At 48.1% G+C, this 282873-nt stretch overlaps 9 protein-coding genes and 1 long non-coding RNA gene across 22 annotated transcripts in view; 6 read left to right on the top strand and 4 right to left on the bottom strand.

Moving 5' to 3' along the window:
- The window catches only part of CAMTA1 (calmodulin binding transcription activator 1), a 682851-nt gene extending 667647 nt beyond the window's left edge, over nt 1-15204 (bottom strand). For 2 of the 3 annotated variants that reach the window (XM_081923408.1, XM_081923406.1), the window contains exon 1: nt 14911-15195. In XM_081923408.1, coding sequence (XP_081779534.1) covers nt 14911-14935 — 25 coding nt within the window. In that variant the 5' untranslated portion in view covers nt 14936-15195. Of the gene's footprint in view, nt 1-14910 lie in introns of all 3 variants that reach the window. The other variant, XM_081923407.1, reaches the window with a different exon arrangement.
- A 40109-nt stretch (nt 15205-55313) lies between these two features.
- On the top strand, nt 55314-110530 carry DNAJC11 (DnaJ heat shock protein family (Hsp40) member C11). Its single transcript, XM_081923658.1, has 16 exons — nt 55314-55446; nt 68279-68408; nt 72471-72544; nt 77151-77252; nt 95336-95464; nt 97054-97176; nt 97655-97728; nt 100703-100892; nt 101439-101524; nt 101864-101980; nt 103371-103526; nt 104250-104319; nt 105905-105962; nt 106679-106821; nt 107515-107644; nt 108706-110530. The coding sequence occupies exons 1-16, from the start codon at nt 55372-55374 to the stop codon at nt 108729-108731; spliced, it is 1683 nt and encodes a 560-aa protein (XP_081779784.1). The 5' UTR covers nt 55314-55371; the 3' UTR covers nt 108732-110530.
- A 1798-nt stretch (nt 110531-112328) lies between these two features.
- Nucleotides 112329-117593, bottom strand: PHF13 (PHD finger protein 13). Its single transcript, XM_081921800.1, has 4 exons — nt 117416-117593; nt 116455-116556; nt 115170-115680; nt 112329-114201 (listed from the first exon to the last, which is right to left on the bottom strand). Exons 1-4 carry the CDS (start codon nt 117452-117454, stop codon nt 113975-113977), a joined length of 879 nt encoding a protein of 292 aa, XP_081777926.1. The 5' UTR covers nt 117455-117593; the 3' UTR covers nt 112329-113974.
- A 3570-nt stretch (nt 117594-121163) lies between these two features.
- KLHL21 (kelch like family member 21) lies at nt 121164-130598 on the top strand. Its single transcript, XM_081921799.1, has 4 exons — nt 121164-122276; nt 124489-124894; nt 127471-127543; nt 128227-130598. The coding sequence occupies exons 1-4, from the start codon at nt 121247-121249 to the stop codon at nt 128518-128520; spliced, it is 1803 nt and encodes a 600-aa protein (XP_081777925.1). The 5' UTR covers nt 121164-121246; the 3' UTR covers nt 128521-130598.
- LOC309375882 lies at nt 129062-131822 on the bottom strand. The gene is made up of 2 exons (XR_014171035.1): nt 131126-131822; nt 129062-130982 (listed from the first exon to the last, which is right to left on the bottom strand). It is a non-coding gene; the product is annotated as an uncharacterized lncRNA (long non-coding RNA).
- Nucleotides 131823-135348: 3526 nt separating this feature from the next.
- On the top strand, nt 135349-147119 carry ZBTB48 (zinc finger and BTB domain containing 48). Of its 2 annotated transcripts, none has more exons than XM_081923605.1 (11): nt 135349-135483; nt 136991-137686; nt 140811-141095; nt 141701-141808; nt 142508-142600; nt 143606-143692; nt 144322-144476; nt 144570-144706; nt 145231-145395; nt 145921-146009; nt 146767-147119. In XM_081923605.1, exons 2-11 carry the CDS (start codon nt 136997-136999, stop codon nt 147058-147060), a joined length of 2103 nt encoding a protein of 700 aa, XP_081779731.1. In that variant the 5' UTR covers nt 135349-135483; nt 136991-136996; the 3' UTR covers nt 147061-147119. The 2 variants fall into 2 exon arrangements, with proteins under 2 accessions (XP_081779731.1, XP_081779732.1); XM_081923606.1 differs by having other exon boundaries at nt 135351-135483; nt 136994-137686.
- A 965-nt stretch (nt 147120-148084) lies between these two features.
- Nucleotides 148085-157780, bottom strand: TAS1R1 (taste 1 receptor member 1). Its single transcript, XM_081923547.1, has 6 exons — nt 157275-157780; nt 155024-155348; nt 153200-153955; nt 151931-152143; nt 151224-151344; nt 148085-149761 (listed from the first exon to the last, which is right to left on the bottom strand). The coding sequence occupies exons 1-6, from the start codon at nt 157577-157579 to the stop codon at nt 148827-148829; spliced, it is 2655 nt and encodes an 884-aa protein (XP_081779673.1). The 5' UTR covers nt 157580-157780; the 3' UTR covers nt 148085-148826.
- Nucleotides 157781-159584: 1804 nt separating this feature from the next.
- On the top strand, nt 159585-170047 carry NOL9 (nucleolar protein 9). Of its 2 annotated transcripts, none has more exons than XM_081923617.1 (12): nt 159585-160233; nt 161383-161605; nt 162599-162726; nt 163616-163748; nt 164095-164191; nt 164745-164842; nt 165698-165859; nt 166962-167253; nt 167823-167934; nt 168437-168614; nt 169295-169428; nt 169742-170047. In XM_081923617.1, exons 1-12 carry the CDS (start codon nt 159949-159951, stop codon nt 169856-169858), a joined length of 1959 nt encoding a protein of 652 aa, XP_081779743.1. In that variant the 5' UTR covers nt 159585-159948; the 3' UTR covers nt 169859-170047. The 2 variants fall into 2 exon arrangements, with proteins under 2 accessions (XP_081779743.1, XP_081779742.1); XM_081923616.1 differs by having other exon boundaries at nt 159589-160233; nt 163610-163748.
- Nucleotides 170048-173726: 3679 nt separating this feature from the next.
- PLEKHG5 (pleckstrin homology and RhoGEF domain containing G5) lies at nt 173727-271388 on the top strand (the record flags this gene model as incomplete). 8 transcript variants are annotated; one of them, XM_081923488.1, is made up of 22 exons in its annotated part: nt 173729-174269; nt 199646-199728; nt 232908-233037; nt 233927-234029; nt 234690-234750; nt 234994-235085; nt 235707-235843; nt 236003-236166; nt 252343-252528; nt 254163-254339; nt 255539-255634; nt 256859-256909; nt 259206-259355; nt 259931-260041; nt 260843-260992; nt 261506-261643; nt 261780-261899; nt 262936-263068; nt 265225-265340; nt 267121-267314; nt 268072-268965; nt 270366-271388. In XM_081923488.1, the coding sequence occupies exons 1-22, from the start codon at nt 174203-174205 to the stop codon at nt 270373-270375; spliced, it is 3363 nt and encodes a 1120-aa protein (XP_081779614.1). In that variant the 5' UTR covers nt 173729-174202. The 8 variants fall into 8 exon arrangements, with proteins under 8 accessions (XP_081779615.1, XP_081779614.1, XP_081779613.1 ...); XM_081923486.1 differs by lacking the exon at nt 173729-174269 and adding an exon at nt 184952-185311; XM_081923489.1 differs by lacking the exon at nt 270366-271388 and having other exon boundaries at nt 173727-174269; nt 268072-268969.
- A 2235-nt stretch (nt 271389-273623) lies between these two features.
- TNFRSF25 (TNF receptor superfamily member 25) overlaps nt 273624-282873 on the top strand; it is a 19585-nt gene continuing 10335 nt past the window's right edge. For both annotated transcript variants that reach the window (XM_081923776.1, XM_081923777.1), the window contains exon 1: nt 273624-274136. In XM_081923776.1, the coding sequence (XP_081779902.1) occupies nt 274104-274136 (33 nt within the window). In that variant the 5' untranslated portion in view covers nt 273624-274103. The remainder of the gene's footprint in view (nt 274137-282873) is intronic.

Below are 282873 nucleotides of genomic sequence, written 5' to 3' on the forward strand. Positions count from 1 at the left end.
TTAGAATACCACATCCGGGCCTAAAATAAGGTGTAGGTAACAAGTGGCTATTCATATAGGCTGCATTTAATTTGCTGAAAAGAGGGGGGCAAACAGACATAGAAATAACATCTTATCCCATTGCAAAGTAGATTATCTTCCACTGACATTTCCAAATGTTTTTCTACTTTCAGTCTTACACAAGGAATAATGTGCATGGTCTAAAATACAGTCCTCAAGAAAGACTTGTATTATAAGCATCTGTCAGCTTCACCAGACAAAAAAGTACTATAAAATGTTTAAGCTCAGGCAGGAAGCAGAGCCAGGTCAAGACAGACAGGGAAGCTTTACTCAGGGATCAGTGTGGTATAGCGGTAGTCAGTCTAGAACTGGGGAGACCCAAGTTGAAATCCCCTTTAAGCCATGAAGCTCACTGGGTAACTCAGACCAGTCACCAACTCTAAGCCTAACCTACCTCAGAGGGTTGTTAGGAGGATAAAATAGGGGTGGGGAGGGAGAGGGAAGGACTATGCATGCTGCCTTGATGAACTAAGTCTACAGTGAACACCAAAATTACAGAAATGAAGCCTCTCGATTTTATCATTCTCCTTATTTAAAGCAAAGATCTGGCATTCAGATCTAAACTGTCTTTTCATTCTTTCAAATTCACACTAAGTTGCTGCTTGCATGACAGAACATCAAGCAAAGCTGCTCCTCTTTGAAGCATCTACGTAACATAAAAAGGGAGAGAAAAGGAAGTACTGTTGGGTTACACATGTTCTGATGCCAGAGTAAAGAAACTGTTAAGACATGGAGATCATGCGTCATTTTATTCTTATTCGGCAACTGGAGTCACTGCTTAGCACAAACCAAAATATGGAGCCTTTGGTCTGGATATACAGTGGTACCTCTGGATGCAAACGGGATCCGTGTCCCTACAAGAACTATCAACTTTTTTATCGCTTCAGGAAGAGGCAGGGAACCTCCAGCTTGCAGAATTAATTAGACCAGCCAGGCTTCCTCATCTGACCCACAAGGCCACATTGAAAAAGCCATGTGCATCAGCTGTGGGCAGCTGAAGTTGCACTAGGCCAAAAGGGGGATTGCAGGCACTGCTGATCAGCTGATTGTCGGAGCTTCAAAGCTTATCACAGGGCTTTCAGCAAGAACCAATGGTCAGCTGGTGAATCCTGAGTCTTCTCTTGAGTCCTGCACAGCCAACAACCCTCATGAAGGACCAAACCGGTGAAGGCCTCTTATCCATTTCTTGAACCCATACAAACTTCACATTCACTGGAAGGGTAAAATAGAGCTAAGAACCAAACTGTCACACTTTATACACTGAACTATTCATTTCATGTGCACAGTGGACAAATGCAAAAATTGGGGCAAAGGAGGCAAGAACATGGAGCAGCAAATGGCGGACCACAACTGAATTCAATATTAGGAACAAGAGCTCCACGTCATTAAAAAAAAAAAAAAATCAATACAGCTCAAGCAGAAAAAAATTCCCTGTGACAAAATAACAAAGTGGCGACATATTCAGGTAAGGCATCATTCTAAAGTGTCTTGGGTGTAGTACACTAAGCCAAAACTTAGGAATTATTAACTGGACTCAAAAATTGGAAAATTGGACTGGACAGCAGTCCAAGTTCTGCAAAGCAATCATCTAAACTCCATGGTATAAAAATCTTAAAAGTCTTAAAAGTAACTGAGGGAAGGGAGAGAAGGCCAACCAATAAAAGTCCATAAAGGATTCTGAATTAATTACACTCTATAAAGTCTTGGTGGTTTTATAGCCTCATTCACATTCCTTGCACTTCATCCTCCCAAAGGAGGCAACATAGACAATAAAAATTTGAAACATACAACAGCAAACAAATCATGCCTCCCTCCCTTCCTCTATATAAACATACACATACCCCTCTCTTTTTTTTTTAACCAGTTCTTACATATTTGGTGATCCAATAGATTTGGAACTGTAGGCCTTTAACTATCAAAGCTTTGGTGCAAATAACTTTTTACTGTTTGCAATGTACACCCCCCACCAAAGGGTCCCATAAAACAGACCTTCCATTCAGGTTCAAAATACTTCATTTAACATACTGTATTTATATTCCACCTCTCCATCCTACAAAGAACCAAGGACACAAGAACAAATCCCCAAGAGCATGATACTGGCCACTGTGACTGCAGATATTTACACGTTTATAATATCATCATCATTTATTAATTTATATACCACTTATATGCCAAAATGGCTTCTAACTGGTTTACAAATATAAAACAAATGCGCAGAACATGCAGTCTTGTTCTACCTACAGCCTATTCCAACTATACAAAAGCAACACGCTTGCACTGCTTGGCTGTTCTTCCCAACACTGACAAACAGCTGTGTCAGGTCAAGTCTTTTCCTGCCCTTGTAATTTCAACACACTAAAGATTAGGTCACAAAAAGGTAATCTTTATGTTTTAGAACAGTAGTTCTCAAACTTTTTCTCCACTTAAAAATTGCTGATTGTATTGGAGGACAACTTAAATGATTTTTCTGCCTATTGCAGCAATTGTAATGCACTATGCTGGATTATTTCCAAGAGTATTTTACGGCTTCTTTTATTTCTTATGTTGTATTTTACTGTATACCTTCTGAAGATTACATATTGTAATACAATAATATACACAATAAGAATTAAAAGCAGCAATAAAAATACAATTAAAGTTCAATACAATTATTTAATACAGGCATACTGTGAACCACCAGAATGAGGCTTGCAGAAAACCTCTGTTTTAGAACTAAACAATCTGCCACACGAGATCAGGCGGTGGGCAGGAAGCCACTGCATGGGCAGGTATACTCCCAACAACTTCAACAGCCAGGATATGAATGCAAACAGTGAAAAGTATTTAATGATATTACTACTCTTTGGCAGAATCACTAGATTATGCCTCTAAGCAATTTTAGAGTTCAGGGAAGTATTTTTGAGAGAGGAAATAAAGATGTCATTGGAGACATACTGCAGTATGATTATCCAATTCAAGACATTTCTCCTGAAGCTTGGAAAAGTAATATTTTGGACTGAACATCTTGTCATTTATTTACCCTGCACACAGTTCTTCTGGATCACAAACAAGCTGATTACTCCCATCAAGTTCTCACTACATAATAATGTGATGACAGAACTCCTCAATGCAATTACTCTCATGCAGCTAACTGCTACTACCTATTCAAACTATGCTACTTCTCTGTTCACTTTCGTCTCGCAGCTGACTTAGGTGGATATGTACGAGGCGTGGGGGGGGCGCGAAGAGAGAGAGCACAGCAGCACCGAGGCCATGCTTCACAAAACACTACAAGCCACAAATATCTGAATAGGCTACCTCCTTAACTATATAGACCATTTCGAGAGTGTGGGCCCTCTTGGGTAGTCGTACCACCCACAAATGAACATCCCTGTGGCATCCCCTAAGTTGTAGAATTCCCTCCCCACAGAGGTGCATCTTCAGTAAAGGTAAAGGAACCCCTGACCATTAGGTCCAGTCATGGCTGACTCTGGGATTGAGGCGCTCATCTCGCTTTATTGGCTGAGGGAGCTGGCGTACAGCTTCCGGGTCATGTGGCCAGCATGACTAAGCCGCTTCTGTCAAACCAGAGCAGTGCACGGAAATACCGTTTACCTTCCCGCCGGAGCGGTACCTATTTATCTACTTGCACTTTGACGTGCTTTTGAACTGCTAGGTTGGCAGGAGCAGGGACCGAGCAAGGAGCTCACCCCGTCATGGGGATTCAAACCACCAACCTTCTGATCGGCAAGTCCTAGGCTCTGTGGTTTAACCCACAGCGCCACCCGCGTCCCTATTGCACCTTCAGTATATAGATTTTATTGTATGCTGAAAATTCACCTCTTTACCCCGGCCTTCAACATATATATCTCACCAAATTCTTTTGATTTTAAGCTATTTTAACTGCTTCTAATGTTCCATGGACGCAGGTGGCGCTGTGGGTTAAAGCCTCAGCGCCTAGGACTTGCCGATCGAAAGGTCGGCGGTTCGAATCCCTGCGGCGGGGTGCGCTCCCGTTGTTCGGTCCCAGCGCCTGCCAACCTAGCAGTTCGAAAGCACCTCTGGGTGCAAGTAGATAAATAGGGACCGCTTACCAGCGGGAAGGTAAACGGCGTTTCCGTGTGCGGCTCTGGCTCGCCAGAGCAGCGATGTCACGCTGGCCACGTGACCCGGAAGTGTCTCCGGACAGCGCTGGCCCCCGGCCTCTTAAGTGAGATGGGCGCACAACCCCAGAGTCTGTCAAGACTGGCCCGTACGGGCAGGGGTACCTTTACCTTTACCTAATGTTCCACTGCCATACAACCCTGTAACCTCAGGGTGAAGGGTGTGTAAGAAATCCAGATGATGATGATGATGATGATGATGATGATGTACATTCTCAAGCTGCTATCTCTTAAGTCCCATTCAGTTTATGCATGAGAAAGCAGAGTGAAGACGAAATGTATAAAATGAACTACATAGGTTTGAAGCCAGGCTCAAATCGCCAAGTAAGATCAAATACATCTAAGAATATTATTTAACAAGAAGGTTTAGTGGAAAGGGGGGAGGGAGGGAGAAATTCTGAAAGCGGCAGTAGTAGTGCTAAAAATAGCCATCTGGGTGACAGACTGCAAGCTCAACATGTGCTTGAAAACTGAACAAAGCAGCAATACACGCCAGGGCACTTTCCAGCTCCACGCAGCCTAGCTGGCCTTTTTTGTACAAGCCCTGGAGCGGCTGCATTTGTACCGTTTAGGTTTGCTTCCAGGCAGTCGTTTTTCAAAGCCTGCAAAATTGTTTTCTCGCCTTTTACAGGGCACTTGTCTTTTCCATAATTATTGTAAAAGCTAAAGTCGTAAGAGAGAAGAATCTACAAGTATAGGAACAAAATTGCAACAAGAAAAAGTAGTTACCTTACTGAAATAAAAAAAAAACCTCTGTACAGTTGTACCTTGGATCCCAAACGCCTTGCAAGTCGAACATTTTGGCTCCCGAACGCCACAAACCCACAAGTGAGTGTTCTGGTTTGCAAACATTCTTTGGAACCCGAACGTCCAACGGGGGTTCCGTGGCTTCCTATTGGCTGCAGGAGCTTCCTGCAGCCAATCAGAAGCCACACTTTGGTTTCCAAACGTTTTGGAAGTTGAACGACTACATTCAACTTTTAAGGTGCGACTGTATAAAAAATATATATTCCAACATTACAACTTTCACACTGTAAGGTAGTAGATGCCCTACCAAGAAACTCTGCCAATGCTTCCCCAAGCTGGTGCCCATAGATGTTTTGGACTACAACTCCCTTGCCTCAGGCAGCATGTTTAGGAAAGACTTCTTCATAACCAAGATATAAACAGCAGCTGTAGTCAATTTCAAGAAAAGAGCAGGAAGAAGGTAACTACACATAGCATGAAAAGAAGATGTGAGGGGGAGAGGCCCAGGGACAACACCCTCATTCCCCAATGGCTTTCCCTCCAGCAAACCAACCTCCTGCTTCCAGGAAGTCACCAAACAACACACACGATCAACTACAGTCATACCGTCATACCTCGGGTTGAAGTAGCTTCGGGTTAAGCATTTTGGGGTTGTGCTCTGCGGCGACCCAAAAGTAATCGAGTCCATTACTTCTGGGTTTCGCCGCTCGTGCAGGCACTCAAAATGATGTCACGCACATGCACAGAAGCAGCAAATCGCGACCTGCGGACGCGGGTTGCATTTGCTTCAGGATGCGAACTGTACCACTGTACAATATTATGTATCTTCAGCAACTGCTATTCAGAAGCCCATTGTTTCCAATCCTGGAGACTCCATTCAATCCTGGAGACTCCATTCAACAGTGAAGCAGAGCAGGAAAATGTCCGTTTCTATTTCCACACAATTTTTTCCCAGTTCTAGAAATGCATAGTTTCTTAATGATTAATCTAATGAGTAGATAGAATGCCACTGCATTTGGGCAATTTCAACATTTTAATTACTTTCTCAGATGACTTTACCTGGAAAATATTCAATACGTGGGTCTTTGGGCAGATTGAAACTAGCTTATTAATAGGTTTAAATGCCTTGGTATTTTCTTCTTAAATGATACAAGGGAAGTTCATGATGCTGAATAGTCATGTCTTTACAAGAATGGCAATAAAAATAATTTCCAGGGAAAGCTTTGGATTTGTTTAAACACTGAAACCACATTAAGGCTGCAAACCTATACATACTTAGCTTGGACTAAGTCCCAAGAATTCAGTGAGACTTCTGTCCAAGAACACTTGTCTAGGATTGCACCGTAATTGTGCTTCAAATGTTTTTCCTCATCAAATATTTCACTCCAAATATATTTAGCTATAGGAAACTTTAGATTATTATAGAACAGATAAAATTTAGATTGCACATCTATATTTAGTAAACAAAACTTTAAAAAGCATCAAATGAAGATGGAAAACTAGGTGCCAATTAATTCAGGGTATTTGACGCATTTTTGGTAGATTATATGATTCAAAATTTCACTCTGAAGAACCATTAAGACCATCTTTCATCTCCCAGAATTTCTCCAACCCCATGCCTTTTGCTACAATATCAGTCCATGGCCATCACCACATCTTCTGGCTCACACAACTGAATTTCATACCATTATTATGCCTTCCTGTTTGTGTGAACTGCTTTTCCTGTGACTGTTTTGAATCTCCTGCCATTGAGTCATTAGATAACCCAAAGCTCTAGTATTACAAGTTAGGACAAAAATATATCTGCACTTTCTCTACATCTTACATAGTTTTAAAAACCATTATTCCCCTTTTAGTCATTTTTCTTCTAAACTAAAAAGCCCCCGATATTTTGCCCATAGTAAAGGTGCTTGAAACCTTTTGATTGCATTGGTTGCCTTTTGAAAAAAGGGGAAAGAGCAGTTATCATTTTTGAGATGAAGCAACCAGAACAGTAACCCATATTTCAAATGCAGTTGCACTAGGCCAAATAATACCGGTCTCAGGAGAGAATAGCCTTGCAGACCTGTACGCTCTTATTTTCATTCCCATTTGATTCCTGATAATCACTAGCAAAGAACTTGTCTTTTCCACACAAACACACACACCCATACACTTGCAGTTATTTCAAAATGATATATTGGAATAAATCAATGGGTCACAGAAATTCTCCAGTTCTTTTCCCTACAGTGACCTTTTGGAACCAAGAAGCTTCCTTGCATCTTTGTCGGGGCCTGGAGCCAAAAGACAAAACCTGACTGGACTATCAACTACAGTATTTCCCAGTTTCCTAGCATCAAAATGCAAAGCGAAAGTATATTTAGAAATGTTACAAAACATTCCATTACAAAACATTCCATTAAAAAAAACCTGGGGGAAAGTTGCCAGTCCAAGTTTCCTTCCCTATTTACTAAACCTTTAATTTTGTAACATTTCTAAATATACTCAAAAATTGATCTGTGTCCACTTCTAGATGAAGCCATCAGTTTAAAATTAGAGGTTACTTAATATTTCTACAAGTGAAGCCATCAGTTTAAAATTAGAGGTTACGTAATATTTCTACAAGTAACGGGGCACAATTTCATTTTTAAAGTGAACCCTATTCCAGAACAGCCATTTGTTGCTTAAACGCTGAAAGCCCTGCTCCCATTCCAGTCATGTATGAAAACCTCAGGGGCAGCTAAGGCTTCCAGCTGAACTAATAGCAAATTCCACAGCAGAGATCTTTCTGTTGATGATTTGCTGCCCCCAGCCTATGGTTGGTCAATAAAACCAGAACAGTTCTTCAACAGCAGCCGCCGCCGTCATGCAGTACATTTTACAAGCAAGAGAATCAAAGTAGATGGCCACAGGAAATGCCCTTCAAAGTCCAAACTCCAACATGAGCAAGACCTTTGGACAGAGAGGTTTTTTACACAAAAAACAACAACATGCTTTTCTTTAAAACCAGATCATAACATGTCTATGTTCTGCAAGAGACATCAACAGATGCCGTTCCAATCCCCAGCCCTCTGAAGATTAAGTTTTATAACTGCCAGTTCTAAACTATAGGCACAGGCTACATTTTCCCTTAGCTTTAACACTCCACAAAGGTCTTCATTTTTCAAATTAAATGCTCGATTTTACCAAGAAGCAGCTCAGCAAGAAGCTATTTCAAATCTATACAATAGAGAATCCACTTAGCACAGCTATCTGCGTTCACCTGTTAACTAATCTGTTCATGGTCCCCCCCCCCCAAACCCCATTCTATGCCTTGCTATAAATATTCACTTGAATACTTAACACTTCAAAATCCACACACACTTTTTTGACTCCAGAAATATGGCTGGCAGTTTGAGAAATGAGTTTTAAATGCTGAATTATCTGCCCTGGTGGAGACGACTATTTCTCCATGCTTGTGTTCTGGTAACATTATCACCCCCAGGAAGTACATCATCACCCCAAGTGAGCCACCAGGCCATACAGTACAGCACTCTGGACTGAAATACTAAGGGGTGAAAACAATTTAACAACCATAATTTCAAACCATTCTCACAACAGGGGCAAGACTCTTGTACTACAAAAACATCCCTAAAACCCTCCACTGAGAATGACACCCTTCCCTTGTCATTTATTCCCCCCTGTTGTGGGTGGCAGAGAACAGTTAAGAGGCAGCCACCCTTCAATACAAATGGATAAACATGACTTCCTTCTTAGCACCAGCGCTTTCCACTTCATCCATGGTGCCTTAGGGAGTGCATCAATGGCTTACAAAATACAGTCAGATTCTCAGACCTGAGAATGGTCAGCCCACTTGATTTCACACGCAGTTAAGTCCAGAGATTATTAAACATTAAGTTTTATAAGTTAACCGGAACAGCATCTCCAATTATAAACCACTAGTGAAATACTTGTCTTTGTACAATCATTAAAGGAGAGAAATGGCTCCCTTTATACTTTTGACAGAGGTTAAGTATCATGTGATTAAGCAAAGCAAAAAAGAATTTTTGCCATTCCCCCCCCCCTCCAAGAAAGAGAGAAAGGCCACCCACAGGCCAGCTAAAATTACAATAAATATTTACTAAGTGGAAAACAAGTTAATGTCAGGATGTCTAGAACAATCTGAGCTACTGTAAAGGACAGTGTAACCCATTTTAAAATTATGTAATAATTTTAAAGTAATGGAGGTAAAGTAATGGAGGTAAAATGTTCTTTTTGGGTGGGGATCAAGCAGTTTGGAATATGGCAATCTCAGAGAGCTCACAGGAGTTTGATGATGAGCAAGAGTTTTCTGAATGTTAATTTAAATGCCAGCATTCACATCTACTATCGACAAGGACCAAGAATGTAGTTGAGGAAGGGCAATACATGAAGAGACATTTCTAAACACCAATGCGTGAATATCACATGACAACACTACTATCACATGGCATGGCAAGACTACATGACACCTTCCTGCTTAAACAGGGTGCAAGTCAAGGCTTACAACAGACCTTCTGCAGCAGAGAAACAAGTGACCTTGCAGGTTAATCGTCTCAACACACTAACAGCTGTTGCAGTCCCCAAAGAACTAGACTTCCTGAACATTGTACAAGAATGAAGCTTTAAGCGCTATTCAAGCAACTTTATGGCTTATAACTACTAGCCCACATGAAATTCATTCACCTCAAGTAATGCCTGTACCAAAACAGGACATCAACAACCTTTTACGTGAGGAAAATGCTTATTCGCATCTTAGAAGGCAAAGCCAGCATCTTCCTCTCCATTTACTCACCCACGCAAGCTCGATTATCCCGAAACTTCCACGGTGCACAGCAAATGGACATGCAGAAGCCATGAATTTGGGAGCTCAAGTCAGTAATTTTGTGAATGGGGGGAAAGATGTGAGTCATTGTATAACTACAGTACATGTTTACCTGAATATGTGAAGTTGCAAATGAGGTATTTTAAAGCATAAGAGTTATAAAACTGGTGGAAGATTTTGAATGGCATCCTTTGACCTACTATGTTAAAAAAAAGACTCTTCACCTTCTCTATTATTAAGGCAAACACATATTAACATCACATTCTATGCTGTTTCAGCATCATCTCCATAAGGAAAGAGAACATGTGCCATTTCACTCCCTCAGACCTTCAAAGTCCATTCCAGCATGTAGGGCCCCAAGTACCCAGCCACAACAGTTTGACTGGGTACAAGTCCTCTGCGACATTTGATACCACTACCGACTGAAAACCCATTGACTACATCTAGAGATTTCAAGTTGCTTTCCAGCCCTGCTAGCACTGTACAAATAAAGGCGATGTTGCGTGTTTCTGACAAAGTAATGCAAATGAATGAAAACCTTGAACAAAAAGAAAACAATTCACATATGGTTTATTTTTTTGCTGTTTGGAATCTGCTTTTTAATCTCAAGAGTAAACATCCCCTACTTGTCATATCCGTATGGTTAAGGTTTGGGCACAGCTTCCCACCTCACCTCATGCCACCTTAGTACTTTTGAAGTTCTAAATGCAATATGCAAAACAACAACTTTGATTGCAACTGATGCCTTCGCAAGTGTACGCAGGTACGGCTACAGAAGCACAGAAAAGAACATTTAACCATCCAGCATTACACAGCCTATATAAAGACAGGACATGTTTAACCCTTGAAAACCTTTACTTGCAAAAAAAAAATTAAATATCTCACAGAGTTAGCATTCATATATACCAGCCCAATGTGTATATTTAAAATGTTCTTAAAGGGATCAGCCAATACACTACAAATTTCTTTGACAGTACATCACTACCCCCTTGTGGCTATGCAATAAAAGCCTCGTGTTCCGATTTTCAAAACCGTACAGTATTCTCTTCATGCAACTTCTCCAAAAAGTTACAGGCTTTACCTCTTCCGGTCACAAGTCATATTTTTTTACCTATTAAGCTTTAATTAATTCCAAGACCAAGGTGACATCTCAATAAGACTTTTGTACATCACACAAAACACTTGTGCAGAATTCATCAACAAAATCAATTTGATTTTAATATAAAATTTATTGCTTTAAAATGCTGTAAACAACAAACAATTTGATCCCTCATTTTATCCCTGGCTAGAGTCCTTGATTACTACTGCCACCATTTCAATTACTACACCACTCCCATTGTGCAGTAATGTTTAAAGCATGGACATGCACCATACCAACTTTAGTTTAGTTTAGCTAAAAGTTTTAGCTCTCGATCAAAAAAGAAGTTGAATGCTAATTTGTAATACATAAAATGAGCCACCTGAGATTGATTCGTAGCAACTCAGATACCATATCCCAATCACAGGTGGTGGTTTTTTTTCCATTCTCATTTTTAGACTACTTTGAATATTAGGCCTTTGACACCAGTATCTCACCTGCACCAACATGCCCCAAAGCAAACTCTACACCCACTGACTCAAAACATGGGAAACTCCTCTGCTTACTGGATATTCCAAATATTCTGTGGGACCAAAATAATTCTAACCTTCACCAAGAAAATGGCATGCACATGGATTATTGCCTAAATATTTTAACAGACAGGCACACAAGGACATATGCAAGGAAGATATGCATTGAGCAATTCCTTCTGATGGAGATATGTAGACACAAGTTATGCACATTTACATATTTGAAGCATTAGAACAGATTGATTGATTGATTTGCACAAGAAAAAAGTACACACATCACACATGTGAACAGCCCTGGGATCTTCAGCTGAAGCCCAGTATACAAATGTAATAAACAACAACAGGATGGAATGAAAGAAGGAAGGCAAAATACTGTACTACTGGAAAAGAATGTTTGATAACATCACACATTGGGTATGTTTACTGAGTGTGCATATTATTATGAATGGCAATTCCCACATCTCAAACTGCCTTACACTGAGCCACAGCCCACTGGTCCATCTAGCTCAATATGATCTACACCATTTCCAACTGACAAGGGCTCTCCAAGGTCTCCAGCAGACAGAGGTTTTCCCCAAACCTTCTTACTTAAGATTATTTAACCAGAGATGCCTGCTGCAAAGCATGTGCTTTACTAATGAGCTAGTACTACTCCACAGTAGATGGTTACCAATCCCCATTTTGAAAAGTCACACCTAGAATGCCTAGCCCCTTTCCCTAAGAAACACTGGTACAGTTGGGTGCATGTGCCCCAGCTTTCACTTTGCATGGGCCACTGTGGTTGTCTGTCCTATAATGAACACACACTGGCAGGATCAGCCCTTCCCATAATGCAAGGCAAAAAAAAAAGCTGTAGCTCAGTATAGAGCACCTGCTTTGCATGTGAAAGGTCCCATGTTTAATCCCTAGCATCTCCAGGCATGGAGAGCCACTGCCAGTCAGTGTAGACAACAGTGAGCTCAATGGATCAAGTGTCTGATTCAACAGAAGGCAGCTTCCAATGTTCCTAAATGGATAGCACCAACACACCTGCCTACAGGTGAGGGAGGCATATTAAGATTGTTATGGCTCAGCATCAATTAAGCCATATTGCACCTGTGACTGAAGTATATACAGGAGAAACAAAATGGTGCCAAGAGGTGAAGGTGAATTGAAAGCAGTCAATCAACCCCATTAAATACATGTCCCCTCTCAGATGCCTTACAGTGTGATGCAGAAGAGGTAGTAAACCAAGGGTTGAATAGCCAGCCCATGCCCCACTAGGCCCACAACACAGAGAGGAAGCAACAAGGGGAAGCATCATAAGGAAACAAGCAGATGTGGGTCAATTACAAACCTAAGCATAAAGTTGGGTAAATGCCATCAAATTTATTTACTTCTCTATACGGAGAGGGGGAAACGAATGTCCAGCCACACAGGTGTGCCTGTGCTACCCAGAGATGGCCCGTGGAGCATACATAAGGGTGAAAATGCTATCATGCACACATTTAAATCACACATATTCATTATTCTATACAAATGGCTGCCTCTCTACTTGTGCATGCCAAATACCTATGTGCATGACACTGCTGTAGCCTCCACTTGCACCTCCAAGCAGCAATACCATACCTTCTCCTTGAACAGCAGCAGAGGATAGACTATTTGGAGCAATATGGTAATGCCTCAGCTGCCATGAGATGCAAGGCCCTGTCCTCCACTCAATTTATTCAGTTTCCCACCCACCCCTACCAACAGAAAGGATGACCTGGCCTCCAGCTTACCTTTTAAGGCATGCCCTTGGCTGCCCAGAACATTGCCTCTTTCTCTGGTCCACAACATTGATGTATTTTTCACGCACATATTAATCATGCATGTACCACAGCACTTTTCTCTGCCCATGCTAGCTACCAAGGATCAACAGGGTTATATTTTTTAATGTTCCAAGGCCTTGCCCTTGTCAGTGACAACAGCAAACCGGATCCCCACATAAAAAGGCTGGATGTAGATATTTCCCCTGCCCCTTACTCCACCACATCTTACCACAGCCCAGCAAAAGAGCTGGCAAAATTATGCCTTTCTTTCCCTACATCTGGAGAAGTCAAACATCCCTTCCCTCCAACTGCACAAATAGCAACACCTGCTGTGACCTCACTATGGCTCAAACCTTACCCTGCCTTCAGTAAGGAGGCCTGTCCCACCAACACGTACAGCAGAGTGCCTGTGTCCTTGTATGCAATCTTCCAAAATGACAAGTAAATGCCCACTTTCACCTGCATTTGCCATTGGCAGATTACTGTGTGGGTCAGCAATATCCCAACACGAAAAGGCACCAATCCTATGTCCTGTTTAAATATACGAAAGGAAGTGAGGGCAATCGCAACCTTCCAGTGCCAGAGACTGGAGAGAAAAGTGCCAGTGCTCTTTCCCCAATATGCAAAGAGTGACTTTCACAGACCTTTCCACTGACAAGGAGAACAGGTGGCTCTGTCGCTCCTTTGCCTGGCAAACCCTGGCAGGTGAACCATGTGTTCAAAGGCAGGGCTTGTCCGCTTGCAATCCTCCCACAGAGAAAGATGCTGCTCATGCCTTTGGTGTTCACAGGGGTGTATGAGCATGTCACGGCTGCCAGACAGCCACTCTCTTAGCACACAGGACCTTAACCCACCCAGCCCTCCTCACTTGGACGTCATCACAGTGCACTGACAGAACTGGCCAGCCAGCCCAAATCGCGGGACATGCCAACTCCAACACGCTCCACGGAGCAGGCAGACGTCACCTCTAGGGGTTTCTTTTCTTTCTTTTAGGTATTCGGCACCTAAACGCAAATATTTTTTATTTCTGCCTAAAAGTGCTGCTTCCTACCCCACCCCCCAGCCTAACAAACAAGAGGCACAGACGTGTGTATGTGTGTGTTGTGTTCCCACGCCGAACTCTTCTCTTTTTGCGCCCCTCCAGCATTCTCCTTGCAGCTCAAGGCGGACACCCACTCCATCACCCCAGGGACAAACCCCCCGTTCGCCTAGGGAAGACCCACCGATTCTCTCTCTTCCCACCCCACCCCCCGCCTCACTTGTCGTGCAAGGCAATGGGAGGCGGAATCCTATTCCGGAGGGTCGCCAGGAGCGGAGGCGGGGGAGGGGTTTGCGCGCGCGCGCGCGCCCCCTCTCTCCTCGCCCCCCCTCTCCCATTGGCCGGCCATTCCCCGCCCCCAGGCTGCCCCCTCCGCCGATCCCTCCCCTCAACAGCGGCAGCAGCTACTCGAAACTTTCGGGCCGGGAGACCGACCCGAGACGCCGAGCCGAGACACCGCCTCGTTGGGCTGGTTTGGGAGAATTTCGGAGGAAGCGCGCGCGAGGCGGCGGGGCGGGAGAGGAATTCGAGGGAGGGGGCTGCCCCCCTGCGCGCGCGCGCGTTCCCGCCTGCGCGCCCCCGCCGCGTGTCCCCTCAGCCCTGCCGGCCACCCTCCCGCCGTCCCCTCCGTCACTCAGTGAAACCAGCCGGGTCTGTCCTGCCGGCGCTTCGGTTCCCTCCCTCCCATCCCTCACAGCTCACCTTCCGGCTTGTTTTCGGCGGCCATTTCCCCTCCGCGCGCCACATCCTCCTCCGCCGCCTCCTCCTCGCGACCGGGATCCAGGCAGGCGCGCGCGCCGCTGCCGTTGCCGCCACCGCCTGCTGCCCCCGCCCCTTCCTCCTGCCGACCTATTTCCGGTTCCGCTCCCTCTCTCTCAGGCCCCCCCACCTCTTTCCCCTGCCGTCGCCGCTGTTGTTACCCCCCTGCCGTCCACCTCCAGCCCCTGCCGCCGTTGTTGCCTGCCTGCCTACGTCCCCTCGCCGCCGCCGCCGCCTCCGACACCGGGCCAGCCAACCGACCCCCCCAGCCGCTGCCTCACAGGCAGTGCGGCGCTCCCATTGGGCCTTTCGCGGACTGATGCCTGTCTCCGCCAACCCTCGCTGAGCAGAGGCGAGCCGGAAGGGAGGATGGGCCTGACTGGCACCGTCGCCGGCCTATGGGCGACTAAGTCGGCGAGTGGGCGGGAGAAGAGGAGGGAGGCGCATCAGAGGCGCTAGTGCGGCCATGATGAAAGGAGCGGGGAGAGGCAGAGGGACTCTCTAGAGTGGGGAGAGTAGCCAATCAGACTCTAGAAAGGTGCGGAGAGGGTTGATGGCAGGTGGTTCAGCCAATAGCCGTGCCAAATGAGGGCGTTAGGATGGATGCGGCGGGGAAAAACCGTGACGCAAATGCGAGGCAGCGAATAGGGCGAGGAAGCGCGACGCCGGAGGGAGGGAGGGAGCCGCGTCCCAAAGGGAGCAGAGAGGGAGAATGAAGGCTGGGGCTGGAATCCGATGCGCGCTCCTATTGGTCAGCTGGCATTGACAGGCAGCCACGCCCCTGCTCGCCTTGTTAACCCTAAACAAAGGCTCTGATTGGCGGAGGCGCAAAAGGGGCACTGTGACCAATGGATGGGGTGCGGAGCGAATCCGCAGTTCTGATTGACCAAGGGGTCCTCTCAGTGGTTTACTTCAATGGTTGAAAGTGTCTAGATCTCTGTCCGACTGGAGGATCTCCCTTGGTCCCTGCCATCATTGGCTGTTCTGCTTGGTTGTGGATGGGCTTGTGTCTGCATGGGTCCTTATTTGCAAAAAGTAAATAAAAAGATCGTTATTAATCCATTACTTAATTACTTAATTAATTAATTAATTATGCTTTGTGTAAATTGCATTATCTGTTTATTACTGTGCCTGTTTTTCTTATTACTGCGCTGATTAATTTCATTGTTGCAATTATAATTTTTTATTGATGCAATTATATTTTTTTATTGTTATAGCAACTATTCCATTTAAAAATGATAATGTTAGGACGGCTGTTAGTATTATCACCATTATAATTGTTGCAAAGATTAATTTAATTTAAAAGCATACATTTAGGACAGAAAGTGGTAGTGGTAATACTGGACAACCATTATTAATTTCAGGAGCCCTCCAACCCGCTGCCAAGCACCTCCTGGTCCTGCTAGCTTTATACTGTACAGGAAACTTTCAAACTAAAGTTTTGGATTTTTTTAACCCAAGTACCTTTTTAGTGGCTCAGAATATATTTTAATAGATAAATCTGCCCTATTTATTAAAGTTGCAGCCCTAATATGTTCATATTTTATGCCACAGGAATGGATGCATAGTTGCAACAGATGTTTTTCAGTTTTCTGTACTTCAAAAGCTGGGAAATCATATTCATTGTAACATCCATCTTGCATAGATAACTCCATAGCTGTAACTCTGCAATATGTGAATAAGTCCTTCTTTTTGTCTTTCCTCATTCAGCTTCATTGCATGAGCCCATGGGGTTCTATGGAAGAGTGAAAGAAACTTATCTCTATCCCAGGGTTCCCTGCCATTTTCTCCTCTGGTGCTTGTGAAAGGTCTCAGTGAATATCCCCTCCAAAATCCAGTGCACCAGAGACTTTTTTGTTTTTCCCGCTCAGTTTGACCTGGCTCAGTCTCTCCTACATTGAACATGCCCACATTTCATTGCATGCCAGGTGAAATCCCAAGGTACGCCTCCACAGGTGCGTGAGAGGCTGTGACCGGCCCAAGGTCACCCAGGGAACCTCATGGCCAAATGGGGATATAGATATAGATATAGATATAGATATAGATGAGCCCTGCTGTATCCCCCTCGCTCAACATAAACTCTTGTTGCTTCTTGGTTTCCTCTTCTCTCATAGGCTGATTTCCCCCCCCCCTCATAATAGTCTTAGCTGCATGGCCAAAGAGGGAGGGAGAGGAAAAACCTCATGTGTAAGAAAGGAAATATTATCGTTAGGAGTTTGGAGGGGTCAGTATTGATGATACAATGGGTTCCTTCCAAACCTGCAGTCTTGAAGCTGCCAACACGTAGAATGTAAAAGAGGAAGCCTGCCAAACCAATTCCTTTGTCAAGGTAATTTAGGGTTTGGCTGGCAAGTTAAGTATGGCAATTGAATATAGCCAAAGAGCTTGCTCAGCTTCTATAGAGATAAATGGGTGTGTCTTTTTCACCTCACCAGGTGGGATGCCACCTTATCCTAGAATGGAAAAAAAGAAAAACCCAAGGGGCAGTGCTTGGGAATATGTGAGAGAGAGCTGGGCTGATTCTGGAAGCAGGAGACACAGCCTTATCTTGCTCCGTGCTGGATCCAAAGCTGGGTTTGGGGCTTCTCTGGAAACCTAAAAGAAAAGCAAGTTCTGCTGTGGCATTAATGCTGTGAGCCCCTCCATCCTCTGCACAGGTTGTGCAAATAAATCCATACATTCTAAAAACACCACAGACTCCACTGACCTTCATTCCAAGGAAACCAAGCCCTGGGAAAAACCACTTGGAACCCCTGGAATCTCTCATTCCCCAGAAATTGGGGTGGCACCTAACATTATAAAGCCCCAGTTTACTCTCCTCACCAGGAAAGTGACAGTGAAAGTAGGGAACCTGGAGCGATACCATCTCCCTGCTTAAGAACCCTGTGTAATACCATAGCTTGTACCTTTACACACAAACATAAATTTGCCTAATAACATCCCCATATACTTTATTTCATAAATTTAGGAATAGCTTGGCTAGGCACCAGCAGAATACTCTTCATTGCAAAGCTGATGTGATTTTAACAACTTGCTTTCATAACATATTCATATATTTAGAACCAGCCGTCAGACTCCGGATACTTGAGAGTACCTCATTATTAATCTCTTCCTTTAGCTGCCCATCGAAGATTTATTCCTGCTTTGTTTCTGGCGATCTCCTAGCCAGTTTCTAATCCATAACAGATCTTTACCTCTCACCCCATGACTACCTAGTTTTCTTAATAGCCTCTTGTGAGGAACTTTATCAAAGACTTTTGAAAAGTCTAATAAATTTTATCTGCCAGCAGCCCTTTATCCGCTGTGTTGTTGGCTCCCTCAAAGAATCTTATTAGGCTGGAGAGGCAAAGCTTTTCCCTTTGCAGAAGCCCTGCTGCTTTGCCCCTATCATACCATGCCATCTTTAATTATTTTTTGCAGCTAATTTACCTGGTTCTAAAGTCAGGCTTACTGGTCTGCCATTCCCAAGATTACCCTCAGGCCTTTTTCAAACAGATCGGCAAAACCCTGGCTACACTCCAGGATGAGAACTGATTTTAATGATAGATTAACTTTCTACTTTTTTCCCCTTCAAGCCGCGCAGCTGTTTAATTCTTAAAATCTTGCTGAATTCTTGAATGCATACAATCTAGCGCAGGTGATTAATTGCAGTTTACTGTATTAATTTGTTCTACAGCCTCCTCTTTGACATCTTAGTTTCTAATAGGGCTAAAAAAAATTAAAAGAATGGGGAAGCTGGTCATGTCTCTTGTGAGGAAGCAAATTTTAATCTCTTTGCCATTCCTGCTTTGTCTGAATCTCTTTGCTGGGGAAGTTGAGATGGCTGGGGAATCTATTTAATCATGAACCTTCTGTTTCAAAGCTTTCAAAGTTCATGGTTTTCAATGTCTCTTGTATTAAGGGGCATCTTTAACTGGGGTTCCCTGAGAGATCACTAATGATAGGCCAGCTGACATAAGTTCAGCTGTTCTGCCATGATATCTTTATGCCTCCAGTGCAGGACATGGAAGTTCCTGCTGAGTTCCTTACCCTCCAAGTGTCCCGATTTTCCAGGGACACCCTAATTTTACAGAAGCTGTAAAGTTTTTTATTTGATCCCAGAAGGACCCGCTTTTCCTTAGGATGTCCCTGTTTCCACTGGAGAAATGTCGGAGGGTATGTTGGCACATCCCTATTTTCATCGGAGAAATGTTGGAAGGTATGGAGTTCTGTGACCCCTGAGCCAAGGAGATAAATAACTATACAACCCTTAGAAGACACCTGAAGGCAGCCCTGTACAGTTTTATTATGTGTTGGAAACCACCCAGAGTATTATTATTATTATCATCATCAACGTCCTTATTTTCTTTGGAGAAATGTTGGAGGGTATGGAGTTCTTCTGGGGAACATTCTGTTCAGAGAGAGTTGTGATGAAGTCAACACCTCACCTGAAGAGGTTGCGTGTGCCTAGATGAACAACAGTTCCCAGAATCCCGAGCATGTACATGTGCCACATCTTGCCATGGTCCTTCTCCTCTGCCTAAGGCTGAGCCATCCAGTTGGGGGCCTGTGGGACTTCAAAAGAATGTAAGAAGAGACCTGTTGGATCAAAGACCCATTTGGTCCCACCCTCCTTTTCTCATGTGGCCAACCAGATGCTTCTTCTGGGAAGAACACAAGCAGGAGCTGAGCCCAAGAGCCCTCTCCCCTCCTGCAGTTTCCAGCAACTGGCATTCAGGACCATTACAGCCACTGACCATGGAGACGCAGCATAGATATCATGTCTAGCAGCCATCAACAGCCCTCTCCTCCATGAATTTGTCCAATCCTCTTTAAAAGCCATACAAGTTGGTGGCCATCACTGCCACCTGTGGGAGCGTGCTGTGTTGGAGGATTGGGTATGCGCCATCATCTACCCCTCCTCTTTTGGGTATTCTGTTAAAGGAATCCGGTGGTCGTGGATCCTGTCCAATGCCTGCTGGTGGATTGGGTATGCGCCATCATCTACCCCTCCTCTTTTGGGTATTCCGTTAAAGGAATCCGGTGGTCGTGGATCCTGTCCAATGCCCTGCTGGTGGCTAGGGCCATGGCACAACCTCTGGTGATGTCATGGGGGAGCTTCCAGTTGTATTTGCATCAACAGGCTCCTCCCATTGGTTGTTAACCCTGATATGACTCCCGGCTGTCCAGGGGGGAGTCTTGTATTGCTGTTTCATCCAGTGCCAAAGCCAATACTACTCACATGCTGTAACCAATAAAAGCTGTGGCCTAATTTTGCCCATTAACCTAAAATAATGTGTCTGTGTGTCTTATTATAATCCTATGCGGGTGGAGGGTCCTTGACTCAAAACCATGCTTTCACTATGTGCTGTGTGAAGAATGGCTTTCTTTTATCTATCCTATTTTAAATAATAATAATAAAAACTAAACATACCAGCGTTCCCTAGTAAGGAGCCACGTTTTACAGAGCTTGTTCCAGAGTAGAAAACAGTCAGTGCATTTTTTTTTTTTTAGGGCAGCGATTAAAACTGCCTTCGTTTCAAGAGCTGAAGAATCAGCGCCAATCCAGCATTCCCATCGCAGATGTCAAGGAATCCGTGCTTCGATGAGTCCCCCCGGTAACGAAGCAAATTGCTCTGGAGATGCAGAGTGCCTTGGCACTGCTGGGCCATCTCCCACTTCTCCTGCTTCTCCTTGCCTGGCTGCTTTTTGCTCCCCAGCGCCGTCAAAGGCACTTGCTGCCTCCTCAAGCGGCGCCTTTGGAACTGGACCACATCAAATTCCTTCACAATGCAAATGAAGATGGAAACGCTTGTTTCCTTTGATGTGTGTGACTAAACGCTCAAAAGGGATCGCTTCCCTTCCGCGCCTCTGGAGAACGAGCTTCCCTTTCTCAACGACCTGTTGGTTTTCATGGCTTTTTTTATTATTATTTGTGCTGATAACTGGAGCAAATTTGGGGAGGGGTGCAGAGGGAGGGAAGACAGACAGTCGGAGATGGAAATCGTCCAGCTTGTTTGTCAGGAGATCAAACGAGAATTCGCTTCCCCTGTTTGAAGTGACAGTCAGAGACGGCGGTGGACTCAGTCTGGAAAATCTGCTCACAAAGCAATTGGGAGCTCAGTGAGTTGAACTCAGGAGGAGGTGGTGGTAGGAAAAATGAGACCATATAAATTTCCTTTGCAAAAATAAATACCTTGCCAGTAGAGAACTAACATTAAAAACCTGCCCTTTGCCTTCTATATTCGCTTTCTTTTTGCAGGGAGTCGCCCACAGTTTGTTTTTATTTATTTTATCGTTTTTATAGTGGTACCTCTGGTTAAGTACTTAATTCGTTCCGGAGGTCCATTCTTAACCTGAAACTGTTCTTAACCTGAAGCACCACTTTAGCTAATGGGGCCTCCTGCCGCCGGAGCACGATTTCTGTTCTCATCCTGAAGCAAAGTTCTTAACCTGAAGCACTATTTCTGGGTTAGCGGTGTCTGTAACCTGAAGCGTATGTAACCCGAGGTACCACTCTATATCCCACCTTTTTCTCCAAGGGGCTCAACATGGCATATATGGTTCTCCTCCCCCCCTCCTCGTTTAATCATCACAATAACCCTGTGGGGTAGGTCAAGCTGAGAGAGACAGCGACTGGCCCAAGGACACCCAGTGTACTTCATGGCCGCTTGAGGACTTGAACCCTGGCCGTTCCCAGGTCCTAGCTCAGCTCATTGGCCCTTTTGCTGCTGAGCTCTGGTGAAAGAGGGTCTAGAGTGGGGGGGTGACCAATTGGGGGGCAGGCATCAGATTTCCTAACTCTGCAGACTCTCTAAATGGACTGCATTGGGGGATCTGCCCCACCATGTGCTGAGGCCAGTCCTGAGTTTCTTCAAGGGCAGGAGAGAAGGTCTTGTTTCATTCTGGTTCCATGCATGGACTGGTTTGGACCAGGATCTAGAATTTGCCTGCATGTATGCAATGGCTCCACTTTGTCATGAGCTTATGTAGGCAACCGGTTAAATACCTGCCTGCTTCCTGGTGCCCAAAAAGGAAGGATTCTGCTGTTTCATCAAATGAACAATGAAGAGAGAGAGAGGGTGTTTGTGTTAGTTTCCTTGTTCAGTTTCTTTTCTTGGAAAGGTTAAAATGTTTAAAGATACCCCCCCCCCCGGCCGCCCCCTGTTCCTCATTGTCATTCCGTGGCAGCTGTAGGATAAGCTTGGTTAATTGGGTTAATGTGATGATATGGCAGAAATGAGAAGGGAAGAGTGGGTGCTTCTCAGAGACTTGCTATGGAGGTTTAGTAAACGGAACATCCACGAGGAAAACAAAACAAAAAGGATTCCATTTAGAAGGTGCAATGACAAAGTTGGGAGTCTCCACTCACACTTTCTGGCTTATCCACCTGTTGCGGTTTGCACAACAAATCCCTCTCCCAAGGCAGGCATGTCAGACTTGTGGGGAGATGTGGGTGCCATCTCAAAGGAGCTGCAGCAGGGGGGTGGGGGACAGTTCAGATGTTACTTTTTAAAAAAGTGCATTTCCCTCTCACTGCTCAAAAGCAAGATTTTTAGTGCCAAGGTCAAACGCTTTCAGCTGCTCCGCACATTCCATTCTTAGTCCAATGTAAATGCAGGCTTGCTGCTCATTTTCAGCCCAGCCCAGGGAACTTGCTTCCCTTTGAGGTGATAGTTTTGTGAGAAGGATGCCTGTCGAGCCGTGTTGGTGGGTGGCGGGGAGGCAGGAGATATGGCCATTCAGGCAACAACAGATAAGCAGCGGTTTGCATTGGGCTTAAAAACAAGTGCTGATATGTCCATATGAAAGGCCACCCTGGAATTGCCTATCACTCAAAGCGGAGTGGAAAGCAGCAGGTGCTTTTATATATCACAGGGTGCTGGGAATGAGCCTTTGTCGCCTCTCAAGGTCCCCGAGTCTGCACTGTGTTCTTAATCTTTCATAGGAGACATCTCCAGACCCTCCAAGCGTCCCTATTTTCCAGGGACAGTCCAGGATTTACAGAAGCCTCCTGGTTTCTGATTTGATCCTGGAACGTCTCGCTATTCCTTAAGATGTCCCTGTTTCTATCAGAGAAATGTTGGAAGATATAGAGTTATGCGACCCCCCCGAGCCGAGGACATAAGTACCAATGCAACCTGTAGATGACATCTGAGGGCATCCCTGTATAGGGAAGGTTTTTAAAGGTTTAATGTTTTATTATGTTTTTAGATATGTTGGAAGCCACCCAGAGTGGCTGGGTCAACCCAATCAGATGGGCGGGGTCTGGCAATAATAATAGAATAGGATGCCCCTATTTTCATCAGAGAAATGTTGAAGGGTATGCATCTCTATCTTCAAAAAAAGGGGGGGGCAGAAAGGAATGGCAAATAGAGAGAGACCCCTTGGTATCAGCCCAAGGCCCACACTCCTTTGCAACTGCTTCTCTGCCTCCCAGTAATGAATTAAAGGTTTTGAATGGGGGAGTCTGCACCACTGTGGTATCAGCCCAGGCACAAACAGGAGAAGCCTGCTTATTTGCTCTCTGCCTGCTCTTCAGCGCCACAGCCGAAAGTGGCCAGAGGGGAGTACTGCAGGCTGCCCATAGGATTCTGCTTTGCACTACAGATCTGCTGATTCCTCCAGGCTCATGGCTCAGGTGTGGGCCGAGCTCCTCCCCTCTCCACCTGCTGGGCTGCCCACCTGCTTCTCCTCTTGTGTTTCCTCCAGGGCCAGGCACTCATCCTCCCGGCACCCACGTCTCCCAGAGCTGGGGCAGCCAGGTGTGTGGCCTTGGGACCGGGAAGAGATGCTCTCATATATCCAGAGACCCAAAGTTCATATGTAACAAACAGTTAAGGACAGCAGGAGAACATTTCCCTGTTGTCAACAATAAAGCCGGCTGCTGATCTGAGGTTGCTGAGACAAGCGCATCAATTATTTACTGAATAAAGATGGTTAAATATTAAATATCGCAGCCTGGGACAGAGCAAGGGTAGAAAACCTTGTTGGAGCGGCAGATGTGGGGATTGTTTACAAAGACATGGAGGGGCAGGTGGATTGGTCAACTATTAGCTGCAGAGAGGAAGAGGCAATACCTTGGCAAGAATCTCCTCTGTGATCTTTCTTTGTATGTGGCATGTACTTTCTGACACAGCTGACATTTCAGTAAACACAGCACCTTCGATTTCTTCTCCTCACTCTCTTTGCTCCTTGCCAGCATGTAACCTTCCCCACCAGCCTTCCAACCAATAGTTCTCAACCATTCCCTGGAGGCTAGACTTTCGCAACCTGGTGCCCTCTAGGCCATTTGACCGTGGTTTTGGCCAGGGGCCAGTGGGAGTTTTAGCCCAAAACATCTGGAGGGCACCTGGTTGGAGAAGGCTGATGAAGGCTGTGGGTCATCCAAGGAAAATCTGTGTTATTTCCTAGGCAGCTGGCTAAAAAATCCCAGAAACAGGAAGCAACTGAGAACAGGTCAAGAATATCCCACTCATCCTGGTAAAGGTAAATGACCCCTGGACGGTTAAGTCCAGTCAAAGGTGACTATGGGGTTGCAGCGCTCATCTCGCTTTCAGGCTGAGGGAGCTGGAATTTGTCCACAGACAGCTTTCCAGGTCACTTGGTCAGCATGACTAAACCACTTCTGGTATAACGGAAACACCATGACGGAAGCCAGAACACACGGAAACACCATTTACCTTCCCGCTGCAACGGTACCTACTTATCTACTTGCACTGGCGTGCTTTTGAACTGCTGGGTTGGCAGGAGCTGGAACAGAGCAATGGGAGCTCACTCCGTCACGGGGATTTGAACCACCGACCTTCCGATCGGCAAGCCCAAGAGGCTCAGTAGTTCAGAACACAGCGCCACCCGCCCGCCCAACCTGGACTCCCTCCTAACACTGTGTTCTCTTCAGAGTTCTGGAGCTCCTGTATCATAGAATCATAGAATTGGTAAAGATCCACAGTTAGGTCCAGTCGAATTCTACTATGGGGTGCAGGGCTCATCTCCACCAAGGGAGCCAGAACATGTCCGCAGAAATCTTTCCAGGTCATGCGGTCAGTATGACTAAGCCGCTTCTGGCGCACAGAGCACCATGACAACTGCCAATGAAAATACCATTTACCTTCCCGCCGCAGTGGTACATATTTATCTACTAGCGCTGGTATGCTTTCAAACTGCTAAATTGGCAGGAGCTGGGACAAAGCAATGGGAGCCTCACCCCATCGTGCGGATTCGAACTGCCGACCTTACAATGGGCAAGCCCAAGAAGCTTGGTGGTTTAGACCACAGTGCCACCCGCATTCCTCGGTATAGAATTGTAGAGTTGGAAGGGACCCCAAGGGCCATCCAGTCCGAGCCCCTGCAATGCAAAACTAAAGCAGAGAAGATCTGCAAGCTCCCTGATTGAGTTTTTATTGGGGAATTTTGCATCAAGGTTATAGGAGCTCAGTTTCTGGTTTCCTCCCTTACAGGGGTGTGTTGTCACTATGAAAAGCTGGTTGAAAACACGTATTTTTATTCCATTGGGTGTTTTGTTTGATGGACATAAGAACACAAGAAAAGCCCTGCTGGTCAGGCCAATGGCTTATGTAGTCCAGCATCCTGTTCTCACAGAGGCCAACCTGATGCCCCCATGGGAAGCCCACAAGCAGGACCAAAGTTCAAGAGCAATACTTGCTCTCCCCTCCTGTGGTTTCCAGCAATTCGCATTCAGAAGCATGGCGCCATCAACTGTGGAGGCAGAGCATAGCTGCCATGGCCATTGACAGCCCTCTCCGCCATGAATTTGTCTCATCCTCTTTTAAAGTCATCTAGGTTGGTGGCCATCACTGCTTCCTGTTGGAGTGAGTTCCATAATTGATTATTTGACTGTGAGCCCCTTCAAGGGCTTTAACCAAGCAGCAGAGTAAAAATCGAAGAAATGGATGGAGTGTTGCTGTTCCTTTGCAAGCTGACCAGCCCCGACAGGCCACCCTGCTGGGATAAGTTGAACCAAGAATTGGAATGTTCTTGTGCAGCTGAAGGGGCTGGGGGAAACAGTTGGAATTTTGCAGAAGGAGGATGGAAGAATGAGGAAACCCCGAGAAAAGAACAGTGGCAAGAGAAACTGATGAACTATGCAGAACTGGCGAAACTGACATGCAGACTACAAGACAAGGACAACTGTGACTTTAAAGAACGACACAAGATTTACCCACCAAGGAAGAATGGCAGATGAAGGTGATGCACTATATGGAATTGGCGGAAATGACTGGCAGAATCTGAGACCAGGGAGAAGAACTGGTAGAAGAAGACTGGAAGAAATTTAAAGACTATTTACAGAAACATTGCAAAATTAAGGAATGTTAGAAGGATGCTGGAATGAAGTTATATGGTTTTAGCAGCAATGTTATGGAATTAAGTGAAATTGGATTAAGAACAGGTGAGAAAGTAAAGATACAATATATTAAGATAAATTATTAAGATAAAAGCAAAAATGGAAAGGATTTGCTGAAACAACTAACTGAATTAGAATACAAAAAAGGGAGGTGTGAGGAGGTCAGGGAAACAAGTAAATGAAAGATAAGATATGGAAAGATTGATTTGTTTTTAATTGTTTCTATTTTTCTTTGTATTTTGTATTTTCTGTTTTCTTTTTATTTTTGTAATTCTTTGAAACCTTAATAAATATTATTTTTTAAAAAATTAAAGAAGAATGGGAACCTTTTACAAATTACTTTAAAAGACAACAAAATGAACTGGACTCCTTGGCAGGTTTTGAATAAATATACACAAATTTATTGAGGGCTAAGACAGATAATATAAGGATGTATACAATTTTATAATATGTAGAAGTTAACACTGGTTCAGAAATCAGAGAGAAGAGCTGAGGAAAGTCATAGGGGGGAGGGAGGGTTTGTTGGGGAGGTGGAAGGGAAAATAAAAATGGGGGGGAATAATGAAGATGATTTGTTTTGATAATTTGTTATGTTGAAATGGATAATTTTTTTTTAAAGAATTCTGCAGAAGGAGGGGAGCTCCTTTTAAGAACAACAGGACTTCACCCTAGTGACTGATTGAGGGTTACAGCCTTGGCAAAGGAAGTTTCTCAGTTACCAAACTAGCACCAGAGTTGAGTCTCCATCAAGAGCGGAAGCTGTGCAGACTTCCTAGTCAAGAGAAGCAAAAAAACCCTTCTGCCTTCTGAAATTCTAGCCCAGGTGCCAATGTTGATGTGAGAGTCAGCTACCAGCCCAGCCAGCTTCTGTATGGAAGGGGGGAAAGTGTCCTGAGTCGGCCCTCTGGGAAAGCAGCCAGCCTCAAGTTGAGACGCCAGGCATCTCTTCAACTAGGTGTGCATGATCTCAGTGTAATGCCTGGAGAATTGGGAGGGGAGGGGTCCCTCCAAGAACCCCAAAGTTCAGCCACCCACCACTACCACCAACCAGTACACAACTGGCACCTAATTAGTTTCCTTTTTATTGTACGCAGATTATTTGTACACAATTGTTGTTGTATTATTATTAATAATGACAATTATTATTACTTGTACACAACTTTTTTAATTTTCCTGAGCACAAATCTGCAACGTAGACAGCATATGCAGAAAGAATGCATTCCTTTTACTGTGCGGCTGTTTGAATCTGTCTATCTATCATCTATCATCTATCTATCTATCTATCTATCTATCATCTATCTATCTATCTATCTATCTATCTATCTATCATCTATCTATCTAGTCTTTGGCACTGCAAAAAAAGAATAACTCATAAGAACCAAACCAGGTGCCATAGCAGAAAGATGGTCTATAAATGCAGCAAATAAGCAAACGGAGAAAATCTGAAATGAAACCAAAGAGTGGGGGGTGAGGAAATGTTTAAAAGGAGCCCCACATTTTGAACAGATATGTGAGCAGGTTCCTTTCCAAAGTCCCTCCGTCGTTCCATGCAGAGGGTCACAGTCCAAGTACTTGGTGCAATTCATCTGCTTAAATAGCAGAAACGAGAGTGATAGGCAGGCAGGAGGGGCGATTTCTTCCCCAGGTTGCTAAAAGACCTTGAAAATACAGACTGTTTAGTGGAGGGGCCTTGTTTATGCATCAGCCGTGCCAAGAGACCGAGGCTCTGCGATGGTGAGCTCTGCGGCTCTCGGCGCTCTCCTGCCTCCTCTTATTTAAGATATATGTCAGCCCATTAGGAGAGGCTGCAAGATGCGATGGGCTCTGATGACAGGTAATACTCCGACACCCATTTTTACAGCTTCCGCTTGCCCACATTACATGGGGGACCATTACTCAACTGCCCCGGAGCCTGGCAGGAAGAAACAGTAATGCAGAAAAAAGAAGCTGGGCCAAGCCGAGGAGACCAGCAGGCAGCTGGCGGAGCAGGGCACGGAATCATGTTATGGAACTGGAAGAGACATCTGGAGATCATCACAACCAACCCCTGCTCAAAGTAGAGCCCGCAATGCAGAATACAATAAATGCATCAAGGAAGCGGATATAAAAAGCTTTCCCATCCCCTCTTTTGCTGCACTACAACTCATGTGCATCCAATGGTCTTGCATTTTGGGAGATTCAGGACAGATCATAGATGGGTAGAGTTGGAAGGGACCCCCAAGGCTCATCTAGTCCAACCCCCTGCAATGCAGGAATCTCAGCTAAAGCATCCGTGACAGATGGACATCCAACCTCTTCTTAGAAACCTCCAAGGAAAGGAAGTCCACAACCTCCCGAGAGAGACTGATCCACTGTTGAACAGCTCTTACTGTCAGAAAGTTTTTCCGGAATCTCCTTTCTTGTAACTTGAAGCCATTGATTCGAGTCCTACCCTCCAGACAGGTGAAAACAACCTTGTACCCTCTTCCATGTGATAGCCCTTAAGATATTTGAAGATGCCTATCATATCTCCTCTCAGTCTCCTCTTTTCCAGGCTAAACATACCCATCTCATAAGGCTCAGTGTCCAGACCTTTGATCATCTTGGCTGCCCTCCTCTGCGCACGATCCAGCTTTTCAACATCCTTCTTAAATTGTGGTGCCCAGAATCCGACACAGTATTCCAGGCGTGGTCTGAGCAAGGCAGAATAGAGTGGCAAACAAAAGTCCTTCATGAAGCGCATAAACTATGGAATTTAACTCTGCAGTGAGTTGATGACCACCAACTTGGATGGCTTTAAAATAGAATTGGACAGATTCACAGAGGAGGAGAAGGCTATCAACAGCTACTAGTCATGATGCCTGTGGGATGCTTCCAGAGTCAGAGGCAATAAATACAGTGGTACCTCGGGTTAAGAACTTAATTCATTCTGGAGGTCCGTTCTTATCCTGAAACTGTTCTTAACCTGAGGTACCACTTTAGCTAATGGGGCCTCCCACTGCCGCCGCACGATTTCTGTTCCCATCCTGAAGCAAAGTTCTTAACCTAAGGTACTATTTCTGGGTTAGTGGAGTCTGTAACCTGAAGGATCTGTAACCCGAGGTACTACTGTCCTTCTGAATACCTGTTGCTGGAAATCACTGAGGGGAAGAGTACTGTTGTGCTCGGATGCTGTTTACAGGCTTCCCACAGTCATCTGGTTGGCCACTGTGAGAACAGGATGCTAGACTAGAAGAGCCATCATCCTGATCCTGCGGACTCTTCTTATGTTCTTAGGCTTTGACTCAATACTCCTAGCGAGGGAGAGCAGCTGGTAGATTGTCCCACTGCTGGTTAGTTCTTGCCTTATTACTGATAAGATTCTGTTGCTTAGCTGAAATCTGCTTCCCTGCAGTTCTCAAACATCCATTCTAGTCCTCCTGCCCTCTGGAGCAAAGAGAATATCATCTCCATCTCCCGTGTAACAGATATTTGAAGGCTGCTATCATGTCTCCCCTTAATTGTCTCTTCTCCAAACGCTTTCAACCATTTCTCGTATTCTAATTTGGTTCCTAGACCCCAGTCCATCCTTGTCACCCTTCCCTGGATGCAGTCCAATTTGTCAATGTCCTTCTTCAAACGTGGCACGCAGAACTGGACACAGGACTCTAAGGGCACTCTGCTGACTGGCACAGAAGAGAGCAGTCACTTCTTGTGTTCTCTGTTCCTGCTCAAGCAGCCTAAGAGCCTACTCACAGGTACTGCTGAACCCCATCCATCATGCCTTTGTTTGTTTGTTTTATATATTTTAAGGGACACGGGTGGCACTGTGGGTTAAACCACAGAGCCTAGGGCTCGCCAATCAGAAGGTTGGTGGTTTGAATCCCCACGACGGGGTGAGCTCCTGTTGCTCGGTCCCTGCTCCTGCCAACCTAGCTGTTCAAAAGCACGTCAAAGTGCAAGTAGATAAATAGGTACCGCTCCTGCGGGAAGGTAAACGGTGTTTCCGTGCGCTGCTCTGGTTCACCAGAAGCGGCTTAGTCATGCTGGCCTCATGACCCAGAAGCTGTACGCAGGATCCCTCGGCCAATAAAGCGGGATGAGCGCCGCAACCCCAGAGTCAGCCACTGCTGGACCTAATGGTCAGGGGTCCCTTTACCTTTATATATATTTTTAAAACTTTACATTTATTTGGGGCTTTTTTCAACCGGAGCTCACCAGAGTTCAGCTCCGAGGACCTCTCAGGTGGGTGCCATTGCCATTGTAAGAGAGCGAGGGAGAAGTTCGTGGTGAGCTCCAGCACCTCTTTTTCTAGAAAAAAATATTGCACTGCATTTATCTCTGCTGAATTTCATCTTGTAGGTTTCGGCCCAGCTCTCCAGCCTGTCAAGATAATCTTGAATCCTGAGTCTGTCTAGTGTGGCGTTCATCAGCCCCAGTTTCACATCACCTGCAAATTGGATAAGCACCCCACATTTATAAAATGTTGAACAGCGCAGGGCTTATGATGGATCCCTATGGCCCTCCCTTCAAGACCTCCATCAAGGCTGATGCAGAGCCATTCATGATCATTTGCTGGAAACAGCTCTTCAGCCCACTGCGGATCCACCAAGCAGTTGCTCCGTTCAGCCCGCGTTTTGTCTTCTTGTCAACGGCATAATAGGGCAGCTCGCAAAATGCTTTGCTGAAATCAAGATGCACGATGTCTGCAGCGTTCCCATGATCCATCAGACGAGCAAGTCTGTCAAAAAAAAACAAGAACCGCAGGACACGAATTGTCTGGCATAACCTACTTTTGATATGTCCAGGCTGGCTACTCCTAGTAAGCATTCTTCTCTAAAGGCCCACAGACCGACCACTTAATAATCTGCTCCATAATTTTGCCCAGTATCAATGTCAAGTTGCCTGGTTTAAAGTTTCCCAGATCTACCTCCCCTGCCTCCTTTTGAAGACAAGGGCAGCATTTGCCCACCTCTGGTCTTTCAGCATCTCACCCTTTCCTGCAGACAGCAGCTCTGAAGCAACGTCTGAAAGCCAGAGACCTATCCTGGCCTGCAAGTCTCTAATATAAATTGTTCTATTTTTCCCAGGAAAAACACAATTTCCCTGATGCAAGAGACTAAGGCCAGGTAGGTTAAGGTAAAGGGACCCCTGACGATTAGGTCTAGTCGTGACTGACTCTGGGGTTGCGGCGCTCATCTCGCTTTATAGGCCGAGGGAGCTGGCGTACAGCATGACGGCCAGCATGACTAAGCCATGGCCACCATGACTAAGCTACTTCTGGCGAACCAGAGCAGCGCATGGAAACGCCGTTTACCTTCCCGCAGGAGCGGTACCTATTTAACTACTTGCACTTTGATGTGCTTTCGAACAGCTAGGTTGGCAGGAGCTGGGACTGAGCAACAGGAGCTCACCCCGTCACGGGGATTCGAACTGCCAACCTTCTGATCGGCAAGTCCTAGGCTCTGTGGTTTAACCCACAGCGCCACCTGCATCCCTGGCCTGGAAGTCTCTAATATCAATGGTTCTATTTTTCCCAGGAAAAACACTTCCCTGATGCAAGAGACTAAGGGCAGGTAGGAGCTGAGTATTTCTGCCTTTCTTCTCCTCTTGCACATCATCCACCCTCCCTGCCTAGTTCGCAGTAGTTTATGGGGGCTGATAATTTTATGGAGTTACCTCATTTGTAGATACAATCATATCTCTTGTTACATTCGGTTCCGGTTATGTCTTTTCAGGTTGCGTCCTGCGGAGACCCGGAAGTACCGGAAAGGGTTACATCTGGGTTTCGCCGCTCACGCGTGCGCAGACACACAAAATGACGTGTATGCGCAGAAGTGGCGAATCACAACCCGCGCATGCACAGACGCGGGTTGCGTTCCTTTCAGTTTGCCAACGGGGCTCCGAAACAGATCCCATTCCCAGCCAGAGGTACCACTGTAGTGTTATGTATTCAGACTGGCTGCAGTTCTCCCTCTGGACCACCAGTATGCAAATGAAGGATTGAGAGTTGCTTTCACCGATTGGGTAGTTAGTTGGAATTCGTTACTGTTACAAGTTGTTGAGCATTATATATAAGGCAGCCAGCTTCACTGTTGTTCAGAGAGACTTCCCACTATACAACAGACAGGGCTCTTTTTTCAGCCAGAACTTGCTGGAACTCAGTTCTGGCACCTCTCAGGTGGGCACCATTTACACACGAAGGGAACAAGGGAGGTGTTTGTGGTGTGTTCTGGCACCTCTTTTTCCAGAAAAATAGCACTGCTTGTAGATATTGCAAATGTTAAAACATTGTACGTGCAAAAAATTGGCAAGGGGAGTCCCGACAAAAGAGGAATGGCTACAGAAATGAATGGACTATGCAGAAATGGCGAAGCTTAGTGGAAGAATAAGAAATCAAGACAACAAACGTTTTATTAAGGAATGGGAATCATGTATTGAATATTTACAAACAATTTGTAAACAAATTAAGACATTAGCAGGATTATTGTAAAAACCTGCAGTTTCTAAAACATATATGAAATAGATGAGGAAAAGAATAAATAGAATTAATTGGGATAGCAGAAGAAGAAGAGAAAGAGGGTAAATTCATGGAACTGCTGAAAGAGGGGATGTCAAGGTTTGATATGTGAGAAAGGTTTAAATCCTTAATTATTGTTGGAATGTTTATTTGTTATAAACAAAAATGATAAATAAACTTATTTTTAAAAATAAGGAAAGAATTGGCAAGGGGATAGCTGATGGTTAAGGATAAATAAGTTTTTTTAAAAAACTACAGTGGTACCTCGGGTTAAGAACTTAATTCGTTCTGGAGGTGTGTTCTTAACCTGAAACTGTTCTTAACCTGAAGCACCACTTTAGCTAATGGGGCCTCCTGCTGCTGCCGCTGCGCTGCCACTGCACGATTTCTGTTCTCATCCTGAAGCAAAGTTCTTAACCCGAGGTAATATTTTCGGTTAGCGGAGTCTGTAACCTGAAGCCTATGTAACCTGAAGCGTATGTAACCCGAGGTACCACTGCATTGTGATATAAGGTGAACTATAAGGAATGGGAACATCTAGGAAGGAGACAGATTTACCCCAGGCAGACTGGGTTGTTGGAGAGGCAAGAAATAGTTTCACACACCCTTGGTGTGGGGAAGAGCGGAGGAGAGATGCCCTCCATCGTTCCTCCTTGATCTTTCCCTTCAGCCGCCCAGAGGTATCACTGACATTTCCAGGTTCCTCTCCATAGCTGTCAAGTGTCCCTTATCTGAAGGGACAGTCCCTTATTCCAGCACCATGCCCCGCTGCTGTCCCTTATTGATAGATGTCCCTTAAATTTCAAAGGAAGCAGCTCCTCTCCCTCCCTCCCTGCCGGCCAGGGAGGAGGGAGGCTCCAACTGTGTTGCTTGGTCTGTGTTGCTCACCCAATAAGAAGTCTAAGAACGACTGGGGGGTGGAGTTTGCATGCCTGTCCCATTAAACTTTAATTAGTTTAATGTAAATGCCCAGTGCGCTTCCATCGTCACAAGTCCCACTACAGCAGAGCATTTCGCGCAGCAGTTTAAGAAGGGCAGGAGAGGCAGTATCTTTTCAAAGAGGAGTCTTGGAGCATGCGGTTTATAACTCAAAGATAAGGTTTATTTACAAAACAAAAAAACCCCAGCGAAGAACCACACATATCAGCAAACACGCCCCAAAAGGGGAGAAGGGGAGAACAAACACACGGGAGACTATTTATACAAACTCATGTTCCTGGAAGCCTAATGACCTCCAGCTGCTCAGTAATTAGAGCGTTTCTGCTACCTTTTAACCCTTTGATAGCAACAATGCCTTGTGTGTGGCTAGTTAATGCAAGCTGAGGAGTTTTTTGAATGCTAGATGCCATTTTGTTGCACATGCTGCTGCAAACTTTGCAGTGCAAAGCGAGAGGGGAGCCATCTTAAGTTGAGGCTGCATAGGCCTTGTGGTGCATGTGATTCAGATTCTATTCAGTTGAACCTCTGGTTACAAAGTTGGTTGGAGTGTGTTCTTGAAGCTACCAGCATGAGTTTGACCAGACTGCAGGAGGACTGGAGTGCCTGGAACAGGTGAGGCTGCAGGTCCCTTATTTTGGCTGCTGGTCCCTTATTTTCAAGGCCGCTGGTCCCTTATTTTCAAATCTGTAAGTTGACAGCTATGTTCCTCTCTGCGTCTCTCTTCAGGGTCCATCCCGCCCCCCCCCCCCCACCTGCCTCTCAGGTTCTTCCCTCTGGAAAAATATTTCCATTGCAGCATGGCCCCCTCTCAGAGTTCAACGTTCCAATTTAGGAAGAAATATATCCCGATCAAATATTGATGGGGAAAAAGCAAACGGGATCCTTTAGAAAATAGCCTTCTCCGAAAGGTAGGCAGGGGGAGCTTTTTTTGGATCCCTTCTCCAGTGAGGGAAAAGTAACAAAAACCAAAGCTACTTTGATTCTTTTTCTCTTCTTCTACAATTACTTGGCAAACCAAAAAACTGTGCCAGGTCTCCGTCTCCCGCCATGGGCCCCCCCCCCCCCGTACAGAAGGAAAATATGCTGTTGATTGATGAATTGTAATAACCACCCATTGCCTCCCAGAATTAAGGAGTTAATTTCTCCCTCCTCCCTTTGCTAAGACAATTAAAGAGTTGAAACCAGAGTTTTGAAACCTACAGCCCTGAAGATGTTGTTGGACTACCATTGCTGACCGTGCTGCTGGATGTTGATGGGAGCTGGAGCAAAACATATGTGCGGCCACAGGCTCCCCTGTTTTTTGTAGCATCTTTATACATGATTATTTGAAAGGCGATACGTAACTAACCACTAAATAGCGGAGGCAAAAGGGCTGTCCAAAATGTTGCCATAATAATTAGGTCAGCCTTGGCCAAACTGGCACCCTCCTAATGTTTGTAACTACAACTCCCATCACTGCCAGGACAGCAACCAGAAACGAATACAGTGGTACCTTGGGTTAAGAACTTAATTCGTTCTGGAGGTCCGTTCTTAACCTGAAACTGTTCTTAACCTGAAGCACCACTTTAGCTAATGGGGCCTCCTGCTGCCGCTGCACCACCGCTGCACGATTTTTGTTCTCATCCTGAAGCAAAGTTCTTAACCCGAGGTAATATTTCTGGGTTAGCAGAGTCTGTAACCTGAAGCGTATGTAACCTGAAGCGTATGTAACCCGAGGTACCACTGTATTAAAAAGCAATAAAATTAAACAGCAGAAGACAACAAGAAGCAAATAACTACTCAGGTGTACCAGGAATTAACCAACAAGAACAGCAAAGCAACAAAATATGAAATCAGAGATTCATCATTATTTATGTATTTATTTATTTGATTTCTATACCACCGTATACCCGAAGGTCTCAGGGCGGTTCACATAAAATATCAAATACATAAAATCAAAACAAAACCAACAACCCAATATAACCCCCCCCAAAGAGCCACCATTTTTTAAAAGGGTATAGGACAGGCATAAGCATCTCGGCCCTCCAGATGTTTTGGGACTACAATTCCCATCATCCTTGACCACTCGTCCTTTTAGCTAGGGATCATGGGATTTGTAGTCCCAAAACATCTGGAGGGCCAAGGTTGCCTATGCCTGGTAAAGGCCTGGTTGAAAAGGAACATTTTTGTCTGGCGCCTGAAGGTGTGAAGGCACCCGGTGAACTTCCCCGGGGAGAGCATTCTACAGACAGGGAGCCACTGCAGAAAAGGCCCGTTTTCATTTTGCCACTCTCCTGACCTCCTGCGGAGGAGGCACACGAAAAGGGTCCTCAAAAGATGATTTCAGTGTCTGGGTAAGTTCATATGGGAAGAAGCGGTCCTTGAGGTATTGTGGTCCTAAGCCGTTTAAGGATTTATAGGTCAAAACCAGCACTTTGAATTGGGCCTGGAAACTAATCGGTAGCCAGTGCAGTTGTACCAAAATTGGTATAATATGCTCAAACTGTCTTGCTCCGGTGAGCAACCTGGCTGCTGAATTCTGCACCAGCTGAAATTTCCGAATCGTCTTCAAAGGCAGCCCTATGTATAACACATTGCAGATCCATGAGTTTGATAACTTTGGTGCCACCACTAAGAAGACCTTGTTCCCCCAGGTACGCCCTCCACTGTCACCCCAATGACATAGGGAGGCAGAACCCTCCCTGCCAGCCTTTGTTACAGGGGGCATATACCACTGCCATTGCCACTTCACAGTGAGGATGGATGGTGCTGGACCACCCAATAGCCAGACTAAGTGTTTAGGGCACCAGCAAAGCAGGGACCTTTCCCCAAAACACACATACAAAAGAGGGAGTTGGGTTCTGTTTTTTGAAAGAATTCGACATCTGATTCTTTTTCTTCTTCTTCTTTTTTAATCAACCAACTTATCCAGAATTTTGCAATCAGGAATCCTAGAACCTTAATTTCAGCAAGCATGTAAGGTTTTTTTAAAACAAACAAACAAACAAACAAACCACCCCAAATTCTATTCCCTGTTCAGGGAAGTTTTTAATATGTGACATTTTAGTGTATCTTTTATCTTTGTTGGAAGCCGCCCAGAGTGGCTGGGGAAACCCAACCAGATGGGTGGGGTACAAATAATAAATTATTATTATTATTATTAATGGTTTTGAATCTCATACGGGGCAAGCGCCCCACAACCTTTTCTGCCCTTGGGAGTCTAAAGGTCTTAATCTGGCCCTGAGAGCAGGCGAAAAGTTTGGGACTTTGCTCTCGGGGCAGGGCAGAGCTGGGCAACACCTTGTAGGATGCAGGGCTCCTCCATCCTGACCCAGGAGGCTCTTAGGTTATTTCCAGACACCCTACCCCATACCCGCAAAAAGGAGCAGGCCAGGGTCTGCCTGGGACCAGATTGCAACTTGATTCTCTAAGCGGCGCATGTTTGAGAGCCGCGTCTGGAGCGACGGCGCTTGTGCAGCATTAAACGCCTCGTTCGCTCCAAAGATGTGCATAACTCTCTTCCTCAGAGCCATGCGGATAATAGACTTGACTTTTTCCACCATACACCCACTAAAATGCATAAAGGGAAAGGTTACGCTGGCGAGCAGAAAGCAGAGAGTTTAATTAATCCCAGAGTGTGCTCTTCGTCAGGAAAGCGCAAGGCAACCGCAACCCTCTGTTTACGGAACTCGAATCGCAGGGCCATTATCCCGACACCGGAGGAAGGGTTTCCCCCCTCCCTCCGCCATCCCCAAAGCTCATGTCTCCGCTCCCATTAAAAGCAAGATCTACACCGGCAACCATGATTAACAAATGCTGAAGAGGCTGCGGGTCCCCTGGCAGGAATAATTGGTGCTGTGGCATTTGCGGGGAAGTGCCTGACTTTTCCACACTGTGGGCTGCTGTCTTTCGTGCTCTCAGGCCCTTGGCTCACAGCCTCCTGCCCCAGGCGCTCTGGGATGGCATGGGAAGGGGAGGTCCCTGGTGCACTGGGGAGATGTCCCCATCTCCCACCTTGGAGTCAGGGCCTCTCGGGGGAAGAAGGGCACGTCAGCTGGAGGTTCGGACACAAGCTGGGCATGAAGAAGAGAATTTGGATTTTATATCCTGCTTTATCACTACCCAAAGGAGTCTCAAAGCGGCTAACAATCTCCTTTCCCTTCCTCCCCCACAACAAACACTCTGTGAGGTGAGTGAGGCTGAGAGACTTCAGAGAAGTGTGACTAGCCCAAGGTCACCCAGCAGCTGCAGGTGGAGGAGTGGGGAAGCGAACCCCGTTCACCAGATTATGAGTCTAATACTCTTAACCACTACACCACACTGGCTCTCAATGAAGCAAGGCAGGGCACAGGGAAGGCCTCTTATGAGGGCGGGATCTCTAATGAAGATGAGGCTCAGACGGCCTCCCCCCCCTCCCAGGGGGATAACCTTCAGGACCTTTGGGGGGGATTCTTCCGCCCCCAGCCTGCCCCCCAGCCCCATCTCCATGCCAGGGACCGTGCTAAGGGGGCTGCACTGAAGAGGAATGGTGGGAGCCTCTGTCTGCTCCTGATCAGGATCCTGAATCTTCACAGAAGCAAGAGGACAGTATAGATTTGGAACAGTGGTTTGCAGAGGGACATAGTTCAGAAGGCAGAAGCTGGGAAGTACTGGATGGGGAACAGCTAGGCGGAGGAGAACTGAGAGAGAGAGAGAGAGAGAGAGAGAGAGAGAGATAACAGGCTCACTGTCACTGGAAAGTGTTCATCCATTCAGCTCAAGGTCAAGAAGAGCAGATAAGGTGGCAGCACAGAAAGCACAGTGGTTGCGGGATCAGGTTAGAAGACGTGGGTGACTAGGGAGGAAGTGGGTGAAAACTTTAATTGGGAGCACCTTCATTCCTAGGAAATGGATTATTTGTTCTCTCACTGTGATCACTAAAGTTTCTAACTGGTAAGAGACTCCTTTCTATTTGTTCTGCTTATATACTGCCAAAGTGGGGGAGGAAGCTGAGTCCCTGAAGCCTGACACTCCAACAGGATGCTGATTTCCTCAGATGTCAAAGACTGCCAAGTACAGCAAAGACTTTTCAGCCAGCCGGTCAGCTCCTTCAAGGACTGGACCTCACCGATACACTCTAGATCTGATCCTCCTCATGAATTCTCAGGTGTTTCTTACTTCCTACAATGGGGATAGCCAGCTGAGCACCCATGGGTGCCACAGCACCTGCAAAGGCCTTCCCAGGCCCCATGGTGCCCATGAGCACCAGGTTGGTGATCCTCAATAGTTTAACTCCCCCCTCCCCCCCAAAAAAGGCAGAAGGTTGCAGAGCAGCTGATAGAACTCTAGGAGCATGGCTTCCTCACATTCTGGTTGCTTTGGAATCATTTTTTGTGGGCGGAGAACCGGGTTGCCACCTGCTCCTAGAAAAACGGGAGCACCCTCTTTTTGGACAAAAGTGTCCCTTGTCCCGTTCGGACTACAAACAGGATGCCTTTCCTCCCTGTATTCGAACTCATCCAGCACAAAATGGGGGTTGTGTCGCTGTTGGTGTGGCTGACAAGGAGCCTGGCCCGGCACGAGCAGCAATAGAGAGGAGGGGAAGGAGAGACCTCCTCTTTCTCCTTTGCTCCCTCTGTTAAGTTGTGGGTGAAGATATCAGACGACACAGCGATTCTTCAAACAGCTCTTGTTTATTCACAAGCCTGAACTGAACTGAACTGAAGGGTTCAGCCAGCCTGCTTATATAGAGCTCCACTACAACGCAACTGTAACCACTTTCTGTAACTATCCAATCACTGAAAGTCACTTTCAATCCCTTATTTGTATATGTGGACCTGAGTGAAAACTATCTATAGTATCCCCCTGCTGGCCCAGGGGGAGTACTTCAGTACATAACACCCTCCTTCCTCCCCTCTTGCTGGGGAACACCCCTCCAAAAAGGGGGAAGATTTGGTGCCAAGAGTGTGTGTGTGCCCCCCAATCCTCACCCTGACCTGTCCTTTATTTTGCCCGACCCAGTGTAGCAACCCTAGAAGAGAAGCAGCACAAACGGCTTTCCTGCTCTCCTTTTTGTTTCTTGCCCGCTGGCCATGTGCAGCTGATGGTGGGCACTTGTTTCTGTGGTGGAGAAAGATGCACTTGGGCAAAGAGAGAGATGTTTGTGTGTATCTCCGTTCAGTTCAGACCTGCAACTCTTCTCTTGCCTTCGTCCCTCAGCAGTGGCGTGCGGTAAAACCTTTTCATAGGGGAACAGTTAGGGCCAGAGGTGCCAGCTTGTGAGGGCGATTGGAGGGGCTGATGTCATGTGCAGGCCTCACAACATCCCAGCATCACACTTGTGAACATCGGGCCTCCCTCTCTGAGCTGGGCAGAAACTTCCTGGGCTTTGGGAAGGAGGCACCAGGTTATAATATTTTTGTTTACTGGGAGCATTTAGGGGACTAGCTTAGCCTAGTCCCCCTAGTCCACTGACCGCAGGCCACTGCTTCCAGATCCTGCACTTCCTGTTGGACCTGTACCATTATCAGCCTGAACAAAGAGCTTTCCCTTACTCTCAACTAAGAGATGCTTTCATTGTGTTTCAAGACAGGAGCACGGCAAAGCCACACATTTTCTATTTGCGCGCAAAAGTGCAAACCCAGTGTCAAGCACTCTGAAACGGGAACTAGATGGACCACTGGCCTCATCCTGCACCCTATTCTTATGTTCTTATGCTCAACGAAGGCCAGGCATTTCTGCTTTTTATTGGGGTGGGGGAACCTCCAAAAGCACTTGCAAGTCACGAATTCTCTCCTGCCCACTCTGCTAAGAATGCCAGGTGCTAAATTTTTGTGAAGTCATGATTTGGTCATATCTGCTGGTCTTAGAAGTCCGCGGAGATGATGTCTCTTCCCACATAAAAGATACTATTGATTTCCTGTTACGGTTATGCGGAGCAAAGACAATCTTCCATCACTGGCTTTATGGGGAAAAAATGGTTATTGAATCCTTTCCCATAAAATATAATCTCTTTTTCTCTTCCAAAATTTGCTAAGCCTCTCAGGAATCTCCCACAATAAATCGGTCTGAACAAATGGACCTTCCTACCTCATGCTCATGGATTTATTTTCTTCTTTTGCATTCCCCCACCCCAATGTTATTTTTAATTGTGTGTCATCTATACTGAGCAATGGAATCTTTTCTCACATTTAAGCCTGGCTTTCAGAGTTATTCTTAGAGCTCCTGCCTCGGTTAAAAATAAAGCAGTGATTTTCACATATTAGGACCTTTCTTTTCTTTTCTTTTTTAAAAAAGACATGTGTGTGACTCCTGATGTCATTTAATGGCACAGTGTCACAAGGCCTGATGGGTCCCAGAATGATCTCATAGGATTTTCATCACGATTTTCTAGCTGCTGGTAAAATACAGGCAAATATAGGGAAATCTGCTCAGTTGAGGGTTATCAGAAAGCACTGCTGAACTCTCAAGTGAGGAGCTACAGTAGGAGTGGAGACTCTCAGGCACTGGGGGCAAATTAGGCCCTCCAGACCTCTGTATCAGGACCTCAGGACTCTGCCCAAGCCACACACCCTCTTCCTAGGCCACACCTCACACCAGTCCTCCTCCAACCTGCCCTCAAGTGCCTGGCTGGAACATGTCTTTGCACTTGTTTGCCTGGGTGTTGTGGGCTGCTTGGGGACAGAGGAATGGTAGGAGGAACCAGCTGGGGTAGCCCCGAGGCTAGAAGGCTCAGAGCTCGGGGACTGGTGATGGGACGACGATGAGTGGTCAGAGAGAGAAGAGGGAGAAGACTGTGATGAAGAGGTGCCGGAAGAAGTGAGTTGAAGAGGTAACAGGGTTTAGTAAGCGAGGAGAGTCTGTGGGAGAGAGAAGTCCAGAATCAGAGGCAGAAGCGGAGGCAGAGACGAGGTAGGCTGGTGAAGAAGCACTGGTGTCTCCCCCTGCTGCTGCAACAAGCTCCCCTCCCTGTGGTCCCCCAGGACCAGCAGAGGCATGAAGTGGGAAGAGCAAGAAAAAGGAACGCTGGCACAGTCTCAGATTGCTTGGGAAAGACCTGGCAGAGAAAGAGACTTAAGCAGCTGTGGGAAGGCTGGGACCTTCAATCTCTCTCATAGGGGGAAGACCTACCGGAGAAGAGTTGCAGTGCTCATGAGGCCTGGAGCTCCTGTGCAGATCCTGTTTCTTCACCTAGTCTGTGTGATTTATTTCTAGCTCACTCATGACACTAAGGACTGGAATGCAGCCCACTGTACAAAAGTCAGAGTTCCAGCCCCTCCCAGTTTGGCCTCTGGCCTTGCCCATTGCTTTGCCATTTACCTCCGGCCCTAACGCGCGCACACATTCCTGGCATGTGGCCCCCGGAAGGTTCCCCCTGAGGAAATGTGCCTCTCCTGGACGATGCAATAGCCAAAGCAGGGTCAGGAGAATGAGGTGGAATGGGAGGGAGGCAAAGCGTTTGCATTTGAAAATCCCCTTTCTGAAGATCTGCGGGTTGTTGGTTTTTTTCCCTGCCGAAAGAAAATGAGGAGGCCTTCGGACTCCAGCAATAAAGCAGCAGCCTCGTTTCCTATGCAGTGAGCAAGGTTATAAAATCAGCAGCAGCATGCAGGGAAAACATTAAGAAGGAAGAGCAAAAATGTTTTTCCTTTGGAGCCCTGGAGTATTCCAGCCCAAGTCCCTCTGCTCCAGAAGAGGAAAGGGGCATCTTTCTGTATGGACTTAATACAGGAGGGGCCGTAACGGCTGTGTGCAACCCCCTTGCTTAAAAGGAAAGAAAGAAAGAAAGAAAGAAAGAAAGAAAGAAAGAAAGAAAGAAAGAAAGAAAGAAAGGAGTAAAAAATATCTGCACCCACAAAAGCTGGACTCCGAAATCAGTGTGTGCATTTGCTGTGCATGTTTTTAAGTAAATCACCAAAATACACCCTCAGTACAATATTCCCTATGCTATGAGATTGGCCAGAGGAGCTCTATTAGTTGCCCACTCAGTGTTACAGATGCCTGACCGGTGTCAACTGGCCTCAGCTGCTCTGATTAAATTAGGACATCTTGTTTTGGGGTGCCACAGCCCCAAAAGATGCTCAGGGTGCGATTTCATGAGCAATTGTGGCACCCAAGAAAGTGAGGTTTGGGACTGCGATCTCATGCTGGTCACAAAGCTCATACGGGAGTGTGTCCTGGAAGATGCATGCCCTGGTTTTCCATGGCAACATGCTGGAGGGTATGCTGGAAGCCGGGCATTGATGGTCACTGGTCCCATGCCACGGGAAACTCTTCCGGCAGAGATCCTGTGGTCATCCTCCCTCATAGACTGTCAGGCATCTTTTGAAGACTTGTCCATGCAGACAGACCTCTCCTGTTCTTTCAAGCCTTTCGACTGGCCAGTTGTTGTTGACTGGTCAGAACTTTGTTCTGTTTTTAATGGTTTCTATGTTTTATAAAAGCATATCAATAGGTCTAAAATATAAGTCTGCTCCTTTGCACAACAGCCCACACTATGTCAAGTGCTCAAAGCAATTAGCTGGATGATGTCAAAGTTTCGCAAAAAAATTAAAAGCCTGACCTTTTCGCCATCCTTTTCTCTCACTGCCACCAGTCAGTCGCCAAAGGCATCTGGGAACTGTGTCACCATTTCATTGCTCCCAGAGGAAGCTCACGGATGAGATTCCCTGCATTTCAGGGAGGTTTGGCTAGATGCCCCTTAGAGATCCCTTCCAACTCTACAATTCTGTGATTCTATGAGATGGTCTCTCAGTCTTCCCCTTTGCAACCCTATGGTGGTCTTCATTTCTGTTGAACAAATAAATAAATAAGCAAACCCAGGCTGGGAGTAGGGATGGAAGGACCTTTCCATTTTGGCTTTCTGTGTTTCTCGTTGCTTTACCATCTAAAATTCGCTTCTCCACACTTCTGCACCAGTTTGCAATTTTGTCTTTTAAAAAATCCTTCTGAAAATTCAGTAGCGTTTCACTGCAGATTCCTCCTTGTAAAGATATTTTTTGCAGGCCATTTTGACTAATGTACAAATTTTTGGATGCAGTATCTCCTAACAGAATCCATGTATTGTTTGTTGATTTTGTATATTGTGTGATGTAGTAGCCTGCTACTGCGCTTTTGGGTTATTAATGATGTTAATGAAGTTTGGGGGGGTTATAAAAAAGGGGTGAAATTAAAAAAATTAAAGAGGGGGAAGCCCAGCCAGATGGGTGGGGTATAAATAAGTTGTTGTTGTTGTTGTTATAAAAAGCAAAAAAAATTACCCCATTGCTGATGTAGGCTTCAGCTGCAAGCTTGTTGGACTTCTGTACACAGACCTGGAGGGGCATCCTCTCGACCTTTGCTCAGGGCACCCAAAGATCTTCAGCCAGCTACCATGTTGCTACCTGGGCTGATGTTTACAACCATATCGCTTCATCCCATGTTGTCCCCTGTTTCAGGAAATAGCATCCCAGATAAATAACCAGCTAACTCTCACAGGCTGCTATCCCCCTTTTGGTTCCTGGAGGTAGAAGGATTAGATTTCAAGGAGATAAGTAACTATACAACCTTTAGAAGACACCTACATAGGGAATCTTTTTAATGTTTAATGCTTTATTACGTTATTATATATGTTGGAAGCCACCCAGAGAGGCTGGGGCAACCCAGTCAGATGGGGGGGGGGGTTACAAATAATAAAATTATTATTATATCCTTATTATAGCACCTGATTCTCTGTTAGATTGCAACCTGAGACAGTGGTGTAGCGTGGGTTGTCAGCACCCGGGGCAAGGCAAGTAATTTGCACCCCCTAACCCGTGGATTTGCACCCCCTAACCCCCAGATGTTGCGCCCGGTGCGGCCAGCCCCCCCTGCACCCCCCATGCTACTCCACTGACCTGAGAGTTAGAGCGGGCTGGCTTGCAAGCTTTTATGTTCAAGACTCCACTTCTCTCTCTCTCTCTCTCTCTCTCTCTCTCTCTCCCTCCTTCCCTCCCTCTTTCTCTTTAACATTTTGCATAAACACTTTATAACCACCCAAGGGACTCGTTTCTTATTGGCAGTTTCATTCACAGAAATTATCTTTATAACGAAGGCAAGATTGTCCATTTGGGGACGGCAGGAAGTATGAGGCAGGAGGCACCATCCTGTTTACAGTCAGCCGTGACAGGGAAAGTCAAGGAATCCCAAAGGTATTCTGCATAGGAACGAACGGGAAACCCTACTTGCATGGATCACCAGGGCCAGGTGTGGAGAACCATTTCCAGCTCGCATGGTCTCCGGGGCCACCTCCTGAGGGCCATGTGGCAGTGATGGGTGGGGCCAGAAGCAAAAGTGGGCGGAGCAATGGATGGTAGGGTTTACTACACAGAGGGAATGACTGTCCTGTCCCTCTGTCCATCTTCCATTCAGGCAAGCAAGAGGCCAATGTCAGCCACACTGGAAGGCTCCTTGGGCATCAGAATGTAAGAAGAGCCTGCTGGATCAGGCCAAAGGGACCCCGTCTAGCCCAGAATCCTGTTCCCACAGTGGCCAATCAGATGCCCCAATGGGAAGACCGCAAGCAAGGCCAGAGTGCAAGAGCAATACACTCTTCTTGTGGTTTCCAGCAAGTGGTATGCAAAAGCATTGCTGCCTCCGACTGTGGTAAATCATGCATTTCTTGCCCATGGCTGCAAATATTCCAAGAACCAGTCTTTGCAAGCATCACAATCTCTCTGTCTCCTAGAGCAACCAAGCAGTTGTGTGTTTGTGGGTCTGCTTTGCCATCACTTAATTGCAACATGTGTGTGTGTGTGTGTGTGTGTGTGTTGAGGGGTGTCTGGAGGGCGAGGGGATGTGCTGTGATTTTTTTTGCTACCTCTTGCCAGGGGACGACGCAGCCCCCAGCCCCCTCCGCCCCACCACAAAAGGGATGGTTCGTCCTTTCACACTGCAGGCTTCTTGGGAAATCTAGGACACATTGCCATGGCAATTCCAGACCTCTGAACTCTCATCCCTGTCTCTTTCTTCAGTTATCTCGCAAAGGGTCAAGTATCACACTGCGGCGGTGGGTGGAAAAGAAGAGTCTGGGCAAGGCGGAGCAGCTGGCACAGAGACGGGGGCGGGTGAGAAACATCTGGAAGGCATCTGGGCAGCCCTCCAGATGTTGCCGGGCAGAAGTAGAGGAAAGCTGGGTTAGAATGAGGAGTGGGTCTGCAAGCCGTGTTGCAAACGTCTACTCTGCAAGTAAAGAGGCATTAGCATCATAGATGCCCAGAACTTAGGGAACCCTAAGGGTCATCTGGTCCAACCCCCTGAAATGCAGCTTCTCCCCACCACCCCACCACAAACAGCCACCCCCCTGAGTTTCTGCCCAAGTCAAGATTTCTACAGCCCCTTCAAGAAAGCTGCTGCCCCATTGCTCCCTTGTTTCAGAGGGGTGCAGCGAGGAGGATCCAGTCCTTCTGTGTCCCTTAACCCACCATGTGATCAAGATCTGAGCACCATTTAAAGGGCTGCACATCTGCTGCTGAATGTACGAAGCCTCCTCCTGTTGAGTTTGGCCCACCTACCCCAGAGCCTTCCTCAGCCGGATGGCTTCCAGGCTCTGCTGAACTTCATGTCCCTTCACTATCCCTGAATACTAGAGCCCAGAGCACTGGGAGAGCACTAAGGGAGAAGCTGCTGTGACTGACTGCCAGCAGCTCTTCAAGGATTCAGAGGGAGAGCCAGTGTGGTGTAGTGGTTAAGAGTGGTATTCACGTAATCTGGGGAACCAGGTTCATTTCCCCGCTCCTCCACATGCAGCTGCTGGGTGACCTTGGGCTAGTCACACTTCTTTGAAGTCTCTCAGCCCCACTCACCTCACAGAGTGTTTGTTGTGGGGGAGGAAGGGAAAGGAGAATGTTAGCTGCTTTGAGACTCCTTTGGGTAGTGATAAAGCGGGATATCAAATCCAAATGCCTCTTCTTCTCTTCTTCTTTCCTGGTCTAGCTATGTGAGATCTCTCAAGGGGCAATAGATGGAATCTGAGGCTCTCTACATGCAAAGCAGGTACTCATCAATTGATCTATGGCTGCTCTTGGATCAGGGCTGCTGAGACACCACCATCATCATCTCCATGACAGAAAAAAAAGAATATAATAACTAGCTTCCTATAGAATGGTTTGAGATGGGAGTGCAGAGCTTCTCCACCAGCTGTGCTGAAATCCAGCAATATTTGGGGCTTCCTCTCCTTGAAACCTTCCGAAGTACAAGAAGTGACTAAACACTACTGCCAGAGCTTGTCTTTTTCCTTCTGCCTCCCAGTCCCTTTTCCTTTTGTGCCACGCCTTTCAGATTTTAAGCCTGAAGGCAGGGACTGTCTTAAGCTAACATTTCTAAGTACTTCTGGGAACCTGGAGGGGGAGGGGCGAAAGGCAAGGAAAAAATGTTTTCGGTAAATGCAAACCAGGAGGCAGAACCAACACACACACACACACACACACACACACACACACACAGAAGCCGGGAAGGCAGAAATCCCAACAGGAAGCTCTTGACAGCTTTTCCTGTCCAGGAGGGCCCAATGGTCAGCTTGAGTGGGCGGAGCCAGTCCTGTGGACACGTTGGCGGTCAGAGAGATGCTCCAAACTGTGGTTCAGGAAATGCAGCTGCTCCCAGAGCTGGTTGAAAGCTACCAGTCCTATCCTGATTGGACCCTGCTGAGCCTGCATTGGGCAGCAAAGCATGCCCATCTATTTGCATAAAACAAAGCGGCTATTAGGCCCGCATTGCTAATGTTGATAGCTAGTTATTTAGAGGCATCAAGCAGCAGCGGCAGAAGATTCAGGGGCAGCTAAAAGAAAGCCCTTCTTCACGCAGCACACAGTTAAACTGCGGAACTCCCTCCCTCAAGAGGCAGGGATGGCCACCAATTTGGATTGCTTTAAAAGAGGATGGGACAAATTCGTGGAGGAGGAGGCTACCAATGGCTGCCAGCCAGGAGGGCTATGTTGTGCCGCCACAGTCAGAAGGGGTAATGCTTCTGAATAATAATAATAAAATTATTTATACCCCGCCCTCCCCGGCCAGAGCCAGGCTCAGGGCAGCTAACACCAGTAAAATTACAGTAAAAACATTATAGGGAAAGGAAAAAACCCAATTTAAAATACAGGTTAAAATGCAATTTAAAATGCAGCCTCATTTTAAAAGTAGCCCATAGATCAAAACCATAAGGGGAGGGAAACATAAGGGTCAGACTGAGTCCAAACCAAAGGCCAGATGGAACAGCTCCGTCTTGCAGGCCCTGTGGAAAGATGTCAAGTCCCGCAGGGCCCTGGTCTCATGACAGAGCGTTCCACCAAGTTGGGGCCAGTACTGAAAAGGCCCTGGCCCTAGTTAAGACCAATCTAACCACCTTGCGACCTGGGACCTCCAAAATGTTGTCATTTGTGAACCTTAAGGTCCTCCGCGGGGCATACCAGGAGAGGCGGTCCTGTAGGTACCAGATGTTGGACAGGAGAGGGCTTTTTTTATATATAAGATTTTTATTAAAGTTTCAAAAATTATATAAAAACAAAACAATAATACAAACAGACAAAAAAGAAAAACAAGTATAATTTCAATCCCTTATTTTCTTATAACTTACTTCCCCAACTTCCTCATACCTCCCCTCTCTGTATTCCAGTTTCTATTTTATGAATTCAGCAAATCCTTTCCCTTAATTTTCATTTAATTTTTGGCCTTTCTTTTCTTTTTACTTATCCATTACAGCTGGAAACCACATGGACAGGAGAGGGCTCTTGTGCTTGAACCCTGCTTGCAGATTTCCTAGCGAGACATCTGGTTGGTTGCTGTGCTTAACTAAATGGGCCGCTGGCCTGATCCTGCAGTTTCTGCTTCTGTTCTTGTGTTCTGTTCTTGTCAGCCTGGTTGTGTGTTTCCCACTGAATCATGAAGAAACCCAAGAGCCAGCCTTTGATGAACGGCTGCTGAGCACCTTGGGTGCCCTTTGCTCAAATATATTTCTGGAGAGTTTGCTTCTTCTTTTTTTCCTCCCTCCACATCCTAAACCGGGACCCCTGCTTCACCCCTCCACATTTAATATCCTACAAGCTGCATGGTTATCCAGGACACCCCTGAGGTGGCTGAACTGGAAATATCCCTGTTCAGCAGTTTCCAGCTTGCAGGGAGCAGGGTGGGGCGGGGAGCTCCTCTGTGCATCCCAACCATCCTCGACTCCCTCCTAACTCAGCTTTCTTTCCAAGTGTGCGGAGGCAAAGCAGTGGAGAAAACGACAAAAATAGCCTTAAATCCCCATCCCGGCTCAATGACAAGAGAATAATAAAAAGATTATAGGTAATTTCTCCTTATGAATTATAGAGGGCGGCTTAGATTCGGCAGTGGCACTCTGCAATGTTCCTCTCCCGGCTAGCGCAGCCCTCGTTCAAATGGAGACGGGTGGTGACCTTTGTTTGGGGCCAACATCTATCCCCTGGGAAAGCACGGGGGGGGGGGGAGGTCCCACGCAAAACGGAAAAGCACCCACAGCTTCTCCTGCCCTAGATGAGCATGCAGCCCAGATCTATTGCAGAGGAGGGGGTGGGGGAACAGCTGGGATAAATTGACTTCTGTTTTGAAGATAAGCGCCGGCAATAATGGATTTCAGACTTCACTGCTGCAGTATAAATTGTTTTGCCACTTCACTTTGGGTGGGGAGGAAAGTGCGCAGGCACCACGGAAAGTCGGGCAAGGCGAGGGCCCTCCCCCGCTGAAATATGCGGCTGGCCGTCCCCACGAAGGTGCATGACAAAATTGTATATGGCTAGCCCTTTCCTCCCTCATTTAATGATACGGTTGGCTTTTTCTCTTTCTGCAGGAGATAAAGGAAGCGAAGAAACATGTCTCGGGCCTGAGCTGTGCTCAGGAAGGGATGACGTTCCCGGATCGCAGAAAGTTTCGCAATCCCCTTACCCAAACCTGCCTGTAAGGGGGAAATCAGAACCACAGAGTTGGATCGTACCCCAAGGGTCATCTAGTCCAGCCCCCTGCAATGCAGGAATCTTAACTAAAGCATCCATGACAGATGGCCATCCAAGCTCTGCTTGAAAACCTCCAAGGAAGGAGATTCCACAACCTCCCGAGGGAGACTGTTCCACCGTCAAACAGCTTTTACTGTCAGAAAGTTCTTCCTGGTGTTTCCTCAGAATTTCCTTTCTTGTAATTTGAATCCATTGGTTGGGGTCCTCCCCTCTGGAGCAGGAGAAACCAAGCTTGGCCCATCTTCCTTGTCACAGCCCTGTAGATATTTCATAGAATCATAGAATCATAGAGTTGGAAGAGACCACAAGGGCCATCGAGTCCAACCCCCTGCCAAGCAGGAAACACCATCAGGGCACTCCTGACATATGGCTGTCAAGCCTCTGCTTAAAGACCTCCAAAGAAGGAGACCCCACCACAGTCCTTGGCAGCAAATTCCACTGTCGAACAGCTCTTACTGTCAGGAAGTTCTTCCTAATGTTTAGGTGGAATCTTCTTTCTTGTAGTTTGGAACCATTGCTCCGTGCCCGCTTCTCTCCCTCCTCTATGTGACATCCTTTTATATATTTGAACATGGCTATCATATCACTCCTTAACCTCCTCTTCTCCAGGCTAAACATGCCCAGCTCCCTTAGCCATTCCTCATAAGGCATCGTTTCCAGGCCTTTGACCATTTTGGTTGCCCTCCTCTGGACACGTTCCAGTTTGTCAGTGTCCTTCTTGAACTGTGGTGCCCAGAACTGGACACAGTATTCCAGGTGTGGTCTGACCAAGCAAAAGATCGATTTCTTACGAATGCGGGACTTACGGTGCCTTTAAAACAAAACAAAACAAAAACCTGTTTTGTTATAAATGGAAAGATAGGGATCTTGGGAAGGAAATATCTCAGAGACGGAATTGGGATCCAGTGTCACGAAACCACAAGGGTAATCCTCAGGGGTGGGGAGAAGGGATAACTCCAAGTACAGTGGTACTTCAGGTTACATACGCTTCAGGTTACATACACTTCTGGTTACAGACTCTGCTAACCCAGAAATAGTACCTCGGGTTAAGAACTTTGCTTCAGGATGAGAACAGAAATTGTGCTCCGGCAGTACGGCAGCAGCGGGAGGCCCCATTAGCTAAAGTGGTGCTTCAGGTTAAGAACAGTTTCAGGTTAAGAACAGACCTCCGGAACGAATTAAGTACTTAACCCGAGGTACCACAGTACCTGTTGGGAGGGGTGGAACACTTTGCAGGCCTCATTATGAGATGCCCTATGCCTCAAAAAGAGCAGAAGCAAGGATGCACTGGAGACACAGGTAGGGGCCCAGGCTGCAGGTGGAAGAGAAGGAAGAGACTTTTTCTTCTGGAATCCCTTTATGAGGATTTGCGCATGGAAAACAGATGTGGAAGGGGGCAGGAACGGTGCCGATCTCCTTTCAAAAACGCCAGGTTTTGGAATGTGCAATCTTATCTCCGCCTACTTGGGCGTACGTCCCCCTGAAACTTACTACTATGCTTCTGTAAGGTCAGGCTGTCGGCCAGCCCTGCCAAAACCCCACCCCCCTCTTCAGAACTCTGCAATTTCCCCGAACGTTTAAATTATAGAACAGACAGATTTTTAAGTAATCTTCCCGAGGAAGGGCACCCAATCTAATTAATTAGATCTCGCAATGCAATATATACCAGAGGCAGAAATTTACATGAAAATTACCTTTCCAAATATAGGACTGTAGGTACGTCGACGTACGCCAAGCAATTAAGGAAGGGAGACAAAACGGGTGCTGCCTCAGCATGCACAACTAACGAGAAAGGTGCTTGTAAAAGGCACAGTGGTAATGAGGAGGACCTTTCACCATTGGCAGAGAAAGGGGGGGGGAGGGACATGAGAAATGGTAGGGTCAAGCCTGAAGGGGAGCGGAGGATGTTATGAGCTACATAACTGTGGTGGCTGTAAGCAGTTGTTTACACAGCCACGTTCCTTTCAATGCTTGTTCGCTCAGGGTTTCTGTTGCCAGGAGGTAACAACTCCTCTCTACTCAGCCTTTGTTCTGTGAACTGCCCTGAGACCTCCAGGTATAGGGCGGTATATAAAATCAATAAATAATAATACTTATTATTATATAAAAGGGCAGTGAAGGGTTTGTGAGTACACATGATACCTTCAAAATACATTCCCTCCCCGTTCAAAGAATTCTGGGCTCTGTAGTTTACCTCTAACAGCTTGCTGGATCAGACCAATATTTTTTGCAAAATCTCAAAAATAAATGACATTTTTGAGCTACTTTTAAGTAAATTTGCCAAAATCTAGACTTCCAATATCGGTTGCCATATGTCCAGGTTTTCCCAGACGTTTCACAGAGATTTCTGCCCAGACACTGCTTCTGACTGCAGTATTCCGACTGCAACCTCCCCTTCTAGCGAACTGATACTCAGAAGCATTGCTGCCTCCAACCCAGGCTGGAAGCAAAGCACAGCCATCTCGGCCACGGACTGCTTTCTCTTTGTCTAATCCTCTTTCAAAGCCATCACTGCCTCCTGTGGCAGTGAGTTCCATAGTTTAACTATGCACTGTGTGAAGAAGTACTTTATTGCTTCAGTTTTGAATCTTCCAATGTTCAGCTTCGTTGGATGTCCACGTCGAGTTCTGGTGTTATGAGAGAAAGAGGAAAAAACAATAATTCTCCAGTCATTTTCTCCAAGCCCTGAATAATTTCTTCTCTCATGCCTTCTTTTACTCACCTTTTCTCTAAGCTGAAAAGTCCCAATTGATGCAAGCTTTCCATGCAGGTGAGTCTCTCTATCCCATAATTCTTTGAGGGGGGAAATGTGCTTCAAAGGTGCAGTGTGTACACAGGTATAGAGGCAGCAATGGGGAAACTGTGGCCCTCCAGATGTTGCTGGACTCCAGCTCCCATCAGCCCCAGCCAATGTGGCAATGGTCAGAGATGATGGGAGTTCCAGACCAGCAACAATCAGAGGACTGCTATGCTATGTTCTGTTCCCTTGCTCTAGGAATCTAGGCACATGTAACATGCTATCAATTTGCACTGGCTTCCTAGCAGCTCCATCTCTCCTGGGAATTCTGGGAACTGTAGACATTTGAAACTGATTGGCAGGAAATTCAGGAAATACGGGGGTGAGGAAGGGCCTATTTCCACAACGCGTGCTTAATGTATGGAGGTCTCTTCCGCCAGGTGATGGCGGCGGGCAGGAGTTTAGCTGGCATTAAAAGATTAGGCTGTTGCCAAATTGGTGCTCTCTTGCAAGTGAGATTCAAGCATGAGGCAATAAATGTAATGGTTAGCACTTTGGACTCTGATAAATCCAAGTTTTGCAATTAGAGCAGATTTGCTGCTCTTGCCCAACAAACCTGCTTCCAAAATAATAATAATAATAATAATAATAATAATAATAATAATAATAATAATACCGCGAGGACAAAAAAACCACCCTTGGGCTTTTTGCAGTAAGGAAAGTAATGGGGAAATGAAGTGAAAAATACGGGATAGCAATTGCTTGAAGCAAAGTTAAGTACGTAAGACAAGCCTGCTGGATCCGGCCAATGGCCCATTGAGTCCAGCATCCTGTTCCCACCATGGCCCCTCCTGTGGTTTTCAGCAACTGATATTCAGAAACATTGCTGCCTCCAACCTTCGAAGCAAAGCACAGCCATCCTGGCTAGTAGCTGCTGATAGCCTCTCCTCCATGAATTTGTCTAATCCTCTTTTAAAGCCATCACAATGGCCTCTTCTGGGAAGTCAGCAAGCAGGGCATGTGCACAACACAGCACTCTCCCAGCCAGCGGTATTCAGAGGATGCCTCTGACCTATGGAGGAAGAAGATAGCAATTGTTGCTAAGAGCCTGGTAGTTCTTTTATTCCTTTTCAGCTTCTCTGCAGTCCCCTTTTCCTACTTTAGCACACCTTTGAATCCCTTGTCATCCAAAGCTCCAACTGCCTCCCGAGCTACTTTCCTGCTAGTAATGTATTTAAATAATTTTGGGTGGCATGGAGCTAAGGAGTTCATTATCAGAAGCCCTGCACAAGGACTTCTGCTTGTGTAACAGGGTTTCTCCCTCCCTCACCTCCTCCCTGCAACGCAAACCCTTGTTGTATAACCTTTGCGCAAACCAATCAGAATAAAAGTTGCCTCAAGTGTCCAGCAGTGGGGATGGCAAGCCGAAAGACTTCTCTGAGCCAGAACACGTTACAATGCCCATCATTGAGGGACAGAAGCCAGACTTGTTTGCGGGCATCGCGGACTGCACCCACTCCTGGTAACAGGATAGATGCTTGGTAGATGGGCTCCCTTTAGTCTGATCCTGGTCCATCACATATCTTCTTCCGATGGGATCTTCAAAAGATCTATATCACGGATCTCAACAAACTTCAGGGCTCTTTACAGCAAGCCATAACAGTGAAATTGATATAAACCTGGTCAGTTTGCAGTGTAGATATACCCTAAAACACTTTAACCACCTTTTGAAATGTATACGATATTCAGCGTTTAAAAGGATGGCAAAGAGACGGATTTATGCCGATGCCGCCAACCCCCCCCCCTTTCTAGACAGTTGAAGTGGCGATTGTAGATGGTGTAAATTATTAGGGATGTGTATAGAACAGGCAGGGGTAGTTTCAAGGGATTTATCAATACGGAACAAAGTGTGTGGGTTTCTTGAGTATGTTACAACATTGTGCACACCAGAATATCTTCTCCCCAACACAGGGCTGCATCCTACCACCAAAGTGGAAAAGATCCTGATTATAATTATTATTGTAAAGGTAAAGGGACCCCTGACCCTTAGGTCCAGTCGTAGCCGACTCTGGGGTTGCGGCGCTCATCTTGCTTTACTGGCCGAGGGAACTGGCGTACAGCTTCCAGGTCATGTGGCCAGTATGACTAAGCCGCTTCTGGCGAATCAGAGCAGCGCACGGAAATGCCATTTACCTTCCCGCCGGAGCAGTACCTATTTATCTACTTGCACTTTGACGTGCTTTCGAACTGCTAGGTTGGCAGGAGCAGGGACCGAACAAAGGGAGGTCACCTCGTCACGGGGATTCGAACCGCTGACCTTCTGATCGGCAAGTCCTAGGCTCTGTGGTTTAACCCACAGCGCCACCCACATCCCCTATAATTATTATTAGTATATTTTAAATCTTTTAAATCATAAATATTATTATTCACATTAATTAACTGCTACAGAAAAGATCCCCGGTTACTGACTGGGCTGCATCACTGATGCTTCATTTTCCAAAACCCATTAATGTATTTTGCTAGAATGTTTTTTCCAAACTGCTCAATACTGTACTTAACACCCTCCCTGCAGTTTGAGTCTGAGGGAGGCGGGGCTACAAATATCCCCGCCCACCAGAGGGCGGTGCGTCGAAGCTAGAGAGAGCAGTAGGGGCGATGCGCATGCGCGCCGAGATCCACGAGGTGGCCTCTTCAAAAGCTCTCTCAGGAGCCGCTCATCCCCCCGCCCTCCGCGTTTCCCGCTTCTGCGCATGCGGTCCTCCTCATCCGACCTTGTGCCCTCTCGCCGCTGGCTTGCGTTTCCCCCTTTCCATTCCCTGCCACCTTTTTCTAAAGACGTGCCTGCAGGGGGCGCTGTAGCCAGAGGTCTCCTTTAGCTTTCCTATTTCCTAGAGCGGCCAGGACGGCGGGCGGCTGGCTGCCGCCACCACGCCGGCGCATGCGCGAGTGCGGGTGAGAGGTCGGCAAGATGGCGGCGGCCTCGTCAGTGGATGAGGCGCCGGACAACGAGGACTATTACTCGCTGCTGAACGTGCGGCGGGAGGTGAGGCGCCGGCGATGGGGGCGGTGGTGGCGGTGGCGGAGGCGGCCGGCCTTCACAAGCCACTCAGGGGGGAAGGAGAGGCCTGGGTAGGAGAGGCGGAGCGGGCGAGTCACTGAGGGGGGAAGCGGGGGAGGGGCGGGTCACAGAATGGGCACCTGCGAAGGACGCAGGAGAGGTCCAGCAGCAGGAGCGCCAGGCCCGGGCGGCGTAGGGCCGGCCAAGTAGCCCATCGTCCTGTTCCCACAGTGGTCAACCAGATGCCCCAGTGGGAAACCTGCCAGCAGGACCTGAATGCAACAGAACAACTGTCCCCTCTACTGTGGCTTCCAGCAACTGGTATTCAGAAGCATTGCAGCTCCACAAAGGCAGAGCATAGCCATCGTGGCTAGTAGCCAGTGACAGCCCTCTCCTCCATGCATTTGTCGGATTCCTCTATGAAAGCCATCCAAGTTGGCCCTTCTGCGGGAGGCAGCTCCATAGTAAAACTGTGCACTGTGTAAAGAAGTCATTTGTTGTATCTGTCGCACAACGTCTTCCCACATTCAGCTTCATTGGAAGTCCTCATGTTCTAGTGTCATGAGAGAGGAGGAAAAAGTTTTATCTACTTTCTCCAAATTTTTTATGTCTCCTCTTACTTGCCTTTTCTCTAAGCTGAAGAGTCCCAGACACGGCAAGCTTTCCTCGTAGGAGAGACATGAATGCAATTTCTACCTTTGTTTGCTATTAAAATTTATTTTTAAAAACAACAAGGAGAGGTTGTAAATATGAGTTAAGAATTTAAACAGTGTATGTTATATTAACATTGTTATTCAAAGCAGTTTCAGCAGCATTCTCGGCACCTGTGATTCCCATAAAGTGGTGTTAAGAAGTATTACTACTGCCGACCATGGAAGCTGAGTATAGTCATTGTGCCTAGTAGCCATTGATAGCCTTAGCCTTCATCAGTTTCTCAGCCATGAAGTCACTACATGACCCAAGACAAGCCATGCTTGTCCACAGTTAACTCACTGCAACATGGAGATAATCACACCAGCCTATATTACAAAGCTGTTGTGTGCATTTATAGGGGGAAATGTATGTCAAGGACTCTGAATGCTCCAAAATCACACAGTGGCCCATGTAGTCTAGCATCCTGTTCTCACCAATGCTAACCAGATGAATGTGAGAAGCCCATAAGCAGGACCCAAGCACAATAAAACACTTTCTGCCTGTGGTTTCCAGCAGTTGGTACTCAGAAGCATTAGTGCCTCTAACAATGGAGGTCAGACATAACCATCAGGGTTAGTAACTCATACCATACCATGCCTTTAGCAAGGTCACCAGCAAGACCTAAGTACAACGAGAGCACTCTCCTTTGTAATTCCCAGCATGCTACGTTCAACCATAGAGGCAGAGTAGAACCATCCTATCTGGTGGCCAATTTCCACCCTTTGGTTCTAGTCCTGGCCTCTAAAGGTAACAGTAAGCAAGTCTGCTGCATCTGCTGTATGACAGATATGGGAAGCACTGTCATGTCTCATCTTCTGTTCTCTAGTCTTTAAACAGTTCTTCATAGGATTTGTTTCCCTGATATCCCTCCACCTGACAGTCACCTCCTCCACTCTGTTAAAGTCCTTCTTAAAATGGATCAGGTCAATGGCGCACTGAGTCCAGCATCCTGTTCTCACAGTGGCCAGCTAGATTCCCCAATGGGAAGCCATCAAGCAAGACTCAAGCACAAGAGCATTCTCACCTCCTGTGGCTTTCAGCCTTCCAACTAAGAAGGGAGAGCATAGACATCATGGCTAGTAGCCATTGATAGTCTTCTCCTAAATGAATTTGTCCAATCCATCTTTTAAAGCCATCCAGATTGGTGGCCATCATTTTCTCCTCTGAATGTCAATTGCACAGTTTAACTATGTGCTGCATGAAAAGGTACTTTACTTTATCTTTTCCGAATCTTCCAGCATTCAGCTTCATTGGATATTCATGAGTTCTAGCGTTATGAGAGAGGAATAGTTTATTTTTCTCTCTGTTCTTTTACACCTCTATCATGTTCCTTCTTAACTCACATTTTGCGGTGGAGTTACTGCAGCTCCTTCTTCTTTACGGTTACCCTATTTGCCATTTTCATTGTGTTCCCCGCTATGACCTCAGATCTGTTAATTATCACATGTGCTTGCTGGTGTTAAGATTTGTATTTATTTAAATAGAAATGATCCAATAGCAAGGGATTTCCCATTTCTAACTCACCCAATAGAGAATATGAAGGTGAGGTGGAGATCAGCCAGGCAGGAAATTACAAGGCAAACAGCCCGAGATAACAAGAAAAATAAGAGCAATGGGGTAACGGGAACTGCTACCACCGCAGGCATCCCAGGTAACACTAGGAGTCTGCTTCCCACTGGGGAATGGAACTGCATTTGGGCAATTCAGAAATACTTTTCAAGTTGAAATGTGTGAACATGTCTAGGATTTCTTGCTAATTTTAAGCATTCCCCACCTTAGCACAAACATTCATTATATCACCGGAGAGGCTTCAACATCTTTAGTTTTTCATCAACAGCACTGAGGGATGGTTCATATTCTGGGGATTTAAATTAAGGGCTTATTGTATCTGAGCCATAAACAGCTGAAAAGCTTCATAGAGGTTTGTAAAACTAGTAAAAATCTTACAGAGGATTTCTTTCAAAGAGAAGGAAATATCCCTGTCCATCCCCTCCCTCTTCTCCCTACACAGTGGGGAGGCAACTTCATGTCATTTGCATTTTCACCACAATAAAGTTGATAATGGCAGCGATCTTGACTTTGATAAATATTCCCCAAAGGCCTCTGCAGTCTTTTGGAAAGAAGAAAGAAGTGATGAAAAGCCCAAGCTTGCAGCTCCCTTTCATCATTGCCCCTTTGTTTTTGAGAACTGCATAAATGAGAACCTCACATCTCAGAACCCAGTCTATTGTGTCAGCTTGCTTCTTCGGGAAAGCTATAAGGGTCAGCTTCTACAGAGCTCTGGAAAGTTTACATTGCCATGAATGTACTACCTTGGAAAGAAGATAGAATGTAGAAATGCATGGGCCAGACAGAAATGGCCTGAGGTTGGGTTCGCTGGATGCAATAAAACCATGGTCTTTCAGCCATCCAGATATTATCACAGGCAGTGTTCCAGAAAACCATAGGAGAAGGTAATAAACATTTTATGAACTGAGCAGCTCAAGCAAACTGTCTAAACAGCCACTTTCAGTGAATTTCCTTTGACCATCTGCTGCACGCTCAAGCCCCAACACAGCCTCTACAGCAACCATTTCCTAGACTGGCTCTTGTTCAAAGGGATGATTTTGTTTCCTTCATATTTTATGGTAGCTCCTCACAATTTTGAAGAGTATCAGAAGTACAGTGCTGGTGTGACCTTGGGCTGCTAGGTCGTACGACCATACGTGTTCAGTGCCACCACCTCTATTCAGTCTCACTAGGAAAACTGGAGGAATACGGTACTTCAGCACCCACACCCTGAGGTTTATAGCATACCTTGCCTTTGGGTTTGGCATGAGCCTAGCTATATTGTCCCAGAATATATCTTTGATTTCTGTTTTGTGCATAACTTACATTATTTTATTTTTAGTACTCTGTGTGCTTCCATATTCTCTGCCATGAGACTGCTACCAGAGTAAAAGGTTTGCAGGATTTACTTAGAATGGTGACAAGAGAGTGATGGATGTTGGCATCTCCCTCCTAAGCTATCAGCATTTCCTTGTGGACGGGGCCTTTAACGCTGTAGAGGGACAGCGCTGGTACGGCAATGTACCATGCCAGTGTGGTGTCCTTTAGTAGCTGCTTGTATCCATCCCTCAGTATCATTTATGAGATTTTGCCAGGTGAGGAAATGGCCAAGAAACAAAGGGTGATTATGCTGAGCACATGGAAGTTGGAGTGGGGAAAGGGGTGGGTTGGAGAATCCAGTGCCACGGACCAGAGTGACTCCCTGGTGCTATAGAAGCAAAAATGAAATGAAAACAATCACAGAGTTGAGTGCGTAAGACGGCTGTTAGGCTGCTTTCCATTATTAATTTTTTGTAAGATTGCTCTCTTCTCTCTCAGGCTATTTTGATAGTGTAGCCATCTAATATGGGTTGATTCCAAAATTGTACCCAGGTTGCAAGAAAATTAGCAGCCATAGCACTTTAAAGACTGACACAATGTGATGCTGTGGTTCATAGGTCAGATCCAACGTAATCATGTCGTTGATAAAGATGCACTAGAAGCTTGTTTTAAAGGAAAACTTAATGTTGTTGTCAAATCTGACTTAATGGTTTTGTTCTTGTGCCATTGTTATTCCATGGTGCCTATTAGTCACCAATTCTTTTCTTGGGTATATATTGATAGGTTTCAGTGGCAGTAGGAAAAACTCCCTCCTCCCTGCCTAAACTTTGGCAATTGGTTTTTTTATGCTTAACTTGCATTGAGACTAAAACAGTGCTTGGCAAGGGTGCTGCCTATTATATACAATACTTAAACTGTTTTCTACTTTGCTTTCACAACAGCAGTCATTGTTGGGGCTGTCATGCAAGTTAAGTGAGGCCATAAGACTCTGTCCTAGGCGTTGTTCTGTTGAACATTTTTTATAAACTTGGCTGAAGGAGCAGAGAATGCTTATCATATTTGCAAGTAACACAAAACCAGGAGGAACAGATAACACTGCAGAAGACAAAATCAAGATTCAAAATGATCTTGGCAGGCTGGAACACTTGTGCAGAAACCAGCAAGATGAAACTCAACAGAGATAGATGTCAAGTCCTGCAACTAGGTGCAAAGTATCAAAGGCAAAGGTACAGAATAGGGGGACCTGGCTTTGCAGTGGTATACGTGAAAAGCATCTTGATGTCTTTAGTTGATCACAAGCTGAACATGAATCAGCAGTGAAGCATGGCTGCTGAAATAGCTAATGCATCCTTAAGCTGTGATAACAGAAGCAGAGTGTCCAGATCATGAGAAATAATGGTTCAGCTCTGTTCTGCACTTGACAAAGTAGAGGATGTCAGAGGGAGGGTGAACTGGATGCTGACGGGTTTGGATGAAAGAGCTTTGGGAAGAGAAGATAAAGGGCAAGGAGAGGTGATAGTTGTCTTCACGATGTTCTCCGCTGCTTCAGGCGACAGGGCTAGCGCTTCCTTGAACTTTACCTGTGTCTGCTCATTAACTGGTGAATAGCTTGGTATACAAACAAAAAGTGATTTTTATGAACGAATCTTTCTGATTCACTTTAGAAGGACTGTACCCTAAAAGGCCAGTTTAAAAACCTTTTTATAAATACCAAAAAAATGCCAGTTCCCAGAATGCTATCTGTATTCATGATGATTTATAGGCAAAACATTTTGTCAATGTTATGTTTCATATAGTTGTTAATTTTGTTTCCATTTAGACCACAAGAAACACAAACCACATTTATTAAATGGAAAAGGCAGTGGTGGTGGTAGTGAAGCGGGGAGGACTCATTTCCATGATTCCCAGGTGATTTGCCAACAGAGATGAAAACGTGAAATATATGTGAACTGAGAAATGGGACTTGTCATTGTCCTTTCAAAATGTAAGAGTGTTATGACAGATCATTTAATTGGGTAGCTCATAAATCAAGGCCGAACCAAGGTACAACTTCTAGGCGATTCCAGCTCAGAAGGATGACTTTGGGGAAGGGATTTAAGAAGGTAATTGCTTCTCTTTCCCTGAAAGCCTTAAAAAGAAAACAGTCCACATTCCAAGTGATCGTTTTGTTAATTTGTAGCATTTTTGCAAACCAGTTATTCGACATCAGCCTCTCAAGTCACTTCTGGGGTCTTGGTAGGCCTCAGTTTAGGAGCCATCATGCTCTTTTGTAGTCTAAGGAATGTGGTGGGCGCGGGTGTTGCTTTCATCAGTGGGAGAAATTATTGTGTGTCACTGGTCAGCTACTGCCCATCCAGCATTCGAAACTCCCATTGTTCTAGGCGCACATTTTGCGACAGAATTTCATTAGCGTGAGCAGTTCCTGAGCTCTGGGTGCAATATTGCGCCTAAGATTTCAGATTAAAACGTCAGAGTGGAAGGAAAGGAGGCCCTTTTTTTCTCTCCCCACTTCCAGCTACTTTCTGAAGACTGGAGAAGAGACCCTCTTAAGACTATTAGGGGGTGGGTTAGATAGACCATGTGAAAAATGAGCATAATATTTTAGCTGCAGTTCATTCATTTTCTGCTTTGTATTCTTGTTATAAAAAAGTGCACCTAGACATTCCATTGTTAAGCCCATAACCTAGAATTAAGGTACCATTTAGCTCCTAGCTTTCATATCTCAGTTTCTAACACTTTGCCCACCTTAAGCTGGGCAGCCTCCGGTCAATAAGGTGCTGACCCACCACTGTCTGCCTGCGTCAGTGGATGCTCAGAGCTCAGAGTATCACTCAATGAGAGCCAGTGTGGTGTAGTGGTTAAGAGCGATAGACTCGTAATCTGGTGAACTGGGTTCGCATCTCTGCTCCTCCACATGCAGCTGCTAGGTGACCTTGGGCTAGTCACACTTCTTTGAAGTCTCTCAGCCCCACTCACCTCACAGAGTGTTTGTTGTGGGGGAGGAAGGGAAAGGAGAATGTTAGCCGCTTTGAGACTCCTTTGGGTAGTGATAAAGCGGGATATCAAATCCAAACTCTTCTTCTTCAATGAGCGGATCAAACCACACAAAGAAAAGAAACAACCCCCCTTGTGCCTAGCAAGCTGGAACGTCATGGTCATGTGTCCTGGCTTGCCCACCAATCTGCTGCAAGTCAATGACTCATGGAAGATGACCATCATTGACTGTGAGCTGAAAACACTCAACATTGACATTGCCACTTTACAGGAGACCAGACTCATGTTTAATGGCAGAGAAGAAACACACCTTCTGGCAAGGAGGCCTCAGAAGAACCACAAATTCAAGCTATAAGCATTGCTGTGAGAAACTCACTTTTGTCTATGATAGAATTGCTGACTGAGGGCTTCCTCTCTGTCTCTCAACTACCCTGGTCCAGTTAACTTCGCGAGCATTTACGCTTCCACTATATACTCCAGTATACATATCAAGGACCAGTTCTATGAGGCACTAGACCAAGCTGCCAGGCGGGTCCCAGCCTGAGAACACCTATTTCTGCTGGGAGATTTTAAAGCCAGAATTGGAAACGAAGGTCACACATGGGACAACTGCATTGGCCACTTTGGTATTGGCAGCATGAATGTGAACTGAGAAAGGCTGCTTGAGCTGTGCTCGTACCATAGCCTCTGCTTCACGAACACATTCTTCTCTACCAAGGCAAAACAGTGAGCGTCCTGGAGACCTCCAAGGTCAGGCCACTGGCACCAGCTGAACTTGATTGTCACCAGGCAATTGGCACTAAGCTTTGTTGGTGTCACATGGAGCTACCAAAGTGTCAACAGTAACACGGATTCACTCCCTGGTGGCAAGAAGATTCTTATTTAGCCAAAGAGGATCTATACTGCATTGCCAGAACAGTCATACCCAGACTTTGTGAGTGAGTGCTTCTCTGATTTTGTTGAACAAGCACTACTGAACTACTCTAGAGATAGCATTGACGTAAGGTGGAACCACATCAAAGAGGCAACCTACAAAACAGCTATGTCCTCTTGGCAAAAGAGAGCAGCAGATCCCTGACTGGTTGAAGGCTGGCATTAAGGACATGGAGCCTGTTATTGCTGCAAAGCACGAGGCTCTTGTGAACTATAAGCATGCGCCCTGCAAGAAGATGCTTGCTGCACTGAGAAAGGCAAGGAGCAGTGCCCAGTGATTTGCCAGATAGTTTGCCAATGACTGTTGGCTGAAGCTGTGCCAGAGCATTCAACTTGCTGCTGACAGCGGCAATACTCACAAAATGTACAAAGGCATGAAGAAAACCTTTGGACCAACAATCAGAAAAAAAACTGTACCATTGAAAACCTTCTTGGGAGAGATCATCACAGACCGCAGCAAGCAGATGAAGTGATGGGCAGAGCACTATCAAGAACTGGGAAAACATGGTCTCTGACATCGTAATAGACAGTATCCAATCTCTGCCTGTCTTGGAAGAGCTGGGTGCCCCTCCTTCAATGAGCTGAAGAATGCCATCAACTCTCTGGCATGTGGGAAAGTCCCAGGACAGGACGGAATCCCAACAGAACTGCTGAAAGCCATCTTCTCTCATGATACACCTCTACGGTCTTCTCTTGCAATGTTAGGAATTAGGATCCATGCCACAAAACATGCATGACTCCACATTGTGACCTTCTGCAAGAACAAAAGTGACTACCATGACTGCAACAACTACTGTGGAATCTCCCTGCTGAGTACTGTGAAGACAGCCTTCTTCACAGTACTCAGCAGTACCATGTAGTACTCAACAGATTACAGCCACTTGCTGACAAGGTCTATCTTGAGTCACAATCAAAACAAAAAAAAATTCCTTCCAGTAGCACCTTAAAGACCAACTAAGTTAGTTCTTGGTATGAGCTTTCGTGTGCATGCACACTTCTTCAGATGATGCACACGATGCATGCACACGAAAGCTCATACCAAGAACTAACTTAGTTGGTCTTTAAGGTGCTACTGGAAGGAATTTTTTTTTGTTTTGACTATGGCAGACCAACACGGCTACCTATCTGTAACTTGAGTCACAATGTACCTTTAGATCTCAGAGGTCGAGTCAACTTGATTCTGCAGGAGAAATGCTGAGAGCAAAGGAGTACCAGGTGTAGGGCAGCCCCTCCAGCAATGTGGTGAAGCACCAAGATGGATTATTGCCAGCTTCCTAGAGGTTAGGTACCAGCTATATATGAGTTTTAGGGGTAATTCTGTATTGCTCACTGAAATAGAGTTAAAGGGTTTTTTTGTTCCCCTCCAGAATTGAGCAAACCATATGCTAGCAAAATGACCTTCAGAGGTGCTTGTGATGTATGACTCCCTCTACAATGGAGTACCTGTGATTTGATTCCCCTCCTGTCCTGTAACAGTGTCTCTAAGTAGTATAGCACTTTATTTCCCCTCTTATGATTGCATGATGTGAATGTGCTTGAGATGCCATTGTCGTTGAAGCTGTGTTTGCTCCAGTGCTCTGTTTTGACTATGTCTCAGAATGCAACCATTTTCTCCATAGATCCCAGTGGGAGCCACTTAGGTGACCCAGACTCAACATAGCCTTGCTTCCTCCTCCCTCAAATCTTGCCCTAGTGGAACTGAAAAACTGGCTGATACATATACTTCTAAAAAGTCTTCCTCAACCTGAAGCCAACCAGATGCTTTGGACTACAACTCCCATCATCCCTAGGTAGCAAGGCCATGCTGATTGGAGTTGTTTTCCAAAAGGTGTCAGGTTGGGAAGGCTGGTTTTGAGATGAATTTTCAGCTATCTTGCAGTAAGTCTACAACTTACATAAAGGTTACATTCCCAGGATCACGGCTGAAGCAAAAATCACATATAGTCAAAACGTTAATAGGTTCAGTGGTGGGTGGGATTGCCATAGTCTTTTTTCTTGCCTCGTTTTCACTGCTTTTACTATTTTTTTGCCAAGTCTGTAGAGCTGAATGTGCACAAGTTAAATGCATGTAAGTTGCAGGGTTATTGTAGTTGCAGCAAGCCGTGCCCAGGTGTCCTTTTCCTGTCCCCTTAAGGGCTTGAGGGACTCTCAGCAGAGCTCTCTGGAGGCTTTCAAAAGCCAGTTCTGCTAGATAACTAAATTTACTTTGGGGCTGAAATTGAGAAATTCTCCATTGCCTTTGTAGGCCTTTGTTTCCATATTTTGTACCCAGCTTCTTATAGGGCAAATTCAGCTCTTCAGAGCACTGGCTAATCTGAGAATAATAGGTCACTAAACTTTATGGGCCTGGGGAAGAGGAAGAGAAGGACGTCTAAAACCTGTCTCTGGCAATTTGCTAGTATATGGCCATTTAATCTGTAATAGATTTACATGCTGCGAAGATGTAACTGGATGATTGAGATGTGAAATGAATGAGTTTAATCCCCCGAATAGCATGATGGCGTGCCTCTTAATTTTGCCCCAAGTTTAAGTAATAAGAATGTAACTTAAAATATCATTATTAGTGACTTATGTATCTCATTAGAATTTGAAATGTTGTCAGTATTTTCTGCGGTGGCTGGAGAGAGGTTATCACTCTTGAAATATTGAACCAATGACCTTAGTGATTCACTTATGATGAAAGGCCCAATCTAACATTTTATTGAACATGATATTTGTGAAAAATGGAACTGCTCATTTCTATTACTTAATCAATAGCACATTAAGCCATTTATCACTAATTTGATTAAAGAAGGTCATTGCCGAGCTCGAAATTCCACTCCCTTCTCATCTACTTTAATTCTAATAACCAAGAGAGTGGAAAGAGACAGCAGTTGCTCAGGAAGGATGACTCCTTCACTGGGCAATGTGTTCTCAGGAGCCAGGCAGGTCTGTCCAATTCCTTTGTCATTGAACCAAGACGTATGAATAAGAAACAGAAGAAATCTCTCAATTCCTGTTTGTCACCAGAAATGGCTCAAATCCCACTTTATGTATTAAAAACTGCAGTTTTTTGCTGATACGCTGTGTTTGTTCATGAGCGAGAGGATTAGCCTTATATGTGAAGCACCCTGACCTTCTGTTTCCGAGCTAAACAGCTCTGCATTGATCAAAAGGAGCAGGCAGAAGGCCTTTGGAAGTATATTGTTAGAATGCATTTGTGTGTTGAAAAAAGATCTGCCCCCATCTTTGAAAGTTAATCATTCAACCTTGTAAGCCTCTCTTTTGCTCCTGTACCTCCACGTGGGTAATCATGGTGAATTTCAAGGAATTTGGCTTGGTCTTTTGTAACAAATAGGCATTCTTTATAGTTCCAGAGTTTGCACCCTTGCCTTTACCTTGAAGGCTAGCAAATGTGCTTCGGCTGAGTTCCTCCCATCCCCATAGTGCCTTAGATGTTAGTGTTGTGGCAACTCCAGTTGAAGTGTCCAATGCAGTGCCTTCACCAAGGAATCAGTGTCACTTTACTTGGCCTAATAATGTATGCAGCGTTCTTGCAATGACCGGCTTCCTGCTCTCTTGTTCCCTTCCCATCCAGGCTAATAAAAGCCTGTCAGGAAGGGTTGACCAGATGGGCCCAGGGTATGGTGAAGGCTTATTGACATGAGGGTGTGGTGCCGCTCCCCTTAAGCAGGCGGTGGGTGGTACACCCGCTTCTGAAGAAACCCACCATGGATCCTGTGGTTTATAACAATGACTACCCATAATAAATACCCCTTTCTTGGGTAAGGTGGTGGCCAAGCAGTGAGTTCCTGGAGGAATTACCGTATTTTTCCGTGTATAAGATGCCCCCATGTATAAGACGACCCCCCCTTTTATCCCAAAATTAAGAAATTAAGTTGTTTAGCTCTTTTGGGGAGTGGGGGAGGTCACTTCCACCAATCACTCACCCGCCTGCCCACCACTGCTGGTTGCTTGCCACAGCCACTGCTGATCACACACCTCACCACAGCCACCAATTGCCCGCTTGCTGCCACCAACAGCCCACTTGCCGTAGCCGCCAATCACCTGCCCACCTCGCCACAGCCTCCAATCGCCTGCCCAGTTGCCACAGCCAATCACCAACAGGCCTTGCCGCAGTCACCAGTTAGCCGCCCAATCGCCGCTGCCAGTCTCCTGCTTGCTGCTGCCATTAATTGCACATCCTCTCTCTGCATTCACTATCCGTGTATAAGACGACACCCAATTTTTGCCTAATTTATTTATAGTAAAAAGCATTTTCTTATGCATGGAAAAAAACAGCACCTGAATCCACTTCATTCTGCATTCAGGTGCTGTTTTGGAATTGAATCAGCCTTGGTCACCTGGATGGATAACCTGTATAGAGAGTGGGACAGGGGGAATGCATTTCTGTTTCTGCTTCTTTGTCTCTCTCCATGGGTTTTGATACTAGACCAAGGCATCCTGCTGGACTGGCTCTGTGGGATGAGTATCAGGGGACACTGTTTTACACTGGTTCCACTCCTACCTAGAGGGTCTTTTCCAGAGAGTAGCACTGAGAGACTATGTTTCAGCTCCACAGTCTTCATGCTGTGATGCACTACAAGGTACAATCTTGTCCCCAATGCTGTTTTACATTTATATGAAGCCTCTTGGGTGCAGCCATTAGGAGTTTTGGAGCTGACTCTTAGATGCCACAGGCAAAAGACTGTTCACAAGCATGTCTCAAGCAGGGCCCTTACCCCTCCAGTGTCCCCTTCTGTGGCACAAGGGCCGTAAAGGTTATGAGGCCCCTGAACCAGCACAACTTCTGAATCTTCATTGCCACCTGGAACAAAATCTTTGTTAATTATAGCCTGCTTTTTAGAACAAGGTGCATGCAAAATGGCTTGCAAAGATATAAAACCAGTTTTAAATTATAAACTAGAATAAAACAAAAGAACAGCATTATAGTAGAACAGTTATTTTAGATTTTATGTTTCCCGGGGCAGAGCCCTGTTGTCTTGTGCTTTGTAAAGCCCCATACATGCTGATGGCACTTTTATCCAGAGTACTGGCTGGCTGAGCTTCCAGGAGGCTGTTGTAAGGAATACTGAGATAATTGTAAGTGCTTTGAATGCTCGAACTGTGCTACATAAATTATGATTATTAATGCCCCAGACTGGTGGTTTCTTGCACCATGCCAAGAGAAGCGGTCCTAGCAAATCACAGCTTCATTATGCTTCCCGATCTGCAGAACAGAACGCGCCGGAGTGCGTCTGATGGGTTCCCGTTTCTGGGCAGATTTTTGAGATGATAGCGGCTTAACTGCATTGATTGTGCTATAATTGGATTTCTTTTCTTCTCACAGGCCTCTCAGGAAGAGCTGAAAGCCGCCTACCGTAGGCTGTGTATGCTGTACCATCCTGACAAGCACAGGGACCCAGAGCTCAAGAGGCAGGCCGAGCAGCTCTTCAACCTTCTCCATCAGGCTTATGAAGGTCAGTGGATGCCAGAGATTCACAGCCATCCTCGGCTCAGCAGCTGCCAATGGATTTTCTAGCTTGGAATCCAGACAGCGAGTCTTTTTGCTGTTAAAGGCAGTAGCTGGTTTTTGCCGTTTTCATATGAGAGAATCAATACCTGGACTATCAGTTTTTGACAAATGAGTTGTTGGAAGGGCTGTAGCTCAGTGGTAGAGCATATACTACATGTGGTGGGTCTCAGGTTCGGTTCCTGGCATCTCCAGGTCGGGCTGGGAGAGAAACCTGCCTGAAACCCCAGAGAGCTGCTGCCAGTCAGTGTAGCCCATACTGAGCTAGATGAAGCATTGGCCTGATTCAGTATGTTTCTATGAGTGAACATATATGTGGTTTTGGGGGGTCCCAAGGATATACACTAACAAGCCATTAAGGATTCTGACCACAGAGTCTCATTCTATGAGTATGACATGGAAGGGTTTTGAAGTGACCACCTCTTAATGCCGGCAAGCCAATCCTCTTTTCTAGTAGCGAACTAGACTAGAAAGCCAGGAGTAAGACTGATGAATCATGCTCCTCTAGGCAACTTCCAGTCTAACCTCTCTGTGCAGCAGCCAACACCAGTTTTTCGCTTTCAGCTTGGTAGGGCCATGCAGTGCTTGAACAAAGATGCTGCTAACTTGCACAGTCAGTTGCCTTCCTCATACCACTCACCAATTCAGCAGCTCTGAGGCTTCCATATGTAGGATCAGCGATCCTCTGCAGCACATGAGCCAGCATTTTGTCATTATGGGAGAGAATCTCAACACACATGGTTGGTAGGAGGCAGGCAGTGGAGGACTTTTTGCTCTGTGGGCCAGGGAGCAGCATTTCCCAGGAGATCTTCAGCTGAATCTCAAGAGCGTAGAGTAAGCAGGTTGAGGAAACACCAACTTTCCCCAGAGGTCTTTCATCCTTGTTCCCTTGCTGTATGGGCAACTCACCATTTGCACAGGGGTTTTATTCCGGGTCTTTGCGCACGTTGGTAGAGCGTGCGTAAGCCTGCCCCCTTCAAAGGCCAGAAAAAGCATGTACATTGGCGGTCACATGCCAATTGAACACACACAAAATGGTTGCTGTCTGTACTAATCCCTCTCTTGCTTGACAGATTCCTAGGGACACCACCCTTCAAATCATGTGGTTTTCTCTTGACCATCCCAGAACTGTGTGTTTATGCACCAAAAGTATGTCTCCCTGGTCCAAGGGAGGCTTCATGTACCAAGCCCCCTTCTGAGGTCCTGGGACAGTTTTTATAAAGCCGAAAGCACTGTTTAAAGATTATAACGCTGAACGAGTATAGTCCAAAGACAGGTATATTTATATATTCTTCGGCACCCCACTTTCCTTCCAGCAGCTTGGTGCAGAGAACATACTGTATTTTTCACTCTATAAGACGCACTTTTCCCCCTCCAAAAATTAAGGGGAAATGTGTGTGCGTCTTATGGAGCGAATGCAGGCTCCATGGCTTCAGCGAAAGCAATGCGAAGCCTCCAAAGCGCAGCGGGAGGTCCCGCTATGCTCCGGAGGCTTCGCATGGCTTCGCTTTGCTGGAGAAGCGCTGCGCAGCTTTCCCTCTCTGCGCAGTGCTCCTTCAGCGAAGCGGGAGGAGAAATGGAAAGGGCTCCGTTTCTCCTGCCACTTCGCTGAAGGGGCACTGCACAGAGAGGGAGATAAAATTTTTTTTCTTGCTCTCCCCCTCTAAAACTAGGTGCGTCCTATGGTCGGGTGCGTCCTATAGAGCGAAAAATATGGTAAATGTGCTATAGGGCTATTGCAAGGTTAAAGTCCAGTGTTTTTGTCAGCTGTACCACACTGGTTTTCTTGTTACACCCTTCCATGTCTCGGCACCAATTGGAGGTCAGTTCAGTAGGTGCTGATGGCAGCCTTGCAAGTGCAAGCAGACTCTATTCCACAAAAGCTGGTGCCTCAGTGGATCTCTTGAAGTCTTTGAGGTGCTGCAGAATTCAAGTTTGTGCTGACTGTAACAGGACTAGTACATCTGCTCTTCTGGGGTTTGCTGCAAGCCATGGGCAGGGAGGCTCTGGTCCATAAATCGAACATGGTCCATGAGGTTGTTCTGGCTGAATGACCGCTACCTGCCCTAAACTTGGCAACCTGTGTGATTTCTGACAGGTGGACCAGAAAGGGGATTGCAGGCACTGCCTGTTAGCAGCACCCACTATCACACACAGTACTTCTCAGGCTATGCCTATCTGCTCGTGGTCAGGTCTTGCAGAGTGCAATGGTTTGATTTCAAACCACATGAGCTAAAATGGGCCACCTGATGTCATGCCAGTGGTTGCCAGTTGGGTGGCCGCACGCTCCTGCTGAAGTGTGGTCTGCAAGGGGATAGGGGAAATAATGCTCTGGTCCCCTGTTCAGATCCAATTCCACACCCTTGTTGTAAGCAGTCAGCCGAGCATGCTCAGCAAGGACCTCGGAACCCTTTGCAAGTTGAGAGCTTTCTGTTAGGCAGCAGAACTGAGGTTGGGGGAGGCCTCCAAGGTTACCCAGGTTTCCACTCGGCGTTAGAACATAGTCTGCCCGCCCCACTGACTCCCAGTTGTGTGCAACTGCAGCCGCATCCTTCTTTCCTTACCTAGAGCTGCCTTGTGAGTACCAGATTCCTTGGTGAGCTTTTTTGGTGGCAGATGCAGGGATGATGTGTAATTGCAGAATAGGGGCATTGGGGTTTTTTTCTTTAGTTTTTGTTTCTTATTTTGCTCTGCACAAAAAATAGACAGAAGTTCATGATGTGGAAAGGAAATGTAAAAAAAATCCAACTGTGTCAGCACTGAAATAGTCATCTGAAGCAGTCGTAACTGTAAGTGCTTCTCATCAGGCTGGTTTTGCTTCCCATGAAGGATTACAGGGGAGATGAGAATTTCTTCCACCAGCGAAAGTATGGGCTATAATTCACTCGAGATGCTGTTTGCTATGCTTGGCATGCAATTCTCCTATAATTAGACTTAACTAAGTATAGAAGAAGATGTTCCTCCTCGAAATAAAGACTTTCCCCAATCTGCTGTAAAAGCTTATCTCTTATCTCAGTTTGCCGGGGGTGGGGGTTGTTGCCAAAAAAATTAGATGTTAATAGCCATCAGGAAACTCTGGAGTGTGTTGGGTGATAAATCTGCATAGTCAAGATAATGCAATCTCTCCAGATTCTCAGCTCTGCAGTCACAGGCAGATGGGCTGTGTGTGTTTCCGCTCCGTCTTTCATCGAAACTGTTGCCCTTTTGATTATATTCTGTTATCTGGGTTTGGTTGAATGAATCTTGCATGCGTCTGAATTATTGATAGTTTGTTTGCAGCATTTTTTGAAATTTGGGGAGAAGTAACTGAAACTTAAGTGAATTAGGAGCTTGCAGGATTCTACCCCCACCCCAGTAGAAAAACTGCAGCACCAGCAGTCCTCGTCGCCCAGCGGTTTGGCCCAAAGGGAAGCTAAAGTGAAATGGTGAATAAATGATTTCTTATTAAATCCCAGAGATTAGCTAAAGAAATTTGGTTCTGGTGTTTTCTGAATGGTCAGCATTCCTTTCCTCCCATTAGGCTTGGACGTGGGCGGAATCGTTTACAGCGTTCTTAATTAGGCCTTGTGATGCATGGGAACACGCTTGAAGAGCGGGAGGGAAATCCAGCAGAGACCTTGAAATGGGTGATGTCTGTGTAGGGGGAAATCCTCAACCCTTTGCATTCCAAGAGTTGTGCTTTGAATAATCTGTTCTAGAAACGCGCTTGGCATTCTCCTGCGAAGAGGTCCTGCCTCCCAGCTTGTTTTCTAGGTGCATGCATTTAAAAATGTAAATCTAGGTATGCAAAGAGGTGTGTCACATAGGCATATTTGGCAGTGAGCTTGAGGTGGCCACGTTGTCTTTGTGGAATGTGTGTTTGGTGACTTGGTTTTAGGTTTCCTGAAAATGTATTTGGAAGGTGCTGGAGAGTATGTATATGTGTGCATGTGTGTGTGTGCGTGTACTTCTGTCTGAACTCTGCTTTAACTGCAGCATGCTCTGAACATGTTTTGGTTTTGATTTTCAGTGCTCAGTGACCCACAGACGAGAGCCATCTATGACATATATGGAAAGAGAGGCCTCGAAATGGAAGGATGGGAGGTAAGACCATTGCAGCCAGATAGGACCTGCAAGTTGTTCAGTCTCGGAATCCTCTCAGCCACTTTCATTGGTGTTGTCTGGGCTATACGTGACAAACTGCAGGTGCATGCAAAGACTCCTGTGCCCATGTTACTCTGGACAAGCTCAGGCTTTCACCTCTGACAGTTGATGCCCTTCTCTATCCAGTGGAAAATCCTTTCCTGCTCTCCAGCTTGGACATCAAGGTGATCCAACATTAACTGAGAAGTTACTTTTGAGTTTCTTCAGTGTGGCAGTGCTGTGGTGTTTAAACAACAGAAGAAATCAAAACCTGCCACTGCTTAATTGGTCACTCTTTCCCTCTGCCCAATGTGTTGAAGCAATGTTTGTTTTACCCTTGGTTTGGGGGTACAGTCACTCTGAGCCTGGAAATGCGGTGCTGTGGATAGAGAGGCTCCCAACACCCTGAAGAGGAGCTTGGCCACAGAGCGCATCAATCCTACCCCACCCTCATTTATCCTAGGAAATTGGCCATTGGTTAGGAGTGCAAAGAGGCAACTTTACACACCTACGTGCAAATGCATCCTAAACAGCCTATATTCCCTCAGCTGTGTGATGGAAAATGGATACAAAACCAAGCATTTTAAGAAACCGGAAGCGTGGTTAAAGGCAGAGTTGGCTGCTTGGTTTCTCATTCATCAGGGTCGTAGCCTAAGATCTAATGGTGATAAGAACATCTGTTGACTTCACTGCCTTCATTGTTAGGTACACAAAGTGCCCCCCTCCATATTTACTCAGAGATGTTATACTGTACAGGAATAGTGCCCCATAGATAAAAACAAGCTTCATCGCATGACTCATACTCTGATGCCAAACCTAACCAGCGGAGCTTGTTTTATGGAGCCACCATCAAGGCTGGTTCTGTGTTCCTGCAGCTGCAGGATGAATTGTTTAATATAGATCCTGCCCTACTTCAGTAATAGCTTTCACTCTGTGGAGTCAGTTGGTGTTACTTTTTAAAACATCTACCCATATTCTCCATGGGGAAGGGATGGAGCTCAGGGGTAGAGAATCTGCCTTGCATGCAGAAGGGCCCAGGTTCAATCCCTGGCTTCTGCAGATAGGCTTGGGAGAGACTGCTGCCTGAAACTTTGGAAAACCGCTGCCAATTGGTGTAGACAATACTGAGCTAGGTGGACCAGTTATCTGATTCAGTATAAGGCAGCTTCCTGTACTCCTGTGCTCAGAGCCCTCAAGCTTTCTTGCCTTTTGCTTCTTTCCTGTCAATGTTGGTATAGTTGCTGGTGAAAGGGAAGTGGTGAGGAAGGGGTCTGCGTGGAGCAGCACCAGGGCTGTGTGTGAGGGGCCTGGGGTGGTAATCTCTATTATGGCTTATTTGTTATGCAGTGCAAATTCTTAGCCACTCACTTTTGATCCCTCTGCCTTCAAGAGCATTTGGGCTGGTACCTATCATTATTATGGACCCAAGTTCCTGAAATTGCTAAGTGTCATGCAGAATTTGAAAGTTAACTATTTAAAATAAGCAGCTTTGGGAGAAGAAATGGAGGGAGCATCAATCAGGGATAGAGAAAAGGGCACAGAGGGAGTCCAGTTGAGAGTGCTGTTTTAGTCTGGACAAGAAGTTTGGGCCCTATATAGCAAAGGCCCCAGAGAGGAACCAACAGAGAGAGAAGGTTGCTCTAGACGAGCATTGGATGTGGAGACACTGGAAAGTACATACAGTACAAGGAGCTTAAAGTGGAGGCGTGAAGAGAGGGGAATATAGTTGCTGGAACAAAACTTGGGTGGCAATGCCATCTAAACAATGAGAGGAAATGTCATGAGAACCTAAGAAGAGCCTTGCTGCTGAATAAGGCCAAGGGCCCATCTAGTCCTTATCCTCCACAGATTTGTCTAACCCCCTTTTAAGAGCATCCATGTTTGCGGCTAGCACTGCATCTTGTGAGAGCAAATTCTGGATCTTATTATTTCCCTATAATTCTATTTATCCTTCCATTTTATTTGAAGCATTTGCAATCTACCCTTCACCTCAAGGTCCCAGAATAGAGAATACGTATGTATGGGGGGGAAATTGCAACAATAATACACCAGAAAGAATGCTACACTGATAATATGATTTATCATAAAATGACAGAACAGTAGCAGCAGCAAAAATAGTCACACTCAGAATACTGGAAGTGTTTCTTAAATATTGCGTGTAACAGTTTCAAAGCTTTGTTAAGTTGTCTTTACATTTCCTCACCCTTTAAAAACTTGCAATTATAATCTGGCATTTTTCCCTCGCTAGTTTTCAGTAGCAAACTAACCGCCCCCGCTCCCAGTCTGCTGCCATTTAGATTGTAAGCTAGTGGACAGACTTGAATCTATGCCTAGTTGCTGAGGCAGTAAACAATGGTGGTGAAAGACAAAGGATGTGGCCCCCAATTTGTGTGCAGATAACCCGGGTTGTGTCTGTTCGGCTTACAGCAAACCTCCCTCCCAGGCTTGCTTAGCTCACATGGTGTCTGAGAGGTGAAAAAGCCACTTTTGGAGAACGGACCCAGATACAACATGTAACAAATAAGAACAAATCGAAAGCCTGTTTTTAAAAAGTATCCAGTAAAACCACTGCATTGAACACGGAAGACGGATCAAGCTCTTGCTGGCCTCATTGGGATGCCAAGGGGCAGGTGTTCTTGACCTTGCAGTTAGCCCTGTCAGATGTGTTTGGAATGCGCAACTTGCTCTATAATCTGATGCCTAGAAATTGAGTGAATGGAGACCCTTGGAGCCATTTTTTTGCTTCCTCCTGCCACAAGGAATGTCAGAGATAAAGTAATTTAAAGTCATTAATTCAGGTTTGCAGAGGTTAAGCGGTTCGGATTCTCCACAACAAATCTCACCCCTTCTGGCCTTGCCAGACTCAGCTGATTTAATCCCCTCGTTTCCATCAAATAGTTTTAGAACCTGGTATTGGGGGTTAGGGAGAATGGATGTGATTTCTTCCCCAAACTCAGGCCTCTTAAAGTTTCTGCTACAACCTGTGTGCAGAGTTGGTGGCCTCTGCAGCCAAGGAAATGTTTCTGTTCCGGGGGAAATTACATTTCCATGGCACTCAGAATGCAGCTAGCTCCTTCCTTAGGAAAGGCAAATCTCCACCTGTCAAATAAAGCTGTTGTGGCCTTGGTTGCTGTCTTAAGAAACGGCTAGCTTAGGCAGTCTTATAGGTACATGTTTGGAGAGTTAACCTTGTGTAGTGACTAAAGGTTGTATCCAACCAAATTCTACTCAGAGTAGGGCATTGAAATTAAGGGACCTAAGCTTAGTTGTATGCAATGGGCCTCCTCTGTGTAGGGCTAGCCTTGGATACAAACCAATTTAACCTTTGCCATGAACTCACTTGGTCCCTTTAGACCAGTGTTTCCCAACCTTGGGCCTCCAGCTGTTTTTGAACTACAATTCCCATCATCCCTGACCACTGGTCTTGCTTGCTAGGGATGATGGGAGTTGTAGTCCAAAAACAGCTGGAGGCCTAAGGTTGGGAAACACTGCTTTAGACAAGCCCCACCAGCAGCAGCCGCAGGCATGCCACATCTGCAATATTGGGGAAGATAGTATTGATGTCACTTGTGGGGTTGTACAGATTCCTGAGAAAATGTAGATGAAGCACTTTAAACATCGGAAACTGCCTTAGACAGTATGTATATGTAGCTCAGTATTGTCTACACCAACTGGCAGCAGCTCTCCTTGAAATGCCAGGGGTTAAACCTGTGACATTCTGCATGCAAAGCAGATGCTCTGCCACTGAGTTATGATACTTTCCTCTTTAAAATACTCTAAAAAGTGAGGATTGTTACCACAAGTGCAAAACCCCCGGTGCCTGTGAAATTGGCCTTGTGCTGCTGGCCTTAGATTCACTTATATTTATACCCTACCTTCCTTCCATGCTAGAACATAGGGAGGTGCATTTGGGGACATGTGGTGGTTTCCCATACAGGAACTGACTGGATCCAGACCTGTTGAGCTTCAGCAAAGCAACCTCATGTTTGAATGCACTCGTGTGCTGCCATTATTGTAATTTGTGCCTGCTTTGCCATTTATGGCCTGAAAGACAAAAAAAAAGTTGCTGGTGTAAGATGCATTCTCAGGAAACTGAAGAACCTCAACTTACTGCTTGCAATTCATTTATCTGGGTGCCAGCATATCCTGCACTGAGCAGTTGTCTCTCTTTGGAATGGTGCTCCATGTTTTGTTATATTATGCTGGTACACTGTCAGTTCAATGGACGTCATGTTTTGTGTGGGCTCCCTACTAGGGTTGCCAGGGTTTCATATTGCATGCATTTGTTTTTACGAAGCCGGGCGCCAGGAGTGTAACTGGTAACTCTAAATAAAACAATAAAAGCTCTGTGCTTTTGTCTAGGAGGGAACGACACAGAAAGAGAGAGAATGTTGCAGCGTGAAGAAAGGAAACAGAAAGCCCTTCCGAGCTTGCCTGTCTATAGAGAATTAAAAGCCCTCGAGCGTTTCCAGTTGCATCTCTGATTAAACGCCCCACAGTTGTTTGTTTGTTTGCTGGCTGTCCTGCTGCCAAATAACCTCTAAATGCTTGATTCCTTCTCCCGCAGGTGGTGGAAAGGAGGAGGACGCCTGCTGAGATCAGGGAGGAATTTGAGCGTTTGCAGAGAGAGAGGGAAGAGAGGAGGCTTCAGCAGCGGACTAACCCCAAGGTAAAAGGCTAGAGTGCCCTCTTGGCCTGGAGGAAGTATTCCTGAGATAGCAGGTGCTGGGAGCTTGTGTGTGTGTGTGTGTGTCTAGGTTGATGTTGTGGTCATAGTTATGGTACTTCCTTAATGCATGAAAGGTGAGATGAGGCTTCCAGAAGGGCACACACTTGGTCCTGGAGAAGCTCAACCATCATGATGTGAATGTTGCCTCCTGACTCTGCAATGTGGTCTTCATATTCCTCCCCAAGTAGCACCACATGCCTGCTCTCTAGTAAGTGTCCAGAAGCAAAGGAAAACAACAGAAGGGAGCGTTGGACGCACCAAGGTTAAAATGTGAGTAAGCCAATGCATTTTTGGTTGGGAATAAGGATGAAGCAGTTAGGCCAAAAAGAAAAAAGGTTAAGTTACAGACAATGTAGGTTTTGAGACTGTGAGATGGGGATCACACCATGCAGTTAGGTGTCGAGGGGTGGAGTTTCAGGTGTAGGAGCCAGAACTGTATGAAGAAGGGCAGAGCTGGAAGAATAGAGGCAACAGGCAGGAATGGTTGGGCATTAAGGGTGGAGGACAGAATGATGCACTTGCATTGAGAGCTTTTGAGTGAAACCTCATGGTTCTTGGATCAGCATTCTTCACTGCCTGCTGCTCTGCAGCAATGTTGCAGCCCAGGATGCCCCCCAAGTTGAGCTGGGAGGTGTCAAAGCAGGAGAAGTACCCGGCAGTGCCAAGTCACAGGAACCTTCCAGCAGCAACTCAAAATTTCAAAACAAGTGCAGAAAGTTTGGAATCTCTCCAGAGGCACAGCGAGGGCCCGTTTTCGAAATAACTTAATCATGCTCTCAGGCAAACGGCCGTCATCGATGAAGCTGCTCCCAGCTCAAGAACCAATAAACCCAGGCCCTTTCGTGTTTCAGGCTTGTGTATTTTAAAGCTGTCAAAACGTCAGCCAGAAGCAGCAATGCAGGGAGTCCCTTTCCCAGGTGTGCCATGGATTTGTGTAGGTGTAGTGTTGGTTTGTAAAACTCCTACTTACAGCCATCTGCCAATCTTCTCGCTCTTCCCTCTGACCCGGGCCAAATGCAGCCCCTAGTCACATGCTGCAGAGCTGCAGCTGCATCCCTTGGGCCAGTGCGCCCAGTCTCTTGGCATACTGGCTTAACTGGGTCTTGGATGGCACTTAGCTTGGTGACGGAGGACCTGCTTTCTATGCCAGAGGCCCCAAATTCATTCCCTAGCATCTTCAGCAGAACACACCAGAGCTCTGGAAGGCTGCTGCTAATTAGAATAGACAGTAGTGGAGTGTGTGTGGTACAGAGCTGGGGCTTGCATCCCCATCACCCCAGTCCTTATTGTGGTATGTAGGGTCATGGTTGGAACTATTGAGACAGCGGGGGGCATGCAGTTTTTGGTTCAGGACTTCAAAGTCCAGTGGCATGAGCTGGATTGTGGTATGCAGCAGGCATGAAGAAATTCCTATGTTGGCCAAGGAAGAGCAGAGAGTCAGGCTTCCAGGCCCACAATGGTTCACTGAGCCGGATCTAGTCTCTGTCCCTGATATGTCCTTGTTTCAAGGCCCAGATTCCTTGATCTAGCCTCCCAGCTCTGTGCTCGCAATTAGTTGCAGCATCTAGGTGCACTAATGTGTCTTGAAGCACTCCAGCATTAAGACTCAAATCGGTCCCAAACATCTCTAACCTTCTAAAGCCCCTGGGCTGAGCTTTACCTTGAGCCTCCTTGGATCAGGATGGCTACAGATCCGTAACTGCCTGGCTTTTTAAACGATTGTCACATGTTTTGGACAGTGGCCTGGTGCAAAGATGCCTGAGCTTTCTCAGGCGGGTGAAGTCAGTCTGGGCTGATGAACACAGCGGCATTTCCTCTCTTCAAAGTCTTCTCTCAAACTATGGAATGTATTTTTATATTCATATTTGGTCGTATCTTCAAGTCTGAGCATTGTACAGCATCCTAAAAGATAACAGTTGTATAAAATGCCAAATATATTGCAGATATAAACACGCAGCTGAAATAACACAACACCAATGCGGATTCCCTGCGGCTAAAAGCTTGCCCAAATAAAAAGTGTCTTTCAGATGTGGCTTTCCTTTCCTTTTCATTATCTGCCCCCCTCTTCCCCCCTGAACAGCTGGTGCTTTATATCCATCATTGTCGTAAGCGTTCTGCTCTTTTATTTTTATTTTTTTTAACTCCAGTTGTGGTGTGGTGAATTGGTTATGAACTTCGTGCATCGTTTTTGTGTACACTAAAATGATGTGTCGGGTTGTTTTCCCTATTAGGTACTTAAAAGCACTTCCAAACCTGCTCCATTGTTGCTGTCCAATAGAAGTTTCTATGCCTTATCTTAGCACCCAGAACTTGCAGAGCAAAGAGGCTGTCTGGTTCTAGGGCGGCCTAAAGGCCATTTTCTTTTGGGCCTAAGGAATCCGACGTCAAGACTGACAGTAGGGTGTTCAGATCTACCCTGGGTGTGGCTGATGGAGGTGGGACCTTTGCAGAGGAATTCTTGCCCTACTGTTTTTGGCAACTTTTCTTCATCCTTGGCTGAGCTGGATATGCTTGTCCTTTTATCTCCGGCCCCACCCCTCTCAAGTGGTATAAATCACATGCAGGGAGCATTTTTTTCTGGCCAATATGAATGAGCACACCTTCTCTTCTGTAAATAGAGGAAGACAGCACTCCTTGGTTGGAAGCTGGCATCCTTGGAAAGGTACTCTGTCCTCAGGGAGCGACCATAGTTCAGTGGAAGGACACATGCTTTGGATGCAGAAGGGCTTGGGTTAGATGGCTCTGGGTAGCAAGTCTGGTAAAGACTCCCACTGCCTGTGCCCTGTAGCAAAGCAACCAGTCAGAGGAGGAGAAAAAGCTAATGCTGGGACCATCATATTTGGGTAAACTGCAAGGCAACTGCTAGTATTGGGACCTGTTCATGGTTTCACTTTTCCTGGATGATCCCTGCCCCAAAGAACCTGAAGTGCATTTTTGCCAGTGTCACACATGTGCCCTTTCCCCCCTGGCATTCTGAACCATGGAGCAGGCAGCTGCTGGCAGTGACTCTGTGATTTTAGACACTGCAACATACCCTTGTTTTTTCTTTTCCTCCTTGTGCTCTCTCTCCCTTGGGTGTTGAAGATGGGTTAAACATCGAACAAGTAAAAAGTAACCTGTGTGCTGTTGACCCCAAATTTTGGATTCTGTGACCCACATAAATCACTCCACTTAATTTTGCATATTGGTTTCTGGTAGTGTATCCAAAAACAATGAAGTCTCGGCTGGAATCCCTGGGGACCACCTTTGGCCTCTACCCCACTGGCTTTTGAGGTTTTAGCAGGCAGTTCCCCCTTGTTTCCCAAGCTGTCATTGCAATTTCCTTTTCTTACGATACAAGCTGAGATTCCCAGGTAGCTGAAAACTCCTTACTTTCCCACATTTATCATATTCTTAAACTCTTATGTAGAATTGTAGAAGGGTGAAAGGCCCGAGGGCATCTAATTCACCAGGTGGTGTGCTCTGCAAGTGTCTGGTTTTAACTCTGCAACTAAATAGGAGGCACCTTTGATGGGCTGCACTAGTGCATGAGTCCCAAACCATATTTTAGGGTCCAGGGTTTGTAGAGAGCAAGGGGCCTTACTTGTCTCAGGTTCCAAGCAGGTTCCTCTCTACTGGAGTAAATGACCACTGGAAGAGAGAGGCTGGTGCCCTTTCAGCAAAAAGAGTACCTCTAAGTCAGGCATCCCCAAACTCAGCCCTCCAGATGTTTTGGGACTACAACTCCCATCATCACTAGCTAACAGGACCAGTGGTCAGGGATGATGGGAATTGTAGCCCCAAAACATCTGAAGGGCCGAGTTTGGGGGTGCCTGTTCTAAGTGAAGAAGGAACAAAGCTGCAGGTTGAGAATTAACTGCACCTGAAGCTCTGCTCTCATGCAGAACTCAAGGAGCTGTCCAGGGTACCTTTTGACTTGCGTCTGCTGAGGTCAGCATCAGACTGCAAGCAAACATTTAACCAAAGCAACAGTTCAATTCAGCCAAACCATGGTGCTTTGGGGGCAAGCCCAATGAGCATGCTCTTCCCCTCCCCTCCTCCTCATGAGCGTTCAGCTTCTGCTGCTTTCTGGTACGATCAGACTCTAGCTGCACATTCCAGCTTCACCAGGGAGCAAGATTTGTGCTTGTCTCCTGAGCAAGGTGGCCCAGCCAGCTTCAAACCACAGTTTGCATTCTGGTTTGGAGGACAGTTTCAAAAAATTGTTTCAGATGTAGCAAGAAACTGTGGTTTGATCAAACCAGGACGTAGTTAGTAGAAGTAGATGAAGTCTCTGTGAACCGGAGGCTTGTCCTCTTAACACTATAGTTTAGCTGATGTGGGCAAAGCTGATATTGGCCGTCATCAGCCTGGTGCCTTCTAGATGGTTTTAGACTGGGAATCCCATCAGTTGCCACCAACATGATTGTGCTTCCATCAGCCCCAATGGCCTGCCTCATGGCCTCCAAACCTTCCTCAAGGCCCAGGTTTAAATATTTTTTTCCCTTCCTGTGTCCACAGCATAGCAATGGTAATGAGAGGCTACTCGTTCTAAGAACACAAAGGTTTATCTATCGACATCTCTCTTTCTTCCAAACAACTCTTTGTTCCCTGCTCGCTCCCCGGGGATGCAAACCGTTTTACAGTATATAATTTAATTCTTTTCTTTTATGGCAGCCTTTCTCTCTTCTGCTCCAACAGTGTTATCGCTGGAAAATTAAATTAAAACTGTTAAGGGAGCAATCCACCAGGCTCTGCCGAGGCACGAGAACAATTGAAAGGAACGCAGCCGCGGAACTGCCAAGCTGGGTGCATTCCTCCCTTTTTCTTGCATACAGGCTCTTTTGTGAAGTTGGGGTCAGGGGTCAGGAACCAGCCATGTGCAGGTCACATGTGTGGCTTAATACTGTGGTTTTATTCTTGATGTGGGTGCTGCTGATATTTCACTGTTATCTTAACTGTATTATGTGATTTACAATATTATTTATTTATTTTTATTTTGTAAACTACTTTGAGGCCACTTCTGACAAAAAGCGGCATATAAGCATGTTAAACAGTAATCCTCATAATATATGGGTGTGATGTGTGTGTGTTTTTGCCTTTAGTACTATGCCTGGTTATAAATGCTCCAAAATGGCATAGTACCTTACCAACTATTTAATGGAGACTCACCACTTCTTGTTGTTGTTGTTGTTGGTGGTGGTGGTTGTTGTTTTGAGGGGGAAGTGGTCCCAGTGCACTCTGCCAAATACACCTCCTCTTGGGATATGGGAGTTGGCTGCCTGAGGCCGTGGAGATAAGTGGAAGCTGAAAGACAAGAGTTTGTGTGAGGGAGAGAGGGCAGGATGAAGCAGACAGGCAGGTGCAGAGAAGTCCCGGCTTCCTTGCCTCAACCAAACATTCTACTCGCTTTCCATGTTTCTGAATTACATATTAAAATGGACATGAGAGGTTGGGGTGGGTGTCTCTTGGAAGCGACTCCTTGTGTATCATCCTGCTTTGCCGAGGTCAGTTGCCTCTCCTTCACACCTACTTTGAACCCATTTCATGGAGATTTGCGGGTGGGGTGGGGTGGATAGTAGGGCATGCAACCCAAGCTTGAGGTTTGATGTTGCAAAGCTCTCATGGCCCTGGTGTTCTGTGCACAAAGGCAGAGATGTTATCCTGTCCCTGCATCTCCTTGGTATAAGCCCTGTATGTCTGGAATGGCAACAAAGAGTTTAGTGCATTGCCAAAAGGGACCCATCTTGGCCTGTTTTGTTTTTCTTTTCAGCCCTGTGCACTCTTACCTGCTCCTACTGTCTCTTCCATAGAATCACAGAATTGTAAAGTTGAAAGGATCCCACAACGATCATCTCGTTCACCCCATGCAGCAGTTTACACATATATAGGGTCATGGCACATGAAAGCCTAGATGTTTTGTAATTTCCATTCTCCCTGGGACTGGGTCATGGGACTTTGTGGGGAGAGGACAGTCCAGGGAAGGGGGTAGGTGAGCAAGTGAGGGGCGGCACTTGTCACCCTGGACTCCTTCCCCTTGACTTCAGGAGCCTGACATTTCCAGTGAGGAGGCGGCTGCGTTTTGCCGCGGCTGTTGAGCGATAAAGAGGAGAGCCGCATTGTGAGCCGAAGCCTCTGCATCCGGTGATAAAAATCAGCCATCTGGGTGTTTACAGCAATTGCTTATTGGCATTCTATGGAAATGTCTCTCCAGGCAGCGTCCTGTGGAATTAGGTAGCACAGCTGTGATCGTTTCATACAAGAACGCGAGTTATTTTAAAATTTCCGACGGTTTATTAGTTCTATAAAATGGGCTTCAAATAAGTAAGCATTTCTAACCAGAAATAGGGAGCAATAAGCAGATGCGGGCAGCTTGGCAGGCTGCAAGTTGTCTGGTCGTGTGTTTTTTTCTTTCTTTTTCTGCTGGCTTTTTCTTTCTCTGTTTCAAGACACTGCACTGGAGGGTTGAAGGATGTCAGTGACCTGCTGTGAGTAGAATGGTAATTCCAGCATACGAGAGGAAGGTTACTTCTGCCTCCCTTTGCAGGAGCAGGAGCATCACAGCCGACATCTGAGAAGGTGGGGGGCTTGCAGGCTGTCCAGTGGTTTGTGCCTGTTCTCCATTTGGCTTGATGACCGTAGGTGGGGGTTTCCCACAGCAGTTTTTGTGGGCTGCAGGTAGCAGCCGTGTGCAGAAGTGGCACAGCTTTGCTAAGGGATGAGCTGAGGTGGTGCCTTTGGAGGGTCAGGCTATGGGGGAGGAAACTAGTCGTTTTTGCAATTATTACTACTATTATTATTACGCAGGTGGCGCTGTGGGTTAAAGCCTCAGCGCCTAGGACTTGCCGATCGAAAAGTCGGCGGTTCGAATCCCTGCGGCGGGGTGCGCTCCCGCTGCTCGGTCCCAGCGCCTGCCAACCTAGCAGTTCGAAAGCACCTCCGGGTGCAAGTAGATAAATAGGGACCGCTTACCAGCGGGAAGGTAAACGGCGTTTCCGTGTGCAGCTCTGGCTCGCCAGAGCAGCGATGTCACGCTGGCCACGTGACCCGGAAGTGTCTCCGGACAGCGCTGGCCCCTGGCCTCTTAAGTGAGATGGGCGCACAACCCCAGAGTCTGTCAAGACTGGCCCGTACGGGCAGGGGTACCTTCACCTTCACCTTCACTTTTACCAGGCATAGGGCAGCTCCATCTCAGCTGGTGAAATACCTTGAGGCCACAGGATCTTGCACCCCTCCCCACCCCAGTACATGGAAATAGGAGTGTTCCAGATGTAAACCTGGAGTCCTCCTGGTGCTGTTTGGACTACAATTCCCATCAACCCCAGCAAGTGGTAAGGGATTATAGTAGCTGGACTCCAGCAACATCTGGAGAACACCAAAGACTGCTCTAGTGGGAATCATAGAATTATAGGGTTGGAAGGGACCCAAAGGGCCGTCTAGTCCAACCTCCTGCAATTCAGGAATGGGTTGGAGCCAAAGGTGGGTCAGAGCCAAAGCTGCAGGTCTCTTGTCCCTTATCCCAGTTCAAAATATGGTCCTTGTGAAACACTGGTTGCTGGCAGCTCTTTTTATTAGAAAATGGCCTGAAGATCTTTGATGATGCAGCAGAAGCAGCGTGGAAGCCCAGCCATTCTGAGTCTCATCAGCATCTAAATGGGGAGGCACCTGGGAACCTCCTGAGGCGTTCTCAGGTGGGAGGGGGAGCACAGCATAAATGAAGCGCATGAGCAAAAGAAAAGCAAAACACTGTAATTGTTAAATATCTGGGATGGGTTGCAGATCGCCTGCCATGCCCTGATGATCAAGGGATCGTGTGGCCACTTGTTTGAGTTTGTAGTTCATTTGGCCTTCTTCAGTACAGATGCTTCCATGCCTGGCATTTAAAATGAGAAGAGGAGAGCAACAGCAGAGTACATGAATTCAGTTTCACGCTCTCTGGCCCCATTTGCATCAGTAGCTCAAATGGTTTCTTCTTGAAATGCCACAAAGTGGCTGAGGGTGTCATCTGAGCATTGGACTGTGTCCTCCTCCTTTTCCCTAGAGCGGCCGTTGCCAAAAATCCCATGAGGTTCTGAAAGCCTCTAACACTTGCACACAGCTCATTGTGGTTGCACAGCTGTGAGCATCTCCACTCGGCAAAAAGGCGGCTATTGCAACCTTGTTTATTTCCACTCCATGCTTCTGTGAGCAGAGTTATGCTCAGTGGTATGCCGTCGGCAGCCCGTGTTATATTCTGGATGCAAGCGCAGCCTCTCTCTCCTCCTCGTGTGCCAGGACCCGTCTTGTGTAACACCACACATTCTCAGTTTCAGGCTGGTGCAAATGAAAGGGGAGTTGTGACGAGCAGAGCTATATTTCCCGAAAGAGAGAATTCTAAAATAAGATTGCAGGGTGCACTCAGAAAGGTTGGCCTGGGGATTCTGAAAGCACGTCTTCGACTGTCACCTCGAAGCGGCAGAAGATTGCACAGTGACCTTGTTCTATATCGGTGTGAAAAATATGCCTTGACCTGCCTTTCTCATATCACCTTTGCCATGAATGGTGGATTTAGTTTAGCAGGAAGATGTTCTTCTCCTGAATTAAGTTTCCCAGAGGCGCCTCTCTGGTGTTGCTTGCTGGCTGCGCTCCATCAGGCTCTGTCCTGCAGAAATTAATTGTGTGTGCCTTTGCATGCTTTTCAGCCTCTCTCTGGGTTGCAGCCGTGGGTTCTGTTCTGCTAGTTGAGGCAGGCTCCTTTTGTCGCTGGATGACTCACAACTGGATGTGTGAACCGACTCTTGAAAAGCAGTGCTTTTGAAATGGTAGGAGGCAATGCAAGGCAGCCCATTCTCTCAGGCAAGCCATCAGTCCGTGTCTCTCTCCCCCCCCCCCCAATAATTTGGCAGTCATCAAATGATCAACATGCATGTATGAAATTGCCTTTAGCCATGGTAGAAATTCTCTTGTGTATTTTGGGCAATAAAGAGGGGGGTGATCCTTGGGAACCAGTTGTGATCCAAGCGCCATGGCTCAGGAGCAGAGCACAAGGTTTTGCATACAGAAGGTCCCAAATTCAATCCCTGGCTTCTCCAGGAAGGGCTGGGAGGGACTCCTGCCTGAACCCCTGGAGAACAGCTACCAGTCAGTATAGATCAGGGGTGGCCAGAAGATGGATGAGGATCTACTGGTGGGTATCTGGGTGCTGTGAAGTAAATCAGCAAGGATTTCTGATTCTCGGTTGTTCAGCAATACCAACAAAACTGACTTCAGGAAACTCTAACAAAAGAAAATATAAAAGGGGGGCAGTTTCCAGGAGAGGAAAACCTGTGAGCTCTGTTCAGTTTTGGAGCCCAAAATAAATTCTTGGGCTCTGAAAGATGTTTATCTTTTGTACCAGGTGAAACACACTAGATCTCTCAAGCCTGATGTCTACAATAGACAATGCTGATTTATAGAAACATAGAGTTGGAAGGAACTCTGAGGATTATCTAGCCCAGGGGTCAACAACCCGCGGCTCCGGAGCCGCATGTGGCTCTTTTACACCTTTGCTGCGGCTCTGGGGCGGATACTAACGAGGGGAGGAGGCGCATTGTGCGCCCCGACACTCCCCACTGTGGCGGGCGCTGTACTGGCTGTGATGTCGCATGGGGGCGGTGTGTGCGTTAGTCACGCACCGTCCCGATGTCACCTTCCCACCCGCCCGCTACATTGTAAGGGGCATGTACGCTGGTCACTGCATTGAAAGGGGGCATGTACACTGGTCACTGTTTTGAAGGGGAGTGAAGAACACACACACACACAAAGGTAACTTGTTAATTTAACGTTTATTTCTATGAGGAGGAGTAATTCTGAGGGGTCAAACAAAGAAATAATAAAAAAGTGACAAAAAAGTTATTTTTATAATGACGAGTTTTGCAGCTCCCAGTTTTTTTTCCTTCGGAAACGGGTCCAAGTGGCTCTTTTTGTCTTAAAGGTTGCAGACCCCTGATCTAGCCCAACCCCTGTAATGCAGGAATATGCAGTCGTCCCATACAGGGATCGAACCTGAAACCTTGGCGTTTTCAGCAGCATGCTCTAACCAACTGAGCTATCCAGGTGGGCCAGTGGTCTGACTCAGTGTAAGGCAACATCCTATGTTCCTATGCATTGTATTGCCCCAAGACCGGTTGACTGGTCATTCTGAAGGGTGACAGAATGTGACAGCATCCTATGTTCCAAACTGGTTCCTCCATGTATAATTAGATATTGGGCTGGGACGCAGGTTAAGCCCCCGCTGGAATTAGTGGTACAAGTTAGTCATTAGGATATAAGTGCAGCTACCATAGCCAGCTCCCTCTGCTTCCTGGATTTAGCTTATTTCAGGAGTCCCCCAAGCTCCCCCCTGCTCTTGCCTCCCACAAACCTCCTCTTGAACATCGCCAAGCATCTTGGCAGTCCACTTAATGTCTTTTCTGCGTGCTGCATTGATTGCAATGTGCTGTGCTAGATGCTGTACAGTATTTAAGTGTATTTTTATTTCTCCTTTTGTTTATTACATGTTGCATTTTATTGTATTCCATAGAATTCACATGGTAGCACAATAAAATGCATTGTAAGAAATAAAAGAAGCAATGAAAATACAGTTAAAATCAATATGGATATTTAATGTGATGAATGTGGCACCACCTGTCTTCACCCCACACATCCACAGACATGCCACAGGCCACCTGAATGGACCCCATGGTGATTCACAAACCACAAACCCTTGCCTATTCTGACAATATTTCACTTAAGAAGATACCTAATTTTGCTTTTAATTTAGACCATATGGCTAAACCTGGTGTGGAGTTGCTGTAGCCTAAGCTTAGGGTCCTCCAATTTCATCACTCTGCTCATAATTACCCTGCTCTTGGCCCTTGAGGAATAATGTGTTTAATTTAGGGCTGCTTTCTTTCTGCTTTGATTTTTCCTCCACCAACCCAGCCACTGCTGCCGCTGCCGCCTCTCTCCAGCATGTCTCTGCTGTACGTCTGTGACCTTGGAGCAAGGACTGTCCCCCTCTCTGCCTGTGTTTCAGCCCTAGCTGTCTGGTTCTTTCTTGACTTTCCTCCACGATTAGCCTGGTCTGTGGCCTTCCACTTTATCCCTAACCAGGGCTTGTCTGGGTTGCTTGACTGTCGTCTTGTATTCTACAGAGGGAGAGAAAACACATAGAAACCAGTTGTTTCATGTTTGAAATCTGTGTTCTTTGTAAAAAGGTTTGTTTTTTAAAGAAATTGTCATTAGAACAAAACTTCTGAAAACTATAGCAAGCAGTCTTATTTGAAAATATTTACTGTTCGGTTTTTCGATGGGTGGGACGCTGATCACAGTAAAGACCTTACCTTTGGGTTATGATCTCAAAGCCTGTGTCTCTTGAAAATGCCTTTGATGGCCATGGGGTGTGCTTTCTGGCTTTCTTGAGGCTGGGGAAGTGTAGAGCCCATGGCCGCCAGCACACCTGAAGAGAGATAATTCACCAAGCCAAATGGCAAGATGCCCACCTTTCTCCCGACTACCCCAGACCTGCTGCGCTGGACAACTTTATGCTTTGGAAGCCAGCATTTCTAATGTGCTAAAGGCAGTCTCTTTGCTGTAGTGCATGTATTCCAATCGAACGGTTGTTTAGCTTGAGGGATGTCCAGGGCATGAGAAGCCCATTTACTGCATACATTACATTGCTTGAAAGTATCTGGGCGTCTTCCCCCTTCAGCACAGAAAGGACGCCTCACCATTTGCCACCCTGGAATGATCTCCTTCCTTTGGCATAATAAATTGCTTTACTCACTTACGAAGTTTGTAGTTCTTGTGCTGGCATTTTTCAGTCTACAGCAACCTGTTTAGGGAGGCTTTTAATGTTTGATGTAGTACAGTATTTTAATATATATTTTTGGAAGCCGCCCAGAGTGGCTGGGTATAAATAATAAATTATTATTATTATTATTATTATTATTACCTGTAAAACGAGACGCTGGTTCCAAGTCTTTCTGGAGTCCTTTAGATTCTGAACCAGAGGGATTCTGAATCCTGTGTGCATGCACTCATGGTGCAAGAGATAGGTTAAAGGAAATGCATCTCACTCTGGTGACCTGGGGTTTGTTTTTTTATATATAGCTCTAGGTAACTATACCTGCACTTGTCTTGCTTCAGGTTGGCACTTCAGTGTTCCATAGAGAGTTAATGTATTCTGCAGGAGCTATGCCAGGCTAGTTATCTTTCATGGTTTGTTTTCCCATTGCTGGTCCATAATTCCTCACCACTACCCCCTGTCTCATCCCCCCACATTTCTTCCCCAACCCCCAGTTTGGGATTTAAGTTTGCTCTATTTGGAGTGGCTAGCAAGAGCCAGGCCCCCACCCCCTGGTATCTCATACAGTGACAGGAGGTGTGTTCTCATCTTCCGGGTGCTATATTTAACCACCTACCATCTGCTATTCTGACCCCCACCCACCAATTCCTTCCATTTAAGCCAGATTCCCTTGCCAGTGCAGCATGGGCTCTGACAAGTGACCTCACCAGCTGCACCTCCCTTAGACGGGCTTGCCCGGCCGGTAGCTGGCAAAAGGCATCCTTATGGAGAAAGGCAAGCAAATAAAGGAGGGCTTAAAAAACAGCCTGCCACCTACTTGTCCCAGAGGAGCTGGTAGAATGAGATCAGCGGGACTTTTTATGCTTTCGTTCAGATTTGTTGTTGAAGGTTGTTCAATCCTGGAGGACTTGTGCTGTTTCTCTGAGGAGCAACAAGCAGCCATCTATTTCACCCACAAATGCTGGGCAAAAAGCAGCCACCCTCCTTGCTGGTCTTTGAACCTAGTCAAACAGTGTGAGGTCAAGCTTGGGTTAAAGCAAATAATAATCTATGTTAACTCTGCAAAGTCAAAGCCATGTTGGACAATTTTTTGGCCAATGAGAGATTAATGAGATATCTAATATACCCATACAGATTATCTGGGTGTGCAGGGAAACAGTAGTGTTTATTATTATTATTATTATTATTATTATTATTATTATTATTATTATTATTATTATTGTTATTAGCCTCCAAATCAAAGAAACACAACTGGAGAGAAATACTGAAGTAAAAACATGCTTCAGCTTTCAGAAACCCCTGTAAAATTGGGTGGTTTGAACCCTGGCTTCTGTGGATTGAAATTAGCACTTCCTCGCTACTGACTCCACTGCTGGAGGTATTGCAGAATATCTATGAACATTCCTGCTGCTGAGACACTTAAACTGTGCCAGCACCCTAGGCCATGGGAAGGCTTGATAATAGCCATTTCCCAGGAAGCCTGCAGTGAGTGAGAATTGGTTCCAGAAGACCAAGCATGGAGATTTTTTAATCATTTGGGGAGGGAGCTGGTTCTTTTTTTCATTTCAGACCAACTTGTGGACGTATCTGTGGGTCTTTTCTCTCATCTGGGTTGGAAAAAGAGCTGTGGGAATGGGTGGGTGAAGCAGGTCTTCCTTTGAGAAAAAAAGCCCAACTCTTCTGGTTGGTTTGTTTTTAAGAAAGAAAGAAAAAGAAAAGGGATTTAATGTAATTGTGTGTTTGTGAGCGAGAGAGAGAGAGATGCCTTTCCTGCATAAACAGGGCTTGCAGCTGATCTTATTTATTATGCTTATATCTTAGTTTTCCTCCAAGGACAGTACCTGCTTTTTATCTTCACAATAGTCCTTTGTGGTAGGTTAGGCTGAGAGATGGCCCAAGGTCGCCCAGAGAGCTTCATGTCCGAGTGGGGATTTTGAACCTTGGTCTCCACACTAGTCACTATACCACACTGACCTGTGATGATGATGATGATGATTACATTTATATCCCGTCTTTCCTCCAAGGAAGTTCAAGGTGGCATACCCAATTTTCCCTCTCCTCATTTCATCCTCAAAACAGCCCCGTGAGGTAGGTTAGGCTGAGAGAGTTAGCCCAGGGTCAATGAGCAAGCTTCGTGGCAGAATGGGGATTTGAACCCCAGTCTCCCAAGTCCTAGTCCAGCACTCTAGCCACTACACCACACTGGTTTTCTTTTTAAAAAATAACCTGTGTCTCTTATTCGGAATAGTTCGCACCACGGGCACCAGGTGTGAATGGAAGGTCCAGCCTAGCTGGATAAGGACAAGGTGAGAGAGAAATTTCTGCTGAAGGTCACAAAGAAATGTAGTTTGGGGTTTGTTTGGTTTTTTTTTTGCAAGTTGTAAGGTTGACTCAACCTTGCGGAGGTGTCTATAGCCCACTAAGACTCATTAAAATCAGAGAGAAGGGGGAGCATGTAGATTGCAAATTTTAAAGCAATTCGCTTCCATCCATGCAAATGAGTGTGGAGTGAAGTTACTTATTTATTTGAAGCATTTTTCGCCTTGCTCTCCAGCCCCCGTTCCTGCAAGAAAAGGGCTTCCAGAGGAGCTTGAAAGTATCAACAAGATGGTCTCAGTCCTGAGACTTTTCAAAGTGATGAATTTGCTCAACCACAGAAGAGATTTCTGAGCTCTCCTTTTATCCCTTTCCTCCCTTTGTGGCAAGAAATAAAGCGTTTATAGTGAATTACTTTCTGAAGGCTCAGGTTTACACACACACAAACACACCCCACTCCATAAGGGAGATTTCTTGAGCAAGCGGGCTGGGGGTGGGGGGAAGCCAATCAGGATCTAAGCTCCACCAGCCGTCTGAGTATATAGCGGCCTGAATAGCGGACAGGACTGACTTAGGCAGCGAAAAACATGTCTCGTTTGGCAAGCGCCAGGGCTTAATTTATGGCATCTCACTTTGTGTTCTCCCTCTGCAGGGACTGCAGCTTTCAGCCTTCATTCCCAATCAGCAGCCAAGAGCGTTTCTGCTTGCTCATTACTGGAGTTTTTTTGGGGGTGTGCTTCCTGGTTTGGTTCTCCCTCCCCCATTTAAATATCACCAGAGCGTCTTCAGCTGAAGGGGAAAGTGGCTCACATACCCCTCGCAAAGTCACTCTGGGTAGAATTGGCCAGTCTTGCTGGGGGCTGGTGCCAAGGAGAGCTGAATTCTGTTCAATTCAATTATTTTTGCATAAGCATCTCTTATCTCATATCATTTATTCTGGCTTGCCAGTTTGGGGGGGGGGGGCGGCAGAGAGCAGTCCACACAAGGCAGAAAAGCACCATTGCCTCCAGCCATTTGACCATCCCAATCTATTCCTTCTGGTGTTTCTTTACAGTTTTGTTTAACTTGGATACTAGCTTAGTTTAAAAAAGAACAGCAAGTGAAACCCAGGCTGAGACTCTTAGGGAGCTGGAAGCGGCTGTGAGATTATGTGCTCCCTTAGGATTATGATGTGCACTCAAGAGATGGCTGGCATCTTTCTCCTCCGCAGAGGAGCACAGTGGGAAAGCCTCTAGACCTGGTAAAACAGAGTGATCCCTCTTATCCCTGGATCATCTGCTCTCCAACAAACATCTGCTTAACTCCCATCAATTGTCTTTGGCACCCAAGAGCAGGTTTCAGGCTCAGTGGCCTCCTAGCTCCCCTTTTCCTCTTCAGTTGCTTCTCAGAGGCATGGATTTGGGAGCGCCACACTGCAAGTGCTCTGGCACACTCCCAGGGAGCAATGTAGCAAATAAAATGTTGGCACATCTTAGGTTTTTTCCCAGCACTAAAAGGCCCCCTGTTGGAGGCGGACATTCCTAAGCAGTGGGGAAAAGTTGTTATTTATTCAATTGATAAACCGCCTTTTATCAAAAGATCCCAGGGTGGTGAACAACATTTAAGAACACATTTTACGGAGCACAATAATGAAAACATAATAAATAGCATAATAATAGACAGCATAATAATAAAATAACTGTAGTAGCAGCCCCCCCCCTTTAACAGGCCATAGAATATTTAATGGCCAAAGGCCTGGATAGAGAAGAATGTTTTTGCCTGGCACCTGAAGACATTTAATGATGGTGCCAAGTGAGCCTCTGTGGAGAACATTCCACAGATGGGGAGCCACCACAGAAAAGGCCAGCTCTCTTGTGCAGCCTTCTGAACCTTTCTGGGAGGGAGGACATAGAGAAGGGCCTTGGGCACCAAGCGCAGGGTCTGGGTCGGTTTGTATGGGAGAGGCAGACCTTAAGGTATTGAGGTTCTGAGCCAGATGTCCCGGATGTCTTTGGTCAGGTCTGGACTTGAAACTGCAAAAAATGCTTTGATAGGGTCCTACTACCCTTTCTGTGCAGTGGCTGGTTGGGGTGGAGGCGCCATTAACACAGGCTCCCCTTCTGTCCCAGAACAATTTGGTACCACCAGTAAAACTCGGTTGCCTCATTGCTCACCCCTAGCCTTGTCTTCCTTCTCCCCCTCTTTCAGTTTTGCACTGTGTCTCTTAGATTGTAAGCCTGGCTTCCTCAACCTCGGCCCTCCAGATGTTTTGAGACTATAATTCCCATCATCCCTGACCACTGGTCCTGCTAGCTAGGGATCATGGGAGTTGTAGGCCAAAAACATCTGGAGGGCCGAGGTTGAGGAAGCCTGTTGTAGGCCTGCTAGTGGAGACTGTTCTGTCTTCGTTTTTTCCACAGCCCTTACTAAGAGCTTTAAAAATACATCACTTCATAAAATGATTTCCAGGGCTGAAAAGCCAAATGGACTCCCAAGCTCACGCGAACAGACCCACCTGTCATAAAGATCAGCCCTTCCTGTTCCAAGTGGTTCTGTTTGCCTCTTGTTGCCGTCTTCCATTTTGTAGTGCAGTATTTCTGCAGGTGGTGGTTGGCATGGTGGGGGAGAAAAGCCTTAAGGCGGATTTTGTTTTATTTTTGGTCTCTCGAGGGTCAGATGCAAATCAGTCTTCCCTTGCGCACATTCTGACAGTGGTGCCATGTGCAGGGTTTAATTTTATCCAGGCCTTGCCTACATCCTGAGGTCCTAATTGAGTCTTTGATTGCCCGCCAGCATTAGGGGTGCAGCTGCACAAATCAGCCATCTCTGAGCTTTTCTGGATTCCCCCTAGATATCCGAGTGAGCAGGTCTTTCTGAGATGTTTAAAAATGGGATGGAGGGACAGGGTTTTCTCTTAATCTGCACAGGCCACTCTCTGAAATAGATGGTGGTACAGGAGCATGCAGCTCATCCATTCGTAATAGTGAACGTCACTTGCACTTTCCTATCCCTTATAGAGCCATCAGTTCTAGAGCAACATAGCAAGGAGGCAAGACTTTCCTAATTGGAGTTTACAGGCTGGATTTGGCAGAGAAGATAGCGGTGGGCACGTGGTTAGACTACGGAACTCACTGCCATAGGTGTTAGCAACAGCCACTAGCTGGGATGCCTTGGAAAGAGGGTTGGACGAATACATAAGGCTATTAGTGGCAACTGGCTGTGACGGCTATACTGTACCTCCACAGCTGGAAGCTTCTGAATGCCAGTTTCTGGAAGCCACAGGAGGAGACAGGGTTTCTCATAGGGGCATCTGATTGGCCATTGTGACAACAGGATGCTGGACTTGGATGGGCCACCACCCTGATCCAGCAGGCTTCCCTTACTTGGGGTGAACAAATACAGGGATGACCATTTGAAGGTGCTTAAAACAGGCCCATGTCTTTCAGCGTTAAGGTCTCTGATAACGAACTAAGGTTTTCCCCAACAAGGGATAGGGATGAATGTAAGGAACTGCAGCTGCAAGTGAGCATTGGGAGGTTAAGCCAAAATAGGAGCAATGGATTTGTAATCTGGTGAGCCGGGTTCGCTTCCCCGCTCCTCCACATGCAGCTGCTGGGTGACCTTGGGCCAGTCACGCTTCTCTGAAGTCTCTCAGCCTCACTCACCCCACAGAGGGTTTGTTGTGGGGGAGGAAGGGAAAGGAGATTGTGAGCCGCTTTGAGACTCCTTCAGGCAGTGATAAAGCGGGATATCAAATCCAAACTCCTCTTCTTCCTCTTCTAGGGGAGTGGGTTTTCAGAAGGGCTTGCAAAGGCAATGGCAGAGCAAAGGCTTTTCTTGCTGTTCCAGGCAGAAGAAGACTGGGCGCCGAAGAGAGCAAGGCACTGAAACAGCTGAGCACAATGCCATTTAACACCAAGGGCTTGTTTCTTTGTTTCTCCAGGGGACAATTAGCGTTGGAATAGACGCCACTGACCTCTTTGATCGGTACGATGAGGAGTACGAAGAAGTGCCAGGGAGCAGCTTTCCCCATGTTGAAATTAACAAAATGCACATATCGCAGTCCATTGAGGTAAAGTACGTGTGTGTGTGTGTGTGTGTGTGTGTGTGAGAGAGAGAGAGAGAGAGAGAGAGAGAGATTAAAAAGGGTTTCTCTGTTAATGAGGCACCTCAGCACAGAGCAATGGGAAATGAAATCTGGCTCAGGGATGCAATTATCTGTTTCGAAATGGCACTGGAGGAAGTGGGGAAGGGAAGGTTCACTTGCGACTGAGCCCATGTGCTGTCAGAGTCTCTCATGCGCTCAAGTGCTGTGCTTGGGCACCCCATTTGTATGCCACACACCTCCCACCTCTGGAAGCAGAGAGTCTTCACAGGCTCTGCGTGTGTTGCTCAAAAGCTGTTTCCCAGGCAGAGGGTGTTAGTAGTAGTAGAAAAAAAGGTATGGTAAAGGACCCCTGGATGGTTAAGTCCAGTCAAAGGTGACTATGGGGTGTGGCGCTCATCTCACATTTCAGGCTGAGGGAGCCAGTGTTTGTCCACAGACAGCTTTTGTGGCCAGCATGACGTAACTGCTTCGGGCGCAACAGAACACCGTGACGGAAACCAGAGAGCGCACGGAAACGCTGTTTACCTTCCCGCCGCAGCAGTACCTATTTATCTACTTGCACTGGTATTGCTTTTGAACAGCTAGGTTGACAGAAGCTGGGACAGAGCAACGAGAGCTCACCCCATCGCACGGATTTGAACCGCCAACCTTCTGAACAGGAAGCCCAAGAGGCTCAGTGGTTTAGACCACAGCGCCACCTGCGTCCCGCTGTTAGTAGTAGTGGGGAAGCCCAAAGACTCTTCTCTGCTTCTTCTGCACACTTGGTCAGCATCCCCTGCTCACTGTTAGTTGAACTTCAATATGATGAGGGACACGCCAAGGACAGCAAGCGGCGGAGGGGCATTCATAAAACTAGTCAACAGCGCAGTTTCTGAGAGGGGTCAAATGCCAGGAGGCTGAGTGTAAAAAGAGCATATGGTGGACTTATTCAGTAGTTTGGTTGAGTCATCACACCTCGAGTCTTGGCTAAGTGTATATCTGCAGCAGATGATTGCCCTCAAATTCACTGGTTAATCTGATTCCATGTCTTGGGCATGTATGTCCACCCCTCCTACATGCAGAGAGCATCCATGCACCACACATTCTACCCATGTAGATGAGGCCACACAGTGTTGGGGCATAGAGTTTAGTTCTCATTGTGGCCAACCAAATGCCTGCAGGGAACCTGCAAGCAGGAACCGAGCACAAGAACACTCTCCTGTCCTGTGGTTTCTAACAACTGGTATTCAGAAGCATTGCTGCCTCTTAAGTGTGGAGGTGGAGCACAGCTGTCATGGCTTGCCATCAATAGCTTTCTCCTCCATGAACTTGTCTCCTGTGTGCAGAGAGCATCAGTGCACACAGAGTTACGTTACACTCTCCCTGTATCCACTCAGGTGAGGCCCCCTGGTGTTGAGGCAGGATCTTAAGTATTCATTTATATGGGAGAATGTAAAGGGGTGCCATCCAGTTGGGTCTGCTTTTGGTGACACCTGCCACTGAGAGTTAGGCCTGCTGTAGATTTGTGCAGGACTGCTATGAGCTGCAACAAGACAGCTGTCTTTCTCTTGCAGGCTCCACTGACGGCCACAGACACTGCGATATTGTCGGGAAACCTCTCAACGCAGAACGGGAATGGAGGTGGCTCTGTGAACTTGGCTCTGAGGCGTGTGACGTCTGCCAAAGGCTGGGGAGAGGTAAGAGGACTCGTTTCTCTCAGTTTCCACCCTGTTTCTTGCTGTGTTTTGAGCCTTCCAGACTGCTGCTGCTGCACCTCTTTCTCTGCCTTCCTTGTTGGTGGGAGGTCACTGATTTTCCTATTTTAGGGCACCCAGAGCCCTCTTTTGTTCACTCTCTCGAAGCTGGGCAATGTCGCTGTGCTGGACTAGGCTACCATGTGGACTTGCACAGTTAATTTCCTGCTGTGAGCACTGCTGTGTTCCAGGGGAGGAAGCACCACCTGCCTCCTCTCCCTGGCCATGCACTCCAGTGCCTGTCCAGGCAATCTGAGTAGCTGCCATAGAGGAATAGTTAAAGGCAGCTTGTACAGGTGAAGGGCTGTGGGCAGCTCATGAGAGTGAGATCTCTGACCAGCACCAGAGCTTAACTGAGTCACACTGATCTCACCTCTGTAGCTGTTGCTTCCTAACTCTTGTCCGTCTTCTTTTTGTGCAGATAGAGTTCGGAGCTGGAGACCTCCAGGGGCCTTTGTTTGGCCTGAAGGTGTTTCGGAATCTTACACAAAGATGGTAAGACTTAGAAAGGGGTGGAGGACAACCTCCCACTCCTAGAAGGAACAGGACCGATTTGTGATGTTATTATCTTTATCTTATTTATATCCCACCCATCTGGTTGGGTTTCCCCAACCACTTTGGACAGCTTACAGCATATATAAAAATACAACCGAACATCAAACCTTAAAAAACAGAATATGCAACCAATTATTCATCACTATCTCTATGTGTCTCTTCCATCTACAGGCAACCAGCCAACATACACAGTGGCACTGATATTAACCACCCACAGTGCCATTCAGAGTCTGAAACCAGTAGGAAGCCAGTTTTCGATCATATGGTTACCTTTTCTTTCAGGGCCCTGGTGTCTCTCAGAAAATACATGGCAGGCTGAAATGTAAATAATGTCACCATGCCAAACCTAGGGACTCAGAGATGTAGAATCGTTTGCTGTATTAAGTTCTTTCTTGTGAAAGAGGCCCATGGTGGATCCAAGGTCCATCTAGCATCTCCATATGAAAGTGCTTTTCAGCCGATGCCACAAAGTATAGTCTTGAAACGGGAGCAGGTGCCTGCAAAGTGTCCCTGGTCTTCCAGTGAGACAGGCAGCTGCCTCTCATAGGCCCTACAGTTTGGAAAAGGCAGGAAAGAGGATCAAGTGTCTCTCCCTCTTCTTTCATTCTCTCTTTATCAAAACGACAAGTCAATATTAGTAGGGAAACCTCCCCCCCCCCGGCTGTATGAACTCTCCCCAAGCACAAATTGAACTTGGGAGAGACAGCAGGGGTCACCATGTTGCCGCTTGTGTTGCTTGAGCCCCAGCCCCATTTCCCCTGCCAGGAACCCCCGGGAGTTAGCGCCAACTACCAAAGAGAGGGATCCCTGAATTTCTCGCCCATGTTTATTCCGCTGTATTTCTGTTCCGGCTGGATTTTCCTTGACCCTCCATTTGTCATTTTGTTTGTTAGAGGTGAGAGATGGGAAAATGCAAAAAGAAGGGAGTCTAGTATGGGAAAGAGAAAAGCTTACACAGGAAATTTAAAATATTCAAAGTGGCTTGCAGGTTAGGACTAAACTTGGATCAATGGCTCTGCTCTGCCTTCACGGTTGGAGATAATAAATGCTTCTGAATTCCAGTTGCTGGAAACGGCAGGAGGGGAGAGTGCGCTTGCCCTTGAATCCTGCTTGTCCATCGTCAAGAGCCTCTTCTTTACTGGGGTGCAATATCCCTCTGTGGCCAGAAGATGGCCTTTGCTTCTGCCTTAGCTCAGATCTTTCCAAAAGGAAATATTGGAAAAGTTGCCGCTTTTGACAGCTTCCAGTTCAGTTCCTAGTGGGCAGCAAGGGCAGGCCCAACTATCGCGCTGATCCAAAGATGCCCAGTGCTGTCATCATTGATGGGCAGCAGCTGTCTGGGGTCTTTGGCCTGGAGCTGCCAGTGTTATAAGAAAATACCTCTTAATTCCCTTATGGGGTATCTAGAGCCCATAGAGAGTCCCTCAGGAGATCTCTATCGGTCAGAGAGAAAGCAGAGGCCAACCAGAGTATATTGAAAGGAAAGGCAGTTAGTAAGCCTGATCTTTATTAAAGGAAATAAACTGTTACAACAGGGTCACCACTCACCACATGCAGGACGGAGGAGAACCCTAAACAATGGTGTACACGCCCCTGTAAAGACTTTTTTCAAAGCCTCTTGAAAGCCCAAGACCACCCTCCTAAACATTATACATACATCACAGAAGGAGGCAGTCTCCAGCAGAAATCTGAGAGTGTTGCTTAACTCCTGTCTGCCAGGATACCTGATAATGCCTTACTTGATTGCATTTTCTGAGTAGCCTGACCATTCCTTTGAGATGGTAAATACTTTAGTTCCTTTATCTCTTACCAATATTGAATCCTGAATTTCTTACAAATATAGTTTGCTCAGCCTAGCAGATACTTGCCAGACTGTATTTGCAGGGAGGTGTTAGCCCCTACAATCCAAAGACAATTGGAAAGCTTTTCCCATTTCCTTCCTTCTTGCAGAGAAATATTTGAGGTCAATCTGGGAGAGTCAAAATGGCTTCAGGATTGCTCTTCTGTACTATTTCAGACACATGGTTTACATACTTAAGTATGCGTGTTGGCCTTGTACATTTATGAACATTTATTCTATATCTGAGACCTTAGAATTCTTATAACACCAGGGACTGGCCTGCAACACCTGTGCTCTGCCACAGACCAGTGGCCAGCTAATAAATGACTCCACGCATTTCCTAGATCTACAGGTGTCAGCAGAAATGACGGTACATGCCTGGGCTAGCAGAAGTAAGGGTAATGCAATAGTGAACTGCAACACGGGGGCCAGTAACTGCTGCTCGTTCCTGTTTCATTCCTGGCATGTGTTGTGTGGGCATGCAGCAGTTGGAATGGATAGGGCCCTGTTGCCCTGTGGGTTGACTCTGGCAGAGCCGACCCATACCCTTCAGCTGGTCAATGTGTCCTTGGCATAGCATGCAGCTGACTCCATTCTTCAGGCCCAGCACATTTCCTAGAGAGCAGAGGCAGAGAGTGTGCTGTTGGCTTACGTTTTGCCCCTGAGGAGAACAGGGCAGCTTGGTTTGGTGTGCGGGGATCTATGTACACATCAATGCATGACGGAGCTTTGAGCAGCTTCCAGAATCCCAAGCTGATAATCCACCTCTTCTCCTTTTCCAACTCCCAAGAGATGTTGCTGGAGGAGGAGGAGGTGTGCATGTCCATCTGTAAGTCGGACGCTCTAACTGAAGCTGGGATAACCTGTCTGCTGCACACCTCAAGCTCTCCTGGCCTTAAAAAGGGAATGGATGTGGCTATAGCTAGGGAGCAGTGTGTAGCTGGGGAGAGAGGCTCCTCTTAAGCAGCAGTTGCCTAAAGGAGAGCAGCAGTTTCCCAGGAGAGGGGAAAACCTTTCAGTTTCACTGAGAAGATTTTCCTTCTAAGCCTCTTCCTACCATCCCCCTGTTCGCAGCTTCGTCACGACAAACTGTGCACTGCAGTTCTCCTCCCGAGGGATCCGCCCGGGCCTAACGACCGTCCTGGCAAGGAACCTGGACAAGAACACCATGGGCTACTTGCAGTGGCGCTGGGGCATTCAGTCAGCAATGAATACAAGCATCGTCCGGGACACCAAAACCAGCCACTTCACGATGGCGTTTCAGGTAGGGTGGCCCTCCTTCCTTTGGCTTCAGCTGTTCTTTGCAATGGCTGTCTGCTCTTTGAGGGTGGAGGAGACCTGTGCTGGCAACTCAGGGAGTCTTTTGAGTTGAAGTGGAGCGACTTGAATTGATAAGTCGCCTCTTTGGATCTAGTGGCTGGCCTGTGACTGGGGGTTAAGAGGAGGATGAGGCTTCATCCACTCCCGAGGAATCTGTGTGGGCCACCCAACTGTTTATACCTGAGCCATGCTCCACAGCATGGTCTCTGAACATGGCCATGTATAGCTATTGTGAACAACCCTACCCTACTGCATGAAATGGACCGGTCTGCCTATAAAGTTACCTAAACCACGACTGCGTCTCTTGACAGTGAGTTGCATGAATGAATTAGGCATAGTATGGAGAAGTGGCTCCCTTTTGTCCGTCTGGGATCTACCACCAGTAGGCAAGGGAAAGGAAGTGTGTTGGCATATGTGTGTGAATGCGAGGGAGACAGAAGCAAAGCAAGGAAGAGGGTTGACTGACCTTCCTGTTTCTCTCATGCCACAGCTGGGCATCCCTCACTCCTTCATGATGGTCAGTTACCAGCACAAGTTTCAGGACGAGGATCAGACGCGAGTGAAAGGATCTCTCAAGTAAGTCCCAGCCCAGAGGGTTGCCCCTGGCAGGTATAACTAGCAGGCAGGAGGCAGCTTTTGGCATAGGGGTTTGTGCAAGGGAGTCAGCCTCTTGCAATGGTTGCTTTAAGGATGCGTGGGCAAGAGGCTGGCATCCTTCTGCAGCTGCAGTGCTCACCATCTGGAAACCAAATGTAGCAGGCATGCCAGGTGCTGCCTCAGTGCCTCTTCCTTTCTGGAGGGGAAGGGAGACCTATCAGGCAAGGGGGTGAGCTGGCAAGGTATGCAGAAGATGAGATCCGGTGATCCCGAGAGGCAGAGCCTGTCCCTCTGCTTACCCAAATGCTTTTGTTTCAGAGCTGGTTTCTTTGGGACCATCGTGGAATATGGGGCGGAGCGGAAAATCTCCCGGCACAGCGTCCTTGGAGCCACCGTCAGTGTGGGTGTACCCCAGGGAGTCTCTTTGAAAATCAAGTGAGTTGGCAGCCTGAGTTCTGCGGCTGCTTTTCACAGACTGGTGCACTCTGGCTGCCCTGGACAGCAGCAGTCATCAGCACCAGGTTGGCGAAGGTTGCTCTAGGGAGCAGCTCCTCCTGCCTCTGGTCTTGCGTTTTGCTGCTGGTACTTGCCAAGGGACTTCATAGAAAGCCACTGGACTGAGCCGCATGTAAGGGTTGGCATGCCTGGGCCCCCTTGCCAAGTCCCACTTCTCAGCACGATGCCCACTGTGAGCTCCTCAAGCCCCTGGGCCTCACCCCTCCAAGGGACTAGTAGTTCAGAATGAACACACTACATTTGTGTGTTGACCTGCACCCAGGCCGTAGAGCCAGAGGAGGGCTCTAGGAGTTCAAGATTTGCAGAAGTGCCAGGGAAGATCAGTTCTAATGCCTTATTAAAGAGGAGAAATAGACCTACAGTGAGAAGCAGCCTGTCAGTTCCCCCCTTTGCTGTGGGATGGACGCTACAGCAAGTAGCCTCCACAGCAAGGAGGTGGCTTGTCCGATGATGGACTGTCTACACCCAGCCTAAAGCACATACATTGTTTTATACACTAAGGCAGTTTACGTCAGCCAACTGACCAGGAGTGCAGGTGGTAGGCACCCAGAACATTACAGGGTTCCTCTTCTGGGCTCTGAGCCCAACATCCCAGTTCCCACAGATAGGGGTACCATGAAAGCTAGGCCAGATAGGATATCAAAGCAGGCATTTGTAAACATACATGAGCTATAGCTACTTCCAGTGAATTGTAGGGTTATGTTGAGTACTCACATGGTGTCAGCACAGCTTCTGGAGCAAGTTCATCTTCGGGACAACACAGTATGTCTAACAGCCAGACACCTGTTAAAGCTGTGTCTGCTGGAGACACTGATCACAACGTGTGCCGCTATCATTCTGGTTGGCATGTTTCAGTTTTGCCAGCAGAGGGCTCCAGAACACAGCAGAACGGCCTGGGAAAAGCGGGAAGATCAGTGATCGGACTTCAGAGCCTGTCTCTCGCTCTCTTCCCGCCCCCCTGATAAAAGAGCTCAGCAGCCTTGAGTAATGAAACATGGAGGAGGGATTGCCTTAAATTTGTGTGCCTGGGCAGACGTGTGTCATCTAGGTGGGCCCCAGCAGGTTTGGGGCCCTCCTCTTCCTGCTCTAGAGTTCTGGCTGTGGGCCTCCTGCTGCTCAAGGCACCCCTTGCCACACCAGGGTCACCAAAGTCCCATTGCCACCTGGCAGCAAATGATTGAGCAGGACACGGAACCAGAGAGTCAGGCACACTCTCTCTTTCCCTCCCCTGGCCCCTTGTGTATTGGCTCCTGCAGGTTCTCTGGGCCTGCCTTGCCAGCTAACTGCTCTTCTTTCCCCTACATCTCAGGCTGAACCGAGCCAGCCAGACCTACTTCTTCCCCATCCACTTGACGGACCAGCTGCTGCCCAGCGCGGTCTTCTACGCCACGGCGGGGCCCCTCGTCATCTACTTCGCCATGCACAGGCTCATCATCAGGCCCTACCTGAGGGCGCAGAAGGAGAAGTGAGTGCCCCGAAAGCATTCCCAACATTCACTGGGGGAGGATAGAGGTGGGACTGACCTGCAGGGCACAGCACAGCAAAGGCAGCTGGTGATGGAGGAGAGGGCTGCCAAGTATGTACATCAGAGGCAGTACATCTCTGGAAACAAGCTGCCGGAGGTGGGGCAGCAAGCGAGGTTTGTAGCATTCCAGGCCTGCTTGTGGTCCTTCTGGAGGTTTCTGGCCGGCCACTGTGGGGGAAGCAGGGGTGGTGGTTTGGCAGAGGGTGGGGGGAACACCCTCCTGCTCTTTTCCACAGAGCTCTCCTGTAAGGGTGGGGGGATTTTTGGAGCGAGAAGAAGGAGCCAGACTCTGGGCTGCAAAGCGGGTATTTCTGTGACTTGCCTAGAAAACTTTCCAAAGGACACCTTCCTTCTCTCGCCAATTAACATGAGATGCAACCCATCATCATTGGGAAGCCCTCCTGCTTTGGGGGCCCTTGATACTTGCAAGAGCAGCAGAGAAGTAAGCAGTGTTCCTGTCTAGCTCCTGCTCATTTTACTGGGCTTGACTTGCATGAGTCAGGTTGTTCTGTCTCTCTGCCATCCTTAATGCACTAGCTGGCCCAGCCTTCGTGCTGCATGGCTGCTTCTCTCAGGGAATTGGTTGGGGGAAAGTGGGAAGGGAGGCAGGTGCCCAGACTACAATGAAACCGTCTTCTTTCCTCTCCCCTGTCTGAACGTTAGAGAATTGGAGAAGCAGCGGGAGAGCACGGCTAGCGACACTTTCCAGAAGAAACAGGAAGCAGAAGCCGCAGTGAGTCTCAAGTCTTGCTTCCTTCCCTGTTCCTGGATAATTTAGGGGTCTCTGTGCACTTCCTCCTTGGAATAATTGATCTGGGCTTCATCTCAAGGGCTTTTCTTCCCTTCAAAAATCACTCTGACAACTGAAAATACAGTGTGGGTGGGTGTTTGAGGAGGTCTGGTGAGTTGCTGCTTCCTAACTCACCCTTGTGAGTTTTGCGGAGCCCTCTCACAATTTTTCACTGTCGCTCTTGGCTGTCTTCATTTTTGAAAGCGTTGGGTTTATTTTGTTTTTAATCAGGTTTTTATGTAACTGAGTCTGTTTTAATTGCCTCATCGCCTGCCTTTACTGTAGAGAGAGAGAGTATGTGTGTGTTTTCAAAAATAGAACACGAGCAAGAGTGTGACTGTAGCCAGTTTTGGGGACCAGGGCCATGTCTCTCATAGATCATATGCTTTACATGTCCCAGGTTTAGTACCTGACATCTTTTTATTTGTCATTTGCCTCCTTCACCTGGTATGTGCGCTTCCAAGTGATGTCTTATGAGATGCACAGTAGTGAGCTAGATGTTTCCACCTTGGTCTCATTCAATGTCTAAGGTTCTCACTTATTTCAGGTATTTTGACCCTGCCTCTTGATGACAAGCATCTACAAGGCCACTAGTAAATCTAGCTCTTGCTAATGCATTTCTTGTTACAACAAATCTCCATTATCGAGGCTGAAAAAAAAAAAAAGAGAGAGAGAGAGAGAGAGAGAGAGAGAGAGAGAGAGAGAGAGACTTTGCCTGGTCACCTCTGGGCAGTGCCAGCATCCAGACAGGAGTGCAGGGAGAATCGATCCAAGTGCCTCTGGGCAGGCTGCAGAGTGCGCATCCCTCCTGGCTGAGTTACAATGACAGGCTCCAATCGCATGTGGTAAGGAGGCCTTCCAGATCAGAGGCAGGCGAGAGAACCTGGCACCGCTTTTTGGAGAACACCTCATCCTGCAACCCTGGAGAAATTGCGAGTGTGATGCAATTCCACACACAAGTGCAGAAATTCACCTCTCTCTGTGAAACATGTTTCTAGTGCTTGCAAAGTTATGCTTGGGAGCATGTAGGCAGCAAAATCTCTGCAGCTGCTGAGCAAGCCTTGCTCTTGCTTACATCCTATTCCTCCTTGTGCTCCTTGTAGCATAGTGTGTTGAAGGAGAACACACCCTCAAGCCTTGGCCCTTCCCTCCGGTCTTGTTTTTATGAGGTTCCCAGAGAGGAGTTGGGTCTTGCGCTTGATTGTCCTACTGCTGCAGCTCCCACTTTGCCTCTATGTCTCTGAGCAACACAGTCTTGGGGCTCCCCTATCAGGTGTTCTCACACATAAAACCAACCCCAGAATGTCCAAAGGTCCGCCATCCCTGTTACTTTCCAAGAGTTGGAGGGCAGCCTCCTGTGATGGAAGATGCAGAGCTTAGACCATTCTTGGCTCACATGTTGGTTTTACATAAGTGCAGTCCCTATAAAGGCCGCCTCCTGCTCCTTTTTCCCTTTAAGAATATTTGCAAACACAATAAATAAGCCGCCTTCTTTTGATGCCGAATCCTGGTCTGTCCCCTTGCTTAGGTGCGGCTGATGCAGGAATCTGTCCGTAGAATTATTGAGACCGAAGAAGCCAGGATGGGTAAGGAGTACTGATTTCACTTTTCTTCCACCCAAGTCTGCCCTGCAGCCATTTGAGGTGGTTGCACACTTCTGTTTGGGTTCGTAAATGCTACTGTGTTGCTTACTGCTCTTATGGGGCTTTAGTCATCGAGTTAGAACAGGAAACACTAAGTGGGAAGAGGTTGTGCCCCAGAACATTTGCTTTAATGATTCTGGAATACCCCATTGGTTCTAGTTTATCTGCAAGGGCATATCCATCCCATATGGGTGGCGGGTGAGCCATGGTGGAGCGCCTGCTTTGCATGCAGAAGGTCTCAGGTTCATACTTTGACATCTCTGGGGTAGGGGCAGAAAAAAGACCAACATCTGAATCCCTGAAGAGCTTATTCCCATTGGCATGGATGAAGCTGAGCTACAGCTTGCTCCTATTATTGTACTGTGCGAGCTCAGGGTTTGGTACTAGTTGCAGAAATCAGCAACCCAAGAACCTCAGTAGTTCTTTAAAAAATAAATCAAGGTCCTAGCCTCTAAAGTGGAAGAATATATGGCATCTCAAAAGGGGAGCCTCTATCCCAGTGGAGGGATTTGTGTGCTTATCTGTTTTGATTTTATGTAGTGAGAGGCCTGGGCAGACCTCTCTTTTTCTCTCTCCCTCTACTTGCCTGGGCGGGGGGCGCTCCCCTGTTTCCTGAAAGTGTCCTCTGCATCAACAGTTTCTTCTCGTTAACAATGCAGGCCTGATAGTGGTGAATGCCTGGTACGGGAAATTCGTCAACGACCAGAGCAGGAGGAACGAGAAGGTGAAGGTCATAGACGTGACTGTGCCCTTGCAGTGCCTGGTGAAAGACTCCAAGCTCATCCTTACAGAAGCATCCAAGGTAAGGAGGAGGCCAGTGTGCAGGGAGGTGGGGAAGCAGATTAGCCCACACAACTCACCTGTTCCATTCCTGAGGGCACGTTGGGGTGGTTGTCAGCCCAAACCGTGCGATCACGAGGTGAGATTTGTAAACCTTTGGTTGGACTTCCAGTAGGGTACAGAAGCCAAGCTTCACAATGGTTCTGTGGTGTGTGTGTGCGCGCACACAAGTGCACTAGCCCTTACACACTGTGGATACTTCTGCACAACCATCACCATCTCTTCCTTTTTTTGTAATCACATTTTTATTGGAATTTTTAACATAAAGGGGTTAAAAACAGCACCAAACACAGCAAATACCAAGTAGAGGAAGAACTGCCAACTAAGCTGCATCAAAAGACTCAACTGAACTCAAGGAATTAGATGATTAGGTGATTAGATGGCGGTAAAATTGATCTATTGTTAAGGTTTCTAGAAGAGATAAACTGGCACCAGACTGCTGCAAAGTTGCCTTCATGTGTTTCTCCCCTGGCCCTCTTGCATTCCTGAGTCAATTTATCATTCAAAGCTAGTGGCCATATCCAAGCGTTAAACTTTTCCATCCAAAGTTTTCCAATGGCAGGAGGTTTCAAGATGGGCCCCAACCAGTCACTTAAAGATCAGATCTGTATAACCGCCCTTCTCCTTGACTCAGCGTGACTGTTCCCCTTTGCAGGCCGGTCTGCCTGGGTTCTACGACCCTTGTGTCGGGGAAGATAAGAGCCTGAAAGTCCTCTACCAGTTCCGAGGAGTCCTGCATCAAGTGATGTCTGGCGACAACGAGGCCCTTCGGATACCAAAGCAGTGTAAGTAGCAAAGCCCTGGTCTGCTGCTTCCGCTTCCAGCCCTTCTACAGACCTGGTAAAAGTATCCATTGCCCTTCCACTGAGGAGCTGCCACATGGGCAGGGGATGGGAAGATTGCATTTGCAAGGACTCATGGGGTCAGGGGGATGACGATGACACACACCTCTCCAAATTTCACTCCCGCCTCCTTGTTGCATGGAGCCAAGGCATGAATCTCAAGACTTTCCTCCAGCAATTTAAGCATGACTACGAGTATGCACACAGAATCCCTTAAACCTGACTTCATTTTCAAATGACCCACCTCTTGTACCTTGGTCTTTGACACTGGAGATATTCCTGGGACTGGTTTAACTCTTTTTTTAAAAAATGAAATTGTTGTAACTCACCGTGGGGCCTGCTGGTGGAGGACAAGTAATAGCTTGAGTAGCAAATTAAAGTTAATAATAATTTAAAGTTGATAAAATCAACAAAGTAGAGAGGAAGCTTCTAGTCCCCAAGGCGGCAGAAATATTGCACATCTATAGGATGAGGCCTATCCTGAGTGCCCAGAGATGACTAGCCAGCTCCAGTGTGACTCCTGCTGGTTTGGGGAGCAGCTTCTGGCTCCTAAAGGAATGGCAGTCCTGTCCTGCGCCTCTGGAGGCTTCTTCATGCCCCTATGTACATGGCTGCAGCAGGGCAGGGTAAACCCAGATTTTCAGAATCCCCAACTTTGCAGCTATTATAGCTTAGAGCCATGGCCCACAAAATTGATTTCCGTGTCAGGATTTTGGATTGGGGGCCTCCCTGCCAGTTTCCCCCGTGGATGGTAGCATGCTGCGTAGGGCTGGAGGCAGGCTGCTTCATGCTCTCCTTTGCCATTTTGCAGGAGGTACTTTACAGGGGTGGGAGGAGCACAATGTGGGTCTCCTGGGGGTGAACCCACTGTTGCCCACTGCTTATTTTAAAAAGTGTCTTTACACCTCTCTCAGTGGTGGCTCTTTAGCAAGTTTGCCTTGACCTCAGCCTCTATAAAACAGTCTCCCCTCTCCTCCCCCCCCTTTTTTTTGCTACCCCCACAGCTCACCGGATTGATGCGGACAGCTAATCTGGTGGGGAAGAGGGCAGGTGCTGAGTTCTGTGCCCAGGAGCCAGCGGATATGGCACCATCTTTCCTCCCTGGATTTGATGACGTCTTCAGACGAGTGGGGATGCAACTTATTTCCTGATTGGCGTGGAAGAAGGTGGTTTGACACCCAACGTAACATTGTGGGACAAAATGAGAGGAATCTGCTCTAACGAGACAGTGGCACCCAGACCCTGCATTTGGGGCTGTTGCTTGACTGGCACAGCTGACGATGGCCAGCATTTCCAGCCTGCCCCTGTCAACGCAAGGGGGCGGGCTGCAGACTAGTAACCCCCCTTTCCCCTGCAGCAACCAGTGTCCTCTTCAGCAGGGGGAGCCTTGGGGCAGGTGGGCAATGGGGGGCGGGGCGGGTGAGGTGTCGATTTTATTCTTGCAGGAAGTGGAGGGGGTGCGGGCTACGTCAGGTGAAGGAGCGAGCCTCCTCCGCACAGACCCTTGCGGCTGCTTGGCAATGCAAAGAACACGGTGCTCATATCCACGTTCCGAAATCAAAATGCACTTTGGGAAATTTGTAAGCCTTTCTTTTAACACGTTTGAATCTTCCTGTCTATCATCATCTCTCTCTCTCTAGCAGTTGATATAATATGATACACTAAGAGGAACTGTTTCCCTGTCAGCTTGTCTTTGTTCCAAGCACAGCAAGAAGCTGGCCCGGAAAAGGAGTAAAAGTCGCCATAAGCGTTTTGATGTACACAAGGCGTCGTGCGGATGGAGGCAGGGTGGGGAGATAGGAGTGGGAGGCCCAAGTGAGTGCCAAATCAGAGGCAATAGCATTCTCGATGGAAGATTGCTCCCACCGCAGACCAGGGGTGTTCTTGTGCTGCAAGAAAGCAACGGAGAGGTTGCAGGAGTCCCATTTTTGGCCCTCTGTCCCTGGTGGCAGTGTAGAGCTCCTTTTACAAACACGAAGAGAGGAGGCTGGAGTTGCCTCTCTGTTAGTCCTTGGAACACCTTCCTTGATGACATTTATGTAGGATCCCTGGGGGTGTTGAATGCCAAAACAAGCCTTTCGTCGTAACTGCTGGTTCCTGAAACACACACAGACAGTGTGGTGCATCCCCTGCGCCACTTTATTTGTTTGTATAACTGGATTCGCCCCACTCATTTGGATCCAGATCATATACCCCCACCATCTGTCCCCACCTCAGCTCTTACCCTAAGTAAAATGATAACTTATTCCATGAAGCCTGTTACATCCCTCCTGCCCCCTTTTCCTCTTGAAATTAGGTGTTGCTGCTCCTCAGTTGTTTTATTGGACAATTATTTTTCTCTCGCATCTTCCATTGAACCAAGTTCTGGTCTGGTAATATCTATCTCCTTGGTTAACCCATGGTACCCTCAAGTAAAGCTCCTTATTCATGTTGACACCCCTACCCAACTGCCCCATTTCTTTTTCCACATGCCAGTTATCCCAACTTCCTTCAGAGCTGATGGAATGAGAAATACACTGTATGGTCATAGTATTTATTCCTGGATCGCAGTGAGTTCTGGTTTCAGAAATCTGTGACCTGGCCTCTTCAAGAACCAGAATTGGGCTAGAATTAACACTGGTAGTTAACACTGACAATAACCACTTGAACCTTCTGCTTTTTGAACCCAGCTCAGCCTGAGCACCCCTCCGCTTCAATCCTTCCCCGCTTTCCAAAGCCCCTGCCTCGTGTGACTGGAAATTTTGCAAAGTGCATGAGCCGCTGATGAGGACAGAGCCTCTGGTTTCTCCTGTAACAAATAAGGACAATAAAAGAGACCCGTTTTCTCCAGACTGTTGGCTACTTAAAGCAGGGGCACAGAAGCCTCCCAACGGGCAAGGAGGCAAAAGGTACAGCCAGCCATGCTTACTCTGATCCTTCAGAGAGGCTAAATGTAGTGCCTTCTGGTGACATAATCGGTCATTCTTTCTTGCAACAGGCTTTGTACAAGGGATCAGTCTTCCCTAACCTGTTACTTTCCAGCTGCTGTCAGGTTCTCAGCTCCCATCAGCCAGCATGGCCAGGGGTAAGGGATGATGGGAGTTGGAGTCCAACAGCTGCTAGAGGGCACCATCAGGGTGATGGAGCCATGGTTGGTGTCTGGAAATGTGTGCATTTTCTATTTCCTCTGCTTCTTCCACTCCCATAGACTAGAGGGGAAGTGGCTGTAAGAGCCACCCAGGTGCTTGATGCTCTTCTCATTCGTGTTCCAGGTGCTCATAGCTCTTAGCTGGCATACCAGTGCTCTCCCCCTCTTTTATTCAGCTGAATTTGGTGACAAGCTTAACTTAATAGCTATTGGCATTCATGGTCATGCCCATAAATTGAGCCTGTTACCTAAGGGAATCCTTTAGTCATGTGCCCCCATCCCATCAACCTCAAGAAAGGTGGCAGCTGTGGGGGATGTTGCCCTTTGGCTTGGGGATGACCCCTCTCTTACCTAACTGCGGTGGGTCTCTGCCCGCCCCCACCTCCTTACTCCCAAGCCCCTTTTTGGAGGTTTCTGAGCCTGTAAGGTGAGTTATTACCTCAAGAGTGGCTTCGCTACAAATAATGCTTTTAAGAAACTCAAGATTGGAGACTTCCGGCATTCTGCAGATGCAAAGCAGTTTCACTTCGCCCATATTCTCTTACCTTCTCAACAACCCTCTCTGGTGGGATGATATTATCATTCTTTATATGGGTGAGAGGGAGTGTGTGTGTGTGTGTGTGTTAGGGAAATACCAAAACAATAGGGACTCTTCTCAGGCCACTAGAAGTTCGGAGGCTGAAGTGTGATCTGAGTGGAGACTACTGTCCTCTTCCCCCAACAGCTCTGCCTGTAATTACATTAAAATCAAGCAGAAATATTAACAATGTTTGGAATGAAGTGTTTGAGGTGGGGCTGTTTCCTATTGGTTGTTCCGGGCACTGACCAAACATCCCTCCCTAAAGATTTAAACCTACAAAGCCGCATCCTTTCATTGGACAGTTGGTGCACTTTGATCAGCCATGGCTGTGACTTTGGCTGACTAGTCCTTTTGTAACTGGAGATGAAGCCCCAAAGTTGGGGCCTTAAGCACTAAAATGAGACCCTGGTTGCAGGTGTTCGTGATCCCCAGACATTCCTGATCACCTGCATTCAAAGCTCTCTGCTGGTTTGAGCATTGTAGTGGAAAACTGGGTGGGCTAAATGAATAGAAATTCAATGGTGTTGACACAGAATTGCTCCTCCAGACTCAGAAATAAGAAGCAACCGTGTGCCCAGTCAGAACCTTGGTCCAGCTTGCTCAGGATTGTCTGCACCCAGCTCTACCTGAGATGCCAGGGATTGAACTGAGGACTTTCTACATGCAAAGCAAGCACTCTACCACTGAACTACCACCTGTCCCAAGTAAAGGGAAGTGCATTTTTCACATTTATTACACAAGTCATGCCCAAAGGATGCTATCTATGTTCAAGCTGCCACCACCACCCCATCACCTCCCAGCTCCTTCTCCCAGTGCTTTGCAGTGATTTTGCCTCCACTCTTACTGAGCAGCGAAACGGGTCACCCGTGCACCATTTAAAGATTTTACTTCTTTTCTAGAAAGACAGACAAGGAGCCTCATCCGATAATACAAATAATTTTAATTAAAAAAAATAAAGCTCTCAAACTGAGATTGCACAAAGATGAACTCACAGACATGCAAGATGTTTATTCTTCTGCTGAAAAATCCAATTAACTGGGCTTGCCAGACACCACCTGATTGCAGAATGGTTGAAACTGGGTCTTAGAGCTCAATGCCAAAATACAAGTGAAAGCTTGCTCCACAGGAAACTTCTTCCTTGGTTGTTTCCTCCACCGCAAGATGTCCTACACTGATTTGTCTCACTCTGCAGGCATTTTTTTAAAAAACAAAAACACAAGATGGTAGCTGAAGCTGCCAAGTGATCACAGCATCAGCCTGGGGCATTCTGTAGAAGAACTGTCTTTGGCAAATGGGGGAGCCTGAGGGAAAGCAGACCCTGCTGTGTAGAGGAATCAAGTTCTTCATACTTGCTTCTAATAAATGGACAAAGTCATGGCAGAAGAATGCAGTATGGGAACCCTACCAAACCAACTGGGTAAATGACTTAAGGGGTTTCAATCCCCCATCTATTACCACTTGTAACACAAGTCCACCATATGAGAGTCCACATTAGGTGCCCAAAGGAATACTTGTCCATGCTGAGACTCGGGTAAGACTTGGTGCGCTGCTCACGCCGTTGAGCCTGCTGCTCTTCCTTCCCCACAAAAACTACATTTCCTTGCTGTCGACAGCTCAGAGCGATGCAAAGGGAGAATCCACTTGAGGATTCACATCTGTGCAATAAGCCAATTTGGTCCCTGCAAAGGAGGCATCAGCTCTCTGGTGGCAGGAATCCACTGGGCTTGTTAAACCTGAGATCTCTGCGCCCATTTCCCAGCTTGCAAGACTCTTCTGTGCTGAATGCATAGAAGCATCCCCAGGTGCCAAGACTTACCACCCCCATCAGCTCAGAAGAAGTGTTTTACATGCTCCCCACTTTACAAACACAGAGCCAGCCAATGTGAAGGGAAGCCCATCCTGGACCTGAGAGAAGGAGGAGCCCGTCAGAGTAGGAATTGAGCCCATCCTTCAAAGGGAGAGAAATGGCTGCCCTTCCCTCTCCCTGCCTGCACAAGCAGATGGCTTCCTCCACTGACGGTGGCTTTTAAAGAAGCAGCCACGGGCTGTCTCACTTTGAGGCGACCTCGGATTGGCTCTCCACTGGATGGGGAAGGCGACCCTTTTTCACACAACCCTTAAGAGAGATCCTGGATCTGCTGCTGCTGCTGCTGCTGCTGCTGCGCTGTGGAGGTGCAACAGCTGCTGGCATCTCCAGCTCTCAAACTGCTGCATCCCCTTCCCTGATGGTGGAGTCGCTCAGCACCTATCAGGCAGTTCGTCCTGCCATACTTTCATACCTGGGACAACAGAAAGAAAGGAAAGTGAGGTGCACACCAGGCAGCTTCCCCATTTCCTCTTATCATCCTAGTGATGCCCCTTTTCCTCGACTTGCTTTGGGGCACGGAATCGGGTCCTTCTCCAGTGGCGATTTAGGCCCTTGAGGGTGCCTCGAGACGCTTCCCTTCATCGCAAAGAGGATGTTCCCTGCTTTGTGGCTGGGTTTGTCCCCCACCAACCAGAGTCTCATGTTTCACATGACAAGTCCGCTTGTTTCAAACGCGCTAGGGGAAAAAATCCCACCCCGCTAATCCAGGAAGTGTCGGCGCGACCCCATCCGGGAGCGGCTGGAGCGGCGGATGTCGAACTTGGAGTCCCGACACTTCTGGCAGACGTAGATCTCTGGGACGTTGGACTTGCGGATCTTTGCGCAGGAGAGGTGGATCCAGGTGTGGCACTCGTTGCACTCGATCATGGGGCGCCCGGCAAAGGGTTTCATGCAGAAACAGGTCACAAGGTCCCAGGAATCGTCATCTGTGCGGCAGGGAGGAAGAGAGAGAAACAAGTTCCAGGTAAGAGACCCTCATCAGATACATCACCAGTCCTCAAATACAACCGCATTCATCTACCTGGGAAGCCTGTTTGTGGGTGGATGCTCCTTTCAAGGAGCAGTCTTGTGTCTTTTTGTCAGCCCAACATTCTTGCAGCAGACACAGAAAAGGGCTTGGCTACTCTTTTGTAGTTCTCCAGCTGCTCTGGACTACAACTCCCATCATCCCTTGCTGCTGCTTTGATGATGGAGGGCAGCAATAACTGCAGGGCCCCCACAGGCTCTCCAAGGAGTTCATCTGTTGTGGCAAGAGAATTCGTTGCCATCAACTGGTCACACCACAATGATGATTTCAAAATACTGGTTTGGTTTTTTTAATAGCGGTGAGAGTTCTGTCAATAATGGACTGTTAATACACTAACCTTTTAATATATATATATACGGTGTATATATATATATATATATATATATATATATATATATATATATATACACACACACACACACACACACACACACACACATTCTTATTTAAAATTATACCTCTGCTTTCCCCCTCCACAAGGGTATTGCTCTTGTAGTTTTATAAATATGAAGCCGGAAGTGAGCCAGCCATTAAAAACTCAAATGATTGAAGTAGTTAAAAGGCAATATTTGCAATCAGGTCGTGAAACAGCAAGAGAATCAAAAAGCTCATTTAAAAAGTTTTCGGTTGCTAGTAGAACACAAATCAAAAGGGGAACAGGGCAAAGCGTTCCACGTAAAGGGAGCCACCACCGAGAAAGCTCTCCCATGTGGTGCCACCAGCATTGCAGTCACTAGGCTAGTGCCCTTCAGATGTTTTCTGCAAGTTTTGGCTGGAGCTCATCCAGCCTTCATGGCTCCCCTGCTTTTAACCTTCCGCCTGATGCAGAAAGACAGTGCTTTGTTTGAGAGCCTCTCTGCTCCATACCTGAATCCACCATGATGTCCTCGTCATCTGCACTGCCGTCCTCGTCGCGGAACACCACCTGTTTCCCCTGCCGGATGATGGTGCGCTTGCCCACTGTCTGAACCAGGCGCGGAGCCTCTGGTGGGGCCGCTGGCGGGCACGAGGCACTGGAGAGTGAGTCCGAGTCCCATGCCGAGCAGCGCCCCGTGGAGGAGTGGGCATCGCCTTCCGAAGAGGGGCTTGTGGGCGCCTGCACATAGGACTCCTCCCCTCCCAGCACCTCCCTCCGCTTCAGCTTCCTCTTCCTCCTGAGCCCCATTTTCTTCCTGCCCAGCAGGAAGTCCTGTGGCTTTGCCCATTGGTAGAGGGAGGTGTAAGCTTTCCGATGTGACAGCTGGCTGAAGCTCTTCTGGGCTTTCCCGGACAAGGAGAGGGCAGAGGGGAGCCCTGCTTCACCCACATCCCCACTGTCGCTGTCGATGGTGCCCCCGGTGCTGTTGGGGGGGCTGGGGGCACTCCGCACAGAAGCGTCCTGCAGAAAGAGAAATCAGTTTCACAGAGGCTGCATGCCTTTTAAGTGGAAGGTGCAACTGGGCCCAGCACCCAAACAATTGTTTTAAACTGCACCTGTACCATTTCACAAAACTGCAAAGTTGGAAGGGATCCCCCCAAAGGCCATCTAGTCCAGCCCCTTGCAATGCAGGAATCTCCACTGTTTTGCCTTCATTTTGACACTACAGCTGGTCCGTTTGGACATTCAGGGTGGACAGGACAAAACAGAAGAGCTGTAGATCAGCCTTTCCCACTTCCCTACCAATATAGGTGTAGCCAACATGGGGCTATCCAGGGGTTTCGGACCACAACTCCCATCAGTATGACTACATGATGGCCCATGGGGGCTGATGGGAATTGTAGTCCAAAATTTCTGGAGGTTGGTAAAGGCTGGCAAGAGGTTGGCAAAGGCTGCCAATCTGCACAAGAACAAAAAAGCCCCTCCTGACACTTCATCCCACAAACGCATCCTAATCCCCGGGCAGCATTTGCAAAGGCATTCTCGCACACACACAAAATTACCTTTCCCTGCTTGCTCCCCCGATCGTTGCCCTCCAGAAACAATCCCCCCCCCTCCAACGAACCGGAGTCTGCCAGGGCCCCGAATCCCAGAAAGCCTTTGGGGGAAAAGAACACCTACTCTTGCACAGCAGCGTAGCCGCATCTTGGGAAGCAGAGCCCGCCCCTTCCCCTCCCGCCCCGATTATCCAGCTGCACCGAAGGCAGCCTCCACCCCGCACTCCGACGTCCATACCTCTTGCGGGTAGGGGATGTACCCCGCGTAGGCCAAGACGAATGTGCAAAACTTGTTGAAGTCCTCCACCGTGCGGCATCGTTTGGATCCGGGAGAAAAATCCTGCAAGGAGGGAGGAAGAGGCGGGCGTAACCACTAGGGGCGTCACCCACGGACTCGAAGAGGGCAGGGCCAGCGAGGTGCCACTCGGAGAGCGAAAAAGCGGGGGGGGGGCCGTTGAGAAAAACTTTGCTAAAGGGAGGGGTGACTGGCTGAGGAGCTGCAGGAGAGGGGACCCCCACTTTTGCAAGCACCCCCTTAAAGCGCCGCGCCACACTGCAGACTTTTGCCCATTCCCCACCCCCTGCCATCACAATAAGTGGGCAATGCCCGGTGGAGGGGGGGCGAGGTGGTTTCTTCTGGAGGGGAGCCTGCTTCTTTGTTGGGATTAGGAGTGGGGGTCAGGCATGGGGAGGGAGCAACCGGCTGCCCAGCAAGCCGGATCCCAACCAGCCCTGGGCGGCGGGGGCAATCACACCCCAGGGTGCTGGTGAAGGACCAGAGAAGGATCGCACCCTTAAAAGAAGGGAGGGGAGAACAGTGGCCGAGGAAGGCTTGAAAAGGTGTGCTGGAGGAGGAGGGGGGGTGAGATTTAAATGGAGAAAAAAGAATCTCCGGACACCCCCTCAACTCTGCCACGCCTTCCCCCTCTCCCACCCACGTACATCCAACCTCAAGCGAGAGACCCAGTTCTGCGCGGGGGGGGGGGCGGTGGATGGGGGTGTCCTGAACTGGGGCTGGGGGCGGGTAGAAGGCTTGGAGAAGGATGAAGAGAAAGCGGGGGGGGGCCGAAACTGAGATGGAGGGGAGAGAGGAGAAAGTGGGGCTTCTGGGGGGGTATATATGGGGTAGGGGGGTTGTGAGGGGGCGGGACTCCTTGTACCCCATCACTGGGGGGAGGGCAAGGGGGGCTTCTTCTCACCTCGGGGGGCGGCGGGGAAGCGCAGGAGTCCGAATCCATGGCTGGCAGGCTGGGTGGGATCAGAGGACCGAGCGAGGAGGTGGAGGAGGAGGAGGCGGCAAGCCAACAGCGGCGGCGGCGGCGCCTCCCGGGACCGGCAACGGGGGAGGGAGCCGAAGCCACGCCCCGCCCGTCCGAGTGGGGAGGAGCCTCCTTGTCTGGCGGCAACACTGCGCCTGCGCAGCTCGCATGGCAAGCCGGGAATCGTAGTCCTAGCTCTCCACTGAGCGATCGCCCACTGGAGAGCAAGGAGGCGGAGAAGAAGGGAGAGGACGGGTAGACGCGTGTCAGTCCCTTGGCTCGCTTCTGCCTTGTGACACTCACCCGGAAGCTTGGCACCTTTTAAGGGATCCTGGTAGGCAATTTCCCAGTCGGGGTTTGGGAGGCACTGGAAGTTCGCAGGAAGTCTTGCAAGGTTTTTGTTTTTTACAACTGAGGTCGCAATTCATTAAGTTTCAGGACACTCCGCAATAACGGGAAGCCCTTTCAGAGGTCCCTGTAATTGGTGTGTGTGTCGATAAACTTTAAAAAATAAGATTTGCAAATGCAACAAACAAAACATCAAACTAAATTATAAACAGTCATAAAAACAAAAGGGGTAAAAATGCAAGGTAAAATTTAAAAAACGCTTTGCAAAGGCCAAATAGCCTAAAATATGTTCCATGGTAGGGTGCACGGTTCATACAGTGTTTATACCAAAATATATCAGCTGTTCATAGACGTTGCTAGATAAAATCATATTTAGTATGAATGTGCCAACCATGAGATTGGTCATAAAAATCACAGAACAGTTCCCAGACTGATGCAAAGCCCGAGGGGGTTGCATAGCCTCTGGTGGCACACAAGGTGGTTCAGTTTTTCAGAAGCAGCAATAAGCATGCCTTTTTAAAAACATGAATCCAAAGAATAACAAGATGGGCCCTTCCATCCTTGAGAGATCAGTAGAGGAGCCCAGCAGATATGGAGTTAATTGAACCTTATGCTTTTATGGGTTTTTGATGGTGTCAATGCAGGTCATCTGCCAACAAGTGACTCCTGATTGTTACATTAATGGGACCCAGCAGCAGTGCCAGGGATTGCCTTAAAGGCCCTGGAAGTGTGGCCAAGCACCTTCCCTTTGTTAAGGAGATTCCTCTCAATCCCTGGACCACTGGATTTAATCCCCCCTCCCCTCTCCCAGTGGGAGACTACAGATCCAGGGTCTGCTATGTTAATGTCAGCCATTGGGGAATCTGTAAATAAATGCAGATATTGCAAAAAGCAGCCTCTGCCTATCCATGGGCCTCCTCTGAGTGTGAGTGACATTGGATACTGCCCAATTAAAAAATAAAACAAATATTTTAGAATAAGTTAATTTAGAATATGCTGGAAATAATAAAAATAAATAAAATTAAAATAAATTTAAAGAACCGCGGAAAGAGGAGGAAGTTGAGGTTTGAAATGTTACAACTATGGTTAAACTATTGAAATGTATATAAATGAAAATTATTAATAAAATTATTTTTAAAAAAATACTGTATTTCTTTTGGTGTGAGGGGCGGGGAGGGAAATACTGGTAGTACTAATAGCACAGAAAATGGAAACTGTCCAGCTAAGGAAAGCAAACGTCTCTGCTGCTAAGTTTTTCTGGGATGTTTACAGCCACGGGATCTGGCCTGGTGTGCTTTATATAAGCAGCTGACATGGTTATGTGCTGATCAGCAGTTGCAGATCCGAGAGAAGCAGTGTCCTTGCAACAGAGGAGGCCTTTGTGAGAGAAAACACTCAGGCTATGACTGGAGAGCTTCAGCACAACATTATTGCAGTGCACTGCTCGGATGATGAGGCCCCAACTCAAACCAGGCGTCTTTGGAAGCTCCATGGCAAAGGTGTGCCCTGCTTAGGACCAAGAGATCACCAAGTTTATGTAACTGAAATAATAATTCATGTTTTGCCATTCATCCTACTGCAATCTTCCCACTTGCTGGGGTGAATTTTAGATTGTAACCCCATATTTGGTGCTGGGTAGAAAAGGTACCAGATCTTAATAAAGCAGTGTTGTTGCAGTGGGTGGGGGTATTGGGAAAACCCATTAACAATTTGCATTTGTTTTTAGTTCTGAGGAGGGGGGTTTCCGCAGCCTCTGTAAGTGTGTGAGTGTCCTAGTCTGTCAAATAATAATGGATGCATGCATGTGAACAGGATTTGTTTATCCCCCTTTCTTTTGGCACTATAAAGAAGAACTTGACTGCTTAAGTTGTTGCTTTTTGGAAATGGCCCACCTGAGTGCACCTAGAATGAGATGCACTTGAGTTATTGCACCACCAGACTATGGAGCTGTGAAGTCCTAAGCTTAGGAGCCAGATCCACAAATTCCCCATGACGGGGGATATCCAGCTAAGTCACTCTCTGGGTATGACGTACTTGCCGTCACCCACTATATTTAGAACAGGGGTGTTAGTGACTAATTCTTTATTGCATCATAATCTTCTGCATGCATCAGAATGTGAAAGAGTGGTGAAACGGGCCCTTTCCTGGGAAAGTCCACAAGGCCTTGCCTCACGTTTATTTGGGAGTCCGCCTTACTGAGTTCGAAGGGAGTTACTCCCAAAACAAGACTGGCCCAACCCCTGCTCACTCAGTGCCTTGTTTCTTTAGAACAGGGGTAGGCAACCTAAGGCCTGGGGGCCGGATGCGGCCCAATCACTTTCTAAATCCAGCCCATGGATGATCCTGGAATCAGTGTGTTTTTACATGAGTAAAATGTGTCCTTTTATTTAAAATGCATCTCTGGGTTATTTGTAGGGCATAGGAATTTGTTCATGTTTTTTTTTCAAAAATATAGCCCAGCCCACCACATGGTCTGAGGGACGGTGAACCGGCACATGGCTGAAAAAGGTTGCTAACCTCTGCTTTAGAACGTTTATAAGCAAAAACTAAATATACTAAAAATCTACAATATATAAAATAAAATACAGTAAAATAAATTCAACAGAATTAAATGTCAAGAGGGAATTGTAGCTGTTACCACGGAGCCTGACCTTATGCACGTTCACTAGGAAGTGAGTTGTGCAGACAGTGAACATAATACTGTATTAAAGAAGCCAACTGGGTGAGACCAGTGGCCCATCTAGTCCAGGATTCTGTTCTGGCAAAAGCCACCAAGATGCCACCTTTTTGGAAACCCCAGCACAAAGTCACTCTCCCCTCCTGAAGTTTCCAGCAAGAAGCATTCAGAAACATTACAGCCTTAGGAGTATTAGAGCCATCGTGACTAGTAGCCACGCAGCGGGTAGCTATGATGTCCCGAGCAGCTATGTAAGGAGGGCTGTCGTTGGCGCATCCCGTTAGCCTTTCCCCTGGGCCTTCTTCCTGCGCACCCACGAGCCTTTCAGAGTTAGCGAAGGTTCAGGTGGAGGCTGAAAGGCGCCGCCGCCACTGCCTTGGGAAGGCTCCAAGCAATTTGCCTTTTACGTCCAGGCGAGCGCTTGGGGCCTTTCGCTTGGAGCTAGCGGACGCTTCCTCTCCAGAGTCCAGGCTTGCCCTTTTCCCGGGGCTGAAGCGAGAGAACCCGCCCCCTCCCCGGCTCCCCTTGGAGGCAGGAGGGCGGCAGCGAGGAGCCTGGCGTTCTCCGAAGCTGCTTGGCGACTGAGAGCGGCGCCCTCGCAGCCAGCCAGCCAGCCAGGCGCGCCATCGTCGCCCTTCGGAGGAGGCGGAGCGCGCGCGGGACCGGCGCCAGCCCAGGCGAGGGAGGAGCCGGCCGAGGGGTGCGCGGAGGCGTCGGGCAGCAGTCAGTCTCAGCGGTGGGCAAGAATGGAGCCGACGACGGGCGAAGAGGCGACGGCGGAGGAGGCGGCGCACGCGTCGGCGCTGCTCCGGGGCCTGTGCGCGTTACGGGCGGAGCGGGCGCTGCTGGACGTGACGCTGCTGGCGGGCGGCGGGGAGTTCGGCGCCCACCGGGCAGTGCTGGCGGCGGCCTCGGGCTACTTCCGCGCCATGTTCGGCGGCGGGCTGCGGGAGGCGCGCGCGGCGCGGGTGCGGCTGCACGGCGTGGAGCCCGAGTGCCTGGCCCTGCTGCTCGACTTCGCCTACACGGGCCGAGTGGCGTCTCCCGGCGGGCCGGAGCTGGCCGAGCGCCTGCTGCGCGCCGCCGACCTGCTGCAGTTCCCGGCCGTCAAGGCGGCGTGCGGGGCCTGGCTAGCGGCTCGCCTGGAGCCGGCCGCCGCCCTGGAGATGCAGGAGTTCGGCGAGGCCTTCGCGTGCGCCCCGCTGGCCGCCGCCGCCCGCCGCTGCGTCCTGCGCCACGCCGCCGAGAGCGAGGGCGAGCTGGCGGCGCAGATGGAGCGCCTCCCGCTGCCGCGGCTGCTCTCGTACCTGCGCGACGACGCGCTCCGCGTGCCCAAGGAGGAGGCGGCCTTCGAGCTGGCGCTGCGCTGGGTGCGCGCCGAGCCGGCAGCCCGCGCTCCGCTCCTGCCCCAGCTCCTGGCGCACGTCCGGCTGCCCTTTGTGCGCCGCTTCGCCCTCCTGGCCCACGTCGAGGGCGAGCCGCTGGTGGCGCGCTCCGAGGCCTGCCTGCGCCTGGTGGCCGAGGCGCGCCTCTTCCAGGCCGGCCGCCTGGACCGCCACGACCGCGCGCCCTGCGCCCGCCTCCGCCCGCGCCCTTCCACCGGCCTGGCCGAGATCCTCGTCCTCCTCGGCGGCTGCGACCGCGACTGCGACGAGCTCGTCACCGTCGACTGCTTCAACCCCCGCACGGGACACTGGCGCTACCTGGCCGAGTTCCCCGAGCACCTCGGAGGAGGCTACAGCGCCGCCGCCCTGGGCAACGACATCTATGTCACCGGTGAGCCGGGACGGGAGGGCTGCCAGTTGCTGGAGGGTCCCTAGCCCTGCTTGAAGGGGTTTGCCACAGGGGTGCCCTCTAAAAGGCGCGAGAACAGCGCCTAAACCACGGAACTCCCGCAGGAGGCGGTGATGGCCACCAACTTGGACAGCTTTAAAAGAATATTGGACAGGTTCATGGGGAAACAAGGGTATCCATGGCTACTAGCAACCCTGGCTAGGCTCTGCCTTCAGGGGGAGGCAGCAATGCTTCCGAATTCCAGTCGCTGGCCAATAACAAGTGGGGAGAGTGGCAGTTTTTGCTTGTGTCCTGCTTGTGGGCTTTCCATTGGGGCATCTGGTTGGTCCCTGTGCAAACAGGAGTTGCAACCAGATAGGCCATTGATCAGATACAGCTATATTGTTCAGTTCTTATTATCTTAAGGGGACCCATGCATATCAGCACCTGCCAATTTGCATTATGGGTCTGTGCCCTAAGGACCTAGCTACCCTCCTGCCCAAACCCTACAGGCAGCTCTTCTCCCGGGTAACAGGCCCCATCCACTCTCTCTCCTTTCTCTTTTGTCAATACTGTAATGCCCTATGGCTGAATGTACTGTGTTAGGCTGCAGCCATATCACTCTTGGGAAGCTTACGGCTTCCTATAAGCATCTGACTGGTCACTATGCTGGGCTAAGTGGGCCTGATCCAGCTGCAGGGCTCTTCTGACAATCTTGCGTGCCTTCTTTAGCCGCAGCGTGTGTGGCCGATGCTCAGAGATGATGATATGTGTCACCAGCAGCATCTGCCTTTGAGCTTGTGGGCAGCTTCCAGTTTGTTTTGACCTTCCTCCTGGGAAGCCGGAGAGAGGAGGCTGAACAAGGGGCTCTGTGTGAGTCTCCACGCCCCCTTCCTGTTCCTTGCTTTGCAAGTTATTTATAGAGCGGGTGCTAGGAGCCAGCGAGGGAGACACCTGAGCCGAGACGCCTCTGTGCTCTGCCCCAGCACCAGCCGCCCTCCTGGGAATCTTCCCTGCGGGAGTTCTCCATACAGCTGTCAAAGGACATTAGGAGGATTTTCTCTCATTCCCACCGAGCGGCTGCCCTTGGGGCAGACATTTTCTCCCTCGGTAAAGCCTCCCCCAGTGAGCTTTGGGGACCACCACAACCCTGCAAACATACATGTGCAGGGCCCAGAAAGGAGCTTTTGTAAGGGTAGCTGGTGGCCCCAGTCCCATGCCCACAGCTGATCACTGGGATGTGCAGAGGAGCGGAGTCTTCCTCTTGGTGGGGAGAAGCCATGAAGTTTGCCCCATCAGCCAGGCTGAGGTTCTGCTAGCATGGTTAAGCCCTGTAGACCTCAGACGAAGGATGCAGCTGAAGTCTGTGTGCAGCACAGGTGGGTAGCCTATACGATACCAACTATTCCTATCCACCCCAACCAAAACAGCTAAAAGTGAGGGATGGATGGGTGCTGTAGTCTACAAACGCCTGGCGGGTACCACATCTCCATCATAGAATAGAATTGTAGAGTTGGAAGGGATCATGATGGTCATCTGGTCCAAATCCTGCCCACAGCCATCCCTGGGTGGTCTTGAACCACCAACCTTCTGGTTAACGGCCAGGCGCACTGACCCATCGTGCCACAGGAGGGCCATCGGCTCTCCCCAAGCTACAGGTTGGTTCTTGTCAGAGTCTGAGAGCATCAGACACAGGCCTGAAGCTGATTCTCTTTGCCACAGATGATAGTGGCCCTGTACCCCATTTTCCCTAAGGAAATTAGCGCACCCCTTTTTTGTTTCTGGGTTTGATCAGAGCCTGGTCTTGCTTGAAGGAATGCTGAGGTATCTCAGTGAGGGGCATTTGGGCTTGCAAGCAAACATAGGACGTGGGCAGTTCTCCCCCAATTAAGAAATGCATTTGTTGGTGTGTAGCAAAGAGCCTTCATGGATCAAAGTCATGTTCTGCATTCTCCAGGGGAAATACCTCTGCCCCAAATCTTAGGAGATTTGCTGCTGCTTGTAAGAAGGAACGGTTTAACGCAGTACAAAGGAGCTCAATTAGATGGAGCTGTTGCCTTACGTAAGTGAACCGTTAGGGTGAACCATGTGCCCTGAGCCAGTCTTGTGTGCGAGTCCTGCATTTTTGGGGGTCAGGCCAGATGACCCCTGGGGTCCCTTCCAACTCTACAGGTCAATGATTCCGTGCTAATGGGATGCGGTGCTCTGCCCCTAGGAGGTTCCGACGGCTCGAGGCTCTACGACTGCGTCTGGCGCTACAACTCCAGCGTGAACGAGTGGACGGAGGTGTCTCCCATGCTGAAGGCCCGCGAGTACCACAGCTCCGTGGTCCTGGATGGGCTGCTCTACGTGGTAGCCTCTGACAGCACCGAGCGCTACGACCACACGCTGGACTCCTGGGAGCCCCTGCAGCCCATGCTCTACCCCATGGACAATTGCTCCACCACCGCCTGCCGCGGAAAGCTCTACGCCACCGGCTCCTTGTCCGGCAAGGAGTCCATGGTCATGCAGTGCTACGACCCCGAGTCGGACCTGTGGTCCCTGGTGAACTGCGGGCAGCTGCCCCCCTGGTCGTTCGCACCCAAGACCGTCACTCTCAGCGGGCTGATGTATTTTGTCAGGTAAGGGCTGCCTTAGCCGCTGTCATCTCCTCTCAAGATGGGGTGAGGTTGGGAGCGTGTGACCTAGAATTGTAAAAAAAGCTACTCATCCCACCCACGCAATAGCCCTTCTAGGCCAGAAACAGGGATGTGTCTGCATAGGAGTTTTTACGAGCTTCTTTGTGAATGTGTTTGATCTCCCTGAAGCTTTTGGAGGGTTGTGGGATGCTGGTCCAGTTATGCAACATCCCGGACTGGGCAGGGGGTGGGAAGGAACTCCTGCCCCCTCCCCACATCCCCCTAGAAGGAGCTTTGCTTCATACTTCCAAAGCTCTTTCTGCAGATTAAGTTGGCAAAGCTTAGGGAAGGGAGCTTCCAAGTGCCTGTTGCTTCCCTGGTGCCCTTCATCGAGATGGGCTGTCGTAGGTCAGGTTCCTGCTATCTGAAAGGCACTCAAGCCCTTCAGCCAGTGATGGGCTGAGCTCGTGATCGAGCGAGGTCTGAAAATAGTTCGGATAAGCTTGTTATCTTTCAAGTTGGCCGAGGGGAGTGGCGAGGAGGGGGGAGGAAGGAGAAGGGGTCAGCTGCCCCTTTCCTTGTTGGGATTTGGGCACCTGCTCTGTTCAGGTTGCAGTTCATGCTCTGTAGACTTCAGAAATGGGTTCCAGAACCAGCTTAAGACCTGGCGGATCTTTGCTGTGCCAGGAAACTCCCATTGGTTGAGGAGCCTCCATGTGACTGTAGCTGCCACAGCCCACTCACTGCCATCGGTCACCCATTTACTTGCCCAGGCAGGGGCCAGGGACTGCTACAGCTGTGGCTCCTACAGTCACCAAGAGGCTTCCTCTGGTGTGGAGGCTCATTCGGTTCCTCCTGTGTGAACAGGGGCTGGGCGGAGCTTCCTTGTGACCTTCAGTCTCATCCTTCTTCTAGAAGCCAGACATTATTATTTTTTGCCGGGGGGTGGGGGTGGGTGGGAGGTACAGCATGCTCTTCCGAATGAATGAACAGCTGCGTCATGGGGCCCCAGTGACTTTATAGCTCTGGGGTCCAAATAGGGACTTTCCTGATTCTTGGCTCAATCATGGCCTGTACAAAACCCTCAGAGGGTGCCAGGATGGTGAAACTCGCTTTCGCACGCCTGTCTGGCTTACTATAAGCACTTGGTCCCTGCAGGGCTCTTTTCTCTCCTGCAGTGCTAGCTTCGGCCTAATTTGGGGGCAGGGCATGCACCCCATTTCCCCAGACGTAAAGAAAATCCTTTTTTGAAAGCAGGAATTGCCGCCTGATCCTGATGCTTGAAATGAATCTTAAGGGGCTTCAATCCGCTGGTGCAGGCAAGGAATGGGAAGCTTGGAATTCCTGCTGCTGAGATTCATTCTGGCCCATTCCACCCCCCTGTCTCTGCCAGCCCCACTGAGATTTAACAGTTGCTTGCTAAAGTGTTTGGCTGCTCTACTCCCCAGCAGCAATTGTGCATTCTGCAACCCTCCAGAGCTCGGCTTGAGAAATAGTTCAGATTCCTGCAGAGGCTCCAGAAACATTTTGCAACTCCCGAAGCCGACAGGACAGTGACCCTCACACACACACCCTTTCACTTTGCACCCACCTCCCCAAACCTTTCTGCTAAGTGCCACATTTCATTGTAAACACGGTTGCCCAACAAAGTTAATGAATGCAATTGGCATTCAACATTTGCTGGGATGGGAGGAGGAAGCAGCCCAGGAGAAGGTTCTGAACCTTTCCCTTTCAGCTGGGAGTTTTGTGGTAGCCTTGATGGGTTCCCAGGCTGCCATTCTGAGGGTCAGAAAAAGCACATTTCTTTTGCCATCGACACCCCTCACCTGTTGCTGTCAGGCTCCCTGTTTCATGAACAGAGCAAGGAGGCGGTCGTTACGCAACGGCTCAGGAAGCTTCTAGGGTTTCTCCTTTTATCTCCTTCCCCTCCTCCAAAAAAAGATGGGTGGAAATGGCAGGCAGCTCCTACTCTTCCAAAGTCTAGCTCAGTGGTTCAGGCCACCATCGCCTTGGCTCCATAAACTCATCCCCTGTGCGCCCCACCCTATAAATAGCATTTTTCATGCTTCACTAAAGAAGGTAATATAGCAAAATAGCATTCAAAACAGTAGCCATTAATTGCGCATGTATTCATGTTCCAGTTAAAACTATTGAGCTTCATTAATTCCACATAACTGATAGACTTGATCAAGTGATACCAGCTTTTCAAAGTCTTGATAGTCTAAAACATCTGGAGGAATGCTGCTTTTAGAGAGGCTACGGAAAGAGCAGTTTGCAAATCTCTGGAAGGTTGGAGGCAAGCAGAGGGCAGAGAAAGGAACATTTTTTGCAGGTTTGGTGTGTTTACACAAAGATCTCCTCCTCATCTTCCTTTCCATCAATGCTACCAACCAGAATCTTTATTTTCTAAGTTGCTCACAAAAGGCCCTGGAAATCTTGAGACTTTGCGTGTGTGCGCCAAGCGCTATGAGGTCTGAGTGGATTGGGTCCCCATGTCCCCATGCCTCCCATCCGCACAACAAGGCTAGGGGGTGTTTGGATCTTCTTCTCGGTCACCTCTACTTGATTTCCTTCTGCAGGGATGACTCTGCTGAAGTCGATGTCTACAACCCAGCAAAGAACGAATGGGACAAGATCCCTCCAATGCTTCAGGTGAGGGTCTCGGATCTTTAAAGAGCAGTAATTGGAACTGAAGGGGGAGGAGATTGAAGAGTCCAGACCAAAGGTGGCAGTGGAGAAAAGCCTTAGCGAGAGAGGGTTGGATTACTCCAGTGTGCTTTTTGTGGGGAATCCCTTGCATTTGATCTGGGAGTCGCAGTTAGTGCAGATTGCTGCAGCCTGGTTGCTGTCAGGAGAGAGACTCTCCTGTTACGCCTGTGCCCATTTGCTGCCAGTTCAAGGCATCGCTATTAGAATAGTCAATCGAGATCCTTTATTAGGCATAGCAAACCACACATTATCAAACAGACACCGTATACAAATTGTGCAAAATACGAACTCAACATAACAAGGTTTGTCCCAGTCATATCTTTAACTCCAGAGAAAATCAATTTGCATAAATAATACAATGCAGCACTACCGAATCCCCGATCATTTTCATTAGAATAGAAAAGCCTTTTTTAAAGTCCAGCCCACCATTTCAATTCGAAAGGGCATCCAATTGCATCCGAACACAGACAAAAACCTGTTCCTTGATCTCGGGAACCACGCTGCACCATTTAGTTTACGATATTTTAAAAGGCTTCCGGAAGTATAGCAAGCAGGCGACCAACCTCCCAAAATGCAGAGTAGATAAGAGATTGCTTGGTTTGTACACCGCTCTTCTTTTCTTCCAGGTGCACGTTGGAGGGAGCTTGGCCGTCCTGGGAGGGAAGCTCTACGTCTCCGGCGGCTACGACAACACCTTTGAACTCTCAGCGATGCTGGAGTCCTATGATCCGGAGACCCGCAAGTGGAGCTTGGCTGGCCAGCTGCCCGAGCCGATTTTCTGGCACAGCAGCGTCAGCATTTTCCGCCAGTTCATGCCCGAGACGCTGGAAGAGGGCGAGGAGCGCCCCTTGGACAACGCCATCAGCCTGAACCGCCAGCGCCAGAACCTCCACAACCTGAACCTGAATGAGTTGCGCTAGCAGTCAGACAGCTTGTCTCTGGGGCTTGGAGGAAATCTGTGGCGCTGCTTCTTGGGGAGGCAAGCTGGGAGAGGATTGGGAGGCGGGTGTCCTCGGCTGCGAGGACTGCATGGGTGGTGAGGAGGGCAAGGAGCGGGCTCTTTGAGATCAACAGTGCTGTCTTCAGGGGAATCCCTGAAAAGGGAGGTGTCCAATTCTCCTCCGGTTCCTTCCTGGCAGTTCCCAAGGAGTTTGAAAATAGCTGATCAGAAAACTTCCCCTTAGGCTAACATGATCTGGTGCTGTTTTGCTTAAAAATAGCCAAACGAAGGCATGAGCACAGTTCACGTAAAGTCATTATGCATGGAGAGGAGAACACAGATAGAGCAAAGGCTTTCCTTCCCCTCGCTCAACACTAGAATTTGAGGTCTCCCCATGAAATCGAAAGACAGTAGGTTCAGGAGAGACACACCACACTGAATTTATTTATGGTACTCCTTGCCACAAGATGTGATGTCCCCTTGTAGCGTTTCTGCAGGAGACGCCCAGCGGCCGTTTTTATTCAGGTTAGCTCAGTGAAACGTCCTTGTGTGGGAGACTAGAGTGCCACTAAATGCTAGTTGGCAAGAGAGAGCTTTAGTGCTTGCCAGAAGCTTCTGGCTAACCACTGTCAGAAATGGGGGTGTTGGGTTAGACGGACCCTTTGCTGCATCCAGCAAGGCTCTTCCTGTGTGGCTAAGAATAAGCCGGACATCTTTGCTGTCACTAGCTGGTGCCTTGGGTCTGCCACCAAGTCCTACTAGGGGGAAAGTCCTATGGGGGGGCTGCTCTTCCTCCCCCTCCCCCCGGCAACCTGAATGATGCCCATTTCTTCAGTTGCATGTTGCTGCTGGAATATCATCCATTGATTCCTGTTGCAGGAGCTCCCATCAGAATCATTGTTTCTATCAGCACAGAGTTCTTCAACCTTGGGTCCCCAGATGTAGGTGGACAGCAACACCCATCATCCTTGACCCCTGGACTAAGCTATCTGTGGGTGATGGGAGTTATAGTCTGCCCAAATCTGGGGGAACCCAAGACAAAAGAGCTCTTGTCTACTCAATCTTAGTATCCTTAGTCTGAGTGGCCAGCTTTGGGCAGGGGAGCATTGCCAGTTTAGTGACCTAGGGGGGCCTGCCCTCCAGTAGATTGTTTTGAGGTGCTCTTCACGGTCGGTGCCTTAATCACAGTGCAACTTGGAAGGAGACTCTGTTGCTGCCAAGGCACAGCACTAGCAAAGATGGAAACAGGAGGTTATTTTAGAGGGCCTTGCCCACGGTGGCTGCCTCTGCTGCTGTATGCTTGCCCTAGGCGTGGCAAAGCATAGCTGTTTCTGGGTTGTGCAGGTAGAATGGCCACTAATTTATAAGATTCGGTTGGTACCCCACCCCTGGGGGGGGGAATCTGCTGCAGGAACGGCGGGTGAGGTCCTCCATCAGAGCTGCCTGGGGGAAGTGGGGACATCGTTGCTTGCGGGGGGGTTGTGTGTGTTGTCGTTCTGTGATGCTGCTTCAGTTTCTCATTTCTTACCCTCTCCCTCCCCTTTTCCAGCTAAGGTCAGCTGTTGTTTTCTCTTCCTTCAGACTTGGTCGGGGTTCTTTTGCAACCCCCTGCTTTCCACAAGTAAACACTGAAGTCCCTCCCCCCCCCTAATATATATCCTCTTTAAGCCAGAAAAAGACACACTTGCGAGAGAGGCTCCTTTTCAACTCTGCCAGCTGTTTACAGACCTGCTGTTGCTGCTGCTGCTTACGCTTACGACATCTTGTTTTGGTCTCACTTGATGAGTAAGGTTTAAGTATTTTGTGCCGGGCTGTTTTAAAGTCTATTAATAGATTTCATGATACTTTGTCATACTCACAGCCAAGATCTCTGTGCCATCTCTAGAACCAGATGAATTTGCCTTCATCCTATTTATTTTTAACTTTAATGTAGATACTTGTGTTTAACCTAGAGTACTGTATGATAATGCTCTCGGAAGCAAAGATATTTCCTATATTTTTTATTGTTTTCTTTTAAACTTGAAAGCTGAATGTTAAGTAAAGGTGTGTGTGTGTTAAGGAGACTTGTTCTATGCCAGGGGACGTATGGGGTGCCGTTTTGCTGGATTACACACTTCTTAGCCATAAAATGGGAAAGAAGACCAGTTCAGACTTCCTCAACCTCGGCCCTCCAGATGTTTTTGGCCTACAACTCCCATGATCCCTCGCTAGCAGGACCAGTGGTCAGGGATGATGGGAATTGTAGTCTCAAAACATCTGGAGGGCCGAGTTTGAGGAAGCCTGAGTTATAGAATTACAGAGCTGGAAGATGCCACAAAGGGTCATCTAGTTCAACTCCCTGCAATGCAGGAATATTTTGCCCAGCATGGGACTCGAACCCGTGGCCTTGAGATTAAGAGCCTCATGCTCTTGCTGGCTGAGCTATCTGCTGGGTGCCTCCAACTGTTTACACCAGTGTTTCCTAATCTTGGGTCTCCAGCTGTTTTTGGACTACAACTCCCATCATCCCTAGCTAGCAAGACCAGTAATCGGGGTGATGGGAATTGTAGTCTGAAAACAGCTGGAGACCAAAGGTTGGGAAACACTGGTTTACCCTACCACTCTCATCAACCCCAGGCATCATGGCTCTTCCAGTGAATTTTTCATAGTAGCAGTGGCCTGAGCAACAACCTGAAATTGACGTTGAAGGAAAAGTTAGCCTGACTCTGGACTGCTTCTAACAAACAGTTGCAGCATCACATTCTCTCCTGTGGCCAAAATAAGTGTGAGTTGGATATTCATCTTCACACTTCACATGCTATTGCAGGATTTTGACAGTCGCAATTGCTTTATCGCCTCTTGTGATCCTAAATCTGCGGCTGAAGTTAGGATATGCACGGGAGGTAAATGCATGGTATCCAACTGAGTAGGTCTGCTGAAATTAGTTGTGTCCATTTCCTCCTTGAACAGGATTAGCATTTAATACAAGCCAAAATGACCATGGGGCATAACTGGCCAGCCCAATAAAATAGTGTGGCTCTTGCTAAGGTAGGGGTGGGGAGACATTTTCAGACCTAGGGATTAATTGTGGCTCGTGGGCAACCTTCCAAGGTGCGCAAGCTGCACTTCTTAACCTTAGTACAAGGAGGCTATATTCCAGATATGCAAAAGTCAGATGTTTTCACACTCACTTCTGCATCCATCCAAGCAAGTAAGGATGATACAACACCAGTTCAAGGACATGTTTCAGCCAGGCAAAAGCACTGGCACTAAGGTTCCCTAGCCTGTGATATAGACCATGAGTCTATAAAGGTAAAGGTAAAGGTACCCCTGCCCGTACGGGCCAGTCTTGACAGACTCTGGGGTTGTGCGCCCATCTCACTCAAGAGGCCAGGGGCCAGCGCTGTCCGAAGACACTTCCGGGTCACGTGGCCAGCGTGACATCGCTGCTCTGGCAAGCCAGAGCTGCACACGGAAACGCCGTTTACCTTCCCGCTAGAAAGCGGTCCCTATTTATCTACTTGCACCCGAGGGTGCTTTCGAACTGCTAGGTTGGCAGGCGCTGGGACCGAACAACGGGAGCGCACCCCGCCGCGGGGATTCGAACCGCCGACCTTTCGATCGGCAAGCCCTAGGCGCTGAGGCTTTAACCCACAGCGCCACCCGCGTCCCACCATGAGTCTATACATCATACCAAAGCAAGCAAGAACAGCCCAACTCCTTTGTTCTAAAACAAGGGTGTCCATATTAACAGCAGCAGCAACCGTGACACTTGGCGGGGTGAGGAGGGGACACAGTGTCTTGCTGGAGCAGCCCAAAACAGGCTTTGCAAGTGGACAAGCTCCACAATAAAAGCTTTTATTGCTCTATATCCACACAGATCGGCGCTTCCCAATTCTGGGTCACATCCACTGAAGCACGCAGATATATTATTTACATACCAAAAAAGCCATAGCATTAAATCAGGGAGTTCGTCACAGCTTCTGAGGGGGAATCGTTTTCCTTATGTGGAAATCAGGAAGTGGCTTCCTACTAGACCTTGATCAAAGCAGGACGTTTTTATTGACTCGTTTCAAGACATTTTACACCCCACCTTCCGCCAGAGGAAATTCCAGATGGCAAAGTCTTGAGAGGCTCCACATGCCACTGCTCAAGAATCTGAGCTGGCCCCCACCCAGCTGACCAGCCATAAAGGCTACCTGACTGCCTCTTTCCTAAGAAGAACACAAAAACAAATGGGCAAAAGATGGGCTTGTAATGGAATAGGTTGGAGTTCTTAGATGTGTTAGTCTTAATGCAGAACAGGGATCAGACTCTGGTAGAACAAAAAGTCAGTCCTTGGCGTCCTAAAGTATTGCGTACATTGACTGGCAGCGCTTCTGATGGGGGGGTCACACAGGTCTTTCCCAGCCCCACCTGGAAAACTTCCACAGCTGCACTAAAAAGACCATGGACCACCCATATGAACCAATCTGGACCTTGCAATCCAAGGCCCTTCTTCATGTGCCCCCTCCACAGAAAATCCAGATAATGGCAACATGAGAATGGGCCTTTTCAGTTTGTTCCTCTTTGTTCTTTGAAGCAAAGAACAAATGCATACCCTAACACACACAAAAAGTATTAAAACATTGCACCACCTCAAAAAGGCCATAGGTAGTAGTCCCAAGCCAAAGACCTGGTTAAAATGGAATAATTTTACTTGTAATGATGACATCAGGCGAGTCTCCCCAGAGAGAGCAAGTTTTCTGAATGACGGTGTAATCCAGTTGTATCCAGGAGTAAGCATGGACCAATGGTACCAAATAGTATGGAAAACAGCCTTACTAGAAAAATTAACCAATAAACTGAAACTGCCAAGGGGACAAACAGAAGAAGACGCCTTTACCCTGATATGGCTCCCCTTTATCACATACACAGCCCAACAAGACAATGACAACAATCCACCAACAGCATCCAAATCAATATGGCTAACCTGATCCAAAACACCCACCCACCCCACTCATACACAAAAACAAAGATCACAACAGCCAATCACAAACAAGGCCAACCCCAACCTCTTTCATCACCAAAGGAACACAGGTGAACAGCAGAGAACCTGCACAAGCAATGCTGACCCCAAACCCTACATGTTGTTGTTGTTTAGTCGTTTAGTCGTGTCCGACTCTTCGTGACCCCATGGACCAGAGAACGCCAGGCACCTCTTCATGGATCACTGCCTTGCCGTGGCGAAGGGGCTTGAAGAACTCAGAGAAGCTATGAACTATGCCGAGCAGGGCACCCAAGATGAACAGGTCATAGTGGAGAGTTTTGACCAAACGTGATCCACCTGGAGGAGGAACCGGCAAGCCACTCCAGTATCCCTGCCAAGAAAACTCCATGGACAAAGACAACAGGCATATAAAACCCTACATACATTAAGCAAAATAGAAACATTGCCACCGGACCCCACCTCCACCCCTCTCCCCCTTTTCTTCCTAATGTCTCAGCAAATGAAACTGATTTGTAAAAATGTTACATGGAAAAAATACAAGAGAGAGACATTACACATACTTCTGTAAATCAAGAAAATCTTTAATAAAAATACAAAAAAAGAGGAGGAGCAACGCCCAGAGACCAGGTAAGTGGGTTGCCAAGGAAACAAAGCCCCACCCCTCACTTAAATGTCACAAACCAGAGGAGTTTTTTTAAATACAGCCAAACGGTATATAATACATTGTTAAATTAATAAAAGGGGTCTCCCAGGGGCATCCCACCAAACCTCAGACGCATTTTAAGGGGGGTGGAGGGTGAAGAGGAATCGCTGCTTCACTCGTTGCGGGAAGGAATCCCTGGCTCAGCAAGAACCTCCTTGCCCGATAATTTACAGCCTCCCCAGTTTGCCATTCTCAAAGCCGCAACGCTTAGCCTCATTTTTAACTTTTGAGCTATTGCTTGTTTTTCTCCTTCACCTCAGCTTTGCTTTGCGGGACGTCACCTGCCCTGTTGTTGAAGAGCTATGTGGCACCCAAAATAACTAATACTGTAACAACCAAGGCTAACGTGCAATTATTATTAATTAGAAATGGGGGCTCCTCCCCTTTTTTTGCAAGGCATTTTGCAACAGTAAATTTAAAATTGTAAGGTATTCCTTCTACAATAGATCAATATTTTTCTTCATTGAATATGGAAAGCAGTGCCATTTGTGGGCTTGGCATAATCTGTTGGTTTGCTCTTGCCCTGCCTGTTTTTTTCTAATACGTTGGAAACTCGGTACCAGCGACTGCGGTCTCTTGATTTGATGGGACGGCTGACAGCAGGAGGAAGGAAGGCATGTGATGGTGCTAGTGGGACTGACAGCTTTGCTGTGGGCTAGGGCAGCTTTGTTAATCCTGCTGCTGCAAGAAAGAAACTTCATTGCCAACTGCCTGCTATGCACCCATCACTCTGGAAACAATGATACTTTCATATTGCAGAAAGCCTCAGTGGGATCTGAGTGTGGTTTGCTTACCGCTATTGCTGCATTTGCTTTACATCGTATTATTAAATTATGATGATTATTTAAATAGTACTGATCTAACTAGCTGTCTCGATTTCAAAAAAAAAAAAAAAAAAGCAGGCAGGTGTAGCAATAAAACTGCTAAACTAAACAGGGTCCGGTATGGTTTCAAGTTGGGTGAGGGACCGCGCCTTGATATCCCTCCCAGCTCTACAGCTCTGTGATTCGATGAACCCCCCCTTAATTCGAATCGGGTCCTGCGCCGGATGAGCCGCTTGGGCAGCGCCGCTTTGGAGCTGAAGGAGAGGGGCGGGGCATCACGATCGTCCCGCCTTCTTTCTTAGCATATCTTCCGCCCGCCCCATGCCGCCGCGCTGACGTCACGACGTCCCTGCTCGGTCCAAGATGGCGGCGCTTTGGCTCCTCTCTGCCCCTCCTGTGCCTGGGCTGGGCGCGCTATAAGAGGGGAGGGAGGAGCGCAGAGCCGAGGTAAGCGGGTGAGGGGCGTTTAAAAGTGCGCGTTGTTGGCGAGGGGGGGGCAAGTAGTGCCTCCCCAGCCTGTGGTTTGTTTCCCCGAGTTTCCGCTATCCCATAATAAGAGGGATACCCCCGGCTATTGGAGGTGGGAGAAGAGGCAGTGAAATCCCCCTTCCTTGTTGGTCGCTTGCTTATTAATTAAACTGAACTGGCAGTTCGCCACAGGCAGCCTTCCTTTACCCTGAATGGCAATACCGCCCCCCCACGCCTTCCTTTCATTTCAGTCATTAACCCTCCAATACAGCCCATTTCCCCTCCATGATATTTTTTTGGAGGGTGCTCTGCAGTTGTTGTTGGACTCCAACTCCCATCAGCACCAACACAGCCAGTGGATAAGGATGATGGGAGTTGTAGTCTGACAGCCCCCCCCCCCCGCACTAGTTCATCTCCAAGTGTTTTTACACAGAAGGAGGGGGGGTGCCTTACTCCTGCTCGGAGATGTTGCTCTTTTTTTTGTTTTTCTTCCTGTGATCAGGCTTGCAGGGACATTTTCGTTTGGAGAGTGCTTTGGCTTTGCTATTTGCGTTCTGCCCCTGATGTTTCGAGAGAGGGGAGCGTTAATAATTGGTATAATATTAACACTGGTTGGGCTCTGCTCACCAGTTATCTTGCCTGGGGGACGCTGCAAATGAACATTGAGGTTTTGCTGTGGACACATAATTTGCTTTGTTTTCATTTTTAGCTGAAAAGTTATGGGAGGAAAGACAGACAGTCACAGTGCTGCTTATTTCATCTATTTTTATGCTGTTGTTTGGGTCTGGGGTATGAAGGAACCAAATTTTACAGATGTTAATGCTGTTGACTAAATAATTCAGTTTGTGCCCAGAGCCCACACCCTGTAATTATTATTATCATTATTATATTTATTTCCCACCCTTTTCCCAGACCAGGACTTGAGGCTCCTTACACAATTAAAGCAACACCCCTCTGCATTATGATTTTTTATTTATTAATAAATATTATTGCTCTTTATTAAATTCATATACTGCCCCAGCCACAGGGCTGTTTACAACATACAAAACAAATGTCATAAAGCAGTATCTGTGCAACTTGGAAAAAAAGCAATTACATAAATACAAATATAATAAGGAATACAGTACATAACTGTTTTGTTCTCTACTCCTCCCTGATTGCCAAGATGAGCAGCCTACCTCTCTTTGTACTTAGCTTGGATTTCAATGTTTCCATCCACTTACAATCACAGAATGTTACAATTACCCAAAGGGTTCATCTAGTCCAGGGTTTCCCAAACTTGAGTCTCCAGCTGTTTTGGACTACAATTCCCATCACCCCCAACCACTGGCCCTACTAGGTAGGGTTGATGGGAGTTGTAGTCCAAAAAAATAGCCAGAGACCCAAGTTTGGGAAACCCTGATGGAATCCAAACCTCCGCAATGCAGGAATCCTAGCTAAAGAATCCCTGACTCTTCTACTCCCGCACTTTCTTTCTCTCCCACAGCAGACCATGGAGGGCTCCTTTGTCCAGCACAGTGTGCGTGTCCTGCAGGAACTCAATAAGCAGCGGGAGAGTGGGCAGTACTGCGATGCCACCCTGGCAGTGGGCAGCTTGGTGTTCAAGGCGCACTGGAGTGTCTTGGCGTGTTGCAGCTCCTTCTTCCGGAGCATGTACGACGGAGCTTCCAGCAGAATCATCCTGCCAGAGACCTTTGTGGAGATCTTCACACTCCTCCTCGACTTCTTCTACACAGGCCATCTAGCCATCACCGCGGAGAACTGGGAGAAACTTCTTGAGGCGGCCAAGGAGCTCTGCATCCCAGAGGCAGTCAGGCTTTGCCAGGAGTTCAAGCCTGGGCGCCTGGATGGCGGCGACCAGAATGGCCCGTTTCCGCTCGCAGAGGACCTTCGGGGTCGCTCCGAAGCGCTAGCTGAGACGCAGGGAGAGCCGGCCCTTGGTGGTGCTGTGCCCCCAGGTGACACTGCTCGAGAAGCCAGCCCGAGCCCCTGCATCCGGGGCAGCAAAGTGGCCCAGGGCCAAAGAGAGAGCCCCTGTCTCCTTCGGGGAAGGCTGAAAAGGTCCCCCAAAACAATAGCGCTGAGCAATGCAGGTGAAGTAAAGAGCGCCCCGGAATGTAAGGAGCTCCTAAAAAGGCCACTGAAAAGAGGAGCCGCCGAGGATGCGGGCGCCAATCATGAGGTGGCGTGTGGAGTCATATGCTAACAGAAAGGGGTTGCCTTTGTCCGCGACGAGCCCCGTCCCGGTTTGGGAATAAAGGCGCCTTAAAGCAGCGAGCAATGTTGGTGGGGACAAAGCAGCAGAACGCCTTTGCTGCTTGTCTTAATGTGGGAGCAGGGGGAGGATGGGTTGGGACCTGCACCAAGGGGCTGGGTGTCTCAGGGGTGGGGGAATTCAAGATCTCTGGGGTTACTGCATGTTCTGGCATTTAGGGACTCGCAGCTGTGGGGAAGCAACTTGGGGTTCTTGGGGAAGCCTTTGCTGGTGTGCAGAACAACTTTGCAGAGGATCCTGGGATACGCCCTGGCATGCATATTCAGTTTCCAGAGGGCCTCAAGGCAGGAGTATGTTCAGGAAGGTAGTCAAGTCTTTCTTGCACTTGTACATGTTACAGGAGGATTGGTAAACTGTGTTCCAGTCAGTTTGTCCATCATTGCCAGTTTTTAAGGCATGGAACTGCTAATAAGCTTCCATAGATGTTTCCCGTAATTCAAATTGGCAAACTTCTGCACCTCCAGAAAGCAGCTGAGGAATCTGGTTTATACTGCAAATGTACATATGTGGTTAGTCAGATCAGAAATGCCTATGGTGGTAGGGCATGTCAGTTTAGGGAGTGTTTCTTCAATTATTGCAAATCTCTTCAGTGAGGGGTCTTAAAAATATGTTTTTGGGTGTGAAGAATTCAAATCTGATGTTCTTGTGATTGGACAACATTGAGCTTGATAAGTCCATGCCTAATGAAGAAGCACATAAACTGCTTTTGGAAAACTAAAGAAGTTTAATTCTACCTTCTGAAAATGTCATAATGCTAAAAATATATATATATTAATATATAATGTAACTGCAAGTACTTGGCAGTCATTTTTAATGATTTCCTTGCAATTTTATACACATTTTACTTAACAAGCAAAACTAATTTGTATTAATTTAACCAAAACTTCTTGATATTACAACTTTTTAGCACCCCTCATTTTTGGAATTTGAAAGTTGAAAAATTCAAGACGCTTTACTATGGTAGACTATCTTCCAACAACCTGGAATGGCTCAGAAAGTTTGTAGTTAGCAACCACAGGTGTTCAGTTAGTCTGGTCTTTGTTCAGCTCTCCAGCTTATCTGAGAAATCACGAGGACTAGAGACTTAGCTATTCAAAAATGCAAGTTTTTGAGATTTACAAGAGCCTGAAAGTTGTGTACATTAAACCTCCTTGACCTGATTCATGAGGATTTTGAATAGGGTTATACACAGTGTTTCTGGGTGGGTGGGATCTTTCATAGTATTTTTTTCTGTATGTATAAATAGGTGTAGTGGCTGTAGGAAAACTATTATTTCCTTGTTTCCCATCTGCTAATTTTAATAATATTGAACAATGACAAAAACATGCTAGATGGATGAGTCACAAATTCATCCCAGCTTGTACTTAGGGCTTTGCTAGAATCAGTGATTCGTGCATGTTGCAGTTTTTATGATGCAGAATTTAAATTGCAGAATCCTCATTTCATTTACCTTTCTTTTTGTTAAAGCACCAAATAAATCCAGTGAGGCATGGTGCAGACTCACGTGTTATAACAGCAGATCTACGCAGGCCTGTTGTTTCCAAAGCAGCACACTTCCATATACAGCAAATCCAGGCAATGCAGAAATATCACATATGTCAACAGGCATCAACAAAACTGTGCACTTTGTCCCAGTACAGCACGGACTAATAAAAGCAACTCAGAAATAACTAACAGCTCTGATTTCAAGGCCTGGCTGCTGTTAGTGCTACAAAACCTGCAGATGGGGTCATACTGCAGTAGCAAGTTCCCTCTCACTCACATACACGCAGTGCAGGTTTGAGCTGTGAGTCTTTGTAAGCAAAGAGCTTCTGAATCTTCTAAGTCCAGTTTGCGTTCTTGTTTGTCCCAAAGGCCAGGTCTCTCTAACAAAATGCTAAAAATGTTTTACTGCAGCTGAAAGTCACAGTGGGTAGTGGGATATTAGAGAAGAAACCTAACTGTAGTTCTGTGTAGAATGGTGGAAGGATTGGTTTGGCCTACTCAGTCAAGCTGCCTCTGCAAGATTGAGAGCTGCCTGTTGGGATTCTAGGTTCAGGCAGCTGTTGTTCTGAGAAACTGAACAGAATAAGCATCTTGTCAGGAAATGGGGGGGCTGCCTTGGATTTTGGGGGAGGCCAGGGGAGAGAGAAGGTAGTAGTAGTTTGGTTGTGTGTTGTGTACTTGAAAAAGGTGGAGCTTAGTCTAAATATTGGGAAACTCAGAGGTCACTCATCAGATACCGCCAGTTAACAGTCCATAGTCTGATAGTAACAGTCCAGATAATTTCAGGGATGGTGAAAATGTATTTGTGTGGGTGGCAGCCAGTCTATTTAATGGAACTGATAGAGCTGGTGATATGAGGACTGTGTGCTCACAGGGGTCTTGGGGACTCCTCTGCCCATTTGAAGTGTACACCTGAAAATGTGTAAGGGGCCATGATCAACTTCAGCAGCTCCTTCTCAAGTCTACACTCCATTGCTAAACCAGGTTTGACCTGTGTAAAGGGTGAAATAGTCTAACTATGTTTGTATAGCAGCTTCCCCCAGCCTCATGCCCTCCAGAATTTTTGGGCTACAACTCCCATCCGTCCCGATGGTGTGGTCCAAAACACCCAGAAAGCATCAAAGTACCTTTGTCTTAGAGCTGCTTTGTGAGTTTAAAATTTCATTTTAAACAACATTTACAATGGTTTGGGCTATTCCTCATGTCCTGGGATCAAGTAAAGGAGAATGGTTGAATCTCCTGAACTTGTTTCACCTGCGCCTCTTATTTGCACTATGTGATTAGGCTACAAATAACACTTGATGGCAATAGAACTTTTACTTGGAACGCTTAACTAATTGGCAGGATTGAATTTATCCTATAGTTAGTTCCTTTCTTACAGTTGTACTAAATGAATGTTTTAAATACTTGACCATCATATATGGCCAAGTATTATTATTTTTAAACTGGTCAAGTGGCTAGCCTTTGTGATGGATTCTGTTTATCGTCGTACACAAAGTTGTGTTTGGGTGGGTGTGTAGACGTTACTGCCCTGTTTTTCTCGCAGCGGGAAACGCAGGAGGCTCCCGGCTCAAATGACCTGACAGCTGAAGATGAAGGAGGAGGGAGCAAGGAAAGGGATGAGGATTACATTCCCGGGAAGAAGAGCGTGAGGACCAAAAGGAGAACTCACCTGTCCAGGAAGCCCAGCAGCTCCAAGACTGCTGGGAACAGTGGCCTGCTGGAAGCCGGGGTGCTGGGAAGCCGCAGGGGTGCGACGGGACCAGTCGAATGCCCCACTTGCCACAAGTCCTTTCTCAGCAAGTACTATCTCAAGGTGCACAACAGGCAAGTTCGCATGCCTTGCGTTGGGGAGGGTGTCACGCTCACAAAGATACGGGCTGCCTGTTTTGCCCCAAGAACCAGCTTGTGAACTGAGGCACGGTTGGCTCCTTGCCCAGCATTTGGAGCAGGAATGGGCAGACTCCAAACTTGGTTTCTTATTAGAAGCCAGAGAGCCCAGGTGCAAAACTTAGAGGAGTCCAGGACAGGTGCCTTTGAGCACATTCTGCGTGGAGGGATTTGTTTTCAGGACCAGAACTGGACTGAACTCATTCTTCTCAGACAGAAGTCTACTTCTGGTTACTCCAGACTTTCTTTGTTTCAGCAGCCAGATTTAGCTGTGGAGTGGGGAAGGAAGATATCTGTTGGTATTGTTAAACAATTGGGAGTCACAAACTCCTGACAGTCAACTGCTGTTGTTGTTGTTGCTGTTGTATATTATTTTATTTTAATGTACTGATATCCTGCCTTTCTGAAAGCAGCTTCCAACATTTAAAAGCATCGTTACAAAATGCAAAGTAATAAAAACTAACTAGTTAAAAACGGTAGCTAAAAATACATCAAAACACATTTAAAACCAGCAATTGAAAATATATCCTTGTAACCTGCAGGAAGCACACTGGTGAGAAGCCCTTTGAATGTTCAAAGTGTGGGAAATGCTACTTCCGGAAGGAGAACCTGCTGGAGCACGAAGCCAGGAACTGCATGAACCGTTCAGAGCAGGTATTATGGGAAGGAGGGGGTTACAGCTGGAAAACACACACAGACACTCTTGCAGTGCTGTTGGAGGAGCAGCCCTGATGTACTGGGTGGGTGGAGGCTGTTATGGTGCCCAAGAGAGAGGGCTGAGTTGAGATGTAGAAGACCCGGGTTCCAATCCTGTCTCGTCCACCAGGGAGCCGACACTGACACAGCCTGTCAGCACTGAGCTGCAAACGCACCAGCCGCAGTAATGGCAGCCCCAGGCTCCATCTGGAGAGGGGTGACTTAAGGATTTGTGTCTGCATTGAGTCAGGACAAAAAGGTGCTTTTTGGGGTTGAGTGATGTCTAGAAGAGGAGCAATGGGTCCTTCTCCTTCTACAGTGCAGCTTCATGTGGCTGTACGCTAATCAAAAGACACAGAGGCTGGAAGCCACAGGAGGGGAGAGTGCTGCCCTTGGGCTTGAATCCTGCTTGCGGGTTCCCCCCTGGGGCATCTGATTGCTCCCTGTGAAAACAGGATGCTGGACTAGATGGGTGAGTGGCCTGATCCAGCAGGACTGTTCTTAAATTTCTCTGCCTGCTTCCTGAAGCAGCAGAGTCTCTGGCTGATTTTCTCAAACTTGCAGGTTTGCTTGCTCTCCTTGGAGCTGACAGTTCCATGCAGGGCTCTTCCCCCCCCCCCCCACCTCCCTGAATGTCCTTTTCCCTTTTCTGTCCAGGTTTTCACCTGCTCTGTCTGTCAAGAGATGTTCAAGAGGCGGATGGAGCTCCGTGTGCACATGGTGTCCCATACGGGAGAGATGCCTTATAAGGTCAGCCTGCCTTGCCCCTGAGTCTTGCTGGCTGCCTTGCGACAGGACATTTTACTTTGGGGAAGGGGAGTGATTCACATAGCCTCAACCTTCCCTTCGAAGCTACAAGGCAGCCCTGCCAGCTGGGGCTGATGGGAGTTGTGGTCCAAAACATATGGAGGGCCCCAGCTTTTGGAGGGAGGGGAAGGCTGGCATCGGGAACAGAAGCTGTACCTGAACACCCTGGCCAGGTGCTCAGCTAAGCACAGAGGCTTGGAGCTGAGGTTCCCCTCGCCCTTCTACGCTCAGGTCTGCTCTATGGATGGTGCTGTATCCTTTGTTACCAATGGCTACTGTAGGACTTCCGGGAACAGCCATAATGAAGGAGCAGCCTGTAAAAGGGTTAACAGAATACTTAAAAGTTACAGGGATGATTATTAGAAAGATTTGGAAGCCTTTTGAGGGGGTTCCTAAAGAAGAATGGTTTAACCAAGTAAGGTGAAAGGTTAACGGAAAAGTTGGTTTAAGTAGAGGCCAAATGAAAAAAAGTCTCCTTTATGAGCGCACAGCAAGACTTCGTTTTATACAGTAATATTGACAGACAGGTGCTTGCAGCACAATGTGTAAGTACCCAGAATTGTAGAGTTGTAGAGTAGAGTTCCGTCCCTGCAATGCTCTTTATCAGATTCCCACCAAACCTTAAGGATGCTAAATAATAAACTTGGGAAGCCTCCAGCCTTGATAAAAGGGGAAAAGAGAAGAAAGTAGACCTTCAGAATTATTCCAGCTCTGCACATCACCCTATAAATACGAGGGATTATCCTTTGTTTTCGGAATCTCCATTTTTGTTTTTAACATCCTTTGTAATATGTGGGATGTTGTTCAGATAACTGTATGGAGGGAAGGTTGGTTTTGTAAGGTGTGGTTCAGTGTGAGAAATGGGTTTTCTTTTCAAATGAAAACAAAGAAGAATAGCAACCCTCCTCCGCCACTGACCTGCGGCTCTTGTGTCCCCTTGTGTTCTAGTGCTCTTCCTGCATCCAGCAGTTCATGCAGAAGAAGGATCTGCAGAGCCATCTCATCAAGCTACATGGGGCCCCCAAGCCACACGCAGTGAGTATCAGTGTTTGCCAAGACTTGGCAAATCGCCCTTCTTGGGAAAAGCTCACCTAAGCTGAAAATGTCCAGGGGACAAAGTGCTTGAGATGGCTTCTTTGCCATTGAGTCTAATTTTTGTTTTATATGGAAACACAGCAGCTCAGGAGAATCAGGCCTCACAGGGAGTATGTAAGTGTCTGGGTTTAGTACACTCCAAGGTTACTTTTTCATCTTCTTTGTTAAAACAAAAACTTGCAATTGCTTTGATTCTGTCATCACAACCCACACTTCCTTTCCCTTTTGCTACGTTTATATTATTGACCCAGTAAATCGCACAGCTGCATACAATACTTCATTACTGGCGAACATGTCATCTTTTTTTAAAAAACCACAACCTTATTTTTTCTGAAACCTGTTTGTTAATGCAAGCCCAGTGGAGTCAGGGAATGTGGTTTGCTTGGGAGATGGCACCTTTCCTTAACATGCGAGAATGAAGGGAAGGCCGACCACCAGGGATGTTAATGGGGGGAAAGGGGAAGTCTGCGAGGAATTGGTTGAGCCTGAGGCCTCCTCCGCAAGGCTGCTTGGCCCGCAAGGGGCACGTCCCTAACCCCAGTCCATCCTTCCTCCTCTTTCTTCTTCAGTGCTCTGCCTGCTCCAAGTGCTTCCTGTCGCGGACGGAGCTACACCTCCACGAGGCCTTCAAGCACCGCGGGGAGAAGCTGTTTGTCTGCGAGGAGTGTGGCCACAGGGCTTCGAGTCGCAACGGGTTGCAGATGCACATCAAAGCTAAGCATAGGTGTGCAGAAGTGGCCTGCTTTGTCCCTTTCCACGGAGAGCTTCCATGCCCTAGTATGCTCTAGCATTGCCCTTCCTCCTCTTGTCTCTGCAGGAATGAGCGACCCTATGTCTGCGAGTTCTGCCAGCACGCCTTCACCCAGAAGGCCAACCTCAACATGCACTTGCGCACCCACACAGGGGAGAAGCCCTTCCAGTGCCACCTCTGTGGCAAAACCTTCCGCACGCAAGGTATGGGTACAGCCTGGCCCTTGGGGCCGTTCCCACTGAAGGGCAGAGTTGGCACAGGGCATCTGCTTAGGACTTTGGGGCCTGTCCCACCCAAGCTCTCTGGGAACCTAGAGAACCTCTCAGTCAGCAAGAGGCCTGGGCAATACCAGGTTTTCAGCACTGTGATGTATCACCTGCCAAACAACGCAAACTGGTGATGCACCACAATGTTGAAACGGGGAGGAACAAGCTGCAGGCAGACTGGAGTGAGGTGCACTGTGCTGGCTGGAGCCAGGGAGCCGTGATGTATCGCCAGCTCAAAAAGTCTGAAACCGGTATTGCGGTGTGAACTTCATACGGGTTTCGGACAAATTACCGATACATCATGCAGTCATTAGTCAGGAAGGAATAGTGGGTGCTTAAAAGCTCTGTTTCCATTCCCAACACTTTTGTAATATAGAAATATAAAGTGGTGTGTATATAGAAATATAAAGAAGGCCTCTCCTCCTGTTTGACTGGTTTTCTGTTCTGTGTGCACACATCAGCAAGCCTGGACAAGCACAACCGGACCCACACAGGCGAGCGTCCCTTCAGCTGCGAGTTTTGTGACCAAAAGTTCACCGAGAGAGGCCCCCTGCTGAGGCACATTGCCAGCCGGCACCAGGAAGGGAGGCCCCACTTCTGCCAGATCTGTGGGAAGACTTTCAAAGGTAAGGGGAGGGAGTGCCTCAACAACTGAGTGAATGAGTGAAATGCTTGTTAAGAGGGGCGAAGCCTTGCTGTCTCAAAACGCACAGTGCGAAGGCTTTTGTGTAAGATGGAACTACGCAGTTGAGGAGCACGGATCCTGCAGCTTGGCTTTTGCCAATCTGGTGCCCTCCAGGTGCTGTTGGACTACAACTCCCACCAGCCCCAGGGTCTGGTATGGTCAGGGATTAGGATCGGGGCACCAGATTGTCTGCACCTGGCTTAGTGGCAGAGGACTGAGCTTTTGTATTCAGGGAGACCCCAGACTTAAGCCAAGTTAAAGAGGCCACCTAGGGCGGGACGGCTGGGCATAAATCTTGGTAGAGCTACTGTCCAAGTTGGCCAGGCTTCTGCCATCCAGCAGTTTTGGACATGGCCAGCACAGCCCCTGGGAGAAGTTGTCAGAAACATCTGGAGGAGTGGGCAGCGCTGGGCTGGATGCTGTCCTTAGGCAGCCACTTAATGGGCCCCCGGTCTTGCTTTTCCAGCTGTGGAGCAACTGCGTGTCCACGTCCGTCGGCACAAAGGGGTGAGGAAGTTCGAATGCACGGAATGTGGCTACAAGTTCACACGGCAGGTACGATGCGGCACTCGTGGTCTGGCTTACGGCACATTTAAGAAATAGGAATTTTGTGTTTGTGTTTGTGTGTGTGTGTGTGTGCATAGCTGACTCCCAGGCTCTTCAAATCCCCTCTCAATGCCTTTTATTTCTCATTCTTGCAATTCTTCCTTCCTTCTTCCCTCTCCCTACAGTACCTGCATTGATTCCCCCCTTCATCTGAGGAAAGGGGTGGCCAACCTGTGGTCCTCTGTCTATTTTCATGTGGCCCTCGACATCTGCAAGTGCCTAGCAGAGGGGAAACTTGGGGTGGGAACTGGGGCAGGAGGTGAGAGTGACAAGAGGGTGGCTCTGTTCACTTTTCTCTTGGGTCCCTGCCCAACATGTGTAAGCGGCCCCCAAGAGATTATCCTTCATGGAGTGTGGCCCTCGGCAGGAAGAAGAAAAGAGAATTCTCCTCTGCCTTAGGATGACTAAACACTTTCAAAAGTGACCCTTTGAGAGCCACTGGCCCTCCATAAAGTACTCTCAGTTGTCCAGAGACCTTCAGACATTTTGTCATTCTCACCCCAAACCCGTAAGGTGTCCCTCTGGTGCAGATTCCCGGCTGAGGCAGACCTGCCTGAGGGAAGCCAGCTCAGCCCCTGCCTTGCCTCCTTGCCCAGCAGTGCATCTGTTACTGCCAGAAAGGGCCCTTAGCTGCTCTTCCCCACTTCCATTTGTGGGCTCTGGGTTCCGACATGCCAACCGTCTCTCCTCTTGCTCTCTCTCGAAGGCCCACTTGAGACGCCACATGGAGATCCACGACCGGGTGGAGAACTACAACCCCCGCCAGAGGAAGCTGCGGAACCTGATCATCGAGGACGAGAAGGCCGTGGTGGTGGCCCTGCAGCCCCCTCACGCTCTGGAGGGGGGCTCTGCCGAGGAAGTCGTGGCGGAGTCGCTCGGCCACGGCTCCCTGAGCGAGGAGCTCCCTGTACAGAGACTCTCTTCGAACGAGAACTTTGGTCCCCCGGATGTGATCGAACAGTCGCTGATCATTACCATCCCAGATGACTGTGAGACGTAGCGTTGTGCCCCTATTGTAAAGCCCCATCCCCAATAAAGGAGAGTAATTAAAAAAGAAAACCCGAACTTCAATTACATCCGTACTCTGAACATAATGCAGTGTGTAATAATGGCCCAGGTGCCGCTAAAATTTCTATGCTAGGACCTTCCCTTGCTCAGCTGACAGAACCTCTACTCCCTTCTTTCACTGGAGTGGAGTGAAAAAGAATTGTTCACCCCCACAGTTCAAACCATTGTTGATCCAATTGCCTGGGACGGGGAAATGGTGGTGGTGGGGTGTTATTTCCTCATCAGCCTTGAGCCCCTGGAGTTCTTTGTGTGTGGATTAGGTTACTCTGGCCTTACTACCAGCAAGGGATGGGGGAGAAATTTGATTCAGTTCACACTAATCTGATCTGTACTTTATGAAACGATACAGAAACTGAAACCCAGCCGGTCTAGGATATTCCCACTGCTCCAAATCTTGCAATGCAGTTCTCCAGACAAGCAGTGTGTTAAAAAATGCAGATAAATGTGTATATCCATGAAAATAACTTGCAAAAGTGCATTATATAAGGGAAATCGTTTTGCAGGAAAATACCATATTTTTCGCCCTATAGGACGCACTTTCCCCCTCCAAAAATGAAGGGGAAATGTGTGTGTCCTATGGGGCGAATGCAGGCTTTCGCTGAAGCCTGGAGAGCAAGAGGGGTCGGTGCGCACCAACCCCTCTCGCTCTCCAGGCTTCAGGAAGCTATCCACAAGCCGTGGGAGAGCTGCCTGCACCCCGAAGCCTGGGGGCACGCTGAGCTCAGCGCCCCCCAGACTTTGGGCTTCGCACAGCTCTCCCACGGCTTGCGGAGAGCTGCCTGTTCTGGGGGCTGGGGTCGGGGGAAGCTCAGGCTTCCCCCGCCCCAGCCCCGCGCCTGGGGGGGAAAGAAATTTTTTTTTCTTTATTTCCCCCTCAAAAAAATAGGTGCACCCTATGGGCCGAAAAATACCGTATGTTACTTAGCAAAATTGCATACAAAGAAGTGTACACGGTATGAATCATAGAACAGAATCATAGAATTTGTAGTGTTTTGCGTCTTATGCCGGGATTACATTCTGGGGATAGTTCACATGTGCAAAAACATGTACAGTGGAACCTTGGTTCTCAAATGTCATCCGTTCAACTCCCAAGATGTTCGAAAACCAAGGTGCGGCTTCCAATTGGAGCAGGTGTCCTGGAAACAATAGCCGACAGCTGCATTGGACATTCAACTTCCAAATAATGTTTGGAAACTGGAACACTTACTTTGGGGTTTTCTGCGTTTGGGAGCCAATTTGTTCGTTAACTAAGCCGACCAAGAACCAAGGTTCCACTGTATGCCCAAACCACCCTCATGCAACCATCTTTACCTTTCAAGCAAAGCAGAGAGCTCTGGGGTGCTCCTGTGGGGGCAAATGGATTCCCAGAAAATCTCCTGAGAACATCCCAGAGCCTGGTAAGCAAGGCTTTTAAAAACTTTCTGTTCCAGGAAAACCTGGTGCAAGAGGAGCTTTTAAGCTCTCCGCCTTCCCTGTGCTTAATCTGTGGGATTTCAAACAGCCGGCTTTCAAATTGCGCAAGTTAATTGCACACAATTTTACCGTATGAAGGCAAATGGCACTAGAATTCATGAGGATTTCTTTTGTGTAAAGAAGAAGAAAAAATTAGTGTGGAATTGTATGGTACATAAGACTGGAAAAATGTGAAACCGAGACGGCAAAGCCCATCCCGCCTTGGTCGCCTGACCTTCCCGCCCCTCAGCCTGCTGCATTCACCCTCTTTGTGTAGCTCTGAATGGACATCTGGAAGTGTTGGTTGGTGTTGAGATGGGAGTGGAAGAGGATGACGTAGGCCTTGGGGGCGAAGTAGCCCCCAAAGATCCCGGCGAGGGTGCAGAGGAGGGTGGCGATGTGGATAGCCGCCAGGTACTTGCCCTTGTAGATGCTCGCGGCAGTGGTGTACGTGATGAAGGAGACGAAGTAGATGAGATTGCTGAATGTGATGCACTTGGCTTCGTTGTAGCTGTTGGGAAGGTCCTTCCCCATGTAGCTGATGGTGAAGCAAGCCACGCCCAGCAGGCTGTTGAAGATCATCCAGAAAACGGGGATCACCGTGTTGCCCTGGCTGCACTCCAGGAGAATCAGCTTCTCAAAGGCCTCGTAGTTCTTGTAGGGGGCCGGTGGGCTGAGGGTGAGGGAGGTGAGGACCGTTGTGCCCTGAAGCCCAGTGATGGCTCCTATGAGCAGGCCGGAGCCGTGGTACTTCCGCCAGGCCCCATACAGGCCCGGAGCCCTGGCCGCCATCTTGAAGACGATGACGATCTGCACCGAGCGCGCCGCCATGCAGGAGAGGCACCCAGTGAGGCAGGTGCTGTACACTGACAACCTCAGAAGGCAGACAAAGTGCCCTGGGGCCCCGAAGAAGCAGTAGAGGCTGAGGCCGGCGCAGGCCAGGGCGCCCAGCATGGCGAAGCACATCCAACCGCCGGCCGACTTCACGACGGGCGTGTGGCGGTTCCGCACGAAGACGCCTGTGGTCCCGGCCACGAGCAGCAGCAGGAGGGTGTTGGCTGCCAACAGGGCCACAGAGATGGGGTCGTCCCACAGCATGAAGACAACGGTGCGGTCGAAGCAGGCTTCGCTTCTGTCAGGCGCCCACTGATCCTTCTGGCACTTCTGGCAGGTGTACGGATCTGTGGGGCGGCAGGGCTAGTCAGCGGAGGCAACTGGAAGCCACCTTTCCCCCACCCCTGGGATCTCTGGGGGGCAGCCAACAGGAGAGCCGCTGCAGCGTAGTGGTTAGAGAGTCTGACTACGAGGACTTGTGAGACCAGGGTTCAAATCTCCACTGGGCCAGCTGGGTGCGACCTTGAGCCAGCCGCTGCCTCTCAGCCTAACCTCCCTCACAGGGTTGTTGTGGGGGTTAAAGGAGGAGGAGGAGGAGCAGAATAATGTGTATACCACCTTGAGGTGCTTGGAGAAAAGCCTAGGATACATATGCAATAACCAACTGGGATAGCTCAGCTGGGAGAACACAAGACTCTTAATGTCAGCATTGTGAGTCTGAGCCCCATGCCAGGCAAAAGATTCCTGCATTGCAGGGGGTTGGACTAGATGATCCTCGCGTCCCCTTCCAGTTCTATGATTCTATGAAATAATTAATCCTGGATTCCCGGCTGCAGGAACGTTGCCTTTCCTCCCATCAACACAGCTCAGCCTTAGTGCACCTATCTGCTGTAGTGCCTCGCCGTCTGTGTGTGCTGCACTATGGAAGTGCTCTCCTAATATTACAGCGTGCAAGAGTGTTATTAGGGGGAGGTCCTGGGTCTTTGGCACTCATCCCTGCATCTCTTGAACCCGTCCCCTTCCTCCCCATCCCGACTTCTAGACCTCGCCCACCCACCGTCTTAGTTCGCTCAGGGTCCTAAAAGTGCACCTGCTTCTACAAATTGGTAGCAAACAGGTGGACCATTTAAAACAAGAAAGCAGACTATATATATATATATATATATAAGATTAAAACATTCCAAAGACAGTTACAAGCATCTAAAACCAGTCACATTTAGAAATAAATTGAAAAGCAAATAAAAACGCATCTGAAGCACATTCTCTCCCTGAGGCCCGTAGGATTTTTTTAGGTCTGCTGGACATTGTATCTTTGTGAAGGGGTGAACTAAGCTGCCCAGTATTTCCCAAGGGAAAGAATGTGCTTTAAAGGTATACCGGGTACAAAACTCTCCTTTTTTTGCCACTGCCATCACCCCCCAGGCTAGCATGAGCGAACCCTCTGTGGCTCCAGCACATTTCCATGTTTCTCCATCCCTCTGATGCTTTGCAAGAGAGCTTCCTGCTTCTGGTCATGGGCCGCTTGGCCATGGCTTCCTCCTAGAGGATGCAGGTGAGACCACAAACCCTGCCCCCAAACCTCAAAAGATCAGGAACATTATGCAAGGCTTGGGCTTCGGGATTAGGAAGCCATGTGACCTCAGAGGCGTTGGCCCTGTGGGGAGACAGCAAGGGGGCAGAGCCAGCCTGAACCCATGGAGGCCATGGGTTTAAAGAGGCAGGAAGCAGAAGAGTCGAATCGCCTCTGCCCGCCTGCTTCTGACTCTGGTGCTGGCCTGGCCTTGCCCTGCCTGCTGACAATTCACTCACCGCTTCTGTTCAGGAAGGTTCCTGGAGAGCAGCCCACGCAGTGGAAACAGCACTGGTGCATGCCTTGCTGCACCTTCTGCTCCCCCGTGCCGCATTCCTTGGAGCACACGGAGTCAGGGACCTGGGCGGGAGCATGAGCGTTGGTGTTAAGGGGTGTAAAAGGTAAAGGTAAAGGGACCCCTGACCATTAGGTCCAGTCGTGACCGATTCTGGGGTTGTGGTGCTCATCTCGCTTTATTGGCCTAGGGAGCCAGCATTTGTCCGCAGACAGCTTCCGGGTCATGCGGCCATCATGACTAAGCCGCTTCTGGTGAACCAGAGCAGTGCATGGAAACACCGTTTACCTTCCCGCCGGAGCGATACCTATTTATCTACTTGCACTTTGATGTGCTTTCGAACTGCTAGGTTGGCAGGAGCAGGGACCAAGCAATGGGAGCTCACCCCATCGCGCGGATTCGAACCGCTAACCTTCTGATTGGCAAGTCCTAGGCTCTGTGGTTTAACCCACAGCGCCACCCGCGTCCCTGTCAAGGGGTGTAGGTAGACCCAAAGTGCCCCCATGAGCCAATGCTACAACCCCCCTGTAGTAGAATGGGTTGCTTGCTCCCATTTTTCCCTGGCAAGGGGAATTCCAGGCAGACCAACGTCATGGGTGGTGCCTAGATCTCAACAATAAGAATCTTCCCTGGGTGTATGAGCCTCCTTACCTGATTATCCTCTGTGTGCCACAGAAGCCTGTCCTTGTGGATGCTCAGGCGGTCCGGGTTCCTGTCAAAGGAGCCCACCACGGTGTAGTTCCACTCCTGCCCAGCCCATGTCCACAAGACCAGGTCGTAGCCAACCAAGGGGTCCCCATTGGTGTCAAAATAAATCTGTCTGTGGTTCAGGCTGAAGTTCACCTGCTTCACTTCCTTCAGGAGCTGCAGCAGAGAGACAGACAGATAGACTAATCCAGCCAACCCTAACCTGATATCCTTCGGATGTTCTGGACTACAACTCGTGTCAACCCCAGTATATCTCATCTGGTGAAGCGTTTTGGAAGACTCTAGAGCTTGCCGCGTTCTTGTGGGTTGGTCCAAAGATATTACCAAACTGTGGGCTTGGAGGTATTTTCCAGAGTTTCTCTGGGGAGAAGGTATTAACTGATAAACCAGTTTTAAGTCTGCAGTGTGGAAACGCCCCATGTTTAAAATTGAACGCACGGGGCCATGTTTTACTGGAAGACCTCCAAGCTGCCTGAACCAAATGGTCCCATTCCATGGACGAACTCCCCTTCCATTTTTTGATTTTGAAAACTCCACATGGATTCTGCAAATTTCCACACCCCAAACCCGAACTCTTTAATTAGGCAGGGTTTGTGAGCAGGAAAAGGGAGGGGAAAGGGCAAGCGATCCAGGGCCCAGTGCAAGTGACTTGGGGGCTGTGTCTCCTGTGTCACCCTCTAACAAGATGAATCATAGAGTTGGAAGGGACTCTTGAGGTTCATCTAGTCCAACCCTCTGCAATGAAGGAATCTTTTGCCCAACATGGGGCTCAAACCTATGCCCACGAGACTAAGAGTCTCATGCTCTACCAAGTGAGCTATCCCAGCTCACATACCCCCAATGCCCATCAGAGCATGCTCAGCTGGAGAGATGGTGTGGCATAGGCGCTAAGAGTATATCATGCAGAGAAATCTCAGCTGTTAATCTGTTTTCTTCGGCATCCTGGAATCCCAGGAAAACACAGAGCAATGGATAAGCACCGTGGCACCCTACAGATGTTGCAGCCTCCATCTTCCATGAATCCTGCTGGCTGGGACTGATGAGAGCTGGAGTTGAGCAATATCTGTAAAGCCACAGGTTAGCCACCCCTGGCTGGCACCTGCTTTTTCCATGGAGAGACCCCACTCTTACCGCAGCAGGAATGCCATTTTGGCACTGTCCCTGCCGGATAAATGCCCAGAGACAGAAACAGAGAGAGATGGGGAGGTTTACCTGCCACGGATAGACGGTGCCCTTTTGGCACACACCAGTTTGGCAGCCCAGGAGACGATGGAGGGCATGTGCCATGACATACACCGCCGAGTACACACTGAACGCTCCTTGTGTGTCGTAGGGCGACGGCTCCTGCCTGTCGGGCAGCTTGCGGAACCGGGAGAATCGCTGGCTGCACCTTTCCTTGCAATTCCGACACGAGCCAGTGTCGCCCCTGTGGGCACCCGCTTCCTCTGATGCGTCAAAAGCGGCTTCAAATGCCTTCATCCCCGAGAGGTGTGCCTGGTGGATGGTTACCCCGAGGACTGTGCCGATGCCCTGAACACCAGGGATTTTCCAGATTTCCGTGGCCAAGGACCAGTCCTCCGTGCCCAGCCACACCTTCCCGGTCACATTCTGCCGGGTGGCCTCCCTGAGGAACAGGAGGGCGCTGCGCTTGTTGGCGAAGACGGTCACCACGTTGGCGGCAGAGGCCACCACATCCAGGATCATCCGGGCCACCTCTGCGCTGCTGGCGGGGATGGCGCCCTGGTAGGCGAAGCAGATGCCCTCTTGGGGGGCCGCTTCATGCAGCATCTGCAGGCCCTGGAGCCCGTAGTTGTTGTCGCTGCCCACCACCGCGACCCAGGTCCACCCAAAAGTCTTCAGCAGGCGCACCATGGCGTCCACCTGCAGCTGGTCACTGGGGATGGTGCGTAGGAAGGAAGGGAAGACCCTCTTGTTGCTGAGCATCTTACTGGAGGCTTCATAGCTGATCTGGGAAAAGAGAGAGCAAGGCAGGTCCTCCAGATGTTGCTGAAGTTTAACTCCCAACAGCAATCCCTTCTCTGTTCCCAGCATGGCCAGAGATGGTGGGAGCAACAGCTGCAGGGCCACAGACATCCCCTCACCCCTGATGCAGCTGGATGGGCAGATGGAAACAGTTCTGTGAGTTGGAAGGGACCCCCAAGGCTCAGCTAGTCCAACCCACTGCAAACCAGGAACAGCAGCTAAAGACTCCCTTGACAATTGACCATCCACCTTCTGTTTGAAAAGCTACAAGGAAGGAGAGTCCGCCACCTTCCAAGGGCGTCCGTTCCTTCGTCAAACAGCTCTCACCCTCGGAAAGTTCTTCCTAATTTTCAGCTGGCACATCCTTCCTTGTCATTTGAATCCATGAGTTCAGGTCCTGCCCTCTGGAGCAGCAGAAAACAAGCTTGCTCCAGGTACATCACTGACGGAAACAGAGCCACTTGTGGGACGTGTCTCCTAGCTAGCAGCCACCTCAGGACTCCTCAGACATCAACTATCGTCAGTCCGAGGCTCCCTCTGCTTCAATTCACGGCCCTTGCCCTCCCCAACATTTCCTGAGGGCTTTCTTCTGCCTAATCTACGCTTTCACGGACATGATCCAGCAGGAACCTCTCCCCAACACAACTTCCCAGTGGACTGCGTCGCTTTTACTTTGCAGTGATCTCTCCTGCACCAGCAAAGAGGGTAATTTGCTTTGGGGGAAGATGTGTGAGAAAAATAAGGCAGAATTGCAGAACTGGAAGGGACTCAAAAGGCTCAGCTGGCCCAACCTACTGCAATGCAGGAATCTCAACCAGACAGTTGTGAAACATGCTATCAACAGCCTAAAAGAGAGACCAGGAAGAGCAGTCTGGCACCAACCCCCTGACATCTCTGGGCAGCTGCTGGTGCCTGTTCTTGCCCACCCCCAATAATTTTCCTTATTCCTGGGCCTGGCTATGCTGACTGTGGCTGGTGGGGAAGCTGGAGAAAGCACAGAGTGGGAGACGGCTCTCCTAATCCATGAAGTCCCACCGCCCTTCGGGGGCTTACCTCTGGCATGCAGAAGACACCCAGCAGACTGGCTGTCGTGAAAGCATTCTCACTGGTGTCTGGCCCAATGACGCCCACAACCTTGGGCAGGGAGTGGGTGTAGTTGGCAGCCACCACCAGCTGCCGGGCACCGCAGCAGCCCTCTCCGCCACCCTGGGAGAGGACGCTCAGCGTGGCGTACATGTTGGAGGATGCCGAGCAGGTGTCGTAGATCTCGTACCCCAGCGTGACGTTGGGCAGGAGGCGGCTGGAGTTGTTGATTTCCTCCACCGCCAGCCGCATGGCCTGGACCAGGTAGTAGCCGTGGTGACTCGCGTCGTACATGCTGCAGAAACAGGGAAAAGCCACAGGAGAAGATGGAACTAAAAGACAGGTGGGGGTGGGGGTGGATCCCAAATAGGACAGCAGCAAAATATTGCATGGTAGACTGCTCCTATGCAACAGGCTCCATTATGATACTCCATTCCATGCCCTCCCTCCTTGTTTCCTGCCCCGCAACCCTGAATTTGTCAGCATCTTTTTCTTTTTTTTATTTCTCTCTCTCTCTCTCTCTTTTATTATTTCTTTTTGGCTAACTCTATACTCATGTTCTGTGAGGGATGGAAGAGGAAAGGCTCTGTGTGAGAGGCAAGGGAGAGAGAATCTCCCAGGGTGGGAGGCTGGGGGAAGCGCCCAGGTGAGAGCTGGGATGATTTATATCCCATGGTGTGCATTAAGAGTAAATATATAACCTTTATAGAGGTTTTCTTCTTCTTCTCATCCTCCTCCTCCTCCATTTTCTTTCCTTTTCTTATGCTCTTTCTTTCTTATTTTTACTCTTGGTTTTGGTTTTACTGCTTTCTAAAACTTTTAATAATGATTATAAAACACAAACTAAAAACAATACTGAACTGTAAAATAAAATGGTTGAACAAATAAAACGAAACATAGATTGGTTGCAAACAAATGGACAAGTGTTCAGTTCTCACTGGGCTGCTTGGAGAGTTGTCCCCCTTAGTTCCCTCCTCCTCCTTGCCTGCTGATACTTGTCTTATTATGATTTCTGGAAACTGCTTTAGTCGAGTCATTGGTCCACCTGCTTCAAGATTCCCCGCAAGGTGTGGCAGCAGCTCTCTGGGGCTGCAGATGGGGGTCTCTCCCAGCCCTTGAGATGGTGAGGATTGAACCTGGAGGACCTTCTACTGTGCCCCTGAGCCACAGCCCTTTTTGTGCCCTGGTGGCACTGTTTTGATTGCATGAGCAATGGCACTCATAGCCTCCAACTTTGGAGCTCTTGATTTGTTTATGCAGCTTCTTTGGGGAAAATTGAATAGGAATTTCCAGCCTCCTTCATCTTTTATAAAACTGGAGGAAGCTGGAGGGTCAGGGATTCACTGCACATAACTTTGTCCCATGTATGTTACTTGTTGACACAAGACAATGTTTAAAGGAGATTTGATAAAATCCATGGAACAGGTGAGATCGATCAGTGGCCGTGAGTCATGATGGCTGCACGGAATCCTCCATATTCCAAAGGGGAATAGTCCTGGCTACCTTGGAGCAGACACAGCATGGCACTTCTTAATGGGTTTTCAGCTGAACTGCCTCTCAGAGGGACAAAAGAAAAAATGACAGCCTAGGAAATATCAGAACTGATTAACCATCATGCGAAACACAATAGCTGATGGCAAATAAGTAGGATGCCTGTCTGTTGCCAATACAAGCCTGGTGTGTGTGTTGAGGGATGGGGAGAAATGGTCTTAAGCTGACTGTGAGTCCACATTGGAATGGGCCTGTCTGCAGCTCCTTAGGAAAAGTCTAGAGGACGGATGCCACCACACACAAGGCTCTGCTGCCTGTAATGCTACTTCTGCTTGTGCAGAATGGTGGGATAGCAAGTAGAGGAGCCTCACTTGAAGGTGTAAGCATGTCTATGGGAGATGTTCCTTCAAGTACTTGACCGTGGAGAAGTTACTTTGGTATTTGCCGTTTTCATTTGCTCTTTTGCCAGGATAAAACATAGCTTGGGACCACATGCTTCCCAAACACAGATACCTGCATCCTACATAGGAAGATGACTTATCAGATCACTGGCCCATCAGACCACCTAGCTCAGTGTGGTTTACACTGACTGGCAGAAACTCTCCAGGGTTTCAGGCAGGGGTCTCTCCCCGTCCTACTTGGAGATGCTATTGGGAATTGAGCCTGAGACCCTCTACAAGCAAAGCAGTGAGCTATGGCACTTGCAATATTTCTGGCTCCTCTCACTTACCTGTCACAGATGGCAACTTCTGGCTTAGTTTTCTGGGGTTTGGTGATGTTACTCCGGTGAATCTGAAACAGCCCCGCAAGGGTATAATCTCCATCCAGCCTCAGCAGGGAAGAAATCCCCTGGTTTAAGCTCCCACTGGCACAGCAACAGAAGCCCCAAAGTAGCAAATATGAAAAGGGTGGGGAAGAGAGACTCATCCTGAACAGACCAGGGGAAGTCACTGTTGCAGCCACAAGGGCACTCTGCCTTTTGGGGAGAAGGAATACTGAGGCCAGTGTCCCTGAATCACCTGGGATCATTTGCATAACCCTACACACCTGTAAAATGCCTCAGAGCAGAGGGTAAGATATACATACACAGGAAACTTTCCTGGAGCGGGGAGGCAGCAGGATGCAAGCTGAAAACCAAATTGTGGGGTTTAATTTTCCTAACAGACTCTGCAGGAGAGTTGAAGTAAAATGTGCTCTCTCCTCCTGGGCTCCTTGTGGAATAAAATTAGACCCTATAAACACTTGCAACACTCTTCGTGCCACCTCTGTTACAATCATGTTGGCCACATCATGTAGGAATGGATGCACTAGCGGCCTGTGCAAGTCTCTAGTCCTCAGCTGCTAAAAAAACCCATGAAGCACCCAAAAGGAATGTATCATGAAAGATTGAAATGAAAGAGGAAGCAGCTGTGTTTTGACATGTTCACTGCCACGCTGTTACAATGCCTGGTTTTTGGGAAATAATTGGCACTTCCACCAAGCACGGGTCTATCACTGGACTCTATGCTGCTCCATGTCTGCATGATGACATCCTCATCCAAATGCTGGCCTGTATTATTTCCCCACTTAATCCAGATTATGGCTTCCATGGAAAATCCGATAAGGAAAGAAAACATATGCAGAAACAGTGAATCTTTATTAAAAGAGGAGAAAATGGGGATCCCCATGTGGAGGAGAACATGGGATGGTATTTTTGATGATGACACTTTGCTTTGCAGAATTTCTAATGGTATGTTTTGTAAAACACATAATACAGGTGAATGGTTAACCTTCCTCAGTCCACACTGACTTCCAGCAACACTCTGGGGTTTCAGGCAGGGTTCATTCTCAGTATAACCTGGAGATGCTAATGGTGAACCTGGGATCTCCTGGATGCAAGGCAGATGTTCTGCCACTGAGTTATGGCCCTTTCCTTTAATTCTTAAACTCTATACTGTAATCAGGACAAATATTTGCAGAAATGAACCAAACCAGTGGGTTGTTACCAATGCTGGTGATACTCCAAATAGACCAATTGGAACAAATTGATGTGGCATTGATTTCAGTGGGTCTGCTCTGAGAAAAACTCAGCTGGATGAAATCCCAGTATTGGGGAGAGTGCAATGATTTCCATTGCTCTGCCCATTTCCATCATGTGTAAACCCCATCACACTTTCCTTCCTTCCCTGGAAAAACAGCTTTGGGAAGGAGGGAAGTTTCAGCAGGGAATGAAGAGGTGTGCTTAACCCTTGTCCCACCTGACACTGGGCCCTGTCCAGCTATGCTCTACACAAAGTACGTAGATAGTCACTGAAATTAATGGACCTCAGTTTGTCATGGCCATGACTTTCAATGCATCTTCTCTGAGTGGGACTCTCTTCTACTTGAGTGGACTTGCTTTCTGTTTGCTGAAGCCCTTGGAGTGGCCGCTGATTGGCCTGATTCAGGAGGACTCTCCTTATGTTGTTACTTGATGTCATCGTGGTGCAAAAACATGCATGAATCTGGGCACCACCAATTATGGATCCTCTGTTTTTTTGCAGGGGATCCCTTCAAACTGAAGTGTAACAATCACAGAGACCCTGAGTCTCATGACACCACATAAATTGTGGTTCACATCGAGGCAGTGCTAAAAAGTGGCAAGTGGCAGTGCCAAAAAGTACCAGTCTGGGTCTATTTAGAGTTCAGTCGTTGGATACAGATCTGATCTGTGCTTTGATGGTAGCTGGTTGTTCTCTGTAAAATTTGTGAATTCAAAGGGTAATCCCATTATTATTTCCTGAATCCAACTTTCTTTTTTCTTTTTCCTTTCTCCTCCTGTGATGAGGCTGCATTTTAATATTTCAATATTTTAATCTTGTTTTTAAGTTGTATTCATTCAACTTGTTTTTATTATTGCTTGTTAGCCGCCCTGAGCCCGGCCTTGGCTGGGGAGGGCAGGGTATAAATAAAAATTATTATTATTATTAAATTGCAATGAGGTTGGACTAGATGACCCTTGGGTGTCCCTCCCAACTCTACTCTCTATTGTGTTCTGCTTTTATTACGTATTTTATTACGCTATCGCGTTTCTACTGTTAGCCGCCTTGAGCCCGTTTGTGGAAAGGCGGGAAATACATTTAAACAAAACAAAACACAGCTGGGGGAAAACCTTACAACGTCTCCCACGATTTGCCTAGCTACCTTTCAATTCCAACCTCAAACAAAAAAGTCTATTGCCCGGAAATTCAAATGAAGGGCTCCTATAATTTCCGGTGCTCCTTCTTATATCCGCTAGGCAACCATATGACGTCACGACGTTCCGAAACACGAAGCCGCTCTACCCGTTCCTGTCTCTATCGTCGTTTCCCGGCTCGCGAAAGGACGCGCATGCGCGCCAGCGGTCGCTTTGGAGACGCGGGCCGCCGCCGAGGCGAGGTGTGGGGATGGCGAATCGCCGCCTGAACCCGGCCAGCCTCCTCCGGCGGCAGAGAAGCCGGCGCAGGCGGCGAAAAGCGGCTCTGCAGTCTCCGCCTGCTCCGCCGGAGAAGAAGGCCCGCGGGGGGCCCGACGCCCTGCAGCGCTACGCCCGCGAGTTCGCCCGCGGCCTCCTCTCCGCGCGGCCATTGCAACCGCCGCCAACGGACGAAGGAGCCTCGGCTGAGGGAGAGATGCTGACGGCCGTCGAGGCCAAGGAAGGCAGAGCCTTTCTGCTCCTGCCTCAGGGGCAGGTGAGCGCCGAGAGGGCGTGGCTATGCAAATTTAGGACGCGCGCGGGTCCCCCTCCGCCGTTGGAGGCGTTACCAAATAAGGGAAGGGCGTGGCTTGGGAGTAGAAGGGGCATGGGCTAGCTGAGGTGCCGCTCAGGGAAAGGGCGTGGCCAGGAAACGCAAGAGGCGTGGTTATGCAAATACAGAGAATGGACTCCAACTCATGGGTTCTCCATTGGGTGGACTAGCTGTACGGTATAGGCCAGCAACTTACACGGAGTTTGCATCTAAATTCTAAATCACCTCTGATCGAAACCCATTTGGTTCCATGGTGGGTAGGATTGCCAAAGTCATTTGTCCTGGAACCCTGCCCCCTTCTTCCCCTTTTTAATCTTTTAAATAAAAAAATTCTGAATGTGCACACATTAAATGCGCATAAGTTGCGGGCTTACTGTACAAGGAAGGATGTGTCTTTGTGGGGGTGTGACTAGGTAGCAGAAGGGGCAGGGGGAAGTGGGCAGGTAGATATGGAAGGACTGTAGTGGTAGAGTATCTGTCTTGCGTGCAGAAGGGCTCCTATCTCAAGCCTTGAAAAGTCATTGTGTAGAATAGATAATTTGGAGCTAGATGGACCAATGGACTGAGTCATTATAAGTCAGCTTCATATTTCAGTCAGGCCTATATTCAGAACCATGCGGAATACTGTAGAATCTAACTCTGATTTTAGCAGAAGGATTGTAGCTCAATGATAGATTATTTGCTTTTCGTGCAGAAGGTCCTTGCTTCAGTCCCAGGTGGCATCTCCAGATAGGGCTGAACGAGACTCCTTGTCAGAAACCTTGCAGAGCTTTGTAATTGCAGACAGTAATAATCTAGCTGGACCAATGGTCTGACTTGGAATAAGGCAGTTTCTAATGTTCCTAGAACATCCTCTGTGGCCCTTCAGCTGTTCCCATCAGCTGGCCAATGATGGAAGTCCAACAGTACTTGGAGGACCAGTATCCAGAAATGATTATTATATAATTCACCCTGAGACCCCAGAATGGGTTACACCATTAAAATGTAATATTAAAAGCAGTCTAGGACAACTTCTCTGGGTAATGTTAAAAGGGGCAGCCAGCATTTACATATTAGTTTGCTTATTTACAGTAGTTATTTTCTACCTGTCAGGCGCTGACATTCACTGGCAAGTGTTCCCTGACATGCCTGTATGGCTCTGTACGGGTGTTTGGGTTCAACATCGTTCCAGATCAGCCCCCGTATCACCTCTTCTCCCCCTACTCCCACTGTGCTCTCACCATTGAAGCTGTGGCTTATAAGGAGCCAGAAAAATCTGGGAAGGAAATGAAAGCAGAGGCAAAGTCCATCCTCCGAGCATACCTTGTGCCCCGAGGTAAGTTGGAATGGAGGGTGGGCCCTGAACTTGTTGTTCCTGTGAGAGGGTGACCTTGGATGTTTGAAGAAGAATATGATGTGCTTTGTGCTCACACAGAGCTCTGACTCTCAGGGATCAGATTGTTAAAAAAGGCTTTTGTGGACAGGCTGTCTAGTGTGTGTTTATATATACCCATGCGCATCCCTTGAAATTCTTTTGGATTTTCTGTGTGCAGAATAGATATCTTTGATGGGCATGATTTTGACCTGTGGCCCTTTGCCACAGACAGGTCATTTTGCTGTTCTTTGTTGCAGTCTGGTTAGGGGAAAACCCTGGATAATAAAATAATAATAAAATAATAATAAAAATTCACATCCAGCAGCTCTCCCTTTCAGCCTAACGCTGTTCACAGGGTGGTTTTGTTCGTTTCCTGAAATATTTTATATTGCTGTTTCACAAGCTGTGTTTAGTATTTTACACTAAAAGAAATGCAACATATACACAAAAACAAGCCGTTTATAAATCACGATAAATACACATTTTAGACAAAGCAGCCACAGAAAATTTAAGTCCTAATTGAAAACATGGAGACTTCTCAAAAAAAACAACAAAAACAGCTGTGTTTGTGCTTCCCTAACTTCTTCTGGAAGAAGGTTCCAGAGCTTGGGGCCTGTTGCCAATAAAAGCGAAACCCAGGCTCCTAATGTCCGGACCTGTTGAATAGTAGGAATAGAGAACAAGATTGAGTAAGCCACAGTTGGGTAGCTGCCTTATTGTGAGAATAGCTCTCTGTGTGTATGCTTTGCTTCCCTGTGCTCTGTAGAAAAAGCTCATGTGCAAATGTGAAGACTTCCAAGACTGAGGCAGGCTCCACTGGAAGCCACTGGAAGCCCTTCAGAACCACTGCAATTATTATGGTTTTCTGTCCTGATCACAATGGCCTTGAAGCATTATGAGGGCCAAGCAGGAGGCTTACTCTCTCATTTGTGGTTTCATCCTTTGTCTTTCCAGATACAAGATGCAAACTGATGAAAGACTTCATTCCTCAGTGTTCCATGATTTTGTTGGAGCGTCTGGATACTCCAGCGACTAGGTTCATTCACAGCTACTCAAATTTCTCCCACATATTCAAAGCAAAGGTGAGTTCCTTCTGTCCTCTGAGTTTTCGCAGAACTGATTGAGGATGGCCAGGATACACTGTAAGACCTGGTATCATGTGTTCAGTCCCCATGTTAGCCGCCCTGAGCCCGGCTTCGGCTGGGGAGGGCGGGATATAAATAAATTTTATTATTATTATTATTATAAGCAGGGCCTCTTGAATTTGAGTAGAACCCTCTGTGTGATGGGAGACCCTGATAAAGCAAGATTATACAAGGGAAGTTCAAGGACTTGGTGGGGGGTGTGATGCATGTGAGAACATGCCTTTCTTTACAGTTTGAGCATTCACACCTGAAGTCACCCACTAATGAAAAATGCTGACTATGTGGCCTATATCAAATTTCTGTTTGGGCTAATTACATGGATTTCAATTGAGCTGCATTGGTCCTGGGTCTTGGGTATCCTTTTAGGCCTCTTGTGGGGATGAAGCTGCTCTGCTGGGCAATCAAGGCTTCCTTTGTGTTAATGTTTCTTGGATTTGGGGCCTTTTAATTTATCCTACACTTAGGCCTGAACTCCAATGGATATATCCGCTTTTTGGGTGTTTGTCACTTAGCCAAATACTTGCTAGCTAAGGCCAATTTGCAATGAACATTAAGACCCCTGCTGGATTCATCCAAAAGTCCATCTGATCCAGCATCCTGCTCTCCACAGGAGCCTCTCAGATGCCTCTGTGAAGCCCACAAACTAGTTATGAAGCCAAATGCCCCTTGAACCTGCCATTCCCTAGCTGTTGGTATTCAGAGGGATGCTGTCTCTGAAGTTGGGGGTTCTTAATACCTGCTAATAGACATACAGTCTAGCCTGCCCCCCTTTTTTAAAATGGATAAAACCACCTTCAGACAAATGCCTTCTCATTCCTAGAGACAGAAGGCTCCCAGTTTCACTCCAGAGGATACAGTGCTCGCTTCTGTTGGTGCTGGGAAGCAGGACCCCAGGAATGGCCTGCTGATGTCGGAAAGCACATTGTCAGCAGTTGAAGAGTTAGTCCAAGCATGCCAAGGTGAGTAGCTTAAAGCTAACGTGAGCAAGGGTGAAGTGCAGCTGTAACCTAAATGGAGCAGTGGTTGTATCTGAAGACTTGTTAAATAAAAATGAAGCCAATGGGGCCCTCCTTTGACCACAGAGAAAGAACTGGGCCAAGCTGTATTCTCTGATTCTAAGCTTGGAGGGAGAATCTGTTTCTGCTTGGTCTTTTTTTATTGAAAAAATATGTTGGTCATGTTAACCTCCTGTGAGATTTCATGTAGCTGTGCCAGTTGTGTGTGTAAGTTCTTATCCTCGAATAATCATTTGAGATTGTAACTTCACTGGGGCAATTATGTTCAGATACTGTGTTTGTGTTTCAGATGAGGATGAAGGCTGCCCTATAGTCTTGGTTTGTGGCCCCAAAAGTGTTGGCAAGTCAACTTTTAACAGATACCTGATTAATATTTTGCTCAACAGGTGAGTTCTCTGGTGAAGGCTGCTATGGCTGTTTGCAATGAGAGAGCTTCTTTCTCCCAACTCGTTTCCTATTTTCTTGGTCAGGGGTGGCGGGTGCTGTTTTATCTCCTCCCACCGTGGGCTGTCAGCTCTCTCATCCTTGTCTGGCTATCCTGCCTTTGTTCCTTTTGCCAAAGCAGTCTCTAGGATTCCAGTTTTGAAGGCCTAGCACTTGTAAGCATGTATCTCTTAGATTTTGCAATGCTTCTTAATACCAGCTTCTGGAAACCACAGGAGGAGAGAGTACCCTCCCTTGGCCCTGCATTCTGGTTTGCCACAGGCATCTGGCTGGCCACCGTGAGAGAAGGATGCAGGATTAGATGGGTCATTCTGATCCAGCTCAGCTCTTCTGATGTTCTTATAACCATCCTGGTTGCTGACAAGAGCAGGTTGGGGGGGGGGCTGCTGATCAGAATATTCAATTTTTTGCTTTAGCTTCAGGCTGGGTTTTCCAGTGACGGCAGTCAAAGGCATTCTGTTAACATTTGTATCATTTTCCTCTTCTTAATTGTAGCCTTCCCTGCATTGAATTCTTGGACTGTGATCTGGGGCAGCCAGAGTTCACGCCTCCTGGGTGCGTTTCCCTAATTAACGTAACAGAGCCGCTTCTGGGTATGTGCTTTGGAGGCATTTTCAGAGTGATGTGAAATGTCTGGACGCCTGTTCTGTGTGGCTTTATTTGTTTTATTTATTTAACAATAAATGACTGTAAGAAAACCTCTAAGCGGCTTACAGAAATATAAAACACAATATTAAAGTTATCATTGAAGACAGGTATTGTAAATTATACCAGTGATGATTAAAATCAACAGTAGCTAAAAGTAAATAAAATGCATGTCAACCTACTATGTACCTGAGTAGGCTGGCCTTAACAAAAAAAAATTTAGCAGGCGCCAAAAAGAGTTCAGTGAAGGTGCATGCCTGATGTCAACAGGCAGGGGGTTCCAGAGCGTAGGTGCTGCCAGAAGATCAGTTTCTTACAAGTGCAGAATGAGCATTATTTGGCACTTGTGTCAGTGTCAGATCTGCTGATTGAAGTGGCCGACTGGACATATATGTGGGGTAAACTGATCCTGCAAGTAAACTGGTCCCAACCTCCAGGACTTTGTAATAGTAATAATAATTCCTTGAATTTGGCCCTGGAGCAGATTGACAACCAAGGCAGATCTCTGATTTGTTACGTGCTGTTTTATGCTGACATGGTCTCACTCCCATCAGAAACCGTGCTGCAGCATTTTGTGCTAACAGCAGTTTTTGGATCAAGCACAAAGGAAGCCCCGCACAGAATTTACTTTCTGGTGTGAGTGGAGCTCTTCTTGGAGCACCAGCCTTTCTAAAGGGATCAAAACCAAACTGGAGCAATGACCTGCTTTCCTGTTAGAGGTTGAGCCACCCCTTGGGTGGATAAAGTGCTGTTGCAGCTCTTTTGAATATGTGCAGTTCTGTCAATTTCTTCTCTCCTTTTAGGTCCACCGTTCACTCACCAGCGTACACCGCGCAAAATGGTTTACTTTGGGGCAACCAGTTGTGAGCAGGACACTGAAAGATACATTGACACGCTGAAATACGTGTTCAGTTCCTACGAGAGAGACGTTCCTCTGGTCATCAACACAATGGGATGGGTGAAAGGTAAGGCATTAGGGAGCTTCTGACTTTTTCTGCCATGGGGTCAACTGGGCGCAAGTTTGATCCTATGTTGGCCCAAGGCGAGGAAGGTGGGGATGTGGGAACTGTCACTGAGGCCCATCTCTCATTCTTACCTGGCCTTTTCAGTTGACATATCTCTTGCTTATTCTGCTTCTAGAACCCTAATCTGTGCAGGGTACTGGTAGCCAATGTTATTGCTATTTAGAGTAGACCCATTGAAATTAGTGGACATGGCTAACTTTGACCCATTAATTTCAGTGTGTCTACTCTTCATAGAACCCTTGACTCGGTGCACCTCCCAAACCCCCAGCTTCTGGCTCTGGGGACTTCACCAGATTTGGAACATGGCTGCAGAGGCAGCTCTGGCAACCCAGTAAGGCTAGAACTGTGCTTGAAGGGAAGCTGGCACCTGCCCTTCCGTAAAGATCTCAGCAAAGTGAACAGCAGAGGGTGGGGAAGCAAAGTCTTCATTTGCTTTAATACAATATCCCTTCTCTTCTGGAATCTATTCTCAGTTTGGTATTTCTGTTTTTGTTTGCAAAGTCAGCATTTTCTGTGCTTGTTTGGAATTGCAGTACTGAAACTGACTGGCAGAGAGGGAATATGAGGTTGGCCCTGGCCAAGTATATTCATGTAATTCTGGTTCTAAGCTTCAGATTTCATTAGAATGTCAGGTATGTTTCAAAGGTGAGGAATGGCAGGTGGAAGACACAAGGTACTGAAAGTTAGGATGAAGGAGCTATGCAGGGAACTCACGCTTTGAGCTATGAGAGTGCAGGATGTGTGTGCATTCCTTTAAGAAGGACCCAAGCTTCTCTCTTTTAACGGCCATAAAAATTGTGACCATGGAGGCAAAGCCTGCTGAAATTGCCGAAGTGTTTAAATCAGGTAGACTTGGGTGCCCTGCAAAACCTTTTTCTCTTTCTCCCTCCAGCTCAGCAGCTACAGAGGCCTGAAATGATGTGCTCTCGCTTGATGCAGCAGCTTCACTTTGCACCCTATAACATGTGTTCCATCCTTTTCGTTGAATTCCCACATTCCTGCACTGTTCAGACATGCTCTTGTTTTGTCCCCTGGTTCAAAGGTGCCGGATTGCTCCTTTTGATTGACGTAATTCGGCTGCTGGCGCCTAGTCACATCGTTCAGATCAGTGCGGAAGACTTCAGGGACATGCCTCAGCTATCCCCAGAATATATCCATTGCACTCCTGGCCTGCACACAAGAGGCAAAGCACTCCTCCGGCGCAAGAGCCTGAATGGGATGGAGGACTCAGGGCAGCAGGGCTTGGCCCAAGCAGGCTTCCACCCTCCACATCCTAGCCATCAATTGCTGTGTGTCCAGCCAGAGTTCCCAGGAGCAGGGAACGCTGGCACTGGGTAAGTGCCATGCAATGCCATGTGGGGACAGGGGTGGGTGGGGTGGAGAGCAGGACAGGGTAAAGTGATACCTTAAGGCCTTTCCATGACTAGCTAGCCTCACTTTGCTGGCGCCTCTGCTTGCCTTTGAGAGTCCTTGACCCACTCTTTCTGCATCCCTTCCTGTCTGTCTTGTAATGTATATTACAAGCAGGTCACTAGCAAACTGTTGCCTAATAGTGTACTTGCAATAACATCAAAAGAGTACTGTGGCATTTTAAGTACTGTTTGTGTGTGAGAGAGACACTAGCGGGAGGGGGGCTCTGCCTCCCTTCTTGCTCCGCTTGTCAACCCCCACCATATTAACTTCCTGGAGCTTCCCCTTCCCATCCCATGCACCTACTAAACCCACTTTTCACCTTCCCAACCCCATTTCTGTGGCCACCTCTCTTTTCTATTCTGCAACCCTCCTTTGCGCTGTTGTTCTCACCTTCAGTCCCATGTCCCTCCCCTCCTTCCCCCTCATAAGGCTAGCCAGAGAGTGTGCTTCCCAACCAGTCTCTGATCTATTTCTCATTTTGCTCCTCTAGACGCACCCACAGCAGTGTCCTACGAGACATGGCAATCATGGCGTACTTGGGCCAGCTGCAGCCCCCAGACGCGGAATCTGTGTTTCCTTTACACAGCCTGATACCCTATCAGGTAAATGTGCCTACGCAGCAGAGCTTTGTGTTAGTATTGTCATTACAGAGGCTTTGTGTAAGCAGACAAGATGCAGTTACCACTTGGGAATTGTTACCCTAAAGACCTTCGGAGGATTCTCTCTGTCCTCTTTCAGCCCAGGCTGCTTTCAGTCCATCCAGCCTGGCATTGTTTTCTCTGGCGGGCAGCAGCTCTCCAAGGTCTCAAGCAGAAGTCTTTCCCCAGCTTGGCTTCCTGACACCCTTTTGAAGATGTGAATTATCTTGCATGTGCAGAGTACATACTTTGTCACAGAGCTCTGCCCCCTCCTCCCTCAAGTATTCCCAGCAACTTGTTCCCAGGATTTGGCATCCAGAGGTATTCTTCTGTAAAAATAAGCAGGAATTCCATTTCTGGCTGGTGATGCCAAGCTGTCATTAGCAGATGTAGCCCACATGATTTTGTATAACTGAAACAAAGCAAATTGCTGGTTGAGTTTACGCTCTTGCTTCTTGTTTCCCAGGTACCTTTCAATGCCGTCGCCCTCAGAGTCATACACACAGACGTTGCTCCTGCCCACATCTTGTATTCTGTCAATGCCAGCTGGGTTGGCCTCTGCCAAGTGCCAGATCAGGTGCCGTGTAACGCAGACGGGCCGGTCTTGTTGACGCACACCCCCATCTGCAACTGCCTGGGCTTTGGTAAGTGTCTGGCGTTTGTAGCACCCCTCTCTTCCTGTTTTTTAAATCCTTAGTCTTTTGTAAAATGAAAACAGTCCATCATAGTGGGAGTGCTTACCCTTTCCACTGGGAACTGTTCAGAATCAAAAAGGGGCAGCAATGCACGGACTTCGGTTGACCTTGGTAGATAGCCAAAATGTATACTTCCCACCCAGCTTCCCCTTCCCCTTGAGAGGGAGGACCTTGTCTAGCCAGGGCAGGTGATGCAGGACTACACAGACAAATCCCCTTCCCTTTTGCTTGTAAGAAGCAGCGTCCCCTCTTGCTAAGCTCTGTGGGTTGGCTACCACTATCTGGCTCATGTGCTCTGCCCCCAAAGTGCTCCAAATATTTATTCCAGTGAAATTATATCTTGACCTTTCTGAGCGCAATTTGCACTATTTGGATTAAAAAATATATATTACAGTATGTAATTAAAATAAACACCAGTTAAAGAAAAGAAAAACCAAAGCAGCAGCAGATAAATATGAACTAAAATATTGTGATTAAAAACCAAGTAATGATTTATCTTTCGCCCAGAAGTAGATGTCTAGATAGTTGCAGAATGTTGCTAAAATGTCCAGAGGTAACCTTAGTTGTGCCAGCCTGCTAAGTGGTTCTGGAATACTCAAGGCTTGTTCTTCATATGCCCCTTTCTACAGGAATCGTCCGAGGGGTGGACACAGACAAGAAGCTGTACCACATTCTGACACCAGTAGCGCCACAGAACTTGCGATTTGTGAATTGCTTACTGATTGGAAGTATCCCTATTCCTAATTGCATCTTCCTGAACCAAGTAAGGACTCTTCCTTCTATTTATCCTGAACCCACTGCCAGCCAGAGCTATTGGAGAATCTGAGTTTTAATATTCGGAGGGAGAAAGCAATTTCTCACCCTGCCCCTATTTCTTTCTACAGTTCACAAATTCTTACTGGGTAATGCTCACATTGCTCCTAGTGTCCTATTGGCCTTAAAACCTTAGAGTCTAATAGATATGTTTGGTGTTTTGTTTTTTAAACCTAATGAGTCTTTTGCTGGCATTTGCCACGTGTGTGTGTGTGTGTGTGACAGACACAAGGTGTCCTATAACACTGTCTTTTCTTTGTCAGGTGGGGATTGAAGGGGAGATACCCTATGTCACGTCGGAGTATAACTATGACATTTCAGGTGCTGGGAAATTGAAATTGAAAAAGCATCTTAAGAGGAGAGAACATATGCAGCCATGAGCTCCAGTCTAAATCCTCCTCTGCAGGAACTGATCAGCTCAAGAGACATGGCATGTTCTCAGGAGACTTTCCACAGGAGACCAGTTACAATTTTCACAGCTGAGAGTGTCATGCTGATCTGCTGTCATGTTTTATTCATTTGTGTGTTTTCTTTACATCCTGAAAAATTAAACTTTTGATATAAACTGCCTTTATGCCACATTCTTTGAGGTCCTTGGTGCAGGATTCACCAAACAGTGGCCCTTTTGAGTGTGGGTGAAATGATGCTTCTTTGCTGTTCCATCACTCTTGTTGTCATGTGCTGGCATGTGTTTCAGTTTTCAAGAGTCTGCAACAATTTGGTATTTACTGTTCCTCTCTTTTCTGTGAAATTTGGTTTAGGCTACCAAAGATGTAGTGGTGGTGAATATCTGGTTTCAAACAAGAAATAACCAGGCTGCAGTTGCTGCCTGCAGAGGGAGCTGTGTCGCTCTCGCAGTGCAGTGAGCTTGAATGTTCTGGGTGCAGCCTTAACAGCCTTTTACCAAACAGCTCCGTGCTGAGAGGACTCTTGGCACAGGCTGTCTGGCTTCCTGAAGATGCTGTAGCTGCTGCTGCTGCTTTTGAGTCCCTTATTGTATTTGGAGAAGATTCAAGGGAGCCAAGCTATTTTCATTGAAACAATGCTTCGCCCAGGCCAGAGACCCTATTGATTCAAAGCTGCACTGCAGGAAAGGGATCTACTGCTGAGTCGGCTTGGTTTTTCTCAGGGTGTGTAACATCCTTTGTCTACCTGGGCTCCTTTGGTTGTTTTGGACTACAATTCCCATCAGCCCCAGCTAGCACAGCCATGCTGGCTAGAGCCATTGGGACTTGTAGTCCATCGTAGTCTCTGTTTTTTTCTCTTAAGATCTAGCGATTCGGTCTCATTTCCATTCTCATCCTTTGGGCCAGGGAACTATGCCTCACACAAGCTACTTTGATTTTAATCTAATGGTTTTAAGGAGCTAGCTGCAGACAAAATGTGGTTGAGATCATGTTGCTCAAGCTGCCTGATCGACTTATCTAAAGTCCTTTGGTTCTTGAACTTGCAGTTTTGAAATCCTAGATTTTGATCAAGAAGTTGGCCTTTGTGTGAACAGGCATCAGTGCACAGCTGGATTCAGTCATCTTAGTGTACAGTGGTACCTCGGGTTACAGACGCTTCAGGTTACGGACTCTGGTAACCCAGAAATATTACCTCAGGTTAAGAACTTTGCTTCAGGATGAGAACAGAAATCGCATGGTGGCAGTGCAGTGGCAGTGGGAGGCCCCATTAGCTAAAGTGGTGCTTCAAGTTAAGAACAGTTTCAGGTTAAGAACAGACCTCCAGAACAAATTAAGTTCTTAACCTGAGGTACCACTGTATACCTTTTAGATAGGGATGAGGAACTTACAGTTTTTCAAATGTTGCATTAGCCAAGGGCCAATGATAATAGGATGCAGAGGACACAACAGCAGCAGCATTATTATTTATTAAATTTATGTTGTCATCCACTTTTGACTAGAGCATCTTCATTCCTCTGATAACATGGGCTCTAATCTGTGAAAGCTTAGGCTACAATAAATCTGCTAGTCTTCAAAATAAACCCTCTGGAAAGCACTGATTCTGGATCCCATATTATGTGAAACAAAGAGTCTTGTTGAAGCTTAAGTACCAATAGATCTATTACAGTGTTAGAAACTGAGATATGAAAGCTAGGGGCTAAATGGCACCTTAAACCTAGGTTACAGGTGCAGCAACGGAATGTCTAGGCCACTTTTTTTATATAACATGAATGCAAGGCTGAAAATGAATGAACTGCAGCTAAAATATTATGTTCATTTTCCCCATGGTCTAGTCCTTCCCCAGCCCACCTCCCTAATATTCTTAAAAGGGTCTCTTCCCCAGTCTTCAGAGAGTAGCTAGAAGTGGGGAGGTAGAAAGAGCTCCTCCTTTCCTTCCGCTCTGCTGTTTTAATCTGAAATCTTAGGTACAATACTGCACCCAGAACTCAGAAACTACTTGCGCTAATGAAATTCCCTGTCGCAAAATGCGCCTAGAACAATGGTTTCTAGCACTGATCTTTGGTTTTGAGCACTGATCTAGCATGGCTCAAGCTTTCATGCAACAGGGTGTGCTTCATCAGATGCCTAAATTGAAAGATATGTGTGTAGCATATGGGCAGGTGGGGGAATGGAAGGAAGTGAAGTCAGAGAGGAACGAAATGTGAAACAAGTCAGTGATAAAAGCAAATTACATTGGTGATGGGCATAAACGTCAATTTCTGTTGAAAGTTTCTCATTCCCCCCCCCCAGTGTTAAATTCACTTTTCCACATTTCTTCAGCAGTTTTTTAAAATTATTTTTAAAGATCCTCATGAAAATTCATCAGCATTTTAGTGCAGATTTATTTTAGTAAATTCATTTTTGTTTGAAGCTTTGACTAAAGGCACACTTTTGCAAGCTGTTTCCCTGATATCATTTGTGAATGTTCTTTTCACTAGTATATGCTTTTTAAAACACACATTTCCCCCTAAGATATGTGCATTTTTGTTCATATTGTTTGGAAAACTGCAAACTGAAAAATTTGGAGAAGTGCAGCTTTCGTGGTGCAAATTAAGCAGTTTCTCATTAAAATGCAATTTCCCCTTCATCTCTGGTGACAGCAGAGAAACCCTGGTGATTGATAAGCTAATTGACACATGTAGTGTAGTGATAAAAACAAACACCCTTTTGGGTTGTATCCAGCTATATTCTAGTTGGAGTAAACCCATTGAAATCAACAGCCATAAGGTTAGCCATATTGATTAATTCCAGTAGGTCTACTTGGCAGTATGGCTCCAACCTTTCATCCTGATTTGGTTCACAAGTAGATAGCCTAGGATATCTTGACGAATTGCACTCCAGCTGTTTTCTGCTGCTGTCTCCCATTTGAACTTCTGCTGATAGAAATTATTTTGTACTGCCTTAAGATCGGTAATGGAGTGTCCTGGAATTGCCGCTTTTCCTGTTCAATATGTACAGCATCTGATGTATTCTATTTACAAATTGTCCCAGCTCAGATCTCCCTTGGAGTGGGAGAATTTACTATTCAAGTCTACAAACAGCTACCTTAAAGCCACTTTTAAGTAATTCAGAGAGACCACAGGAAATCCACTCCTCCGTCCCCATTTAACTATTCCTTTTTGTGTGAGAGCAACCTACGGGGAAAAGATGAACTTTACCAGTTTTTGTTTTCTTGAAATGGGAGGGCTTTGTGTTGGGGTTCGCAACCCGGGACGTTCTCATTGGCTGCCGTTGGCAGCCGAAAGAGTTAAAGTGTTAGCTTAATGTGTTCTTAATTCTCCCCATATGGCCAAGTCTGGCTGCACAGGAAAAGCTTTGGCTGACAATCTACCCTGAACAGTGGCTAGGGTAAATATGGACGCCATCTGTGCAGTGCTTTAGACGGGTGGGGAGGGGATTGGAAATCACATATGAAATATCAGGCTCTGAGGCAGCCAAAGTTTTAAATGTATCTTATCAGAGACAGAATAGCACAGATGTTCATAGGCAAAAGGCAGGCACCCCTCTGCCTGTGGAACGAGCTGCACAAGCCTTTGAATCTGAAATAATCGGGCACCGGGGTGGGATGGGGGAGATGAAATCAGGGGTGCGGTGGTGCTTCCCTTAGTTGGTTCTGAGTAGCTGGTTGCTGTAGCAACTGGTCCTGCCTGCCTGATGCTCAGTGGCCTGTGCCTTGAGCTTTTCTAAGGGACTTTGCTTCGCTGGCTGATTTGTTTGCATGGCGGGTTGTGGGTAAGAGAGTGAGAGCTAAACCCAGTGCAGTAAACCGGGCAGACTCGGAGGAGCAGCAAAACTGAGCCGTGGAATAACGCTTGGGAAGTTCTCCCCCCCCCACCTGGTGGGTGCCAAGGCTGGAGGGACGGCTTGGTTGCCGAGTTCATTTTCGGTGGGGGTGGAAGTGTGTGGCCGCCTGCCAGGAAGGGGGAAGGCGCAGAAGCGGGAATCCAGACGGCGAAGGCACATGAAACGGACAACCCTAGGAAGCCGGTGGTAAAATATACAACGCCCAAGGGAGGCTCTCTGCTCTGGAAAGAAAGAAACGTGGAGGAGGCCAAGAGGCGCATACTTTGCTCTCGCCGTCCGAGTGGAAAAGCTTGAGCAGTGGGAGTCTGGCTGCCGAGCACCAGGGCTTTCTCACTCCCTTCCTGAAGGGTGCAGAGCAGCGCTGAGCCCCTTTCTGTTTTGATCTCTTCACTTTGTGACTGCTTCTGCTCTCTGGACTGCTGTCTGCCCACCCACTGCACTCCCTGGGACTCTGGCCCCGCAAGAGGCAAGGGGATGAACTCGGTCCTGACCAAGTATGGCTCCCCACCTCGCACCTGGCTCAACCTGCGCTTGGGAACAAGTAAGTGGTAACAGTCATGAAATAGGCTGGGGGGGGGGGAGGAGAGATCTGCCACTTCGGGGCAGTTAGCTGTAGCCTGGTGTTTTGTGACTGTAAGGTCTCTGCAGCCTGGAATGGGTCTTCCATGTTCAGGAGCAGCCTACACCTGAAATAACTGGTGCTACGGGCAAACGGTAAGGCTCTTCCTTTCATGCCTGGCTGGTGGGTTTTATTGAGATATCTTGGTGGCCCCTGCGGGTTGTGGGGCTCCATGGGGCCTTTTGTCTCATCCAGCAGGGCTGCCCCTTGAGTTCTTTACTGCCAGTTCGGGTTTTCTTCTGCCATGCACCCCACATCACTAACATTCACAAGGGGGCACAATGCTATAGTTTAAAAGCCAGTGTGGTGTAGTGGTTAAGAGCGGTAGTCTCGTAATCTGGGGAACCGGGTTCACGTCTCCGCTCCTCCACATGCAGCTGCTGGGTGACCTTGGGCCAGTCACACTTCTTTGAAGTCTCTCAGCCCCACTCGCCTCACAGAGTGTTTGTTGTGGGGGAGGAAGGGAAAGGAGAATGTTAGCCGCTTTGAGACTCCTTAAAGGGAGTGAAAGGCGGGATATCAAATCCAAACTCCTCTTCTTCTTCTTCTTAAAAGTGTCTTGAGCTCCTTGCAGATGATGATATTGCTTCTCGGACCCCAAATGGAGCAGTGAGAGACTCTAGCGGTGCCTGTGCTTACCTAGGGTTCGGTTTCCTTGGCATGAAGGTCAGCAGAGACTGGTGTCATTAGGATGTATGGTTTTATTTGCACGTATCTACAACCTGAGCATAGGATGGAGGGGCTCACAGCATTAACCCCCAAACAGATCTTGTTTCCCCATTAGGGTCCCAAGGTAGCCCCAAGTCACAGCTTTGGGTCCAGCACAGAGCAAGGCATGCCTCTGCATCTCCAGCTTACAGCACAGCCAAAAAACACAACCTCTTGTCTCTTGTTCTTCTACCTTACAAGGTGATGTCACTTCCAGCTAGGTGATGGAGCTTGCCCCCATTTGTCTCTATGACAACAGAACAACCTCTTTCTAATATAAATGGCAGCACTCAATCATTGCCTTAACAATGAATCGGGTTGGGCTGTTTTCCTCTTATAGATTCTAACCTCACCTATACAGGATCACAGGTTTGGAAGGGGCCCACGGGTATCATACAGACTGACCTCTCTAAACCTGTAGCAATATCCTTTGGGACCCGTCCAAAGGCCTAGCTGTCCGTCATCTGTCCTCTCTCACACTGTGGCCAAACAGATGATTCTGGAAAGCCTGCAAGCCTCCTCACTTGCAATTCCAAGCAGCTGGTAGTCACAGGTATTCAACCTCCTGCCCTGGAGGAAGCATAGGGCCTTTTTGACTAGCCTTTGATAGCCCCATCCGCCAGGTATTTGTGCAATCACCTTAATAAAGCCATCCAAGTTGGTGGTACTTCATGTTGTCCTGAATATTCATCTTCCTCAGATGACCCTGCTGGGTTCTAGTATTATTAGAGAGGAAGAAAAACTCTGTTCACTTTCCCCACCTCGTATCTAATTTTATACACCTCTATCATGGGTCCTTCCTTTACTCATCCTGTCCTATGACGAAAGTTGTGGCCAAAATCAGTTTCTTTTCCCACTGGAGGGGAGAGGACTAAAGAGCCCTTTGCTTGGGTTTCTGCTTGGGCAGGCCAGTGGCAAGCTTATCTCGCTAGCCCTTCAGCCTTGCTCTGGGAAAACAACAGGGTACAGTGGCCAATGAAAACTGTAGACCCTGCTGAGATCCCCGTAACTGCCTAGAATGCAGCCATCCTATTTAGCACTGGGCCTGTTGAGTTCAATGCCACTACTGACCAGCAGTGGCTCCCCAGGGGTCCAGATGAGACCCAGTGTCCCCCTACCCTGCATAAACATCGAGTTCCCTCCTTTACGTATGAAACCAAGTATGTGGCTTTTGATAATGCAGCGATTCTGAGCCAGAAGTGGGAGAGAACTGGTGATTTTATAACCCTGGCTACCTCTTTGGCAACTAGGACAGACAAAACAAACTGTTCTGAGCATTCCCCCCCCCCCTAAAATAAGCAAAGGAGACACTGATAAATTAGCCAGCTGGAAAAGGGTTCACCCTGCCTGCTTTATTCTCCCAAATCATTTCCTTCCCTATTATAGGGAAATGCTGCTTGTTTTTGTGCATCTCAGGAATGAAGCAGTCCTTGAATGTTTTCTTTAGCTGTTTTCTTCTTCTTCTCCTCCTTCTCTCTCTCTCTCTCTCTCTCTCTCTCTCTCTCTCTCTCTCTCTCTCTCTCTCTCTCTCCCCCAGTGCCTTGTTCTCTCAGACCCAAGAAATGTTGGTGATAAAGGCAGGGAATCCAGGTGGCACCCGCCCCCCTGCACTGCTGAACCCGGGGCAAAAGCAAGAGGCAACTTCTCCCTGTTTTGAGATGCTGGGGGACGTCTCAAGAGCACCATTCTCCACCCAGGACTGCATTCAGTCATGGGGGAAATTCTCTTAGATTTCCTGATTCCAGCGGTACAGCTTCTGTCCCGTTTTCTAACATTCCTTTCACGCTGCAGTACCCATTCTGTTCTGCAACAGTGGCTTTCGGACCAAATATACCAGCATGCAGTGCTAAATTTCGTTCACGCCAGTGGGCATGGTGTGGCACAATGATGACTCTGCCATTGGACAATGTCCCTCCCCACTTTTCACACATGCCTGCTCCCCCCGCCCAAGATTCACCCCACCCCACCCCCGTGAAAATTGCAGGAAATAAATGTATAACCTCCCCAAATCTCATCACTTTACTCTTATGATTTTCCAAAGTTCAAGGCGCTGCAGACGGATTAATTTTTTTCCTGGAACCAAATCGCACGGAAATTAGCACTAGACATGCCCTAGGTTCCATTACTTTTCTGGAAAAGGCTTTTACATTGTGTGAAAGCTGAAATATAATGCAGACATTTTGGACAAGAAATGGAAATGGAACACACTGCAACCCAGACCTGCCTCGGCTAGGCGAACGTCCCAAGGACTGGCCAATGAGCAGTTCAGCCATTCCCCTGAATGAAGCAGCTCCCTCAAGCAAGTAGATCCTGTGGGCTGAGGAGCCCGCCCCCCAAGCTATTGAAGGAGCTGTGGCCCTGCTGCTTTCAAGAGGGGTGGAAGATGCCATCCTATTGCCAGTGCTGAGAAAAGATTGAATTCCTTTCCTACATGGAATGCAGGGACACCATCTTTCCTTTCCTTAGGACAGTCCTGCTCTGTGGTCCCTTTGTAAAGAGCTTGCAGCTCATGGGAAGCTTACGAGGCAAACCATTGGTTCATCTAGTTTAATACTGTTTGCACGGACTGGCAGCTACTCTCCAGAGTTTCAGGACAGGGAGCCTTTGCCAGCCTAACTGGAGATGCCATTGGGGAATGAATCACAGAATTGTAGTTTTGGGAGGATCCCAAAGGGTCATCTAGCACAGCCCCCTGCAATGAGCCTGGGACTATCTACATTTTTTAAACTGATGCTCCACTCCCAAGCTAAGGCCCTTCCCTAAATTCTCCTTCCAGGCTGAAATGAGTTTAACATTCCTGCCATTTTGAGAATAGAAAAGGCGTTCGTCTTGCCACCAGTGGTGTTAAGATGGACCTGATCCAGTGCCATGTCAGGACACTTGGGTGGGTTTTAAGTGGGATAGGACGAACCTAAGAAACATTGTTGCTGGTGGGTTCATGGCATCATAGAATGGCAGGACTGGAAAGGAACGCCAAGGGTCATTTAGTCCAACCCCCTTTCGATGCCAGAGCTGCAGATACGAATGTGTGCGTGGGGATGGGGACCTGTGTTTTGCTTTTTGCTCCGAGAACGTAATCCACACCAGGGCAAAGCCAAGGGTCTGGGTGGTGCTCATCACAACCACAAGAAACATTTTATTTTTTTACCTCCCTCTTTTTTATTTTTAACAGGCTGAAAAAGCTTGAGGTTTTTCGCGGTGCGGCTTCTCACGCAAGTTTCCCAGGACCTGGCACTATTCAGGCAAGCTCTCGTTGCCAACAGCCTCCGCCTTGTTCTACCCCCCCCCCCGCCCCTTGCACACAGACACTCTGGTTTTAGCACAGCTGGCTTTCTGCTTTTTCTCTGCAAGTGGAAAAAAATAGCAGGAGATTTAGAGCAAGCGCTGTGTCCTCCCGAGGAGACGGCTGCCTTAAGGAGCAGAAGAGAGCCAGTGCAGTTGGGTACACAGAGTCTTATCAGGTCTGGACTGGGGAAACACGCTGAAAGCTCCTGAGGTTATTGAGGCTAAAATATTATCATTCCATGTATGTGTCCCCCACCCCACCCCCTTTCAGGGTGTTGCTAGGTACTTAAAGGAATCAGAGGTGCAGGCCCATTATGCAGTAGACGCCTTGGGAACTCCTTGCCATTTGATATTGCCATATTCTTTTTTCGGCACCTGCTAGAAACATTTTTTTAGACAGGCCTACCCAGAAATTTAGAAAGTTTATGTGAGTTTTAATCTGATGTCAGTTTCTTATTTTAGCTTTTTGAAAGTCTTAAATTATTCTTACCGACAAGTTTTATCTTTTTTGTAAACTTCGAAGGTTTGGTATTTTTTTTACAATCAGGTGGTGTATGAATCTAAATAAATAAATATGATAATGGGTGGCTTTTCATACAATTGTAAAGTTGGAAGGGATCCCATGGTCATCTAGTCTAACCCCCTGCAATACACGAATCCTTGACAGATGGCCATCCAGCCTCTGTTGAAAAACTTCCAGCAGATGAGACTCCACCACCTTCTGAGGTTACCTGTTCCACTCTCAAACAGTTCTACTAACAGAAAGTTCTTCCTAACGTTTAGTCTGAATCTCCTTTCTTATCATCTGAATCTATTGGCTCAGGTCCTACCTTCTGGAGGAGCAGAAAACAAATTTGCTCCATCTTCCATGTGGCAGCCCTTCATATATTTGAAGATGGCTCTCATGTCATCTCTCAGTCTTCTTTTCTCCAGGCTAAACATCCCCAACTCCCTCAACTATTCCTCATAGGCCTTGGTTTCCAGACCCTTGATCATCCCAGTCGCCCTGCTTGTCAGTATCCGTCTTAAACAGGGGTGCCCAGAACCTCCAAGTGGACTCTGAACAAGGCAGAATAAAGTGGCACTATAACTTCCCTTGATCTGGACGTTAGACTTCATCCAATGCAGCCTAGAATAGCATTAGTCTTTCTTCTTTCTTTCTTTCTTTCTTTCTTTCTTTCTTTCTTTCTTTCTTTCTTTCTTTCTTTCTTTCTTTCTTTCTTTCTTTCTTTCTTTCTTTGCTGTTGCATCACACTGTCGACTCATGTTAAGGCCCCTAGATTCTTTTCACCAGCCCTGGGATTTGAGGCTCATCCCGTTGCCCTATAAGCAGAATTGAGCAAGATTAAGTTTAAAAAGGGGACAGGGGTGAGGAGGTCTGGAAATCCCCACCCCTGCCAAAACAACAACAATAACAGGCTATTATTTAATTAGCATCTTCTTCCAGCACCCTAGTTTCTTTCTTATTGCCATTGAAGGTTTGAGGAACCCTTCACAACCAAGGCTGCCGGGACCAGAAACAGCCCATCTCTGTGTTCCATCTCTTGATCATGCTTAAAAGTGATGCAATGCCTAGGAGCTGGGTTTTAACATCTGTCTCAGACACTTGTGTTCAAGGTCAATCAAGTTTGACAGGCAGAGAAGAGAGAGAGAGTGGGTTCTGATTGAGAGAGAGAGAGAGAGAGAGAGAGAGAGAGAGAGAGAATGAGAACACATCAAGAAGCAATGCTTGTGGCCAAAAACGTGCCCCAGTTGACATCAACAACCCTCTCCCCACGAATTTGTCCAATCCTCTTTTAAAGCCAACTAGTTTGGTGTGGCCATCCCTGTCTCCAGTGGGAGTGAGTTCCACAGTTTAACTGCATGAAAAAGTCATTTCTCTTGTCTGCCCTGAACCTTCCAATGTTCAGTTTCATTGGACGTCCAAGAGGGGCGCTCTGGCTAACTTATTTATGGCCAGCTCCACACCCCTTTCCTTCTGATCAGGGCCCAAAAAACCCCAAAGCCAGCTGAGAATTGTCGCCACCCCACACTGAGCCCCTTGGAGAGAAAGGTGGGGTAGAAATTAAATAAAGAAATAAACGATGTGCTTTTGGGCTGTGAAACTTGACCTCTTAAGTGTGGGCCAAGGAGGCTGGGAGTAGGGGTTCAGCGTGAGGCCAGAGAAGGTGGCTCAGATTTGCTCCCAAAGCATCCTTTACCTTGGACACAACCTTGGACAAGATGACATTTTGGATCCCTTCCAACTCTACAGTTCTGTGATTCCAGCCCCCACTTCTGGCTTTGCAAGCCATTTGGCTCCAAGGACCACTTTTCTCTGTGAGTTCACCCCTCTCCCCTTCTCTATCTTCCTTCGCTGCTTGATGAGGAATGCTGGGGCCTTGTCAGAGTTTCCATCCATTCGGGCCGAGGTGTTTTAAAAGGCAGGATGGCTGCAGCTTGTTCGTTCCAGGCTACAGTCTGGTGCTCTTGCCTGCCAGCAGGTTCTCCTTCCAGAAACCTTTGCTGGAAGGGGGAGCAGGGGGCAGTGGCTGAGAGGGAACAGCAAGAATCTGCTTCTCAAGCAGCCCAGCGAAAGACACTGCTGTGCACAATTCCGATTTCTGTGCTGTGAATTGTACAGAAAGAAGGGGATATAGAAAGAAGGAGAAATAATAATAATAATAATAATAATAATAATAATAATAATAATACCCCGCCCATCTGGCTGGGTTGCCCCAGCCACTCTGGGCAGCTTCCAACACATATAAAAACCTAATAAGTGGTATTGAGAGCCAGAGTGGTGTAGTGGTTAAGAGCGATAGACTCGTAATCTGGTGAACCGGGTTCGCGTCTGCGCTCCTGCACACGCAGCTGCTGGGTGACCTTGGGCCAGTCACACTTCTCTGAAGTCTCTCAGCCCCACTTACCTCACAGAGTGTTTGTTGTGGGGGAGGAAGGGAAAGGAGAATGTTAGCCGCTTTGAGACTCCTTTGGGTAGTGATAAAGCAGGATATCAAATCCAAACTCTTCTACCTCGGATTACAGACGCTTCAAGTCACAGACGCTTCAGGTTACAGACTCTGCTAACCTAGAAATAGTAGCTCAGGTTAAGAACTTTGCTTCAGGATGAGAACACAAATTGCGTGGTGACGACAGTGGGAGGCCCCATTAGCTAAAGTGGTACCTCAGGTTAAGAACAGTTTCAGGTTAAGAACAGACCTCCAGAACGAATTAAGTTCTTAACCCGAGGTACCACTGCAGAACATCAAACATTAAAAACTTCCCGATACAGGGCTGCCTTCAGATGTCTTCTAAAAGTTGTGTAGTTCTTTATCTCCTTGACATCTGATGGGAGGGGCGTTCCACAGGGTGGGTGCCACTGCCAAGAAGGCCCTCTGCCTGGCTCCCCATAGCTTCGCTTCTCACAGTGAGGGAACAGGCAGAAGGTCCTCAGAGGAGGACCTCCGTGTCTGGGCTGAGCGATGGAGGGTTGGAGACGCTTCTCATGTGTACAGCCTGAAGGCCAGCCTGGGCAATCATTCTTGCAGAGCTAAGCACGGGGCGTCCATGTTTTGAGGCAGTCTACCTGTACAGGGCAGATGCTGGAGGCAAGCAGCAGGGGTGGGCTGTTGCCTCCACAAAGCCCATAGATCAGGGGATTGCCAGTGTGGAAGGACAGGACGCTGAGATAGATGGACCTTCAAGGCTGCTTAGTTTTTGTGGTGGGTAAGAAGCCTTGGGTATAAGCCGCTCCTCTGCTTCTGCCTAGCAGTTTATCTTCTATGAGCCAAAAATAAGTTCTGGGTCCATTTTCAAGGGAAAGAAAGAAAGAAAGAAAGAGCTATTGGAGACAGGTTGGAGACAGGTTGGCCTTTCAGAACAAACACCCGCCTCTGATGCCAAAGAGCATTGTGATTCCTCTGATAGATGAGCCTTGTTTCCAGTGACCTTTGCAAGTTAAATAGAAAAAAAGGGATTTAATTAGGCATGCAGAACAAGAGGGGGACTTGGTTGTGCCCAGTCTGTTTGCACAGATCCTTCTCTTTACCTCCCACCTGGGCAGGTGAATGTGTGCTAGAATATGTGTGCTAGAATAAAAGGAAGCAACTCGGTGCATGCAGCTTCTCATCCCTCAGCAAAAGCCCTGCTGCCCCTTTCCTCTCTCCCTCTGCACATTTCCCCATGCCACCCCACCGCCCAGTTCTGCTTCCCCCCTCCCTTTGCACATGGATGCTGCCTGTATTTCTGGGCGTGCTGAAGCATCGGGTCGAAAAGGAAAACCAGCTGTAGAATCCAAGTCTGTACAAAACCAGCAAAGGCGAGTTCAATTGCCAAAAACTCATTTTGGGCGGCTGAGTCAACAGATGGAAAAAAAAAGTGGCTGACTTGGAGGAGCATGTCAAATTGTCTGGTGGGCAGTAAGCCAGGTCCATAGAAGAGGGCAGGTCTGTGGGGCAGCCAGCTGGGGTAGGAAGTGTTCTTTCTTTCTTTCTTTCTTTCTTTCTTTCTTTCTTTCTTTCTTTCTTTCTTTCTTTCTTTCTTTCTTTCTTTCTTTCTTTCTTTCTTTCTTTCTTTGGGATGGAAGCCCCCAACCCAGGCCTGTGATGGGAAGCTGGCAGAGGTATAATTTCAAGGAATGGGCTGAGCCTCCTGCAGTTCCACCTTCCGAAAATACTTCCCTTTAATCTTGACTTTTGAGGATTTACCAGAGCAAGCTTCAAAGAGGCCTCAAACCACATGCCACTTGCAAACCCTGCAGTGTGCTCTAAGGCTATTCCACGCCGCAAAAGGCTAGGGAGGAATTGGGAGAAGAAGCTTTGTAAAAGTTAAAAAGACTTTTGCCTCAGTGGGCATTCCTGCTTCAGGGCGGGGTGTGCATGTGAGGAGTGTGTATGTGAGAGCTGACAAGTGATAAAGACCTTCTTACTAAAAAAACCAACAACCCCACAAGTGTTTAAAATCTAGCCTGGGTGCACTTTGCATGGTTGAATTTACCCAGAAGCAGACCTGCGACATCGGTCCCCATGGGCATTGTGAGCTGCATCGTAGCAAAGAGTGTTGCCAAATTTCAACCGCTTACCATTTACACTTAAGTTTTCTGCATTTGCCGTGTTTTGTTTTTACCGCTGCTAGTAGTAAAATGCTGAGTGACGGTAAACATTTTCTAATAAAACTGACCCAGAGAAGCAGATTTAAGGACCTGCGTAGATTTTTCTTTCTCAAAATGAAAAAAAAAGAAGCAGCAGCATGATGGAATGAGAAAAAAATGCTCCAAGGAATTCTCTACCGAGTCCTGTATTTGGGGGGTACCAATGGGAAAAAAATGTCCCGTGAGGTTTTTCAAGTGAAAACTGAGCTGGGGAAACAGAATTCAGTTATTTTCATATCTCTCCCTCTATTACATGCGCACACAACTCATTTGGAGTCATTTACGTATATACATTGGAATTTCAGCTTGGGGTAGTAAATTGTCACCCCACCCCAAAAAACCCTTTTTATGTAAGTTTTCTAGTTTCTGATGAAGAACGTTAACGTCCTCAAAGAAACTAGGCTGAAGATCTAAATTGCAAATGTTCCATTCCCTGCTATATACCAAACTGAAGGGCACTTCCAGTATAAGGAAAGGCACTGCTAAAGTGTTTTGGGCATTGTGGTGGTGGGAATGGCTAAGCACAGGTGGAATATGAAGGAAGATTTATAAAACTGTACATACTAGAAAAAGAAATACTACTTCTTGACACTGTGTAACTCTCTGCCACAAGATGTGATTGGCTTAGGTTTAGGAGGAAGTATGGTCGATCAACAGCCATGATGTCCTAGATGGAACCTCCATGTTCAGAGGCAGTCTGCCTCTAAATGAGAGCTCTCGAGATTAATGGCAAAGGAAGACTCTTGCAATCATGCCTGGCTTGTGGCTCTCTGCAAAACTTTGCTGCAGCCCACCATTCTTGCCTGACCTCTGAGACTGCAGGCACAGGTGACAGCTTTTGGCAAGAGGCCGGAAGCACGGCTGATGCAAATCCTGCTGTTGTCTCCGTGGTTTTGTTCACAACAACCCTGTGAGGTAGGTAGGTTATGTTGAGCGATGCTGACTAGTCTGTGGTCACATAGTGAGCGATGGGAACCTGCCACCAATTATGCTTGGTCTCGGGTCAGCATTTCTGTTCAGCACTAGCCTGTCACTCTTCTGGTAAACAGGTTTTTGTGTGTGCATCAAAATATTCTGTCCTCTTGAATTGGGAGATAAGAAATTGGGGTTCTCATGGGACGCAATGATGCTCCTTTCTCGCATTATCTCCTGCATCAAATTTAAAATCAGCTGCCTGACTCCCACCTTGGAGACAATGGTTCTCTTCCCATGCTTGATTTCGACACTCCTTGTTTCTTTCAAAATCTCATTGTAGGGGCAAGACCGCCTTATTTTGGTTGCTTTCCAGCAAGATTTCTTTTTCTTTTTCTTAAATGCCCACCATAAGTCTGTCTTGTATCCTTGGCTGAGATCTCTTTCATAAATGATGGAAAGCGAAATTTGTAAAATGTCTGTAGGAGGCACGAGAAAAAGGCCCTTTGTCCGGCTGGGTGCGCAGAACATTGGTCAGTTTCTTAGAAGCTCTTTGCTCTCCCAGAAACCTCCCGTTTCACCAGGATGAATGAGCCACTTGTCTGTACATCTGCCGGAACCTGCTCCTTAAGGTGCAATCCTGACCGGCTACGGCTCAAGCCGCGGATGGGACTTGGGCTAAAAAATGTTGCGCTCACCACCATCCCAGGCTGGTGAGACAGAGAGAGAGGGGATCTCCCTTTGGGCCACTGAGCTTTAAGGACAAGCCACGCTTCTGGGATTCCTCTGTGCAAAATGTTTCTATACTGGAAGAAAAGAGGGGCGTACGAACTGGAGACCCTCCCTGCGGACTTGACGGAGCTGGAATGCGCAACAGTGGAGCGCTTTTCGTGGAGTTCAACTCTGGATATCACGCAGGATCTGGAGGGTAGGTCAGGCGCCCTGTGCGCCGAAAGCTTGAGGGATGAGGTCACCCAGCCTGGCACTCACTTCCCAGAGCCAACCCAAAATTATGCAAACAGTTTTAAGAGTCTTAGGCAATTTATTTCCACAATAAGAAGTTGCTTTCTTTCCCCGCTTCCTTTACCTCCCCCTGCCAGGATGCGCCGGGGCTGTTTTATTGCAGGGCAAAAGAGTTTTACACTTTTAAACAAAAGTGTGAGGTTTGGTAAACAGGCGGCTGAAAATCAAAGTTTGGGTGCTGCTGGGTCCTGCCGACTGTCCAAATATTTGGACAGCAGTTGCAGAAAGGATGAGGATTAGTTCAGAGGCTTGCACACTTTCGGGACGGGCTGCCTGTCTAAATAATAGCAGGAAAAGAGGAAAACAAAGCTTTAAAGAACAATGTGAGCAGAGGAGGAGAATCTTGCCAATCTTGTGGTTTGCTTTTGAGGGGCTGAGCTGATAGCCTCAGAGCTGGGACCAAGTTGGATGGCTTTAAAACAGGGTTGGGCAAATTCATGGAGGGTAAGGCTATAAGCCGTGATGGCTATGCTCTGCCTCCATGGCTGGAGGCAGTAATGCTTCTGAAAACCAGTTGTTGGGAAGAGTGCTGTTGCACTCAGGTCCTGCTTTCGGGTTTTTCTTTGGGGTGCATCTGGTTGGCCACTGCGAGAAGAGGATGCTGGACTCTGATTGGCCATTGGCCTGATCCAGACATGCTCTTCTTGTGTTCTTATAGATGCTGTTGGACTCCTGTCAGCATGGCCAAAGGCCAAGGACGATGAGAGATTTATTTATGTATTTTGCTTGTGGATTGTGTCTACATCAAAAAGAATTTCAAGTCCAGCACAGATACAGACTGAGATTCAAATTTTCTGTAGGTGTTTCCATGGGTGCTCTGAGGACAGTAGAGATGGCGTCTGGCTGATATAGTGACAGGAAGGAGTTCCAGAGGGCAGGTGCTGCCACACTAAAAGCCTGATACCTATGTCCTTGTGGAAAGGTCCTCCTGATGAGATGGTATCTGCCAAGGTCTCCTGCAGAGTTCAGTGATTGGTTGGATCTATCAGGAGTGAGACGATCTGTTTGGTATCTTGACCCTAAGCTCTAGAGCAGGGTTTCCCAAACTTGGGTCTCCAGCTGTTTTTGGACTGCAATTCCCATCATCTCGGACCACTGGTCCTGCTAGCTAGGGATGATGGGAGTTGTAGTCCAAAAACAGCTGGAGACCCAAGTTTGGGATACCCTGGTCTGGAGAGCTTTGCATTACCAGTACCTTGAACCTGGCCTACTACTTAATGGTGGTCCACCAACATCTGGAAGGGGCACCATGTTTGACCTTGCGCAATCCTTTTTGTGGACCACTGGTTGGTACCTGAAATAGAGTGCTGGCTGTATGTCCTACTTGCACAGGGCAGTCCTCTGTTTTGAAGGGCTGCCGCAGGAGGGGAGTCCTCTGCCTGGTGTCCTCTATTTGAAGGCTGTTCTTTCAAAGTCTGGGTTTAAAGATAAGGAGCCATCAAAAGGGAGAGAAGGGAGGGGGGCCTCTTTGAAGTTGCTCATCTTCAGTGAACAGCACCTGGTCACACCTTTCTCTCTCTCTCTCTCTCCTGGTATCTGCCTTGGTTAAAGGTATTGCATTTCTTAGATAGCAGTAATATGTTTGTCCCTGATGCTGGTCCTACTCAGAGTACACCCAAAGGCATTAGTGGGCATAACTATTGTAATTGCAGGAGCTCAACTCAGTAGTTAGCATGATTTCAGGAGATCTACTCTGAGTAGCTGAATGCAGCCTATTATTTGGATGTTTGCTGCTGTACACATAACTTATGGTGTGCAAATTGGCAATCTCTTTTACCTTATTGCATTGTCGTTATTAGTAGTAATATTGAATTTGAACCCCGCCCTTTCACCCCAAGGAGCCTAGGGCAGCAAAGAGGCACACAATTTAAGAAGCAAAAACAAAAAAAGCAAAAGCATTCTTAAAACAGTTCAAAACACTCCAGAATCAATTACAATTAAAAACATGTAAAATCATGTATATCTGATGGTATTGGTTTTCATTTATGTATAGTATAGAAGTTTTCTTTTTCTTTTTTCTTTTTGTTTGTCAGTTTTTGGTATGTATGTTCGTTGCTTTTTCTATTTTTGTGCCATCTTCAAATAAAGAAAAGCGTTAAAAAACACATGTAAAATCAGTTGCAGTTTTTTATTTTATTTTTAAAAAACATTCTAAAAGCAGTTAAAAATATTCTTCCATCCAAGGATCTTGGGGTTGCCTGTAACAAGCAACTTAGGCTTCACGTTAGATAAATAGGTACTGCTCCTGCGGGAAGGTAAATGGCATTTCCTTGTGCTGCTCTGGTTTCACCAGAAGCGGCTTAGTCATGCTGGCCACATGACCTGGAAAAACTGTCTGTGGACAAACATTGGCTCTCTCGGCCAGTAAAACAAAATGAGCGCCACAACCCCAGAGTCGTTCGCGACTGGACTTAACTGTCAGGGTCCTTTACCTTTACCTTTTTTTACCAGCATCCTATCCTGAAACCATAACAGAGAAACCCTCTGGCTTCCTTTTGAAGCTTCCATTGCCTGCTGAAGAGGCAATCCACGTATCCCACCCTTGACTAGCAGCTTGGCTCTTCAGCAGCCACAGTGGAAGCTTCAAAGAACACACTCCCCACCCCCACACCAATCCTGGGCATCTTTGCCCAGTTCGCCCCCATGCATGCTTGTCGCTGTGAAGCAGATGTGTGTTAATAATGAAGGCTTTCATCCACCCTCCTTCCCCCCCATCTCTTTCTGTGTGTGTTTGTGTGTGTGCAATTTAATACATACAAAGGAGACGAAAGCTAGACCAGTCATCTTCAATGTACAACAAGAGCTTTTAAGAATGGCTGCCTTAGAAACTGCAGGCCTGTTTTCATCTGAAACGAGATACCTCTGGAAGAACTGCAGGTCAGGTCCTGAGCAGGTGCACCATGGAAGGTCAGAGCTGCAGGTTGTCCTGAGACAGGAAGCTCTGGAAACCAGCATGGAGTCCTGGGAAGCTTGCTAGAAGGCTGTCCGATGTTTTGCAAAGCTCCACCTCTGTAAACCGGCTGAAAACAGGCTTACGAAAACCCTTGCGGCTTTTAGAACTAGCCAATGTGAGTGAGCAGGCACCACCTGTAAGTTTATGTATGGAAGAAGAGAGTAGGGGAATCCAGTGTGCAGTTCTGGCTGCCTCACCTGAAAAAGGATGTTGTAGAGTTGGGAAAGTTTCAGGAAAGGGCAGCCAAAATGCTCAAGCAGATGAGTGCATGTCATCCTCATTCTGTCCTATTATAAAACTTTTCAACATTAAGAGGAGAGCGCACCTCTCAGTCTTATTCTTGGGGAGGTCGGAGTGAGGTAGAACAAATATTTTGGGTAAGACTTGGGGGTTTTTTGGGGTTTTTTTTGCAGCTCTGAAAAATCTCACCCCTGCTTTGATCCCTTTTAAAGTGTGGGTGTGAGTGTGCATACTGCTGTTTGCATAGGAGGCCGGACACTTTGCCACACCAAGTTAATTCCCCCCCCCTTGACTTCACACAAATATTTAGCTCTGGTGCTGCTCTTAGATGTAAACATCTCCCCATTTGCTGTGACTGATGCCTTCCCTTGGCTGACAGCTGGCACCGCTAGGGAGTTGGTCCTGCAGCAGACCTCCCACCGGCAGGCCGTGGACTGGGATGGATGGTGCAAGAGGGGCAGATGAAAAATCAGAGGGCTCCGCTGCCTCTTTCTAACCTGCCAAGGCAGTGGAATTTCTGATCACTGCTGCAATTTCCCTTGTGGGAACGTAGGAGGAGCGGCTCCACCAAGAAGAAAGGCTGTTTTGTAAGAGGGACATGGCAGAAGTTGAAAGTGTTGTACACGGCACGAAGAAAGCTCAAATCTCTTTTACACACTGAGCTTCTCAGGTATACTGGAAAGGAACAATAGGCTTGATTACCTTTTTCCTTCCAGGTAAGGGAAGTGGACATAGCTAAGCCTGGCAGGACAGCTTACTCTATGGTATTAACCCTTTCATGCATTGATTAGACTTGTTGGTTATATAAGGCTGGTTATCCCACAGTTGGCTGTGCAGAAGGCCAACTCCAAAGAGGACGCTGCGGGCAGACACACATTTCTCTGCCTAGTTCTATTGCCTCCAGCTCTGTCGTGCTGCCCGCTTCCTCTCCACCCCCCCAGCTTGCTCCCAGTTCTGCAACTGGATTTCCTTATTTTCTGCTCCTCCTGTGTGTTTTAAAAAGCTTCCCTTTTCCCTGCGCTGAAAGGATTCCCTTCTTCGCTCCCATGATTATTCATAATAGGTCAACGGCAATCATAATTCCGCCTGGCGGGGCGGCCAATAGGGAGGCTGTTACTAAGTGGTCAGGGCCAAGAGTGACCCCACCAGCGACAGAGGCTGCATTGTTCTGTGGGGCTTCAGGGTGGTAGTGGGGAGAGAGCAATTTCAAAGTGTGGGCAGCCCAGTCTCTTGAGCAGAAGCACATTTCTCTCACACAACTTGGGCAATAAAGCAAAGGGGACAGGCCGTCCTCCACTGCTGTGCTTGATACCTAGGTGCCGTCACTGTTCCTAGAATCATAGAACTGTAGAGTCGGAAGGGACCCCGAGGGTCATCCAGTCCACCCCCCTGCAATGCAGGAATCCCTGACAGATGGCCATCCAACCTCTGTTGAAAAACCTCCAATGGATGAGAGGTTGTCTGTTCCACTCTCACCTTCCTAATGTTTAGTTGGAATCTCCTTCCTTGTCACTTAAATCCATTGTTTAGATGCTCCCCTCTGGAGTAGCATAAAACAAGCTTGCTCCATCTTCCATGGAGCAGCCCTTAAGATCTTTGAAGATGGCTATCCTATCCCCAGGGACGTGGGTGGCGCTGTGGGTAAAACCTCAGTGCCTAGGGCTTGCCGATCGCATGGTTGGCGGTTCGAATCCCCACGGCGGGGTGAGCTCCCGTCTTTCGGTCCCAGCTCCTGCCCACCTAGCAGTTTGAAAGCACCCCTAAGTGCAAGTAGATAAATAGATTCCGCTTTATAGCGGGAAGGTAAATGGCGTTTCCGTGTGCTGCGCTGGTGCTGGCTCGCCAGAGCAGCTTTGTCATGCTGGCCACGTGACCTGGAAGTGTCTCCGGACAGTGCTGGCCCCGGCCTCTTAAGTGAGATGGGCGCACAACCCTAGAGTCGGACATGACTGGCCCGTACGGGCAGGGGTACCTTTTCCTTTACGTATCCTATCCCCTCTCTGTCTCCTCTTATCCAAGATAAACATACCCAACTTCCTCAACGAGCCTACTCCTCCATGAATATGTCCAATCCCTCTATTAAAGCCATCCAAGTTCAGGACTGTCACTGCCCTCAATGGGACGCAGTCCCACAGGTTAACCATGCACTGTGTGAAGAATGATGTCCTTTACAGTATATCCGAATCTCCCAAAGATCAGCTTCGTTAGATTTCCACAAGCTCTACTGCTAGGTGATAGAGAGAGAAACTTTCTGCATGCCGTGTGTAAATTTTATAAACTTCCATCATGTCACCTCTTACTTGCCATTTCCCTAAACTAAAAACTCCCCAGTGCAACCTTTCATTTCTGGTGTGTGTGTGTCTACCCCCTTGATCTTTCTTGATTTTGTTGGAGATGATGGTGTCAAAGTGCAACAGCATTAGGGGGCAGCAGATTCAGAACCAGCCTCTATCCTTCCCCCAGATTCTACACAAATGAAGTAGCCCTATGTCTGTTCTCAGAAAATGTTTCCCTTGCCCACAGTTTACAGGGCCTTTTCTGTGGGTAGCGGACGGGTAAGGAACTTCTGGGCCCACAGACCAATCTGCAGGACCCCATCCACTGACAGCAGCCGGAGGAGATGGTTTAATCCTACATTGGCTGTGCTGCCCTATTCCCAGCAGGGAACATGAAATATACTCAGAGTCCTGTAGTGATTTCATGCTCTTTATTGCAGCTTGTAAAACAGTGATTGACTTGCCCCCTAAACCTCAGGCTTTTATATACATTATTTACACAATGAGTCTCATCTGATTGGCTGATTCTGCTTCCCTCCTGGAGCCTGATTGGTCTTTTCCTGCAGGCCAATCAGTTGTTGCATTCTACGATCCTACCAGCCTAATAGGCTGGTTAACTTCCTCCTGGAGCCTGATTGGTCTTTTCCTGCAAGCCAATCAGTTGTTGCATTCTAGGATCCTACTTGCCTATTGTTCTAGGATCCAAGCTTAGTACATAACAGAACAGGATCATGCAGAGAGGCTACAGGATTTAATCTTCGCTTATCTACTGGAGGAGCTGAGATTAAAGTCCTTTTGCCTGCTTCTTTAAATGCGTATGGAAGGAGGTGCCAAGGCTGCCACCTTCCTGCTTAAAGGACAGGCAGAGCAAAGCACATTTTGAAACAGCTTCCAACCTCCTTTAATGGGAGCGGGGGAAGAAGCTGCTTCAAAAGGCAATTCTGTCACTTTAAAACAACGAATGGCAAAATCTTCAGAACTCAGAGGATGGGGGAAGTTAGGATCTAGGAAGGGCCAGGTCACCTCTTGGCCTAGGGATGCTGGGTGTAGGATTGGTATAAAATACCTATTTATCATCTATCTATCCTGTTTGCAGAGAGGGTAGTAGCTTTGTTAGCAGGCTGGTGCCAACTGCCTGGGGTGCCCTTGCAGCATTGTAGAGCATGGAACAGCAGGTCACATAGAGCATTTCAGCCCTTGGAATCATTCAAATTATAGAGTTGGATGGGACCTCCAAGGGTCCTGTAGTCCATCCTCACTGCAATGCAGGAATCGCAACTACCGTATTTTTCGCTCTATAAGACGCACCAGACCACAAGACGCACCTAGTTTTTGGAGGAGAAAAACAAGAAAAAAAAATTCTGAATTTCAGAAGCCAGAACAGAAAGAGGGATCGCTGCGCAGTGAAAACAGCAATCCCTCTTGCTTTTCTGGCTTCTGGGATAACTGCGCAGCCTGCATTCGCTCCATAACACACACACACATTTCCCCTTACTTTTTAGGAGAGAAAAAGTGAGTCTTATAGAGCAAAAAATACGGTAAATAATCCTTCCTGCCCCTGTTTGGTCTTTTGCTTTCTTTCTCTTTCTGGACACTTCCAATGCCCTTTTGACAAATGCGCCACCCTCTCCCAGGGCTCCCTAAAAAGGCAAAGGCCCAAAACTTTCAGCTTCTCGCCCCCCCCCCCACTTCTGAAAAATAAGAAATAAAACTCCATCTGTGAGTCAGTTTGCTGGCAGCCCGCACCGTACTGGGTCGAAGGGAACCCGCCGATGCCGTCAAGACGAGCGTGGCCTCTGTTGTTGTTGGCTGCATCTGGGGCGGGGTGAGCTGTAATTCACTCGGTCCACTTCTAAATATAAACCTTGTTGAACCACCTTGGCCAGAAGCTGCAGCTGTGTGAAAGCCATCCATTGCTGAAAGCACCACTTATTTTCCTTTGGCTCGAGGTAGAAAAGAGTGTGCTCATCGCTGCTCTGCACGCTCCCTGCCCCGCACTCACTGCATCTGACATTGGCTTTCCTGTGTCGTGTCTTGAAAACGGCCACTGTTTTGTGCTGCTAAACAATTTTGGCGCTGCTTTGTTTGGTAATTGTCCAAGACTGAAATTTTAAATATTGGAAGTGGGGGAGGGGTCTTTTAGCCTGTGCAGGGAGGACAGGTGGCTAGAACCAAGCTGGTTTGGTGTTGAAGCCCTGACCTTTGCATAGGTCAAAAATTCATTTTTGTTGACGATAGGGATGGAAGAATCAGTCCATTTCAGTTTCTTTCTGTTTCTCATCTTCTGAGTCTTGTTTAGTTTGCCCCATCTCTATCAGTTTGGATTTTTTTTAAAAAAAAATCTCTGTGAAAATGCATGTGCCACTCATAATATGCATGTTTCTGTACACAATTTTGCCCGATAGCTGTGTTTTTTGCAAGCCATTTCCTTGAATACAGTGCTTTTTGGCACAAACCTATCCCCCAAATTGCATCCTTTCCTCCTACTAATACAGTGGTACCTTGGGTTAAGAACTTTATTTGTTCTGGAGGTCCGTTCTTAACCTGAAACTGTTCTTAACCTGAAGACCACTTTAGTTAATGGGACCTCCCGCTGCTGCCGTGCCGCTGCCATGTGATTTCTGTTCTCATCCTGAAGCAAAGTTCTTAACCCAAGGTACTGTTTCTGGGTTAGCGGAGTCTGTAACCTGAAGCATATGTAACCTGAAGCATATGTTACCCGAGGTACCACTGTACCTGCATTTTGGAGTGCTGGTGAACTGCCTTGCACAATTCGGAGAAGTGTGAATTTCAAAGGCTAGATGTGGTTTTGTTCACAAAGTGGTTCAGCAAAGGCAAATTTAGGTGGGTTGGGTGCTGAGGTGCGAAAATCTAAAAGGAGTCTTTCCACTGTCCTTGTATATGCGAAAAGGATCTAGGAGTCTTGGTTGACCACCAATTTGACATGAGCCAACAGTGTGACGTGGCAGCTAAAAAAGCCAATGCAATTCTGGGCTGCATCAATAGGAGTATAGCATCTAGATCAAGGGAAGTAATAGTGCCACTGTATTCTGCTCTGGTCAGACCTCACATGGAGTACTGTGTCCAGTTCTGGGCACCACAGTTCAAGAAGGACACTGACAAACTGGAACGTGTCCAGAGGAGGGCAACCAAAATGGTCAAAGGCCTGGAAACGATGTCTCCTTCTTTGGAGGTCTTTAAGCAGAGGTTTGACAACCATATGTCAGGAGTGCACTGATGGTATTTCCTGCTTGGCAGGGGTTGGACTCGATGGCCCTTGTGGTCTCTTCCAACTCTATGATTCTATGATTCTATGATATCTCAGAAAGGGCATGGTTGCCACAAAGTTTTTAAAGTTGCCACAGAGATTGCCACCAGTTGCTGGAAACCACAGGAGGGGAGAGAACCTTTGTCCTTGGGTCCTGCTTGCTGGTTTTCCACAGGCATCTGGTTGGCCACTGTGAAAAGAGGATGCTGGATGTGATGGGCCATTGGCCTGATCCAGTAAGACTCTTTTGGGGTTCTTATTGCCATGAAGAACACCACCACTTCAGAATTCACCATTGCAGCAACACTAGAGGTGATGAGGAAGCTTCATTGGGACTGAATCAGAGCTCAGCAGTTGGAGGGTAAAGGTAAAGGGACTCCTGACCATTAGGTCCAATCGTGGCCGACTCTGGGGTTGCAGTGCTTATCTCGCTTTATTGGCTGAGGGAGCCAGTGTACAGCTTCTGGGTCATGTGGCCAGCATGACTAACCCGCTTCTGGCGAACCAGAGCAGTGCACGGAAACACCGTTTACCTTCCCACCGGAGTGGTACCTATTTATCTACTTGCACTTTGATGTGCTTTCGAACTGCTAGGTTGGCAGGAGCTGGGACCGAGCAACGGGAGCTCACCCTGTCGTGGGGATTCAAACCGCTGGCCTTCTGATCGGCAAGTCCTAGGCTCAGCACAACCAGTGTCCCAGTTGGAGGGTAGATGTTGTGACGTGGGGTTTGTGATTTCAGCTCTCTTGACATAATATGCTGGAGACAGTTCTCTAGTAACACTTCTTTATTAAAGCAAACAAGACTGAGACTTGAGGAGGGGAGAGCTACATTTATAGGGACAGGGAACAAGCTAGAAAGGATACATTTTGGAGGGAACAATATCAGGCAATCACAGTCCTGCCTTTTGGAGGAAACCAATAAGACAGAGGATCCAAATACAGCAGCTTAAATGAACCAATAGTAGCTGTATCCTCTGGAACCAAAAGGCAGTTACTTTACCCTAATGCAATACAGACAATAATAATACAGATATAAAATCCTTTGACTCAATACACAACAGTAGAACCTGCAAAAAAGAAAAGAGAACCCCCCAACCCCCCTTTTTTTGCACTTGTCTGGAAGGCGGTCTCCATGTGGCTCTGAATTTCTTGTCTCTGGACTCTTTCCGGCTTCCTCTTTACTCACCATGAATATTTGTCAACAAGCATTTTGCAAAAAAAAAATGCCGTCATTCTCTCCCACGCTCCCTGGTTGAAATACTGGCGCATTTCACCATTCGGGGAAGTGAGGAACTGCATGCACAAATTTGTATTCTCACCCCCAACCCCGCCTCCCCCACCACCAAGAAGAGAGAGAAAGATTTAAACAGCTGGTATGAAAACATTGCCTGGCGAAACCGTTGCCAAGAGCAGTTCTGCGGCGAAGAGCAAAAATAAAAAGGCTAGATTTAGACAAACTCAGAGGGGTTTTCTTCAAGCTGCTTTGGGAAAGGATATGTGAAACTCTGAAGAGATAGTGGGCACCAGCAGAGCCAAAGAGTATTGATCTCTGGGTCATCACTGTAGGAAAAACCTGCCTGCTGCCCAGAGATTTGGGCAATGGGGACTTGTCTGGCAGACCCAAGTGAATGTTGTTCCCTAGGGCAGATGCACCTGCCTTAAATGGGAGTCTCTTGGAAAAGCAGCTGTGCAGTTGGGTGTGGGTGGGTGTCCCCTGGGCTCAGCTTTGAGCCCGGATGTCCCTGTGGTAGCCGTGGCAAGGGTGCCCTCAACCAACTTTGGCTGCCAGATGATGAACCATGTCCATTCCTAGAGAAGGCAGCTCTAGACTCAAGGATATGTGCTTTTGTTTCATCACAGCTGGACTCCTGGGCATGGGGCTGCCTTTGAAGGGCCTCCGGGAACTTCCAAAAAGCCACAAAGTGCCCCCTGTGGCGACCTTTAAAATAAATAAATTGCTTTCTTTCCAAAAATTTCCCTCTACACAATGTGACTAAAGACAAGAAATACAAATGTTCTGCGGCAACTTTAAAGACCAACCCATTTTTTTTATTAGAGCATAATTTTTCTTGGACTGGAATCCACTTTGTTTAGATGCATGACTGAGATATTGCCCAGGCTCCAAGATTTTAGACCATAGCAACAAAAAGTCACCAGCAGTACTCTGCGGGGGGCAAAGTTCTAGAGATCCTGAGAGATGGAGCTGAGCCCTGCAGAACAAAGACTCCAGCAATTTGCTCTGCAAATTTGAACCAGGCACCGCCGAAAGGAAAACAAACAAACAGGAAGTGATTTCCCAGGGACCACACATGGATGCTCTTATTTATTTGCCGCCCTGATATGCCGCTTGACAAACGTTCTGCGTTCCCAGACAATATTAAAACATGACAACCAAACCACAGAACAGTAGATTTGGATAGAATTCAAAAAAACTGAGATATTTAAGGGAACTTCACAGATGTGGAGAAATGAGTGGCTATTTCTCTCCTCATTTTCCTTTCTTCCTGGCTGACTTCTCATCTGAGCAACGCAGGAAGGATCATGGCCCTGCCTCTCTTAGCAACATGGTTCTCTGAGATCACGGCTCTGCAGTGTTTTGAAACCTGGAGCCTCGTCCATAGGCCCTCTTGGATTACTACAAGTCATACTGCTGGTGCTCTGACCCTGATGGTACCAGCTCCCTTTCACCTCCGATGGGAGTCCATTTGGATTCCTGCGCAGGCCCTGTGCCTGACAGATGCTCCATCCCTGCAGCTGAGGGGTGTCTGCCAAGAACAGCACGTAATGGCCTTTTAAATGCTCTTTGTTGACGGGAACTTTTCCCCGCATAATCAGGGGCTTAGGACTGGAGCCAGCTGAAAACTCTGAAGTTCGCCAGCAACGGAACCCAAGGCTTTTGAGCAGAAGTCTCCCTCTGGGCTGAGAGGTGAGCAGCATGCCCTGACCCGGTGGCTTGCTCTGACTTTACTTTTTTTTAACAGCACGTGGTTCATTTCTTTGCAGTACAGCTGACAGAAAGACAAGTAGCTTCAGGACTTGATGTGAGCCAGCACTTAACAGTGATTGACCCTGGAACCTGTGCTGGGCCTAGAATTGGTCAGGCCATGCAAGAATAAGAAGAGCCCCCAAAGCACGTGCAGAGTGCATTTTGCTTTGCCCTAAGTATCAGTCTCTCCCAGAATGGGGGAAGGTGCTTGTTCCACACTACCTATAGCTCACAAGTTAAAACTGTTCTATATTTTCATTTACTGCTCACTAGTGTTGGGTGAAGGGACACGGGTGGCGCTGTGGGTTATACCACAGAGCCTAGGACTTGCCAATCAGAAGGTCAGTGGTTCGAATCCCCGCAACGGGGTAAGCTCCCGTTGCTTGGTCCCTGCTCCTGCCCACCTAGCAGTTCGAAAGCACGTCAGAGTGCAAGTAGATAAATAGGTACCGCTCCGGCGGGAAGGTAAACGGAGTTTCCGTGCGCTGCTCTGGTTCGCCAGAAGTGGCTTAGTCATGCTGGTCACATGACCCGGAAGCTGTACACCACCTCTCTCGGCCAATAAAGCGAGATGAGCGCCGCAACCCCAGAGTTGGTCACGACTGGACCTAATGGTCAGGGGTCCCTTTACCTTTACTAGTGTTGGACGATATCTGGTTTTCACAACGTTGCAATAGATCACCAGCTAAACATTTCAATATATCAATATACAGTGGTACCTTGGTTTTTGAACATCTCCGTTGATGAACATTTTGGTTTTCAAACGCTGTAAACCTGGAAGTAAATGCTTCAGTTTTCGAACTTGCCTCGGAAGTCGAACATGCCATCCAGCTTCCATACTGAGTTTTCCATATTGAGGCTTCCTTACTGAGCTTTCGGTTTTTGAATGTTTCGGAACTCGAACGGTCTTCTGGAATAGATTATGTTTGAAAACCGAGCTATGACTGTATCACGATGTCTGAAATAAGGATGGAGCTCTGTAGAGGCATTGGCTGGCTTCATGGCTTTTCCCACATTACGATTTTTGCAAAGTGCACACACACACATCATCATGATTTGAAATGCATATAGCCAGCTCAGAAATGATGAAATCAATATCACGATATAGACTTCAAACCAGTTTTGCATGCTATATTGATATATCGCCCAGCCCTGCTCTTCCCAAAGGGCAGCAAACATATCTCCGATGCCATTAAAAATAAAAGCAAAACATTTTAAAACAGTTAAAATCAGCAAAACATTAAAACAGAGTGCAACCGGACCATTGCATGATCAAATGCTTCTCACCCTGTCCGCCCCTGATTCCTACATATAAAAGAGCCTCATGCTTGTTGATCAAGGCCCAGAGAGGCTTTGGGTTCAAATCCCCACGCAGTCTTGAAGCTAACTGAGAGACTTTGGAACAGTCACTCTCAGCCTAATCTGCATCACCGGGTTGCTGTGGGATATAAAATAGGAATAGCGGGAGAGAGCTGTGTCTGTGGGCTTTGAACTTATTGAATTGCAAGAGGGGAAAAAATGAGTTATTAAATGAGCTGTGCCATGGGTTATTAAGTTGAACAGACGTCCTTTGGCAGAAGGACCGAAAGGCGGCTGTGCAACGTGGCCACTGAGGATGAACACGTGTTGGGGTGTTTGCCAGAGTTCCCATCATGTCAGGCCTGGTAGGCTGAACTCTGTGGCAGCAATGAGTTGCATGGTGTTTAAAAAATAAATTAAAAAACCCAGAATAGCTTGCCTATCTTGCTTATACCCGAAAGGGAACTGCAGGTCTTTTCTGCCTTTTGACCTGAGTTTCGCAATCACATATCTCCAACTTTCCTCAGATGAAAACAGGGACATTTCTCACTGCCCCACAACCAACTCTCCTAGACCCCCTATTTTTTGTTGTCCCCACCACAGAGCATTTCCTATCTGAAGAAAGGAAAATGCCAAACCCACAACACCAATGGGATGCAGCACACAAGTCCTCTGCCATCCTAAAAAACCCCTTCATCCGAATTTTATTTTATTTTTATTCTTTGGTAGATTTACTGAAAGAAAAACACACTGCAAGAAATTTTTTTTAGAAAGAGGCAAGATTAGACACAGGCCCTTTTTTTTTTGAAGTCAAGACTCCTTGCTCTCCTCTCTGCAAGGGTGTTGCTAGAGGGTTCATGTTTACTTGTAAGCAAAGTGCAATGACGGTGACCACTCGCCTGTCCTCTTCAGTTGCTCAGAACCTAAATTTTGCATCTATAGCAGATGCAAAATGTGTGTCGTGGGCCTGTGCTGTGAGTCGCTTAAGTCCCGATCTGCTCCTGTGATCACTAAGCTTTTCCTTTGCCTACAAACCACTCCTTTTTTAAAATTTTTGGCTCCTGGGTCCAGCTAGTCCCCTATTAGGACCACAAGCTGGCTATCAATCTGAAGTTTTGCAAGCTAGGTGCTGTGAAGCTGTTTGCTCCCGACCAGCTGCTGGATAACCTGCCTTCTTTTTTTAAAAAGCAAACTTTTGAACGCTTTCTCTTCCAGATGAGCGGACCTTGACGGAGGAGAAGGAGAAAGTATTGTACTGCCAAAATCCCAACTGCGTGGAGAAGCGGCGAGCCACAAAGGTACTGTATTATGATTTTGCATGTGTTTGGATTCAGGGGGCTTCTGGGAAAGGGGATATTCTTAGATCTTGAGGAAGTTGCCACAAAGCCCACCGTTTCTTCCCAAGTGCCTTGATCTGAGAAATCCAAAGGCTGTGGGGCTCAGTTAACCAAGCCAAGCAGGATGAGGTCACAAATACAGAATCAGTTGTTGGCATTGGGCTGCGACAGGCTCCATCTGCACAATATGCAGTGCTTTGCCATTCCTGTCAACTGCCCCCATTAAATCGGGACATCCCAATTTTTGGGGTGCTGTGCACACCCCAGACACATGTTTTTGGGCTCTGTGATCTCATGCAGGTCATGTGACTCGCATGGGAGCAGGGCCAGGAAGATGCACCACCCAAATTCTGGAGTCAACATGTTGGAAGGTATGCTGTACCACTTTGTAAACAGTCATGGCTTCCCTCAAAGTATGCCAGGAGCTGTAGTTTGTTAATGTTGTTGAGAGTTGTTAGGAGACCTCTTTCCCACCCAACAGAGGTGCAATTTCCAGAGTGGTTTAACAATCAATTCCACTTCACAGGGTGCTCTGGGAGTGAAATAAAGGGCCTCCTAACAGCTCTCAGCATCCCCAACCAACTACAGTTCCCAGAATTCTTTGGGGCAAACCATGACAGCTCTCAGCATCCCCAACCAACTACAGTTCCCAGAATTCTTTGGGGCAAACCATGACTGTTTAAAGTGGTATGATGCTGCTTTCAAGGCATGGTGCAGACAGGGCCATAGGGATTCAGACACAGTGAGCCTCTAATTCATTGTGTAATGTTTCTGGGTCCAATATCAAGCACCTGCAATGAGGAGTCATTTTTATAAAAGAATCTTTATTCAGAGGATCCTCTAAGATCATACCCTCCAATAGTTCTCCAATGAAGATAGGGACATCCTAAGGAAAAGTGGGACATTCCAGGATCAAATCAGAAACAGGGATGGCTTCTCTAAATCAGGGGCATCCCTGGAAAATAGGGACACTTGGAGTCTCTGCTAACTCAAGACCTAAGGAACGGCTGAGGTCATGTGACTCCAGGGCAAGTCCTCAAACTGCCAAGCCCTTAACAGTAAAGGCGTGCCAGCAAATTGCAAGCTCTATTATTACACGCAGTAAGTGGATAAGACCCCAAGGGGCAGCCCAGCGTCAAGATTCCCCTCTGGCCCACCTTCCGTCCCTGAATCTGCCGCATTGTGCTAATATATTGAGTGCTCCCCACCTGCCACTCCATTCCACCCAATCTGTTTGACATCACCACTGCATCATGCAACACATTGATGTCCAGACTGGGGGAAGATGGAGTTGGTATCACACCCTTCTTTAATTGGCTGCCAGCCCATCTGAAAAGTTTTGCCCAATGCCTGACTTCAAGAGTGGACTAAAGACGACATGAGTCCCCAAAACTGGTGGGAGCTGCTTATTGTTACATGTGTGAATTTATCCTAAACGTGCCTGCTTTACTGATTTTTTTAAAAAAGAAGCTGAATACCTACCATAGGGGCTAACCAGAATGTTTAAAGTGTGTGTGTGTAGGGTAAGGGGTAAAGAAAATAAGAACCTGGCTGCTTTTTCCCAGCTGGGTTTTAGAACTGAATGTGGGTGACCCAAGTTCCTTTGTGCCCCTTCATGTGTGTGGCTGATGGTGCGGCTTGCGCAGGCCATCGCAGAAGGCAGGTTGCAAAAAGATGCCAGCAGGGGCCGTTCGGGCCTGATGTTTGGCTCCGTCCTTCCCCTCTGCTCTTTCTGCCTCTCCGCCCTTCCTCGGGTCTCCCCCTTACCTCACCGCCTTTCCCCTCCCTGCTAACAAACCGCAAAGACTTTTCCAGACAGAGTGGCAGCCTCAAAACCTCAGCAGCTGGAGAAATGTTCAGCTCTCCCCCTCCCACAAAAGGGTCAGTGCGTCGCCATTCCAACAAGAAGATTGGTGTGTGTGTGTGTGTAAAGAGAGAGAGAGGGACAGCTGTTCTCCCTCGTCCGCTTTGCTCGATTCACAACGATTCGCTGGAGCTGCTCCCCCCATTCTCTGCTGCTCAGGAGCAGGAAAGGAGCCCAGCAACACGATCTGCAAAAATGAAAAAGGGCAGCTTCGTAGGCCCCTTGAGCTGGCCTGTGTGTGAGGAGTTGGAGGAGGAAGGGTCAGTTTTCTTGAGAAGACTGTGGGGTGCAAGGCAGCCTCAGCTTGTTTACAAGGTTACAGGTTGAGCAGGTGGGAAGGGAGGGAGGCTGACTAGCACCACTAAAATAAATTGAGAACATAAGAAAAAAGCCTCTTGGATCAGGGCATCTATCCCAGCATCGTGTTCTTGCAGGAGCCAATCAGATGCCTGCAGGAAACCTGCAGGAGCTCTCTCCCCACCACCAAGGTTTTCCAGCTACTGGCATACAGAAGCATCGCTGCCTTTAACCGTGGAGGCAGTAGCCACCAATGGCCTTCTCCTTTGTGAATTTGTCTAATCTTCTTTCAAAGCCATCACTGCCTCCTGCGGGAGTGAAGTCTGTAGTTTAACAATGTGGGGCATGAATAAGCTCGAGTTCCAGTGTTGTTAGAGAGGGAGAATGAACTTTTCTCTACCTACTTCCTCCGTGCCATGCATAATTCTATAAACTTTCATCATGCCACTTCAGTCCAATCCTACAATTAAGGTGAAGAAAATTTTTATGGGTTTTTCTTCGGATGGGTGGGGAAGAATCAGTTCTGGGGCCATCCTTTAATTCAACTCAGACTTTGCTTGTGAGCTCTGGAAGGGGTGGGTGGGAAATGGCACCACTGATGTTCTGCAGCTTGCTTTGGACTGGGGGCGGTGGGAAGCTAGAAGTGGACAGGACCAATTGGCTAGTGCCTGTGACGCCGTCAATATGCCTTCTACCAATCTCTGGGACAGTTCTGCAACTGGTTTGTGTGTCTAAAGTAAGGCTTGAGGATGGGCATATAAATGAATAAAAATAGGTGTGATCTGAAAAAAGAAAAGAAAAAGCAGCAGCTTTCTTGAAGCATCTGAGTCTTTTGACATCAGATATTAGGTTGCAGAGCCCTGTTGGGCCTAATCTGAGTCTTCCTTTCTGGAATGTGTGAACTAGCTGAACACCAAACAACTCACTCACTAAGCCAGCCTTAGGGTCCAGTTTGGGCTGTGCTGCTACAAAAGCCCCAGCACAGATGGGCTGCCCCTGCTTCCACTCCCATGTTATAATTTGTGTGTCTGCGTGCAAACTAGCCCGGCAGAATCTCCCGCTCTCTGCCTTGTCCTCTTAGCCTAATTGCTTGTTAATGTAAAGCTGCGATGGATTTAGAGCCTCTCATTCCCCTCTCCCCTGTCTGTGGAGTAGCCGACTTGGTTTCTCATTCTCTCTTCTCTGGGATAGCTTCCCTTACTTTTCTTTGGGACTGAAGTCTGGGCAGGAAAAAGAAATCCCTTTGGGGTCCCCCCCCCAATGCCATCTGGGTTTCTCTCTGGGGTTATCTTGAAGTGAAGGTAAGTGTCTGCTAATAGTAGTCAACCTCTCATTCCCAGACCTCTCCCCCACCATTTCCTAAACCTTCATTATCTCTTTGGGTGTTTTGCTGTTCTGAGGAGTGTTTTTTGTTATTGAGATGAGGTTTTTTGGGGGGGAGGGTCTTGAGGATTATCTGCAAAGGGGGCTGCTCCATGGACTTTGTTCAGTCCCTGAGGTTGAATATGTGGTGCCCACCACCCTTGCCGCTGCAAGTCTTTGAACAAACTTCCTCTTCGTGTTGGTTAAAATTGAACCTGGAAAAAAAATCCATTCCTTTACTTGAGAAGGGAAGTGAGTACCGATTTCAACATCTAGTTTTTACGGTAGCCGTAGGAGCCTATTGGCTAATACATGTGACGTCATTTTGTCACCCCCCCCCCACCCCGCTGGCTTCCAGTTCCTTGCAGCAGAATAATCTGTTTGGGAAAACTCTTTAGAAGCTATTAAAAAAACTAAAAAAAATAATTTAATGATGACATAAACTCTTGCGGCCCGCAAGCCTATTTCATTGGTTGCTTCTTTGGCATATATTTAAAGGAAAAGATGGGTGCTGAATGGTCATGAGATGCAAAAATAGGAGTCGCTGACTTAAATATATGCTAAATAGGTGCACTTTTTACACTAACAAACCGGTGGTAATTTACTTAGCAGTATTAAGATGAATGTACTAACACCTGGAGTGTAGCAGGGAACCATTCACAAGAGTGGGATCCCCCCCCATCTTGCTGCTATCCAGCTTTTCCCTTGGATTCCTCCAAGTGAGATGGCTTTAAAGCAGCTTAAAAATAATTTTAAAATGTCAGTTAAAAATGCATCCTTCAACTAGAGGACTTCAAGGATGCTTCTACATTAGGCCCAACTGAGGTCTTAGTCTTCTTGTGGAACTGAGAGATGCTGAGGGCCATGTAAACAACTGCTCCTATGATAGAGGATGAAATACCTAAGAAAGTACTTGGTACTCCTTCTATACGCACTGGCAGCAACCAGAAGAATTTATGTTCCAAGGTGGAAGGACAAAGATGGTCCTACAGAAAAAGAATGGCAGAATAAGTTGGCAGAATATGTGGAATTAGCAATGCTGACTGCAGAGATAAGGAATCAGTATGAGACAGATATAAGAGGGGAGTGGGAACGCTTTGGATAATATTTAAAGATACACAATAGCCAGATAGATTTCCAAGTAGGGTTATACATGTGAGCAGCAGTTAAAAACAACCAGAAGAGGGGGAGTAATTAAGGAAATGCAGCTCAACAAGGACAAAACAAGAACCCATGAAGGGATGTGCGGGGAAGTCCAAGAATATAAGATAAGCAAAGATAACTGTACAGTGGTACCTTGGGTTACATACGCTTCAGGTTACAGACTCCGCTAACCCAGAAATAGTACCTTGGGTTAAGAGCTTTGCTTCAGGATGAGAACAGAAATCGTGCAGTGGTGGCGGAAGGCCCCATTAGCTAAAGTGGTGCTTCAGGTTAAGAATAGTTTCAGGTTAAGAACAGACCTCCAGAACGAATTAAGTACGTAATCAGAGGTACCACTGTATAATGGATGTGTCAAACTATGATTGCTCCTGAGAGCCCTCTTCAGAGCATATTTGGCCCCTGGGATACTGGGTAGTTATGAAGCAGACTGGACAATAGCTCAAGTGTAGGTGTTGAAAGCCCCGACTGGACATGAGCCCACTGCTTCCTTGAGTAATTGGCCAGGCAATTGGTGGTCTGAGCCCTCCTGACAGTGGATGGAGCCTGCAACCTCTTGGAGATCCACTGTGATTTGCTTGGTGAACGGTCCGAGGACAAAGTTGCCCATCCATGTAGCCTGCTTGATGCCATGGCTGATGCAGCTCCCAGCGAGGTTTGCAATGCTCCATCAAGCCTTGTTTTGTGGGACTGGTCTTTGTAGCCTGACCAGGCCACTTTGTGCCCAACCAGGTGCCCTCTCAACCCTTCGAGGTCCAGGGTGTGTTGAGCGCATCTTTGCAGGTGGTGCCTGCCACCTGGAAGGTGGTGATAATGTGGTCATTCCTGACGAGACCCAACCTTGGACCTGTTGGTATTAAACAACTACCACCCAGTTGCTTAAATTCTCCCTTTTGGGACAGGGACTCAAAAAGGTTGTTGGCAGTGCAGTTGCGGGTGTTTTTGGAGGAAACTGATTATACAAACCCACCCCAGGTTGGGTTCAGTCCTGAGTCTGCGGCAAAATCAGCTCTGGTCTCCCTGGTGAGATAGGACAGATTCCCACTCTTTGAGTTTTCCAGAAACAATGGAAAACATTCTTGTTTCAACAAACCGTTCCGACGGGATAAATGTATATATTTTCAGGGGTCCGCCTTGGGTGTTTCATTGTATCATTTAAAAGCTACATTTAGTCATGTTTTTAAACTCATTTTTATTGTGTGGCTGTGAATCGCCTTGAATGGTACATTTTATCAAATAAAGGATCAAATGATGAGTGGTGAAGAGAAGGAGGATGGAGAGATGACGGTTTGCTGTTTTGCAGCACATTTCATTAGGCAGTGTACCCAGGTAATTTTTCATTTTAGAAGGCAATCATCTATTGAATGCCTACACCAAAGGACATTGTTTTTATTCATTGAACAATTAACGCAACTTGATCTTTGAAATAAACTTTGCTTAAAGAATATAAACTTTTAAAAAGAGTCACAAAATACGTGTTTGCTGTAATGAGGCATTTACAAAGATGCAGTCAGTTTTCATGAGCGTTATCTTCAACCAGATAATGAGCTAACCCAAATGGACTGAAACAGATTAAGGTTTCTTCATCTTCCTGTCCTAGACAATGAGAAGTCGCTCACTTGGTGTGGGGAAAAGGTGGCGAGGAGACCTTGGATGGAGGTAGAGCAGTGAGACAGAGGCAGGTAGATACAGGCAGAAGAAAAAAGCTGGAATGGATCTGTAGCTTCTCCCTGTGCCGTTTCCAGGGACAGACTCAGGCAGAAGCTGCAGTTCCATTCTGGCCTTTTTCTTCTCTCTCTGCTTTCCTTCCTCCTCCTCCCTTCTGCCTTTCTCTCCCCTCAATCCACTTCTCTGTGGTTCATGGCAGCTGGGTTACTGCTCTTTATCATCTCCTCTTTACCAGGACCCCTGGTTTTTGGAAACACTAGGTGTGCCTGGACCTATGACAGCCAGTATCCAGAAACTGCCCCTCCTCAGCCTTCATCCAAGGCATAATTAACTTATGGGATTCATCGCCACAAATTGTTCTTAGGGAGAGCAGCACAGGTGGCCTCTTAAAATGGATTAGGCAAATTAACGCGAGAGAGATTTGAAGCAGCAACCTTCATATTTAGAGCCCCACTGCCATGCCTCTCTGCCTGGGGTCCTCTTGCTGGACTTTTGCGCAGCTCATTGGCTGTGAATTAGCTCTCCCAACTTTAGGCAGAGGCCTGTTCGGGTGGAGGAAGCACAACAGATTTCAGAGTATGGGATGAAAGAAAGGAGCCGAGGGATAGTAGAAGTTGTTGGAGGAATATCTGTTCATTTACAACTGTACGAGGTGAGTGTGGTGGTGAAGAGAGAGAGAGAGAGAGAGAGAGAGAGAGAGAGAGAGAGAGAGAGAGAGAGAGAGAGACCAGGCAGGTTGAGGAACTCTCTTAAAAATAAATCATTAAGCACCTTATCCCAAGTCCAGCCGTCTCTGGCCAGGCAGCTGCAAAATCTCAGGCTTACCTCCCAGATGTAAATCAGCCCACCCCAAATCATGTGCACCCTAAAATGCTCTGGATTTGTGTTGGGCACAAGTGTGGAACCCTGGCATGCAAGGCCTGGAAGAAGCTGTAATGTTGTATCGTGGAAAGTATGTTTTACACCAGGACAGACACAATTTGTCCTGCTGTTTGTTATGGTGGCAGGGTTTGCTTAGAGCTGGCCAGCTCAGGCATCACGAGGCCCATGGAATTGTGGGAAAATGTGTTGTTGTAGCCAAAGCTGGTCCTGCTTAGAGTAGACCCACTAAAATCAACACACATGGTCCAACTGCTTTCAGTGGAGCTACTCTGAGTAAAACTAAGTTGAATAAAGTCTATTATTATTATTATTATTATTATTATTATTATTATTATTATCATTTACATTTGTTCGCCACTTACTATGTCTCAGTGCAACTCATGTTTACAAAAACACACGTGATTACAATTTTTTTAAATTCATCAGAAAGATGAAAGAACATTAACTGGCTAAAAGGGCTCATCCTGCAATATCAATGGTCATCAGCTGTGATTCCTACATGGCACAGGGTTGGCCCAGCTGGCCCTTGGGGTCCCTTCCAACTTCCTATGAGTCCATCAAAGCAGGTGATACTTGTGCAGCACTGTTTTTAGCAGCTGATAGCCACCAGCCACCAAAAGCCATTAAGCAAAAGCCACTAGCACCATGGAAAGAAGCTCTTCTGTAGATTCCAGAAAGCCCCTTTGTGGCCATCGACTCGTCCTCGTTCACCCTTCCCAGCAGGAAGGGTTAGGGTTAAGAGTTTTCTCTGAGCTGTTATGTAAGAAGCTGCAGAGAGCCTCTGTGGTCCACAGCTGCCCGGAACAACAGGTTCCTGCTCCCAGTCTGTGGCCTCTCTGTTGGCGCCTGTGTGTATGAAACTGAGGGGGGCATGGGGGGGGGAAGGACTTGTTGGAGGGTTACAGGAGGTGCTCTGACATCCTCTGGGCAGCTGATCAAGTAGATTTTGGCTAGGATGAAGGCTGCTTCCATCTCTCTGCCCCCCAAACTTCACTCTGTGCCAAGATACATGCATGAGGAGCAGATTCAGATGAGGACCTGGCTATGGAATTCTCTCTCCCTGGGGAAAATCCAGCAACGCCCCCTCCACCCTATAGAATTGCAGAGTTGGAAGGGACCACGAGGGTCATCTAGTCCAGCCCCTTCAAAGCAGGAATCTTTTGCCCAACATGGGGCTCAAACCCACAACCCTGAGATTAAGAATCTCGTGCTCTGCTGATGCAGCTATCCACGCCTTTAAGTACGCTGTGAAAATGCTTCTATTTGCAGAGGAGGTTTTCTTTTTTTTTAAAAAACACAAACCCCAATAGTTTGGCATGGTTTCTGAGAAGATTTTCCGTGCAGCTATTCTGCATTATGTTGCTGTGTCATCATGAATTATTATGTGGTGGTCTTTATTGCTTCTGAATTTTGTAGGCTGCTTGGAAGAGGAAAATTACCAAGCAGTGGGGAAATCCGTGTCCGCTGTGAAATAACGTGGACACTTTAGGTTCCCATTTATTTTTGATGGTTTGTTAAACAATGCGACAACAATAGCAATATCAAAACATTGATATTGTTTTATTTTTGGAAAATTTATAAAATATTATATAGGGGGAGAATACTTTTGACGGTCTGTTAACATCTAGCACAGTTGTTTCTCAGCTGTCCAGATTAAGAGTCACTCCCATGGCTCTTTTTTTCCTTTGTCCTCCCAGCAGGTCTGAAAAAGTTGACCTTCCTCATCAGGCCCTATGTTGTGTCTAGAGATGGTTTTGATAACAACTCTTCCACAGTCTGCCAGCAGGTGGCAGGGTTTGCTTAGAGCTGGCCAGCTCAGGCATCACGAGGCCCATGGAATTGTGGGAGAATCTGGCATGATGTTTAACAACATAAGAGCCCTGCTAGGTCAGGCTATTGGGGGGTGGGTGCATCTAGCCCAGCATTCTGTTCTCACAGTAGCCAACCAGATGCCCCCATGGGAAGCTCACAGCAAGGCCTGAGTCCAGTAGCAACTCTTCCCACTTATATTTCCTTTCAGCTGGTACTGAGAGGCATACTGTGGAGGGAGAATGTGTCAATGGCTGCTAGTCACAATCAGTCCTAGAAATCCTAATCGCGAACCTCAAAAAAAGAAAGAGAAGTTTTAATATCTTCTTGTTGTTTTTTTTTCTTTTGCAAAGAAATTATCTAACAACAATTAGACACCATGTGAAGGTGTGTTACCTGGATGAAGCTAATTCAAAATCACTTGTCCTGGTGCATAAACAGAGTGCAAGTCTATAGTGATAGGATTTAAGAGACTTACCAACATGTCTGACAACATGACCTACTCTAGTATAAACTTTGTTCTTCATTGTAAAGCAGGCATAGGCAAACTTGGCCCTCCAGCTGTTTGGGGACTACAATTCCCATCGTCCCTGACCACTGGTTAGCTAGGGATCATGGGAGTTGTAGTCCCAAAACAGCTGGAGGGCCGAGTTTGCCTATGCCTGTTGTAAAGCATGAATAATCCTTTATTAATGGATTATCAGAAGCTCAATTATCAACCAAATTATTTTTTTTTCAATTAAATTTTATTAAGTTTCAACGTTTTTAACAAACATTGTCAAAAGGCAATTTCGTCTTTTCTCTTATTTTTGTCAACTTCCCCCTTCTGCTACACCGTATCTACACCAAGCAAAATATGTTTAGAGAGTAAACTTCTCAATTTATTCCCATGTAAATGCATTCCCTTTTCTTAAAAAATCCAAACTATTTTCCCAACCCAAATATGGGTCTGATGCAATTTTTAACATACACACCCCCGCATGATAATCTCATGTCTTTTAAACAGTCCCAAGGCTGTTAAGGTATTTCTGAGGAAGGCAATTGGTTTGAATTAAGAATTGAGTTCATTTGGTTTTTTTACTTCAATGTGCTTCATTTTACATTTGCTTATATTGTATTTGCCATCTTGATGGCCATTCATTCCAGTTTGAAGAGATCCTTTTGGAATCCCTTCCAATCCCCTATTGATCAGCAGGCAATACTTGTAAGCAGAAAGCTTTTAACTAAAGGCACATGAGTCCCGAATACATTAATAGCAGTGGATAAGCAGGTGTTGTACATTGTCTTTTATTGGAGTGGGAAAGCGGGGGAAGCACAAATTAGGTCTGAAAAAACCACTAGGCTGCAGTGACATGAAAATGGTGCTATCTGGATTCCCCATGAAAACTGAGTGGACAAAGGAGAGAAAAGGGTGACTGTGGGAGCAAGCTATATCTGTAACACTTTCCAAATCTCAAAACCTCCTTTATTCTGGGACACGGAGGAAGGAAGGGTGGGCTTTGGTTCATCTTGCTTGTTATTTTTAGGCATGAATGATATTGCAATGCACTTTGTCCTTTCAGTATATGGCTTCCTGAACTTTGGGCAGCTGAGGTATATTTTTGTTTCTGAATTTAAAATGAAGTCACCCTCTGCTCCCAGAAAGCATGTAAGAGAGGAAGTGTGAGGACCCTCCCTTTGAAGAGCTCAGCCCTCAGGGTTTTTGCTTGAGCCACTGATCTCAATGTAACTCATACAGTGGTAAAAAGGTAAAGGGACCCCGACCATTAGGTCCAGTTGTGGCCAACTCTGGGCTTGCGGTGTTCATCTCGCTTTATTGGCTGAGGGAGCCGGTGTACAGCTTCCGGGTCACGTGGCCAGCATGACTAAGCTGCTTCTGGCAAGAGCAGCGCACGGAAACACGGTTTACCTTCCCGCTGGAGCGGTACCTATTTATCTACTTGCACTTTGATGTGCTTTTGAACTGCTAGGTTGGCAGGAGCAGGGACCGAGCAACGGGAGCTCACCCCGTCACGGGGATTTGAACCGCTGGCCTTCTGATCAGCAAGTCCTAGGCTCTGTGGTTTAACCCACAGTGCCACCCGTGTCTCTTCTCATACAGTGGTACCTCAGGTTAAGTACTTAATTCGTTCTGGAGGTCCGTTCTTAACCTGAAACTGTTCTTAAACTGAAGACCACTTTAGCTAATGGGGCCTCCTGTTACTGCTGTGCCACCAGAGCACAATTTCTGTTCTCATTCTGAAGCAAAGTTCTTAACCTGAAGCACAATTTCTGGGTTAGCAGAGTCTGTAACCTGAAGCGTATGTAACCTGAAGCATATGTAACCCGAGGTACAACTGTAATTAGCAGGATGCGGACTCAGAACAGGGGCATCATGCGGTGATGCAACAAGGAACCTCCGTAAAAGCCTGAGCAAGTTTCCCCGTATCTTTGCACTGTGAGTGACTGGATGCACCAGCCACACCTGATGTCAAGATGTGGCAGAATTACCCATCCCCCCCCCGAAACTGACCGGAAGGAGGCAGGGCCTCATGCAGAGATGCAGTGGGCAGCCTCCTCGGCAGATAGGCTTGCCTTATCAAATTACTTTCTTCTTTGGGCAGCACAATTTGGGGAACGGCTTCAGTGTTTTGCTCCTGGTTCTCTGGCATCACCCTACCTCTTCTGTCAAGGGGCTCCAGATGCCTTGCCTGTTGGACCCTCGTCCTGAGTTCTCATTCACTCTTACGCTTCTGTACCAGCCGAGCTGTCCTTTGGCATCAGCTCCGTGCTTTCATCTCCCTTGACGTGAATGACGCTGTCTGTGCAGGCTGCCACACGTCTGCCCTGCTTGCAAGTGGCCAAGTATGTGAGGGGGCGCAGAACTGCAGAAAGAGGAAATACGCGCAGGATGAAAAGCAGCCTGTGTTCGAGGAAACTGCTAGCCAGGCAGACATGGGACTTTGATGGATGGGGAGGGAGCATGGGGGCCAGGTGGGGGGCATGGAGGAGGCGTAGTAAAGCCTTTTCAAAACAGCTCTTGCAGCTGAAAACTTCATCCAAATTGTGATTTAGATGCATGCACCCCACCAAGAAAATGTGTTGCTGCTTGCTGCTGCTGCTGCACAATTCAAAGCACTGGTCTGACCTATAAAGCTAGCTTGGGTCCAGGCTATCCATTTATCAGCTGGATAGCTCAGTTGGTTAGAGTGTGGTGCTGATAACACCAAGGTCGCATGTTCAAGTCCCTGCAAGGGACAGCTGCTTATTCAGGCATTGCAGGTGAGTGGACTGGGTGAGCCTCATGGTACCTTCCAACTCGATGATTCCATATTCTATATATGAAAGACCATATTCCCCCCATGCAAAGCTGCTCAGGATCTGAGATCATGGAGGGAGCCCTTATCTCATTCCTGCCTACATCACAGCCACACTTGGTAGGGACACAGGAGAGAGCCTTCTCGGTGGTTGCTCCCACTCTGCAACTCCTTTCCTGGAGAAGCTAGACTGTCTCCCTCCTTGTTGTCCTTCCACCAGCAGGTGCATATCTTCTTCTTTTGGGAACTGACTGTTTGTTTGTTTTTAATCTGTATTTTAATAGAATTCTTGTTTCAATTCTATTAGAGTTGAATGACTTTGTACTGATTATGTGTTTAGCTTTTATGTATTGTAGTGGTGCTGTTTTAATTTGTGTAAGTTGCTTTGAGGTCCAGTCTGGAGAAAAGGTGAAATAATAATATTAAGTACCAATTACACATTTGGACACTTTGCAGAACCATGTGAGCAAAAGAAGGGAGCCAGTTCCCTCCCCCCAATATCTTGCAGTTGAAATAATCCAATGGGCACAAACCATACTTCATAGAAGGGGTCCGAATCTTCCCTTTCTGTTCATCTTCTTGCAGATGTGCACCAAACTTTTGTACAATTTTAGAATTATGGAATCAGAATTGTAGAGTTGGAAGGGAACCCCCAAGAGTCATTGAGTCCAACCCCCTGCAATCCAGGAATCTCAGGATCTCAGCCATCTTAACAATGGAGGAAAGGAGCTGGGCAAGGGGAAAACCACTTGCACCCGTGTCTACAAAGCATGAGTCAATCAGAACACCGCTCTGCCCCGTGTTTTCAAGGCTTGAGACAAGCGGAAGTGTGGATGAGCCCATTGTTATAAGTGCCACATAATACCCATTCTGCATTTGCAAGAAACCAATTTTTTAGTGTGGCAGCACCTACACTTTGGAATACCCTGCCTTATTGACACCAAGCATGTGCTTTCTAAAAACATTTTTGTTTGGACCTGCCTAACCAGATATTTAAGGGATGTGGGTAGCGCTGTGGGTTAAACCACAGAGCCTAGGACTTGTCGATCAGAAGGTCAGTGGTTCGAATCCCTGCAACGGGGTGAGCTCCCGTTGCTCCGTCCCTGCTCCTGCCAACCTAGTAGTTTGAAAGCACATCAAAGTGCAAGTAGATAAATAGGTACCGCTCCGGCGGGAAGGTAAACGGTGTTTCCGTGCACTGCTCTGGTTCGCCAGAAGCGGCTTAGTCATGCTGGCCACATGACCTGGAAGCTGTACGCCGGCTCCCTCGGTCAATAAATCGAGATGAACGCTGCAACCCCCGAGTTGGTCACAACTGGACGTAATGGTCAGGGGTCCCTTTACCTTTACCTTTTACCCAGTTATTTAGAATGCTGTTTTGTTTTCTGTTGTTGTCTTCAACCTTTTTTATTTATTGAATTTATATACCGCCCTATACTCTCAGGTCTCAATATTTTCACGGTTTTAACTAATAATATTTTTCGTTTTGTTAACCGCTTGGAGAGGGGTGGCTTTCTTTTACAGTCACGCCGCATATAAATTTTATGAAATAAATAAATAAGGCACCCCCACCCCAAATCTGGAGGGGGTCAACAGGCGAAGAGTTTCGTCCAGAGACCCCCACCACGGCCGATGGACTTTTCGGGCTCCTGCTTCTTGAAACAAGAGGAGGAAGAGCGCACAACCTCTTTTTCTCCGCTGTGCGCTCCGGTGCCTGCTTCTGCCTTGGCGCCTGCGACTGGACAGGAATGGTACGCTCCAGCCGGAGACACTCTCCTCGGCAGGGGAATGGTAGGTCCCGCCAGTCTTCCTCCTCCTCCTCCTCCTCCTCCTCCTCCTCCTCCTCCTGTCGGGCTTGAACGTGGCTTTGTCTCGGTGGAGCCTCCAGGCAGGTCTGCCTGTCTGGCTCTTCCGCAGGAGGAAGAGAGAGACGAGAGGCGCAGCAGCAGCAGCAGCAGCTTTGTGCGCCATGAAGGCAGCGGCGGCAGCTGGGACTTTGGACGGAGCCCCCTCCTGTATCTGAGGCTGCAGACAGCCCCCACCCCCTCAGCCCCATTTTGGAGGCTCTCACAATGAGGCAGCGGCTGGGGGACTTGAAAGCCGCCGGTGACGGTAGAGGGACCCCCGAGGAGCTGCCCGCCAGGGGCGCCATCAAATTGGTGAGTGGCTGGACCGGAATCCAGAAGGAAGGGACAGAAGGGGGGGGACCTCGGGGAGGGGGCGCAAAACTGGGCAAACGATGGTGTTGGGTTTTTCTAATGTATTGGTTGGCTGGCTGCAGACGGGGGCCCGGCGCCTCCTGGGCAGACGCGCGGCTCCTTTTCCACCAGGACTAGAAATGTGAAGGCGTTTTAACTTACCAAGGCTGCGCGTTAGCAGGGCGCGTTGGGTAGATGCAGACGCTAATTGTTGTTTTTGGGACCAGAGATAATAGCGGAGTGTTGAGAGGCGAAGGAAAGCCAGTTCGGTTTAGACTGCAGTGCGAAACCATCCATCACTCTCTCGGCTTCTTGGTTAATATTGTTGCTGTGGTGGCTTGGAGAGGGGTGAGCTTTGGATTTTCGAAAGCTGGGAGATTTTCCAGACCCAAAAGGAAGACGTTTGAGTTGTGGCTGGAGAGCAGAGAAATGGACGCCATGAGCCAGTCTGGTGGGATCTGCCCCTGCTGGGTGTCAAGGTAACCTGGGTGGGCAGGTGTGCTGCCCGTGTTTGTGGAGGAGGGAGACCAGGCTGGACTCTTGGGAGTGACTGGCAGGATGGCAGTGGGTCCTGTACAGAGGAGCAGCAGATTCCCTCCATCTCCCACTCCATCAAGCGTAAATTTCAGGCCAACCAGTGTGCAGTTTCTTTGATTTCCAAGGGCACAGTTACGGTCTTGGTGGAAGCCAAAGCATTGGATTGGGTCCCCACTTTGGTCGGCTTCGGTTGTTGGGATTGTGTCATTTCCCCAAGGCAATAGTGGGGTTTATCATGTGGGTCATCTCCAGAATTATAATCGCCAATTTGTGGGCGATACAAATATAGGCCATCATAAAACATCCATATATAAAAATTTAAAATATATACAAATAAGCAGCTGTGTAAAAATACGTAATAAGGATTTTCATTGGAGTTCCTTCCCGCTAAATAGTGCCATTCATTACTCTGAGAGATATAAAAATTCAGCCACCCTTGAAGTTACTTCCGGGTTAGTGCCAGACAGGTAGAATCTGATATTTTCATTGTGGTGTTAGACTACCCCCAAAAAAGGGGAAAGCACACTTTTGCGTAGCTGGGTGTACAATGGACAGTAGAAAAGAATATGTGCTACTGTGTCCGGCAAATTCGAAAAACAGCCGCACATCTCCAGAATTTCCGTGGCCTGTGGCAATTATTTGCAGCCTGACTTTTTTTTGGGGGGGGGTCACCCTGTAAGAACCAACAACCCCCACCAAAAGCCCTGCCTCCCTTTCTCTTCTGGGATGGGCTACCTCCAGCTTCCTCTCTGGAATTTTTCGGGCAGGAGTCATGGAAGTTTGCCTGGGGCAGTTATAATATTCGGTGTACTAATTTGTTTTTACAAATGCTGTACTTTGAACAATTTGAAAACAGAAGTGCCAGGAGGGCCCCTCTGAAACTGTAGGGTCAGTAAATTTCTCGGGGGGGGGGCAGGGTTCAAAGCCAACTTTTGCTCAAGTTTCAGTTGCAATACGAAGAAAACAAAACCATGTATTTACAGTTGTGGGGGCGGGGAAGTTGTGCATAGCCACAAACCTGATTCATGGGCCCATTTGGCTGCAGGAAGAGAAATGAAAACCACTTTGTCCTTCTGTGTGCTGGACCAGATAGCAAGCCAAGGACAAAAGTGTGCCTGAGAAATTAAGGAGCTCAAGGTACTGCACATACTCCTCATCCTCATTTAATCCCCATAACAGCCCTGTGAAGTAGGTTAGTCTGAGAGGCACTGACTGGCCCCAAGGTCACCCAGGGGGGGGTGATTTGAACCTTGGTCTTTGCCAGGTCTGAGTCTGACATTCTAAACCCCACACACTGACCTACCCCACACATCTTGTGGGGCCCGGAACAAAACCTTGGGGACAGTAAGTAAAATCCCTTATTTTATTTATATTTTTATTCCATAAAATTTATACACCACTTGATTGGGGGAAGGGGAAAAAAACCTCAATGCGGTTTACAAAAAAGATAGAACAATAAAATGATCAACAAGAAAAATCAGCAACAATAATTAAAAACGTTTAAAAACTTAAAATAACAAGAGACTAAAAACATATTTAAACACATACCAGCTTTCTAGACATTTAATCTGAACAAAAATGTTTTTAGCAGGCGCCGAAAAGGGGACAGTGAATGGGGGCTGCCTGATGTCACTAGGCAGGGAGTTCCAGTAAAGGTAAAGGGACCCCTGACCGTTCGGTCCAGTCCTGGCCGACTCTGGGGTTGCGGCACTCATCTCGCTTTATTGGCTGAGGGAGCCGGGTCATATGGCCAGCATGACTAAGCCGCTTCTGGCGAACCAGAGCAGCACACGGAAACACCGTTTACCTTCCCACTGAAGCAGTACCTACCGTATTTTTTGCTCTATAAGACTCACTTTTTCCCTCCTAAAAAGTAAGGGGAAATGTGTGTGCGTCTTATGGAGTGAATGCAGGCTGCACAGCTATCCCAGAAGCCAGAACAGCAAGAGGGATTGCTGCTTTCACTGCGCAGCGATCCCTCTTGCTGTACTGGCTTCTGAGATTCAGAATATTTTTTTTCTTGTTTTCCTCCTCCAAAAACTAGGTGCGTTTTGTGGTCTGGTGCATCTTATAGAGCGAAAAATACGGTATTTATCTACTTGCACTTTGACGTGCTTTCGAACTCCTAGGTTGGCAGGAGCAGGGACCCAGCAACGGGAGCTCACCCTGTCGCAGGGATTCGAACCACCGACCTTGTGATTGGCAAGTCCTAGGCTCTGTGGTTTAACCCACAGTGCCACCCGCTTCCAGAGTTCCACACTAAAAGATGGATTTCTTACAAATAGTGTAATAGTGCCAATTCCACCAGTCAAAGTGGTTCAGTGGGCACCTGTGGAGCAAGGCGATCTCGTAGGTAAACTGGTCCCAAGCTGTTAAGGACTTAATAGTAACACCTTGAACTTGGCCTAGTAGCAAATTGGCAACCAGTGCAGATCTCTGAGCACAGGTGTTACGTGCTGCCAAGGTTTCCTTCCTGCCAGCATTCTGCACTAGCTGCAGCTTCTGGACCAAGTGCAAGGGAAGTCCCGCATAGAGCGCATTGCAGTCATCCATCCTTGAAGCTACCAGGGCAGGAGATACTGTGGCCAGCCTTTCCTGCTGCTTCTCCCATGGTGTGTGTATGAATTGGTGCACTTGCTTCATTCGGCAGCTGTTTCTCAAATGTTTTGGACTTCTAAAAACAACTTCCTCCTCAAAACACGTGCCATGCGCTGACTGTCAGAGGCTGAGGCACACGGGGACACACCCGCTCTTGGCATGGGCATGTAAGCGTGAGCAGCTGTGGACTGGGGCAAATGTGTGTCTTGTTTGTGTGTGTGGAAGATTATACCCCCCAAAATACTTTTGCAGGTGGGTAGCATGCTGTGGCACTCATGCCCTGCATGCAGGCAGCTGCTTGGCCACTGTGAGAACAGGATGCTCGACTAGACGGCCTACTGGCCTGATCCAGTTCTTATGATTGGTTTTTTAGCAGAAGCACCAGCTCCCCTCTTCTCAGACTGGTCCTGATGAACAAAGTTGCTCTGTCCAGATCTGGGCAGAGGGCAGGTGACCTCAGCAAGCGCAGGTGCTCTCTGGAAACCCAGTTCTGTGTCATGTCCAAAATCGACCTCCACAGGTGAATTGGACGTGTCCTGGAATCAGGCACCAGAATCTCAGATTCAAGGCTCTTGGGAAGCAAAGCTTGGAATAAACGTCTCACTGAGAACCCAAAGCTAGAGAGTTGCTTCCAGGCATTTTGGACCATCCTTCTCCAACTTGCCTCCCTCCAGATGTTTTGAACCACAACTCCTATCCGCCCCAGCCAGCACAGCTGTGTAGTCCAAAATGCAAGAGAGCCTGCTGTATCTGGCCAGCCTCCTATTCTTACTCTGACCATTATGGGAAACCCACAAACAGGACCTGAGCACAAGAGCCCTTTCCCTTCCTGCTGTTTCCAGCAACTGGTATTCAGAAACATTACTGCCTCCAACTGTGGAGGGCGTCAGGTTGGGGAAGACTGTCTTAGCTTGTTTTGCCAGATGAAGCCTGTGGGTCTGCACCATAAAACTGCACCAAGGAGCAGAAACGGGGGGGGTGGGGGATAGGTGGGCAAAAGGAGACTCAAATTTGCATCTGCTAATCTATATGTTCCAGGTGTCAATCTGGGAACAATTCCTATAGCTGCTTGCTCAGGTTGCTGCCTAGGTGATGCTCAACTTCACGGCCACCCATTCCTGGCCTGTTTTTCTCCCTTCTTAGCACTCTTTAAACTGGGCAGCTCCGAAACAAGAGGATGGGTTCTGTTCAATGAGATTTTGCTCAGAGTGGACCTATTGAAGTGAATAGCAATGGGCCATTCGTTTCAATGGGTCTGAAAGTTATCTGAATGCCACCCATTGTTTCCAAATAGAGAACTGGTCTCTGCCAAGGGAGGCCCCAGGACACCCTGGCCAATATGGAACTCACTCCCATGGGAGGCAGTGATGGCCGCAAAATGAGATGGCTTTAAAAAAGAGGATAGTAAAAAATTCAGGGAGGAGAGCTATTGGCTATTCTCTTCATCCAAGGATGAAAGCAGTAATGCTTCTGAAGGTTACTTGCTGGAAACCCCAGGAGTGGTCTTGTGTTCGAATCCTGGTTCTGGGCTTCCCATCGGGGCTTATGGTTGCCACTGGGAGAACAGGATGCTGGACTTGATGGGCCATAGGCCTGATCCAGCAGGCCTCTTTCCTATGGCCCATCAAGTCCAGCATCCTGTTCTCCCACTGGCCAAAAATATGCCCTGATGGGAAGCCTAGAAGCAGGATTCGAACACAAGACCTGCTTTTCTTTGTTGCACACAAGTGGAGAGAGTGAAGGGAAGCAGCCTCCCCCCCCCATTCTCTAGCCCCTAAGCTAGCTTCCTCTGCGCCTCTACGCCAGCCTGCCGCCCTCAGGTATATTGGAGGACGCAGTCGCCTTAGCCAGTGTGGAAATAAGATGAAACTGCCTCTTTGGCCGGCTTTTGCACATGGAATGAGGGAGAGAGAGGGAGCCATCTGCAGGTGGTGAAATGTCTTGGGATGGCTTGGACAAAGAGATCTGGCTGGAGTATGGCAGAAGAAGGAGATGCTGCCTGATCATCCACTCATTTGGCTTGATAAGTTTTGATATAAGCAAAAAGCTTTGGGTTCCCTGGAGCTCAGGGTGGGCTTTGACATATCCCTTTGCAAGGTGGAGCCTGTTCCGTTGCGCAGGAGAGGACTCTCAGTGTGCTCCTCTTTCACCTCCTCCATCCCCTGGCACTCATGAGTGCACAGGAGGCCGGCTGCACTTGGCCATCTTTCCAGTTCGGTCTGGGACCATGGCAGCGGCCTGCGATGTCCCTTTGGCTCCCTGCCTGCCTCAGTCACATGGAACGGCCATGACGCAACAGCCGTCTGTGCTGAGCCACTCGCTTTGGGGCTGAGCCGGCCAGCGCTGCTGTCTGGGACTCTTGGCTGCCTTGAAGCTGGGCTTCTCCACTGCCCCCACCTCGTCCCAGCCTAGTGGAAGTGATTGAAGTAGCAGCCTGGGAAGGCCTGGCTTTTTCCTCTTTTCTTTTTTTTTTGTTCTATTTGCGGTGTGAGCAAATAGGCAGCCTGAGCCCCCACATCCTCTCTCCCTTTTGTCGGGGCTGGCTGGCTTCCAGCCGACAGCTGCAGCCACTTGGCCCTCTGGCCTCTCGGAGACGCCCTTTCTCTCTTTCCGCTTCTCTTTTTCTCTGCCAAAACATGGATTGCTTACGACCTGAGTGGCTGTGTGTGTGTGTTTAAATGTGTGAATTCCAACATTATTCCAAACCCGTGAAAATCTAGGGCTGCGACATTGAGCTGATTTAATGGGATGGACGCGGGTGGCGCTGTGGGTTAAACCACAGAGTCTAGGACTTGCCGATCAGAAGGTCGGCAGTTCGAATCCCCACGATGGGGTGAGCTCCCGTTGCTCGGTCCCTGCTCCTGCCAACCTAGCAGTTCAAGAGCACGTCAAAGTTCAAGTAGATAAATAGGTACCGCTCCGGCGGGAAGGTAATTGGCGTTTCCGCGTGCTCCTCTGGTTTGGCAGAAGTGGTTTAGTCATGCTGGCTACATGACCCGGAAGCTGTACGCCGGCTCCCTTGGCCAATAAAGTGAGATGAGCGCCGCAACCCCAGAGTCGGCTACGACTGGACCTAATGGCCAGGGGTCCCTTTACCTTTACCTTTACAAACATTCAGAATAAATAGGCCAATGCGATCTCATCGCCATTTCAGCAATACAGCAAGGGCAGGGTCCTGTAGCGTACTTCGGTGGCAGAAAATCAAATAGAGGAACTTGGCTACTGTCTTGGTGAGCTCCTGGTCTCTCCCCTGTAACCTCTGTCTCTGGTTTCCATGTTGGAATACATAGATGGTCTAAAAATTGATGGCGGAGATCATCATACATTTAAGGGCCATGTGAGCTAGAGTTTCCACCAGGTGGGCATCACATGGGCAGATCCTATCTCCTTCTGCCATACCCGCAAACCTACCCCAAAGGAGGTTAGAAGGATTACAATTGAACCTAGCCAGCGAAAAAGCCCTTCTTTCTTGCGGGTTAAACAAAAATTGTCAATAATTAAGGTTAAATTCCTGCGCCCAGGAGAGTCAAAAATAGATGAGCCAATTTTCTGACTCAGCGGAAGGCAGCTTTCCAGGTTCCTGTGCTTCTGTTAAAGCGGCTTGTGCCTTGCTTGGTGATGGCAGGCACATGGGCCAGCGCCTTCTCTGCCCTAAGCCTCGCCAGTACAGACTGCGAGTGCCGCAGAGGTCAACAGAGCCCCGAGGCTGCCCTTCTGGAGGTCGTCCCTTGGATGAGAGGCATGCTGGAACTTGTCCTGTCCAGGTGCACAACCTTCCTGGCTGCGTGCTGTCCCCCTGAGCCACTCCTCCTGAACTTTAGACACACAAACACACCGAAAGAGCACTCGTTCCTGAAGGGGTTGGTCTTTGTAGGCGGCGGCAGTTGCAGAAGGGTGGCATCTTGCACAGAGGATCCCACTGCTGACTCTGGAAAGCTTGGAGAGCCACGAGGAGGAGGAGGGAGAGAGAGAGGCAAGGTATGGAAGCTGCTTTTGGGATGCCTTTCTAGAAGCGCAGGATTGTGGAGTTGGAATGTATCCAAAGAATCGTCTTGTTCGCCTCCCTGCAATGCAGGAATTGCAGCTCAAGGGCCCAGAAAGCACAACCTGCTCTTGTGCAGGAGGGCTTGGTGGGTGTCAGAGACATTTGGGTTTTCTGCTTGGGTACCAAGCCTCGCTGGTTGGCTCATGTCCACCTGGGGTGCCAAAGGGGGTTTGTGAGGAAGGAAGGGGGGTTTGTCAGAACTGTTTGCCACTGCATGACGAAGATGGTGCAGAGGAGTGCTTGATTCTGGATGCTTGCGGAATTCTTTGGGGAGAGGTGCTTCCTTGTCTGCTTGGTGTGCTGCAGGATCAGATGCCGGCTTGTCTTGGGCCAGAGTAGACCCTCCGCTGCTGCTGCTGCTGCTTTGACCAAGAGGTGGCCCAGTGGCAGAGTGACCTTCATGAAAGACAGTGTGGTGCAGTGGTTAGAGTTTTGGACTAGTTTGTTGGGCTAGTCACTGCTGTTTGGCCTAACCTACCTTTACAAGGTTGTTGTGGGGATTAAAGGAAGAAGGGGGAAAAACCATGGACACCGCCTTCAAATCCTTGGAGAAAAAGGTGGGATACCAATGCAAGAAATAGAATCACGGAGTCATAGAATTGTAGGGTTGGAAGGGACCCCAAGAGTCATCTAGTCCAACCCCTTGAGATGCAGGAATCTCAGCTGAAGCATCCATGACAGATGGCCATCCAACCTCTGCTTAAAAACCTCCAAGAAAGGAGAGTGCACAACCTCCCAAGGCAGTGTGTTCCACTTTTTAAATAAATATTAAATAATAATTCACCTTAACGTGTTATTTGCAAAGAGCAATTTATCCCTTTCTCGGTGCAATTTGCAAAGGAGGGGGTGAGGCAGCCTTTGCTAAGTAAACGGGTCCTGAGTTGCTTTGGGCCCTATTGTGCTTAGTACTCGAACCTTGAACCGGGCCCGGTAGCCTGTGTCAATCCACAGACAAGGCATTCCACTCTGGCAACCCTCACAAACAGCTGCCTTCTGCACCAGCCGCAGCCTCCAGACTGAGCCCCACCCAGCTAGGCTGCCACATGCGTTGGCAGCAGAAAAACATGGCCGAGCGTCATTCCGGTGTTGCAGCCGCCCGTTCCAGCGACAGGCCAAGTGGAAACGTTGCTCTGCGAGTTGGCAAGAGGGGTCAGCCTGTCGGAAAGGCCCACACCCCTTTCGTTCCCAGGGTGGAATGCCGCAGTTACTTGGGGGTGAGGGGTTGGCCTTCTGCACGAGCTCTGAGATGCTCTTTTCTGCATCATTGTTTTGCTTATTCTCAGGGTCATGTGGGCTTCGGACAGGAGATGTGTTGTCAGGTTCAGTCCTCCTCAAATAGCCTGGCTTTTGCCTGTCAGAGTTTGATGCTGGAGCAGTTTTGCCATGGGGGGCACTGATGTCTTTCTGTATTGACCTTGCCAAGCCCCACTCCACCCCCCAGTGATGGGCAGCACTGACTGGGGGAGGAAAAATAATTGCATTGCAGAGTTGGAAGGGACCCCGAGGGTCATCTAATCTAAACCCCTGCAATGCAGGAATTGCAGTTAGGAGGAGAGTTTCCCCATTATTTCGTCACATGGTAGAGCAGGAATGCCAACTTGGCTCTGTGACTGTGGGTGCCTGGAGCCATGGGTGCCATGCAACAATTCCCCTGGCACTGAAATTTGTGGGTGCCTGGGGAATTTTGTGGGTGCTCAGGCACCAAGGGCCCCAGGGAATTGGCACCTATGTGGTGGAATCACTGTTGCCTTTTTGTCCTGGTTTAAGTGAAATGATGAGCTTATATACCACATTTTTCTCTGAGGAGCTTGAGATGGCATACATGGTTCTCCCCCACAACAACACTGCAAGGTTAGTTAGGCAGTGACTGGCCCAAAGTCACACCCAGTGAGCTTCATGGCCAAGTGGGAATTTGAGCCCTGGTCTCTCCCAGGGCTTAGTATGGCACTAATCCCTACACCGCGCCAGGTCTCAACGGATGTGGCATGTATTACTTCTGGAAGGAACACACTGATGGCTGTTAGCAGGCAGGAACAAGCAGCCAGTGTTTTTTGCTGCACCTGTGGCTAAGACGGCTACCTGGATTCCACAATTTTACTAGCCACTCGGCCAGTCACAGCGCAGGAAAAAAGGCGTGTGAGGAAGGATGCGACCGAGGTTTGTAAAATTCTGCATGGTGTGTTGGAAGTGGGGCGGTGGGAGAAGCTTCCCCCCCACCCCTCTTTGGATGCCAGAGCTTGGGTCCATCCATTGCAACTGAATGGCAGGACATATTTGAAAGGAGGTGCTCCTTCGCACCTGTGGAACTCATCACCACAAGATGTGGCAAGGGCTCCTGGTTTCGGTGGCAGCTAAGCCAGTTCATGGAGAGAGGCCCATCAGCAGCCAAGACAGCTAAATGGAACTTCCATGTGCAGAGAAAGTCTACCAGATTCTGGGGAGCAGCTGCAGGGGAGGCCTCGTTCCTTCAAGTCTTTCCGGCAGCTTCACAGAACGCATCTGATTGGCCACTGGAGTGGATGTTTGCCTTCATCCGGCAGTCAGGCTCCTCTTTTGTCAAGAGAAAAGTCCCAGCTGAGCTGTTCGGTCGTCCACTACACATAGGGAAGTGGCAGCTGATGCAGTGATATGTGCCCAGGGATGCCAATCCAGGCATGCTGCCACCAGGAACTTCACTTTGCACCTAGATGGTGGCATCGGCCGGCCTCGTTTTACGGCATGGCTCTGGCATGCCCCCTCTTCTACCTCTCTGTTACGTGAGCCCCTCTCCCCTGCCATCTCCCCCCCACCGCCAGCCCAGGATTGCATCAAGGTTTGGCAGGCCTGGGCATCGCCCGCTGTTTGGTCCCGACTAAGAAGAGCCTTCTGAACTAATTTCAAGGAGGAGTAAACTTGCTGGAGAGGGAATACCCCATTGAAGGTGTCTTGCCCCAAACCTCACTGATGGCAGAGGGAACCAATGCAGAAGGGAGAGAGCAAGAGCAGTGCAGTGCAGTGGTTAGAGTGCTGGACCAAGGCCTGGGAGACCTGTGTTCAAATTCCTGCTCAGCCATGAAACTCACTGGGTTTGACCTTGAGCCAGTCACCTGTATCTCAGCATATCCTACCTCACAGGATTGTTTTGAGTGTCAAATGAGCAGGGGGAGAACTATGCACCACCCTGAGCTCCTTTGGGATGGGGCGAAATTCAATAAATAATACCCATTTAAGCAAGCCAGTCTTGTCAGCTGAAAGCAGGCAGGGGGAGAATGAAACAAAACTCTGGACATGCTCAGAGGCACCTGGCTAAGGACAACATAATCTGTGGCTGTGTCGTTATTGTTATGTACTGAAGTTCTCACCCTGGGCCAGCAGGGGGATACTGTAGATAGTTCAGGTCCACATATGCAAATAAGGGATAAAAAGTGACGTTCAGTGATTGGATAGTTACAGAAAGTTGTTACAGGTACGTTGTACTGGAGCTCTATATAAGCAGGCTGGCTGAACCCTTCAGTTCAGTTCTGTTCTGGCCTGTGAATAAACAAGAGCTGTTTGGAGAATCGCTGTGTTGTCTCATATGTTCACCCACAACTTAACAGCTATACTGGGCCATTTGCCTGCTGAGAGCTCCCCCCAAAATCACAAGCACAGGTAACCTCCCTGCTTAGCAGCATAGCAGATTTCAGCTTATGCAGCTTCCCCAACCCTCCGCTTATAAAGACAAACTTCACTCGCCCGCCCCCCCCTTCTCCCTACCTGTTGTAAGAATGACTGTCTGCAAAGGGACACGCCACCGAGAGTGCTGCGTGCGACTTGCTCTGTGTCAAAACAGTGTGAGACACACTTGTTTACAATCCCACGCCCGGCTGTGGAGATTTCCCTTGACTCATCACCAGACGGAGTGTTTCCTGTGAGTTAGCCGGGACGTGCGGCTGGCTGGTGGATGACTGGCTGAGGAGCTGGTTCCAGGTCTGCCTCAACTCAACTGAAGGCTTGCCTGGGCTGGCAAGATCCCAGAGGCCCCCACTCCAGGATACTTATAAAAAAATAATTAAATGCATTTATGTCCCAGCTTTTTCTCCAACAACCCTGTGAGGTAGGCTAGGCTGGGAGGCATGCAAGGAGGCTGAGTGGAGGATTTGAACCCTGGTCTCTTCCAGGGCCCTAGTCCAGCACTTTTCTAACCACTACACCACATGGGTTCTCAAATATATATAATATAACTATCTGGATGGCAGAACATCAGATTTCTTGGCTCTCAGGATTTTTGACTGGAGATATTTTGAGTCTTACCTGGGATGTTTTGCATGTAAAGCAGATGGTGTACCTTCCAAATCTGGGGCAACAGCTCCCCTCTCTACCACACTCCAGCTGAATCCCTTTGCCCAAGCCAGCCCAAGACATTTTGCTGCCTGAAGATGCTCCGTCTCTCATTCCATGCACAGAATCTGACTGGAGAGGCAGTTTAATCTTACTTCCACACTGGCTAAGGCGACGGCATCCTCCAGTATACCCGAGGAAGGCAGGCTAGCCTAAGAGGCACAGAGCAAGCTAGTTTAGGGGGCACAGAGAGAATAGGGGAAGGCCACTGACTCATGAGGCAGCTGCTTCCCTCTTTCTAATGATAGGGCTGGCCATGCCCTTCCCTTCACTCTCTTCACTGTGTGCAACAAGGAAAAGCAGTTGGAAGTAAGGACAGAAAAAGAGGCTTGCTGGATCAGGCCACAGGAGGCCCATCTAATCCAGCGTCCTGTTCTCAGTGTGGCTAACCAGATGTCCTGATGGGGGAAGCCCCAGCGCAGGATTTGAACGCAAGACTGCTCTCCCCTCCTGTGGTCTCCAGCAACTGGATATTCAGAAGCATTCAGACCTTCCAGGTGTCCCTATTTTCCAGGGGCAGTCCTGGATTAACAGAAGCTGCCCCGGTTTCCGATTTGATCCGGGAATGTTCCACTTTTCATTCGGGTGTCTCTATTCTCATCAGAGAAATGGAGGGGATGTCTCTATTTTCATAGGGGAGGGTAAACTATGAAACTTGCCCAGGAGGGGGCAGCGATAACCACCAGTCTGGATGGCCTTAAAAGAGGAGAGGGCTATCAATAGCTATTGGACACAGTGGCTTTGCTCTGCCTCTGCAGCCAGAGGCAGTAATAATAATAATAATAATAATAATAATAATAATAATAATAATAGATAGATAGATAGATAGATAGATAGATAGATGATAGATAGATGATAGATAGATAGATAGATTAGATAGATAGATAGATAGATAGATAGATAATATATTATTTGTACACTGCCCATCTAGCTGGGTTTCCCCAGCCACTCTGGGTGGCTCCCAACAAAGATTAAACATACATTTAAATGTCACACATTAAAAACTAATAATAATAATGCTTCTGAATACCAGCTGATGAAAACAGCAGGGACTGGATTGGTTCTCAAATCCTGCAGGCATCCGATTGGCCACTGTGAGAACAGGATGCTGGACTAGATAGGCCTTTGGCTTGATCCAGCAGTCCTCTTTTTATGTTCTTTTATGCTCATAAGGCAGCTTGCTATGTAGCTTGACACAAATGGAAAATGAGCAAGGTCCCAACCAAAGAAGAATGGCAACTGATTGGATATGCGCAGCTTGCGGACCTAACATATAGAATAAGAGAACAAGAAGAACATACGTTGAAAGAAGATGGGAAAATGTTTATTGAATATATTGGGGGGGGGCTGTGTACACTTGAAAACATTGGCAGCGTTAATATAAATTCAACAGTGTAAATAAGCTTTGATGGATGTATTAATGGAATGCTGAATGGTTTAGTTTATGTAAAATATGTTTTGTAAAATGAATCATGGAAAGAGAAGAAGGGAAGTCATGGATATTTTAAGGTTGTTTAAATGAATGTTTTAAAATGTAAAACAGAAAATTTAATAAAAAGCATACCAAAAAGAGAGGGGGGGCTTTCCCCCCTTTTTTTGGAAACTTAATGCCCTGCTGGTTACCGCTGCTCCTGCTCACCTGGGGAGGGAGGGAGTGCCTCCTTCCCCGCCCCTCAATGCTGCCGGCTTAGGTTCCAGCTGGGAGAGTTTCCTGGCAGAGACAGGCGATGAGAGGAGGGGAAAGCCAGACCCAGCCGCTGCAGAGGCAAGTACCAGCAAGCCGGACGGCTCCTGCGCTGGCAGCGGATTGCGGCCTGTCTGGGCCCAGCCTGGCAGGAGCGGCTTTCGAGCCCTTACTCACTGCAAACCCCAGAGATGCCCCACCTGCTTAGTCAAGGCTTTGTCACGGCTGGGATGCCTCCTTCAAATCCTCCCGGAGCCATGAATCAGCCAGCCAGCCAGCCAGCCAGCTGGGGACAGGCTCTCTCTGTCCTGCCCTGGTCTGCAAGACCTGGCTTGGGGGCGAAGTGGGGCCTTAGGGGTGAGTTTCTGGGGCTGGAGCGGCTGGCAGCCTCCTGCCGCCCTCCCAGCGGTTGCGTTTCCTCCGGGGAGGCTCCCTTGTCGCACCTGAGGCTTCTATGTCCGGCTGAGAGAGTGGCATTCGCTTTCAAGATGGCCGTTGAAAAAGCCAGCAGCTGCCGATCCCTCCCTCTTTCTCCTCCTCCACTGTCTCCGGCCCTTTCTGTGCATTTGCCACCGATGTCTGGTTGCCAGCGGGTCAAATGTGTTGCATCTCCCATCTCAGCCACCTGCTGATTCCGACTTCCCATATCTCCGGGGCTTCCTGTTGCTTCAGCTGCTGGCTCGGTGGCCCTTTCCCTCCCTCTCAGCTTCGAGTGCAGAGAAGGAAAAGCCTTGCAGGAGACTGCTTTCAGCAAGGCTCGGACTTGGGGGCTGCCACGTGGCCTGCTGGCTTTTCAGCCAGGAGCCTGCCTGGCTGCCTTGGTTTGTGTCTGAGGGGTGTCACTCTAGGAACAGTGCGATGGGAGGGTGGCCTGGCTGTTGCACCTGGTAAGACAGACAGGCATCACATCGGCTCTGTAGGAAGTGTGGCGCTGCACCGGGTAGACTCCCGGCTGCCTGTTTGGGGTTATGCTGGGGAGCTTTAAAATGGCGGCAGTAACTCCTGCGCTGGGGAAACCTTTTGCAGAAAACGTATCAACAGGGCACTGATAATAATCGAGGCAATAAAGTTGCATCTTAAAGATGCAAATAAAGATCATTTGCATATGTCTACAGTGGTACCTTGGGTTACATACGCTTCAGGTTACATATGCTTCAGGTTACAGACTCCGCTAACCCAGAAATATTACCTCAGGTTAAGAACTTTGCTTCAGGATGAGAACAGAAATTGTGCTCTGGCGGTGCAGCGGCAGCAAGAGGCCCCATTAGCTAAAGTGGTGCTTCAGGTTAAGTACAGTTTCAGGTTAAGAATGGACCTCTGGAACGAGTTAAGTACTTAACCTGAGGTACCACTGTAGTTACTTTCCGTACTTTGAAGGACCAAGACCCCGAGGTGGTTTTTGCTGTCCCCCTTCCACTTCCTGGGCTGCCTTCTGGTAGGAAATTCTCCTCAGACCCCCTCTGACTTTCCATATTTTGTCAAGGAATTGCCCGCCTGTTTTTGAAGGTATCTCAAAGGCTGGACCCTGAGGTTGTTGGTAAAAGATGGGTGCTGGTGGACTCAGGTCACTGAACACTGATTTCTGCCCTTGCTTTGTGCAACTGTGGAGTGGCTGAATTGTCTGGCCTGCAACACAATTGCGGTACATTTTGACCACTCGTATCTGAGCATGGAAATCTGTATGGCTTCCAATGCAATAGCAATTCTCTTTTTGGATGTCATAGAGTTGTAGAGTTGGAAGGGACTCTGGGGGTCATCTAGTCTAACCCCCTGCAAGGCAGGAATCTCAACTGGATCATACATGACAGATGGCCATCCAACCTCTATTTAAAAACTTCCCAGGAAGGAGAGTCCATCCCCTCTCATGGGAGCCTGTTTTGCTGTTGAACAGCTCTTACTATCAGAAAGCTCTTCCTTTCTTGTAACTTAAATCCATTGGTTTGGGTCCTATCCTCCAGAGCAAGAAAAAAAACCAAGGAGAAGTGTGGGCACTATTTACAGTCGGGGAAGAATCCAAGAGACCCCAGTTCAAATCCCTACTCAGTCATGAAGCTTACTTAGGTGACTTTGAGCCAGTCACTCTTCTCCCAGTCTAATCTACCTCAAAGGGTTGTTGTGAAGATAAAATGCGGCCACAGGGGGGAGAATCGCTCTTGGAGAGAAGGCAGGATAGAGGCAAAATAGAAACACAGAATTGCAGAGTTGGAAGGGACCCTGAGGCTCATCTAGTCCAACCCCATTGCAATGCAGGAATATGAGCTGTCCCAAACAGGGATCGAACCTGCAACCTTGGTGTTACCAGCCCTGCACTCTAACCAGGCTGACATGAATAGCATACTGCAAAACGTCTGTGACTGCAGCTTGGCAGTACAAAGTCTGGGGTGCACAGCATTGGGATGAAATCAGTTAGGAGCATAGGAGCATTATATACTGAGTCAGGCCATTCATTGGTCTATCTAGCTCATTATTGTCTTCACTGACTGGCAGCAATGGCTCTCCAGGGTTTTCAGGCAGGGGACATTCCTGGCTCTGCTTGGAGCTGGTGTCGGGGATCGAACCTGGGACCTTCTGCATGCGAAGCAGATACCCTACCGCTGAGCTATGGCCTTTCCCATGAGGGCGGCTGGAACTTGAACTCTGATGTGGCCCAAACCGTGTTGGGGCAGATGGAAGAGAGGCCCTGCAAGGTATTTCCTTCTAGAAAAGATCTGGGAAGTTTGGCTGTGATCAGAGACTGGCAGCAAAATGAAGTGTGGGCGAGCCTTTCTCGTCCCTTGACTGTTCTCGGTGACAAGCCACAGGAAACCGGCTGGTTCCCAAATGCTGGATTTGAAATGATTGTGCCCTGACAGAGGGTCTCTTTCAAGCTCACCTTGGTCGATTTTGAGGGCAAATATTCTGTGGGCTTTTGTCTGGTCAGCATCCTTGTTCATCACACAGAGATTATGCAACGCTTCAGGCAGCATCCGATAGCTACCTTGGTGCAAAATAAAACAAGTGCCTTTAAAATAAAGTAAGAGTGTAGTCCTCATGGTTTTGGAAAGGAGGTTGACCTAGTCTTTTGTCAAGCCACAGTAGTAGTTCAGTAGCAGTGAATGTTGGACAGCTGAAGAAGTTATATCATTGCCTTTCACTTCAGTTTTGATAATAAGCTTCAGGTCCAAAATACAAATGGCGAATTTCAAATTCAGGGTTGACAGTGAAAAATCTGAATTTCAAAACCTGACAGACCCTTCAGTGTTTGGCTCACAGACCAAAACAAACAAAAACAAAGACAAATGGTTAGCCAATTTCTAGCCAAACCTTCAAATAGTTGCTAAATATTTTCTGTATTTCAATAAATCAAATGCTGCTTTCAACATTTGCCAGTGTAGGAAAGGTAGGCATGGCTTGGTGTTGAGGAATTTGACTGAATTGACAACTGACCTGCAATGGCATATTTGACATTTGACATGCAATGGTGTTCAGTAGTTTGCCGAAAGCTTATGAGGTTTCATATTTGAACTGCTAAAAAGGGCCAAAGTGCTCAGATTTTAGCCTGGGACACCGACATTTCACCTTCAAAACAGGGATGAGAACAGAAATATTGGTTTTAGGTTTTAGGTTTCAGCAGAGGCAAGTCCAGTAGCTGGGCTGCACTGCCCCCTCCTGGATCAATCTGCCATCTCCAGCTCCCTAAGGTGCCGGATTCAATTCCTGTCTGCTGCACTGTGGTCACAACTTCTGATATAAGCACAACTGAGACAGAGGAGGCCGTGGCCCATCAGAGGCAGTGATGCTTTTGCAGCCCCAGAAGGGGAGAGGGCTGTTTTGCTTGGATCCTGCCTGATGGCATCCCAGTGGCTGGCCACTGCGATAACAGGATGCTGCACTAGATGGAGCATTGACCTGGTCCAGTAGGTCCTCTTTTTCTGTGCTTGTGCCATTGTTGTACGTGAGGTCACAGGGCATCAGGCAGCCCTCAGCCTGATTCGGATGTCTGCTTAAAAATAGCTCTCTGGGGTTGCTGAGCAGCCGCAGGCATCCAGGGTGTCCCTCACAATCGGAGGAAACCTTGTAGCCGCTCTTGCATTGTTCTGCTGCAGACACTTGCTTCCGGCGCCTGTGTGGGGAGGAGTTTGGTAGGCCAGGGCCGCCGGCAGCCTCCTCTGTGAGCCCCGGGGGGTGGGGTGGGGCACGTTACTTCAGGCACGAGGGACTCAGGTACCCCCTCCTGTGACAGGGGCTGGGACGTGGGTGGCAGGCGTTTTCCAAACGGTGAGCTAACAAGGGAGCGAAAACAGCTTGAGGGTTTGCACAGAGGAGATGTGCAGGCAGCCAAAGGGAAATCCATCGCCCAGTGGAATGGAAGCGAAGGGGGAACGGAGAGATGTGCCGACAATCTGGATTGCAGATGAATTTGCGAAAGAAAGAGAAATGCAAAGGGAGCCACCGTTTCCCCGTAACCTGTGCATCTGAATGATGTAGAAGGAGAACCCATCTGCAGTTGGAAAGTGGTGCATGCCATTCTCCCATCTCATTCAAGCACAGGTGTCAGCAAACCTTTTCAGCAGGGGGCCAGTCCACTGTCCCTCAGACCTTGTGGGGGGCCGGACTATATTTTGAAAAAAATATGAATAAATTCCTATGCCCCACAAATAACCCAGAGATGCGTTTTAAATAAAAGCACACATTCTGCTCCTTTAAAAACACCAGGCAGGCCCCACAAATAACTCAGTGATGCATTTTAAATAAAAGCACACATTCTACTCCTGTAAAAACACCAGGCAGGCCCCACAAATAACCCAGAGATGCATTTTAAATAAAAGCACACATTCCACTCATGTAAAAAACACGCTGATTCCTGGACCATTCGCGGGTCGGATTTAGAAGGCGATTGGGCTAGATCCTGCCCCCAGGCCTTAGTTTGCCTACCCATGTTCAAGCCTTTAAACCTTGAAATTAACGTGGGGTGGGGAGAAGTAAACGAATCAAAGAGAAACTAATTTGGGCTGATCCTGGCTGGAAATGAATTGGAGAAATCTGGAATGGCTAGGAAGGAGAATGACGCTGGCTTGCTTCTGCTGATACAGTATAGAAGGTCTACATTTGCGTCTATACAGGCAAAAACCCATCATTTTGCAAAAGGTTTTGCCTTTTTGCAGCATCAATCAGGGGAGGGCAAGGTGCCCTTAAAATGTGAGCAGGGAATCAGCTGTGGACTCTGGCTCACATCACCGCTGGCTCACATCATGTTAGCTCTGCTGCCAACATGCCTGCAGGTGATGGATGTTGGAAATCCAAACCCTGCATCAGGGAGATGCCTCTCCTCTTGGTCCTGGAATTAGCCCCCGGCTTGACCTTGCTGTTTCTCTCTCCCCTCCCCCTCTCCCTCTGCCAGGTATGCCACCACGCCGAGTGCCAGCAGCTGAACCACAACAGCCCCCTCCACTTGTGTGAAGCGTGTGACGGACGCTTCCACGGTGCCATGCATTTTGACGGGCACATCCGCTTTGACCTGCCGCCGCAAGGTGAGGGGAAAAGCCCAAGTCACGCGGCTGGGTCAAGGGCAGCTTGGCACGGCCTTCTTTTCACAGGGCTTGTCCGAAGATCCTAGACAGAGGTTGGATGGCCACCTGTCAGGGATTCTTTAGCAGTGATTTCTGTCCATGGAGGCGCAGGTTAATTCTGTGTCCAGGGCGGCTGTCTACCAGCTCCACCTGGTACGCAGACCGAGACCCTACTTCCCCACAGACTGTCTCGCCAGAGTGGTGCATGCTCTAGTTATCTCCCGCTTGGAGTACTGCAATGTGCTCTACCTGGGGCTACCTTTGAAGGTGACTCAGAAACTGCAATTAATCCAGAATGCGGCAGCTAGACTGGGACCACATAACACCATTCCTTCATTGGCTTCCAGTACGTTTCCGAGCACAATTCAAAGTGTTGGTGTTGACCTTTAAAGCCCTAAATGGCCTCAGTCCTGTATACCTGAAGGAGCATCTCCACCCCCATCGTTCATCCCGGACACTGAGATCCAGCACCAAGAGCCTTCTGGCGGTTCCCTCATTGCGAGAAGTGAGGTTACAGGGAACCAGACAGAGGGCCTTCTCGGTAGTGGCACCCACCCTGTGGAATACCCTCCCTTCAGATGTGAAGGAAATAAGCAGCTATCTTATCTTTAAAAGACATCTGAAGGCGGCCCTGTTTAGGGAAGTTTTTAATATTTAATGCTGTATTGTTTTTAACACTTATTATTATTATTATTGATGACCCAGGGGGGGTACCTTCCAACTCTGCAATTCTATGATCTCTTTCCAAACAGCTTAGCTGGTGTGCTCTTCAATGGGTTGCTTCCACACCCCACACAGTGAGGGCTGGATCCTTCATGGGCTATGTCTTCAGTGCTTTTCTCCCTTCCAGGTTCTATCCTGGCCCGGAACGTCTCCACACGGTCGTGCCCACCACGCACCAGCCCTGCCTCAGATGTGGAGGAGGAAGACGAAGGGCTGATTGATGGGAAAGGGTGAGTGGAGGGGAGGGCTGGCCGGCCCAGGAGGTGCTCACATCAGGAGAGCTCCCCTCACTTAGAAAACTAGTGTCTCAGGGAGGAAAGGTCCAGTCTAGCTTTTTCCCTGGTGCACTATTTTATACGTATACATACCACTAGCGATTCATTAAGGGGGGGGGAATAGTAGGGCAATTTACAATTATACAACAAAACAAAACAAATTCCACACCATAAAAATCATACTTAAAAAGTTGAAATCAGAAATCAGCTAACAGTTGTGGAAGGGCGCATTCTCAATTGCTGGACTGAACAAAAACTATTCCAGCAGGTGTTTTAAAAGCTGAAACAGAAGGCGCTTGCAATTTGGGTTCATTTGGCTTTCTTTCTTAGTGTGGGGTGTCTGATGGGGAATTTGTGCCGTTTGAAAATCTACTTTGAACAAAAAACAAAAAACCCTGGTACAATCCACCAGGAGCTGTATTGCACACCCCCACTCGACACGTTGGTCAGCTTGATAGGAATTCTGCAAAGGCGTTTGTAAACCATATGGGAGCCGGTGGGGCAGAACGTTTCCTGCATCAGAGGGGAAAGTTGTGCCTGCCTTCCCTTGCTGTTGTGGGGCAATATGAGGGGGACCTTCTAACTCCTTTCTGTCTGCTGGCTGGTCTGTTTCAGGGACAGGAAGAGCTCAGCCTTGAAGCTGCCAAAGAAGAAGGCTCGCAGGAGGCACACTGATGTAAGGAGGCCACTTGCGCTCATTCCGTGACTGCACCTTGCTTTCACTCTGAAACCCTGGGAATTGGGTCTGGCCTCACCCTGCGCAGGACCCTAGAAGTCACAGAGGCCTCTTTGGATGCCCTGCAGAGGGGTGGGAATGTGCCCTGGTGGTCCTCCTCCATGCGCTAAGAAATTGGGGTGGGACAGAGGCCTGGTGACTGTTTTGAATTCTGGCCGACATGCTCCTGCATTTCTCCCGCAGGACCCTAGCAAGGAATGCTTCACCTTGAAGTTTGATCTGAACGTGGACATTGAGACAGAGATCGTGCCAGCCATGAAGAAGAAGTCCCTGGGGTAAGGAGGGCAGAGAGCAGCTTGGTCTGGGGTGCCAGCTGGGCGGGGGCTTCACTCGTGTTTGGGAGCCCAGGAAAGCACAAGGTGGGATTCTGTGGGTCCAAGACCTCACCTGGAAGCAGCTCCAGCAATCCTGAGCTCATCAGTTCAGTTCAGGATCCTAACCTGCTCCCAACACCTGATGTTCAGAGGGCAAAGGTCTGGCTAGTTCTGCTGCTGAAGTTCTGACCACTCTGATGTGCAGCTCCTGCTTGGAAATGGGTGTGGGAAAACAAAGGTAGGTTAGGCTGAGAGTGAGTAACTGGCCCCAAGGTCACACCTATCTGAACAGGAAGGTCTTTGTAGCCTGTCAGCAGAAGGATAACAAGGAGGGAGCCAGTCAGGAGGGAATCCCACAATTTAGGAGCCACCACAAAAAAGGCACTTTCTCATCTCACTGCCGGCCGTGTCTCTAGTATTGATGGGACCAAGAGAAGGTTCTGACCCGATAATCTTAGCACCCAGGCAGGTTTGCAATGGGAGCTACGGCCTTCCAGGCATTCTGAGCCCAAGCTAGTTCCAACACATCGATTAACTGGCAGCGCCACTTACTGGTTCTCTCTCTTTTCTTTTAAAACCCAGTGAAGTGCTGCTGCCGGTTTTTGAGAGGAAGGGAATCGACCTGTCTAAAGTGGACATTTACCTGGACCAGTCCAACACCCCCCTCTCACTCAACTTCGAGGCCTACCGGTTTGGAGGACATTACCTTCGTGTGAAAGGTAGGCTGCTGCGTGTCTCTCCTGAGGCTGATGGGAGATGTTGTCCAACCCATTCAGAGGGCTCCAGGTTGGAAAAGCCTCTTTGGCAATATGAGAGGGACCATTCTGTCCAGAACTGCCCTCCAGACCTGTCCCATGGCCTCCTCTTCTGCATTGCAGCCAAACCTGGGGATGAACTCAAAGTGGAGCAGGCGGTGAAGGACTTCAAGTCGCTGAGTTTGCCTATCCTCCGTCCTGCGGGCACTGGCCCGTCCTTCCCCAGCACCCCCTCTCTCGACCGCCTGGAGCAGTTGTCGCTTCGGAGGGAGAGTACCGACATCCTGGTGAGTAGGGGAAAAGGGATGGGGTGGACAGGACTAGGGACCCTGCCCTTGAGATCGGGGAAGCCTGTGGGTCTGCAACATGCGCTGCTCCATCTCATAATGTTTGTGCTAAGGCAAAAACCCGAGCAATATAAAACCAAGCAGGGTTTCTTGTTCATTTGTCAGCAAGAATTTGTTTATCAATAGCAATGCAGAGTCAAAAGTGCAAACAAGATAACCTGCAGCCTTATAACAGTATATATTTACAGTAGATAATTGAGCAAGTCAAATGAATTTGGATATGCCAAAGATATTGAAAAATAAAATTTAAGGAACTGCAGAAAGAAGGGGAAGGAAGTCAGATTTTGAAATGCGAAATGGATGGTAGAACTAATGAAATGTATAAATTTGAAAAGTATAAATAAAAAACTAAAAAAAGGTGCAAACAAGAAGAACATCAGTTGAAATCAATGAAACATAGGAGCGATGCCAAGGATGTAAATAATCAAAAGCAGGGAACTCATTAAAGAAAAAAAAGATAGTTAAGCACATCATGAAAGCCACACCAAACAATTGATTTCTTATGAATCTATACACATATGCCTAGATGCAAATTTAGAAATAAGCTCACTATAATTTAAGTAGAAATGCAATCCATCTCCCTGTTGCAGGGAAGACTGTGGCTCTGTGATCTGTGTGCTGCCTGCTGCCCCAGGTACAGCAAAGGCACCTGTCTGTACCCAGCAGGGAGTTCCCCAAAGTGATTTCTGACAAATGGACATTTTGGTTTTATGATAGTCTGGAAACTGACCCTGGGCAGGAGTAATGGTCTTGCACTGCCACCCTCCCAACAGGGCAGTAGGGGGGCAGCAGTGTGGTTAGGCCTTTTCGGGTGCATTCCAGTAGCTAGTCTGGTGCTCTGGCCAGTGCACCCCCCAAAAAAAAAATCTGGTAAGCACCATTGCAGGGCTGGAGGTGCAACACCATTCCCATGGGCCAGAGGCTGCTCTTGACCCTGGGATCATTCTCAGTGATGGAGGGCAGTCTGCAAATCGCGATACCAAGTGAAGAAGTAGCAAGCGGTGCCTGGCTTCGCTACTGCTGTCCAGGTCCTGTTTTCAGCCTTCCCATGCTTCTTCTCACTTCCTTTGGCAGCCTGATGCTGCTGAGATTTTCCTGCGGCACATGTGTGTTTGTGTTGACGGCACAGCACAGCAGAGGGGCGGTCCGGCTTGTGTCAGGAGGAGACGAATTGTTTGCCATCCATGCCCAGATGTGGCTGTGAGTGTGTCAGGGATGCCTGGGCGAGGAGGCATGCCATCCTCTCGTGCATGTCTGAGCTTTTGTCTGTTTTGCACAAGAGAGTTGTGTGTCACTCGGCGTGACAAATTGCCTTCCGTGCCTCATGCGGCGTTGGAGCAAGACTCTAGGCGTGGCTCTGCTCTGGGGGCGGAGTGGATGGATCTGTCAAAATGGATATATTTATGCAAGCCGTTTCCCCTAACGTAATGCATTTCTGTATGCTTCTTTCCAACATACCTGCTCCTGACACATAATATGCGTCATCTGGAGCGGCATGAAATTTGGAGAAGTGCAAATTTCAAAGGGTGGCTGTGTTTTGCTTTGAGTAGCGCTTCAGGAAGTGTCGATTGCGGAGGGTCGCCTTCAAATGTCAGTCGAGCTGAACTTTCCCAGTATGTTTCTGGGGTGCCTCAGTGCGCATGTGGAGGGACTTGGCTGATTCACCCCCTTGCTGTGGTTCCTGTATTCGTTAGGACCTAAGAAGAGCCTGCTGGATCAGGCCAATGATCCATCTTGCCTAGCACCCTGTTTTCACAGTGGCCAACCAGATGTCTCTGCTGGGAAGCCTGCAATCAGGATTTGAGCTCAACCAGCACTCTTCCTTTCCTATGGCTTCCAGAAACTGGTATTCGGAAGCATTTCTGGCTCCGACTGCGAAGGCACAGCTTATCAATCATGGCTAGTTGCCATCAATAGCCTCCACCCCCTTCCCACTTCCTCAGTAGCTTTTCCCCTTATAATTTGGTTGCAATTAGTTAATTCACCCTCATTGTAACCTGTCTGCTTTGTGGCAGTCCAAACCACCCCATTCCCATCAATGGTCCCTCTTAGGTTCTCATCCAGCAACGTCTGGGTGGAAATATTAAAGCTAGGCTTCCCTAAATGGCTGCATCATCCCATATCCACTTGTCTGTTGCTTGCTTGGTGTCTGAGAGCGGGGTCCTCCTTCACATCCCATCATTGGCAGAAGACAGTGGTGTAACGTGGGTTGCCAGCGCCCAGGGCCATGCGGAGGGTGGTGGTGGTGGGAGGGAGGGAGGGACAGAGTCCACATGTGTATTCAACTATATCACCCATGGAGATAAGAAAAGAAGAACCATTCTGTTATCTGGAGAGGTCACTTCCTGGTTCACATGGAGAAGCGGTTTTTAGTAATGGAAGTTCACAGCTGTATTGAGGCAGCACCGGGTATTCAAATTTTGCACCCCTAACAAATTTTGTGCCAGTGGCAACTGCCCCTGTGCCCCCCCACTCTACGCCACTGGCAGAGGATGTGAGCCAGAGGAGGGGGCTTCTCTGGTCACTCAGCATCCCTCCTGGCTTGCTGTGGTGGCTGGTACCAGGGACGGAGCGACAGGTGTGTGATAGGGGCACTCTACCCTGGGTGCCACCACTAAGGAGGGTGACAGATCCTGGGCGGCACTCACCATGGGGCCTGTAGTGCGCCCGACCCACGCGTCTCTCCTGGGAGTGACGTGGTGGCTCGGGCACGCTCAGGCTCTGCTGCTGAAAAGGTCCACCTGCTCCCCCCCCCAGCTGTAGGGCAGCTGAGGGGGAGGAGCTGGGCAGACTTCTCGGAGCCCCGCAGGTGGCTGGCCCAGCCCCCGTGCTCTTATGGCCCCGCCCCTGCTGGTCCCGTGTTCTGCTGGTCCCTCCCCCTGCTCTGCCCAGGCACCCAGTCGGCTTGCTCCGCCACTGGCTGGTACCCTTTCCAGCAAGCAAGGCAGAGGGCAGGGAGAGATCCACAGTATGTGCAGACGGGTCTAATGGCAGGCAGAACTGCAGAAGAGCTTAGCGCAAGTGTTGGGTATGTGCGCAGGGTGTTTACTTGCAACAGCAGGTAGCCAAGGCAGGCAACTGTCCCTTAATGAGTGCTAATGGGATCAGAGCCTTTGCTACGCAGGGAGCTCACCAGGCTCCAGATTATCACGTCATGCGGCTGATCTTGATTAGATTTTAAGGCAGCAGAGACACCTTGTGTCTCAAACCCTGCGCCCAGGCGCCACCAGAGCCCCAGATGGGTGCAGCGTTTGCTACCTGAAGCCTAGATTTGCCCCATCCTATATTAAATGGTGAGGTGGTGTGCTCTGGTTTAAAACAAGCAAACAGACAAACAAACAAACCAGGAAAAATGTCCCCCAACAGGAAAGGACTGAAGATCCTTCTCTCACCACCCAAACCGCATTGCTTCTAAGTCTATCCATAGGTTTGATTTATTTATTTATTCGAGTTATATCCCACTTTTTTCTCCAAGGGCACACATTGTTCAGCCCTCCTTACTGAATCTCCACAACAACCCTGTGAGGTAGGTTGGGCTGAGAGGCAATGAGTTGCCCAATATCACCTACTGAGCTTCCTGGCCGAGTGGGGATTTGAACCCTGGTCTCCCAGGTCCAAGTCTGACACTCTAGGCACTACACCAAACTGGCTGTATATCCTTTCTGCTCTCTCTCTCTCCCCCTTACATCCTTCTACTCTGCAGCCACCCAAGGAGGCTCAGGGGGAAAAAAGAATAACAATTAAAAAATACAGTTATATCCTGCCATAAAACCAGCTTAAAAATTAACAGTGAAAAGAAAACAGAGATGGCAGATAGCCATTCTCAAAACTGACTCCTTGGCAGTCCTGGGAAAGGGAAGACTTGAGTGTGAACCATAGCTGGGGAAGAATTTGTGCCCCCTCCTCATTGCCCCTTTTGTTGTAAAGATCAGCCCTCCAACGTTACAGGAAACGAGGCAGGTGCACATTAAAATAAACGGTTCTGTCCCAAACCCATCCTGTGCTTGCTGGTCATCTTCAACTATCTGAAGGCTTGTCACACAGAAGATGGAGTTTTCACTCGCTCCAGAGGGGAGGAACTGAACCAATGGATTCAAATGGCAAGGAAAGAGATTCTGACAAAATGTTAGGAGAAGCTTTCTGAGGGTAAGAGCAATTTGAGAGTGCCACGGGCGACCTCAGGAAGTTCACTGGAAATGAGACGTTTGCTGCCTACCTGCCAAGGATCCTTTAGCTGCAATTCCTGTACCCCAAGAGGTCTCCTGCCAACCTAGCAGTTTGAAAGCACGTCAAAGTGCAAGTGGATAAATAGGTACCACTCTGGCGGGAAAGTAAACAGTGTTTCTGTGCGCTGCTCTGGTTTGCCAGAAGTGGCTTAGTCATGCTGGCCACATGACCCGGAAGCTGTACGCCGGCTCCCTCGGCCAATAAAGCAAGATGAGCGCCGCAACCCCAGAGTCGGTCACGACTGGACCTTTACCTTTACCCCAAGAGGTTCCTTCCAGCTCTATGGTTCTGTGATTCTATGGTTCTACCTCCTTTCTTGCCTGCTGCTCCAGTGTCCAGAAATAAAATATTGAGAGCCATCTGTGCCACAGCATCGGTAGGCCATAAAGTAATCTATTAATGAGAAGAAACTTCAACCCTGTGATAACATTCTGAATAATGTTTCCTTACGCCACCTCATTTTGTGTAAGTTGCTCTTTGGTTAGGGCTGCAAATTTGCATGCTGGTTCGGCTCTGACTTCCGAGTGTGTTACTCGGAAGTCTATACCTTTCCCAAATCTTACCTGCTTGGCCCAAGCGGGAAAAACCCAACAGGCCAATGCTTGTGTGGCTCTTGCTTTGTAGGAGATTACTCAAAGCTGGTGGGAGATGTGTGTTGCATTTCTGCAATAGCCATTTTTGTGTGTTGCATTTCTGCAATAGCCATCTGTTACGGAAAATCTAGGTGCGAGGCTGCTCAGTCACCTAGGTAGTCGGGCAGAGCCCGCGGGTCCCTGCAGAATAAAGGAAGGAGTCCAGCCACCACCAACAGGAGCAAATAGCTGTAGACCATAGTTTATTTTGCAACAGGTTCAAAGAGGAATTTTGAACCCCGAGGATGGGGTGACAAGGACTTTTAAAAGTTTCTATCTTATCCCAGCATACAGTTCATTAAGCATCATCACTACATCATTGCTACATCAGAAAAGGGGAGGGTTGTACATGATTAACCTAGGAGGAATGTGTTGGGGCAACAGGGGGATACAGGATATGTATTGGGAAATAGATTCTGAGCACCTATTACAAAGGGACAATAAAACTTTGGTTTGCATAGTCTGCCACCTGGGCAAGTCCAGAGGCCAGCCATGATGACTGTTCTCTGCCTCCACAGTTGGAGGCAGCAATGCTTGTGAATACCAGTTGCTGGAAACAGAACAGGTGTGTGGAGAAGGCTCCTGTGTTCGGATCCTGCTTGTGGGTTCCCCATGGAAGCAACTGGTTGGCTGCTGTGAGAACAGGATGCGGGACTAAGATGGGCCAGTGGCATGATCCATCTGGTTCTTCTTATGTTCTTATAAATAATAATGATAATAAGCAGGACCCAAACACAAGAGCAACCTTCCCTTTTGTGGCTTCTGGCAAATGCCATTCAGAAGCATACAGGAACCAGGTCCCCCACTGTTGGGGCAAAAGTACCTTCAGTAATATCTCCCTATATACATAAAAATGTAAGGCTGTCATCACCCAGTTCCCATTGGAGGATTTATAGTGCCTCAGCAGAATCCTGGATTTGTATGAATCCGTGGCAGAGGAGGCGTTTGAGTGTCACAGTGGCCAACCAGGTGTCCTGTTGGGAAGCCCACAGGAAACACCCATACCATCCAACATTTCTCCAATGAAAACAGGGACATCCTATTCAATAATAATAATAATAATAATAATAATAATAATAACAACAACAACAATAATGTTATTTTTTAGACCCTCCCCATCTGATTGGGTTGCCCCAGCCAATCTTATGTCATTTCTCCTCTGCTTGGCTGTAGTCAGAAGAATGATGAAGGAATGGGGAGGAAGCACAAGGTCTGCATTCTCACTGTGTGTACCTTTGAGTACCAGAAGCTAAGAGGGTTTGTGTGTGTGTGTGTGCATTTGTGTGTATGTGTTTTGCAGCAGGCAACAATAGTCTTCCTAGATGCCTGCCTGTGGGCTTCCTGGGGACACCTTTTCTGGCTGTCCACTGTTGGAAACTGGATGCTGTGCTGGAAGGATCTTCTTAGCCTTGATTTTGCCGGACGCTGTTTGTGCATCTGTTTTATCTCATTAAGACACATCTGTACCGCTTAATCATTTGCATTGCTAAGCAGTGTACATAAAGAAACAGGAACTGGGATGTTAAAACAGTAACAACAATAAAAAACCTATCATAAATCCAAACATAACCTTGGAATGTCTGCTGGAGCAAGAAAGGCTTAGCCATGTGTCTGAAGTTATGCTATGTTTGAGTTAAAGGTATTCTATTGTTTAACTTGACAAACAAACAAACAAATCAGGATTATAAGAACGTAGGATTTAGGGTATTGGAGCACCTTCCCTAAGGCAATGCCACTAAAGTGTTGGGCACTTTTGAGTGAGCATAGGGAAAACTGAGAACAAGTGAGCTCTGCAACAAAATGTTGCAGTGCTCACTCCGCTCTCCGGCTTGTGCTTTTGTTCAGGGTTCTGGCCTGCCAGCCAGCCAGCCAGCTGTATCCTACAAACTGTCAAGAGACTCAGTCGGGACACTATCTTTCTCTCCCCCCTTTTTTTGTTTATTTTACCTTTCCAACTGATGTTCAATACTCTGTGACTTCTAAGGACTCTCAATCCTCATAGGGCTGCTTTTTCGGGGTGGGGTGTATACCCCCTTAGGCTTCTTATTTATTTTTTGCTACTTCTGCAAACCTGGGAATTCTGAGGTAGACTGCCTCTGAACACAGACGTTCCATCTAGCTATCATGTCTAGTAGCCATCATTCAAGGTTTTTGCAGAGCAGCTTGTGGCTGCTTCTTGCACTCTGAACCCCATCCAGCCACCCCGCCCTGCCAGCTGTCTGTTGGGCTGGCCCGGCCCCTATAGCTCCTTCCCTGATCTTTGGATTCCTGCGTGCGGCTGTAGCAAGCTGCCTGTCAGCCTGCCTCGGAGGTGAGCTTGGAAACCTCACCCCTATCCAGCCTCTCAAGTAGGATGCGGTTTCTCCCCATGGCCAGCTGGACTTGGAAACCTTTGGAGCCGATCTGCTGCCAGCTTTGGCCTCTGTGCTGGGCTTGAAGAGCTGGAACTGATCTCAGGGGGAAAGGGCTCCTTCGGTCCCTCACCCCATCCTCTCTCGGCCTGACATGGTTTGGAGGCAGCAACAGCCTCGCAGCCTCGCCTTGTGGACATGCTGAGCCCCAGATGGACCACATGGAATGTCCCCACTCATCTCAGCCCACCTAGGACCTCCCATCTTATCCGCTTCTTCCGTTTCCCTGACGAGCCCCCTGGCAGAGAGCCGCAGAGAGACAGCCAGCCAGCTGTGGCCCCAGGATTTGTTGCCTCCAGGATCAAGATATATAATTCTCAGCTGGCTGATTCTGCAGTTTGTCAAGAGGCGGTGAGGTCTGGAGGGGCCCCAGGCGTCAAGGAGGAAGAGTGCCCTGGCTTGCAAGCACACTCCCTGAAAAGACAGCGAAGGGGTCCAACCGAACCTGGGGATGGGCCTGGCACTGGAGAGAAACGGCGGCCGAGTGTGAGTTATCTTGTTCTGGGCAGAGAGGAGGGATCTCAAGGGAACAGCTGGAAATGAGAGAGCAGGACGGGTGGTTATGAAAGGAACAGGGCAGCTGATTCTCAAGTGGAGGATGTGGACAGAGAAAAGTTTTCTCTCCCTCTCTCAACACTAGCACCTGTGCAGCCTAATGTTGGGCACAATTATTTGTATGGTGAATGCTTAAAACTATGGAAGGAGGCAGGAATTGCCACCAGCTAAGATGGTTTGTTGGGATGCGGGTGGCGCTGTGGGTTAAAGCATAGAGCCTAGGGCTTGCTGATCAGAAGGTTGGTGCTTCGAATCCCCACGACGGGGTGAGCTCCCATTGCTCGGACCCAGCTCCTGCCAACCTAGCAGTTTGAAAACACGTCAAAGTGCAAGTAGATAAATAGGTACCACTCTGGCGGGAAGGTAAACGGTGTTTCCGTGTGCTGCTCTGGTTCGCCAGAAGTGGCTTAGTCATGCTGGCCACGTGACCCGGAAGCTGTTCGCCGGCTCCCTCGGCCAATAAAGCGAGATGAGCACTGCAACCCCAGACTCATCCGCGACTGGACCTAATGGTCAGGGGTCCCTTTACCTTTAAGATGGCTTTAAAAGAGGATTGGACAAATACATGGAGGAGAAGGCTGTCGAAGGCTGTTTGCCAGCTGCTGGAAGCAGCAGGAGGGGAGAGCGTGTTCTTGTGCTTGCAGGTTCCCCACAGCCACCTGGTTGGCTGTTGCAAGAAGAAGATGCTGGGCTCAATGAGCCTCCTTTGTCCTGTTCCTGCAGGCTTTTCTTATGTTCTTAGTGGTGCTGGCAGCTCCTCTGATAGGATGGGCGACTGTCATTTTCATATTTCCCATAGTTCATTAATCTTCTTCCTCCTCTTCATGCGCATGCACCTCAAAAATGGATCCTCTATGCCTATACAAAGAGGAGCTTTTGGATCTCAGGGTTGTTTTGAAATTTCAAGAGTTAGATACCATGCAGCGGATTTGGGCTCCAGCTGGAGCCAGTCACTAGCCAGTCTACCCTGAGCACTAGAAATTTCATCAATACCAGGAATCCACTGTGGCAGGAAGATCTTTGCAAGCTGGCAGGAGTGCGGACCTTTGACCGCCAGTTTCGATTATTTCTTGCTATTCGGGGAAACAAGGGGGGAAACCAGGTTGACTTTCCTGGCCTCTTCTTCTTCCCTTTGTTATATAATGGCCTTGGGCAGCAGCCAATTTCTGGGGTGGTGGGGGGAGCGAAGGAGATCCTTCCTCTTTCCTCTTATCCTGGGTGGACTAATTTGTTCTTTGCACTTTCAGTTTCTTTAAGGGTAAACATACAGAGCATTCAAACTTTGTACTGTGTGTGTGTAAGCTTCATACGAAATGTGTATATTCTCTGCGCATAATACTTATATGCACGCTTCATTGTAATCCTTGCAAGAACCCTGTAAGGCTTTTCATTATTTTGTTTATCATTAAGGTTTATCTCCTTTTGGGATAAAGATTGACAACTTAATACAGTCATACCTCAGGTTACAGATGCTTAAGGTTGCCTGTTTTGGGGTTGCACACCGTGCCGAACCCAGAAGTACTGGAATGGGTTATGTCCAGGTTTCGGCACTCGTGCATGCACAGAAACACTAAATCACGCTTTGCACATGTGCAGAAGCACCGAATCGCGACCCACGCGTTCGCAGACACGGCGCTGCGGGTTGCGAATGCTGCAGGTTGCAAAAGTGTCTCCCACACGGATCACGTTTGCAACCCGAGCGTCCACTGTAATAAAACAATATGTGAAATTGTCAGCCCCAAACGACTTGGCCAAATTCATGGAGGAGAAGGGCTATCAACTGCTACCATCCCAAGGGCTATGCTCTGCCTCCACAGTCAGAGACAACAGTGCTTCTGAATGCAAGTTGCTGGAGCCTACTAGAATAGCATGAGACTCTTAATCTCAGGACCATGAGTTCAAGCCCCACATTGGGGGAAAGAAGGAGAAAATAATAATAATAATAATAATAATAATAATAATAATAATAATAATAATAATTCTATTTATACCCCGCCCATCTGGCTGGGTTTCCCCAGCCACTCTGGGTGGTTATTTCTGCACTGCTAGATGACCCCCAGGGTCCCTTCCAACTCAACAGTTCTTTGATTCTGTGAAGCCACAGAAGGAATCCAGCTCTTCTGCCTGCTTAGGGAGTTCCCAGAAGAGGTATCTGGTTGGCTGTTGTGAGTACAGGACGCCTTTCACCAGATCCAGCGAGCTCTCCTTATGTCCCTAAGCTGAATTGCTTTTGTAAAAGAAAGAAAAGTGAGGAATAACAAACTTAACTAAGAATAATAATGGGGCAGCCATGCCCATTAGTTTCAGTGCATCTGCTCTGAGTATAATTCACATGAACCGCCTGTCGTGCATCTCTTGAATGAGCTCAAAGCACCCGGATCCCATGTTTGCCTTTGCATCCAAACTGCTCTGCTTCTGAGCACTGGAGGCGGCTTCACAGGGGAATGGGGGGGTCCCCGTATGGGGAAAACAGCCCTCCCACCCCCACAGGGCCTGGAACAAAGAGAGGAGAGGGGCTGTGGGGGGACCGGCTGGGAAAGGCCTCCAGCCTTGGAGGTGCATTGTCTCCCTGTCAGCTGCCGGGCTCAGCTGGCCCTGAGGGCAGGCACCCTGTCACCCGGGGTGAGCTGCATCGCGCAGTAAGGTGACCTTGGGGATCCAGTTGTTTGTCCCAGCTGCTCCGTGGGCCCGGAGGAGGGAGAGTGTGCTGGAGCCTCTCTCCTCCTCCTCCTCCCTATTGAGGCACTGGGGGGGGGAACGGTGCCACCCCCTACAGGTCTGTAGAACTGCTGCTGCAAAGGCTGCAGCGGCTTGGAGATGAGCAGTGTTGGGTCTCTGCCTGCTGGACGCCTTTGAGCTGCAAGGACCTGATCCCAGGTGTTTGTGCTGCACCCTTGGGGTAAGGCTTGGCATTCTCTTTCTTTTTCTCTCTCTTCCCATCCCCACCGCAACCCCTGGCGCTATGCTTCTCCCTGCACCCAAACTGGCCTGATCCATTTCAGGGGAGGAATGAGGATGGAGGCAGAGAGACCTTCCCAGAGACAGGTGAGGCAGGAAACTTGGGGATGGAGGCCACCTGTCTGGTGTGACAACCCACGTTCATGGGGGCTCTTCCCAGGGAGTTCTCGGTGGCGAAGGGGAAGACCATTACTGGAACATTTTCCTTGAGGTTCTCTGGTTTTCAGTCTGGTTGTTTTGAGGTTTTGCTGCTTTCGTCTCTGCTGAGGGGCCTGCCTCAGCAGCTGCCTTCTCTGCTCTCGACATTTTGCCGCTCTGTTGCTTTGATTGCCACACATCGATGTTTCTCCCGCCCGATGTCAGCCGCAGCCCAATAAATGTGACCAAATAAATGTGGCGCTCTTCAAGATGCCACGCGACTCAGCGGTCTTTGCCTCCGTTGGCGTTTGTTTCCTGTTGTATTGATTTTGTTGCAAAATCAACACAGCACACTTTTTTTTGGGATGCCAGAGGACTATGTTTAACATTTCAAATGAAAGATCTGGCATTAGCATATGCGATGCTTACACGTTGTCCAAAAAGATGGTACCTATTTGCATAACGTTTGGTGTATGCTAGTACAGTTGTTCCGAAAGTGGGTGGTACCACCCCCTGGGGGGCACCTAAAGGTAAAGGTAAAGGGACCCCTGACCATTAGGTCCAGTCGTGACTGACTCTGGGGTTGCGGCGCTCATCTCGTTTTATTGGCTGAGGGAGCTGGCATTTGTCTGCAGACAGCTTCCGGGTCATGTGGCCAGCATGACTAAGCCGCTTCTGGTGAACCAGAACAGCGCACAGAAATGCCGTTTACCTTCCCCCCGGAGTGGTACCTATTTATCTACTTGCACTTTGATGGGCTTTTGAACTGCTAGGTTGGCAGGAGCAGGGACCGAGCAACGGGAGCTCACCCCGTTGTGGGGATTCGAACCGCCAACCTTCTGGTTGGCAAGCCCTAGGCTCTGTGGTTTAGACCACAGCGCCACCCGTGTCCCTTCTGGGGGGCAGCTAGGGGGCACCAAAAGGCAAGGGCAGCAGGGGGGCACTGGAGGTGTAAATGACCATCAGACTTTGAAAAGCGGGACTCACTGGATCCAGTTCATCAGTCTTGTAGAATTAACTAAACTAAGCAGTTTTAATGGGATTTTGAATAAATGTGCAGTTGCTGCTACTTTGCGTTTTATTATTATCGTCCTTCTGCTATGACTCCTATGCATTATTCAGAATGCAAACTGCCATTCTGAAAAATGCTTCTTATAGGGTAGATATAAATGCATAGGTACGTATAGATGCAAATTTAGAAATGGTTACTGTGATTTAAATAGAAGAGCAATCCGTCTCACTCTTAGAAGGAAGACGATGACCGTGTGCCTCAGTTATCCATGCCCTGGTGACATCCAGGCTGGATTATTGTAATGTGCTCTGCGTGGGGCTGCCTTTGAGGACGACTCAGAAACATCAGGAGGAGCAGAATATGGCTGCCGGGTAATTGGTTGAGCCCAGCAGGTTGGAATCTAAGTGAGACTATTCCAATTGCACAGGACCCAGTTTACAGTGTTGGTGATGACCTTTCATGACCTGAATGCGGGGCAGGGAACTGGGTTACTTGAACCTCTGCTTGCACATCCAACCTGCCTGCAACTTCCGATCTTTTCCATAGATGATGCTTAGCTACCCATCTGAAAAGGCAGATAGGTTGAAGGGCACAGGAAACAGGGCCTTCACAGTGGTGACCCCCTTTTTGTGGAATTCAGTCCCATAAAACATCAGGAAGGCCCCCTCCCTACATCATTAAAAATGGGAAACTTAATCCTAACTTTTTCAGTGGCTAATCATGAGCTGTAGAAATAGGGTAGAAAATTCCTACCCGGCAGCCATATTCTGCTCCTCCTGCTGGTTAATTGCATCATTTGTGCTGGTGTGGAGAATTATGAAATGGATGCTTTTAGCAGGCAACGAATATCATTTTGCTGCTGCTGCTTCGGCAGTTATTTTGCATCCAGTTTATCGACAGAGGGGCCCTAAGATACATAAAAAGCAAACAAAAAAAATTGCCTTGGAGTGAAGTGATTGGAGGGGGGGGGGAGAAAGTGGGATCGTTTGCAGCTTGGAAATCCACTTCTGGCTCTCCTATAAAGAAAATGTCTGCCTGGTTCCACTTGGAGGGAACATTTGCACCATCTCAAAAATCCTGCGGGAACTAGCCTCTTCACCAGAGATATTTTATCCTGTGCCACCCTCCAAGCCAAGAGGTCTGTGTGTGATGGAGAAGAGGAGAAACGTTCAGAACTGGCCGATCTCTGGGGGGGGGGGAGAGTAGGGAGAGGCGCCAAGGGAGCCCAGGAATGTCCCATCTCCAGGGTGCCCGGCAAGCCGCTCTCAGCGATGCAATTAATGCGAAACGCAGGCGGCGAACAGAGTGTTGATTCAAGGCGAGCAGCCTTCTCCTCGCCTCCCTGCTCACCAGCCAGCTGGAGAGCCAGTCTCTTGGCCCTTCCTTGTCTGCCTTTGTGCTTTCGTTCCTTGGGATTCTTCCCAGGGCAGAGAGCAAGAGGCTTTGGCTATAAGGTGAGTCTGACAGACACAAGGATCCTTTTCTGCTCTGGCGGCAGGGGGAAAGGTTTTGGGGTGGCAGCCTGGCACTCCTGCAGATGGTTTGGCCCTTGCGGGATTTGTGGGTTAAAGTCCTATTCACCTTCTGCCCAGGGGAGAGCCAGAGTCTGGACCTTAGGACATTTTTTTGGGGGGGGGGGAACTACTTGCGTATTTGCACAAAATGCAAATTTCGGTCATTCGCTTCACAATCCCTGGAAAAGATAATACTATTCTTGTTGGGCAGTAGTAATGTTTTGTTTAAGATTTGGTTTTATTGAGGTTTTAAGCAGAGGTTGGATGGTCATCTGTTAGGGATTCTGTAGCTGTGATCCCTGCGTTGGGCTGGAAAACCATTCCAACTGTACAATTTTGTGATTTATAATTACCAGGATCTTGTCCTTCAGGTCTTATGATATTCTCATCTAAAACTTGAAACGTCAGTAAGAATTCCAAATAGTAGCAAATTTCACAGCAGGCTTTTGAACAGGACAGACCCTCCAAGTGCCCCTATTTTCCAGGGACAGTCCTGGATTTACAGAAGCTGTCCCAGTTTTTGATTTGATCCTGGAATGTCCCACTTTTCCTTAGGATGTCCCTATTTTCATTAGAGAAGTGTTGGAGGGTATAGGGTTATGCAACGCCCCCCAAGCCAATGAGATAAGTAACTATGCTACCTTTAGAAGACATCTGAAGGCAGCCCTGTATAGGGAACTTTTTAAAAATGTTTAATGTTTTACAATGTTTTTATGTATGTTGGAAACTACCCAGAGTGGCTGGGGTATGGAGTTATGCAACCAGTGAGCCAAGGATACAACCTTTAGAAGACATCTGAAGGCAGCCCTGCAAGGGAAGTTGCCCAGAGAGGTTGGGTGGGGTAATAATAATAATAATAATAATAATAATAATAATAATAATAATAGTAGTAGTAGTAGTAGTTGCTGCTGCTGCTGTTGCTATGGAATAGGATGTCCCTATTTTCACTGGAGAAATATTGGAAAATATTGGAGCATATGTGGTTATAATTATTTATGTATAAAACAAACTTTTGCCGTGTAGTTGAAAATGAATCTTTTTGTTTTTGTTTAGGTCTGTCCCCTAGTTTACCTTAATTTTGAACTAATTTTTCGGCAGTAGCTGTTGACCACGTTACACAGGAAAAGTTAAATATATACATATCATTTTGGATGGTTCTTTAGATGCGGCAACCATGACTGGTGTATTTGTTTCAGCTCAGGGAGTTCAACCTTCTGTTTTCCCAACAGCTTTTGCCGTTCTTTTGCCAGCTTAGATACAAACGCCAGGCCAAAGAAAGATCCCTATGGGCTGAAAGGCCAACTCGGATTACCATCCTAGTAGCCAATCTGCTGCCTCCACTTCCCACATCTGAAGGAAGAAGAGATAGAATCATAGAATTGTAGAGGGAAATCTCAAACACCTTTAAAAGGAGATGTTAAATGAATAGAGATCTAGAGATGATCTCACCTGCTCCAGATCCTGGCCTGGGGGCGCTGCAGAGCACCTGTGGCTGGGTAGAGGGCATGCTGGGTGATTGCGCAGGTCCTTATCAGGCTTAGAATAGCATGGAGATTAGACAAGAGGCTTTGGGATTTGTGCTCTTTTGCCCGGGTCATGAAAAGGCAGCTGGCCATTAGCTTGCGCACCAAGAACCGGGCAAGATGTTTCTCTGCACTCTCCTCCAGCTCTCTTTTCTCCTCAAGGTATGGGCGGCTGCCGTGCCCCTGTGGGTTTTGGGGACAGGTTCCATCGTCCCCAGGGTGCTCTCTGCCTCTCCTGACAACCCAGAGGCTTTCCTTTCAGAGGCAGCCATGCTTCTGAACAGGGTGGATTTGATTTAAATCGAATCGATTTATATCACGATTTAAATCACTAGTCAGTAAGACTTGATTTAATTTTTTTTTTTAACAGAAAGGCTCATTCTTGCTGCTGGTATAATCTTAATATTTACAACCAGATAAAGGTTTCACTTTTGGAATAATAAATTTTCAGAGTAGTTCTTACAGTTATATAAAAAATTACTGATTTGGTTATGCTATTAGAAATACATTGACAGATAATTCTGAAATTTTCTGCTGTACTTTATTGGAAGGAGAAAAACAATCACTTCCTTAATAACAATTTAAACAATTTATTTAACTAAAACAATAACATTATAGCATATGTATCCATGTTTGTTAACTGATGTGGTTAAACAATTTTCTATTTTTAAAAAAACTTAGACTGAGTTTTAGCACACATGAAAAAACTTAAAACAAATCCTTATTTCCTGATGAATAGCCTTTGGACTATAATGTCACTTAAATAGAAAACTATCATTAGAAAGATTTTTCCTCCAAAAGCATTTTATTTTATAAATCCAATTTAAATAATAAAAAAATCCGATTTAAATAAAAAAAACCCCATATATATATGAAGATGACGAGTGAGACCTCGTCGAAACGTCGCCTAGACACCCCAACTTTTACACGGGAAGACACCCGAGGACACCAAAACCTGCATATATATATATATATATATAATCATTGATTTTTATCCACTCTTTTTTCAGGTCCTGCTTCCTTCTTACCCTTGCGGTTGGCCAGTGTGAGAACAAGACTCTGGGCTCCCTTTGGCCTGTTCCCGCATTCTAATCTTATGTTCTCCAGCCCTCTCACTTCTCTCCTCTCCCTGTTTGTCCCTCGCAGGCCCCCGGAAGACAAAGGAAGAACATGAACGAGTTTTTGGGGGATGCCAGCATCCCGAGCCACGACCCCCTGCAGCCCTCCAGTGCCTCCTTGCCCAGCAATGGCATCGACACGTGGAAGAACCGGGCTGCCAGCCGCTTCAGCGGGTTCTTTGGTTCCGGCAACAGCGCCAGTCCCTTCACGCGGGTACGTTGCCAGTGCCCACCACTGCCGCCCATGGGTTCCTGCAGGCCCTTTTCTTTTGCAGGTGTTTGCAGCTGGGAAGGGTGTCCTGGAGAGGTAGGGAGTCCCCGCTCCTTGCAAAATCAAGTGGCGTCAGATCACAAGGAAGGGTAGCCAGAGATCAAGGTGGAGACGCAGTCATAGAGGAGGCCATTCATGATGGGTAGATGGAACTTCCATGTCCAGAGGCAGTTTGCAGCAGCAGCGGGTGGTTCTTGTTGTCTTACTCTGCTTGTGGGCTTGGGGGAATGGAGCTCAGTGGGTAGAGCAGGGGTCAGCAAACTTTTTCAGCAGGGGGCCGGTCCACTGTCCCTCAGACCTTGTGGGGGGCTGGACTATATTTTTTGGGGGGGAAAATGAACAAATTCCTATGCCCCACAAATGACCCAGAGATGCATTTTACCGTATTTTTTGCTCTATAAGACTCACTTTTTCCCTCCTAAAAAGTAAGGGGAAATGTGTGTGCGTCTTATGGAGCGAATGCAGGCTGCGCAGCTATCCCAGAAGCCAGAACAGCAAGAAGAATTGCTGCTTTCACTGCACAGTGATCCCTCTTGCTGTTCTGGCTTCTGAGATTCAGAATATTTTTTTTTCTTGTTTTCCTCCTCCAAAAACTAGGTGCGTCTTGTGGTCTGGTGCATTTTATAGAGCGAAAAATATGGTAAATAAAACACACATTCTACTCATGTAAAAACATCAGGCAGGCCCCACAAATAACTCAGAGATGCATTTTAAATAAAAGCACACATTCTACTCATGTAAAAACACCAGGCAGGCCCCACAAATAACCCAGAGATGCATTTTAAATAAGAGGACACATTTTATGCGGTTTGCAGCATAAAAGCACAAAATGAAAGCACAAAATACACATGACTATAACAAAAACCAACGACCCCTGCCCACAAACATATTTAAAAGGCCATAGATTGCTTAATCAGCCAAAGGCCTGCTTGTAAAGTTACTATGTAACACAGATGAGAGACAAATATACTAAACACTAAACAGGCACCTGGTGAGTCTCCTTGGGGAGAGCATTCCACATGCAGGGAGTCACCACCGAAAGGGCCTGTTCTTGTCTTGCCACTCTCCAGACCTCCTGTGAGGCGGCACACGGAGAAGGGCCTCAGGTGACGTTTGCAAGGCCTGGGCCAGTTCATATGGAGAACATGGACCAGTAGTAGCCTGGTTTTTTTCGGGGAGGCTGGGGCGGGTAGAATCCTATACTATTTTGGTCTGGTCCAAGAAGGCTTCTTTTAGGTCCTTGTCCATCCATGATAACTATCTCAGGGAACCAGCTGCCAAAGGACAGGAAGCTAGGAGAGGATGTTCCCTTCATTCATTCAGCAGGCCGTTATGAGAAAGAGGATCCGAACCCTCATCTCACAGGCCTCCTTTCCCCCTCTCCACATGGCTACACACAACACCCCTGTGAGGAAGGCCAGGTTGAAAGGCAGTGACTGGCCTCAAGTGAACTTCATCACTTAGCGGGGATTCGAACCTTGGTCTCTCCCAGGTCCTAGTCCAGCACTCCAACCAGGGCACCGCACAGCAGCACCCCCAGGCTTCCTTTTTCAGTCCTCCTTTCTGTGCCCCTCCAGGAGATGGACAAGATGGAACAGCTGGAAAGCAGACTCCACTCCTACAGCCACTTCGGCCTCCCCAAGTTCCCCCAGCAGCTCCGCTTCGATCAGGATTCCTGGGAAGAGGAGGAAGAGGATGACGATGCCGCCCTGTGCCTGGAGGACAGCTGGCAGGAGATCATTGAGGGCACAGAGGTGAGGTGGGAGCAGGGCCCCTCTGCCGTCCAGCTGGCACTTTGGAAGAGAGCTGCTCTTGTGCTCGGGTCAAACTTGTGGGTTTCCCCGCTGGGCTAGATGAGCCATTGACCTGATCCAACAGACGACTCTTCTTACATTTTTACGGAGAAGGCTGGCTGCTGTGATCTTGACCTAGCTGGGCTCAGTTGTCCAATAAAGCTTTAACCTGAACCCCTTACCCCAGTGAAGGTATCTGCCAGCTGATTTAAGACAGACAAAAGGGAAGTCCTTTCTCTCCCCCCCCCCCCCCCCGCACAGTTAACTTTGTGGAAATCTGCATCCCTGGATGAGGGGCAGGCTGATGCTAGCTTAGATGGCTTTGTTTTATTCAAAGGGATTGGACAGATTCAGGGTAAGGTCTGCCAGTGGAACCTCCAGTATGCCAGTAGGAACAGTATGCCAGTCTGCTGGGGTCAACCAACAGGGTAGCGGTTTGCTTTCAATAATAATAATTTTATTATTCATACCCCACCACTCTGGGCGGCATATCTAAAAACATAATAAAAACGTCAAGCATTGAAAACCTCCTGATACAGGGCTGCCTTCAGATGTCTTCTAGAAGTTGTGTAGTGCTTTATCTCCTTGACATATGAAGGGAGGGCGTTCCACAGGGAGGGTGCCACTACCAAGAAGGCCCTCTGCCTGCTTCCCTGTAACTTCACTTCTCACAGTGAGGGAACCGCCAGAAGGTCCTTGGTGCTGGACCTCATTGTCTGGGCTGAATGATGGGGGTGGAGACGCTCCTTCAGGTATACAGGGCCGAGGCCGTTTAGGGCTTTAAAAGTCAGCGCCAACACTTGTGCTTGGAAATGTACTGGGAACCCTGCTTGTGGGCTTCAAAGAAGCTTCGAGCCTGCCAATTCGCTGCGCTACTGACTCTTTGGAGGAAGCAGGGCTGTTGGCTGATGGGGGGTCCCTTCAAGCCTCACTTGGCCATGGTTTTCCTTTAGTGTCAGGTGATTGACACGTGGCTGGGGCCCCACCCACTCGTTAGAGCTGTCCTCTGGGGGTGGGGAAACCCAGGATGTGGCTGGCTGGATCTAGTTCCCCACCCCTGGGGGTGGAATGGATTCAGAAGAGCGCTTGTCATATTCTTAGGAAAGTAATGGTAAAAAGAAGTAGCCCCTAACCCTGCCTCTGACTCTTAACCCTCCTAGGTTTTGACACGCCGGCAATGCCACCAGCAGGAAGCTATCTGGGAACTACTGCACACAGAAGCCTCCTACATCAGGAAGCTGAAGGTCATCACAGATGTAAGCATCTTAGATGAAGGGATGTGTTTAATAATAATAATAATAATAATAATAATAATAATAATAATAATTTTATTCATTATTTATACCCCGCCCATCTGGCTGGGTTTGAGGACACAGAAGTCTTGAAGCATATTCATTCATTCATTCATAAAAAATATTTAAATACTGCTCTTCACACACACACACACACACACACACACACACACACACACACGTGTGGTTTATAAAAAAATACAGGTAGCCCCCTGTCTAAGCATGTTCAATATGTGTGCGGCCGTGTACAACCACATCGTGCCGAACCCAGAAGTGACCTGGAAACATCATAAAGATGCCACTGAAACGTCACTAAAAGGGCAGAATGAGGTGGGGGGGGTGGGGATGGGGCAGATTGGGGTGTTTGCAGGCTTTTTCAGTGAGTTTCAATTATACACCATGCGTGCAGTGTCTCAGAACGTAACCCCTGCATAAAACCATACAATGCAAACTATATATATAGAAAGTTTAAACCAGAAATGTAGTACCTTTTATGGAACAATGTGCTCTCAATTGCCTACATAGATGCCTGATGGAATAGAAAAGTTTTCCGCAGGTGTTTAAAAGTTGAAAGACAAGGTGCCTGCTGAAACTCTAGTGGCAGGGAGTTCCACAGAACAGGGTTAATGACACTGAAGACTCTGTTCCTTGTTATTGTCAAATGAGCCACACCTGCTCGGGGAATGACCAACGATGCTCCTGCAGAGGATCTTGGTGGCCCAGCTCAGATATAAGGGTTCAGGCGGTCCCTGGGGTACCCTGGGGGCTGAAGCTGTTCAGGGCTTTGTCAGTTAATACAAGGACCTTGAACCAGGCTGCATAGTAGATGGGCAGGCAGGGCTGGTGCTTTAACAAAGGCGTCACATGTTCTCAGCCAGATGCCCCCATCAGCAATCTGGCCGCTGCATTCTGCACCAGCTGGAGCTTTCAAACTAAGACCAAGAGCAGCCCCACAGAGAGTGCACTGCAGTAATCCAGCCTTGAGGTTGCCAGTGCATGAAATACAGTGGTCATTCTATCCTTGCCCAAGAAGCATCCCTTTCCCTTCGCTTAAAGCAGTGTCAGATCAAAAGCCCTGGATCATGACCAACATCACCTTTGTTTGCCGGCTCTCTAACCAAACGGTGACCCCCACAACCGAGCCCCATTGCAATAGCTCATTTCTCTCTTTTTCTCTTTCCTCCTCAGCTGTTCCTGTGTTGCCTGTTGAACTTGCAGGAATCGGGGCTGCTTTGTGAGGTAAGCTATCATCCTTTCCCTTTGAACATGGCTGTTGCCCCAGAAATGTCAGATGTCACCCTCCAGGGCCAAACCTCACTTTCCTGTGCCAGCAATGGTCTGCCTCCTGCTCCTGGTGGCTTTGTAGCGAAACGCCGTCTCTGAAGCACCCTCCCCTCTGCCCCACTGGTCTCTTATCTGCTCTGAGGAAGTGCCCCAGTTTCCCTCCCCCTCCCACCCCCATTTCTGACAAGAAACCGTCTTGTGATCTTTCACTGTTTGGAGAAATACCTTAACCACACGACGCTCTGGCAGGCTTGTGGCACACAGAAGCTATTTAAAGAGATGAAAGAGATAATACCCAAGGCAACTCTTGCATCATGCAAATGCTTCTCTTGGGTCCCAGAGGTGCGTTGATCAGGTTTTCCCAACGAAAACCCACTCAACCTCTATGATCGAGAAGGAATGCTGGATAAATGTAGTTGCAGAGCTGGGGAAAGGAAGATGGCTCCATCCTTTCGGTGCCTTTAGGATTCCCCTATCCTGGAAGTCACAGGACGCGGGTGGCGCTGTGGGTTAAACCACAGAGCCTAAGACTTGCCGATCAGAAGGTCGGCGGTTTGAATCCCCGCGACGGGGGGAGCTCCTGTTGCTCGGTCCCTGCTCCTGCCAACCTAGCAGTTCGAAAGCACGTGCAAGTAGATAAATAGGTACCGCTCCGGCAGGAAGGTAAATGGTGTTTCCGTGCGCTGCTCTGGTTTGCCAGAAGCAGCTTAGTCATGCTGGCCACATGACCCGGAAGATGTACGCCGGCTCCCTTGGCCAATAAAGCGAGATGAGCGCCGCAACCCCAGAGTCAGCCACGACTGGACCTAATGGTCAGGGGTCCCTTTACCCTTTACCTATCCTGGAAGTATTTCCACCCCATCTATCACTTTAAGAACTGTTGCCTGAGTTTTCAACAGTTGGGATGACTTTGATTGATTGCATTTCTATCAGGCCTTCTTTCCTCTAAGGCAGGCATAGGCAAACTTGGCCCTTCAGATGTTTTGGGACTACAATTCCCATCATCCCTGACCTTGTTAGATAGGGATCATGGGAGTTGTAGTCCCAAAACATCTGGAGGGCCAAGTCTGCCTACACCTGCTCTAATTGGCATACATGGTTCTACCCCCTTCCTTATTTATTCCCCACAACAACCCTGTGAGGTAGGTTAGGCTGATAGTCAGTGACAGGCCTGAGGTTACCCAGTGCGGTTTGGGACTGAGCAAGGTGGGGGAATTTGAACCCTGGTCTCTCCTGGGTCCTGCTCTAACCGCCACACCACACAGCCACCTCTTGTGTTGTGGAATAACAGAATCCTAGAATTGTTGAGTTGGAGGGGTACCCCAGGGGTCATCTAGTCCAACCCCCCCCCCACAATGCAGGAATCTCACCTAAAGCATCCATGACAGATGGCCATCCAACCTCTGCTTAAAAACCTCCAAAAAAGGAGAGTCCTCCTGAGGGAGACCATTGTACTGCTGAACAGCTCTTACTGTCTGAAAGCTGAAATAATCTGGTGAAGTGGAATGGAAGGAGATTCGGGACAGATGAGAGGCACTGTAGACTTTCATGCCCTTTGCAGTTTCTTTGTGGGACACCATGTGTTGGAAGCTGCTGGAGTGGCTTTGAAAGGGGATCGACCAAATTCATGGTGGAGCCTGGGCGCTGGGTGCATGTGTGCATCTCTTGATGGCTCCTGCCATGCTGCCTGTGTGGCACCTCTGTTCAGAGAGAACAGTGTGCACTGAATGACAGTAGCAAGCGATATTCTGACCCCGGGGCGGGGGGGGGGGAGCTCTTCTTGGAAGGTGATTCGAGTGCAGGGCTGGATTTAGGTCTGATGAGACCCTAAGCTGCTGAAGGGAATGGGGCCCTTTATATGTCCAGCTGTCCTTTGTCAGCAACAAATTGTCACTGTTTTTTGTGTTGAATATATGCTATATGGTAATTTATGGACCTAATAGGTATCTAAAGCCATTTGCACATGTTGCCATGCACCCAGTCCATGCAGAATGTAGGCACCCTATATATAGAAATGAGCAAACCAGTGATATTTTAGGGAGCAGACTAGCAGGCGGGGCCCATTACTTACATCATAGGAGCCTATGCAACACAAAACACTGTTGCTGTGTGTAGGTTTTATTTTATTTGTTTTTATCTTTTATTTTGGAAATGTACATCCAGGTTTTTCCCCTTTAGATCTTATAGGTAAATCTGGCACTGCTCGAGAATGTAAGAAGGGTCACAGAGTCTGCTTTTCTCTAATCTGCAGGTGGAAGCTGAGCGTCTTTTCAGCAACATCCAGGAAATCATCCAGCTGCACCGTGCTCTCTGGAGAAGTGTCATGGCCCCTGTTTTGGACAAGGCCAGGACCAGCCGGGCTCTGCTAGACCCCACAGACTTCTTCAAGGGCTTCAAGATGGTAGGTCTGCATGCAGTGAGTGTGCCTACATGCAGGTGCAGCCAAGAGAGGATCGTGCTTTGTTCCTGAAAATGAGCAACAGCTGGAGACCATTCCAGTGTCCCAGAACTGCAGTAGCAGAGGAGCGTGAAAGGCCTTCTACCCTAGCTTTGAAGCATGCTCTGTTTTATTATATTGACATGTTGTAATCTGGCTGTTGAAGGTGCTACAAGTGAGGCAAGTTGCCCAGCAGGGGGCACTGAGAGGCCGAGAAAGAGGGCCAGGAAATCTGGTGTCAGCTTGGTTTTGATCCAATAGTTGGACCCAAACTAGAGCGAGCAGCTTTTCCAGGACAAAATGCAACCCAGACTCCTTGTAAAAGGTGGTCTCTGCTGAGCTGGTAGCTGCAGTATCATCTCTGGCCATCAACAAGGGTGGTGCTGGAGAGCAGAAGGGAAAAGGGAGTCTAGCTCCCAGAATCTGCATTTTGGGACAACTGCGCAGGGCCAATTGGGTTGCTCAAGTGGCCCTTGCTCTCCTCCGCTGCTCCTGCCTCCCTGCACCCGTGTCTTTAGTCTGATGCTTTTCTCTTGCAGTTTGGCTCCCACTTCAAGCCTTACATCCGCTACTGCATGGAGGAGGAAGGCTGCATGGAGTACATGAGGAACTTGTTGCGGGACAACGAACTCTTTCGCATCTATGTCACGGTAAGGAGCCTGTTTCCAACCCACCCACCTCTCTCTTTGTGACCATCCTGCCTCTGTCCTCAAAGTTGAGTCCTACATTCAGAAAAGCTGCAGGCATCCATCACCAGCAAGTCAAATGCTGGCTAGGCAGAGGTGCCATCGCCCAATGCTCACCTCTCCTAGTCATGCAGGGCTGTTTAAGCCCCACACTTTAGGAGTGCTATGTGGTTAGCTCAGTTGGTTGGAGCATGGTGCTGATAGCACCAAGGTTGTGGGTTTGATCCCCGTACGGGCCAGTTTTATCTTCCTGCACTGCGGGGAGTTGGACAAAATGACCCTGGTGGTCCCTGCCAATGATACAATTCCATAATTAATCCTCTCTGATTATTGCTCGGCTAAAAGAGGGGAACAATCTTAAAAGCAGTTTCAAAATGGCTCCAGAGGTTCTGGGGAAGCGGTGGGTTGGTGATGGCAGAGGTACTAGCCAATAGGTGCTTTTCCTTTTCCTCGATTGGTCCGAACCAGGCAGACAGTCTGCAGAGTGCACTGTTACTGTATTTACAGAGTTTTGTTTGGAGGCCGAGACAGAATTATTGAAAACACCAAGAATTGGCCATTCTTTAGAATGAGAGTCTGTCTTTCACCTAGGGCTCCTTTTGGAAGCTGTCCATTCCTGGGCTGGTTGTGGCTTGCAGCATGGGCACCTTTCCAGGGCTGGCTTGTGTTCCTGATGGGAGCTAAGCCCCTGGCTAGTAGTGACAGACTGGCTAGTGGCCTGTTTCTTGGCTCCAGGAACTGACGCTTCCTTTCTTCCACTTGCAGTGGGCCGAGAAGCACAAACAGTGCAACCGGCTCAAGCTGAGCGACATGCTAGTGAAGCCTCACCAGCGCCTCACCAAATACCCTCTGCTGCTGAAGTCGGTGCTTAAGAAGACGGAAGACCCACACACCCGAGAGGCCATCATCACCATGGTAAAGTGTTGCCAGTATGCCTTGGTACACCTGCTAGCGTAGGTGATGGTGTGTTGGGAGCTGCAAGGAATTTAGCAAACATTTGACCCAAATCCATCTCAGGAAGGGCTGGTACTCTGTTGAGATGGGGGAGAAACACAGTTCAGTTTGCATTTGAAGGCGAACCTATCTAATGCTGACAAAGTCTAGCCACGGTGGAACCTCCATCACCAAGAGCAGTCTACCTCTAAGGATTTGATTCTAGGGGAGGACTGCAGCAGGAGAGGGCTGTTGCATTCACACCCTGGTTTGCTGGCTTGCTGGAGACATCTGGCCTAGGCCAGCCTCCCCAAACTGTGTGACTTCCAGATGTTGCTGGACACCCAGCACCCTCCATCAGCGCTGAACCACTGGCTGCTGGGAGTTGTAGATCAGCACAGCTGGAAGGCACCCAGTTTGGGGAAGCCAGGTGCCGCCCTCGCCTTATTGCTGCCTCCCCCTGGGTATAACCTCTGGCGGGCTTCCCTCCTCCAGATCAACTCAGTGGAGCGCTTCATCAACCACATCAACTCGCGCATGCGCCAGAGGCAGGAGCAGCAGCGCCTGGCCAGCATCTTGAGCCGCATCGATGCCTACGAGGTGGTGGAGGGAAGCACGGATGAAGTGGACAAGGTGGGTGGCGAGGCTGTGGCCGCAACGTGGGGGATAAGGGTGGGCAAAGGGTGCCCGAGATGGCAGCCTGGGCTGGGTGGCTGGAGAGAGTGTCTCAGGCACCTGAACTCTTTTGGCTTTAACCTCCTTTCCTCAGATCCTGAAGGAGTTCTTGCGCCTGGACCTGACAGCCCCCATCCCAGGGACCTCCGCCGAGGAGACCCGGCAGCTTCTGCTGGAGGGAAGCCTTAAAATGAAAGAAGGCAAAGATAGTAAGGTAAGCTTTGATGGGCAGGGTAAATGTTCTTCTTCTGTAGCCTTATTGGAGTTCACCAATTGGGTCTGCATTGCTCCCGGAAAGGAGGAAGGAAGTCAAATGACACCGAGGGTTGGTTCAGAGAAAGAGTTCTTTATTTCTGCTCTCCAGAACAGCAGGAAGGCACCTGCATGGTCAGTCCACAGCAAGTCCAAAGAAATGAGAAATTTCAGGCAGTATATATATCCTCCAGGCACCCTCTTCCTCCTTTCCCAGGAATCCAACCACGTCAGCCTATACACGCAGGTTGACATCACATATGTTCATGCTCTGGTATTCTTAACCATAAAAGGGTATTCCTTCCTGTACTTCTGTCCATAAAAGGGTATTCCTGTTCCTACTCTTACCTTGGAACAAGAGGTCACCAACTCCAAAAACACACTCTGGCGCTGTTCCCGGACTAGGTCTGTGCATTAGGATGTAAGATAAGACCTAGACATGTCATCCCTACTCCACTGGAACAGCCAAGGTCATTCTTGCCGTCATGAACTGATAAAGGAGAGGGCTCTGAGCACTTGTTTATACAGCCGGGTTTTTGTTTATACATTGACTCAGAGCTCAAGTTAATGGATTTTAGCTAAGGAAAAATAGGGATTTTGGTGCCCGTTTCAAACTGCCTGCATAGTCAGTTTTGGGTTTGGGAAACCCATTCCTTCACTTCTTGTTGTTGTTACTATTGCAACTCAGACTCAGGGATCTCATGTGATTCAGCCCAGAATTTCTACCCCCAAAGCCAGAGGGTGACACACTGCCTTTGCATGCAGAAAGCTAGGCAAAAATGTCTTTTCCCTGACATGCTAGCTTTCCATGTGCAGAGAGAGTGGAGAGGAATTTTTTTTGGGGGGGGGTTACGTTTCACTTGCAGACTAATGTTGTGCACATCATCCCTTGTCCTCTCTAGAAAGGGTCCCCATTCCTGCCCCCTTCTCTCTCCCCTGCACCTGCATCAAGCTCCACGCAGGATGCTCTGATTGTTTGGCATCTTTTTCTTCTCCAGATGGATGTTTACTGCTTTCTCTTCACGGACCTCTTCCTCATCACCAAACCGGTGAAGAAGGCCGAACGCACAAAGGTCATCCGCCAGCCATTGCTGGTTGACAAGCTGGTGTGCCGTGCGCTCAAGGATCCTGGTGAGGGGTGTTTGTGAGTTGGGTCATTTTTCACAGACAACTGCTATATGTCTGCACTGTAGGATTGACCCCTCGAGCTGTGCCACAGCCTCAATCCTGATCCCCCCTGCAACTGCTTTTTGTAAACAAAGCACTCATCCACCTGTTGTTATTTGTATACTGTGTTATACTCACATAAAGACACATAAAAGGTAAAGGTAAAGGTACCCCTGCCCGTACGGGCCAGTCTTGACAGACTCTGGGGTTGTGCGCCCATCTCACTTAAGAGGCCAGGGGCCAGCGCTGTCCGGAGACACTTCCGGGTCACATGGCCAGTGTGACATCGCTGCTCTGGCGAGCCAGAGCTGCACACGGAAACGCCGTTTACCTTCCCGCTGGTAAGCGGTCCCTATTTATCTACTTGCACCCGGAGGTGCTTTCGAACTGCTAGGTTGGCAGGCGCTGGGACCGAGCAGCGGGAGCGCACCCCGCAGCAGGGATTCGAACCGCCGACCTTTCGATCAGCAAGTCCTAGGCGCTGAGGCTTTAACCCACAGCGCCACCTGTGTCCCTAAAGACACATAGGTAAAGGTAAAAGGACCCCTGACCATTAGGTCCAATCGTGACCGACTCTGGGGTTGTGGCGCTCATCTGGCTTTATTGGCCGAGGGAGCCGGTGTACAGCTTCCAGATCATGTGGCCAGCATGACTAAGCCGCTTCTGGCAAACCAGAGCGGCACATGGAAACGCCATTTACCTTCCCGCCGGAGCGTTACCTATTTATCTACTTGCACTTTGACATGCTTTCGAACTGCTAGGTTGGCAGGAGCAGGGACCGAACAACGGGAGCTCACCCTGTCGCGGGGATTCGAACAGCCGACCTTCTGATCGGCAAGTCCTAGGCTCTGTGGTTTAACCCACAGCGCCACCTGTGTCCCATAAAGACACAATACATGATAAAAATAAAAACGACCCAATAATCCCCCCTCCCCAATACATTTTAAAAGGGCATTGGATGTCAATCAGCCAAAGGCCTGGTTAAAGAGGAGTGTTTTTGCCTGGCACCTAAAGGTGTATAATGAAGGCGCCAACCCGAACCTCCCTGCGGAGACCATTCCACAAACGGGAGTTTAGCGTGGAATTTTGTGGTGTGTTCTCCCTATCCAGCCGGCAGCCCACAGATTCTCGACAGTAAACTCAGATATTCCTAATCCGGGGAAAATCTGCGTGCATAAATTGCCCTGTGATAAGGGCTGTGTGATCCTGGCCCTGCAGAATGTCGAAACCTGCTCCAAAGGAATCCAGATTTTGCTTCTGCAGTCGATGAAGATAAATCATAGAAAGGGAGGAGGGGATGGAATTCAAGCCTGATCTTGGGCGGCTGAACATCAGAAGAGGCTGCTGGATCAGGCCAATGGCCCATCTAGTCCAGCATCCTGTTATTGCAGTGGCCAACCAGATGCCTGTGTGAAACCAGCAAGCAGGATTCAAGTGCAGGAACCCTCTCTTCTCTCCTGTGGTTTCCAGCAACTGGTATTCAGAAGCATTGCTTCCTGCAACTTTGTTGGCCGGGCACAGCCTTCTTCATGAATTTGTCAACTCCTCTTTGAAAGCCGTCAATGTCGTTGGCCACCACTGCCTCCTGCAGGAGTGAGTCCCACAGGTTAACTATGCACTGCAGGAAAATCTTACTTCTGTTTGCCTTTTCCTGAGCCTCCCAACATTTGGCTTCATTGGCTATCCATGAGTTCTAGTGTTAGGAGAGAGGAACTCTGGAGAGTTACGCTTTGCCGCTCCTGCAGGAGGCGGCCGCTGACATGGGTGGCTTCAGAATGGATTTGGACAAATAAAGCTATATCAATGACTACCAGCCAGGATGGCCATGCGCTGCCTCCATGATCAGAGGCAGCAATGCTTCTGAGCACCAGTTGCTGGAAACCACAGGAGGGGACAGTCCTCCCCTGGGGTCCTCTTTGCGGGCTCCCCACTGGGCCACCTGCCACCGTGAGACCAGGATGCTGGACTAGGTGGGCCACTGGCCTGACCTTTCCTGAATCTTCCACCATTCAGCTTCCTGAAGCCGAGCTTGTGCCGGTGGCAGCTTTCCCTTGTCACATGCACGCAGGAGTAACCACTAACCTAACACCAGACTCCCCCTCCCTTGTCTTCCTCATCAGGTTCCTTCTTGCTGATCTACCTGAATGAGTTCCGGAGCGCGGTGGGAGCCTACACCTTCCAGACCAGTGGGCAGTCTCTGTGCCGGAGCTGGATCGAGGCTGTCTGCAATGCCCAGGTGGGTGCTGTGGGAGCCAAGAGGATTTCCCCCGAAAGGTGGAGGTTGTGGGCACTCTGTTTCCTCTGACTTTGCTGGACTACAACTCCCATCATCCCCGACCACCCTGGGTGGGTCCGATGGGAACGAGTCCAGCAATACTTGAAGGGCTGCACATTCCCCATTGCTACCCAAGGAGCATCTCCTCCTCTCCTTTATTTGAGGTTTTTTAAGAGAGATTGGATGACCACCTGCCAGGGATTCTTGAGCAGTGATTACTACATTGCAGTGGGATGAATTGGATGAGCCTCGGGACCCCTTCAAACTCTTACCATACTGTGATTCTATGAATAGATTTCTTTTGCTGCAGTTTATCCCCCACCACCCCACCCTCTTTCCCAACTCTTATGCTCACTGGGAAGATGAGTTCTTCGGCTGGGAGCACATCTAGTCAAACAACACTCCTTCCCTTTGCCTGCAGGAACTGGCATTGAGACTCCCACTGCCTCTGGGCACGTAGACTTTGTTCAGCTGATATTTATTTTATCTTTTTGTTTTCATTTTTCCTCATTTATTCTACTTGTTTCACAAAATGCATTTAAAGCGATGCCAGCCCCCGATGACAGTGCCCTGTGCCACTTTTTTAATAGCTCCTCATCCTTTTGATAATTTCCCCCCTCCAGTCATCTAGAACTCTGGGGGTCTCACTCGAGAACGTCTCCCCTTTGCTTGTCTGTTTTTGGGTGCGGATCTGTCTCCACCAAAGGCACTTGCTGGCTCTTTTATTTTTTTTACTTTTATTTTTTTACAATTTCAATCCACTCTTGATAAATTCCCTTATACCCCAGCTACAGTGATTGACTTCAGTTGGTATTAACACATTTAGTGATTTCTAAATTCGCAAGTGAAGTTCTCCTTTTTTCTTCCTGTGTGAGGTATTAATTTTCATCAATTGTTCCCTTCATTTCTTTATAAATTTTATATCCGTAATAATTATTCCTGGTCTCCTTAGTGCCGCCTTACCCATGCTTTGTTCAACAAACCACAAATTGTCTCACAGAGGAGCAATGAAGCCATGGCCTATACTATAGCACCAACTTTTTTACGATACGATATCTTTATTGTCATTTCCCTTGCGGAACAATGAAATTGAAAAACTACATAAAAACTACATAAAACTACATAAAAACTACATAAAACATTCAAAAACCTCTAAAAACTCTAAAACCCCATTTTAAAATACACTATACTACAGAGACCCCTTATGCTGCGTTTAGAACCAGATTTGCATTAACGTAGAAACTGTTTCTCAGGCGGCTAGTCCTGGCCTTTATAACCCTATACCTTCTTCCAGAAGGCAGAAGCTGAAAGAGATCATTTCCTGGGTGTGTAGTATCATGTGCTATCTCTGCCGCTTTCTTATGGCACCTGGCAGCATAGATTTGATCTAAGGTGGGAAGAGTGCACCCAATAATTCTCTCTGCAGTCTTTACAACCCTGGATAGCATTGTTTTTTCCCTGGCCGTGCAGCTCCCAAACCACACGCACAGACCATAAGTTAGTATGCTCTCCACAGTGCAATGGTAAAATGCCATCAACAGGTCCTTTGAGAGATTGTTTTTCCGGAGGATTCTCAGAAAAACTTGCATAAAAACTGCACCTGCTGTTTCATATGCCTAGATGCATCTTGAGCAAATTGAGATGGCGAGTGCTTGGTGCAAAATGTGATGTAACGACACCCCTCCTCTGTAGTATCTCTGGGTCTTTCTACTTATCCCATCCCTCCTGTACCTTCTTGCAGAACAAATTGCAGCACCTCCGTCTGCAGGAGCACCAGCGTAGCCAGCAGCAGCTGCAAAGCCTTGAAGAAGAAGAAGAGGAGGATGAAGAAGAAGAAGAGGAAGAAGAGGAAGAGGATGGGGAGAGTGGTGCCTCAGGAGCCAGCTCCCCCACCATCCTCCGCAAGAGCACCAACAGCTTGGACTCACAGCAGTGGTATGCTTGGGGCAGGGAGACAGGCAGAGGGGGCTTTCCAGGGGCCACATGCCAGTGCCGAGTGTGGCCAGAAGGAAAAGTGATGCTTATTGTGTAAAGAAGACCATTTTCCAGCCACGCACTAACCAGAGGCTTCCCCTCTACACCCACCCACACCACAGTTTAGATCTGCCTGGATAGCTCAGCTGGTTAGAGCGTGGTGCTGATAATATCAAGGTTGCAGGTTCGATCCCTGTATGAGACAGCTGCATATTCCTGCATTGCAGGGGGATCAGACGAGATGATTCTCGGGGTCTCTTTCATTGAGGTGTGTGAAGCAGGGTCCCTGAGAGCTGTGGCCTGGGGAGCAGGGATATTCTTTAGGGAGAAACCTGAGCACCAGATACAGAGGGCCCGATGTGGCCCCTGAACCCATTTCTTAATTCAGAAATGAAAGAGCCAGCCGTACCTGTCAGAAGTTTGGGAAACATTCCGATTACAAAATATCCTCATTCATGTGCCACAAACCTCCAATAGGGGCAGCAAGAACCTCACCTTCTCCCTCAGTCCCCAAAATGCCTGGTGGAGTAAAAGTAGTCCAGGATTTAGATTTAGGAAAAGAGTGGCCCATTGGGGAAGTGTTACCATAGGAAGGCCCTTGCCTCGTTCTTCCTAACATTTAGTCAAAGTCTCCTCTCTTGAAATTGAGCCTAAATGGATCTCAAGAGCTAACTGGCAACCAGCTCCTTCCTGATTTCTCCCTGCCTCTTCTTTGCAGCCTCTCTGACGGCTCCACCGAGACCATCTCCGTGGTGGTGGTAGATGCCAGCGAGGGCCCCCCTTCCCCCGACTTCGAGGTGGGTCCCTTCAGCTCCCAGTCCGATGAAGCATCCATCAGCACCACAGCTTCCTCCACAACACCCACCATGGAACTGGGCGAGGCCCTCCCTGCCAGCACCACCAACCACTGCCTCAAACCGGAGTCCGGGTCCTGCCGCTCGGCCTCCATCGACAGCGCCTATGGCACCCTGTCGCCCACCTCCTTCCAGGAATTTGCAGACCAGCAGCAGCGGCAGCAGCGGCAGCAGCAGCAGCAGCAGCAACAGCAGGAGGAGACTGGGGGGTCTACAGAGCAGGATGACGGCGCCCCCACCCCCTCGCAACGGACCGGCTCCCCGAAACTGCGGCGGCAGGTGCCAGTCCAGCTGCTGCCTGCCAAGACCAAGGTGCTCAAGTCCAAATCAGAGGCAAACCTCTTGCAGATGCTGCCAGCCTCCCTGCAGCTGGCCCAGAGCAAGAGCCTCTCTGAACTCTGCCCGGCCATGTTCCTGCTGGGCTCCCCGCGGACTAACGGGCCCCAGGGCCACAGACAGGGCAAATCAGGGCGGGGGGCTGGCGGGGGCGGCAGCAGCAGCAGCAACAGCAGCACCTCAGAGCTGTCAGAGGCCGAAGAGGGTTCACCAGCCGGGCTCTGCGTTTCCCCAGAGTTGCCCGCCGCCTCTGCAGGGCTGCAAGCGCCTTGCTGGCTGGGCAGAGAGTGCCGGGGAGAGGAGCTGCCTGCCGCCCGCCGGACTCTGTCGGACCCGCAGGCGAGCCAGCACCGCAAGTTGACGCTGGCGCAGCTCTACCGGATCCGAACCACACTGCTACTCAACTCCACGCTCACTGCCTCGTGAGTGCTGCTGGGGAGACTGGGCTGGGCTGGGCTGGGGGTGGGGGGAGGTGGAATTATAGGCTACTGTAGTTAAACTACGGAACTCCCACAGGAGGCAGGGGTGGCCACCAATTTAGATGGCTTTAAAAGAGGATTGAATAAATTCGTGGAGGGGAAGGCTAGTGGTGGCTGATAGCCATGAGGGCTGTGCTCTCATACCTTCCAACATTTTCCAGCAGAAAGTCAGGACGTGTGTCAGCTGGCATGCTCAGAAGCATGGCACCAAATGAGGCGCATGTTGGCTGCCCGCCTCCCCTGCTGCAGCCCCTACCTGGTAGCTGCTCTCTTCCCTCCTCACTCACTTCTTCCGCCCACGCTGCACCTCACGCTGCCATAAAGGCGGCAGCAACTTTGACAGTGGCAGAGAGGGGCTGGCAAGAGCGTTGCGCGAGTCCGTCGCCTCCGCTCCAGTGCGGAAATGCCTTCCCCATGCACAAGGGTTCCACTTCTGAAGATTGCCCTGCTAAGTGCAAGCCCTGGCCCATCCTCCTCCCGTGTTTGGAGCGGGGAGACGGGACATTCCTGAATGAAAGCAGAAGCCAGGGTTTCTTCTGCAATTCCATGAATTTCCTGGGAAAAGAGGGACACTTGATGGTTATGTGCTCTTCCTCCGGGGTCAGAGGCAGTGATGCTTCTGAATACCAGTTGCTGGCAGCCGCAGGAGGGGAGAATGTTGCTCTTGTGCTCAGGTCCTACTTAAGGGTTTCCCAATAAAGGCATCTGGTTGGCTCCTATGAGAATGGGATGCTGGACTGAATGGGCCTGATCCAGCAAGGCTGCTCTTATGTAGAGACTTCAGCTCTCTTCCTGATCCTCTCACCCACTTTGTTCCGCTACCTCCACTTTCACACACTCCTTTTGCAAGAACTTACTGTATTTTTCGCTCTATAAGATGCACCCGACCATAAGACGCACCTAGTTTTTAGAGGAGGAAAACAAGAAAAAAAATATTCTGAATCAACTGTTGTTGAAGAGGCTTTGCACGGCTATCCCTGAAGCCCTAACAGCAAGAGGGATCGCTGCGCAGTGAAAGCAGCAATCCCTCTTGCTGTTCTGGCTTCAGGGATAGTTGCACAGCCTGCATGTGCTCCATAAGACGTGCACACATTTCCCCTTACTTTTTAGGTGGGAAAAAGTGTGTCTTATAGAGCGAAAAATACGGTAGCTAACAGTAGAAACAGGGTTTGTTTTTCTAGTTGGAGCTCACCGGAGTTCAGCTCCAGCACCTCCCAGGCTAGTGCCATTGCCATTCTAAGAGAATAAGAGAGAAGTTCGTGGTGAGCTCCAGCTCTCTTTCCCCCCTCGAAAAATCAAACCATCTAAATAACCTCTTTTGTCTGGTGGTCTGCTTGCTGCAGGGAAGTATGAAGACATCAGAGAAGCGCAAACCACAAGCGGGAGATGCCTTGCCCGGCGCCGGGAGTTCCACATCATCCTTAAGTTATGCAGCGTCACCAGCCTTCGGCATCGGATCCCCTTGCCCACTCCTTGGGTGGTGGTGGTGCCCTGCTGACCCGGCAGGACACAGGCATGAGGGCGAGGGGCACCATCCTGCAAGCAGAGTCCGTGCTGCACGGGACGAGGCAGCTGCATGCGTCGATGTGTGTGTGTCCGGGGTCCATGCATATGTGGCAACTGTTGGGTTTGAGTGCGCGAGAGGCAGCCTGGCGGTGGAGACGAGAGACAGCCACACCTGCTGACGGCTCTTGGCGGATGCACGGACCTCCCAGGACCACATTTCCTGCTTCCTTGCCCTCTCCTGCTTCACCCAGATTCTGGGTGGGGGGGAGTAAGAGGCAGACGGAGTGTACTCCCTTTGACAAGGACCTTTGGGGTGGGGCAGTGGGGAGGGTCTTTCCCAAACAATGCACTTAGGACTGTTATCTCATACCATGCCCAGACGCCTGGGCATTAACACTATTGTGGGATGCTTCCAACCTAATGCCCTCCCTCTGTCCCACTAATTAACAGTTCTTCCTGTGCAAAACTCCTTGAAAGAGCAAGTGTTTATGCCTGCTGTGCTGGTACAGCCCTGCTGTTAGATGGCGGGGGGTATTGTCCCATTGCCCGTGTTGAATAAGATTCGACTGCTAGCAGCCAACTGACTATGTCTGGCCCTGGGGGTCAGATGGGTCTCTGTCTCTCGCTTTGCTTCTGCCCCCTGTGGGCACCCTTCCTTGCCTCTTGGTCTGGACATGTGCAGAATGACCAGATCAAGGAAGCAAACCCAGATGGCGAAGCTGGCTGGTCTTCCGCTCTGTCTCCCTTTCCGTATTGTGGAGACCTCTGCAGCGAGGCCACAATCCCAGGTGCAGTTGTAGGGTGTGGGGAGGGCTGGATCTGTCCTAATGACTAGGTCCTCCTGCCTTGAAGACATGGCTTGGCTGCTATCTTCTGCAATGGCACCCAAGATGCTTTTCCTGGTGAGGGCACGTAAATGGTTGACGTTGCTCTCTGGTTGCGCCCAGGAAAGCCATCCACCAAGGGAATCCTGCCAACCTGCTGGCGATAGCCCACATTGGTTCCGAGGTCCCATGTCCTGTGTATGCAGCAACATTTGCCCTGACTTTGCACCTGAGTGTCCTGATTCCACCCGAGGGGGATGGGGCTGCCAAGCAGGGGAGCAAAGAGGGAAGCAGAATGTCGGGAAGGAGCAGAGAAGTGGGAGGTCTGTGCTGGGAAATCCAGGTTCTGGAGTAAGGGGGGGGGAGGGCAAAGTGATGAGGAATGGCAGTGCAAAGTGGGCAGCTGAACGGGTGGAGAGGCCGAGCGGCCTACATAAACAGACGGCAGAGCCAGACGTAGGCCAGGAAGTTGGGAATACGAGAGACTGGGGATGGAGCAGAAGATTCGGGGCCTGCACTGCTTGCCATTCTCAAAAGAGGCTGTGCTGTCTCTGCGGGGATGTTGGCTTAAGGACTGGAGACATAGGAGACCCCTGGGGAAATGATGAGGGCACCAGACTGGGGTCCCACCCCCCGCACTTTGCAACCTTCTCTCTTTTATTGGGAAACATGGAGGCGAAAGGACCCCTTCTCCCCCCCCCCCCGTGAATCCCCGCTGTGCTGAGCTCTCTTCCTTTGCCCTGGTGGCAAATTGGGGCACCTGCCCCGTCCTTCCCTTCCCTTCCTTTCACCTCCCTCTGGCAATAATAAGCCTGCAGGCCTCCCAGTTTGATGGGGACCCTGCTTGCTTTGCTCTCTATGGGGAAAACCCAAAGCACAGAGTGTCCTTCTCCTTTTCTGGGAGCAGGGGGTGGGGGTCTGTCGAGAGCTTGCTGCCCTTTATGCCCGTAATAAGTTGGCATTGGGCGCTACACTGCGTAGAGCAGAGACTGCAAGGGGGAACTGAGGGAGACCCTCTTCCCCACCCCAGTCCATTTCCCTGTGCATGATTTAGCCGGCTGGTGTATTTTTTTTCTGTGTGTGCGTTTTCAGGTTGCCTATTTATTAAGCTTAACTATTTCCCTAGCACCCACCTCAACCCCCCCCCAGGTGAGGCCAGTTCCTTTTATACCACTTTATGTATTGACGGTCGTGACCCCACCCCTCCGCCCTTGTCCTTCCTGATATCGGGCAGATGTGTTGGTTTCGGCCATCCCTCTAATGCTAATGTCCCTTGCTCAGTGCCGTCAGTGTCACAGATAAACCATTAAACATAACCCAGATCTCTGACTTGGTGTTTTTCTGTTTTATGGGTGTGTGTGTGTGTGTGTGTGTGCAATGGAAGGTGGGGGTGGAGGAGAGAAATCTTCTGTGTGGAGTTATTATGGGTACTATTATTTATTAAATTTATATTCCGCCCTTTATTGAAGAGCTGTTTGGCCGCGGGACGGACTCCCTGCTTGGGAAGGCTTTTCAGTAGAGGTTGGATGGCCACCTGTCATCAATGCTGTAATTGAGATTCCTGCATTGCAGGGGGTTGGACTAGATGGCCTTTGGGGGTCCCAACTCTATGTTTGGAACTTCATGGGGCAGTTTACAACATGGAGCACATACTAAAAAAAAGACAATAACTTCAAACAAAGGCCTATTTGAAGAAGAACGTTTTTGCCCCGTGGCTAAAGATACGTAAGGAAGATGCCAGGCAGGCCTCCCTGGGGAGCGTATTCCACAAACAGGGAGTCACTGCAGAAAAGGCCCTGCTGTTGTATTGCTACTCTGTCCTCACATGCATACCCTCCAACATTTCTCCAAAGAAAATTCCAGAATGATAATGTTACTATTTATACCCCACACATCTTACTGGGTTGCCCCAGCCCCTCTGGGCAGCTTCCAACATTGTAGAGCAGTCTCATGGGTGGCCAGACTAAAGCAGCCAGTTGCCTGTGTTTCTAAAGGTTGGGGGTTGAAGCAGCAGGAGGGGCAGGTGCCCATTTTTCTGCGCCTGACAAAGCTGTGGATGAAGTCCTTTGCACACACATGCACATTGATTCTGCTCTGTTTGAAATGCCATGGCAGAAACAGCACGTTCCCTGCAACCCTAAGGACTGACTCAGCTGCTCATCGAGTCACTCTTTCCAGGCCAGATTGATAATGCACTAATTTGCATAGCAGCGTCTTTCAAGGAAGCCCATTCGCGACAACGTCCTTTGCAGTTCGCAGAAGAAACTCATAATGGAAACGAGAAGTGCTTTCCCTTTTATTTCCCCTTTGCTCTACACCGCAGAGCTCTCGAAGCACTGCTGTAAATTGGGCAATGAATCAGGGCCCCTATCCACAGGGCCCCAGCATTGGGGGAGACCTCGGATCGAGTCCTGATGCTGCCCAGCTCCCTTTTTGCTGCCCCTTTCACCCTGGCCTTGGATTTCCTGCGGGCTTCTGAACGGTTCCTCTGAACAGCCGTGCTCTTAAACAGACGTTTCCTTCCTCCCATGGTGGTTTTGCCTGAAGGGCTTCCTTGTGATGGCTCTGCCCTCATTTCCCACCTGTCCGCTGGGTGAAATGTTGAGGACACCCTCTGCCCTCATCGCTTTCCCCAGGGCCTCCTTCTTGCCAGGCTGCATCTTCAGCAGCCTCCTGGTAGTCTCCAGTGGCCCCTGACAGCTGTTCCTTTGGGGATCCTTGCAGATAATGGGCTCCTCATCCCGGACTTGAATGATGAGGTGGCAGCGACCCGCTGCTGCTGTGGTAAGTAGACAAACGAAGGGAGGGCAAGTTTTGCAGGGGGTCGACAAGGAAACTGGCAATATCCTAATGCAGTCCTACAAATCTACGGGATCTGGCTGCCACTTGGGAATCTGAGTGCTGTTCTGGGGTCCCATGCCCATGGAAGGAGATTGTGGAGCTGGGTTAAGGTTCAGAAACGCTGCCATGAAAATGTTCCGGGGGCTACATTGACTAATGCTGTAGCATTAGTAGTCATAGAAGTATAGATTTGTGGAGTCATCAGATGGGATCTTGCTAGCAGGAAGCTGCTGCGCTATGTGGAATGGTTGCAGCATTTGGGACTTTTGGGTTTAGAGGAAAGGTAAGAGGCGATTTGATGGAAGTGAATGAATTACGCCTGGCATGGAGAAAACACAGAGAGAAAAGTTTTTCTCCCTCTTTCACAACACGAGAACTTGTGGATATTGAAGCAGAATGCCGGAAGATTCGGGACAGAGAAAGGAGAGTCCTTCACACAGTGCATAGTTAAACTATGGAACTCGCTGCCTCATGAAGCAGTGACAGCCACCAACCTGGATGGCTTTGAAAGAGAGGGCTATCTGTGTCTACCAGCCGCAATGGCTTCTGAATTCGTGCTTCTGAATACCAGTTGCTGGAAACTGCAGGAAGGGAGAATGTTCTTGGGCTCAGGTCATGCTTTCAGCCTTCCCAAATAGGCATCTGGTTGGCCACTGTGAGAACAGGATGCTGGACCAGGTGAGCTATTGGCCCGATCCTTTTCTTAAGTTCTGGGGCGCCCCTATTGTTAGGCAGAATGAGGCAGCTGCCTCAGGCAGGACATAATGGAGAGTAGCCTGGAGGTGTGGGACGATGAAGGTATAGAGGCTCATTTGCTAGGGTAAGTGGGTCACTGCCCCACGAACCTCAGTCAACTCGCATCTACCTGCCTTCTTGCAACCAGTCCACACTGTGGCCCTGACTGCCAGCTTCCTCAGCCTCAGGGTTGTCCCCCCCTGCCCCCCTACAACTCAGCAGGAAGGAGGATAGGGACAAAACCAGAACGAGTTGGCCTGTTTATCATAGGCTCTGGTACCCCCTACTGTTGGGTTCCCCACTTTTCTTCCTACCAGCCCCAATGGGCACCAGCCACCACTGGGGCAATGCTGGACAGGGAACTTTTCCTGAACCCCCAAAGCTAGCTCCATGGGCAGTAGAAGACATTGACTTATCTCCGGTGCTGAGACTGGTTTCAGCTGCAAGCCAGGTCAGTTTGTGCATGTGGAAGGGTGGTGGGGCTGCCATTTAATCCTTTCCCCCCAGCAAAGCAATGGCTCTCTTGCTAGTGACATGCCCCATGATTTTCATATTATAGCATTAGTTTAGGTGGTGATGTCAGCACTCTGGAGGGGAAGGTTTATTAAATGATCTGCCAGGATACCCTACAATTGTCAAGTGGTCCAAAAAATATTTGAAGATCTGTTATTTAAAGGAGAGAATAAGAGGGAAAGCTTGTAATGGTTTGTGGGTTGTGTGTGTGTGTGTCTAATGTAAAGATTGTTCCACCTTCAAGGCGATGCAACTTTTTCTGAGGTTGAGGAGCAGAGGACGCAAACTTGGAGGAAGTTTCCAGTTGTGCTATGTGGCTTTTATATATATATATACTGAGATGCTCATCTCCAAATTCACGGTCTGAGTTTTGGAACTGAAATTTGACAAGCAAAAACACAATGGATTGTATATAGTACTAGTCCTACTCAGAGTAATGATAACTGCTAAGGCTAGAAGAGTTGCTTGGAGCAGCTTACAGGTAAAAAGCAAAAACAACCCCTGGTTATTATTTTGCTGAAAACAGCAGTGGCATCAATATTGCAGAGAGCAGCACCCACCACCGATACATTAACCAGCAGCAAGAGAACCAAACTCCTGCATTAAAAAAGTGAAAACTTTTTCTCCATTGCCTCCAGGAGGACACTAGTAAAGACTGGCTCCCCTCTACTCGTCACAAGAGATTGTGACTGGGCTTTTGGGCCCTGGCTTTTTAGACAGATAGGTTCTGAAATGTTTGATTGGCAGGTGTGGATTTGATGATGTTGGCACAATGCAAGTGGGGAATGTTTGACATCATCACAATTCTCAGAGGAGAAGTTGGAGGAGCAGGTCCCAGGGTGGGGTGGGGGGGTTATTCATTTCAGCTCTGCTCTCGCCCACGGTGATGCGCAATCTGTCCCGCTTTGTGTAGGAGGGCTTTACAAGAACAGGGCCAGTGGAACCACAACAAGGACTCTTTTGAGGTCATGGGGTTTTCGAGGATGGCAAACTTAAGAGAGAGGAAGGGGGTGGGGAAGGAGGAGGAGGAGGAAGGCTGATGGACCTGATATTTCTATATACTATCAGCACCTCATCTGCTGCGTTTGTGTGTGTTGGGATGGAAGGGTCTGTAAATTTCAGGTACCTCAATTTCTCATTTCCCCCATCATAAATTCAGTTCTTCGCATTTTGCAGCCATATGTGGTGTGTTTCTTTTAATCGTCATGAAAACTCACCAGCGTTTTAGTGCTAATTTCTCCCAGCAAAACACCACTGCCATCTTCTTCTTCCTCTTCTTCTTCTTCTTCTTCTTCTTCTTCTTCTTCTTCTTCTTCTTCTTCTTCTTCTTCTTCTTCCACTAATTCCTTCATTTCTACACACCCTTTCCTCTAATATATGCATTTTCATAAACACTGGCTGGAGAGCCACATTGCAAAATTCAGATCAGTGCGGATTTCAAAAAAAGGAGAGCTGTGTTCCATCGGTTCATGTTTGTTTTCACCCCCCAGCAAAGGCAAGCCCGATATATTTGGCTTTAAAGCCAAGTGGAATTGAATTTTCTCTCCATCTCTAGTAGGTGGTGGAATACGTAAAGATCAAGGCAAAGACTGGACTGCACATTAGTACATGTGAAAAAGGATCTTGCGTGAACCATCAACGTGCTGCCACGGCTAAAAAAGCAAATGTGGTCTTTGGCTGTGTGACAGAATCATCGCATCCAGATCATGAGAAGTAATAAGCCTGGCTGAGTTGTTCCTACCATCGTGCAACAGGGAGAGTGGGAAAAACCCCTCTCCTCCAAGACCCTCAAGTCCCCATCACTGTTCCTGCAGTGCCCCACCACTTCGGGGGCTGGACCTCTGCAGCAGCAGGCCTTTGTTGCTAAAGTCAGTTCCTCGCAGGAGAACACAGGAGCTCTTGCCTCGTCTGTGGGATTTGGAATCCTGTGTGGGGTGGTCAGAAGGCTTGGAGACGCTTAGCCTGGAGAAGAGGTTCCAATATCTGCTCAGATATTGGCTTTCTGTTGCTCCAGAGCCCAACAGGTGGAAACCACACAGAAACAAGATTTTGACAAAATGTTAGGAGAAATGTCTTCATGGTACAAGCTGTTCAACACAAGAAGGGGCTGCCTTTGCTGCTGGGGGTGGGGTCCTTTGCTGCAGGTATTTAAGCTTCCATTGCCTCCTGCATTGCAGACCCTGACTTGCACCCGGGGTGGGGGTTGGACTCAGGGCTGGGTTGACCATTAAGCAAAATAAGCACATGCTTAAGGCATCAAGGGAAGGGTTGGGCAACACATAAATTTTCCATTGCTAGGTTTTAACATTAACGGTCCCAAATTGCTCAGCTGAGTGTTCATTTTCTCAGTGTAAGTCTATTACAAATCCCAACAGGACAACTAGCAACAAGGCGGACTGCATGCCTTGTCCCTGCTAAGTATAGAAGCAGATGTGTTATGTGAGATTAGTTTCGGGGGTCTGATCAAAGACTCTGCAATTAGACTCTGCAATTAGAAAAAGTGGGAGAAAAATATTAATGAAGTGGAAGTTTACCAAAAAATAATCATTATTTTCCAACTTACTTGTAGGTTTCGTTTCATTTCAGAAACTAAAATTTTATTTTATGGTTTTCTATTGTTTATACTTTGAATTAGATATACCAGTATATGGTGGCACCAAAATCTTTTAAGTGCTATCTTAGGCCTTCTAAAGGTCTTAATTTGGCCCAGGAGGCAGTGCTTTACTGCGGGGATTTAATCTGCCATCACCTCCTCCACTGCAGACCCTGACTTGCACCCGGGGTGGGAGCGGGTTGGACTAAATGAATCCCAAGGACCTCCAACATGGTGATTCTTTTCTTCTCCACTGGGATTTAATTCCTTTCCCAGGCAAGTCAGACCCCGACCTTGACGCTTTGGGGCCAAGTACACTGTTTCCAGGAAGGTAAAGGATACCAAGAGATCCTTCGGGGAAAGGGCACGATTATTCTGGTAAAGAGCTGCCTCAGCAGCCCTCCTGGCTTTTTCTTATCAGTCCTGGCTTGTGGTTGCAGTGCCATCGAAGGCGCAGCACATCCTGCCTGCTGAGATATTGCTTCCGGGCTTCAATACTTGGTCCCTAGGGCAGCCGCCCCCAACTCTAGAGCCCTCCTGAGACAGCTGGATTCCTACTGATGGAGCACTTGGCTAGTAGGCATGATGGCGAAGCTCTGCCTCTGCAGCAGAAGGGAGCAATGCATCTGAGCACCAGTTTCTGGAAACGGCAGGAGGGGAAAGTTCTCTGGTGCTTGAATCCGGCTTGTGGGTTCCCCACAGGCCTGGCAGCAGACCCAGAGCACAACAGCAGCACTCTCCCCTCCTGCGGTTTCTGGCAACAGGTATTGAGAAGCATTTGCCGCCTCTGATCGTGGAGGCAGAGGAGAGCTATCATGGCTAGTAGCCACTGAGAGACTGGTCTTCCAGGAATTTCTCTAATTCTCTTTTAAAGCCATCTAAGATGCAGACCCTCCAAGTGCCCCTATTTTCCAGGGACAGTCCTGGATAAACAGATGCCATCCCGGTTTCTGATTTGATCCTGGAATGTCCCGCTTCTCCTTGGGAGAAAATGGGAATGTTCCCATTTTCATTGGAGAAATATTAGAGGGTATGGAGTTATGCGACCCCCGATTCAAGTAACTCTACAACCTTTAGGGAAGGTGTTTTTTAAAATGTTTGTTATATTTTTATATATGTTGGAACCTGTCCCACTGCCGCACAATTTCTGTTCTCATTAAAGTTTTTAACTTGAGGTACTTCCTGGTTAGCGGAATCTGTAACCAGAAGTGTTTGTAACTCGAGGTGTTTGCAACCCGAGGTACCACTGTAATAACTTTTTTATTATTATAGATGAGGAAGTCCCTATTTTCATTGGAGAAATGCTTAGAAAACATCTGAAGGGTGCCCCGTATAGGGAAGGTTTTTTTTTAAAAAAAGTTTAATGTTTTGTTATGCTTTTACGTATGTTGAAAGCCAGTATGGGGTAAGCCAGTCAGATGGGAGGGGTATAATTATTATTATTATTATTATTATTATTATTACTATTATTATTACTATTATTATTACTATTATTATTACTATTATTATTATGGAATAGGATGTCCCTATTTTCATAGGAGAAATGTTGTAAGGTATGAAGGTGGTGGCCATTCCTGCGTCCTGTGGCATGGAGTTCCATTGTTCAACTTTGTGCTGTGTGAAGGTCTTTCTGTTATCTGTCCGGAGTCTCCCAGCACTGGATATTCCACAGGTTTTAGCAATAAATGAGCAAGAACTAGCTGTGATTCTTCAGTAAGCATGTGCAGAGTGCCAATTTATTTCTTATTACTGGACTCTATTAGGAATGCCAGAAGCTGTGTCAGTCAGGCCACCTAGGTCAATATTGCAGTGACACGCAAAACGAGTGCTGTACCTTGGTTTAAGAACAGTCCGGTTTAAGAACTATTTGGTTTACGAACTCCACAAAACCGGAAATAGTGTGCCAGTTGGAGAACTTTACCTCAGTCTAAGAATGGAATCCGAACGGTGGAAGGGCACCGGCGGCGGGAGGCCTCATTAGGGAAAGCACGCCTCGGTTGAAGAACAGTTTCGGTTAAAGAACGGGCTTCCGGAACAGATTAAGTTCGTAAACCGAGGTACCACTGTACCCATTAGCCGTTATCCCTTCTTCTATTAGAATTATAGAATGGTAGAGTTATAAGGGACCCCAAGGGTTGTCTAGTCTGACCCCCTGCAACGCAGGAATCTTTTGCCCAGCGTGGGGCTTGAACCCACAACCTTGAGATTAAGAGTCTCATGCTCTGCTGATGGAGCTAAATAAGTTACACCCAAAGCGTGTTTGGGGTCTGTGTTGCTCTGAGCCCTGTTATCAGCTGGGCTGGCTGTTGGGGCTGTTGTGGTGACAGGACGAGTCATTGACCTCAAACGTAAATTTCAGGTTATGGTGAGGAGTCATTTGGATTGCGACAGGCAAGACGTTGGTGGGCGGGCAGCTCTCAGCTGTCTCATCACCGACGCAAGGCCGTGTGGCGCGCCTTTTCCCCTTTCTCCTTTGCAGACTTTATCGGAGTATGCTGGCAAACACCCACACTGCCAGGGTGACGCTGAACAGGGCCTTATCGGTGCCGCGCGCTGGGAGTGAGTGGGAGGGTGCTTTTGCGGGCAACTCGCGGTGTTTCCCCTGTCATATCAGATAAGGTCAACCCAAGAAGCTTTGAAAAATTACCAGCCTTTAAGAAAACCACCACCAGAGCAGCAGCAGCAAGAGGAACTATGATTCCGATCTCTTCTGCCTGTGAGATGAGCGAGAGCAGATGCTCGAAAGGCCTCGCAGGTTAAAATAAGGGGCTTCCTTGCAACACCCCCGTTCTTGTACCAAGAATCATTCCTCATCATTGTACATTTCCCCTGTAGCAGCTCTGCTCTGCTTTCTAAATACCAGTTGCTGAAAATTGTGTGTGTGCACATACACTTTCATGCTTAGGTGTACAGACCCTCCAAGTGCCCCTATTTTGCAGGGAACATCCCGGATTTACAGAAGCCACCCTGGTTTCTGATTTGATCTCAGAATGTCCCACTTTTCTTTAGGACGTCCCTACGCGGGTGGCGCTGTGGGCTAAACCACAGAGCCTAGGACTTGCTGATCAGAAGGTTGGTGGTTCGAATCCCCACGACGGGGTGAGCTCCCGTTGCTCGGTCCCTGCTCCTGCCAACCTAGCAGTTCGGAAGCACGTCAAAAGTGAAGTAGATAAATAGGTACCGCTCCGACAGGAAGGTAAACGGCATTTCCTTATGATGCTCTGGTTTGCCAGAAGTAGCTTAGTCATGCTGGCCACATGACCTGGAAGCTGTACGCTGGATCCCTCGGCCAATAAAACGAGATGAGCGCCGCAACCCCAGAGTCATCCACAACTGGACCTAATGGTCAGGGGTCCCTTTACCTTTACCTATTTTCATTGGAGAAATGTTGGAGGATGTGGTGTTATGCAACCCCCAAACCAAGGAGATAACTATACAACCTTTAGAAGACATATGTATAGGGAAGGTATTTTTTAAAATATTTAATGTTTTGTTAGATTTTTATATATGTTGGAAGCCTCCCAGAGTGGCTGGGGCAACCCAGTCAGATTGGGAGGGTATAAATACAGTGGTACCTCTGGTTACGAATGTAATTCGTTCCGGAGGTCCATTCTTAACCTGAAACCGTTCTTAACCTGAGATACCACTTTAGCTAATGGGGCCTCCCGCTGCCGCCCCACCGCTGCTGCGCAATTTCTGTTCTCATCCTGAGGTAAAGTTCTTAACCCGAGTTACTTCCGGGTTAGCGGAGTCTGTAATCCGAAGTGTTTGTAACCCAAGGTACCACTGTAATAACATTTTTATTAATATAGAATAGGAAGTCCCTATTTTCATTGGAGAAATGTTGGAGGGTGTGGGTGTTTCTTGTGGGCTTCCCAACAGGGCACCTGATTGGCCACTGTGACACTCAAACCCCTCCTCCACCACGGAGTCATACAAATCAAGGATTCTGATGAGGCACTACAAATCCTCCAATGGGGACTGGGTGATGGCAGCCTTACATTTTTATGTATATAGGGAGATATCGCTGAAGGTTCTGTCCCAACAGTGGTGGACCTGGTTTCCTGTGTGCTTCTGAATGCCATTTTCCAGAAGCCACAAAAGCAGAGGTTGCTCTTGTGTTTGGGTCCTGTCTGCAGGCATCCCACAGGCTGGCCTGCTGCAAGAAAAGCATGGTGGACTACTAGATGGTACACTGGTGTAATCCAGCAGGCTCTTCTGATGTTCTTATGCCCTCCATGGTGCTGGTCTTCAGCTCTCATTAGCCCCAATCAGCTTAGCCTATAGCAGGCTTCCTCAACCTTGTCCCTCTAGATGTTTTGAGACTACAATTCCCAGCATCCCTGACCACTGGTCCTGCTAGCTAGGAATCATGGGAGTTGTAGGCCAAAAACATCTGGAGGGCTGAGGTTGAGGAAGCCTGGCCTATAGCCAAGGAGGCTAATGGGAGCTGAGCATCTGGACCACAGAATCATAGAGTTGGAAGAGACCACAAAGGTCATCTTGTCCAACCCCTTGCAATGCCCAACGTGAGGCTCGAACCCACAGCCCTCAGAATAAGAGTCTTGTGCTTTACTGGCTGAGCTATTTATGGTGACTCCAGCATTCCTGCTCTACCCAGAATTCAACCCTATAATTCCCAGAATACAACCCTACAATTCCCCTGTCAATCCCTCCTCGCAGGGAACTCTCAGCACTTTTAACAAATGACAGTTCTCAGGATACTTTGGGGGAAAGTCATGACTGTTTAATGTTTCGTGATACTGCTTTATATAGAGTAGATTTGGCCCTAGGTTCCAGGCAAAACAGACACCAGCGCCACCTGGTGGGCATAGCCTT

Source organism: Podarcis melisellensis (genome assembly GCF_964234715.1).
Source record: "Podarcis melisellensis genome assembly, chromosome: 8".
Lineage (NCBI taxonomy): Eukaryota > Metazoa > Chordata > Lepidosauria > Squamata > Lacertidae > Podarcis > Podarcis melisellensis.

What these genes read in the sequence shown, in the direction of transcription:
- DNAJC11 (XM_081923658.1), top strand. Translation starts at nt 55,372, where the DNA reads ATGGCGGCGGCCTCGTCAGTGGATGAGGCGCCGGACAACGAGGACTAT. An exon ending in CGGAATCTTACACAAAGATG is followed by an intron (nt 97,729 to 100,702) that starts GTAAGACTTAGA and finishes CCCTGTTCGCAG; the next exon opens with CTTCGTCACGACAAACTGTG. An exon ending in CCTTCGGATACCAAAGCAGT is followed by an intron (nt 107,645 to 108,705) that starts GTAAGTAGCAAA and finishes CTACCCCCACAG; the next exon opens with CTCACCGGATTGATGCGGAC.
- PHF13 (XM_081921800.1), bottom strand. Translation starts at nt 117,454, where the DNA reads ATGGATTCGGACTCCTGCGCTTCCCCGCCGCCCCCCGAG. An exon ending in CTTCCCCGCCGCCCCCCGAG is followed by an intron (nt 116,557 to 117,415) that starts GTGAGAAGAAGC and finishes CCCTCCTTGCAG; the next exon opens with GATTTTTCTCCCGGATCCAA. An exon ending in ACATCCCCTACCCGCAAGAG is followed by an intron (nt 115,681 to 116,454) that starts GTATGGACGTCG and finishes CTCTTTCTGCAG; the next exon opens with GACGCTTCTGTGCGGAGTGC.
- KLHL21 (XM_081921799.1), top strand. Translation starts at nt 121,247, where the DNA reads ATGGAGCCGACGACGGGCGAAGAGGCGACGGCGGAGGAGGCGGCGCAC. An exon ending in CAACGACATCTATGTCACCG is followed by an intron (nt 122,277 to 124,488) that starts GTGAGCCGGGAC and finishes CTCTGCCCCTAG; the next exon opens with GAGGTTCCGACGGCTCGAGG. An exon ending in AGATCCCTCCAATGCTTCAG is followed by an intron (nt 127,544 to 128,226) that starts GTGAGGGTCTCG and finishes CTTTTCTTCCAG; the next exon opens with GTGCACGTTGGAGGGAGCTT.
- ZBTB48 (XM_081923605.1), top strand. Translation starts at nt 136,997, where the DNA reads ATGGAGGGCTCCTTTGTCCAGCACAGTGTGCGTGTCCTGCAGGAACTC. An exon ending in CGGGAGAGATGCCTTATAAG is followed by an intron (nt 142,601 to 143,605) that starts GTCAGCCTGCCT and finishes CTTGTGTTCTAG; the next exon opens with TGCTCTTCCTGCATCCAGCA. An exon ending in CAAAACCTTCCGCACGCAAG is followed by an intron (nt 144,707 to 145,230) that starts GTATGGGTACAG and finishes TGCACACATCAG; the next exon opens with CAAGCCTGGACAAGCACAAC.
- TAS1R1 (XM_081923547.1), bottom strand. Translation starts at nt 157,579, where the DNA reads ATGCAAATGATCCCAGGTGATTCAGGGACACTGGCCTCAGTATTCCTT. An exon ending in GGCACACAGAGGATAATCAG is followed by an intron (nt 151,345 to 151,930) that starts GTAAGGAGGCTC and finishes GCTCCCGCCCAG; the next exon opens with GTCCCTGACTCCGTGTGCTC. An exon ending in AACCTTCCTGAACAGAAGCG is followed by an intron (nt 149,762 to 151,223) that starts GTGAGTGAATTG and finishes GCCGCCCCACAG; the next exon opens with ATCCGTACACCTGCCAGAAG.
- NOL9 (XM_081923616.1), top strand. Translation starts at nt 159,949, where the DNA reads ATGGCGAATCGCCGCCTGAACCCGGCCAGCCTCCTCCGGCGGCAGAGA. An exon ending in CACAATGGGATGGGTGAAAG is followed by an intron (nt 165,860 to 166,961) that starts GTAAGGCATTAG and finishes CCTGGTTCAAAG; the next exon opens with GTGCCGGATTGCTCCTTTTG. An exon ending in ATTGCATCTTCCTGAACCAA is followed by an intron (nt 169,429 to 169,741) that starts GTAAGGACTCTT and finishes TTTCTTTGTCAG; the next exon opens with GTGGGGATTGAAGGGGAGAT.